Consider the following 288,358-nt stretch of genomic DNA (forward strand, 5'->3'; position numbering starts at 1 on the left):
ATTTGATATCCTTTGTAGAAGTTATGATTATACCACTGACGCTCATAAACTCAAATTATTCCTTGTTACTTTGAAAGAAGCTGCCTTGAGATGGTTTATGAGTTTAGGAAGAGATGTAATCACTACCTGGGAGGAGATGAAGACAAACTTCTTGGATAAGTATAAAGATTATTGCATGGGAATGGACCAACATGGTGATGATATCTTCAGGATGACACAAAAAAGAGATGAAAGTTTGGAAGACTATTTGGAAAGGTTTTTATTTAGTGTTAGGAAATCCAAGCATAATACTCTAAGTGAAGACTCTATGAAGTTGATTTTTATAAGGGGTATCAATGATGATTGTGTTGACTCCTTAGATCTAATGGGAGGAGGAGATATTACTCTTGTTCAATGGGATGATATCAGACAAATCTGTCAAAAGTACTCAAGAGCTGCAGCAAAAAGGGGAAGACACTATAGGCCTGGTTCTTCAATTGCAAAGTCATCTTCAATAGTTTCAAGAATGGAAATAACTCATCTGTTGAAGGATTTTAAAGAGGGTATATTTAATAATATGGCTACCCAATTGGATACACTTTAGGCAAAGAAGAAGCATGAGGAGGTAGAGGCTATGCTTGCTGAATTTTGTCCCCACTATCGACAAAAGAAGAAGGATTGTAGATGCAAATTGTTAGCTAAAATTGATAGCCAACAGAGTTCTCTAGATTTGAAGTCTGTCTATGGAGATGATGAACAAATCTTTTATGTTGCACAACAAAGGCCTTGGCCTCCAAGACAAGGTATGCCACAGGATCCATTGTCATTTTCTAATCCTTATATGAATCTCAATGCACAAAACAGTCAGTGGCAACCTCCATATTCCAAATTTTTTGGAAATTATGCTCCTCAGTCTTGGAATAAGTCTCAAAACCCTTGGCCTAATTATCAGAGTCCCTCATCTCAATGGTAGCAACCATAAGGGAATTGGTCTCCCCCTCAAGGTAACTGGCAATAGTCACCATAATGGAGAGGAGGACAACAATAGGTAAACTAGTCATCAGGTTTCCTGCAGCCATAATAACAGTCCCAACAGCCGACTTTAATGCCACTGGCTCCTAATGCCACTCCATCCAAGCCAACCCAACTGCCAACTCAGCCTGTGCCAAATCCAAATAATAAACCACAACAACAACAACAAGTTTTTTTGATTGATCCTAATAATTATACTGTATACTCTCTCAATATAAGTGATATTCATTTGCAGTCAGGGACAACATTGCCTACTCCATCTCCTCTAGTCATAACAGAGTTACCATCAGAGAAGACTGCTCAGGAAACCATACTTGATAAATTTGGAAACCCTGAGTAGGTTCATCAATCTGAAACTCTAGATACACCTATAAGAACTCCCCCGTTTCCTCAAAGATTGCAGGTAGAAGTGTCTAGGCAGTATGATGATATAACTTTTGATCTTATTGATCAGCTGAAACATTTATGTTTTGAAGATCCCATTGTTTCAAGCTATTAAAGACATTCCCATATATGGAAAAGCTATTAAAGAGACATGTTTGAAGAAACCTGGGAGAAAGAAAAAAGACCCAAAAATAGTGCATGTAGTAGGAAAATTGGCTGACATTATGTTAGGAAAAATTGTTGTCCCTAAATATTTTGACCTAGGTAGCCCTATTGTCAAGGTAGTTGTTAATGGAACTCAAATTAAAAATGCCTTGATAGACTTAGGAGCAGCCATAAATGTGATGACTAAGGATGTCATGCAACAATTCAACATTACTAGTCTTAGATAAACTCCAACGGTCCTGCAACTTGATGATAGCTCTACTGTCTGGCTTGAAGGGATGGTTGAAGACATTGTTGTCACATTAGATTCTTGGGAATATCTGGCTAATTTTATAATCCTCTCTCCTAAGGCAACATTAGGTGGATATCCAATTATTTTGGGAAGACCTTGGTTGGCAACAAGTGATACATATATAGGTTGCAGATCAGGAGATATGACAATTTCAGATGGTATTACTAACAAAACACTTGCACTTTATTCTCTAGCACAACCACAACTTGATCAAGAGCGAGTAGTATGGCCAGACACAGAAGAAGAAGCAGAGGAAATTAATTCCGTTCAACAACTAATGATGTTAGCAAGGGAACCATTCATAGCACTTCAAGAGGATGATACAATACTCTCTAACATCATAAGAAATCATTATGGAGCAGCTCAATAGTCATTGGGTATACCAGTAAGTCCTCTGCATACTCTTCTTCCATCTGCAGGCTCTTTAGATTCTCCTGCAACCACAGATATGTTTCACACATTGCTACCACATGAGATTCAAACCTCTTGTTTGTCTGAATTATCTAATGTTGAGTCAATAATTCAAATAGAAGTTGTTGGAGGAAGAAATCTGAATATCAATAGTCAATTAGCAACATATCAAAGATTGTCATTAACAAAATTACTCAAAGCCCAACACCAAGCTTTCACATGGGATTATCATGACATGAAGGGATTAAATCCTACATTGTGTACCCATAGGATTTATATAAGAGAAGATTGTAAACTAATTAGACAACCTTAGCGAAGGATTAATGGGTAAGTGCACCAAGATGGTGAACAAAAAGGGGGGTATAAGTGACCACTTTTTTTTTTTTTTTTTTTTTTTCTGAAAACAGGTAAACCTGAACTTCAAAGAGATATTCAAAGGTCACCCACTCAAAACTAGGAGTTGAGAAAAGAATAATAATTGTAGTACTCCGAATCTTGTTTCTAAACTACTAAAGTTTTTTGAAATTGGATAAGATTAAGAGGTTCAAACCTCTCTCGCACGAAAAACTATTCCTGATTTTTTCTAAAAAATATAACATAGTTGTTTTCGTGCACTGCACAAAATATATAATTAGATTTAGTATTTTGCAAAACCCTTTGGTAGGATGATAGGTAAGATTGAGATCTAGAAGTTCTGTATTTTTTTGTAATTTTTTGTTGAGTAACTTTTTTTTAATGATTTTTTGAAGTGACCTCATCCTGAAAATTTGGTACCTGTTCGTGCGCTGGGCATAACTTGCATCAAAATAATCGAAAATGAAAACGTTTTTTTTTAAATTGTATAAAATCTAGTCTAGAACAATAATATGTAATTTATTTTGAATTTGGTCAAGTATATCAAAAGTTATTTAAAAAATGGTAGATGTATGTCTGTGAGGACTATCAAGGCATTGGTAAAGAAAATTAAAGTTTACTATGCTAATGTTGTCTAAAAATTAAAAAAATTATATGGTCAGAAAGATGAGAAGACGTGTGAGATTATGGTGGTAATTTTAGAGATACCCACTTGATCATTTGTAAACCTGATGATGATGAAGTTGAGAAATCATGTTGGAAGATGAAAAAACGTGTAAAGGGACAAAAATGGAGGGAAAATGGGCTTCCAAGTCTTAGGGTTGTTTTCCAGCCCTCTTACCAAGCCAAAACCCACACGAGTTCTGATGTGCAATATAACCTGCTCGGGTTTTGAAAAACAAAAAGTACCATTCATAGTTCTACATAACCCGTACGAGTTATGTAGAACTAAAACCATCATTTTGAATTTCCCAAAAGCCGTACGGGTTATGAAAAACCAAAAATATGGTTTTCCATAACCCATACTGGTTATGAAAAACCAAAAATATGGTTTTTCATAACCTGTACTGGTTATGAACAACCAAAATTATGGTTTTCATAACCCATACTGGTTATGAAAAATATCATTTTGAGTTTCACAAAACAAGTACGGGTTATGAAAAACCATTATTTTGATTTTCACAAAATACATATATAATATGTGGTTATGTATGTATATATGCATATCTATAGTTATATATATACATATATTTATATAGATATATGTATATATGTTTGTATACATGCATGTCTCTCTTCTTATTCTCTCTCTCGTCTTCCTTCCCCCATCACCGTCTCTGTCTATTCTAAGCCCTAATTATCCTTCTTGAGTTTTATCTCATCTCTCTCCCCCTCACACTTCTCCCTTTGCCAAGTCTCTCACCCTCTTCTCCTTCTCACTCTCTCTCTCTCTCTCTCTCTCTCTCGTTATCCTATCCTATTATCACCCTCTCCCCTTCTCTCTCTTTCTCTCCCCTACCTCTCCCTCCCCTTCTCGTTATCTTATCATACTCTCTCTCTCTCTCTCTCTATCCTATTCTCCCCATCTCCACCCTCTCTCTCTCTCTCTCTCTCTCTCTCTCTCTCTCTCTCTCTCTTCCTCTCCCTCTCCCTCTCCCTCTCTCCCAATCTCCTCTCTCTCTCCCCCTCTCTCTCCCTCCCCCTCTCATTATCATATTCTATCCCTCTCTTCTTATTCCCTATTCTCTATCTTACCCCCTCTTCCCCTACTCTCTCTCTAACTACCTTTCTCACCCCCTCTCCTTATCCTAATCTCTCCCTCTCTTCCTATCCCCTTCTCTCTCTCTCTCAATCCTATTCTCACCCTCTCTCCCTTCTCTTTCTTTCCCCATCTCTCTCACTCTCTTCCTATCCCCTTTTCTCTCTATCTCTAACACTCTCTCCCTCCCCCTCTCCTTATCCTATTCTATCCCTCTCTTCTTACCCCCTACTCTCTCTCCCCCTCCCCATCTCCCTATTCTCTCTCTCTCTCTCTCTCTCTCTCTCTCTCTCTCTCACACACACACACACACACACACACACACACACACACACACACAATCCTATTCTCACCCTCTCTCCCTTCTCTTTCTTTCCCTATCTCTCTCCCTCTCTTCCTATCCCCTTCTCTCTTTGTCCTTAACTCTCCCTCCCTCCCCCTCTCCTTATCATACTCTCTCTCTCTCTCTCTCAATCCTATTCTCACCCTCTCTCCTTTCTCTTTCTTTCCCTATCTCTCTCCCTCTCTTCCTATCCCCTTCTCTCTTTGTCTCTAACTCTCTCCCTCCCCCTCTCCTAATCCTATTCTATCCCTATCTTCCTACCCCTACTCTCTCTCTCTAACTCTCTCTCCCTCCCCCTCTCCTAATCCTATTCTATCCCTATCTTCCTACCCCTACTCCCTCCCGCTCCCCCTCCCCCTCTCCTCTTCTCTCTCTCTCTCTCTCTCTCTCTCTCTCTCTCTCTCTCTCTCTCTCTCTCTCTCTCTCTCTCTCTCTCTCTCTCTCTCTCTCTCTCAATCCTATTATCACCCTCTCTCCCTTTTCTTTATTTCCCTATCTCTCTCCCTCTCTTCCTATCCCCTTCTCTCTTTGTCTCTAACTCTCTCCCCCCCCCTCTCTCTCTCTCTCTCTCCCTCTCTTAATCCTATTATCACCCTCTCTCCCTTTTCTTTATTTCCCTATCTCTCTCCCTCTCTTCCTATCCCCTTCTCTCTTTGTCTCTAACTCTCTCCCCCCCCCTCTCTCTCTCTCTCTCTCTCTCTCTCTCTCCCTATCCCCTTCTCTCTCTCTAACTCCCTCCCCCTCTCATTATCCTATTTTATTGGTCTCTTCCTACCCCCTACTCTCTCTCTCTCTCAATCCTATTCTCACCTCTCTCCCTTCTCTTTATTTCCCTATCTCTCTCCCTCTCTTCCTATCCTCTTCTCTCTTTGTCTCTAACTATCTCTCCCCCCTCTCCTTATCCTATTCTATCCCTCTCTTCCTACCCCCTAATCTTTCTCTCTCTAACTCTCCCTCCCTCCCCCTCTCCCTATTGTATTCTCTCTCTCTCTCTCTCTCTCTCTCTCTCTCTCTCTCTCTCTCTCTCTCAATCCTATTCTCACCCTCTCTCCCTTCTCTTTCTTTCCCTATCTCTCTCCCTCTCTTCCTATCTGCTTGTCTCTTTGTCTATCTGTCTGTCTCTATCTGTTTGTCTGTCTATCTGTCTCTCCCTCCCTCTCCCTCCCTCTCTTAATCCTATTCTCACCCTCTCTCCCTTCTCTTTCTTTCCCTATCTCTCTCCCTCTCTTCTTATCCTCTTCTCTCTGTCTCTAACTCTCTCTCCCTCCCCCTCTCCTTATCCTACTCTCTCTCTCTCTCTCTCTCTCTCTCTCTCTCCTTCTCCTTTTCCCAATCTCCCTCTCTCTCCCTCTCTTTATCCCCATCTCCCCATCTCCACCCTCCCTCTCCCTCTCCCTCTCTCCCAATTTGTCCTCTGTCTCTCCCCCTGTCTCTCCCTCCCTCTCTCCTTATCCTATTCTCTCTCTCTCTCTCTCTCTCTCTCTCTCTCTCTCTCTCTCTCTCTCTCTCTCTCCCAATCTCCCTCTCTTCATATCCCCTATTCTCTCTCTCTCTCTCTCTCTCTCTCTCTCTCTCTCTCTCTCTCTCTCTCTCTCCTTTTTCCCAATCTCCCTCTCTCTCCCTCTCGCCCTCTCCTTTTCCCAATCTCCCTCTCTCCCACTCCTTTTCCCAATCACCCTCTCTCTCTCTCTCTCTCTCTCTCTCTCTCTCTCCCTCTCCCTCTCCCCCTCTCCTTTTCCCAATCTCCCTCTCTTCCTCTCCTTTCCCCAATCTCCCTCTCACTCTCCCTCTCTCCCAATTTCTCCTCTATCTCTCCCCCTCTCTCTTCCTCCCCCTCTCCTTATCCTACTCTCTCTCTCTCTCTCTCTCTCTCTCTCTCTCTCTCTCTCTCTCTCTCTCTCTCTCCTTTTCCCAATCTCCCTCTCTCTCCCTCTCCCCCTCTCCTTTCCCCAATCTCCCTCTGTTTATCCTATTCTCCCCATCTCCGCCCTCCCTCTCTCTCCCTCTCTCCTAATTTCTCCTCTATCTCTCCCCCTCTCTCCCCCCCCTCTCCTTATCCTATGCTCTCTCTCTCTCTCTCTCTCTCTCTCTCTCTCTCTCTCTATGTCCCCCTCTCCTTATCCTATTCTATCCCTCTCTTCCTACTCCCTACTCTCTCTATCTTCATCTCCCTCTCTTAATCTTGTCATCACCCTCTCTCTCTCTCTCTCTCTCTCTCTCTCTCTCTCTCTCTCTCTTTCTCTATCTCTCCCTCTCTTCCTATCCCCTTCTCTCTTTGTCTCTAACTCTCTCCGTCCCCCTCTCCTTGTCATATTCTATCACTCTTCCTACTCTCTCTCTCTCTCTCCCCACTTCCTATTTGGTTCCTAGTTTTATATAACCCGTACGAGTTATGCAAAACTAAGACAAAAACTTATAGTTTTGCATAACCTGCGGGTTTCTAAAAAGGGTTTTGAGGAACTTTTCATTTTTTATTATAAAATATAATGTTCCTCAAAACCAGTACGGGTTCTGAGGAACTTTTCATTTTTTATTATAAAAAAATAAAAAATAATGTTCCTCAAAACCAGTATGGGTTTTGAGGAACTTTTGATTTTTTACTATAAAATCAAAAGTTCCTCAAAACCCGTACGGGTTTTGTGGAACTTTTTGTTTTTTAATTGTTTTTGGCTAGGCTTGGTGTTACCAAGCCTAGCGTATTTTTGAATTTCTAGAACACGCACGAGTTATGTACGGGTTTTGAGGAACTTTTTGTTTTTTAATTGTTTTTGGCTAGGCTTGGTGTTACCAAGCCTAGCGTATTTTTGAATTTCTAGAACACGCACGGGTTATGAGAAATTTCATTTTTTTTTTTGCATGTGGCCACTTTTCTGTTCACCATCTTGGTGCACTTACCCTAATCATGCTTTAAGGGAAATAGTTAAAGAGGAACTACAAAAGTTGCTACATGTAGGATTCATCTACCCTATTTCAGATAGTCAATGGGTTTCTTCCCTGGTTATAGTTCCAAATAAAGGAGGGAAATGGAGAGTTTGTGTGGACTATAGGGAGCTCAACACTGCTACCAAAAAGGATCACTTCCCACTTCCATTTATAGATCAAGTGTTAGACTCTCTAGTAGGTAAGCAATACTTTTCATTTTTGGATGGGTTTAGTCATTATAATTAGGTCAGAATAGCTTCGGAAGATCAGGAAAAGACCACCTTTACCTGCCCTTAGGGCACATATGCCTATTCAGTCCTTCCTTTTGGTTTATGTAATGCTCCTGCAACCTTTCAAAGGGTTGTCCTGGGTATATTTTTAGACATATCCCATGATTGTATGGAAATCTACATGGATGACTTTACTACTTATGGGACTACATTTAAGGAGGCATTAAAAATCTGACCAAAGTGTTGTAGTGGTGTGAAGATCACAATTTATCCCTAAACAATGAAAAATGTTTTATGATGATGCAAGAAGGAATAGTGTTGGGGCATCGAATTTCTCACTCAGGTATTCAAGCAGATCCAGCTAAAATTGAAGTAATACTTGCTCTTCCTACCCCTATCAAACAATAGGATGTAAGAAGTTTTCAGGGCCATGCAGGGTAATATAGGAGATTTATTAAGGACTTTAGTCAAATAGCAGGGCCATTGTATTCTTTATTGACAAAGGAAGCTGAGTTTGAATGGATAGTTGCATGTGAAAAAACATTTTCTAAACTAAAAGAAGCCTTCACCCAAGCCCCTATGCTTAAAGGACCTGATTGGTCAATTCCTTTTCACATTCATACAAATGCATCCGATTTTGCAATAGGAGCAGTTTTGGGGTAGAAGCAAGGAGTTTTAGAAAATGCAATTTATTACATCAGTAAAAATTTGCAAGGACCAAAATTGAATTATACTGTTATTGAAAAGGAAATGTTAGTTGTCATCTATGCCCTAAATAAGTTCAGACACTATATAACTGGATATCAAATCTATGTGCATACTGATCATGCAGCCATCGGGTACCTCATGAACAAAAGCTCCATTACAGATAGATTGGAAAGATGGTTGTTGTTAATGCAAGAATTTGATATTACTATTATAGATAAACCAAGGAAAGCAAATGTAGTGGCAGATTTTCTGTCAAGGATTCAAACACAAGACAATAATGAGGTCATTAATGACTCTTTTCCAGATGAGCATTTGTTTTCCATCATTTTAAATATTCCATGGTATGCTGACATAGCCAACTACCTAGCAGCTAACAAGATACCCCCACATTTCTCACCCAAAGAAAAAAGACTACTGGTAGAAAAGAGTTTCAACTTCTCATGGATAGCAGATTGTTTATTTTATACAGGGCCAAATCAAGTTATGAGGCGCTGTGTAAGGGAAGATGAGACATATGATATACTTCATGCCTATCATGATGAGCCTTGTGGAGGTCACTTTGTAGCCAAAAGAACAACTCTCAAGATATTAACTATAGGGTACTATTGGCCAACCTTGCACAAGGATGCAGTTAAATACACAGGGAAATGTGACAGATGTCAAATAATGGGAAGACCAACTCAATCTGATGAAATGCCTCTACACCCTCAAGTGGTTGTTACACCATTTGATAAATGGGGCCTAGACTTTGTTGGGCCAATCGATTCACCATCAAATGTTCGCTCCTACATTCTTGTTTGTACCAACTATGTTACTGAATGGTTAAAGGTCAAAGCCTTCAGGCATGCCAAAGATAATAAGGTAGCAACATTTCTATATGAAGAAATCTTCACTCAGTATGGAGTTTCTAGAGAAATAGTAACAGATCAAGGGGCACAATTCACTTCCACTTTGATCACAACCATGGTTAATGAATACAATGTCAGGCATAGGAAATCCACTCCTTATCATCCACAGGCTAATGGATAAGCATAGATCATTAACAGGGAGCTTGAATCAATATTGGCCAAAACTGTAGCACTCAATAGGAAAGATTGGTCTAGCAGATTATTTGAAGCTGTATGGGCTTATAGAACCACCTGGAAAACTACAAAAGGGTTTACACCATTTGAAATGGTATATGGGACAAAAGCAATGATGCCTGTAGAGTTTGAACATAAATCTTTGAGAATAACTATTTCCTTAGATATGACTCTTTCTGCAACATAAGAAGCAAGGCTTCTGCAGCTTAATGCCTTAGATGAGGTAAGAAAGTCTACCCTGCAACATACCAAATCTGTTCAAAACCAGCGCATGAAGTGGCATGATCGCTATACCAAAGATAAATCATTCAAATGAGGTGATTGGGCTCTTCTCTATGATTCGAGGTATAAAGATAATTTGGGAAAATTACAGACACGGTGGTTAGGACCTTATGAGATAGTTGAAACATTCTCTAATGGTGTTGTCAGATTATCTACAATAGATCCTGTTAAGTTTAAATTGTTAGTCAATGGTCATCAGTTGCGCTTATACCATAAACCTCTTAGCAAAGATGACTTTTGTTGTCCTCATTTTTGTTTTAAAAAATGAAGGACCATTACATGAAATTTTTGCGAAAAAATAAAAAAATTTATTCTATGGCATGCTTCCCGAGGAAGAATTTTGACTAATCCTTGGATTGGCTTAATCCTCAGTCCATCCTTGAACTACGTTTCGAATTTCGTCAAATTCTGGGTTCGTTTGCTATGTCTTTCCTTCAATCGGGTTTTAAAATCCTGACTGCAGGTGGAGAATTTTCTTCAAACTGCAAGTTTTAATGATATTCATTGTTTTGGTCTTTGTAGGGGAATTTTTGGCTTATTACATGTGAACTTTTATTTAAAAGATGTTACTTGTAATTTGTTTTAAATTTCTCCTTTGTTGTTTTTAATATTTTTATTGTTTTTGGTCTTGTTTAGTTAAAATAGGGATTTTTTGGCTAAATTACAAGTAAACTTGTAGTTCTCTCCAAAAACCCCTACTTTAATGGTTTTTACATGTAATAGGGATTTTAAATCCCCATTACATATGTGCAAGTAAGTTATAACTTGTTGTAGGGGTTTTATTTCCCTTTTACAAGTGCATAAAACTTGCTTCTCTCCAAAAATCCCGATTTTGCCTTGTAAGTAAAAAAGTGACAATTTAAAACTTGCACTTTGGTCTAAAAAACCCGATTTTGCTTATAAAGTGCATTTTTAACAATTTTAAACTTGCACTTTGTCTCCAAAAACTCGATTTTGCTTATAAAGTGCATTTTTGACATTTTAAACTTGCTATTTGGCCAAAAAATCCCGATTTTGCCCAACATGTTGAAAAAGTGAAATTTTAAACTTGTTATATTCTCCAAAAACCCCGATTTTCATTGTTTCATGCATTTTAAACTTGCTATTTATTCCAAAAAACTCGAATTGCAAGGAAAAACATTTTTTTAAGGATTTTTAGCAAATTTTTGTGGAGATTTTTTGGGAGATAGAAGGCGTTTTTGATTCCTCCCTATTTTTATGCATTTTCAAACACCTTTCACGCCACATGGAGGTTAAGATTGTTGGTTTTTAGCTTTATAACAGCAGCCACGTTTTTTCAAAAAACCACGTTTTTTTGCCATTTGGAATGCCATGAATCAATAATGTTATGAATCGTTTTGGCTTGGTATGCTAAGGCGTTGAGGTTAGAAAGAGTCTTGGCCATTTTCCATGCCATTTTTCATGCATTTGCTACCACATTTTTCAGTTTTGGGCATTTTTTCAAAAACGTGGCTAGGGTTTTGGAATACAGTTAATTTCTTTTTAAGAGATATTCTTCTTTATTTCAAAGATTGATCATCTTTTTGAAGAGGCATTTTCAGTTTGAAGAAAGATTTGATTTCTTTTCTTTCTTTGTTTCATTTTCTTGTTTTCTTGTTTCATTTTTCTTGTTTTCAAATATGTTGGTTCTTCGCCAAAAAATTGGTTTTGTGAGAGAGATTTTCCCCTTTGTAAAGCAATTTTAGAATTGCATTGTTCTTCCCCATTTTCCCTCTTTACTTGTATTCAAGATTTTAAATCTCAATTACAAGTTGGATGAAAATAATTGTTCTTCCCTTATGGATAAAAGATTTAACCATCTTTTGTTGAAATTTCAAGTTGCAAAGATGAAAAATACCCATTCTTTCAAAATCGGGTTTTTAGAACCGGATTACATGTTGAAAGTTCTTACCATTTTCTTGAAGATGATCTTCCCAAAATCTTTTCATATTCATTTCCATCATCCGTACATACCATTTCATCCACTCATTTCACACCTTCATTCATTTTCCCCATTTAAAGTCTACCTGCGGTCAGCCATCCAGAACCCGAAATTGGTCCAAAATGCACTCAAAAAACACTTGAAAATGAGTTATAAAGGTCCAATTACAAGTGCAAACTTGTAGTTACCCATTACACATATGAAGTTGCATGTTTGTTCTCCACAATTGCAAGTTAATGCTCTTGTTTTTCCCACACATGTAATGCAGCTTCCAAAACCCAAAATTCACTTGTGAGCCCATTTTTGCATCAATTTATCTCTTCCCTTGTCAGTCCAGTTTGCACACACGATCTACCAAATCAATGGATTAAGGCATGGGCCTTATTTTGCAAGAAGATTTCAAGAATGAAGGATGATACAAAGAAGAGATACAACAACAATTCATGGTTGTGAGCATAGAATGCTTTCAAGACAAAGATGGTCATGACATGAAAAGAGGAAGGCGCCCTTTCCCTCTTGAAAATCTAGTACTACCCCAAGCAAGAAGATAAGGATGCAAGTTCCCATTTCGGTTCAAGATGTCTTTACCAATCCAGAATACTTCAACTTCTAGCATCCTGAAGCGACATGAAGATCATCACAGACAAATAATGATGCAGTTAGAGTCGTGTCTTTAGACACATGGAATAGTTTTAGTTATGCATTTGTAATTTTGTTTTGACAAGTTACATGTAAAAGTATTTTTTGTAAAATGCAAGTTACACATTACTTGCACTTTTGTAATTACATGTAAGGCAACTACAAGTTGTGTCCGATTAGGACTATAGTTGGAATAAGTCTTAGTTAGTTAATGAAGTCTTCGTTAGTTATTGAATAAGTCTTGGTGGTTGAGAGAATCTCTCAAGTTAGTTAGGATCCTCTCACCTTTTTCTCAAGGCTCCTCTTCTATAAATACTTGAGGAGTATATTGTAATATTTATCTTTTGGAAAGCAAGCAAAAACTTTGCCAAATTTACAGCAAGAAGTCTTTGAGCTTATGTATGTGGATTGAAAGTTTTTGAAGAATAATAAAGAAGGATTACTCAAGTTTTGAGTCTTTGAGCTACATGTTTGAGTTTGAATCTTTTATTTCTTCTATGACAAGTGTTTCTAAAGGAGCTTACTCCAATCTGATTTGAAGTCTTTGAGCTGCAAGTAGAGAAGATTAATTAAAATAGGAAACTCTCTTGAAGGAGCAGCAAGTCTTTGAGCTTGCGTCTAATCTTGAGGAAAAATTACTGTTTGATAAGAAATAGCAGCAAGTCTTTGAGCTTGCATTAGTTCTTGTCTTTGTGTTGAAAGAATAGATTATTCCGGTCTTTGAGCTGTTATCTTTTATTCGTTGTAAAATTTAGTATAGAAAAGGGTAGATAGGACTTCCAATAGTCAAGTCTTTGAGCTTGATATTGTTGTCCTGTCTCGAAGGAAGTGACATAAGTCTTTGCGCTTTCAGGAAACTTCATTTCCTTTCTCTTATTTCACTTGAAAGTGGTTACTGCTATTATTCAATCTCTATCCTTTTCTATGAAGAGAAAAGGATATTGTCTTTCTTGAAAAAAGAAGAAAGATTGTTGTCCCATCCTATTTTATTTTCCAAGTTGTAGTTATATAGGGGGAGCCTTCCCTTAATTAGGAGAGTTTTTACTCATGTACTGTGGTTGAAACCATAATTTTGTATATTTCCCCAAGTGTACAAAATTTTCAACCAACAACTTTCTAAAACAGTTTTCCACTACCAAGCATGCCGAGATTCCTGCAGCAACTGCCGACGGCTTTGCCATCACCTCTCAATCTTAAAAACTTTTCCGCATGATCATAATAAATACTTCCGCGTCTAGAGGCAGTACTTTTCTGCATAATAAATATTACATTCCGTATTCACTCATTTCTTTCTTTTCACTCCATCAATTTCCGCCTCATTTTCCATGCATGGCAGCTCAATGTCTTCAAGCTGCAGTCATTCTCGCGTGATGTCAGGTACGCTTGTGTGTATTTATTTTTGTTGCATGTATATAATTAAACCATATTAACTATAATTATGATATTTTGCATACTGTCCTTTTTCGGTCCTCCTTCGCATGTGTGGACACCTGTCAAACCTTAGGTTGAGGGGGAAAGTACATTGATAATGACTATAGCAAATAATTTTGATGTCTTCTCGGATTGCGTTTTTTTTCAAATTTCTAGTTTGAGGCAATATCTTGTATTCTGCTTGTATGTCTGCTTAGAGATATTTTTATATTACAGCCAAGTTCCGACCAAGTAAAGGCACATTGAGTATATTGTAGTGCAGAACTTAGTGCAAAAATTGGGCAGATTTACGCCATTATAGAGTTGAAAGTGTTATCACTGCAATGGGTGGTCCACCTATTCGACATGAACCCACAGTCCATGAAGTTCTTCTTCAAGACCATGATTGTGAACCAATATTCCGTAACAGTGGATGGTTGGATTATTTTTTGAAGCTGACGGAGTTTAATGAAGAAATTGCGAGGGAATTTACTCGCACACTTTCAAATGGAGAAGCTCAGGTAAAAGGTTTGAGAGTGGTGGTTACAGAGGAACGAATAGCAGAGGTAACTGGGTTACCAACAGACGGGGATAAGTACTTAGAATCCAAGGATGCACGCAGTGCAAGAGCAGAATTTATACGTCCGGGAGACCCCCCATTAGTAGTAGATAGACAAGGAACTAGGTGAGAATCCCTTCCGCCTGAATGGAAAGCAGTAGCATTGTATGTTTTAAAGTATTTAACTTGTGAAGGAAGGTTCTCATGTCTGCATTCCCATCACTTCAAGCTCCTAAGTCATCTACGCCACGAAAGAAGGATGAATGTTCCGAGCCTATTGTACAACTTTCTTTCCATAAGTGCAACAAAGATCCAGAAAGGTAGGCCTCACTCTGTTTCTCATCATTGCCTAATTAAGCTATTAGTTGAAAGATCTTTGAGAGATGTCTCTCCAATGCTTTGGAATGAATTTGTTGACATTATAATGTTTAGGATAGAGAACATGGTTATAGAGGAGCCACTTCCATCTCAGGAACAAGAAAATTTGGAAAACCTTGAGAAACCTGATTCCCCTCTTGAACCCTCATCCTCCATGATATCATCAGAACAAAATATTCGTGCAATAGAGGAACCCTTGCAAGAAGAAGCTACAACGGGGGTTCCTTCTCAAAGTCTAAGGAAAACTAGGGCTGCCACACGAAAGGAAAAGGGCAAAGAAAAGTAGGTTGACATAGAACATAAGGAAGAGAAAAGTAAAAGTGAGATTTTACCCCCTCATGTGGCCAAGAAAAGAAAATTTGTAAAACCTGTTTCTCCAGTAACCATTGAAGTGGTTGAAGAGTTGGCTACATGAAGTAGTCCTGCAGCCGAAAAAGGAAAATCTTGAAGTAGTGGTAGGCTTCGTAAAAATCTTAAAAGCCAAGACCAATCAACAGAGCCAAATATTACCATCCTGATTGACTCCCCAGAACAAGAACAACACAACCCACTTCACAATGATATCCCTCCTTCTCCAACTAATGAACCTCAAAGGGAACATGAAGAAGAGGAAGAACTACAAAATATGGAGGAAGAATAGGAACTGTAGCTTCAGGAAGGAGGGGAACTCCAGAATATTGAGTAGCCCCAAAAATAAGTAGGTTTTGAAAGACTGGACAACTTAGCATCTACTGTAGAGAAGGTTATTGAAGCAGGGAGCAATGTAGAAAAGAAGAAACCTAGGGCACCTGTTCATAGGCCACCTACTTCCCTTATTAGTCATGTAGTGGGACTTGCTCTTTATGAGGATTGGGAATTGGAAAAGGTAAAAATGTAGATGATAATTGATTGGCAGAAGAAAATTATTGAACAAAAGGATGAGGAAATAGCCCAGCTTAAAGCTAAGGTGGAAACGGTAGCCACCATGGTACCACAACTAATGCAATGCCAAGCTCCTCCTCGTGTTTAGTCTCTATATTTAAGAGAAAATCACATCAGTTTCCCGATGATGATAATTATCAAAGATTTAAGCCCCTCATTGCAAACACCAGAAGAATTCTACAGTGATTATCAGACATCTCCTACAACAATCAAAAATCTACTTTGTGAACTTTATGTACATAACTATGCTGTTCCTAATGATGTCGATTGGAACCCTCTCCTCTACATTGGAGATATCCACTTGAGAGCTCTTATGCAATGGATGCAAAATGAAATATCAAGGGGAGAGAAGTTTCAGGTGCATCACAAGGAAGAACTTGAGCTTTCATTACCCTTAAGGACTGAATCAAGAGAACCTAGGCGACTTTATTTTGATTGGCAAAAGATTGTATATGAGCTAGATTATGCAAAAGAAATCCTACCCTTAAGGGAAGAAGTGTACAAAGAATATGAACAAATGGCTCCAAGGGAAGGACAAGTAGCAATAGGACATATAGTCTAGCGCTGGAATAGCCTAATAGATGAGTTAAGGCAATCTGAGCCACACTGCACAAAATTACCGTGCAACATTAAACATATCACCCAAGTATATGCACTTGGGAAGAACAAAGGGACGACATTGGTTGCCTCTCAGTTTTCAGCCTCCAATCCTCCTATGGCCACTGATGGGATGTAGGGACAGTGACCCACCATACAGTGAAGCAACATAACATACCAGGTGGAAGAGATTGGAGAAAATGAAAGGATTCTACTAGAGCTTATCTACAGGTGGTTCTGGACAGGTTACTCCAGGCAATTTCTGAATCAATGCCATAATCCCAAATTTTCCTGTTGCTGGAGGATCAACAAGAAGTTAGCTTAGGGGGAGATGATGAGCCTAAATAATGGCTCTATTTGATAGATTTTTGATATAATACTCCTGCCTAGGTCTTATGATTAGATGACATTTGGATTATAATACTCTCTTAAGTTGATACCTTTTAAGTGTTTCTGAAACTAGTTTAACTTATACCTAAGGATGTCATATAATGGTTTTAAATGATCTATCTATGCAAATATCTAAAATCAATTATAAATATGGTTTACATTATATCATGTTAGCATTAGTATATAGACATGTTTGTTGTGCACATTAATATCATGATGCAGGGTCATTAAAGGTGAAGTAAAGACTAAATGGCAGTTTAAAGGAGCATCAAGTATATGACCGCAATGTAGACCCAGTTAGGGAAATGCAGTAATGATTGAAACCACTTGACTGATTCTTTAGAAGATTAATTTATGAAAACATTTATAACTATTCTTAGTGGAGCTTAGATCTAGGAAGCGAGTCATGCTATATTTTCTTAGCTGTAGGACATATGTTGTTCCGTTTTCCTGTGCTGACTTCTTCTTCTTCTCTTGTTAATAAATCTTGTTCACATATTCTGTAGGAATGTGGTCGATCAGTTAGAAGTTTGTTATAAATTTTCCTATAAATAAAGGGATCTCTCTCCTCTCAGAGATAGCAGAGAACAACCATAATATTTTGTAATACATAGTCTTCTGGTATTTTATGTATTTTTCAGTCAAGATGAAATAAAGTGATTGATGTGATTTTGAATGATTAAATAATTGTAATCTGAAGTTCTGGAGATACTCACTCAAGGGGGCCCACTTGGTCAGTAATCCTTTGTATGTTCCAGTTAGTTTCATACTTCTGTAGTAGTTGTTTCTACAACCATTGAAAATAGTTCCTGTGTCTGTTCCTGCAGCCACAATAGTAGAGTAGTTCCTGCTGCTTGCCAGAACTTTATCATTTAACAGTAGCTGTTTAAAGTAATTTCTAGTTGCAAGATTAAGTATTAGTTCATTTAAGATTCCCTGTGTTTACTTTAAGAAGAATTTCCTTTCCTCCAGTAATATAGAATGGTTGCAATATGAACTTGGTGCACATACAGTGCGGGCCCATTTCAAGTTTACGTCCCTGGTTGATAAATAAATGAGCCTTTGCTACATGAAAAGTTAGCTATTCAAGGATATTCAATCTCTATGTGTGTTTTATTACCTAGTTGCCATTCCAGTTATGAGGACCAACAAGATCCAACAAAATCTACTCTGATGATGAGCCGTGATCTACCTAGATTATATAAAGACTGTTAAAAATTGCCATAATGGAAAACCTCTTGAAATCCTAGACAACACACTTACTCAAACATAGAAACCATAACATAACCAACATATAAACCTGAATAGAGATAACAAATACAATATCAAACTTAATTCTTGAAAAGATACACCACCCCTATCTACTCCCTCTCATCTGGCAAGGCATGTCTATCGATGATCACCTTGTCTACACAAGGATTATTTCATTGACCGACCTTCCCCTTCAATTCCCTACCAAAGATGGGAAGCACACACTATAACATCTTTCTTTCCGTTATTTTGATCTATGTATGGAAGGGGCACAAAAGAATGGTATGGTATAATCGCTTGAGATCTAAGACTAATGCTTGTTCTATCAAATATTTTCATATCAACATGCCACTTCTTCCATGCTTCATTTTAATATTTACTTTTCTTTTGTTGTTAATACAACCTACTGCTCACTAATTTACACGGTAGCTCTTTAATCACATAGTTTTGATGCAACTATTACAAGTACATATCACACTAAATTTGCTAACTGACTATTTAAAACACACCATTCATGTGTGTTATACTTTGCAATCATTCTACATGTTACATGCCTAGTAACTCACGCCCATTTATTAATTTTCACTATGCAACTCACTACATTGAAGTTTTAAAAAACTCCATTTTATATCTATTTAGATTTTTCCATACTCTTTTCTAAGCTCCACCCTCTTTTATAGACAAGTTTCCTCGGCCCCCTAAGTATGCAAATTTTCCAAAAAAAATATACATATACATTCAATGCATCCTACAAACTTTGTTAGGTAACTATTTCATGTATTTTGGTTTTCACTATGTAATCCATCACATTAATATTTATTGACAGTCAATTCTACTATTTATCATTTCCCACATTGCCACAGTCATTCACTTACTCATACTGAGCATATTCCTTCTTTTTGTCACTGAATTAACCATCAACAATTAAGCAATATTCCTATTCTCTCATCTGGTACCATTTAAAAGCCAATAGTTTCATCTCGTTTCAAAACTCATACTTCATACGTTCTTTGCAACTTAACAAAGTTATTCCTTCTAATGTCCCCTCTTCCAATGCACGAACAACCCTTTTAACCAAGGAAACTAGATGGGTTTTTCTATTTCACATATATCCTTTGAAATTGTTTCACATATTTCATGAGGTATTCCATTTACTTTCTTAACTTTTTTTAAAAACTGCTAATTCTAGGTATTTGCCACTTTTTGTATTCTTTATTCTAATATATTACTTTCTTTTGCAGTCAATACAACCTCCTTCCCACTAACTAACAAGGCAACTCTCCAATTGGCTATTTCTACTACAATAATTACAAATACACTATACAGTAAATATGTATACTCAGGCTTCAAATCACACTATTTGTAAATTGACACTAAAATTATCATTTCTTTTCAACATTGGCTTACTGTGAGGCCCTACCTTGAGCCGTCATAGCATTTCAGTTATTTTCATGTTGGACCTATTATTGATACTATATTTTGATGCATTATGGGCAGGTTTTATATGATCCAGTGTTTGGATAACATTGATATGATGATGTCATTTACTTTGATTTGCAATACTTTATTTTGATGCTTGAAATTATGGATGCATGCTCTATAAATGATTTAATTCCATGTTTATGATGATGATACCATTTAGTAGATTATTGTATGTGGATGTCATCAGATAATTGGATACTTGATTTTTATAATTGAAATTGTATGCGATGTCTAAATTGTATTCTTTTGATAACATTATATGTGATTTTTGGAATTACTAATGTGCAAGTGAGATGTGCAGGAAAATTATTCCATGTGACCATGGAAACTATTCGAAGAATCAAGCCTAGGCCTATGTGTGTTTGTGAAGCCTAGGGCTGTCTATTTGGAGAGACAACACCTCGTTTGTAAATGTGTTTTAATTTGTAAATGTTATACTTGGATGTGTGTTTAATGTGGAAATTGTTTAATTTAAAAATTCCAAAAAAAGGGACATTTTCCTTGTGTGTTTTAGTGATGTGTAATTTTTTTTGTAGTGTCACTTGACACATGCATGGTAGGATGAGTTGGCAATGACATGTCTCTTTGGAGGAAATTTATTTTACCAATGCATATTTTTCAATTATCCTAGAATGGTCCCAAGAAAGCCTTGTATAGGGAGCCATTAGAAAGGTCAACTCAAGGTTGACCCGTAGGTAAACTTTGGGTGACTTTCTAGGGGGTTAAACTAACTCCTAAGGTCAAGTTAGGGGCATTTTTAGTGGGCCATATGATGTACCTATCGATGAAGGCCAAATTTAGCCATGTGTCCACTCCTTAGAGCTTGTTTAGCCTCCCTAAAACTTGAGTTTCCCAAGTTGGCTGAATTTCAACTTTAGAGGAGCCTTCCTAGGTTAGATAACCCTCCTCATGAGTGGCATTGCTCTTCCCCATTCCTTTTACCTTTTTGAGGTGTCTTGGCTAGAGATTTTGTAAGGTATTGAGAAGACCAACCAATGAGCATCCTTCGCCCTTCCCAAGTGGGTTGGAAAGAGTGAGGAGTGTCTTCATAGGGAATAGCTTGGGAGGGAGAAGTTTGATCACCCACTTTCCATTTTGGAGACTTAGATTCTTGAGCAATTTTTGTAAGTTTTTTTGGAGGATTTTGGCTAAGTCTTGAGAGAAAAAGGTTGTGGATTTGGGCAACTCTTCTACAACTTCTTTTCACCCTTTTGGCAGATTTAAGGTTGGTTGAACTCCTATCTTATGTATGTTGTTGTTTTTGAAAAGATTGTTGTTGTATTTGTTTTTCCATTGTTTTTTTTTTTATATGTGTAGGAAGATGTTGAGTTCTTCCCTATGTGTTTTTGGTTGAGTTTTTATGTTATTGTTTTGGGAGTTTTCAAAGCCAAACTCACCCTTGGGAGGGTAGAGTGGCCTTAGGGTGAAGGGTTGTTTGACAACCTATGAGTGAGAGGCTCTCTTTGGAAGAGAGTGAGTCACAAGGGATTTTATGACCCTTGCTGCATAGTATTTTGTTTATGAAATGGGGGTCATAAGGGTAGTTGTTGGCTTGTATACCTTAAGGGACATAAGAGATTATAGGGACAAGTTTGGAACTTGTGGATGTGTTTATTTGTAGCCTTGCTACGACATTATGCTCTTTACTTGCAAAATTCTCTTCGAGGTACTTAGTCCACCTTCACCCCACTTGAAAAGTCACATATGTGATGTTGTTTAGCCTTGGGTTGGGAGTGTGAATGTTGTGAAGTTTTCTTGTTTGTATGTGTTTGAATGTGTGTTTTCCGTCTAGCCTTGGTTCTCCTAGCTCGGGGGTGGCTTCTTGTAAGCCTAGGTTGGGAGGTGAGCCTCCATGGTCACAACCTCAAGCTTTTTATTGCAAGTTGCTTGGAAAAGGATTGGAAGAAAAAGCTTGAAGTTGATACTATTCTTTATTTGTATTAAGAGAATAATCTTTATTTGTATTAAGAAAATAAATGTATTGGGAAGCCTTCATTTAGTAGAAATGAGAGGCTAGTCTTTGTACCTACCTATTTGTAAAAGAAATTGCAAGAATTATTAAATGTATTTATTTGACTAAGTTTTACCATGAAATAAAATGCATTTTATTTGAAGTATATTTCCTTGCAAAGTGAAGAATGCATTGTTGAAGTTATCTTTTTAATGATATGTATTTATAGGAAAAGATTAAACATGAAATTTATAGTTGTTCTTATTGCTATTTGAAAAGGAAATGAAATCATCTAAACGTTTATAGTGCAGTTTTAAATAAAAAAGAGAATAAATGTCTATTTCTATCTATAGTTAAACACAAAATTTAATAGACAACTTAGAAATATTCTTTTTAATCTTACATTGCATCTTCTTGTTATTAATCAATGTATTCTAGAAAGATTTATATTGCAGCCGTAAATAAATTAATTCTACTAATTTTTTCTATTCTGTAAATGCTTGTTAAGTAAGAAAAATAAATAGACTTTCAGAATGAATATTAGTATTGAATTACATCATGTTGTTTATGGATTTAATGTTTTTTTTAGAAAAATTAGTTGCAGCTGTAAATAAATAAAACTCTATCATATTTTTACATTATGTAAAAGTAGTAAATAAATCTAGATATAGTTATTTAAATCAACATGTTAACTATATGTTATTGATGAGAAACAAATTTATTCTATTATAATATCTAATAATATCCTACTGCTAAGTAAATCATTTAAGAATATAAATATATACATACATATATTCTCCAATATATATACACATATATTTATATTATAAAGGGGTTAAGTTTTAATGCCTTTATATTTAAAAACACACACACACACACACACACACATATAATTTTTTATATATTTTATAATCTGAAAATGAAATATGTTGCAAATTTTATATTCTGGTTCATGCTACATTTATGCATGTTGCATACATCTATAATTATATATATTTATAAATATATATATGTATATATACATATATATAAATAAATAAATAAATAAATATATATATATATATATACATGTATATATATACATGTATATATATACATGTATATATATACATGTATATATATACATGTATATATATACATGTATATATATACATACATATATACACACATATATATACATATTTAAATATATACATATACATATATATGTATATATATATATATTTAAATATTTAAATGTTAAAAAAAAAATTTAATAGCAAAAAAAATACCCTGCATGTTGCCATTGGACAGCTTGGGCCCCTTTGTGGGTCGCGACCCATAGGGGCGCCCGCGGCCGCCACTGCGGGCCGCAACCCACAGTGGTGGTCTCGGCCGCCACTTTGGGCCACGAATCACAAGGGCGCCCATGACCGCCACTGCGGGCTGCAACCCACAGAGGTGGTCTCGACCACTACTGTGGGCTGCAACCCACAGTGGTGGTCTCCGCCGCCACTGTGGGTGGCCACCTGCAGCGATCGCCGCCTCCCTCTTGCGAACTGCAACCCCTTCCTCCATGCAAACCCTCGCGACTTCATTCAAATCACCTCCCTTTCCTTCAGCCTCTCCTTTGCTCGGCCACCATGGCCGCACCTGCACACACACACAAAAAAAGAGAAGATAAACAAGCAACCCTAACCCAATTTTAGGTTAGGGTTAGCTTGATAATAAGAAAGAGAAAAAAAGGGTTAAACAAGAAACCCTAACCCATTTTCGGGTTAGGGTCAGTAATGAGAAAAGAAAGAAAATGTTTAAGATATAAGAAATAATCAACCCTAGATAGGGTTTGTAATAAAATATTAAATAAAATGAAATGAGGGGGAAATTATTTTCAAAATTTGAAAAGAATTACCCCCCATTTATCTATAGTCAATATGTAGGATTAATTAACCCCTAATATTGACTAGGGTAAAATTGGTTCTTAATGTAGACTTTTTAGGGTTTATAATCGAAATTGGGGATTAATTTTTATATAGTAATATTATTCTCATAATTGATTAAATTTTATTAACAAGGTTTATTAATGAGAATTTTATATAGTTATTTTTCATATTTAATTAAATATGGATGTTTGGGTTAAAATTCCTTTGGGGGATTTTATTAATGGAATTTATTAAATGTATAATGTAAAATTTTAGCCTATGAGGTCATTGTTGGCCGAATATTTAATAGTTGAAATTTAAATGTCTTAGGGGATTTAAATTTGACTTTAATATAAGATGGATTTATTAGTCGGATATTCTATTTGATTTAGTTAACTTTATTAATTTAATTTAAAGGCATTTCACGTTTGCTCAATTAAATATTTTTAATATGAGTTAGCATTATTTTTATTTAGCCTTGAGTATTTTAAATGCTATTGAGATAATTAATATCTCTCGATTCTTGTTGGAGGATTTTAATTAGTTTAATTAGATTAATTAATTAAGTTGTGACGACCCCTTTTAGGGAATAATTAGTCTACTCTAAAGATTAACGCTATAATGACAGAGTTGAATTAAATCGACTTAATAAACCATTCCATTTAACCCAGAGTTAACCCTTAGTTAAGACAAAACTTATCTATTCCATTTTAAATGTAGATTATTTAATGTATTTATGTTGTTTTAAAAAAAAAATTGTTTCGTTTTTTGACCAAAAGTTTGGGCATGACACTTACCTAGTGTAATACAATACATTTCCCATTGTTTTCTATTATCTTCTACAGTATGCATGTCATGTTCTCACTTTCTTTGCAAACACTAAACTAACTATATCATGTACCCTTTACTAACCCTGGCCAGTCTACCATTCTTTGCATCCTTTCCCACAATATATTTTTTCCCATTTCCAATCTTGCATGTGCAATTCTAATATATTTACATTTCCCATTGTTTTCTATTATCTTCTACAATATGCATGTCATGTTCTCACTTTCTTTGCAAACACTGAACTAACTATATCATGTACCCTTTACTAACCATGGTTAGTCTACCATTCTTTACATCCTTTCCCACAATATATTTTTTCCCATTTCCAATCTTGCATGTACAATTCTAATTTATTTTTGGCACTTATTGTTAAACACTCGACACTGTGTTCCATTGAAAAAAGCTGAACATCAGTCTTCTTTCCATTCCACAACACAATCAGATATATGCATTGCTAACTTTCTACACATCATGCCAGGTAGCTCTTCTCCAATTATTCATTTTGACTATGTAATTCGTTATATTTGAGTTTTTTGAAACTATATTTTACATATATTTATACTTTTGCATACTGTTATCTAAGCTATATCCTCTTTTACACTTCTACCAAACAGTCAACGAGTCATATCCAAGCAAACAAAGAGTGAGGTTTTCCATAAGTTGCATATAAACATAACAAACTTCCTACATATTTGATCAGCTAGCCCTTTTCTATTTTTTTTTGTCTTCATAATGTAATGCAATGAGATTAATATTTGTTGCCCCTTCATTTTTTTAGCCCTTTCTAATAATACACACTATTTTCTAATGTGCATGCTCTTTCACAGTCCAACGAAACTAACAAGAAGACATCTTGCACAACTGAACAAAGTCACTCATTTATTGGATTATGCCCTCTGCCTCACAATTAAGGTGACTATTTTATCATCTACTCCCACCTTGAATCTATATTTAAAGTTTTTTAGCAACATTTTCCCGCCACTTTACAGGGATTTCATATTGATTTGGAATTCTTTTACAATCACATTCCCCTTCGAATTTCATTTTCTATTACAGTGTCATCCATTTAATTGTATTCTTCCACTTTGTTGCCCCCTCTCCATTGATTTAACATCTTCCTTTCTGAAGGTCTTTAACACTTTTACTAAAACTCAATGCAGATAGTTGCACGTCCAACCATTCTCCTTACAAAAAAATATCTAAGCAGGATGATTGCAACACTTTATCCGATTTTTGGCATTCTTCTAAATATATACTTCTTTTGTAATGCACTTTTATGTTTGCCAAAACCTGCACTTATTGCATTTTGCCTATCTTTTTTTAGGTTCCTTTATGTCGCTTGCACTATTTAACACAACTCAATGTTTGAGAAGAAATTTGAGCAGCTTTTAGAAAATCTTACATATTTTGTAAACATATATGTATATGTATATATCTACATACATTTTTACATATGTATCAATATTTATATAAACTTTGAATCTGTACATGTCTACACATGTATATTTAAAATTCAATTTTCTTGTCAAAAATATTGTATAAGACAATGTGCATGCACTCAAGTTCTATGAAATAAATTTAGCAAGCGCCTTTGGAATTCTATTTTGTGCTCATTTTGAAGCAGTCTTTTGATTACCTGATAGGTTATATTTTGTAATAGCTTTCACTAGCAAAGTTGTCTCATACTAGAAATTGCAACTTCCAAACAGGTCTAAAATTCCTTGCCTTAAGGCCTGAAAACAAATTTCAACTCAACAACCAATATTATCATTTAAAATGCTACAAAATGTTTGTCTCGAGCTCAAGAATCTACTAGCTCTAACACCACCATATTTTTACATCTATCTTTCATTTATTTTAAAAAGTTTGATCCAGCGGCTTTGGAAGACTCATTTTGGTTCCTCTCATTTTTTTGAAAATTCTGTTTCAGTACGCTTTCATAATATTTTCCCTCTAAATTTGTCCATCTTTTTCTCATCGCCTTCGTTAACAGCACAACACAATTTTGTGTAGAATCTTAAAATAAGTCATTTGCCATGATTTCAGTAAATTTCTTTACAAATCCGTAATCATAATACACTTATTTCCTTTTATATGGATTGATTTTGCTAATTGCATGCCTTAATTACTTTTATTTGTGCTTATCAAATCTGTTTCTATGTATAAATTTTTCGGGTCAACAAACCTCAAAAAATGCTCTTTTGAACATTTTCCAACTGTGAACTTCCTTTTATCATTAGAATATTCTTAGCAAACTTATTTCCTTGTATATCAAATATGTCTACCTGTTGCATGTTATAGTTAGTTTTCCTTGCTCTTATCTACTCCATTTTTCTGTAGTTTAGTGTAATTTACATATTAGCTAGTTATAATGGTTTGGGAAAAAAATAATGGCCATGGTTCGATTGTGTTGAGTTTGTTCATTGCATTCAAGATCAATAGTTTGGCCTTTGAAAGGACACGATGATAATTTATAGCTTTATAATAAACTTGAGTTAGGAATTTGAGGCTAATAGCAAAACTTGAGTTCGCGTCCATTGGAGACATAATAAAATTATTGAAACTGAGTAAAAGTCGCATGAAGTTAGGAACAATTGATTTCTATTATTATGGTTGTTCTCGTGCAGATTTTTGTTAGGGTTTCAATTTGTCACTTTTGTGACAACATAAAATGTGTGAGGAAATATGTGTTTGTACATGCTTGAACATTTTTTTAATGTTTTTATACATAACGAGTTTACTGGCAAAGCCTTGGAAATGAAAATCACTAAGAATCGCTGACTTGTAAAATGTTTTACATGTATACAAAATGTAACATAGACAACACACATAAACTAGTTGACAAAATGTCTTAAACGAATTTGATCTCATGGCATGCAATTTTTGCATGATAGGCACACAATTGATTTTATTGTGCCAAATGGAAGGTTTGGAAATGGGTATTTTTTAGTGATAAAGTAGAGAAATCTTATTGTCTTCTATTTGTAACTGTGCTTGTACAAATATGTGCAAAAATGTACAAGCACTGAAAAAGCATGTCTACTGTTTGACATAATGTCTCATAGTAGAACATGCATTAAATTGCCATGTTGAACAGGCCTTAGAATTGTTAGAAACACGTACAATGACATGGTCATTTTGCAACTTGATTCAATGTAAAAAAAATACCCTACTATTGTGCTTTCCAATCCAACTCATTTTCATGGTGATGTTATACAGAATTTTAGTTTCTACTTTTACCAAAGAATATCAATTCCAATTCTAGCTAAAGAGTGACAATATAATGAGTTGGTTAGTATGTGGCAATTATTCTTCTCTAATTGCTAGTGTCAAGTGGATTGAATTTACCTCCCCAACAGAAACATTTGTCTTAGCTTCAAGTTTTCTTTGTTTTGAACCTGCAACAAGGTCTCTTCTAACACCCCGTTACCAAATTATGTTTGTCTATACCTCGAATTGGACTTCGTTGTATAATGAATTTTTAAAGGCATAGATGCATTTTAGTGCACCATAGTGAAGGCAATGCTTCTATTTAAGGTGAAATATTTCTTATTTTTAGAATAATAATTTGAAGAAATTCTAAAATATTATAGAGCAAGAATTTTTTTTGGAATGTCTCAAACAAAATTTATTAATTCCTATCGTGGAACTCAAGCAGAGGGCTCCAACTTAATCGACGATTAAACAAGTTTTCAACATCCAACAACATCATTCAATTTTTCTGTTGCTAAATTCTATTCTAATCTTTGATACATAAAGTTGATCAAATTTTAACAATTGATTGTAAAATATTAATTTTGGCAGGCTCTCATTGGATGATGCAGAGGTGTTTTAGTTTTCAGTACAAGAGAACGCAAAAATACCAAGGTAGGTCCGACAAAGCAGAGGCCTTGGGATTATCGTCTTTGAAAGAGGTCGCACATAAAAAATTTACATCTAGAAGGCTACATCAAAAGACACATGGTCTGCACACTTTGTGTTGGTGGAATCATACTTTTGCACATACCATATAAACAGTCCAGGTACCTTATTTATGTTTCCATGTTTTGCATACATGTCAAGCATTCTCTGCCTCTTCCTCACAACTATTTTCTACTGCTTCTTTTATGCTCAGAGCTATACAAGTAAGTTTGGCTGATCGAGACAAGATTTTATGCTCTCAATGCTAGTATATGTGCACAAGTTTTTGGTTTAAGCATAATACAAAATAGAAGGAAAGTGATAGGATGATTTATTGATGGTCTTATATTTTCAACAATCGCGAGTAAGCTAATGATAAACATTACAAACCTACAATGGGCAAATTTTATTTTATTAAATTATTTATTTATTTTTTTGTAAAAACAAAGTTTTTTTTCACCAACTTCATTATCCTAAAATAAAAAAGTTTTGGACACTCATAAGATATTCACAGGAAAATATTTGTTATTTGATTTGCAAAGTATCATTTTGAATTCATGGAGGCCTACACTTGTGTCTAAAGGGACAATAGAGTGTCCAATGTTCTTACCATCAAGGATGTTCAGGGGTATTAGTTTATAACTGTTCAGTGATAGGATAGTCAATGTTTCAATCATGATGGAACAACCATCCCACAACCTAATAGGATAGTCAATTATTTCAATCATCTATTGGTGCCTTGGATCCACTTCATGTGTTCTTGTAGTCCCTTCTTTAGTTGTTGTCAATTTCCCAATGGTGGAGTCACCGCTTGTTTCCCATGATAATGGGGGCTAAGATGATAGTATTGCTTGGACTATAGTTTGTTAAAGGAGGGAAATTTCTTCTTCTTATCCTCTTTCTCTTGTGTGTTTTACAAAAAAAGAAGTTTCCAATTTAGTGTTGAAACCCTAGTTTCCCACTGGTTTTGTGCTTCAATAAAAAACCTTTTAGGTTCTAGCTAGGTGTTTTCTCAATCTCATGTCTTGTGAGATCCACCCCCTTTGCCTTGATGGATTCTCTATAATGGGTTTGGGCCCTTACCATGCTAATCTAATCAAAACTAATATAAAATCACATAAAACGTAGAGAAAACACTTTATACAACATATATGTGAAGAAAACCCTTTCAACTAAAAAATAATTCACAAAAAAAATATTGATTGTTAAGGAAACTCATAATAATGCGTGTATACATAAACACATCAAGAACCTAAATTTCACATTATTTTTTACCTTTCTTTCTTTCCATAATTCCTCACATGCATATACAATGCATTGATATACTTCTTATGTAGTCTTATATATAGCACATACCAGTGTTTGTTTGACATATTTACAATGTAAAATATGCTATATGATTGCCCATATTTAAAGCAATTTAAGGGGTTGGTGAATAGGTCACAACCTTTCACTGTATAACCTTTTAGTTATATAATTAATTAATATTTTAATTATTTATTTATAAAGACAAACTTTATAAATTATCCCTTATTTATTAGAATAATAGACCTTATAGATTAGAGTCTTAAAATGTTATTCAGGACTACTTACATTAGATTTAATCCCCCCAAAAAATAATTATGTTTTGACACATCCCTAGTCAAATAGACGGGCTTAAGTGGTCAACAAGTACTTGGAAGGTTATTTCCAATGTTTTTCGTTGACTAAACAAAAAAGATGGGCACGATGGCTACCACAACTAGAATGTTGGTACAACACTTATTTCCATACTTCATATAAAAACTATCTATTTTTGGCACTATATGGGCACCATCCACCATCAATCACCTCTTTGTTGCAAGAACACCTAAATATATGAATAGTTGAAAAAAAAATCCAACATCAACAAGAGGTACTTGCTAGTTTGAAGGAGAATGTGACAATAATATAAAATAGAATGGAGTAACAAGTAGATCAACATTGCAATAAAAGGAATTTTGGAATAGGAGTTTGGGGTTTTTTGTGCAATTACAATCATATAAGCAAATGCCATTGAAACAATTGAAGAATAATAAGCTTTAGCCAAAGTATTATAGTCCTTATTATGTTTTATAAAGGATTGGAAATATAGCATAAAAATTGGAGCTACCTATGTCAACAAAAATATGTCTAGTCTTCTATATTTCATTCTTGAAGAAGGTTATTGGACATAGAGTTGCAACTTAGACAAAGTTATTAGAACTTTATAAGGAGGACAAATGATATTGGAGCCAAAAAGAATCTTTTAAACATGCATTGAGAAGTTGTGCACAAGGGCAATCACAAAGTATTTGATCAAATGGAAGAATTATCCTATTGAAAATGTCACACGGGAAAATAAAAAATTATAAAAAAGCGTCCACAATAGATCAACATTGAAGACAATGTTTCCCTAAATAGGGGGGCATGTTATGTCTTTAATCTATTGATTTTATTGGGATAAGTTATATAGTATTATATAAGTAGTTAGGATGGTCTTGGTGACATCCAAAGCTTAACTATGATATATATATATGAGCTAACTTGGTTAGTTTATGCTAATCATATTGTAAATGATGTTCTTATTAGAGCCTTCTAGAGGTTCACAACCTTTAAATGACATTATTTTCAAATATCATCAAATATTTGCAACATATTCCCTATAATATTCTTCTCTTGTGCAAAGTCATTTCATTATAGTCTTTTTTTAGATAAATTAGCATCCAAGCTATTGTTGATGCCTCCAATGGAAAAGTACTTGTTTTAACTATTAGAATCTCAAACAAAACTAAAGTCTTGATCTTGAGAATACTTGTGGTCCTCTACGGTTGTGAATTTAACATATTGTTATCCCAAACTTCACAACCATAGAGGACCACTAGTGAGATAAGCATGACAAAAAAAATTATTTTGGTTTTTTAGTCTCATGTACTATATTTATGCATCTATTTTGTAGCGAGTACGAGGCTTTCCACACCTCATCTATTCTTTTTTCTATATATATCTTGCAACTAAACCTATTGTGAAATTGAGCCCAAAGTATTTGTGTATGCGCTCAATAATTAACCAATAATAATTTATTTATTTTTAAATTAAATTACTTCTTATATTAATTAATTAATTATTTTTTTCCCATACACTTAAGACCATAGGATAAAACACTTCATCCCAATACTTAGTCCAGCTTACCTTTCCCATTACATGTACCTATTATAAAACACATCTTGCCACACAAATCCTTAGCAACATTTGTTAGTTTAGCACATATATACTAATCAAAGTCATCATTTAATAACTAATCTATCATTGATAAACATATTGCATACAAGCACAATATAAAATGAAAACAACACAATTTCACATTAATTTAACCAACAAGATTAGCAAAACACATCCAAATACCATGGAATTAAAATATGCCACATCATACAAAATATCTAAAAAGAGGTCAAGTGAGGAATGTTCCATTTTAATAACATGAAATAAGATGACACATATGTTGTCATCTTGTAAACTCTAAGTAGACACTAAGCAATAAAGTAAGCCCTTAGATCTCAAGAGAAGATAAAACAAGTGAGTGCCACATGTAGAGTCCTTGGTTAAGTAATTTAAAAAATAAATTCCAAATTAAAGGAGAAAAAACATTTGATAAATTGGTAAGAGGAGCAATCTTTTAGTTAAGTGGCACGGGAGCACTACTAGCACATATCAACAAGAGGATTAGCCATCTAAAGGATGACACCTATTCTACAAATCTTTGAAAAGTTGAAGACATTGATGCAATCAAATGGCATCATATACCATTTAGTCTCATGGTTGTAATTGAAATCATTTCATTTCATAAATGCATTGCAAGCAATTCATAAATGAAGAAAGGAGAAACCTAAAACAACTAAGAAAACCAACAACACACAAAGAACAACATTATTCTAAGTATAATAAAATATGGTAAAAATTCAATAGAAAGGTGTGTAGGGTGAGTGTAGCAGAGTTTAAGTTAGGAGATGGAAGGTAAGCATGGGTGTGGATGTCGGTGTGAGTAAAACTATTACCAAAAATTTGAGATAAGAGGAAAATAAATTATTGACGATACAACATATTCTTCAACATAATACAGACAACATTGACACTGTTTTTATTTATTGGTTACTATAAGATTAATTTTAATAATTGTTGTTCAAGGGGTTGAGCTTAACTAGTTAAAACACTGGGTTCTCACTGTGGAGACCCAAGTTCAATTCCCAATAGGGACATCTAAAATGAATTCTAAGCTGTGACTCTTGACGGTCAATCTAATCAAACATAATAATAATAATAATTCAAAATACTGCGGCTTCGGCCTATTACCTACCAAAAAAAAAAGTTTAATAATTGTTAAATTATATATAATTAATTTAATAATATACAAAAGAAAAATTAAATGATTTTGATTATTTCCAATTACATCATAATTTACAAGACTATCTTTTAAAAAATATTGTAATTAAATTACTTTTGTTTCTATTTTTATTTAAAATGTATTAATTGTCAATCAAAGTTGTCTATGAATTAATCTACTAATATTTATTAATAAATCCAATTCAAATCAATAAGTTGAGTTCAAATTATTTCAAAATTTTCCTTTACTAATGATTTGTTTGAATATAAGTACTTTCTTATTATATCATGGTTAAAAATATGATCTTTGTAGAATTTGCTATAGCATCTAAAGAATTTTTCATGTTGTTGATGCCCTCTACTAAAACCCTTTTATGCTTGAAGCTACTTGTTATTGTTGTTGTTTCATTGTTGGTCGTTAGTTCATTGCTTGTTGTTGATTCTTTGCTTGTCACAGGTTTACTACTTAATGTTGGGTTTAGGGGCTTATGTGGCTCTAGTGGCACCATTGGGTATGTTTGTGGTTTTGGCAAGTTCGTTGTGGTAAGCTCTCTTGTTGCAAAAAATAATGGTCCCTCCTTTGTTGTCATGGTGGGTTCAGTTGTGCCATTTTCTCCTTTGTGTAGGAAGGCTCTCCTATTGTCATATTCATTTGCTCCTCCAATTGTAGTTTTTTGTAAAGAGGTGGTTGAAAATGAAATTTATCATTCTCATTGCAATCCTATTTGTAGATTCAATGGACTTGTCATGACTACTTTTATCTTTATTATTATAAATAATCTAATCATATTAACTTTATTAAATTTCTCATTTTAAATGGAATTAAGATTTCATTTTATTTATTAAATACCTTTGCTAATTATTAACCATTTAAAAATATTCTCCACTTCTAGTAGTGGGAGGCTTAAATTAGTATATGAGAATGTCCTTTTATGGAGAAATGAATATTAAGTAATATGTTATGCAAAAAAAAGTTATTATGACCATATAAAGAAAGAATGGAAAGAGATAATTTCAACAACACTATCATCATGGGGAATCAACCTTCTCTACAAAACAAAAAAAGGATTCATAACAGTCAAGGCATTTTGTATTAGAGTGTTGTCTCTTTGCATGAAAAAAATAGGAATATGGAAGGATATGTGATTTCTGTCATAGTGCTATTTCTTGAGTATGAATGATAATATCTCATAATACCATGCTTATAACTTGATAATTCTCAAATTGGCTAGTAATGTTTAGAACACATATTTTTACTTATGTCTTTTGATTATGTTGATTTGCTAAGATTATATAGGAATTAGAGCAATAGGAATCTTGATTATGTGGTTACATGCTTATAACTAATTCATATATTAGTCATGCATGGATCTCTTTCATTAAAACACAAAGTGAAAGTATTTTGATCTTCAAAAGCGTGGTGGGTGAGTCTTCTCTGTACATTATATTTTATAATATCCATATAGCATTCATATAGGGATCACTTGAAACTGACTATGTACACAATGGATGAAATTGTTCTTTAAATACTTGCACAAAATCATTCAGTGCCTCTCATTCGAATCATTGGATTCTATGCCAAGCTTGTATCTGTTGCAAATATGAGTTTGTGTTATCATTGATGTCAAACTTGTTGGTCTGATGTCAGGCTTGTTGATCCAGATCTGTAACTTGGTGATATTCTTTGGTTCTGATGTGGTCTACTATAATACAATAACAATGGGCTAGTATTGTGATCATGTAGATGTATGGAGCCTATTTGTGAATGCTTTAGAAGGTATATAAAGGTGTTTCATATGGTTTTCAAAGTGTTGGTGATGATCTCTAAGGTTTGTAGTTGATATTCAACCAAGTGTGACTATCTTGGTGAACAATTTGTTAGTCAGTTTTTGGTCTAAATTGTGGCGAATGTGTTTCATTTGTCCATGTGGTTGTAATATGACATCAATGAATGTAAATTATTATTATATCTCAGTTTTCAAATGCTTGAGTGGTCTACAGTCGAAGATATTTTGATCTAAGTTTCGATTGGTACTATAACAGAGTGGCAATGTACATGAATATGTTGCATTCCTATGCTTGCTAGTATCTGGTGATGTGGCTCGATGATTTAGTGTCGTGGATATTTTTTGATGCTATCTTGGGTATCCACAAGTATCTCTTGTACTCCGCATTGTGATTGGATTCAATTGGGTTGGTATGCTTTAACTGTGTTATCATTTGAAGTTGACTTGTAATGTTTTTGTCTATGCAGTTGCGTGTGGCCGCATAGGAGTTATTTTGAAATGGTTTGGAAGGTGCGCCAACATGGTGTGATGCCTCACACATTTCATTTGTCTTCTGCATTGCCTTGGAGATTATTTTTGGGCCAAGTGTTATTTATTTACATGCTAAATCTGATTAGGTTGACCTAATTGATGTTATTGTAATTGTGGATGGTATAGAAAGGATGGAATCATTTTGGAGATTGATGGATGAGTTGTATGTGTTGTGTGAAGTTTTTGTGAAGTAGTGCAAAGGTTCAAAAGTACAATAGTGCAACAATGAAAGGAGCTTCGGATTTGTTTTAACAGTGAAGTGTAATCAACATATTAGTGGATGTGGTTGCCTACAACTCAATTATTTTGATCTCTTTCATATGTATTGTATCTTGCCCTAAAGAATTGATCTTCAATGTCCAAAAGTCTTTTGTATCTTTTCTTGAGGTTGTGCACCTCAGTCTTGCAATTCCACATAAGAGGCAGTGAGATCCTTGGCCTTAAGCTTAAACATTGTAACCTATTTTTCATATAGTAAGATAACTCTCACTGTGGTTTTTCCCTCATTGGATTTTCCATGTAAAAATCATGGTGTTCACGTGTGATTTTTTTTCTTCTTTTAGTTATTTTATTTTATAAATGTGGTGAATGACAATTGAGCAGTTGAATTGGTTAAGTTTTAATACATGTTGATTCACACCCCCCCTCTTAGAATCTAGTAGTGTTCAACAATTGGTACTAGAGCAAGGTTCTTGAAAAAACCTAGCAACTGAGGTGGATCTAGGATTTAAATATTATGATCAATTATAAAAATTATTTGGATGTTATGGAATAAAATGAATAGGACATTGATTCTATAGTAGACATAATTGGAGAATTGAGGCATGCTCTAGCAAATCTGGATGAAAGTAGAGAAAATTGTAAGAAAGCAGAAGAGAAAATTTCCTATCTAAGAAAGCTACTTGATGAAGGAAGGAAGACCATTGATGACCTTGAAAAAAAGCTACATAAAAAATCCAAAGAATGATTCAAACTTGAAGAAGAAGTGAACATGTTGAGGAAATAGTTGAAAGATGCAAAAGAACAAATTGACAAAGGCTTGAAGCTTAAAGGTGGTAGTGAAGTGCTTGACATGATGCTGAGTACTCATAAGCAAAATAGAGGTAAAGGTGGACTTGGCTTTGAAAAAGGGGAAAACTCTAAGACTCCCAATAAAGAGGATAAAGGAAAGGAAAAGGACAAGGATGAATTGATGAAATCTAGTAAAGATCAATTTTTTTTTTGGGTCTGGTGATGAGCCAAAATAATGTCTCTATTTTGTCAAATTTTATCATAAAAACTCTTGATTTGGTCATATGTTTGGACAATGTTTAGGTCATAGAACTCCCTTGGTTGATGTCTTTTTGGTATTATTAGATCTGACTTGTCCTGAACCTAAGGTTGTTATTTGACGATCTTTATCCAGTCAAACTATGCAAATTATCTGAATTAATCTTAAAATATGGTTTAATTTATGTTATGTTATCATCGATGGATACACATTCTTTTGTGCACATTAATGCCATGATGCAATGACAACTAAGAGGAGAGGATGACTAAGCTGGTGGTTAAAGAGACACATCATCATGCCGATGGATGCAGACCCAATCAAAGTGGAGCAATGTTGAAGGAGTTTATAACCAATTGAATGCTTCTTTAGCAGAGCGATTAGTGGAGAATTCATGATTGTTCTTGATAAAGAATAAATCTAGAAAAGGAGGTTGCACTATATTTTCTCAGCAGTAGGATAGTTGTTTGTTCTACATTTATGTGTTGGCTTCTTCTTCTGATGTAATAAATCCTGCTCACCTATTCCTTTGGGACGTGGGCTGACCAGTTGGAAGTTTGTTATACCTTTTTATTATAAATAAAGGTCTCTACCTCCTCGCAGGGGTAGATAGTGTGACCATAGAGTTGGTAGTATTCTGGTTTCCAAACTTATGTATGTTGAAATCAACTTGAAATAAATAAGATGACGATATTTTGAGCTTATCAATTGTTATCTGAGTTTTGGATATACTCACTCAAGGGGGGCCACTTGGTGAGTAGTTCCTGTCCATTGGTTAGTTAATTTCCATTTTGTTATAGTTGTTGTTTTGGTATTTGATTGTTCCTCCAGCCACTGGAAATAGTTCCCATGTCTGTTCCTACAACAAAAGTAGATAGAGTAACTCCTATCCGCTAACCATAACATTGTTATCAGTAGCAGTTGCTTAGGTTACTTTCAATTGTGAGTTTTGATAAATTGTTAAGTCATTATGATTCTGCATATTTCCTTTTCTCGCAGTAGGATATAATGGCTTTAACTTGAGCTTAGTGCACATACAATGCTGACCCATTTCAAGTTCATGACCCTGGTCGATAAAGTAAATGAATCTTTGCCACATGAGAGGTAGCTGCTCAGTAAGGATGTCCAATCCTTGAGCTAAGGTTTTAGTGTTAGTTAGATGAGAGAGGGGGGGGGGGTGAATCAGATAAACTCACAATTCAAAATATTCATCAGATTCAACCTCAGTAGAACTTACTTGATATACAACTATGACTGTAAATCATTCAAACTGATAAACTGATAAACTTGAAACAACAAAACACATTCAACACCAGATTTAACGTGGAAACCCAAATAGGGAAAAACCACTGTGGGATTTCAGACCCACAAAGAAAATATACTCTTCTAGAGTATGCTCGGTTAAAAGTCAATCCTGTTAAAGATTACATAAACACATTGCTAGATGTGACCCGATCAAGGGATTTCCCTCAGATTTATCAGAATCTTGCACTTTGTTAGAAGTGACCTTGCCAAAGGATTTCAAACACTCATTCAGAATGTTACCTTGCTAGAGGATTTACAAATAAGACTGTTAGGTCCACTCGGTTAAGATATTTCCTGTCACTTACAAAAATAAATAACAGTAATAAAATATATCTGCAACTTCACATCTAAAATGTTAAAGAAGACTCTATGCTCAAAATAATCTTGTCAAAAGACTTATCTTCCTCCTTGCTAGGCTTCTCAATCTGTTCTTCAATCAGATCTTCAATCTTCTATACTCGGTAATCACCTCTGTAGTATCACTGCTCTTCTATTTGCCCACATACTTTGTTCATCAACTTTTCTTTATTTATAAGCAATTCCTAACCGCTTAATCTTTTTAATCACATTTCCCATGATTAATCTTAGCCAACAGATCTTCAAACTTGACTAGGTTCATTGAATCCTTCGAACTGAAAAATATTTTATCTTGCCTTGAAACTTGTATTCCTTCCTTGGTACTTGTGCTCGGTTATGACCGTTCAATCTGTGTTGTAGATCTAACTCTTGGATTTTCATTGTCATTGATCCTTAACAAACTTCTTGCACGACATTCCAATCTTCTATAAATCTCCAGCTCATTGGCATCCTTCATTTAATAATGTATTTATTCATCCAATGCATTTTGTTACTACTCGGTTGATACTCGGTAAATACTGAACTTTACTTGGTATCTTCTTTCTTCTTTAACCGACACTGATAACCTTGGTGTTTACCGACTAGCTCCTTGCTCGGTAAAATAGAATAGTATCAAACCTTTACTCATTCTGTTGCATGAAATCTTTTCTCCTTCTTATTCAGTCTTCAAATACACATATATAGGATATCAAAACAATCAAAATATCATAATCTCATCATTGTCTAACTCGGTAATAGTTTCCCATTGAATAACTTATTACTCCCCTTCATTTTCACATTCTTTCTATGTCACTTACCGACATCTTTATACTCATCAAAACATACTCTTTAAGATATGGCAACATCATATTGAATTAGAAAATCAATTGCTTGACAATTATGACAAAAAAATATTAGTAAGACAGTAATCACCCTTTATCAATTATATCATCAAATTCCAACAACCTTCTCAATATCATCATACCAACAAACTTATTGTAATGCCAACAATCTCCCCCTTTGGCATTGATGGCAATACCAACTTGATTTATTCCAATTGATTTAGACTGCTGTTATTCTTCTCTTGTTATCCTTGAGCTGTAAACTTCTCCTGTAATCTTCTCCCCCTGTCATTAGTCTTCTCCCCCTTTGACAACAATGCCAAAAGTAAAACTGATTCATGATTACTTCCCCTGTGAAGTAATTTCCTTGTTGTTAAAACATATACAAATGTATCATCTTAGTCTCGGTTAGAGCATCTTGTCTTCATTCACTATTTCCTGCAGAACTTTAGACAACCTTCTAAAGTGTGTAAATCACCATCAACTCACAAATAGTATTTTGTAGAGTCATAGAATTGATACTTTCAACGAACTCTGTCAGTGAGTATGAGATAGGGGTAGGACCCCCAGCTTACTTCTGAGATACTCAAAAGTGTCCCTTGGTAGTGGCTTTGTGAAGATGTTTGCTATTTGTTCCTTTGTGCTAACATATTCCAGCACAACTTTCTTTTCTTGAATTTCTTCTATTAGATAATGATACTTTATAGAGATATGCTTTGTCTTAGAGTGCATTACCGGATTCTTTGAAATGTTAATAGCACTTGTATTATCACAAAATATAGTTACTAGTTCAGTAACTGTCTCATTCATACCTTCCAACAATTGTTTGATCCATGCTATATTGGTACAATTGAATGCTGCAACGACATATTCAGCTTCAACTGTTGACTATGAAATGCATCCTTATTTCTTGCTAAGCCAACTCACTAATCTTTCTCCCAAAAAGAAAGCTCCACCGCTTGTGCTTTTCCTGTCATCAACATTTCCTGCCCAATCAGCATCAGTATAGACTTTAAGTGAAAATTATTCCTCTTTTTATATAGTAAACCATAATCTTCAGTGCCTCTCAAGTATCTGAAAATTCTCTTGATTGTTGTCATATGGGTTTCTTTGGGATCTACAGAAAATCTTGCAGCTATACCTACTGCATGTGCTATATTAGGCCTGTTGTGAACTACATATTGCAACTTTCCAATCATAGATCGGTAAAGTGTCTCATCAACAGATGCAGATTCATCATTCTTTGATAGTTTACAATTAGTAGTCATAGGAGTACTTACAGGTTTAGAATCATCCATTCCAAATTTCTTCAAGATTTCCTTTATATACTTGAATTGAGTAATGAAAATCCCATTTTTCATTTGCAGTATCTGTAAACCTATAAAATACTTTATTTCACCAATTAATGACATCTAAAATTCTTTGCACATTTCATTTCCAAAGTTCTTACATAAAGAATCATTTCCACAAAAAGTAATATCATCAACAAATATGGCTGAAATCAGTATTCCATTATCCTCATCATTCTTCATATACATGTTGTTTTCACTAGTCCTCATAAATCCAATCTTGATTAAGTAAGAGTGCAACCTTTCATACCATGCTCTAGGTGCTTGCTTTAGGCCATATAAAGCTTTGTTCAACTTACATACCTGATCTTTATTCTTCTCTTCAATAAATCCTTCAGGTTGTTCAATATAGACTTCTTCTTCTAGTATACCATTCAAAAATGCAGATTTAACATCCATTTGATATACCTTGAAATTTTTGTAAGCAATATATGTCAACAATTTTCTCACTCCTTCAAGTCTTGTCACAGGTGCAAAAGTCTCACCATAGTCTATTCCTTCTTCTTGAGCATAGCCTTTGCAAACTAGCCTTGCTTTATTCCGAATGACCTCACCTTTTTCATTTAGCTTATTTCTGAAAATCCACTTTGTACTGATTACATTTTTCTCTTTTGGTCTTGGGACCAGTGTCCATGTTTCATTTTTCTTGATTTGTTCAATCTCTTCTGTCATTGCATTCACCCAATCTTCATTGCTTAATGCCTCTTTTACTATCCTTGGTTCAAACTCAGATATCAGACATGCGTTCTGTATCAGTTTGTTCCTTGTCATCATTGGATCATCCTTATCTCCTCTAATCTGACTTGATGCATGATTTCTTCTGACATATTTTGCTAATATAGGCTCGGTAGGCTCTGTATGATCTTCTTCATCACTCGGTTACCAAGTATTTTCTTTATCAGATTTCTCGGTAAAACTTATCGGTTGTACATATATAAACTCTTCATAATCTTCTGGTTCTTTGGAGTTTCCTTCATCATCCCTTTCTGCAAATTCATCAATTTTCACATTTGCACTTTCCACTATTTTGTTAGATGATTTGATTAGACATTTAAATGCTTTACTCCTAGAGGAATAACCAAGAAATGTTCCTTCCTCGCTTTTCTGATCAAATTTTCCATTTATGTCATCTTTGTGAACATAACATCTACTTCCAAATATTTTAAAATAACTTACATTTGGTTTCTTGTCATACCAGATTTCATACGGTGTCTTCATAGTTCCTTTCTTCAGTTGTACTCGATTCAGGGTGTAAAAGGAAATGCTTATTGCTTCTCTCCAAAATATTTGAGGTACTCTCTTCTCTATCATCAAAGTTTTGGCACAATCTACAATTGATCTGTTTCTTCTTTCAGCTATCCCATTTTGTTGTGGTGTTCTCGGTGCAGATACTTGTCTCTTTATACCATGATCATTGTAGAATAAGTTAAATTCGTCTGAAATGAACTCTCCTCCTCTATCAGATCTTAGACATTTCAACTGTCTTCCTGTTTCTTTTTCAACTCTTGCCTTATACCATTTGAACATTTGAAAGGCTTCTGATTTCTCTTTTAAAAACATAACTGACATCATCCTTGAGTAATCATCCACAAATAATATGAAGTATTTATCACCATAATAACTTTGAACTTTCATAAGACCACAAAGATCAATGTGTACAAGATCTAAAATTCCTTTAGAAGTGTAAGACTTACTTGTAAAGCTTTATTTTGTCATCTTACCCATCTGGCATCCTCGGCATATTGCATTCTCAAGTTTTTCCAAGCTCGGTAGACCTCTTACTCGGTGCTTCTTACTTATTTTGATCAAGTTATCAAAATTTACATGACAAAACCTTTTATGCCATAGCCAAGTATCTTCTATTTTTGCATACAGACAATTGTTCCAAGTTTAGTCAAGATGAAATGTATTACCTCTTGTTTGAGTCCCGGTAGTAGCCAACTTTCCATGTTTGTCATGAACTTTGACAATTCCTTTCTGAAATTCTATTCAGTATCCTGTATTGTTTAACTATGCTACACTCAACAAATTGTATTTCAAACCTTCAACCCGATATACATCATCACATTTAGTATTTTCAAGATGTGTGATAGATATTTTACCTTTCACAGGACATGGTGCATCATTACCAAATCTTACATAACCTCCATCATAATCTTATAATTTAACAAACTTGTGTTTATCACCTGTCATGTGATGTGAGCATCCATTATCTATGATCCAAGAATCGTTATTATTTATGTGTGATATTAAGGCTTTTTCTTCATACCTTTCTTCATCTGATCCATCTTTGATAGCCACATATACAACTTCCTCTGTCTCAGTCCCATCAGATTTTTCATCATTGGATTCCTCATCAACTACTAGGCATGTCTTTCTATCTCTCCTTCTGAAGTCTCGGTGTCCTCTGTATTGGTTGTCTTTCTATCTGTCATCTCGGTATTCTCTCTTTTCACTAGATTCTTTGTTAGGATAGTTTGAAGCCATATGTCCAATTTTATCATAGTTAAAACATTTCAAAGGTAACTTTCCTTTATACTTACCTTTGCCTCTCGGTAACCTTCTGGCCAATAATGCTTCAAACTCTTCTTGCTTTCTGATTTCCTCATATAGTTTGTGTACTTCTTCCATGTTTTTGCAAAATCTATCACTTGCTCCATTGTGATTTCCTTCAGCATACATATACATTCTATCATTGTAATCATTAGATTCACCAAGATGAAAAGAACTGAATGCAGATTCAACTTTGTTAACCGAAGACCCACTGTTATCAAAATTACTCAACTCAAAAGCATGTAGCTTACCGATAGTAGCTTCCGAAGAGACTTGCATGTTTGGTACAGACCTTAATTCATTAATTGTAGAGACTCGAATGACATAAGTAGGTAGAAGTGTTCTCAGCAACTTACTTGTTACATCCTTTTCTTCAATAGTTCCTCCTGCTTCTTTGATTTGATTGACAGTTTCCTTTAACCTTGTACTATATTGGATTATGTTCTCACCTTCATTCATTCTCATGGATTCAAGTTTTCCTCTTAGACTCCCTAATTTTTCTCTTTGAACATGTTAATCACCACCATACACAGATGTAAGCTTATTTCACATAGCTTTGGCATCATTACAACCTTCTAGATCATTAAACTCTGAGTCGGTCAATGCTGATGTTATTTCAATCATTGCTTGAATATGTTCTTGCTTTGCCTTTATATCTTCCATTGTCATCGGGTAGGTGCTAGGTGCAGTGTAATCATTCTCTAGATAATATGTTGCATATTCTCCAATTCCTGATAAGTGCAGCTTCATCCTTTTCTGCCATGTGGTGAAACTTGACTTGTTCAACTTTGGTGCATCCCTTTTATACATCTTCGGATCTTGCCTCAAGTTCCTTTAAACTTTTCTTTCGGAGTTCTAGCTCTAATACTAATTGTTAGTTAGATGAGAGGGGGGGTTGAATAAGATAAACTCACAATTCAAAATATTCATCCAATTCAACCTCGGTAGAACTTACTTGATATACAACAATGACTATAAATCATTCAAACTCATAAACTGATAAACTTGAAACAACAAAACACATTTAACACCAGATTTAACATAGAAACCCAAATAGGGAAAAACCACTATGGGATTTCGGACCCACAAAGAAAATATACTCTTCTAGAGTATGCTCGGTTAAAAGCCAATCCTGTTAAAGATTACATAAACACATTGCTAGATGTGACCCGGTCAAGGGATTTCCCTCAAATTTATCAGAATCTTGCACTTTGTTAGAAGTGAACTTGTCAAAGGATTTCAAACACTCATTCAGAATGTTACCTTGCTAGAGGGTTTACAAATAAGACTGTTAGGTCCACTCGGTTAAGACATTTCCTGTCACTTACAAAAATAAATAACAGTAATAAAATATATCTGCAACTTCACATCTGAAATGTTAAAGCAAACTCTATGTGCTCAAAATAATCTTGTCAAAAGACTTATCTTCCTCCTTGCTGGGCTTCTCAATCTGTTCTTCAATCAGATCTTCAATCTTCTATACTCGGTAATCACCTCTGCAGTATCACTGCTCTTCTATTTGCCCACATACTTTGTTCATCAAATTTTCTTTATTTATAAGCAATTCCTAACCGCTTAATCTCCTTAATCACATTTCCCACGATTAATCTTAGCCAACAGATCTTCAAACTTGACTAGGTTCATTGAATCCTTCAAACTGAAAAATGTTTTATCTTGCCTTGAAACTTGTATTCCTTCCTTGGTACTTGTGCTCGGTTATGACCGTTCAATCCGTGTTGTAGATCTAACTCTTGGATTATCATTGCCATTGATCCTTAACAAACTTCTTGCACGACATTCCAATCTTCTATAAATCTCCAGCTCATTGGCATCCTTCATTTAATAATGTATTTATTCATCCAATGCATTTTGTTACTGCTTGGTAAATACTGAACTTTACTTGGTAACTTCTTTCTTCTTTAACCAACACTGATAACCTTGGTGTTTACCGACTAGCTCCTTGCTCGATAAAATAGAACAATATCAAACCTTTACTCATTCTGTTGCATGAAATCTTTTCTCCTTCTTATTCAGTCTTCGAATACACATATATAGGATATCAAAACAATCAAAATATCATAATCTCATCACTGTCTAACTCGGTAATAGTTTCCCATTGAATAACTTATTACTCCCCTTCATTTTCACATTCTTTTTGTGTCACTTACCGACATCTTTATACTCATCAAACATACTCTTTAAGATATGGCAACATCATATTGAATCAGAAAATCAATTGCTTGACATCAATGACAAAATAATATTATTAAGACAGTAATCATCCTTTATCACTTATATCATCAATCTCCAACAACCTTCTCAATATCATCATACCAACAAACTTATTGTAATGTCAACATTTAGAACCCAGTTACTATTCCAATTGCAAGCACCAACATTTTTGGTGTCGTTGTCGGGGATGGTGCCAAACTAAGAATCTGTTGTAGTTGTCAGTTTTAAGTCTTTCAGTTTGTTTTAGGTTTAAAATTAGTTGTTAGAGTTTATTCATATAATCTGCATGTATAGAAGAAGAAGAGATGGATTAGGAATATTTCTTCCCTTGCAATATGCCCTTGAAATAAGCTCAAATCAGGCCCCAGATATAAATCCTTTTGCTGAAGTTTTTGTGGAAGCTAGAAACCAAGGTGTTTTTGATCTATCAGAAGGAGACCTTGATTTCTTAAACGAACCCCCTAAACAAAATATTTTACCTCTGGTTCCTTATCAACCACAAATGGCAGCTCCTGGTGGAGGATGTCCACCTCCTAATCCCACCTTCGAATTCCCTATTCCTAACTAGCATGATAATGCAAATTTGAAGAATAGACCAGCCTCCTCTCTTCCAAAGTTCCATGGTTTGATCATAGAAGATCCAGATACTTTTTTGTTTGAATTTGATATTCTTTGCAGAAGTTATGATTATACTATTGATGCCCATAAACTCAGGCTTTCCCTTCTACTCTAAAAGAAGCTACTCTTAGGTGGTTTATAAGTTTAGGGAGAAATGCAGTAACTACCTGGGATGAAATGAAGGAAAAATTATTGGAGAGGTATAAATATTATTCCAGAGGAATTGATCGACATGGTGATGATATCTTCCGCATGACACAAAAAGAAGATGAGAGTCTGGAAGATTATCTTGAGCGGTTTCTTTTCAGTGTCAGGAAGTCTAAGCATAACACCTTGAGTGAAGAATCCTTGAATTTTTTTTTCCTAAGGGGAATTAATGAGGACTATATTGAATCACTAGATCTCATAGGAGGAGGAGACATTACTCAAGCTCAATGGCATGTGTAGTCACACAAATCTGTCCGGCTTAATTAAATAAATATTCGCTATTTATTTGATTAAAAATCTACTAGCCACTAGTTAATTAAATTAATATTTGATTAATTCATCCCCAAACATTCTTCTATTAATTAAATAAATTATTCAATTTATTTTAATTAATTCATTAAACCAAATTCCTAATCAATTAAATAAATAAATCATATTTATTTAATTTAATCCCCTTTTCCTCTTTTAAATAAATTAAATAAAACATTTATTTAAATCATTTATTCCCCCCCCACTTGCATTTTCCTAAAAATGCAACTTGCACACATTTATTAAAATAAATGAATTTTTATTTTAATAAAATCCTATTTTCCAACAACCACCAAATCCACTTGCAAAATCTAATCCCCTTCTAGATTCTTCTAACCTCTTCCTAATTAGCCTAATCCATCCCCTAATTATTGTCACATTCCTAAGCAAAATGGAGTCACTTCTCAAAGACTCCAAAGTCTTTGAAAAGCATTTAATGCTTTGTGTGTTCAACAAATTAACCCCCAAAGTCTTCCAAGACCACTAATGGCTCTTACATGACCATTTATGGCTCTTACATAACCATTTATGGTTATTTCAAACTTGTCTCCCCAAACATTTATTATTTTGACCATATTCCTCCATTTCACATTTGCACAAGAGTTTATCCATGGGATAAAAGCTTTATTCTTTGAATAAAGAGTTTATTCAATCAACCAACCTTGACTCTAAATCTCAAAGTCATATCAGGCATTTAATGCTTATTCCCTCCCCTCTCAACCTATCTCACATTGACACTTGTCATCTTGGGATTGGGTTGAAAGCCCTCACATGGATTTGAAATCATTCAATCCTGACCCTTGTTGAGATTGCTCAATCTCAACCATCCATTTCTCCATTTTTCCTATAAATAGAGCCCATTTTTTCATAATCTAGATCCTAAAAACTTGTATGCATTTGAGCTATAGGCATTTTAAGAGAGCATTTTAGTATAATTAACTCACATATTGTCATTTTGGATAAAATCAATCATTTTAGCATCAATAGCATAGTATTAGCTTTTCATTTCACATTTTGAGCACAATACTACAATCTCAATCCTCTATAAGCATCCATAGTGCAAAAAACTGCTGAGAGATACACTATTTTGGAACTTGGAGAGGAGAGGAACAAGGGAGAAGAAGCCAAGAGCATGTTAGGAGGCATTTGGAGATGCCTCATCATATTTACCTTCCTAGTTAGATATTTTATCATGCTTTTGGTATCTCTTTTGATATGCTTGTGTAGGAAAGTATTTTGTTTATGATTTCTAGCACTAACAACTTGGCTTGTCTTCTTGTTTGTGTTTTGTTATCATTGACTAACCTTCCCTTTTTGCAGAGCATCATTTGGTGAACCCGACGTGAATCCAAGCACCAAAAAAATACCATTTTTTTGTAAACTAACATGTCTGATTGTTGAATTTGTCACACAGGTTGCGCTTCGGCGCTATTGAACACGTTCTAGCGCTACCGACACTTTCTCTTTTAGCGCTATTGTTCTTACAATAGTGCTATTGTTAAACTTTCAGCACTTTTGGATTTGTTTTGGCGCGTTTGTTGTTCTTTGGGCGCTATTGAAAATCTTTCAGCGCTTTTGCCTCTCTGGCTTTACCCTTCTTTTAGCGCTTCTGTGTTAAATAGCGCTTCTGTTTAAACGCAGACTAGCGCTATTGCAACAGAATGTTGTAAAACTCACCTTGTAACCGAAAAATTGAAAATCTTAGGCTTGTGGAAGCCCCCCCTTGGACATAGATTTTACTAACAAACTACTCACAAATTTTCCTTTGGTGCTTTTTAAAAACTTGAAAACGAACATTTACTTCCATTGCAAGTTAGGATTCATCTTCATTTTTGTGCTTAAAATCAACAAACAAATTTGGTTTCCTTGCATCAAACTAAAAAGATTTACAATCCACACTTTCAAATTTGGTGCATATAAAATACACAATCCATTTGTTTTGATTTTTGCAAACAAATTTTACTTCAAGCAAACGTGTATTTTCATTAAGTTGACTAGGATTTCCAAATTCTAGATTACAAAACACATTGCCTTTGAAAGTTAAAAAGAACACCATGGCTGTTGGAGCAACATCTCCAAATAGTTAGACGCTTGTGCAAAAGGTCGGTCGAGTGGTCCCACTTCTAACACACACTATCCTCTCCCTTGGCTTTCGTGGTCCTAGGTGCAAGAGAAAAGTGTTAGTAACACTCAAATTTTATCTTTTTAAGAGAGGCCTGCCAAGGGATCGATACTCTTGGGAACGACCTCGAGCGGTAAATCCTTCGAGCTACTATAAAAATCAGGTGAGAGCAAAAGCTGTAGCCTTGGGTATAGTTGTTCCTACAGTGTAACTGGCCGAAAGGACAAATGGGCCCCACCACTAGTTACAAGGCTCTTAAGTGAGTCACTGCAGAATGAACTTATGTCCAAAAACATCGAACATGACTAAACACCTTTAAGTAGTAGCCCACTCGTTCTATTGATTGAGGATACTTGCGATATAATTTAGTGCAAGAGCATAGATGGTTTTTCTCCCAAGATACTCACCATACATATTTCCTTGAGTAGAAACATAGCTTTTTGAAAAGTCACTTGTGGCTTGATAAAAGTGGTGACTCCCCCATCATAGGGATCATCTATTTGTTATGCTCGTGCAAGACTTAGTATATCACTTCCTTACCTGCCACGTCGGGATTCATAAGGTATGTAGTACCAAAGTCGAAGAAATATCAAGATGTGGGCTAAATTTATCACAACTGGCCATTTGACCTTAGGGATAAAAAGTGTTTGAAGTGTGTTCGTTTTAAAGACCAAGTGCAAATTGAGCCGACTTCAGGCTTTGGAAATACACCTTAAAATATATCTAAAGGAAGGGTCATATACAAGTCCAAGGATTGGGTTGATCTAGACCCATGCTCATTTGTGCCTTTTTAGGCAACATTCTTGTGTTTGTGTGCTTGCTTTGTTTTCTTGTCAAAGAAACATCCAAAGGAGATCAAATCCCAAAAACAAAGTATTCATCCAACATCTTTTAAAAACAACCAAAAATACTGAAAACAAAGTGCAAACAACAAAGTGTCAAAATTTTATGACCATTCTTCACATCTTGCAAAAGAAGAAGCGTCATCAGAATATCAACATGAAAAGAAGACCATTAAGCTCAAAGGCTTTGATCAAACGAAGGAAATTCTTCTATATCAATAGACAAATCTTTGTCTCCCATAAAGTTTTCTTGTGTCACATGCGTCTCTACCTTCAAGGCAAAACAAACGAAGTTGATTCAGAATCATTGAACCACAGAGCTTTTATGCAATATAGAGCTCTGAGTTATTACAAAAACCAAGGAGGTAAGATTAATCCCAACTTTTTCCCAAACGTCTGTATCACATACAACACAGCTCAAGAAATACCGCCAACACCCGAAAGAGAAGAGATAGAGTTTGTCCCATTTGTGACACAAAGTTTTTATTAAAGTTGAAAACATTTCATCCATCATCACTTCATCATCAATCCATTCCAACTCTCAAAACATTAAGAGGTTCTTGTCCCAAGTTCTCTTTTAGATATTGCTTGAATGAAACACCTCACATCACTTTTTAGATTGTTTCTACATCTAGGATAAGCTCATCCTAAGAGACACATCTACACAGGTTAAAACTAGTTCATGGGTGAATCCTCTCATTACTAGGTAGTTAAATCTGTAACACATCTCATATTTCTCTACACCTTATCACATCAAAACTTATCAAACAAACAAGCAATTCAAAGAAGGAATTTCGGTTACATCTACCTTAAAAGTGCTAGAGATCCACATGCAACACAATTCACCAATTATCAATCTCTCATTTCATCAAAAATTCATCATCATTTTCACTCAACTTCAACAAAGACTCATAAACAAAATGGCTCAAACCCGATCACGGTCAAGGCAACGAGAAATAGAAATAGAAGAAGAAGAAGAGGAAAATCTCAATGAATTCCAAGAAGCACTTGGAGGAAATATGAATGACGAAAACCCAAGTACTCCTACTCCTGCAACAATAGAAAGGGCTCAGCATAACCCTCTCTTTAACAGATTGTTTGATGAAATACTCAGGAGCAATGCGGATGCTCACTTTTTAAAGCTCGCTCAAGAAGGAGAAAAACTCCCCTCTGACTTTGATCTTGCCCAATTAAGACAAGCATCAGAAAGACAAAGTCGCCATGAAGAGGAAAGAGGTAGAGATCCCATCAGATATAACATTCCTCGAGGTAACCCACCACCTCCTCCTCCAAATGAAATGGAAATGTTGCAGCAACAAGTCGAGAATCTCGCCCAACAACTTCATAGTGGTGTCAAAACTAACCAGTTCTCACTCAATGACATCTGTCCCTATCCTTTTGATAGGAATCTTTATATGCCACCCTTTCCACGAGGATTTGAAACACCCAAATTCGAAAAATATAGAGGAAAGGGAGATCCCCGTGATCATGTCAGAGAATTTCATTCCGCTTGTCTTGAAGTGGCATACGCAGACACATACCTAATGCGCCTTTTTCCCCAAAGCTTGGGAGGAACAACCACATCATGGTTTTCCTGACTATCAGGTGGCATTAGAACATTTGAGGAACTCATCCAGAAATTCCTAGCTCATTACTCTCATAACATTGAACGTGACATCACCATGGCTGATCTGTGCAACACCAAACAAAAACCAAATGAACTATTCTCAGTATTCCTGCAACGATGGCACCAAATGTCTAGCAGACGTTCTCTTCAGTTACCTGAACGAGAACTAGTGGAAATATTCATTTCCAACTTAAACGAAGAAATGGAATTTCACCTGGATGTCAAAGACACAGACTCTTTTAATGATATGATCACCAAGGGTTTGAAGTGTGAACGGGCACTCATTAAGAAAGGACTCATCAAAATCTTTAATGAACCAAAAGATGGTCCTCGCCCATGCTTCAATAGCGATAAACCAAACTTCTGGAATAAAAACAAGAATATCGTCAACGATGGGGTTGTGGATGCCCAGACTATCCAAAATGCACAACCTGTGGTTCGGTTTGCAGGACAAAATCCTCCACCTCAGAATAACACAAATGTTCCTTCCAATCAAGGTCGCATCACATCTCATGATGAACCTAGACCTCGTCAGCAAAAATAGAAACGAACATACACTCCCTTAGGGGAACCCATTGAAACAATGTTGAGACAACTCATTTCTCAAAATTTGGTCACTCTACCTAAACTATCAAACTATGAGCCTCAGGTCAAACCGGCATGGTGGAGAGATACTGAACACTGTGAATTCCATCAAGGAAGAGGACACAAGACAAGTAATTGTCACCGGTTAAAAGATCTTATTTAGGATCTTATTGACCGAGGAGAAATTGAAATTGAAGGACATGACCCAAAAACAACCAATAATGATCATTTGATGTTCAAAAATCCACTTCCATCACAAGATCAAAGGGGTCCTTCCACTTCCAGGCGAGGCACTGATACCACTGATTATACATAGGCTGCATATAATTACACTGTAAATCATCTGTATGATGCTAGTGAACAAGTTGCAACAATAACCTTCAAAAATCCTAACTCAAATTGCAATGTTGTTACACGTCGTGGCAAGGTCACCATAAAGGAAGCTCCACAAGGCACCACCTCTATCCCAAAGCAGTACAATCTTGTGGAACAATTAGATAAGATGCCTGCACTTATATCCGTTTTAGAGCTATTGTGCCTATCACCCTCTCATAAAACTATCTTGGATCAAGCCCTCCAAGAGGCATCAGTCCCTGCAAATCTGAATACAGACCAATTTCAAGCCATGGTTGGAAGTCTAAAGTCATCACCTTGTCTCACATTTTCCGAAAGTGACAACTCTTCCTTCCAGCAACCTCATAACGCCTCACTCCACATCGAAGGATTTATTAACCAGCATAGGATCAAGCAAGTCTTGATCGATAATGGAGCTGGCCTGAATATTTGTACACTACAGTTGGTCACAGCATTGGGATATGCAGTAGAATCAGTGGATCCTCATCAGAAGATCACAATCAAAGCCTATGACGATGCAGAGCGGTCATCCAAAGGAGCTGTGGTACTACCAATCCGAGTAGGCCCTATGGTAAAGCACATCATTTGTCAGGTTCTGGACCTTCCTCTGCCATACAATCTATTGTTAGGAAGACCTTGGATACATGCCATGCAAGCCGTTCCATCTACCTACCATCAATGTATCAAATTCCCACATAACGGTGCAGAGATCACAATCCTGGGCGATGCAAATCCCTTTGCGTATTGCCATAATATCAGCCATCAACCAGAGATTACTATTCCTAATAATAGAGAAGCCATTCCCTCCACATCATATATAAGTCCCGCCTCTCTTGCCAGTTCAAACACCACTATACTGAAGCAAGAAAAGCTTAAGATGAAAGTAGCAGAGGAAGGTCCTGGGGAATACAACTTGAGTCAACTCTTTTGTGTGGGACAAATGCCCACTTCTCCTAGAACACATGGTAAACCACAATAGTTACTCCAACAACCACTGATCACGCCTACATGTGCTTTGACGCCTTTCATCCTTGGAAAGAGTCAAGAAGAAGAAACCCAAGATGAGGACTTGGCAGAATGGATCTATAAAGATCCCATCACCACTGATCTACCACAAGTTAAACTTCCTACGGATCAGTATGGAAAAGGCCTCTTCATTATGCAAAGAATGGGATATGATGGTTAGAGTGCTTTGGGATATTGCAAACAAGGACGACATGAACCTCTACTGCCGGAATTAAAGCCCAAAGGTAACACAGGCCTAGGCTTTGAAAAAGAGATCTTTCCTAAGCTTAGATTCAAAGGAAAACCCAACAAACCGTTATGTCAGCCTACTACAAAGAGGACACCTTTCATAATCAAAGCACCATCAAGCACCATCCCAACTGCCCCATTGAGGCTCAAAACCCCAACACGACTATCACCAATGCCGCTCATCCCACCAAACGAACTCGTAATCCCATCAGCAGCACCATTAGCAACAGCAACTGTGTCAGAACTCGCAGCAACATCTATAGCACCAGCAGTTCCAGCAGAAGCAACTGAGTTAATATTACCGATACTCCCTATACCAGATTCCTTAATCCCCATCGCCCTACCTGTAGCACCGATCACTACAAAGGTACATCAACCAATCACACCTATAGTATTTAACTCAAAAGACATCCCAGTATGTTATAGTAATCGGATGCTGGAAAGTGACTCAGAGACCGACTTGCATGAATGGGAATTTGATTCTGTACAGCTTAACACTTCAGATGAGGAAGACACATCACCACCTCCGCCATGCAAAGACATCCCTGTTTACGGAGAAGCACAGATAAAGACCACTTGGGTTCCTGAACTGGAAACATCTTCCACAGAACCTACATCTCATCCTACACCTGATACTGACAGGGAGAGTACCATCAACGACCTTCACCATAACGTCTTAACCCTCACTGATACATCTAGCGAACTTAACCTAATCGATGAAGTAATCCCCATTATCCACCCTGAACTCATCGAATGGAACCAACCAAATCCCCCATATCTTGACCTCTTCCAAAACGATGAGGCCATCATTGACTTTTTGGAATTAAGGGATAACCTACCAAGTGGGGATCACAAAGCTGGATTTGCCATTGAACTTAATAGCGCAGCATACTTCGGGGCGGATGCCAAACCTTTCAGCTGCAAAAATATAACAATAAAACATGGATCTTCCAGTGAAAACCACATTGTGGCACTGTTTGATCTGACAAAAGTAAAAAGAAAGAGCGTATCCAATGGTGAAAACCTCTCTAAGGCGCCTAAGGATGAAGGGTTTGACATTCTCCCTGATAGTACACAATAGGAACGATCAATGATTCTCATCGAGGAAACCAAAGAATACAATGTGGGGACTCTTGAAAATCCTCATCTCATACATCTAGCATCTCTTCTCACTCCAGAGGAACAACCTAAGTTTATAGAGTTCTTCCAGAAGCGTCAGATCAACTTTGCATGGTCATATGCAGACATGCCTGGGCTTGATCCTAATTTAGTCATGCATCACCTCACCGTCGCAGAAGGAGCCAAACCTGTCAAGCAGAAGCTTCCTAAGATGCATCCTCAGATTGCAGTACCGGTCAAAACTAAACTCAAGAAACTCCTAGATGTTGGTTTCATTAGACCAATTGATTATGCAGAATGGATCTCCAATATTGTGCCTGTCGGCAAACCAAAAGGGGGCATCTGCATTTGTACTAACTTCAGAGATCTAAACAAGGCATGTCCTAAGGATGACTTCCCCCTACCAAATATGGACATCATAGTGGATCTGACAGTAGGACATGCCATGCTTTCAATTATGGATGGCTTTTCAGGATACAATCAAATAAAGATCGCACCAGAGGACCAACATAAGACAGCCTTCACATGTCCATGGGACACATATTGTTGGAATGTGATGCCTTTTGGTCTCAAGAATGCAGGAGCAACCTATCAAAGAGCAATGACCACCATCTTCCATGACATGATGCATACTATGATGGAAGATTATGTGGATGACTTACTAGCAAAATCACTCACCAGAGAAGGGCATCTTCACATCTTAGATAAAATCTTTGATAGACTGGAACAATACCATGTTCGACTCAACCCAAAGCAATGTGTCTTTGGAGTAACCTCTGGGAAACTTCTAGGCTACATTGTCTGAAGCAAAGGCATTGAGGTCGACCCAGCAAAGGTAAAAGCAATAATGGACATGCCACCTCCAAAGAATATCAGTCAGCTAAGGACATTACAAGGAAGGCTTCAATCCATCCGAAGATTCATTGCACAATTGGCTGATAAGTGTCACCCATTCACACACCTGCTACACAAGAATATCCGCTTTCAGTGGGATGCCCGATGCCAGCAAGCATTTCAGACACTTAAAGACTATCTCATGAATCCACCATTGTTGATGCCACCAGATCCAAATAGACCATTGTTATTATATATCTCAATGACAAGTACAACATTGGGTGTACTACTGGCACAACATAATGTAGAAGGAAAAGAGTGTGCTGTTTACTACATCTCTCACACACTAGTGGGCTATGAACTCAATTACACCCCTATTGAGAGAGCTTTCTTAGCAGTAATCTTAGCAGCCACTAAACTGAGGCACTATCTGTTAACACACAAAGTACAACTCATTGCAAAGATTGATCCACTAAAGTATTTACTCAGCAAAGCAGCATTGACAGGTCGCTTGGCCAAATGGGTGATGATTCTAAGTGAATTTGACATCGAGTATGTAGACCGTAAAGCTATCAAAGGGAAAGTTATTGCAGATCAGTTGGCCGATGCACCACTCATAGGCGATCATCCTCTCATTTCCAATTTTCCAGATGAAGAGATATTCATGATCACAACAACACAATCATGGAAATTATACTTTGATGGTTCGTACACTAAGCATGGCTCGGGGGCAGGCATTCTATTTATCACACCTCAAGGTGACAGCATCCCGAAGTCTTACAGGATCACATTTCCATGCACCAACAACATAGCAGAGTATGAAGCCTTGATCACAGGACTCAGGCCAGCCATACAATGGAAGTTACAAGAACTACAAGTATATGGTGACTCACAACTAGTCATTCGACAAGCAACAGATGAATATCAGACCAAGGATGATAAACTCATGCCATATAAGCAAATGGTGGACAACCTAAAGACATCATTTACTACAATTACCTTTGAGCAGATACCAAGAGATCAAAATCAAGCTGCTGAGGCTATGGCTACCATCGCATCTCTCCTAGATCTTCCACAGAATTCAACACGCTACGAGTTCTTGGTCGAACAGCTTTGGATCCCCGCTTATGATATCCCCGAATCCGAAATGATATGTCACCTTGTTGGTTCTGAATCCCCATGGTATGGTGAATTCTACACCTATCTCCGCGATCATACCCTTCCTCCCAACCAATCGAATAACCAACGAAAAACCTTCATTCACCAAACTGCTCGATATACCATTATTGCTGAAACCCTATACCGACGCAGTCTTGATGGTACTCTCCTTCGATGTCTGGAACAAGGTGAGATAACAAAGGCTTTGGAAGAAGTCCATGAAGGAATTTGTGGGACTCATTCAAGTGGTCCATCACTAGCTAAGAAACTCCTACGCAATGGATACTATTGGCCATCTATGGAAAAATATTCCTACTACTTTGTCAGGAAGTGCAAGAAATGCCAAGTTCATGGTAACCTGATACATGCACCAGCCCAGGAACTACAACCAATCACAACACCATGGCCTTTTTGTCAATGGGGCCTTGACCTTGTGGGTAAGATCCATCCATCTTCATCCAATGGCCATAAATTCATTATTACCGCCACCGAATATTTCACAAAGTGGATCGAAGCTGTTCCACTTACCCAAGTCACCGACAAGCAGATCGCCTCATTCATCCTCAACTACATCATCTGCCGGTATGGTGTACCCATGTCCATCATCACAGATAACGGTCTTCCTTTCAAAAATCAGGATGTCTGTGAACTTTGTGAGAAATTTCATATCCAAACCCGCTTTTCCACTCCCTACTACCCACAAGGCAATGGTCAGGCTGAAGCATCCAATAAAAACATATTGAGGATCCTAAAGAAGACAGTCAATGATGCTGGTCGTGATTGGCATGTTCAACTAAATCCAACACTATGGGCATATCGAACTAGCATTCGAACCCCTACAGGCGCAACTCCCTACTCATTGTTCTATGGTGCCGAAGCTATCTTGCCTATTGAGGTCGAGATACCATCATTACGGGTTTCCTTGCATAATCTGATAGATGATGAAGCTTACAGAGTATCCTGTCTTCAGGACTTAGAGTTACTTGATGAGAAGTGACAAGCTGCATACAATCACCTCAAAGCCTATCAGCAGCGCATGAGTAGAAGCTACAATCACCGAGTTAGATCTCGTACATTTGAGGTAGGTGATCTTGTTCTACGAGAGAATCCTCGCAACCAACCACACAGAGAACATCAGGGCAAGTTTGAATCAAACTGGCTGGGCCCATATGTTGTCACTACTGTGTTCGGGTCTGGGGCATATCAGTTGGCTACATCAGAAGGAGAACTGCTTGCAGATCCAATCAATAGCATGCACCTCAAACGGTTTTATACCTAAGCTGAACAGAGCATCAGGCTCCCCTGCATACCAGAAAATACCAAAAACATTCAGAAAAATGTCCTGAAGAAAATACAAAAACATTCAAAAAAAGTAAAGAAAAATCATGCATCCAAACGGTGAACAACCACTCTGGTGGCACCTTGGGTAAGTGCGATGGTGAAAACCTGGCAAACAGGCGCCACTTGTAAAGGCAATGGCTCCAGTATCTTTCAGGCTCATTGCAATCACATTCATACACACATCCATCCATCCGAAACCATGGCTTGTTATTCATCTGCAATTAGGAAAATACTCCATGCGTCTTGCATCCCGCTTTTTCATAGTCATGTCTAAACTGAGGGCAATGCCCTTAACCTATTGATGGAAGTGGATTCTACATTGTCTTATGATTCATTAAGGTCTTCATTCCAAGCAAGCATCAAAATCCAAAAACATTCAAAACTGTTTCACAAAATCCAAAAACATTCAAAATATCTCACAAAATCAAAAAACATCAGAAAACCATTGAAAAATCCAACAAAAAAATGGCAACACTTTGTACATACTCATCCATGCAGATACCAAAACCAGCATTGACAAACTACTCACACAATGACCATTTACCAATCGACCACACAATCAACATCAACACTCAAAAACTGTCTTCAATAGGGATGCATCCTTCCTTACCAAAACAAAGACAAGAGTGACGTTTTCTTTGACAAGAAAATTATGTTAAGCTATCAAATACTTGGTTGATTTGTGAGTACAATCATTCGTTTATCTGTATCGGGATCTTTCAGCATTGTTTGTGTATCTTCGACGCATTATTTCTGATGAAGTTCTGGGGCATGTACTAATGGTGTCTACGTGGGAAGTTCACTAAGCTATGTGATCATAGGCAAAAATACAGTCATAGATCACTACGGCTTGCTGACCACAGTGTATACCTCAACCATATGGGCATGAACCATTACCAAGGATCCATATTCTTTATTCTTTATGTGTATATTGTTTGTTTGCAGGTACAATGCTCTTCCTTTGGTTCCTCCTACCTCATCCAAACTGGATAAAGGTTTTTATCTCTTAGTACGGTATGCACTTGTCTCAGGATATGATCAGCCTAAGATCAAGGAGGACGATCCAAGTCATGCATGAATGACGATAATCCTTGTCTGTTCCGCAAGCAATACTCTGGTCGACTTGACCCTTATATCAAGTCGTTTGTATTAACTTGCTATATAAAATCCATGAAAGGAATACTTAGGTCATCTTGAATCATTATGTCAAGATGCTTGTATTCTCTTCCAACATTTTAAAGCTCAATGATGAAAATAGAGCACTATGGATCGTCACTTCATCTCATCTGTTTATATATTGCATTCCATTGCATATCACCCATCCATTCACTCATTCATATATAGGATTTATATGCAAAATGTGAAAATTAAGCTAGTCTTGGATACAATCACGACTGAGTACTCTGATACATCATCCATGCATCATGCAAAGTCTTAAAAATACCTTGCATTCCTCATGGTCATATCATCATTACATTTAGTTGCATCTTGCATTAAGAAACATTCATGTCATTTTTAACTTAACATTGCATATAGTTCATTTTTGACATTAGTTTTCATTAAATCATTGGCATCACTCATAAAATCATTAGATTCATTCGTGGGATTAAATTGTCTTTGATTATATTAAGTCCTTTACTAGGCATTCATATAGTGTCGATTACCCATCATCATTTTATCATTCTTTATCATTTATTATTATATACACTCATTCATCCATTTAGTGAGAAAGTGCATTCATTCATCCATTAACTAAGTATCTTATTATGCTCATTTTAGGATTCATTCACGTTGCATTCATTATCATCTTTTTAATTGCATTAAGGTGCAGTTATTAAAACATTAGTTATAGTAACATCACATTATAATTTGTACTTAAATCATATTTATGCATTTAGAATCATAAAATCCACTTGTTTCCAAACATTGGTTCATACCATTTTATATATATCCATTTTACATATGCATTCATTTAGGCATTATCATATAAACATTTGTACTTTACATTTTATTTATCCATATTGCATTTATTTAAACATCTAGATGCATATTCATCCATAAAACATCATTCATTCAACCATTGCATTAACATCATCACATAAATCATATCATCATTATATTTGAAATAGGAAACCCCAAAATCCTATTCATAAATCAACACAAGCATACATCATCATCATGGCATTACATACATAAAGCATTACATCAAAAATCAAACAAATCATACATATATATAAACCTGCATTCATATGTCAGCATCCCACATCATAAAAAAACTTACATATAAGAAACATCTCATCAAATGCATACATGTACACATATCCATCTAAGCAATAAACTCATCATCCTGCATAAACATCCATACATAATCAACTGCATATCATCAAAATATGAGATCTCCTCATATATCTCATATATCAGAGTACAATGAAGTCTACAAAATCGGCTACCAAGAGCCATCCAAGATACAGTCCAAAAAATAAACAATGATACAAATACATATATGCATGAATGCTCTCTCAAATGCCACTCTGGCCAGATGTTGTCCCAACACCTCCACCTACTCCACCACTAGTGCCGGCACCCCCTGCTATCTCCCTCCTCAAAGGACCCATCATACCCCCACTGCTCTGCACCCTCTGCGACCGCTCTGATCTAGCCTGCCGCATCTGAGAATAACTGAGAGCTCACTGACTCACTGGCACCACCTGCTCATATAAACCCCGCCAGTACTCTATCTCAGCCTGTGCTCGTCGCATCTCCCTCATCACCTCCCCTGTAGGCCCCTGTGCTCCTACTCCAATCCGGACTCTCTCCTGCAGCTCCGCCAATCTCTCCACTGCAGTATCCCTCTCCCGTAGCACCACCTTCAGCTCTGACTCCCGTGCAAATAACTGCACATCCCTAGCTGCCACCTCCGCCTCCAAATCCTCTATCCGAGTCTGCAAGCGTACTATCATATGATCCCGCAGATCTCCAGTAGCTCCCTCCTTAGTATCCATAGCTGCATCTCCTCCACCGCCCTCTCCAGTAGTCCCCTCCCCTCTGTCCATTGGGATCTCTCTCTCCATCCCCCTCCCACTCAGTTGAACTCCTCCTGGTATCAATGGTCCCTGTGAGATTTGTAGAGGCAGTCCACCTCTCCCTCTCCGCTGACTCCGCATCCCCAATCCTCCTCCACCTCCTCCATCTCCTCCACCTCCTCCTCCTCCTCCTCCTCCTCCTTGACCTCCTGCCCTCCTCCGTCTCCGTCCCCTCTCATCCTCAAAAGCTGGGATCCGCTCTGCTGGATCCGATATCCGTGGGATCGGGTGTGCTACCCGGTACTGCATATACTCATCTGTCACCCTTGCATCAATGACCCTTGGTTGTATGTTCCATGGCCTCACCTGCAGTGTCCGGAACTTTGCTAGTGCCTGATCATACGGTAGCACTGGACCCCATGCATACCGCTCCCGAATAACTCGCGCATACTCCCCTGATCCGTTGGGCAGTCCCTGCTGCCGTCCAAACTGCCTCATCACTCGTCTGGGCACCTGTCTCTCTACATGGTAGGAGGTCCTCCCAATGAGGAATCGAGTCATAAACACATAAGGTAGTGCCTCTGCATCATCATCCCATGACTCACACTCCAAGTATGGCCGCCATATCACTACATCCAGGTCATCCAATGCCCGTCGCCACCACTCTAACTTCCCCAAGTGGGGCTGACTCATCATGCCACTATACATAAACATGTACGACTGATCTACTACATGGAATCTAAGACTCACCGGTAGAGTCATCGGTAGGTGCTCCCAAGCCCAAATATGCAGCAACGTCATGCCCACTGCTAAGGAACCCCTCCCCCTATACACTACCTCATGGAGCTCCTGATACATGTGCGCCAGCATGCACGACCCCTACGCAAATCGGGTCCCCTCGGTCATCATCATCTCGATAACCTGTCCCCATCCGACAGCCAAACCATGTGATCGCCTGTCTGGACACAAAAGTCTTCCCACAATCCCTGACAAAACTGCTGGAAGAGGCTCATATAGTGTCGCTATATCCTCCCACGCGATCGAGCCATCATCAATGAAAAGATCCTCATCAAAAATACTCTGCACCGAAAGAGTCCCCCAGGATCTGTCGTATGTGACCAGCTCCCCTCGAATCGGAATCCGCAGGATGCGCCACACATCCTCGAAGGTCACTGTCATCTCCCCCTATGCCAAGTGGAAGGTGCATGTCTCACTGTGCCACCGCTCTGCTAGTGTTGTGATCAAACCGTGATTCATACAAATCACGGGCATGTGCATCACCTCATATAGACTGGTCGTGGCAATGCAATCAATCTCCGCCTGTGTCAATCGGTCCCGCAACCCCTGTGTCGCAGGATGGCGCTCCTGTAACTGCAACACGCGCAACTCCTCCTGCACATGGCCATTCATCAATCACCATCAGTTATTTTGTTTTCGAACTTTCTTAAGTTTAAACCTAGACTATCAACAGATACTTTGATCAAGTATCTTCGGGTCTCAACAGGTAAGCAATCATGGCCACCTAGACTTCAACAGGCATTTATCCTAATAAATGACCTAAGTCTCATCAGGCTGCTATGGTTCAAAACAACTTCCACTTCACCTTGCCATCCATCAATCATTGGCATTGGGAGATTAGTCTTCATCCACATTGGGGCATTTGTTTCTCCTAAGGCAAAAGTGCTATTTTACCAACAAAAGCGCTAGTTTCTCAACAATAGCGCTACAACCCTAACAAAAGCACTCAATCAGCTATACAAAAGCGCTCAAACTACAACAATGCTAAAATAACTATACAATAGCGCTACTTGACATCAATAGCGCTCAATTAAGCCCTCCATAGCGCTACTTAATCAATAGCGCCCAAACTTGCATACAATAGCGCTACTACAAGACAAAAGCGCTCAAACAATGGGTCAATAGTGCCATTGCGGCGCAGTAGCGCTAATTCATGGAGCAAAAGCGCCAAAACCGTAGTTCCAGCGCTCTTGCTCCGACTTGACTTGGACTCAGCTAAAAACCTAGCAAAAATGCATAAAAATTAAAATTTCGAATTTGTGTACCACTGGTCCGTAGTCGTCTGGGCGCTGGAACCGTCAAACTTGCTCAAATCGATGCTTGGTGATCGGAATCGGCATCCTAACTGCTACTCGCTCCTCCAAATGTCCCTATCAGAGCTCTGCTTTCCAAATGGTCGCGGTCACAAATGATCCTGTTTTCGCCCATTTCACCCCATTTATACCCTTCGCCGTCACCGTAACTTCCCCCCGCTCATCGCCGTGGTCCCCGTGAACTTCTCGAGCCCCCCATTTCTCCATTTTTCCCTCGTTCTCTTCTATTTTTCCCCCGTATGCCTAACTTCTTCTCTTCTACCACCTCACCAATTTTCATTCTTTTTCGAGAGATTGCCCGATTTTTCAAAAAATTTCGGCCCATCTTTCGAGGGGGCATACCACCCATTAAATTTACATTTTATGGGGCATTTCTTCACACCTATTTTTCTTTCTTTGAAACGACGTGATAAACCGCACCGTCTCAAAGAGGGGCAAATGTAGTCACACAAATCTGTCCGGCTTAATTAAATAAATATTCGCTATTTATTTGATTAAAAATCTACTAGCCACTAGTTAATTAAATTAATATTTAATTAATTCATCCCCAAACATTCTTCTATTAATTAAATAAATTATTCAATTTATTTTAATTAATTCATTAAACCAAATTCACAATTAATTAAATAAATAAATCATATTTATTTAATTTAATCCCCTTTTCCTCTTTTAAATAAATTAAATAAAACATTTTTTTAAATCATTTATTCCCCCCCACTTGCATTTTCCTACAAATGCAACTTGCACACATTTATTAAAATAAATAAATTTTTATTTTAATAAAATCCTATTTTCCCTCACCCACCAAATCCACTTGCAAAATCTAATCCCCTTCTAGATTCTTCTAACCTCTTCCTAATTAGCCTAATCCATCCCCTAATTATTGTCACATTCCTAAGTAAAATGAAGTCACTTCTCAAAGACTCCAAAGTCTTTGAAAAACATTTAATGCTTTGTGTGTTCAACAAATTAACGCCCAAAGTCTTCCAAGACCACTAATGGCTCTTACATGACCATTTATGGCTCTTACATAACCATTTATGGTTATTTCAAACTTGTCTCCCCAAACATTTATTATTTTGACCATATTCCTCCATTTCACATTTGCACAAGAGTTTATCCATGGGATAAAAGCTTTATTATTTGAATAAAGAGTTTATTCATTCAACCAACCTTGACTCTAAATCCCAAAGTCATATCAGGCATTTAATGCTTATTCCCCCCCTCTCAACCTATCTCACATTGACACTTGTCATCTTGGGATTGGGTTGAAAGCCCTCACATGGATTTGAAATCATTCAATCCCGACCCTTGTTGAGATTGCTCAATCTCAACCATCCATTTCTCCATTTTCCCTATAAATAGAGCCCATTTCTTCATAATCCAGATCCTGAAAACTTGTATGCATTTGAGCTATAGGCATTTTAAGAGAGCATTTTAGTATAATTAACTCACATATTGTCATTTTGGATAAAATCAATCATTTTAGCATCAATAGCATAGTATTAGCTTTTCATTTCACATTTTGAGCACAATACTACAATCTCAATCCTCCATAAGCATCCATAGTGCAAAAAGCTGTTGAGAGCTACACTATTTTGGAACTTGGAGAGGAGAGGAACACGGGAGAAGAAGCCAAGAGCATGTTAGGAGGCATTTGGAGATGCCTCATCATATTTACCTTCCTAGTTAGATATTTTATCATGCTTTTGGTATCTCTTTTGATATGCTTGTGTAGGAAAGTATTTTGTTTATGATTTCTAACACTAACAACTTGGCTTGTCTTCTTGTTTATGTTTTGTTATCATTGACTAACCTTCCCTTTTTGCAGAGCATCAGGATGAAATCAGGAAGATCTATCAAAAATACTCTAGGGCTTCTACCAAGAAAGGCAAATACTATAGGCTTGGATCTTCAACAGTTTCAAGGATGGAGATAACTCATCTGCGAAAGGATTTCAAAGAGGAGATTATTAACAAAATGGCTACTCAATTGGATACACTTCAAGCAAAGAAGAAGCATGAAGAAGTAAAGGCAATGCTTGCTGAATTTTTTCCTCATTGTAGACAAAAGAAAAAAGGACTGCAAATGTAAGCTTCTTGCAAAAATTGATAGTCATCGAGCTCCTCCAGATTTCAAGCTAGTTTATGGAGATGATGAGCAACTCTTCTATGTTTCATAATGAAGGCTATGGCCCCTAAGACAAGGTATGCAACAAGATCCATTATAATTTTTTGGTCCTTATATGAATTCTTATGCACCAAATAATCAATGGAAACCCCCATATTCCCAAAACTTTGGAAACTATATACCCCAGTCTTGGAATAATTCCCAAAATCCTTGGCCCAGTTATCAAAATCCTTCCTTTCAGTGGTAGCAACCACAAGGGAATTGGTCACAACCTCAGGGTCCATGTCAACCATCCCAGAATAACTAGCATTAGTCACCTCAATGGAGGTAAGGTCTGCAATGGCCAAATCAGTCCTCTGGTTTCCTGTAACAACCAAATTTAATGCCACTAGTTGTTAATGCTACTCCACTTAAGTCCACTCAATTGCCAAATCAACTTGTGCCAAATACTAACAATAAACCTAAACAACAACAAGTTTATTTAGTTGATCCTAATCAATGCTCTGCATACTCTCTTAGTGTAAGTGGCATTCCCTTATGGTCAAGAACAACTTTACCTACCTTATCTCCTCCAGTTATAACTAAATTACCATCAGAGGAAATTGTACAAGATATTATAACTGACCAACTTGCAGATCCTAAACAGGTACCTTAATCTGAAACTTTAGGAACACCTGTTAGAACACCTCCATTTCCTCAATGATTGCACGTAGAAGTGAATAGGAAGCAAGATGACATAGTCTTTGATCTTATTGATCAGTTAAAACATATATGTGTAAATATTACACTATTTGAAGCTATTAAGGATATTCCCATATATGGTAAGGCTATTTAGGAGACATGTTTAAAGAAACCTGGATGGAAGAAAAATGATCCACAAACAGTCCATGTAATGGGGCAATTGGTTGATATTATGTTAGGTACAATTACTATCCCTAAGTACTCTGACCCTGGCAGTCATGTTGTGAAAGTGGTCATCAATGGAACTCAAATAAAGAATTCCCTGATAGATTTAGGAGCTGCTATAAATATTATGACCAAAGATGTCATGCAACAACTCAACATTACTAGCCTTAGGTCTACTCCAACAGTCTTGCAACTTGCATATAGTTCTATTGTCAGGCCTGATGGGATGGTTGAGGATATTGTTGTCACTTTAGATTCTTGGGAATATCCAATTGATTTTATGATACTCTCTCCTAAAGCAACATTGGGGGATATCCAATTATTCTAGGAAGACCTTGACTTGCTATAATTGATGCATACATAGGGTATAGATTAGAGGATATGACCATTTCATATTGTATCACCACTAAAACACTTGTACTTTATTCGCCTGCACAACCTCAACTTGATCAAGAGTAAATAGTGTGGCTGGATGTAGGAGAGGAAGCATAGGAACTTAATTTTGTTCAACAACTTATGATGTTGTCCAGGGAACCATTCATAGAACTCCAAGAAGATGATAAGGTACTCTCTAACATCATAGAAAATCATTATGGTACAACCCAGCAATTACCTGGTATACATGTGTGTCCTTCTCATACTCTTCTTACATCTACTAGTTTTGTGGGTTCTCCTACAACCACAAATATATTTCATACCTTGTCGCTGCAAGAAATCCAAACCTCTTGTTTAACTGAAGTGTCTAAGATTTAGTCAGTTAATCAAGTAGAAGTTCCTCTAGGAAGATACTTGGATATCAATAGTCAGCTTAAAGTAAATCAAAGATTGTCTTTGATAGAACTACTCCAGACCCATAAATAGGCTCTTGCATGGTATTATCATGATATGAAGGGATTAGATCCTAAATTGTGCACTCATAGGATATATATCAGAGAACATTGTAAGCTAGTTAGACAAGCTCAACGAAGGATCAATCTTGCATTAAGGGAATTAGTCAAGGAAGAATTGCAAAAGTTACTCAATGCAAGGTTTATTTATCCTATTTTAGATAGTTTATGGATATCTCCTCTGGTCATAGTTCCTAAGAAAGGAGGTAAATGGAGAGTTTGTGTGGACTATAGGGAGCTCAACACTGCTACTAAAAAGGATCATTTTCCACTTCCTCTCATTGATTAGGTACTAGATTCTTTAGCAGAAAAATAATACTTCTCATTTTTGGGTGGGTTTAGTGGTTATAATCAAATTAGAATTGCTCCAAAAGATCAAGAAAAGACAACCTTCACCTACCCTTCGAGAACGTATGCCTATTTAGTTCTTCCATTTGGATTGTGTAATGCTCCTACAACCTTTCAGAGGGTGGTCCTCAGTATGTTTTTAGATATTGCCCATGATTGCATGAAAATCTTTATGGACGACTTCATTGCTTATGGAATTACTTTTGAGGAAGCATTGCACAATCTTGGCAAAGTGTTGCAGCGGTGTGAGGATCATAATTTGTCCCTAAATAGTGAAAAATACTTCATAATGATGCAAGAAGGGATAGTGTTGGGGCATTGTATTTCTCAAGAAGGTATTCAAGTCGACCCTATCAAGATTGAGGTAATAATCAACCTCACTATCACTACAAAACAAAAGGATGTCAAGAGTTTCGTAGGTCATGTAGGGTACTATAGAAGATTTATAAAGGACTTTAGTAAGATGGTATGCCCTTTGTATTCTCTTTTGACAAATGATGTTGAGTTTTAATGGACACCAACATGTGAAGAGGCATTTTCCAAACTTAAGGGAGCTTTAACCCAAGCTCTAGTGCTCAAAGGACTCAATTGGTCTCTCCCTTTCCACATTCACACTAATGCATCAGATTTTGCAATTGGAGTAGTCTTGGGACCAAAATACAGAACTCTAGAGAATGTAATTTATTATATCAGCAAAAATTTGTAGGGACCTGAGCTAAACTATACTATTACAGAGAAGGAAATGTCAGTTGTTATCTATCCTCTCAACAAGTTATGATACTACATCACTAGCTATCAGATATTTGTGCACACTGATCATGCAACCATAAAGTACCTTATGAATAAAAGTTTCATCTCTGGTAGATTGGCACGGTGGTTGTTGCTTATGCAGGAGTTTGATATCACTATCATAGACAAGCCAGGTAAAGCAAATGTAGTGGCAAACTTTCTATCTAGACTATAGAAAAAGGATGATCCTACAGCCATTGATGATTCTTTTCCAAACAAGCATTTGTTTTCAATCAATGTACACACTCCATGGTATGCTGACATAGCTAACTACCTAGCAGCTAATAAAATTCTTCCTCATTTCTCACCCAAAGAAAGAAGGTTACTTGTAGAGAAGAGTTTCAATTTTTCATGGATAGTAGATTGCTTATTTTATACAGCGCCAGATCAAGTTATGAGGCGGTGTATTTGGGAAGATGAAACTGTTAATGCATGGTAGCTTATGCAAGATAAGATATTTCTAACCTTCCTTGTTCTGTTATTTAGATGCTTCATGTCTAAACTTATATTGCATATGATTATCGGATTTTACAAACATTGCTTAGCATATTAAATGCTATAAGTTATCGGGTTATTAGCCGATACATACTTGCTATCGGGTGCATAACTATTGGCACCGATCCACATCTGTTATCGGGCTTAATCATCGGGCATATTTGTTATCGGGCTTAATACATACACCGCTTCATTTGGAATTAACAGTGGTTAACAACTGCACCGGTTGGATTACATACATCGTGCATTTTGAATCATCGGTGTTTACATGAACCGATTCATTATCTTGATCAATCATTATATTATATTACAATATGCTATCGAGGTTTTGAACCGATAAACAACCTTGTGTTAATGGTATAATTACAAAGGCACCGATCAATGGGTGCATTGATCGGTCATGCCTAAATGATATATATACCAATTGAATTCATTTCGAGGAGACATAGAAAACATAAAATGATCTCTCTCTTTCAGACCTGCAGATAAAATCAGAATTATTAGACATCAACATAATTCCTCATATACATTTATAGCATACATAGTTCATAACTTGTTCTTTAATTGAAATTGAAATAACTTTACATGGTATCAGAGCCAAGGTAATCGAACCTAAGGCTATTCAATTCTAATAAAATTCAAGGACTAAGTTACAAACTACATCACATTTCCATAATGGCCAACGCTATCAGATTCGAAGATAGACTCGGAGGTAGCGAAGATTTTTCAGCTTGGAAGTTTAGAATCAAAATGATTTTAAGAGAAAACAAAGTTGATTCATATGTCCAAACTGAAAGTGCACAACCAGAAGATGAAACTGAGAAATCCACATGGATCGAGGGAAATGATAAGGCAATTAAAATAATAGTGGATGGGGTAAGAAATAATATAATGCCCATCATTAGAAAGCAGGAGACGGCTTATAAAATGTTCAAAGCACTTGAAAAGACATTTGAGATATCAAATGCAAGTCGTACTCTAGCACTAAAATGAGAAATAAATCATATCACCATGAACAAAGGGGAGACAATCAACGCCTACTTCATGTGGATATCAGTTCTAAAAGATGAACTTGCAACTTTGGACTACGAGATCCGAGGCAAAGAACTAACACTCATTGATTTAGATGGGTTGCCTAGTGGATGGAGCACATTCGTCCAAGGCATCAGTGCAAGGTCCAAATATCCTAAGTTTGAAAGACTAAGAGATGATTGTCTACAAGAAGAATCCCGATTGAACAAAATAGGAATAAAACAGAAGAATATAGATGAAGACTTGCAAGTCCTAAATACAAACATCAATAAAAGGTACAAAAAGAAGCAATTCAAGAAAAGAAAAGCCAAACAAGGCAAGAACACTTCTAAGAAAGACCTATCACATGTTCAATGTTATAGGTGTGACAAATTCGGACACTATGTTGCAAACTGTCCGGAGAAAGGGAAGCAAGCCACATTTGCAAAAGTGAAGAAATCTAGAAAAGAAAATGACTCCGAGAACTATGTCCTCTACTCAACACTTACAAGCCATACTTCAAACAAATCTAACTCATGGGTGATCGACAGTGGTTCATCCAGACACATCACCGACTTTAGAGAAATATTAGACTCCATGATAGAGAAAGATGATGAGGAAGTAACCATCGGAGATGATTCTTCACATCCAGTCAGAGGAATTGGAACCTGCACCATCAAACTGAAGTCAGGCATGTCACTACGACTTGAAGAAGTATTATATGTTCCAGGCATCAAAAGAAATCTAATCTCCATATCAGCACTAGAAGATCAAGGATATAGAGTGACCTTCATGGAAAACAAGGTGTTGGCTTGGCCAAAGAGATCCTCCATCAAAGACGCTAAGGTCATTGGTGGAAGACAAGGCTATTTGTATGAGCTATGTACAGAGCCCAATCTAGCATTGATCCATGAAGCAACTAATGCAAATGAAGTATGGCACAGGAGATTAGGTCATCTGAATTATAGAGCTTTGTCAACCATGGGAAACCTTGTCACAGGTCTACCTAAGTTGAAGCAATATCATTCAGAGGCTTGCAAAGGGTGTGCCTTAGGTAAAAATACCAAAAATGCATTTCAGAATAGTACTAGGAAAACTAGCAAAGTTTTGGAGTTAATTCATTCTGATGTATGTGGACCTATGTCCGTACCCTCGCTAGGGGGATTTTTGTACTATGTAATTTTTGTTGATGACTACTCTAGGAAGACGTGGATCTACTTTCTGAAATGTAAAGAATCAGAAGAGATCCTAAGTAGGTTCAAAGAGTTTAAAACATTAACAGAAAATCTCTCTGAAAACAAAATTAAAACCTTAAGAACTGACAATGGGGGGGAATACACATCAGAACTATTTAAAGACTTTTGTAAAAATTCTGGGATTAAGAGGGAGTTATCAATACCTTATAATCCACAACAAAATGGAGTAGCTGAAAGGAAAAATAGGACCATAGTAGAAGCTGCCAAAGCCATGATACTAGATCAAAATCTAAACTTGAACCTTTGGGCAGAAGCAACCAACACTGCTGCGTACATACAAAATAGATGTCCTCATTCACACCTTGAAGATAAAACTCCTGAGGAAGTCTTTACCAAAACAAAACCAGATATCAGCCATCTTAGGATATTTGGGTGTCCGGTCTATATTCATGTACCTAAAGAGAAAAGACTAAAACTAGAACCCTCTGGAAAAAGGGGAATACTTGTAGGATACAGTGAAACTTCTAAAGCCTACAGAATGTATGTACAAGGACAAAGAAATATTGAACTCAGTAGGGATGTAATCTTCGAAGAAGATTTAGCCTTCAAAAGGGCTCAAAATACAATAGAACCTGAAATTCATAATCCTACTTCTAACCTAGAAGAAGAACCTACTCCTGAGCTTCAGAGGGAGTATCTTGAGGAAACTATAAGTGAAACACAAAACCCACCTATAGATAATCACAAGAAAAGACCACTATGGGCCACCAAAACTATAGCAGAAGCTCAGAAGTTCACTGCTCCTTCAGGAACCTTCAGGGAAAGCAAGAGGCCTAATAAATTCATCAACTATGTTGCACTTATGAATGATCTCTCTAAAGCTGAACCTAACAATGTTTCAGATGCACTCAAACATAAAGTATGGATAGATGCCATGACTGAAGAATATCAGTCCATTATGAAGAATGATGTTTGGGAGATCGTTCCTAGGCCAACCAAGAAGTCTATCGTGTCTTCTAAATGGTTGTTTAAAATCAAGCATGCTGCAGATGGCAGCATTGAAAAACACAAGGCCAGATTTGTAGCTAGAGGGTTCTCACAGAAGGAAGGAATAGATTACGAAGAAACATTTGCACTTGTTGCCAGGACACATCAGTAAGAGTTGTCCTAGCCATTGCAACAACAAAGGGGTGGAAGGTACATCAGATGGATGTTAAGACAACATTCCTAAATGGCGAGATCATGGAAGAAGTCTACTTAGAGCAACCTGAAGGGTTTGAAATTCATGATGCAAAGTCTCATGTGTGTAGACTCAAGAAAGCTCTTTATGGGCTCAAACAGGCTCCCAGAGTTTGGTATGAAAGAATTGACACCTACCTCTCAAAGCTGGGTTTCTCTAAGAATGATGCAGATCCTAATCTCTACCTCAAAAGAAATAAAGGTGATATGTTAATATTAATTTTATATGTTGATGACTTATTAATTACAGGAGATAATCACCTAATAGATCAATGCAAGAAAGATCTATCCACAGAATTTGATATGAAAGACTTGGGGCTTCTTCATTACTTCCTAGGATTGGAAGTATGGCAGAATTCTGATAATATTGTACTGAACCAAGGGAAGTACACCTTGGACATATTGACAAGATTTAGAATGCTAAACTGCAGACCCATGACCTCTCCTATGGAAACCAACTTCCATAAACTTAAAGAAGCAGCAGCAGAATCAAGACCTACTGACCCCACTCAATACAGGCAGATGATTGGGTCCCTGATGTATCTAGTAAATACAAGGCCAGATATCTGCTATGCTATTAATACCTTAAGTCAGTTCATGTGTGAACCTAAGGAGATACACCTGGTTGCAGTAAAGCATATAATGAGATATCTATAAGGTACCCTAAAGCTTGGTCTTAAATATGAAAAGGTTGACATAGATCTACATGGATTTACAGATTCAGATTGGGCTGGCAGTGTGACTGATAGAAAGAGCACTTCAGGGTGTTGCTTCAGTTTAGGGTCAGCCATGATATCCTGGATCAGCAGAAAACAATCTTCAGTAGCTCAGAGTTCCACAGAGGTTGAATATATTGCAGCTTCAATGGCTGCCCGAGAAGCAGTATGGCTAAGGAAATTGCTCGTGGGAATATTTGGAGAACCTATGAAACCTACAGTTATTTAGTGTGATAATCAAAGCTGTATAAAACTTTCTGTAAATCCAGTATTTCATGACAGGTCCAAACATATTGAGATTCCATATCACTATGTACGAGATATGGTTGACAGGAATGTGATAAAGTTAGAATATGTGTGTACAGGAGATCAGACTGCAGATATTCTGACCAAACCACTTTCCAGAGTGAAGGTTGATCACTTCAGAAAGGGTTTAGGTATGATAGAAAGGTAATCTGCTTTGTAATCTATACTTACATATATTTAAGATGTTTAATGTGTAAACTTCTTTGTCATGTCTGGACTATCTCTTGGCTTCTTGCCACCTGTGTTCATATCTAAGAGGTGACGATCTCTCAGATACTGAACACTTGTATGTAGACATCATAAGGTGACGATCTTATGATAGTCAAACCAGTAATCATGTTGGATCACTGGTAAGTCATGGATGTGCCATGACCATGTTGTGATACAACATTTGCACAAATGTTATTGCATTATCACAATTTGGATATAATGAGAAATTAAGCACTTCTCATATGGTTATCCTTGTATTGCGTGTTAGGCAATACTGATATCACGTGTAGGTGATATCTCAACCATTGATCATGATTGGATCTCTGGTAAGTCATGGATTTGCCATGACTATGTTGTGATAAACATTTACAAATGTTATTGCACTTATCACAACTTGGATATGATGAGAAACTAACCTTTCTCATAGACTTATCCTTAAGTATTGCATGTTAGGCAATACTAATATCACGTGTTAGATGATATCTTGATGAATCTTACAAATCACATGTTTTGGTGATTTCTCACATGATTAGGTGATGATTCTCTTACTTTTATCACATGTTAAAATAATACTTTATGTCACATACTCAGGTGATGTTCTTCTATTTTGTATCATATGTCTTGATGGTACTTCTCATGTATAAATGATTTTTGTTGATTGCCATTATCTTAGTTATGAAAAGGAAATGTGATGCAAGTTGCCTTATCTATCTTCCAAAGCTAAGAGGGAGTGTTAATGCATGGTAGCTTATGCAAGATAAGATATTTCTAACCTTCCTTGTTCTGTTATTTACATGCTTCATGTCTAAACTTATATTGCATATGATTATCGGATTTTACAAACATTGCTTAGCATATTAAATGCTATAAGTTATCGGGTTATTAGCCGATACATACTTGCTATCGGGTGCATAACTATTGGCACCGATCCACATCTGTTATCGGGCTTAATCATCAGGCATATTTGTTATCGAGCTTAATACATACACCGCTTCATTTGGAATTAACAGTGGTTAACAACTGCACCGGTTGGATTACATACATCATGCATTTTGAATCATCGGTGTTTACATGAACCGATTCATTATATTGATCAATCATTATATTATATTACAATATGCTATCGAGGTTTTGAACTGATAAACAGACTTGTGTTAATGGTATAATTACAAAAGCACCGATCAATGGGTGCATTGATCGGTCATGCCTAAAAGGCATGACCGGTCAATACACCAATTGACCGGTTACCTAAATGATATATATACCAATTGAATTCATTTGGAGGAGACATAGAAAACATAAAATGATCTCTCTCTTTCAGGCTTGCAGATAAAATCAGAATTATTAGACATCAACATAATTCCTCATATACATTTATAGCATACATAGTTCATAACTTGTTCTTTAATTGAAATTGAAATAACTTTACAGAAAATTATGTCAGTCTTCATGCCTATCATGATGATCCTTGTGGAGGACACTTTGTTGCCAAGAAAACAACTATAAAGATCCTGAATACAGGTTATTATTGGCCAAATTTGCACAAAGACACAATCAAGTATACTAGAAAATGTGACAAATGTCAGAGGATAGGAAGACCCACTAGATCGGATGAGATGGCTTTGCATCCACAGGTGGTTGTTACACCATTTGACAAATAGGGGTTAGATTTTGTAGGACCTATTGATCCACCCTCAAATGGTAGATCATACATCCTTATGTGTACTAACTATGCAATGAAATGGGTTGAGGTGAAAGCATTCAAACATGCCAGAGATAACAAGGTAGCAAAATTGGAGTTCTACAGGAGATTGTGATTGATCAAGGGGCATAATTTACTTCCACTTTGATTACAACTTTAGTCAACGAGTTTAATATAAAGCATATTAAGTCAAGCCCCTACCATCCTTAGGCAAATGGACAAGCTAAAATCATCAACAAAGAAATTGAGTCTATATTGACCAAAACAATAGCTCTCCATGACAAGGATTGGTCTAGTAGGTTGTCAGAAGCAGTTTGGGCATATAGGACTACATGGAAGACAACTATAGGCTTTACATCCTTTGAGATTGTTAATGGGAAAATGGCTATGATGCCTACGGAGTTTGAGCATAAGACACTTCGAACAACCATAGAATTAGATATGAATCTCTCTGCAACTCAAGAGGATAGACTTCTGCAACTTAATGCCTTAGATGAAATCAGAAAATTCGCCCTCAACACACACAAATAATTTAGAATCAGCTCATAAAATGACACGATAAATATATTAAAGACAAAGCATTCAAAACATGAAACTAGACCCTTCTGTATGACTCCAAGTATAAGGATAATTTAGGGAAACTACAGACACAATGGTTAGGGCCCTATGAAGTGATTGAAACATTCCCAAATGGTGCAGTACAATTGGCTACTATTGATCATGTAAAATTCAAGTTGTTGGTAAATGGTCATCAATTGCGTCTCTATCATAAGCCTCTTTCCAAAACAAAGTTCCTACAACAATTCGCAACTCCAGAAGCTGCCAAGATTCTTGCAGCAAAAGTAGGGGGACTTACAGTCCCACCTTCTTCCTAATTTCGTGTTGCATTCACTCATAATAAATACTTCCATATCCCATGGAGGCACCCTTCTTTGCTAATAAATATTCCATTTTCATACTCGCCCATCACTCTTCCATATCATTCCACTTTTGCCATTCATTTCTCCACCTCACTTGTTGTACTTAGTGGTTAGACTTTATTCATGTGGATTTCTCCAACTACTATCATTATGGCACAATAACAGGTATGATCATGTGTATTTATTTTTGTTGCATGCATTTATTAAAGAATATTTGGTATCACAATCATATTTGAATAGTTGATCTTTTAGTCACCCTCTGCATGTGTGGACACATGTTATGGCTTAGGTTGGGGGGGGAAGTTCAGTAGTGAATTCTTCTTATGAAATTACTCTTATGTCATCTCAAATAAAAATGTCATCTCAAATAAAAATTTAAATTTAAAATCATTGAGGCTTGATGTGACTTTTTGTGCTCTTCTATACCTCCTACCACCGTCGTTTTCTTGCGTGCCTTGAGTTATTTTGAAAAAAATGGAGTTGTAGCAGGGTTGTTTGCAAACAGGGCATATTTTCTTTTGATAATTTGCAAAGTTTTAGGCAAAATTGAGCATATTTCTATAGTGGTGTGTTGTGAAATCCAACAAGGTAATGGGTGGTCTGGTTCACCATGAATCTACAGTGCATGGTGTCCTTCTACAAGACCAGGTTTGTGAACTTGAATCCACAACAATGGTTGGTTAGATTATTTTCTTAAGTTAACTGAGTACATTGAGGATGTTGCAAGAGAATTCACTCGTACATTTTCTGATGGGGAAGATTGAGTGAAAGGGTTGAGAGTTATCATGAAAGAGGAGCAGATTGCATAAGTAACAGGGTTACTAGCTGATGAAGAGATATACCTCGAAACAAAAGATGCACGAAGTGCGAGGGCATAATTCACGCAACCAAGTGACCCACCTTTGGTAACAAATAAGTAGGGGACCGGACATAAATCCCTTCCTCCCAAATGGAAATAAGTAGCATTGTATATCATGAAGTATTTGACTTGTGAAGGGAGGTATGCATGCCTGCATTCCCACCATTTTAAGCTCCCAAGTCATTTGTGTCATGGAAGGAGAATGAATGTTCCAAATGTGTTGTATAATCTTCTCTCCATTGGTGTAGCGGAGACACAAAAAGGTAGGCCTCACTTTATTACTCACCACTGTTTGATTAAATTATTGGTAGAAAGGTCTTTAAGAGATGTTTCCCAAATGACATGGGATAAATTTGTAAGGGTTAGAAGGTTTGATGATGTGGGTCCAGCAGAGCAGCCCCCATCTCAAGTAGGGGAAAATTTGGAAAGACCTGGCCTTGCCGTTGAGCCCTCATCCTCTAGAATGTCAGTAGTTTAGGAATCTCCTGCAACAAAGGAATCCCCACCAAAAGAAACCTTGGCAGACTCAACAAAAGCCTCGGTAGAGATTCTATCGCAAACCCCGATAAGAACTAGGGCCACTGCACGGAGGGAGAAGGGTAAGGAGAAGAAAAGTGACATGGAGAAGAAGAATGAGAAAGTAAAAAGTATCGATCCAGTCTCTCTTGTCATAAAGAAATAGAAATTTTCTAAAGAAAGTTCTCTTGTAGCCACCATAGGAGCTGCAAAAACACCTAAAGAGATGGAAACAAAAAACCCTCCTAGATCCATTAAAAAAATACCTTTGAGAAGAAGCCACATGCTCTGAGGGAAGCCTAAAAATAAAAAGCAGTTAGAGAAGGCAAGCGCCAGTATTCATGTTGACTCCCCAAAAAGAGAACCAAGTAGTCCTAATCAGGATGTTATTCCACCTACCTCACTTGTGAAGCCGCAGGAAGGTGTGAGCTTGGGTGGACTTAACAACTTGGCCTCTGTTGTAAAACAAATTGTTAACATAGAAGGTGGAGCTGAGAAGTTGAAACTTGGAGAAAGAGTTCATAGTCTACCCTCTTTTCTTACTAGTCATGCTACTTCTCTCGCCTTCTACAAGGAATGGGAGTTAGAGAAAGCACATTTCATAAAATTATTGATCAACAGAAGAAAGTGATTGAAGAAAAATACGAGGAAATTGCTCAGCTAAAGAACAAAGTGGTTACGGTAGTCACTATGATACCACAACTAATGTAGTGTAGGGCACCACCTCGAGTCTACTCCTTGTATTTGAAAGATAAGCATATTTGTTTCCAACTGATGAGAATTGTTAGGGATTTAAGTCCTTCTTTAGAAACGCCTCAGGAGTTTTATCATTTTTATCAAACGTCTCCTGCAACCATCAAAAATCTACTTTGTGAGTTTTATTTACATAATTATATTGTCCCTAATGATACTGACTAGAATCCTCTGCTCTACATTGGAGATAGTCAAATAAGGGCTCTCATGCCATGGATTCAAAACAAAATTACTAGGGGAGAACAATCTAGTGTACACACGAAGGAGGAACTTGACCTCCTACTTGCATTGAGAGTTGAATCTAGGAATCCAAGGATACTTTATTATGACTGGTGGAAAATTCTATATCAATCGGATTATGGAGCTAACATTCTACCCTTGAGAGAAGAAGCATTTAGAGATTATGAGAAAATGGCTACGGTTGAGGGACAAGTGGAAATTGGACATTTAGTACAGCATTGGAATAGTCTACCTGATGAATTGAAACAATTTGAGCCACATTCCTTACCAAATTATCATGCAGCATTAAGACGGGCACCCAAATATATACATTTGGGTATAACAAAAGGAAGACACTACTTTCCCCTTAGCTTTCAGCCACCCATTCTTCTATGGCTATTTATGGGGTGCAGGGACAATGATCTGTCTTATGATGAAGCAACAAAGCACTCCAGGTGGACACGATTGGAAAATATGAAGGGATTCTATTGGAGCTTGGCTACAGGAGGCAATGGATAGGTTACCATTGAGGATTTCAGAGTTAATGCTAGAATTAGGAACTTCCCTATTTCCAAAGGACAAACAAGAAGCTAGGTTGGGGGGTGATGATGAGCCAAAATAAAGGCTCTATTTTGTCAAATTTTGTCATAAAAACTCTTGCTTTGGTCATATGTTTGGATAATGTTTAGGTCATAGACTCCCCTGGTTGATGAATTTTTGGTATTATTAGATCTGACTTGTCCTGGACCTAAGGTTCTTATCTGATGATCTTTATACAGTCGAACTATGAAAATTATCTGAATTAATCTTGAAATATGGTTTAATTTATGTTATGTTAGCACCAATGGATACACATGCTTTTGTGCACATTAATGCCATGATGCAGGGACATCCAAGAGGAGAGGATGACTAAGCTGGCAATTAAAGAGACACATCATCATGTCGATGGATGCAAACCCAGTCAAAGTGGAGCAACGTTGAAGGAGTTTATAACCAATTGACCACTTCTTTAGTAGAGCGATTAGTGGAGCATTCATGATTGTTCTTGATAAAGAATAAATCTAGGAAAGGAGGTTGCACTATATTTCTTAGAACTAGGACAATTGTTTGTTCTACATTTATATGTTGACTTCTTGTGATGTAATAAATCCTTCTCATCTATTCCTTTGGGATGTGGGTTGATCAGTTGGAAGTTTGTTATAAGTTTTTATTATAAATAAAGGTCTCTACCTCCTCATAGGGATAGACAATTTGACTATAGAGTTGGTAGTATTATGGTTTCCAAACTTATGTATGCTGAAATCAACTTGAAATAAATAAGATGACGGTATTCCGAGCTTATCAATTGTTATCCGAGTTTTGGATATACTCACTCAAGGGGGACCACTTGGTGAGTAGTTCCTACACATTGGTTAGTTAATTTCCATTTTGTTATAGTTGTTGTTTGGTATTTGACTGTTAATGCAGCTACTAGAAACAGTTCCTGTGTCTGTTCCTACAGCCAAAGTAGACATAGTAGTTCCTGTTCGCTAACTAGAACATTGTTATCAGTAGCAGTTGCTTAGGTTGCTTTCAATTGTGAGTTTTGATTATTTGTTAAGTCATTATGATTATGCATATTTCCTTCAGAAACTTTCCTTTTCCCACAGTAGGATAGAATGGCTTCAACTCAAGCTTAGTACACATATATAGTGCCAACCCATCTCAAGTTCACGACCTTGGTCAATAAAGTAAATGAATCTTTTCCACAAGAGAGGTAGCTGCTCAGTAAGGATGTTCAATCCTTGAGATGAGGTTTTAAATCCCAGTTACTATTCCAATTTCGAGGACCAACATTTGAAACAAGAAGAATTTCAAGAGACTTCCTCCTATTCAAACTAGGTATTCATCATCATTTGATGGTAACTATTTTTGATGCAATAAGTTTGGACATAGAGCTAGTCATTGTAGAAGTCAGATTAGATCTTAGTCATTTAATGTAGGGACTCAGCTTGCACTCGCGTCATTGCTATCCCCCCAGTCAACACCCGTGTTGTTGCTAGCCCCCCTAGATTCGAGTAATTAATAAGCCTACTAGAATAACGAGGGACTATAGTTGGGTGGGAATTGTAGCAGAATCTTATGAAAGTAGGCTGATTAATGGTAAATGTTACTCTTGCAATAAGTTTGGACATAGAGAAAATGAGTGTAGAAGTAGTATGGTATAGAATGGATATGCGAATACAAACTATGGTATAAATGTTTAGTCATTCAATGGATATTGTTATGTATGCAACAATTTTGGGCACAAGATTGTTCAGTGCAAGTCAAATATAATAAGGAATGGAAATGGTCTGCAACAAGGTTTGACATGCCATAACTGTAATAAATCAAGATATTGCTAGGTTCTGTAGAGGAAAGATTGAGAAGACTATTGGTCCAATAAAGAAGATTGATATCAATGAAGAAAAAGGAAAAGATGAAGATGACATGGGTGAAGAAAAAAGATGAGAAGGTGGAAGAAATGATTGAGGATAAGTCCGCACTTACTGGTGGTGCAAATTCCTCTTCCAAAAACTAAATTTTTTGCATTGTTTGAGGGGGAAAACTAATTGAAGATCTTATGGAACTCCTTGTGGTTTGAATATTGACTTGTTTTCATCATGGCAAAGGCTATGCAGGTATTTTCAAAGGTTTTCAGATGCTTGTGGAAATTTGCAATACTATTTGTGGATTCCGATGAAACAAAGTATCAACTTTTCAAGTTATAATGATAAAAAGTATTTATGTCAATGAAACCCTAAGTTGGTGGATGCAACAGATAAATTGGATTTTTGAGTTCATTTTGATCACTTGTGATCTTATGAATTTGAAGAGCTCTTTAGTGCGAACAAATTTTTTGGTGTGACAAGTGCATTTGGATTTTTTTTGCATACCCTAGGCTTTTAGTTTAATCTAAGAAAGTGTGAAATGCCAACTCCAATCATTGTTGATCCTGCATTGAAGCCATGACTTATTTTCAAGCCTTATCCTTTTATTACAATGGTGAAAGACAAGGAAAGAACATTTTTTAGGGTTTTGATAGATATGGTTTACATAGAGGATGTTAGGGAATGTATTCATGTGCCCCTTGCAAAGACCAGTCATGTGAAATTTCATGATGTATGGAAGGAACTTACAAAAGCCAACCTTACTACATTCAAGTAGTACAAGACTATTCCAGACATGGGTCTAAACATTTGGAAGGAATTTCCTGATTTTAGCTATGATGAAACATGAGTTCAAATCACTCTAAGTCAAATTCATGATGATGTGATGTGTTTGGACTGACCATACAAAATTATGAACGATGTCATTAGGGCATTGACTAGCTTGTGCTCCACCGAACTATTCTAGTGAAGAATATGGTGAGAAACTACATTGTTGCATAACTTACTAGTTTTGTGTATGATAGAAGATCTATGACCATGAAGGACATTGCTGATCCAAGAGTTCATTATGCAACAAAGTGTTTAGTGCATAAGATCTACTATTAGAACTATGAGGGTTCCACCACCATAATAGCCATTCACACTATACATCAAATGGTGGTTGTTGGAGAAAGGTTTGATCTCTGTGAACTTTTGAGGAAACAAATTTTAGATAACTTAGAGAGAACAAAAAATAGCAAATATCAATTTAGGTATGGGCCTTTAATTATCTGTTTGGTATTTATGTTCATGAATTAAGTTTCAGGGATTAAGAATAATGTTTGGGATAAGTTCTCCCCTATTGTAGTTCAAATTAGGTAGCATATTATATTCTTTTGGGACAAATGGAGATGCATATAATACCCTATACTCGGGGTGTTTCAAAAACTTTCAGGATAGAATGCAAGAGAGGGAGAGGATTTTGATGAATTTGGTCCATAAATATAAAGATGAGTTTACTTTTCTAGTGAGTAGAGATCATTGCTACATTGAAGTTGTTGAGCCAAAAACTGTTCATTTGCTTTAGCTACCTTATGAGGTGTCTGTGGAAGACATGGAGAAGAATATTAAGAAATTGAGAAAGTTGTTGGTAGATCCTAATGAACCAAGGTTTCAAAATAATTCAAAGTTCTTGGATAAGTTGAGGAAGGAGAAAATTGAGAAATACCATCCTAAAAGGATGAAGAAGATATATCATAAGATCAATTTGTGCCTAGTTGGTGCGACTCTGATTTAGGGTCCTTCTATGCAAGCACATAGGAGGACTAGGTCTATCGTTGCCTCTCCTCTGATAAAGATAAGTTCCTCCAGAACCCTTGCCACATCTACAATAGGTGAAAATAAAGTAAAAAGGCATAAGCAGAAAACAACAAGAAAGAAGGATGGATCAGAGCTAGAGATTAAAGAAGTAGAAATCAAAAACACTAATGAAGAAGTGCAAAAAGAGAGATTTGTGATTCAAACATGGTCTAAAAGGACAAAAATTGAAGAAGAGGAGGAAGAAGATGAAGAGAACACAGTGCCTCTAAGCCAAAGGAAGAGAATTATGGTCTCTTCGATAGAGACCCCAACTAAAAAGAGGAAACATGTGAAGAAGAAAGAAACATTGAAGAAGAAGTTAGGCACTCCTTCGATTGATCCTAATTATCAACCATTTGACTTGGATAGTTTAATTGTTTCTATTTGTGGACATAATTCAATAGATGAGATTATATATTTATATGTTGAGTCCCCTTAGACTAATAGGGAGAAGATTGAAAAAGCCTTAATTCAGTATTTGATTACTTATGACAAGACTCGTAGTAACATTTCTGATAAGATTTCCAAGTAACTTTTGGAAGCTATGACAACAAAAAGAAAAGATGCATTGATGAAAGGGTACAATATGAGGAAATGTACCTTGGACAAGGTGTGTGTTGGTGTTTTCAACTGGTTGTCTAAATTCTCATAAAACTAGGCTACGCTTCATCAACAGGAATTCAAGCCAGGGGCAAACTTAACAAGAATTTGTCACTAGAAGCAAAGTCCTCTACACTTCAGGCTTTGTGAAACCTAGGCGAGTACACCTATGCAATATTTCAACTCCTATAACAAAGTTTCATTGATATTGCACTAGACAAATAATTCTTAATGAAAATATACCAAGGAAAGCACTTAAACCACAAGATTGGCCTAAATCTTGGTTTACCATGCATTTAACACTTGATTGAGAACTTAATTCTAAAACCAAAACACAAATATAGAAAATAAAACATAATTGCACTTTGACTAGTTACTGAAAGAGTAAACACTAGTATCAGTGCCTAGGTCCGCGAGTAATAGAGTCAATTAAATAAATCAATTGTTCAAGAAGATAACATAAAACTCACCCATAGATCTAACTATTTATGCCTTGCATAAACACCCAATAGTATAACATTCTAAATTATCATTTTGAATCACTAAATATCTCTTTAAACCACAACAACATTTCGATAGTATTTAACTATTTCCTTTAAACAAACCTACTAAAATGTTACTCATCAATGAGAAAATCACTAAGACAAATTTATCCATTCTAAATAGATAAATTCAAATGGTGAAAATGAAACAAAATAGGAGACAACTTATAATGCCATATTTCGTTAATGCATCAAAGTAACTTCATACAATATTCCAGATAGAAAAGTCTATTTAATATTCTCTTGTTACTCGAAACCTGCCTACGCAACTTACAAAAGATTTTCAGAACCTCTTACAAATGATCCTGAATTCCCTTTTATAAAAACAAGCGAGCAAAACAAGCCTCATATCATTTTCCACTTGTCCAAAATCCCAATGGCCAGAAACATGAATATGCATAAAGCATCCTTTGATTATGCAATACAAAAAGAACTCGAACCGCAAAGAAACAAAATGTTAACTAAGAATATCCTCTAAAAGCAACATCCATTTACAACAATGATTACAATAAAGAGTGCCTCAGAAAGCATAACTATGGCTAAGTTGTTGTAAGTTACACCATATGAAGACAAAACCAATGATGGTGCTTTGAAAAAAACACTAAAGTGACCTTGAAGAAAGAAACTAACAATTTGGAAATAGTTGTTAAAAGAAACAACATAGACTTGGCAATTTGACCAATAAATCTACTTTCCAAATATTTTCAGCTCTTTTATCATTCCGTAAGACACCCATGATCAGTGGATCTGGCAAGGTTTTCTTTAAAATAACTAATTTTTTTTTTAATAAGTAGTCATTCCCTTCTTTCATAGGCCTTGTTTATTTCAATCATCCTTAATCGTGCAATATTTTTCATGCCAATTTTGCACCGCATAGCTAGTTGGCTATTCAAATTCTTTAATCTGCTACACTCAGCCTGTAGCTTCTTTGCATATGCTATCCACAATTAATTTTACATATGCAATAAACTTAATATATGCAACATCTGTAGAAACCATTTTATCTATTGCAATGTAGAACACATGCTCTATGAGGTGATCACCATCATTCATTTTTTGAATTTCAACATCTACAACACCTTCATATTCCCTCTTCCATTCTTCAAAATTATTCAACTTAGAATTTTCATTGTTGAGATTAGGGATGGTTCAATGTTAAAGCTCTTTGAATGATTGTATTCTTCCTTTTATGGCCCCTTAGATTCTAGATACTAGGTTTCATTGGAAAGCAAATTATATGTTTTGCACATATTCACCATTAGCTGAGGAGCCTTAGGCATATTTTGAGAAGATATTCTAAGATCCCTAATCTTTGTTTTCTATGACTTCCAAGTGTCATAAATCTCCTTTAACTCCTTTAAAAATCTACACAATGAATTGCACCCTGAAAAAGAACACAAAAAAGAATCATACACATCCTCTAGCTTATTCAAGATGATATTTTGGAGGTGGGAAAGAGTTCCCTTCATTACTATTATCACTTTGTCTTTGGCCATCAAGTTAGCTCATGTCAACTCATCTTCACTAATGTTGTACATCCTGCAACTGCCCTTTTAGAGCCTTTTATTCCTTAGATAAAGAAGAAGATTCACCCTACTCAATCATCACTGAAGAAGGTGTAACAATTTTGGTTGCCAAGGCTTTCCTAAGCTGAGCATTTTCTATCAACACTTGATTATAAGCTGTGTGTATCCCTACTCTTTCCTCAACATATATGTCTAGTTTCATTTCTAATAACTTTGTCGCATCTTTTGCCAGCATAACAGTATGCATGCTTAATGTGGTCGCCTCTATAGCTATTGTATCCTTCAGAGTTCTTATGATGGCACCATCATTGCCTTTCTCTTCAACACCAATAAGTAATCTAGGCCTACTAGTCCTAGGTGTTGACACCCATTGTGCTAGAACCTTCAAGATTGGGTGGTATTGAGTTCCAACAATTCCTCCTTTATCAAATTCGACAACAAACATTGGATCTTGTTGTCTTATTTGATCAAGAATGAAAATATACTCTAGATTCCAATCTAGGAGCAATAACATTCCACTTTCTTTTACAATTTTTCTTGCCTCATCAGGGGTAACATGATCAAGATCCAAATCATCTAAAGTATTTAAACTTTTCAAATCAATCACTTTTCGCCTCCCCCTTCATTCTCAACCATAAGCCTTTAAATTTTGGGGTCCTAATGAATTTGTCATTAGACATGAAAGTTTGTGCGACAAGGGCCCTCTCATCATCATCAATCTCCTCAAAGGGAATGTCTTCATCAACTTTAGTTTTATCCTCTAGCTCCTTGTCTAGCATTATATCCCTTGGAGGGGTCTTTGATGGTTGCTCCATCTATTCTCCCTCAGCCATATTCTTAGAAATTTGAACAACACTTTTAGTGCCCATTGTTTGTTTTGTGACCTGATAGAGAACAAGGGGTGGCTCTTAGATCGATGCATAAGCATGGATGCCATTTTCAGCCATTTCTTCCTAGATCAGTGCATAAGCATGGATTCCCCTGTGCAACTTCTTTACCAATGTTGAGATTTTGTGTTCTAGCTTGAAGAACACATGTATAAATCCCCTCAAAATCATCAATCATTAATTTGACCCTTCTAACATCACTTGGCTCTTCTAGAAAGAAGCCCTCAAATGTAGGGTCATTTTCTCTCATCTCTATTTTAATCTTTGACAATATTGCCCATTTCTTTCTTCTTTGAATAACAATTTATTCAACATGGGCACTTTTAATAATATCCTCATCAAGGTTTATCTCAAGATTGTAATCTCCTCTATCCAAATGCTCATCCTTGAGCCACTGCATGAAGCCTTCCGGATCATATTTTCTTCTGATTCTAGATTTCAATGCAAATTTCTCAATCAAGAAGTTGTGAACCTTATCCAAATCTTCAAAACCAATGGAGAAATCATAGTACTTGGCAACTCTAGGCAAAACAATGCCTTTCTTATAACCATCCATGTACATTTTTTTCATCCACATAATTTGCCACATAACCTCTAAAAAGGCAAGGCGAGGGGACACATGAATTGGCAATTGGTGAGGGGTTTGTGGACAACCATACACCCTGATTATACTCTGAATAGAAAAACTAATCACCGAAGTTAAATATTCCTTCTTCATCAATCGTCTAAGACTTAGGCCTCGATAACTGCATCATCCTTGGTGGAAAACTATCAATTTTATAACCACACCACCCCACAATTTTGAACACAAAATGCTAATGAAATGTGACATAATTCGCTTCTTCACAGGTGCTATCCCATAGATAAAACCACCTCTGAATGGACTGCATCTTTCCTTCATCATCAAAATATTTCAAGTGTAAGTCTTGTCTCCATTCATACTTATGTTGAAACAATATCATTTGACACAATAAAGAGACATACATGAATTGACATCCCTTCCATTCTCTTTAATCTTAAGCACCCTCTCATTAATTTTTTGGCTAATATATGAGGCAAAATCATATTCAAGGTTAACATATTTACGTTGTATCCTCATTCTTGTCATCATCATTCCTACCGAAATTTTATCTTCAACATCCGCTCCTAAAACCTGACATAGAGCATGATATGCATTCACAAAAAAGTTTTCAAATTTTGAAATTGAAAAGGGTTCCTTTTCATACATTGGGATGGGTACACGACCATTGTTCTAGTCCTTCTTCATGAACAATGGCGCCTCCTTGTTTCTAAGGGTACAAATCCTTCTTTTATAATCATTGTCAAATATGTCCAGATCAATCTGTACTAAACCCTAACCAATTAAACCAAAGCATTCCACAATTGTAATCTTGTTGAGATCCACCATTACAGAGCCATCTGCATTTCTGATTGTCATGGAAGAAGGGTCATAATTTTTCGGACATAAACCTTAGCAATTCCACTTCCAAGAGCATGTTTGGCACAATCAACTTAGCTAAATCTAATGACCAAGGGTTGGAGAGGGGTATGGCATGATTCTTGATCTGATAGAAGTATGAAAACAAATTCCAAAACAAATTCCAACCCCTAATGGGGATGACAATGCCACAAGATTGAGCACAACTATCTCTAAACTCTCCCTTCTCCTTCACACTTCCACCTGACTCGGGAAGCACTTCCATTATATCCTATGTAAGTGGCTTCTTCACCCCTTCATTATCACACTCTTCCTTAACAACCACCTTTTCTTCATCCTCTACATTGACTATAGGGATATTATCTATGGGGGCTGATGATTTCCCTTTCTTTGGAGCCTTCGGTCTTGATGCAGAGGGTTTCCCAGGGTCACTTGTTGGTTCCTTCCTTTTTCAAGGATCCTTAGGCTTCATTAGTTTTTCTTGTGCAAGCACATCTTCATGAGATGGTGAAGCTTAGCCCTCTTGCGGTGCAGGATCCTTCTTCTTTCTAACAGAGGGTTCCCCTTTCTACAACATGGTAGCTTCTTAATATTAAAACCTAAATCTTATACTCACTAATTCTTCTAATTCAAGAAATCCTCTACTCAGCTTTCACAGTTTTTCTGCAACAAACTAGAAGATTTCCAAGGATAAGAAGAGCCAACTTACTGTTTTTGGTCGCTTCAAGAAAACCAACCTGAATTTTGCAGAGCGGCTCCTCTTCAAATTGTGAAACTCCTTATCAATCTTAGGTTTGGGATGCAAAGACAAAATAATTTTGCCTACTCAGAGCATTTTTAAACTTGGTTCAACTTTAAATCTTGAGTCTTTTCTGCATTTACTTGACATGCATCGACTTTTATTCGACATATATCCATATTGCATTTTTAAACCCGAACCGTTAATATCATCTTTGATTCAAATGGACGCTTCTGATTGACCATAGAGTTCACACAAGAATTCATTTTGACTCACATATGCACCAGTTCATCATGTGGAGATTTCCTTATGTCAACCAACTTTCTCCCCGCACACTCGCGATCAATATCAGGTTTTCACTATTTATCATGCGGGGACACGAGGGAAAGCATTCCCACTTCATAATTACTCCCCGCATACCTGCAAACATTTGGTATGCCCCATTCTAACCTTTGCGAGGGTGTGAGGCAAAGAAAACACTCAAAGCTCAACCACCCCACGTGCCCACAACAATTTTGCATATATCAATTCACGCGGGAACACGGGTAACATTCATTTCACAACACTTCACCCCACATGATTGCAACAATTTTGAGGCAGCAATAAAAAAACTATGGGGAAGTGGGGTAAGGACATAAGGAAGAAAAAGGGCACATGCGCTAAAGGAAGGGTTTAAATACCTAGGGAGAATCATAAGACATTTGCATTCGAATACTTAATGGGAACCAACCAATTATCAAAGGACTTTAAAAACGGGGCTAATCAACCTAACAAAGTGAGACCCTCAAATGCACATGACTAAAAAGAGGTTCACTGATTGAACAAGTCATTGAGAAAAAACAAATAAGGCCCGCAATTTTTCAAAAATTAACCCAACAAGAATTTTTTTGCATAGTCTTAACAGTGTACACCCTTTGTCTAAGGAGGATAGAGCTAGAATTGTATAGGAATTAAACACAAGATTCATAACTAAGGAGAGAGTGAACTTCATTATGGGTGCTGATCCGAATGACCTTCAAAGGATGATGAGACAAATTGAAGATGTTGCTATGGAGGTTGCAAAAGATTTGAAGAGGGCATTGTTTTCTCCTTTGGACAAGACAAATATAGGATCTGGCATAAGAGAGAGAAATAGTAAGACAAATTAGGAAAAGAGAACAAAGGTGTAGAAGTGTAAAAATGTTGATCCGGAGACCGATCTGGGTGATTAGATGAACACAAAGTAGAATGTAGAGAATATAGCTAAAGAGACTTCAGAAGACACTAAGGAGGAAGAAAAGAAAGATGATCCATAAAAGGAGAAATCAAAAGAAAAGGAGGAAGAGAAGACGAAAGAGAAGAAGGAGAGTCTTGAGAAGGAGAAGGAGAAGAACACAAAGGATGAAAAGAGAAGGATGCTCGTTGGTGAGTTTTTTCAGACTCTTTGAAGATTTTGCATCAGACTTGCTGCAATTACAGATGAAGTTTACACCAGTTGTCATTGTAGAGGTACTTCAAGTACCCATGTCCCAAGGTCAAATGGACCTTAGTCGGTTGTCATCCCTTCATATGTTGCATTTGGGTGACATCCTCCATCATACCGCAAGAAATAAATTTATAATATCTTAGGTGGAGTGTACTAAGTTAGTTAATGATAAGTTTCTTCATGAGAGACTTCCAAAGGTAGCATTAGATGAATCTTTGAGTGATGTAGAGAAGCTACAAGTGTTTCTTAATTGCTTGAAAGATCATGCTTCTAATTTAGAAGCTACAATTTTGATAGAGGTGGAGAAGAAGGTAAAAGAGAAAAGACTAGGAGAGCTAGCAAACAAGTCTGCAGATGTACATACCCAACTACTAGAAAGTATTAGAGTTTTTGAGAAGAGTGTAGGTCATATTGTGGAAGTATATAATTTTTGTCACTAGTGACTTGAATCAATGAAAGAGATTAAGAATTGGATAGATACTTTGGAATCTAAAATTTTATAGTTATCCAGTGCAATGGACTTGAAGAAAGATGGAGATGGTAATGGGAGACTACAAAATAGAGAACCTGCACATAAAGCTAAATCTATTGATAGATCAAGAAGGGTTTTGGTCATCTAAGAGATATGGTAGATATTCATCTCACCAACATGGTAAATATTCTTAAAGACTCTCAAGAGTTGAGTAAAATAGTAAAAGTTAAGGCTACAAGTGTAGAGGCAGAGAATATTCTTTTGAAGATGGAGAGTAAGCAAAATATTTTGGTCTCTAAGGGTGTTAATTGGAATGCCACCTGGGCTCAATTGAAATTCATTCATAAGAGTATCATACCCTCAGCTCAACAAGGTGGTTAAATATTTTTTGATAACATAATTTTGATTTTGTACATATGCGGATAAGTTGGTGACATAGTTTTGGTTTTTTTTTTTGAGGTGTTGTAGATAGGGGGAGTTGTGTATGGGTTGTCGAAATTTGTTGTAAGGTGACACCCTTTGTATTTGATGTCAAAGGGGGAGTGAGTTTTTTAATTGGCACAAGTATTGTCATTAACGTCAAACTTGTTGGTCTGATATCAAGCTTGTTGATCTGTATGTGTAACTTGGCAATATTCTTTGGTCCGAATGTGGTCTAGTATAATGTAGTAATAGTGGTTTAGTGTCATGATCATGCAGATGTATGGAGCCTATTTGTGAATTATTTAGAAGGTAGATAAAGGTGTTTCATATGGTTTCTAGAGTGGGTGATGATCTTTGAGGTCCATAGTTGATATTCAGCTAAGCGTGACTATTTCGATGGATATTCTATTAGTTAGTTTTTGGTTTGAATTGTGGTGGATATGTTTCATTTGTCCATGCAGTTGTAATAAGATGTCAGTGAATGTAAATTCCTATTATATCTCAAATTTCAGATGCTCAAGTGGTTTACAGTTAAAGATATTTTGATTTGAGTTCCAGTTGGTATTGTAATAGAGTGCCAATGTACAAGAATGTGTTGCATTCCTATGCCTGCTAGTATTTAATGATGCAGCTCAATAATTTAGTTTTGTGGATATTTGGTAATGCTACCTTGAGCATATGCAAGTATCTCTGGTGGTCATCATTGTGATTAGAGTTAGTTGGGTTGCTACGCTTTAACCATGTTGTCATTTGGAGCTGACCCTATGATGTTTTGATTTGTGCGGTTGCATGTGGTTGCAAAAGAGTTATTTTGGAATGGTCTGGAAGGTGTGTCGACATGGTGTGATGCCTCACACATTTTATTTTTCTTTTGCATTGCCTTAGAGATTGTTTTTGTGTCAACTGTTCTTTATATACGTGCTACATCTAATTAGGCCAACCTAATTGATGTTATTGTGATTGCATGTGGTATATAAAGGATGGAATCATTTTGGATATTGACATATGAGTTGTATGTGTTGTGTGAAGTAGTGCAAAGGTTCTCAAGTATAGTAGTGCAACATTGAAGGCAATTTCAGATTTGTTTTAACAGTGAATTATAATCAACATATCAGTGGATGTGGTTGCCTACAATTCAATTATTTTGATTATCTCTTTCATATGTATTGTATCTTGCCTTAAAGATGTGATCTTCAGTGTCCTCAAGTCTTTTGTATCTTAACCTAAGGTTGTGCGTCTTAGTCTTTCAAGTCCACATCAGGGGTAGTGAGCTTCTTGGCCTTGAGAATAAACATTATAATCTATTCTTTATATAGTGAGATAGTTCTCATCGTGATTTTTCCCTCATTAGGTTTTCCGTGTAAAATTTTTGGTGTTCATGTGTGATTAATTTTCCATTTTCAATTCTTTATTTCTACAAATGTGATGAATGATAATTGAGTAGTTAAACTAGCTAATATTTATTACATGCTGATTTGCTCCCCACCTCTCAACATCCGGTAGTGTTCAACAATATCTTCATATCTTGCATGCATAATAACATCATGCTTTTAGGTTGTACCCTCACTATTTTATAACTTCAAGCATGGCAACTAGTTTAAATATCTTAAATACATCTATCTAAAGAAATGTCCAGAGATATCAACTAGAATTTTTTTATTTACTTTAAAAAAATTTTATTTACTTTAAAATTATTTTATTTTACTTTAAATTATATTTACTACATACAAATAATATTTAGATTTTACTGTATCTACATTGTTTATTTTTTCACTAAGACAATTTTATATTCTAATTCTAGTTTTGATTATTGACATCTAATTTTTTATATTTAAATTTTAAATTTCTTATAATTATTCCAAAAAATTATTAAAATTATAAATTTATAAAATATATATTTTAATTAAATTAATTATTCATCACTGATAATTTTTAAAAAGAATATTTGCTATACATTGTGATTATGAAATGATAGATTAATATTTTAAAAATATCTCATTTTTTTTTATACTTCTATCTAAAACTTATAATTTTTGATGGAGGTTCAGACCTGGGAGCACAACAACCCAGCAAGGGTATGAAGCCCGCAAGACACCAACCCAGCGAGGGCTTTCACGAAGTATTTTTTACCACCTGATATGGGGGCACAAACCTATAGGCTGAAACCTCTTCGACTATGGGGGCACAAGCCTATAGGCTGAAACCTCTTTGACTAAGAGCCAATGACTGAGGGGTATCCATTCCGCCAAATTTGCTCGGGGCACAATCCTAGCCTCATCCCTTATGATGTTGGAGCCTTTGCACTCAGCAAGACTTGATCCCTGGTGGGCTCATTTGGACCCATTCAACTTCACCAGTAGACCAAGGGCCCATTGACAAAACTTATAATTTTGATGAGGGAATATCTTTGTTTTCATGTTGTGTTTTCTTTGATGAATATGTTTATTAATATATTATGTTTATAATTAATATTAATATTTTGACATGTGAATGGATGTCAAATTTAAGCTAAAAGTAATAGTTTTTGTTAACATTAATGCACTCACATCATTACACTCTACCATTGCTTGCTGGCATTGTAGAATGCCTCTCGACATTAATTATTATAATCTCATTAATAAAAATAGGCTCCTCATACCATTATTAATACATGGTATCCGTAAAAAACATCCACTATTGATTTATAGCTACCATGAGAATAACTTAAGATATTGCTTTTCCATTCTCCCACTTGATGCATACATGTCTATGAGGGCAGGGCTGTTATAATTGCTATATTTTACTAAACTCTTCATTTCCCTCCATGAGCCCTATTTTTCCTTATTCTAGATAGTCGGTTAAAACCACTCTATCTCTAATGATGTCAACTAAGTCTTTGAATATGTAAAAGTGTCTAGAGTACAATTATTATCTTCCTTGGGCCGAGTATGTAGGGTAGCTAATCATTAAATGCTTTTGTTAAATGGATTCAATTTGAATAGTCATTGTTCCTTTCATAAGAAGTAAGAGAAATCAAAATAAGAGATTGTTCTGATTAGATATATATATATATATATATATATATATATATATATATATATTTGTGTGTGTGTGTGTGTGTGTGTGTGTGTGTGTGTGTGTGTGTGTGTCAAGAGGCACTTGGTTAAATGACAAAGTTCATATTGTAGGCACCTATATGGTGCTAAGTTCAAATATTCTTCAACACAAAAAAAAGAAAAAATATTATCTACTTGATAAAGATCTCTAGAATGATCCATAATTGATTTATACAATTTTATGAATAGTGTATTTAATTGTAGCTGTATACTTGAAAAGATGTTAGTGATAAATTAAGAACTTAAATGAACAAGCATACCAATGAAACATTACATATGAAGGATAAAACACGTTAAACCAATATCCTCTCAAAACTGTTTCATTGTTCTCTATCTCATAGGATTCCTTGAGTCATGATTGTCATCAGATCATTGATCAATTGACTCTTGGAATGCCAACTCCAAGAATGGGCAATGTGTGATAAGATGATCTATATGCAAAGCAACTAAGATCTATATGATGATTAACAAAGCTTTCTAAAATGAAATATTATGCTATGATAATGAAACTAACTATACTATGATATGGATATTAAGCTACACTAACATGAATATGCTATGGTAATGATATGAAATGCTTCTAAATGTTAAAGACTATGATTAAACAAAGAGAGGCAAAGCTTAAGACTTGATGAAATAGACTATAATCTGGATGCATGAAACTTGGATGATGGATAATGAGAGAGATGAGGCCTATTTATAGAAGAAATGGGCAAATGGATGGTTAAGAATGAGTAATCTTAACAAGGGTTAGGATTGAAGGATACTCAATCCATGTGACACTTTCAAACCAATCCCATGTTGACAAGTGTCAATATGAGAAGGCTTGAGAGAGGAGAGAAGAGGCATTAAATGCCTAAGAGACATGAGGTTTGCTCTATAGTTATGTTTCCTTTTATTTTTAATAGTCATCTCCTTAAAAAGAGTTGTATTGGTTATTGCATGACCAACCACAAAATGTAATAAATCAATCATGAGTGAAATATCCTTAATGGAAATGGATTAGAGATTTGAAGTTAAGAAAATGGCCTAGCTAGTTAGATCAATTTATATGAACAAGATAATGTAGTGATGAGAGATGTTTTTTCAGGAATATCTTCAACCAATGTTAAAGTTTGATGAAGTAAATATGTGTTCATAATTACTTTTATTGATTGGTATTTTTTTAAATTGAAGTAAGGATTCTTTAAAGAACACAATAACTTTAGGGAATCTAATATGACTCGAGTATTATTTTTGTCCAATTTAAAGCTAGAGTGAATGTTGAATAGTCGTTATCTTCATAAATCGAATGAGTCATGAATGGTAAATTTATTTTGAAACATTATTATGATTCAATTAAATTCATTTTTTTGATCACAGGTTATCAATATGTAGCAAGGGCAATTATCTTATCTTCATTATCATTGATAATTAATCATTATCACATTGATACTTATAATGATTACCATAGTGTAAATTCTTGGATGTATTTGGTGAGGTGAAGGTTACTCATTTTTTGCGCATGTTGATATTTATTACTAACTTATGTTTTAATGCTTACAAATTAGTTCATGAATCATTACATGAATGAATTATGCATTGCCATCAATTAGGTGCACATAGATGCATACTTGTGTATTCAATGTTGGAGTGATATTGTATATGGAGCAATAAAGAAGGCTAAGTTTCTACTTCAAACTTGCATGCCAATGGTCATCCCTAAAAGGTGGTTTGGCCAAAGCTTATTGATCATAAGTATATGCTTTCTATTTGATCATTATATCTCTTTATCTCTACCATATCATGATATTGTTACATTAAAATCTAGAATGTAGATATATCATGATGCACTAGTTTCCATTACTGGCTCGTATCGAATTGCTAGGCATCCTCATGCAGGGTCAATTATTGATTTGAATTTAGTTGTTAAAGCACTTCAACAATGTTCTTGCTTGTGGTATTCTCATGCAAAAGTCGCAAGTCAAGAGTATCTATCAAGATTGTCTTCAATACTTTCTGTACTTATTGTATTTGTACTTATGGTTTCATCTAAAGGAAACATTTTTCTTATGTTTTGCCTAATGTTTGGGCTTATGTATTAAGACATTATAGTGTAATCTAATAACATGTCTTTATTAATATATTTTGAGTATTTTAGAGTAATTTATATTTAATTATGTATATTTTGTGTTATTTGTTAATTTAATGTTATGGAGGGCCTTACAAGGCTATGGCCTTCCCTCCTTGATTTACACTAGTAGATTTCAAAATCTTGGAGGCCTGTCACCAAGGAGGCTATTGAACTTTACCAATGCACTAGGGGTTTCTTTATTGTGGGCTTTTTCTCTAGTGAGGAATTGGAGGCTATGTTGGATGGTCAACTATAGTTCTGGGGAGAGAAATCCCTCTCTCTCAAACTGCAGTCTCCCTCTTTCAACATGCAAATTGAATCCCTCAAGGTTGTGCATGTTTAGGTAAGATTGTCTTGCCTCCCTCCAATATTGGGACGATTCTTGCTTTGAAGATATTAGCAATGTTGTTGTGCATTTTTTAAAGGTGGACGTTACCACAACAAACATTGGCCACTCAACCTCTGCTCGTATTTTAGTGGATATAGACACCTCCAAGCCTCTCCATGGAGAGGTAGTTTTAATGGTGGAAGACAAGAAGTGGGTTCAACCACTTGAATACAAGAACCTTCCTTTTGGTGCAAATGATGCTTCACCACTGGTCACTTGGTTTCTGAATGTATTCATCATCATCGTTGCAATGCGAAGTCTTCTACTTGGTGGGATGAAGCCCTTCCCAACCATTTGACTGTGGATGTCTGTATTGTTTCACCACTATTGGTGGTTGAGAATTTTTCTTCTCTCCTCAAATTTTGTTACTTCTCCTTGGGTGTCTTTTCCTCAAGTTGATACAACTACTAATAGGTCTTCTTTTGTTCTAGTGACCTTGTCGAGGGACTTTGGGAGGTCTTGTGATGTTTCTCAATTAATGGAGCTTTCTACTCCATTGGATACTCCACTTGCGGTTTCCTTGGAGGTGTAATGGAGGAGAATGATGCTTCTTCTCCCCATTTAGTTGATTTGGAGGAATTTGTTTCCTAGATGATCATCCAAAGAAGAAAGGTCTTCCTAAATTGATTTTTAGCTCCCATCCCATAATTAAAAGGGTGAGGATTGGTAGGAAAAAGTAGAGCATTGTTTAGCTGTTTGTTGTTGTTTTTTATTGTTCTTTGGTTTGTGGATTTGAGGTCCCTTGGTTTAGGTTCATTGTAGCTTGATTGTTCTCACATTGTGCATAGGTTTTAAGGCCCCTTCAAAACCAATTGATGTTGGATTGATGTAGTTGAGTGGTCAGCTATTGGTTGGTTGTGCTTATCTTGTTAGACAATGTATCGTAAAGGATTTTGGGGTCCCTTCAAAACTTGTTTCATTGTAGTGGAGTAGTTTGTTGTTGGTTGGTTGTGCTTATCCTCTTAGACAACCTTTTGTAAATGGTTTTGGGGTCTCTTCAAATCCTTCTTTACCTTTAATAAAAAACAATATGATCTTTTAGCACAAAAACAGGATGTAGAGTTTCATACTTTAGGCTTCCTTCCTAGGCCCAAAATCAAATGTAAAGTAAATTGATAATTTTTTCATTTGAATATGAATGTTTGTTTCTCAATGCATGAATAGAATGTTAAAACTATGTAACTCTAGTTACAATCAATTTTTTTTACTGAAATTAATCATCTTAATTTACAGGGTGCTTGAGCAACTACAATACTAGAAGGTTCTCAAAGCTCTACTTCAAGCTACAAGAACCGCAATCAGAAATTTATCTTAATTCTCAATGAATGCCAAGAAAAGAGAAAGCATAGTGCATGTACCAGCACCTTCCAAGTCCAATGCCTAAATTTGTAAGTGCAGTTCTGCATGCTAAGGACAGGAAATTGCAGGCTGCATATTCCTCTTATAAGCACTCCTTTGACAGGATTCATACAAAATATAAAATTACAATAACGTGATGCATGTGCTTTCATCTATGATGTGTCTTTAAGAAGTTGGTAACAGAGAACTGAGGAAAAACAGATCAGACACTGGCATAGTCGCCAAGTTTCACACCCACGACCATCCATATATTCTTGTATGGACCTCGAAGTATCTGCATACCAATAAAAATAGTCAATCTACCTAATCAAATCTACAATATAATTGCATAATCCAAATTTAGACTTTCTAGCAATCTTATCACAAATACAACTGCCATCACCTTTTCTAGGCAAAATGTATAAGTATATTCTTTCCTAGACCCATCTGCATTTTCTGTAGTTACTTTTACAGCTTGTACTGCTCGCCAATCACCTAGTCCATGGAAGAAAACAGTGGATGCAACCTACACATGCAGCAAAGCACACGTGACAAAACACCAAAAGTAATGGATCCCTAAACACAGAATATAAAGCCACCCTGCAAGTTCATATATGGTGATATATGTTGTCCAATAGAGCAGGCAAAGCATTGAATCTTTGCAACTTGATTAAAATGAAAAGAATAAATAAAAGATATGCTAAAATTATTAACTCCATCATAGTAAGTCGCAACATATTTGAAAATATGGCCTGCAGACTGAGGATCAAATGACAAAGAAAGTAAAAATACATGAGAAACAAGTAAAAAATTAGAATATTTTCAACATAGTTTTCATGCCTTAAGCTTCACAACTATCTTCGGTTGCTGGTGCACTAAGTGCTGCAGCAGCATCACTTCAACATTTTTCTAACTGAAATCAAAGCCAAATTATGCCTTGCTGTTGTTTTCAAAGAAAGGTCAAGAATGAAAAGTTGAACGACGAAAATTTTAGTCAATCTGACCTTGTAACTTGATGACCTTCAAAGGACATTACAGCAGATATCACTAATAATAATGGATCAAATGTTCGCACCCCAAAAGGCCTTCCCTAAGCACTTAAAAAACAAGTGAAAAATTCTGGCCATTAATCAACTTCAGGCCTTTACATCATTCCTTAAAGCATAAATCTCATGATTATTAATTGTGACATTTTTATCCGGACATCATAGCATCATTGCACCTAATTGGGATTGAATAATATCTTCTGTTTTTCTTAGCTCCAGGTCATCCTGGGACTGAAGCATGGAATATCTCTGAATAAAAGTTTGGCCAACCTATGAAGAGAACAATGCAACTAGGATTTATAAAAGACATATAAATGGCATTTTATCATGACTGTGGTATGCAATGCCAACAGCAATGGTTCAGGTTACCTTCATGACAATGGTTTCACCTTACCACTAGACAATGTTCTGCAAGACCTTTGATTGATACTACAATCCATTGCTTTCATATCATTATTATTCTTACTCAAATTATTAGCATCATCATCATTGTTATTATCATTATCATTATTTTTAGTATTTCACTTCTTTCCCTAGTTTATAAAATCCACCAGTAGGATATTTTCTTCTTCCCCCCAGTCCATGGTAATATGATTAGTGAGTACCATCTTCTATCAATGCTTTATAGAAAATCGCCAAAGTATCTTATCCCCCATGTTTGTGCTTCTTATAATATGGGTCGAAATTATCTCCTCACATGGGTCTGTAGTAAACCACATATGTAATATTATCTATCATCATGGAAATGTTGTAAAATTTTGGGCAAATATAATATTTTCCCCATGATCTATAGTAATCTGTGTAGGGGTATTATTTCGTACACTATGATGTAATTATTTGTTGATTAGATGCTACCTTCTTCCCCATATCTTTAATAATCAGTTGATCAGATACGATCTTTTATAAAAATTGCTAGACATGGTTACATAGGTTGTAGTTTCAACTCATTGAATGTGAATTCTATGAGAGAATGACTATAAATTAAGGGATACTTGTCTATGAATGGGTTTGGCCATCATTTAACTTTAATCCTTGTGATTATGAAGGTCTGTCAGAGAAATTAGAAAAAAAAATGAAAACCTCTACATAGATGTCTTCCCTGTAGTGTAATATGACCCCTGGTTACTACTATTCTTTTATTTTTCCTTTTCATCACACGGCAAGTACTAACTTAATCTACCAAGCAGCTTGTATCCAACTTAGATGTGCTACCTTCATAATCATACCAACCATAACCATGCCACAAGCTTAAATACTCACACTAAATATGGTAAGCTCCCAAAATCAGGGTCAAACCTAGACCTAGACCTATTCCTCAAGGGTTCATTCATAATGGCCCTGCTTATGTATCCCTTTCTAGAAATTAGAGGCTTAGTAGTTTGCACACCCATACTAGGGACTTCATCTACACATCTACGATGTGATCTACAACCTCTCTTTGAAGTCACAACCATTATTTGAGCTTACGCTTCCAATTCAAACCATTTAAAATAGTATGATAGAAATGCATTCCAGTCAAAAGTCACTTCCATGCCAACATCAACGTACAAACATACAAATCCACATAGATTCCAGCTTATACATACATCTCATTTACATAGCAATTAGCTAATGCATACAACACATATACACAATGCGACTAACTAATGATATGTCACGTATACACAAGATGGCTATTTAGGCACACATCACATATACATAGAGTGATTAACTAACACACATAAGCAACATTGCATGTCTCAAATAGTGACCAACTGGCAAAAAGGAACTAGTTGCAACCTTTCAGTAAGCATCTTCCCTAGTGACAAGTGGGGTCATTTTATAACATACATAAGTAGGATTCAATTAAGCTCCACACCCTTTCTTATCATTTCATCTAACACAAATAGAGCCCACTCAAAATGGAAGCCCCTTTCAAAGTGTAGATCGACCACACCAAGAAGGCAATGACCTAGACCTAGACCTATTCCTCAAGGGTTCATTCATAATGGCCCTGCTTATGTATCCCTTTCTAGAAATTAGAGGCTTAGTAGTTTGCACACCCATACTAGGGACTTCATCTACACATCTACGATGTGATCTACAACCTCTCTTTGAAGTCACAACCATTATTTGAGCTTACGCTTCCAATTCAAACCATTTAAAATAGTATGATAGAAATGCATTCCAGTCAAAAGTCACTTCCATGCCAACATCAACGTACAAACATACAAATCCACATAGATTCCAGCTCATACATACATCTCATTTACATAGCAATTAGCTAATGCATACAACACATATACCCAATGCGACTAACTAATGATATGTCACGTATACACAAGATGGCTATTTAGGCACACATCACATATACATAGAGTGATTAACTAGACACACATAAGCAACATTGCATGTCTCAAATAGTGACCAATTGGCAAAAAGGAACTAGTTGCAACCTTTCAGTAAGCATCTTCCCTAGTGACAAGTGGGGTCATTTTATAACATACATAAGTAGGATTCAATTAAGCTCCACACCCTTTCTTATCATTTCATCTAACACAAATAGAGCCCACTCAAAATGGAAGCCCCTTTCAAAGTGTAGATCGACCACACCAAGAAGGCAATGACCTAGACCTAGACCTATTCCTCAAGGGTTCATTCATAATGGCCCTGCTTATGTATCCCTTTCTAGAAATTAGAGGCTTAGTAGTTTGCACACCCATACTAGGGACTTCATCTACACATCTACGATGTGATCTACAACCTCTCTTTGAAGTCACAACCATTATTTGAGCTTACGCTTCCAATTCAAACCATTTAAAATAGTATGATAGAAATGCATTCCAGTCAAAAGTCACTTCCATGCCAACATCAACGTACAAACATACAAATCCACATAGATTCCAGCTCATACATACATCTCATTTACATAGCAATTAGCTAATGCATACAACACATATACCCAATGCGACTAACTAATGATATGTCACGTATACACAAGATGGCTATTTAGGCACACATCACATATACATAGAGTGATTAACTAGACACACATAAGCAACATTGCATGTCTCAAATAGTGACCAATTGGCAAAAAGGAACTAGTTGTAACCTTTCAGTAAGCATCTTCCCTAGTGACAAGTGGGGTCATTTTATAACATACATAAGTAGGATTCAATTAAGCTCCACACCCTTTCTTATCATTTCATCTAACACAAATAGAGCCCACTCAAAATGGAAGCCCCTTTCAAAGTGTAGATCGACCACACCAAGAAGGCAATGACCTAGACCTAGACCTATTCCTCAAGGGTTCATTCATAATGGCCCTGCTTATGTATCCCTTTCTAGAAATTAGAGGCTTAGTAGTTTGCACACCCATACTAGGGACTTCATCTACACATCTACGATGTGATCTACAACCTCTCTTTGAAGTCACAACCATTATTTGAGCTTACACTTCCAATTCAAACCATTTAAAATAGCAAGATAGAAATGCATCCCAGTCAAAAGTCACTTCCATGCCAACATCAACGTACAAACATACAAATCCACATAGATTCCAGCTCATACATACATCTCATTTACATAGCAATTAGCTAATGCATACAACACATATACCCAATGCAACTAACTAATGATATGTCACGTATACACAAGATGGCTATTTAGGCACACATCACATATACATAGAGTGATTAACTAGACATACATAAGCAACATTGCATGTCTCAAATAGTGACCAACTGGCAAAAAGGAACTAGTTGCAACCTTTCAGTAAGCATCTTCCCTAGTGACAAGTGGGGTCATTTTATAACATACATAAGTAGGATTCAATTAAGCTCCACACCCTTTCTTGTCATTTCATCTAACACAAATAGAGCCCACTCAAAATGGAAGCCCCTTTCAAAGTGTAGATTGACCACACCAAGAAGGCAATGAAGACTGTATATGATGGAATTGGGAATTCAAAATATGGTAAAACCTAATAAGATTCAACCACATAAAACCCTAGTTCTACAATGAAATCCACCATACACCAATGAAGAACCTAAAACATGCAAAGCAACAAATATGAAAGATTATACCATTCACATGCTCATTAAGGTTTGATCTCCATTATTTTCTATCTTCATTGATCTTGCTTGATATTGATTATGATTGCTCTCAAATTTTATGTGTGCACACGAGTTCAATAAAGAACAGATTGTGGTTCCATAATTTGCCAAAGTGTAGACGCTTGATTGATTGATCGCTATTATATGAAGGGATAGGGAAAGGATCCTCCTTTATAGAGAAAAACCTAGAAATGGAGGGCTAAGATTAAGAGGTGGAGGGATAAATGGTCAGATTAGAGGGTAGGTATAGGAAATAAGAAAATATTAGAGAGGTGGTTAAAGGTGAATTAAAAGATAAATGACACTTGTCATGGAGAGAAAAAACTAATGAATTAATTAAATAAATAAAGATTTGTTTAATTAATAGAGGAGGTGGGACCAATTAAATAATAAAAATATTTATTTAATTTAGGGAAAAAATAATTTAAATACATAAAAATCTATTTAATTAATAGAAGGCTTAAGATAAAATAATTAAATAAATAAGATATTTATTTATTTAAGCCAGGACAATCTTAGTTGTCTACAAAGACAACCAAGAGGATAGGCCTGTTCATTTTCCTCTCTCCTCCCATGAGACTCATCTATAATTTATGCTAAGTGATGTTCATACCTAGCACACATCATACTCCCGTCCTATCCTGTCCACTTTTGGTGGTAGCAAATAGATGCCATAGATGCCATACTCTCTTTCAATGGCTTTGCTGGTAGTTTTATTTATTTTCCCATCCACATTAGGCTTGCCCACAAATTATGTCCACTAACTTTAATTTCTCTAGGCTGCCTATTCCTTGCTACAAAGAAATTAATATTTGCATTCCTTGGCTCTTCCCTTTCCCATCTTCCACCAAAATTCTATCACATCATCACTAATACTTCTTGCTGCCCATACTTTAAAATTTTAAATAAATATATTCATTAGATATCCATTGACAAAATGACTCTTATCTATAAAATAATTACAAGCTTTTTATGATGTGACATATAGTCTCTCCATATGGATTTAGAGGGAGATCTCATAACCTTTCCAAAGCTAACACATTTATGGCATGTGCTTGTTGTCTCAGTTGCATTTGTAGCATAAAAAGGTGGTTGCCCAAGTGTTACTAGAGCCAATTCAATCTTTCCCTTAGCTACAGATATGCTTTATATAAGTAATTATTGGGTATGGAATGATCCCTTTCTCCCTTAGGAAATATTGAATATTGCCCAATTCTAGCAGTTGTATTATTTGGGAGGCCTACACCCTAAACCAAGGGAATATTCTTTAGTATCAACCTAAAATAGTGTCTCCGGATCACTTAGGGTTGAAGTCTAAATATATTGTATTCAAAATTTGTTTACAAAATCTTCTTGAACATACCCAACATATAATCTCCATTGACACACTCTACCTTAATACAATAAAAATAATCGAGAGAGCTGCACAGAACGCTTCTGTCTTTCCCCACCATTCGTATATAACTCTCATAGAATCTCATCAAGGAAACTTTAAGGCATATCTAAGTAGTTAGTTGTTATAATCAAAAGACATTTGACTTGTCTAGCTTTGCCCAAGGAGACTTTTGCACTTTGTATCCCTTGAATATGAATTATCCTTTTGTGTATAGAACCTCACTTCTGTTTTCCAATCGCCCAGCAGCACATAGACATTACGTATGCATATGTATTTATGTGTTCATGTTGTTATTCTGCTTCATGTGATAGATAAATAAGATTTCGGACTTTCACCATACATTTCTTCTCAGGTGAGCAAAGAGCAAACTGCAGAGTATGCAAACATCTGGTAGAAAAACCACTTGATAAGAGAGTCTAGAGGCAATTGCCATATGTGGAACTAAATCCTGGAGGAATTCCTTTCCTTATAAATGTTAAAAAGGCTCAAAAGGGAGAAACTGACAAAGATCATATGGGGGCTCTCTGATTAGAGTAGCCAATGCAAGAGTTGCAGAAATGAATTGTATTTGACCATCTAGAGAAGGTTGAAACTTGACTTACAGATCATAAGTTGGATAGAATAAGAAAAACAGGTACACTAGTGCTGAAGAAGTAGCAGAGTTTAATGTTTTAAGTCAATTTGGTGAAATGTCAAAATATTATGTCACATTGAATTAATTTACCAAACCAATCATAAATCTTTCAAAGCTCTACCCAGCACAGAACAATGATCTAGAATGACACACCAAAGGATGTGAAGTTTTCTATGCAACTAATGTAAAAAGTTAAAAACCAATTCTACATGAAGATCAATGAATTTCTCTACTATCCTAAAAGGAGTTGTTTTAGATTAGTGTTTTGCTTTAGATGAGCAAATGAAGAAATAGGAATAAGTAAAAGAAGCATTTCATGAGGAATTTAAAATTATTGGGAGTGGGGAGATTTCATGAAATTTGTGCTCAGTTGTATAAGATTACATAAAAAGAAGATGAACCAATGAGATATACTTCTAGACATCTTGTAATTTAGCTCACAACCTATTGTCAAATCCACTGGATGAAATGCAAATATGATAGTTTGTAGACAGACTTCAATATTGATATAGCCATAAATTTACCATTTATCCAACTGAATATTAGTGGAACATGAATTTAGACTGAGAATAGATTAATTGTTGAAATACAACGATTAGATCTAAGAAATGAAATCCTACGCAAAGAAAATTAATGAAGGGTTTGTGCTATCACTAAAATAACATCTTTCAAACAAAATAAAAGTCAAGAAACAAGTTTGGTGCACAATATGTTCCCACATTCAATGGTTCATAACAAAATGAAAAAAGATGTAATATAATTTTTTTGTGATGCACTACGACGAACCATCAAAAAATGGAATCAAATACAATACGTATAACAATGATAATAAGAGATCAAATAGGAACCAATCAAGCATCCAATACAATAATGAAAGAAGACCTACAATGCTAAGATCAGTCGACATTACTCCAGGGTTACTTCATGGCAAACTTCAACTCCAAGCAATAAAGGATTAGGTATTCTAAGGATGACCCTGGTCTATGAAGTTTGCCATGTTTGTGAAGCCATGGTTTCCAATGTTTGAAAAAAGAAGGATCTCTCGAGCACCATTCCTAATTGGGTAAGCCTGTCCCTCCTACTAAGAGAATACTAGAATGAATTTTCTATGAAAAAATTAGGAAATGCATGTTAAAATTGTGTTTTTTGAGTTTACTAGAATGTTGGGTTCCTCACTTCACAAATCAGCATTTCTAACCCTTTTGCGGCCACCAGACACACCATGAATACAAGAGACCCAAGATGTCCAAGAAGTTCTAGAGCTTCCTAAATCTCTAGGTCTCAAAATTCCCTAATAGTTTTCATGGATGAAAAAAGAAGTCACCCAATCCACTAAAAACAAAAAGCATATGTTTCATGTTGTGCTGGAAGCCTCCAAAGCAATGACCAAATCCAAAAGTAGTAGAGGAAAATAGAAAGGAAGTGGGACTACCTTGCAGCAAGTTTTCATCTTTCTTTTTTTTGTTAAAGAGTGGTGTTGTGACGTTTTCACACATCGCCCCATTGCAAATGGGGACCCCCGCTTTTTGCTTTCCATCTTAGGTGTGTTAGGTTTAGTTGTCCTAGCTTGGCAATGATCATGGGTTTTAACCTTTGCTTATAAGAAGGATGTGTCTTGTTAATGGGGTGAGTCATGATTTGAGTCCCAAATATGAGTCCAAAATTCATGTGCAGGCATCAAGATTGAGAATTGAGGACAAATTGCTCGAGGTTGTAAAACTTGTCAAATGTTGTCATAGGTTGTTAGGGTTGCAAAGTTGTTAGGAAAGTTGTCAAGGTGAATGGTGTTTTGAAAATGTTGATTAAGGTTGAAAGATGCAAGGATGTGATGCTTAGACAAGGGGGAATTCCTTGTCAAGGTTGGGTTTTCTGACCTTGATAGGATCAAGGAATAAGGAAAACTTTTCAAAATCCTTGTCTAGGGTATGGAAATTAATGCCTAAGGATCAATTATGAAATGCTAAAATTATTTAATTTTATCCTTAGCACATTTGGGAAATTTCCTATGTTAAGTATTCACTTTACTTGTTTGTCCTTCTTTGGTGAGGAATTGCGGCCAACTTGCATTATTTTGTCCCTAGTCCATGGACCCCCCTCAATCCCACCTTGAATTGTGTCCCCACATACCTTGAAATTGTGCCCTAGCTCTTGGATGACTTTGACTTGCGCTTGGAAAAAATACTTTCATACCTTTCAAGGCCACCTTCACTTAGTCCCTATTCATCTTTCAAATGCGCTACAATGTCCTTAATTAGCTTGAGCATATATCAAATTTCGCCCCTAGACACCTTGTATTTGTGTCCTAAGGAATTTATCTTAGTCCTTGACCAGCATAAGGATGCACCTATGACTCTTCAAGTCCTAGTCCTTGGGGACCTCTAATTTGCACCTAACATTCATATTTTTGTCCTTGGTTGGCATGGAACCCCGCCCTTTGCTTGTCCCTTTTAGTGTCTAAATTGTGCTTTCCATTGTCCCTAATTGGTCTCCAATATGCACCTAGCAATTTAAGTGATTTGTCCCTGTCATAGTCTAAAATGTGCTCCTCATATTGACTTGGTTTGAGGTCCTTTGGCATGTGAAAGTGGACCTTGTGATTTTTCCCTGCCACCTCCTAGGATGCACTCAACCTTGAATTGTCCATGCACCCTATGAAAATGCACTCAAGGCCTAGATCACCTTGAACACTTGAAGTTGCACATCAGTCCTTCTCCTTGTGTTCCCTTCACATGCACTCCCCATCAATTTGTCCATGAACACCTATAGGATGTGCCCACCACATTTTGATCATTCCTTAGCCTCATCCAACGTATCCATTCTTTGTCCTTTCATCCCTCTAATCGCCTCCTATGGTTTAGTTCCTTTATACCATGGAATTGCACCTAAGGTGTTTTTTGCCCTTGTCCATGGCATCTCCTAATGTGCACCTAGGTGTTTTGCTCTTGTCCTTGGGACTATCTCAAACCAGCCTTACACCAAGCCTCATTGTCCTTGGACACTATGTGAATGTGCCTAGGCATTTGTCCTTAGGCAGCCCCTAAACCTACCTTACCTTATCCAATTGGGCATGTTAAGTTGTCCTTCAACACCTCCAATATATGCCTAGATCCCTTGTCCTGATCCACCTTCAATTAGCACTCAAACAAGTCCTTAAGGACTCCTTAAATGTGCCCACAACATATCCTTGCACCCTTCCAAAACCCGTCCAAGGAGAAGGTCTAGGTTGGCCTTTACGTGAGAGGGGAAATTTAATTTTTTTGAGGCAAATTAATGATCTAGGGCAGCCAACTTGGCATTTCAAAATCAAACATGTTTTAAGCACCAAGTTGGCCTTATAGTGAGGAGATGCGACCCTAACTTGGAAGAATATATAGAGGGGATGAAAATACATCATTTTGTATTCATTCAAATCAATTTCAAATGCGAAATAAGGCAGAGCAGGATGAATTTTAGCAGATTTGAGATTAATGTCCATTAAAGGTCAGAATTAAAGCCTTAAAGAAGTGTGAATTTGTGAAAAGTAAGAATAAAAGCAGATCCAAATCTAAAGTGAATTTTCCAGCAAATCAAGGTGAAATCAGAGGCAGACCTAGGGTATGAACTGTGTCAGATGGGAGCCAATTTTACCAGCATCTTAATCAGCTTTCAGACCTGCATCATCTTCAAGCGCAATCTGAAAGTTGAAAAGGAAGGAAAAGGTGCGAATTTGAGCAGATCCAAAGTGAATTCCAATCAGATGAAGAGCAGAAATCAGATACAAATTTAGGAGGAGCAGACTTAAGGTGAATTGGGGCAGATGTAGGGCAAGTTTGGGGACTGATTTCCTAATTTAAGTTGTCATTTCCATACCTGTTAGGTGTGAATCAGACCTGCAAAGCTGATGTTTCCAAGCCTGAACTTTCATTTATAGGATTGCAAGGGTTTGAATGATGGGAGTTGTGAAAGGATTGATGGTATTTTCATTCATTTTACATGTGTTTGATTCAATATTTGTTTGTTTTGCAGGTCTGATATAGGGAAGGGAGGAAAGAAAATCAAAGCTAGAAGAGAAAGAGGATGCAGCATGCAAGAATACCAAGAGCTTTGCACTTCAAAATATTGCACTATGCTGCAATCTCGCCAAAGTGAAATCTACTAAGGAGATGGGCGCTATTGCAGCATACCCTTGCAACCCCACCCAAGACTGTTGACAACATTGAAAGTGCAAAGTGAAAGTTTGCTAAGGAAACAAGGGAGCGCAATTGCATAGGAGTCCTGCAATCCTACCCAAGCATAGTGGGATTCTTCCCACCCCTTGCAATTCTGCCCTTCAAGTCATGCAGTCTCTTTCTCAATAATGCAATCATATATTGCCTAGGTCAAAGGGAAAAGGGCATAATTCCTTCATTGCTTTGTAATCCTGCCTAAGGCCATGAAAATATTGAAACTACAAAGAATAAGTTTGTCAAGAGAAGAGGGCACAATTGCACATTCTACTTGCAATCACACCCAAGGAGGATGCCAATCCATCATATCATTGCAATTCCGTTCTTGTCAAGGAATTCTGACTAAAGATGTATCACAAGACAAGAAAGAGGCTGAGCATTGAGGCAAAGAAGAAATTGAGGTTTATAAGCAACGATGGCAAAAGAGGAGGAATTCATCACTAATGAAAGACAACATCCACATATCCAAGAGAATGCAACTTATGCCACAACAAAGGAACACCATAGCATGATGCAAGACTTAACAATGCAATGAAGAGGACTCACTAACAACAACAAAAGGGGAGGTGAAGGTCAAGACATTCAAGATCCATATGCATGAAGGAGTTGTGCATGGAGAGAAAGGTTTGCACAACATCATGATAGAGGTTACTTCAATGATGCATCACAATTTCAACATGAGGAGAGAGAGAAAAAACATGTGAAAGAAAGATCAATAAGCAATGCAAAGGGCTTGAATGGTGAAAAGTAGGACATCTCAATTATGCAAGTGAAGAAGACATTACAATGATGAAGGAAATGGTGCAATAATCTTGAATTTTCCTTTGTAAATCCAAGATCCTAAGGTCAAGGTCAAGAATATTCAAAGTGAATTCTAGAATCAAGGATTGAAATGCGTCAAGGAGAGAACAAGAACAAAATTCCCAAGCAAGAAGATGGAAAAGTGAAATATGATCAAGGAAAAATAATAAGTCAAGCAAAGTTAGATGCTTTATCATCTAGATGATAAAATTTGGGAATATGTCCCACTATTCTCATCATCACATTGAGCAATTGGATAATGTTGAGTATCAAGAGATATTGCTCAATCACAAACACTTCTTTGTGATGATCTACATGGTGTAAGCTGAGGTGCAATCCTAGTCATCATTCAACAAATCAAGTTACTCCATGTCAACACGTCCAAGTACATTGAACTTGATTCATCTCATGGTGGAGCAAGTGACACATGGCACTACATTGAAGTTTGTTCAACATACCTAACCTCACCTCTCATTGGTCCACATTCAAAGAAGGACATGTGTCCACAATATTGTAATTATTTCATTGGTTGAAGCAAGTTAGTAATAACTAACCCTAATTAGGGTTTATCATGTAATCTCGACCATTGATTTCAAATCAATTTGGGCCATTCAATTGTAATTGGGATGTCTATATAAGCCTCAGCTTTCTCATTTGTAAAGGTTAATAGTTAGTAGTCAAACAATTAGATAGCCATTAACAATAGAATAAGAGGAAGCTAGAGATTGTTGCCAAGACTTGTTGAAATAAATACTTGATTTCATTGAAGTTATGGTGGATCTTTGTGTTATTTCTACAATTTACATGGTTTCTTATTACTTCTCAAATTTAGTTGAAGTTCATTGATCTTAATGGAGAATGCAATGATATGTGATGAATCCCTTGGTTCAAACTTTTTGTGGTTTGTTGATTGTAAGCTACAGTGTAAAGTTAGCCTGAGCCTAATTATTGTGCTAAGTTTGATTGTGGATGCTTGTTCAAGTTGTGCTAGCATCGGATATTTAGATGATGTATTCGCAATGTGAAAATCTTCCATTTCCTTAGAAGATTGCATCAGTTTTGTGCAATTGTTGTCATCATGACGAAGCAAGGCTTGATTTGAAGGAATTTGTCTATCAAAGCATCATCCATTATCATCATTGTTCTTAGTAGTAGCATAGACTTCCCTTAGCCCTCATCTCCTTTTATCTTTTATTTTCCAAGCAAGTTAGTATAGATTCCACGTTCCAGCAGTGTTCATAAAACGTAATGTTGACATGGCTAAAGTCGCATCGCTGCAAACTCCATCCGGCCAACGCATAATAAAATGATCTTGCCGAGTATCCTATCCTCTCTTGAGATAAGGAAATCCCTAGTGCTATTTTTTATTGATCAATGGGGACGACCTTAAGGTTTCGATTGTCAGTTCTAGACTGTGGGATAACTCAACAGTCGATGTGTTTTGTTGAAAGCACAAGGGGACTTACGTTTTGCAACAAGCTAGTCTGCTGCGATTCTCAAACTGCGAAATAAAAATCAAAGGGGAAGGGATAGGAGACCTAAACTAACAAGACTGGTATGCAGGTAGACGGATTCAACATAACCAATCTCTGCTTGGCCAGAATAGCTCACAACCTCGCAGGAACGGTGCAATCTTCAAGGGGACTTGGAAGATTTTCAGACTGTAGGAGCATGGCTAAGCACCCAATTCTGGCACAGCTCAGATGGGCACCTGCAATTGAACTAAGCATGATTCAAATGCTCAGGTTAACCGTACAAAAGGATACACAATCAGTATATCCTCAATGACATGAGCCTGAATCCATCAAATACTTGCACACCTAAAATAAAGATCTATCTAAAATGATGAAAGAAACCATGCAAACAGGATGAAAACAAAATGATAAACACCAAATCAATGTCTATATATTGATTTCAGCTGCCTATTACAACAATTTCTGCAACACACTCTACTACTAATCTGAAAACTGAAATCTAATAGCCTAACTAGAGTCTAACTATCTAACAATCTAACCCTTTACAAAAGAAAGGCCTCTGCCTTTTATAGATTTTACAATATGAACCGATGGCCAGGATTGACTGCATCCAAGGGCTACAACCTGCCTTCCAGGAGCTAGCAGCTTTAACCCATGCCCACTCAATTTTCAGTTATCCTCTCAACCACTATCTCAACTACTGACAACTGTTTGGCTTCAATTTGGGTCTATCCGGTAGTTGGACATAACTGACCTGTGTCCCCTCTGTTTTAAAATATCTTGAGTGGGGCCAACAAGCAGTTTTACATTAAAACAATTTCAGTTTTTAAAACTGAATTTCTGGAATTAATCCAACTGTGTATTTCTTGAGAATGCATACTTCGGTAGCATTCTAAATGTTCTTCAGTCTTTGGTCTTGGTAGTGGACTTCAACTTGTCGTCCAGCGGCACGCTTCTGAATGCTTGGTTTTGAGCTCGCGTTCCTGCATCGAGTTCTTGCATCTTCTTCTTCCGGCATTGGTCGTGATCACGTCTTGTTTCAGGCTTTCTCCCAGCTCTTCTTGATGTCATTTTCCTGCGAACAATCAATTTCACCTTTAATCAATCAATTTGAAAAATTAATTAAATTAACTTGACAAATATTAAATTTTAAACGACGTCGGGCCTTGTCCTACGAAGTTCGGGCTTGAGATGCTCTTTGTGAGATGTATCTTTTAAATGTTTCTATTTTAACGTGAACTCCGATCCTTCGTCTTGATTCGCTCTCCAAATTAGACGAAATTTAGGCCTGAGAGGTGAACTGCGAGATTTCAAATTTAAGCCTTCTCCTTTCATCACTTTGGGCGAAATAGGTGAAATTCAAGGTTTATTTAAAATCACAATGTTTACTCATTGCGAATTTCGGGCCGTAGTGGCCTTCTGCAAGATTTCGAATTTCATGAATGAATGGCGTGATTTTCGTTTCGGATGCCTTTCTCTATTAGGTGAAATTTCGGCATTATAAGGTGAAAATGTGAGACTTTGTGAAAAAAGTTCCCTTTTGTTTAAATTAAAACTCAGCCCTACACCTAAAATGTGCGATTTAAATCTTTCACCTTTGGCTAAAAAGTGCGAACTTCATGTTTTAAACAAAATCGACGAATTTTAACTCCCTCGCGCTTTCATGCAAACCTTGGGGTTTTGAACAAAAAGTGCGAATTTGATATGCATTCCAAACTTAGGGCATTTCCTTTTTTTTGTGCGATTTTACCTTATTGCCTTTTCGGTCTTTGGCTTTGTGCGATTTTTGTTCTTTGTTTTCGGCCCAAATGAGGAGTTGCGTGAATTTCGGCCTGTCTTAGATGACTCACGATTTAGAAAACCTGACAATTTTCGGCTTTCTAAAGTATTTTACGAGATGTAAAACTTCTTTGATCTTCAGCCAAATGAACTCTTCAACTTACACAATTTCACACATCAATTTTTCGGGCTCTTAAACCATTTTGCGAGATTTGGATCCTTTGTTTATCTTTTCGGCATAGTAGGAGATTTGGCGAGTTTTTTTTTTATTTTCCTCTTTTTCGGCCTACTAATGCTTTTTGTGAGCTTGCACTTGGTAATTTCGGCTTCCAAGCCGACTTCGTGCAACTTTGGCTTTAGATGCTTTTTAATTTTTTGGCCTTTAAAACTACTTTGAGAATTTGCGCGATTTTGCCTTGTTCTATTTCAGCTAAGGGGAATTTGCGAGTTTAAGTTGCTTCAAAATGTCTACCTTTGTTATTTTTGGCATATTAGCCGATTTTCTCTTCATTCTACTTTCGGGTCAAATGGCCTTTGTGTTTTTCGGCCCTAGAGGTTATTTTACGAGTTTTGGTCTTTTGTTCATTTTTGCTCAAATAAGCTAAAATGCGCGAATTTGGAATCCTTGGAGTTTTTCGGCATATTAGCTTATATCGCAATTTTAACTTTGTTCTATTTTTTTTAGGCTTTGTTCTATTTTTTTTAGGCTTATTGAGGAAAGTCGGGTATTTTCACGACTTTGAGAGGGAGGAATTTTGAAATTTTCGGGCAAATGAGAGGAAATTAGCGATTTCCTTTTCCATTTTCGGCCATTGAAGCAAAATTGCGAACCTAGACTCTTGGATTTTTCGGCATTTTGAAGTTGATCGTGCGATTTAGGGTTTTCAGCCAAAATGGCCAAGATGCACGACTTAGGTGAATTTCTTAACGTCTTTTTCGGGTATATCAGGCGATTTTGAAAACGTTTAAAAGAACTAGCTTGGCCGAACTTTGCATCAAACACAAACCTTCTTCTCTCCTATCGGGCAGATTAAACAAAACAGGGGTCCCCCATCGCAGAGATGGGGTGGGATGTGCGAGCACAACATGTAAGTCCCCTTGTGATTCCAACATCATCACATCATACATCACTGAGTCTATCCACAACATAAAGTCGACTATTCGCATTGTAAACCTTGAAGTCATCTCATTTGATCACATTCATTAGCTTATGAGGTTTCTTTGTTCAAGAGAGGATAGAATACTTAGTATTTTATTTTGTGTTCAAGGTGTCCTAAAAAACACATCAACAAGTGGGTAGGGTCTACTCCCATTATATTAAGAAATAGATATACAAAAACCAAATACTAGCTCTATGTGATGAGTATACAGAGGGCTATCAAAGCCACATCAATCATACCATTTCACCATCCCAAACAATCCAAACAAATTGCCCATACATTTTGGATAGATACAAACACCAAAAAAACTTATAAACCACCGTCAAAGAGATAAGGCCACAAGGAATGAGGTCACCATTGTCACACAACAATGTAAACTATCCATTTTATGACATGGGACCCATAGATAACCATAATCAAGTGGTAATACAAAATTCTGACATCCCTTATATGTGACAAGACCTTATGTTGAGTAGACAAACTATCAATAGGAAAAGACATACCATACATCAAGCCATGCATAATAGGAAACAATAAATCTAGCTTGACCATTAGCACCTCCTTCAATCCCAAACCCCTTGCACCAATCATAACCAACAATTCAAAGTTTGTAGCTATAGTCAAGGCCTCAATGGAAGCTTTCACCTCCACCATATTCCTTAGATGCATCACCTCTACCATATTTCCTAGACACACCACCTCCGCCACAGTTTTGAGGGGAGCCCTTAGGCAACTTGAAAATACCAAAATCATGCACTTGGTGGAATTCTACACATTCCATTTCAATGACCAAAGGGAATGCCCTTGATCCTTCATATAAGGATGTCCAAGTCACTTCCCAACCTTGGGTGGTATATCAGACTTTCTCATATTGTCATGCCTTCCTTTCATTTCCCACCCTCCTTGCATCTGACATTTTTAAAGCCTGATACTATCCCCTCCTACATCAAGTACCTCTGAAGCCCAATCCCTGCTCCACCACCACTCTACTTGTGCAAACCACCAAACCTTCGCATCCCCTCACACCTTGGTATCCTTGCATCCCATTCCCCATACTCCAACTTTGGACATTTGGAGAACTCAATGACATCATACCAAATGGAAAAACATTAGAGAAGCATCCTAACTTTTGTTTCCCCAATCACTCTTGCCATTCCATCTCTCAAGCATGCAAATCCTTGGACCCCTACAATATTGCATCCTTTGGACACAAATTCTCAAACTCTGACATTGAACCTTGAGATTATTTTCTACTCATCCTAGTATGTGTTTCCCTAGACCCTTCCTTCTAGAATGCTCTTTCATGGAACACTATTGTTTAAACAAAGGAATTCACTAATTGCCAAGGCCAACCAAGGATCCCATTATTGGGGCCAAATTCGATTGTAAAATGGCAAGAAACTCTCAAACGGACCTCAACACATGAGGGACCAGAGTAGGCCTTCAAACTCTAATTTAAGGTAGGTAATTTCACCAATTTGCATCTTTTATCAGCTCATCAACAAACCCCAACCCTAGTTCAGGCACTCATGTTTAGCTATTGGATATAGGAATGAAAACCCTTGGATTTGGAGATCAAAGGACAAAAACCATTTGGTTTTTGTAAGGTAGCTTCATATAGAGGTAACACTTGCACTTCAAGAGGACTTCAACAATCTTCGAAAATGGGCAAATTGAGTCCACCCGCAAGATGATCGTAAGAATATCTAGTGTCGGGGAGCTTCGGACAAAAGTGCCCCTACATCATGTTGGTGGCGGCCTAGTTGTCCGGAAACAAAGTGCAATAGATTTCCAATCACTTATCGATGAGGAATTGGATATTTTAGCATTTTAGACATTCCTAGAATATCTTTGTAATCATTTGACATCATTATGTACTCGAATGAAACATTTGAATGAAATATTGTAATATCCTCCTTAATTTTTTCAGATTTTTAACACAACAATGTTCACCCATTAAGGTTAGGATAATCAAAACTTGCGCTAAAAGGAAATTCTGAAAGTAAAGCAATCACTCAACCACTTGTTCAGCAGGAGGACTGAATTAAGCAAATGATAATAACTCAACCACTTTTCAGCGAGAGGACTAGAAATAACAAAACTATCACTCAACAACTTATTCAGCGAGAGGACAAGAGTACAATATAAAATAGAAATAGGTGGCGAAACCAGCCTCTATGACAAGACTATCACTTGACCACTTATTTAGTGGGAGGACAGGATTACAATATGAAATAGAGATAGGCAGCGAAGCTAGCTTCTTCCACTTATGCAGTGGGCAATACAAGAAAGTAAAATGCAGAATGAAATGGACTGTTCCAGTACTATTGAACACAGCCTTACAATGAGCAACTCTACAAGATACTGTCAATACAATAAAGCTCCAATCTCCAATAGATATAAGAAGGTGATCCAAGAAGCTACAACAAGAAACTGAAAATCACAAACCAAAATGAACAATTTACCAAATCGGATATAGCATATCAGCATCACCAAAAATCAGACCAGCAACACTATGAAGTCCATATCTCCATCAAAACACCTCTGAATGGCTCCAAATCAGTGGCAAGGGAGAGTTAAGATAAGGATGCCCAAGTACCAATCAACGAACTAAGCCAAACAACCCTTAAAATTTTGTGCACACTTCCCAATGTCATTGCAGCATGGTACGACCTGCCTAGAGAGAGGCGATCAGCATTAAAAATCAGGTCCTTGGCTATAAAATCCGAAACTCAACAAGGAGGGGAGCCTAGCAAAGGGAAATCCAACGAGCCATTACCCAAAACAATCAAATGATCAGGCAGCGAGATATGAATGATTAACTACTACAGCCATGGACTAACCAACAACATGAAAAACACTCTAAAATTCAGAAAACTGAAAATACATCAACGAAATCCATCTTCAATCAACTCAATCTATCCCTCTGAATGAGAAATAGTCTCTCCAATCAGCTAGGTGCTATCTCTCAAGCACGAAACTGTCACAAGGCTAGAAAGCTCTCAACTTCGAAGCACAAGTCTGACACAAATTCAACAACACTTAGTTACAAAATATTCATGGATACCAAAACAAGAGCACACCACTTTTATTTATAACCTTGGTGCCTCCAAATTCAAATTCACATTCCCCCCAAATGGATGCCAAACGCAAATGCAGGATCATTTTGCATTAATTTGAAATTTGCATTTCTTTTCCCCTTTCTTCCCAAGTCGACCTTCATAAGGTAGCAAATATACTTTATAAAAATGTCAATAAAATATAATGGGGCGTCCAAGATGAATAAGTGAAATATATCACAAAAATTAACTTATTTCTTCCTAAGGCGTCTATCATGCCTTAACTGATATTTCACTTTATAAAACATTTCATGAGCGCATAAGGAGGGGCGTACCACTTAAGGAGGTCCAATAATAATATAAAATGCATTAAGTGAAAAAACAACTTAGGCACCCAAACCTTATAACTTAAAATAATACCTTATCACCTCAAGTCGTCCCCTTAAGTCATAACCAAAAATACATAAGTCACACACCTAGGCCAAGGGGCATTAAAATATATTAAAAATACCTTTCCTATGTGCTGAACAACTGCCATAGTGAACTGAAGGCTAAAAGTACTGAAAACTGCACTGCCAAAAATAACCTTTGAACTAGACCATTGAAACTTGCCAAAAATAGTACTTAATATAAATAGCATACTGCTAAAAATAGCAAGTGTCTCTAAAGTGATTTTTACCACATTTTGAGTAGTTGTCGCAACTTACTAAAAGTAGTAAGTCCGGAGAAGTCCTCAGATTCAATTGCATGTCACACCATCGCATAGCTTTCTAAAAACCCAGAAAAACCTCCAAAAATATGCTATCCTCGCCCCCCACTTACTAAAGATAATAAGTATACCAAACTCCACTGATTGCTATGCATGTACCATCATTGCGAAGCTTTTTGAAAACCCAGAAGGAATCCAGAATCAAAACTGTAAAACTCCAACATGCAAACCACCAAAATTGCAAAAACATCCTCCTAGAAAAATAGGAAACCCAAATTCTGCCTCTGACTGACCAACGGGTCTCGGGATTGGCCAACAGTCCCCAAAACAAACTAGAGCGGAAAAGGGGACATTACATATATTTAGTTCCAACCAATATTCGATGTGCAAATCTATTATATGTGTTGTACGAATGTCATGTTTTTGCTATTTTGTGTTCTATTGCCAAAATATTTTTGCTAGGTATTTTAGATCTAAGCATTTTATATGAATATTTTAACTAAGGGTAAGAACTATGGTATTAGAGAATTGATCTTGCCAACCTATAGGGTGCAAAAAGTTGTTGATGATTCCTAATGAAAGGGAGACTAGGTATCAAAGAAGTGAGTGGAAAAAATAAAGTATAAGGTTGGAAAAGTGAACTACTATGAAGGATAATAATTACTCGAGAACTCAAGGCAATCACAACCTTCAAGTCTATCCTATTAATTATTAAATTTAAAGATATGTTATGCATTTTTGTTTGTATCATGAGTATAGGATAGAATTAAATTGTGAGGAACTTGAAAAACAAGCAGTGCAAGCAACAGAGGTCTTCCAGACACTTTAACTAACTCTCCATCAAGGACATTAGCACAATGCACTATCATCCCATATAGACAAAAAACAAAACTGTATATGGTAAGGCGATGGTATAGGTCTAGAAATGCAAATGTACAACAAGACAAAAAATGACGGTAAATATATATTACTTTAAAACCAAATGAAATAACAAATAGAGAAGGAAGGAAGGTTACCAAGATGGCTAGGAAATGACAAGAGTTCTCACACAACAATCTCCCTTCAAAATCCACACACACAAGACCAAAGAAAATGTTGAAGGTGGTTGTATAGGGGCTTGTTGTACTCAAACCCAAGTTTTGGTGTTTCCACCTCCACAGACAACCAAGATAGATGACAGATAGACAAATAAAAGACATGCAATGAAATAAATGCATAAACAATATGCTTATTGAATATAAAATAGGACAATATGCCAAGAAAGTTTCAAAGGTTACTACTCCTTCAACAAGAGAAGACAAACAACCTGCAAATGCCACAAGCAACAACAATCTCCAAAGCTTCAATAAATGATCTTGATGCAACAACAATGGAGCTTCAAAGCATTGTCATGTGAGAATGGATTGCAGAGTAATGGTGGTATGAAGTAGAAAGCAAGTGAGAATGTGAGGGAATGAGATTGAATGAGTGAATTGGAGGCAAAATGGAATGTTTGAAACCAAAATAGCAAGCTCAAAAAGATACACTACCAAAATGTGGCAAGTGTATTGTCTCAATGGTTAGTACAGTTGCGGATTTTTGTGGGACGCAAGCATGTCATGTGGATGTCTTTGCATGATGCATTCATCCAGGCAAAAACCAGAACCAATGGTCAGGAAATCAGACATGCTAATTAGTAACATTTTGGATTAGATAAAGGGTGATGTTGCATTATTGTATTTAATTTGACAAGGGAAAGCGACATTTTGCCCCCACTTTAATGGGCATATATGTTCTAGAAGATGTGCGAGCTAAGGTAGAGAGAAAAGGTTTGAGAGTGTTTTACATAGGATGCAAAGTCTTCTATCTATGTGGAGTTTCCCCCAGGGAAGAGACCCATGTCAATCCTGCATAAAATATGACATTACACTGTAGAATCACCATAAACATGTTAACTATAGACAAACACGCTAGGTGAAAAAGCGAAAAATAGACATCAAAAATTGTTTAGACATAAAACACAGATAAGTATGGCTAGCAAGTTGTATTATGTTAGAGACCATACGACAATCTAATTACCCCGTGACTAATGCAAATTGCTTTGCAGGTCAATCAAAAAAAAGACACAGACATATAAAGACAAAGTTTGGTAGGTTGCCCCCATCCTAGATGACAATTATGCAATAAGACATTTCAATTTAGACATATTTCTAAGATATAAGGATAGAAGTATGATAAAGATGATAGCCCCCCTTAGAATGATTTGTGCTACGCAAAGGAGCAAGAGTCATTCATAATGAGATGTATTCATGGAATGTTACGTGGCAAAAGATAATACATAAAAACCCATATCAACAAAAATACATAAAAGAACACAGGGGGATCCAGGTATTCAAGGTTAGTATGATTCAAATCATGTAAGTATTTGTATATAGACAGTGTATGAATCATTATCATATCTGCAAGGAATAGCAAGAAAGAACACATGAAAACGAAACAAAAAATTTGGGTCAACATGGAAGAGGCCTAAATGACCCAATGCTTTGTGTCGTCCTTGAATGTTGAAAAGCATATCAATACATGACAAATAAGAATGAGGAGACAAATAGAGGAATTTACGATAGATTTTCTCCCCTCTATCCAAGTACCTATGAGGGTATTGTAGTATAGTGGTGAGTATTCTCGCCTGTCACGCGGGTGACCCGGGTTCGTTCCCCAGCAATGGCGCCAAAATGTTTAGTCCTAAATGTATGGTTGGTGAATAAATAGATAACACAGTATTTCCCACACGTACCAAATATTCATGTAACAGAACAAGCATACATCACAACATAAATGACAATGATACTAATTAGACCAGAAGAATTATATCTTTATTCCAGTGTCCAGAAATGTCCATACATCCTCTTTTTTTCCCTTCCGAGGTTCCAACCAAACAATATAAAGACCCGACGGTTGGTCAAGTTGCCAACCGTCACCAACTCCCAACTACCTGGGAACCTCTCGACGACAACATAAACATAAACATAACATAACACACTTACCAATATTATTCATACATTATCTACCCCTAACAGGTATCTTGGGTTCTCCAGGAGAGAGCACAAGCAAATACAAGCAAGTAAGAGGGAACACAAACAATCAAGCAAACTCTATTTTAAAGACATGAAGAGTACCACACTAGTCAATAACCTCCAACAAATCATTGTTTTTCCTCCCAATCTTGATTATAGAGTGAAGGAGGCTGAGCTCGTAGAGGAACAATGGCTAATGCAGTTCTAGGCGTCTCATTTGCAGCAAGAGCCAAGGATGAAGCTTCCTCAACATTTTCATACCATATCTCTTGCGAATCAAGTGTCAAAGATATTGCAAAGATTGCTGAAACTATCAAAATGTCCTCCAAAGAGTCAAACACACACTTCTCAAGGGAGAAGTGTGGGGACTCAAATGTAGGTTGTGGAGCAACAAGAGCCTCAATGTTGACCTCCTAGAAAAGAGCAATGATGAACTTCAAAGAAGGAGGAGCCTCCTCAACTACAAGAACTAAAGAAGATAGGTTATCAAATGGAAGAGCAGGTGGAGTAAACTTCTTGCGGCGGAACTCGAGAACAAGGCCCTACTCGAACTTGTGCTTAGGCAGTTGATGCGAAGCCTTCCCATCAACTGTGGCAAATTGAAGGACCCTGGGAAAGTTAGGATGAGGAGCCCGCTAAGAGGTGGGAGGAGCAGCAAGAGTTGCAGTAGAAACAACCTTCATATGAATCATGTCTATGGGCTATGCAAAAGGAGGAATATTAGGCAAAGAAATTATAAGGGGTGGTTACAAGGAGGGAACATTGAACACCTGCATCTTTTGGGGTGAGGTTCATCGAAATCGCCCAAAGGAACCAAAAGTGAGACGAAAGCAACAAAAGCATAGATAGAAACCGAAGCAAAAACTAAAACAAGAATAGGCGCAAACTTAGAAGCCAAAGCGGGAGACTTGTCCATAGTCTTCTGCGTGGAATCATGTTCATGGGCTATCAAATGTCAATGACGCTTATGATCATGCACAAGTTGGTTCCAACAGAGAAGGGGACTATAAACAGATACCTACGAAGACTTTGAAGCATCTTGTTCATGGGTGAAGTTCTCTTCATAGCCATTGCCAAGGGAAGTATAGGCTCTATGGATGGAACAAGAGGTGTTATAGAAGCAAAGACCTTAGCTGCAACCATAGGCACCTTTCCTCTTTCTACCTTGGGAGTAGGGGAAGGAACAAAAGGATCCCTCAAGGATTGAGGCATTAGAGCTATGCATGGAGGACCAGCCTCAAAAGAATGCTTTTCCTTGCCATACAAAGTAGGATGAGGGACTATTGGAAGAACTAGAAATTGGAAGACTTAGAGTTTAGACTTAGACAACATGGGTGCCTTTCCTTTTCCTGTGTTAGGCACAGTCAAAGGAACAGGAGGCACCACTAGAGGTTATGAAGCATTAGAAGAATGGGGAGGTCTACTCGAGGGAGTATGCTTGTCCTTAGCCCCCAAAGAAGAAGGAACAGAGGATGGAGCATGTTGCAACATAGTAGACTAAAGAGTGAGTTATAGGAGGAGAAGGAAGAACGAAATTAGGTGCAAAGCCTCTAGTCTTGTATCTATCTATAGCAAGCCTTAAATAAAAAGTCACCACAGGACAACATGGGCCCTACTAGAGTAGCCAGAAGTGATCAAGAGAAAAGCACCCCTGTGACACTAGCGGCTTATATCCAATTACCTAGACAGTGTCAACAATGCCCTCATGAGGAAACTTTAGACATTTGTGGACTATCGAAGAGACCGCATTAATGGAAACTAACCAATGAATGCCTAGCTTAACTCTAAATAGATCAGACTCCGAAATCACAACAATTGTGATAGACATAGTCTTAGGTCCTACAAAGACCGACAAAGAAATATAACCAAGAAGAGATAATGAAAGGCCATCATGAGCATGAATAGTGGCCTTTGACTCCTCATATTTTTCCCTTTAAAGACCATTAATGAAGAGTGTCTCCTCTGTTATGACAATAACTTTGCTAGCAGTATCAACCATAACACCGGTGACGACATTTTGGTTGATTTGATCAGGGATGTACAATGGAGTGTGCTCTCTAGTAAAGGGCAAGTCGTTTGATGTGAATTATATGTTAGGAAGATTCACCTTGCAACCTGGATAGGAAATAGGAGTTATCGTGACCATATTAACGTACTTAAAATCATTTGGTCTCGCAATAGAAAAGGGCTTAGTTATAAAATTAGAGGAATATGCTAGAAAGGGATCAATGTTAATCTACAATTGATTGTTGGGTTTGGCAACAAATTTATTTAAACCCTACTTTTTAACATTGAGCAAGATGGCACCATTGTCTATGTGGTCCTAGATAGCATGACAAAGACGCACACAATGCTCGGTATCATGACCAGGGACTTAGTGGTATTGGCAAAAATTTTGAGCATCATACCAACTAGGATATGGTTTGTTGTCACAAAGTGGTCTTATTTCTGGGGGAGTGATCAAATCGTCTTTCAATAGCTTTTGAAGCACACTCAGATAAGTTAGTGAAGATCCAAATGTGTCGAGACCCCAATGTGCTTTTTTCAATTGCTTGAGGTATTGCTATAACATTAGCTATTGCTTTGTTTTTCTTAGATCTCCTAGAGGAAGACGTAGCTCCATGAATATCAAGACGAGAGGATTGAGGTGGTAGCCCCATGCTGTGTCAAAGTCTGTTGATAATAACACAATGCAATACATAGATGAAGAAAGGAAGGATACTTCATCATAAGAACCTTCTTCCTTAATGTTGGCTGCAAATTACCCATGAACACCCTCTGGATGTCATAATCAAGCAGGGCATAAGGGATTTGGAAGTAAAGAGACTAGTATCGAGAGATGAAGTCAATAACCTTCTCGTGTGGTCCTTGCTTACAATGGACCAGATCAGTGAAGGTGATCTTAGCTGATTAAACATGTATGGCTCCCTTGGTACAACTAGATCACAAATGAAATATAGTGTTTAAAGATACTTCACCAATGCACACACCCACTACAACCTGTTGTGACGTTTTCACACATCACCCCATTGCAAATGGGGACCCCACTTTTTGCTTGGTAGCATAGTTGTTTTAGCTTAGTCGTCAAACTTGGCAATGGTTCAAGTCTTTAGCATTTGCATATGAAAGGGTTTGGTTTTTCTAGTCCAAGGTGGAGTGGGTCTTAGGAATCTTGAGTGATTAGGCAACAATCAGGTCTCCCAAGAGGCTAGTTTAAGTGCTCACTTAGCTTTAGTGCTTAAGTGTTAGATAGGAGTCATGATCTTCATGAGAGGTGATTCACAATGCAACCCATAAGCTCAGTCATGAGACAAGTTTAAGAATGATGAACTCTCAAGCAAGTAGAGCACTCCAGGGATCAATCGGACCTAGGTGGATGAAGAATGGATGTCAAAAATTTGCAAGTGTGGATGGAAATAAAAATTCCATGAGGTAGAGAATGATTTGCCCATGAGTGCTCAAAATCCATGACCTCAAGGGATCCACGACTTGGAAGTCTTGAGGGCTAGGTTCAATAGGAGTTGCACTATCAATTTTATCCATCAAGCTAGGTGAGAGCTGAAATGAACAAATATATCCATGACTTCACAATCAAATGCAAAGATTTACCCATCACTCCCCAAAATCCAAGACTTAAAGGGAGGAGTGCGATTTGTCCTTGAGTGCTCAAAATCCTTGACCTCAATGAATTCACGACTTCAGTGAAATGGTGTGATGATCAATCTTTCAAGGGTTGGGTGAAATACATAAGATTGGTGACTTAATGCTTGGAATGGCTTCAATAGAGTGAAGATCACCTTCAATCAGCCTTGCAACGACTTTTTCACTTGGCAAAATCAATAAGTTGGAGAGGAAGTGATCTTGAGGTAGATGAATAATTTGTCCATGAGTGCCCAAGTTCCTTGACCCCAAGGAATCCACAACTTGAGGGTCTTCAAAGCTATGTATGATGAGAATTGCCTAAATTGAATTTATCCTTGATCTTCAAAATTTACAAGCAAAGTGCTTTTAATGATGAAAATAAGTGAGAGCTGATATGATTAACCTTATTCATGACTTGAAGGAAGTGAATGAATTTTTCCTTGAGGTCAAGGAATCCACGACCTTAGGGTGGAAGATTAAAAATTTTCCTTGAGGTCAAGGAATCCACGACCCTAGGGTGGAAGATTGACATTTTTCCTTGAGGTCAAGGAATCCATGACCTTAGGGTGGAAGATTAACATTTTTCCTCGAGTACAAGAAATCCACGACCTTGTGAGATAAAGTGAAATATCATATGCTTGAAGGAATGAATGCCTAAGTGAAGCTAAATCATGAAAGAAAGGTGAGAAACAATTGAAGAATGAAAAGAAATTTTTTCCTTGAGGTTAAGGAATCCATGACCTTAGGCTGGAAGATCAACTATTTTCCTTGAGTTAAAGGAATCCATGATTTTGCTATAGCATTCCAATTTTGTCCATGGGTTGGAGGAATCCACGACTTTCTTATGAAATGCAAAATTCTATCCTTGCCTTGAGGAAATCCACAGCTTTAAGCATGGAGAATCAGACCTCTTTCACCCACAGCAGAGCATGAAAATGAAGAAATCAGACCTGATTTGCAGTGCAGAGAAGAGCAATGAAGCAAGTGTCGAATTGTGTTTTCAAAGCCATGCCTTGCCCCTTCTTATCTGTGCCCAATTCATGATCTTGAGGCAGCCGACTTGATTGCAAAAATAGGAAATGAAACACAAGGTAAATGCCTAAGCTGACCCTTGACAATATAAAATCAGTGCTTGACTTGTGCACAAGAAAGACTTAAATGCACTTTGATTTGTGCATTCATCCCCTTGAAGCCCGCTCAGCATCGAACAAGCCCTAAGTCGGCCCAAGGTAAGAGAAAAATAAAGAAATTAATAAGGACAAAATTAGTGATATGAAGCCAGCTGATCTCAATTCAATTTAATTTGAAGCATGTAAAGGAGCAGGTTGCTTAGTAGGAAGAAATACTTCAACGTGAGTGAGGCATATAAAGGAGGGTATTATATATTGATTTAGCATCAACTCACATATTTATTTATTTTAAGGAAGCATCTCTATGAATTGTAGAAGAGAATCAGACCATCAGACCTAATCATAGGGAGCAAGCCTAAACAAATTTTACTGATTTCAACTGAATTTCGTGTGCAAAATGTCTTTTCCAGATCTGAATTGATCTTTAATTTATTACTTGATTGATTCTTGATTCATGTTTTCCTTTCAGATTTTGAAGTTAATGGGGAGATCATCACATTCACAAGTATGAAGGTGCAATTTGAGGAGAGAACTTCATGGGATTTAAGACAGTCAAGCCCCGCATTGCAGTATCAAAAGGTTCAAGCATTGAAATTGCAAGGATCACAACCTCAAAATGAAGAACTACATTGTCCTACTTCAACATGAGAGAGGCATATCGGCATCATAGAGGGTCACCCATTCAAACTTAGCATTGCAACATGAAGATCTACATTCGAATGAGGTATTAAAGAATGAGCTCGACAACATCTAGGATAAAAGGCCCAAGGTTTCAAACAAGAAGGCTTCTATTGTTGAATATCCGGGCAGCTGAGAGGGGGGGTGGGCGGGGGGTGAATTAGTTGACAATAAAATCCTCTTTTAAACTTTATTCATAGATCCGGAACAACTAGCAAAATTCATAAAACAAATAAACATGAAAACATATGCACATAACAGATCAGACATAAGAAACACTAGAATTTACGTGGAAAACCCAAGAAGGGAAAAACCACGGAGAATGCTAATTTTCAATATATAAACACCAATTAAGGTGATTTTTACAAAGGATGGTTCATTGCTGGGATGCTCACTGTGGGAGGGCTCACTGCCGAAGGGCTCAATGCCTAGAAAGAGGCTCATTGCCGAAGAAAGAAAGATACAAGAGAATCCACCACTGAAATACAATCTGCACAACTGGAACTGCTTTCAGTATCAATCCGCAACACATCTCTCACACATCAATTGGATTCTTTCAATCTCGCATGTCTTCAACACAAAAAGCCACACACAAACTCATCCAGATCAAACTCTTTTATATGCTGTCTTCGGAAAAACATAATCCTCAATGTCGGCCAAGACAAAGATCTAAAATAGGTCTCTACTAAACATTCTGGTGGTGGGAAGGAATGAGAAGTAGACCTCATTACAACGTTCCTCATCTACCATATCAACACGCTACGAACATTGCCAAAGATGGACCCAAAATATTATCCACACGCTATACAATTGCCGTTACACAACTTCAATGGCCGAACCAAAAACCTCGACTTCCAAACCAATCCGGACCCAAGAATAGCACCGAGCAACACATCTTTCGAAAAGCCAAAAAATTTGAGAAATCTGGGAAACCTCCAAACGTTCAATACAATCTCATTCATACATTGCTTCTCAACATACCACACCCGGACCTAACCCAACCCACAAGATTTGACATCAATTGCAACATATAACATAATGCTAACATCTATCACACCAAACCTCATCAAGTCAAGGTGGAGTAAAGGCAAATCAACCTCAGATGAAAGGTTCAAGGCATTGCAAATTCTACATGGAGATAGCCCTACAAACATCATGGAGTATGTTCAAGACATAACAATAAATATGAGAAGGCCTTGCAATTATCTTGAATTTCCTTCGGAAATCCAAGGTTACAATTAGTACAACGTAGAAGAGTTCAAGTCGAAGACAAGTGAGATAGGATATGTAAGGGGCTGATATCACAACATGAAGAAAGACTTCATCACATGAGATAAGGTCGAGGCAATGTAAAAGTACAAGGAACACTTCAACAAGGCAAGGAAGATCAATCATCGATACAATGATCAAGGTCAATTACATCAAGCATAGACATCACAAGGTCTACATCAAATACGACACAAAGGCATAATTCCCAAACAAGAAGATAAAAAGTGAAATGACAAGAAGAATTAATCAAATTTAGAAGGTTGACCTGACAAAGATGATGTAATTTGGGAATATGTCCCATCACCATCGACATCACATTGAGCAATTTGAAATGTTGAGTATCAAGAGATATTGCTTGAACACAAACACTTTGTGATGATATAAATGATGAGCAGTTGAGGTGGCGCCTAGTCATCTCCAACCTAATCACATCATTTCTATTCAAAGCATCCAGATTCAATGTACTTAACTCATCCAACAAGGAGGATAACTACCACATGTGGAGGCACAAAGTTCAATGTACCTAACCTCATCACTCATTGGTCAACATGTGTCCATTAATGTAATTTACTCATTGGTCGAGAAGAAGTCAGTTGTAACTAACCCTAATTAGGGTTTTATCTTGTAATCTTGGCCATTGATTTGAGAATCAATCTGAGCCATTGAAATGTAACGAGCTCTCTATATAAGGTTCAGTCTTCTCGTTTGTAAGGGTTAAGAGTTCGATAATAGTTAATAGCAGAAGCAATCAATAGCAGTAAGGTAGCAAGCAGAGTAGAGTAGGAGAAGGCATAAATTGTTGCCAAGGCATGTAAATAAGACATACTTTTCATTGAATTTATGGTGGATAGTGGTGTTTCTTCTACATATTGCATGGTTTCTTGTTATATCCTCAAATTTCGATAAAGTTCATTGATTATGATGGAGAAGTGTGATGATATTTGATGAATCCTTCGGTTCATACCATTTACATCTTGTTGATTGCAAGTTGTAGTGCATGGTTAGTCTGAACCTAATTATTATTGTGGCTAAGTTTGATTGTGAATACTTCATTTGGATTGCGCCTTAAGAGATCACACTCTTTCTATGGCATTGTGAGCTATCTCTAGTTAAGTAGAAAGTAGTTTCATGAAGGATTTGTCTATCAAAACATCATTCATTATTGTCATTCTCCATAGGAATTCGGAGTTAGAATAAATTCTCTAAACCCATTTCCCTTTTGTCCTTTTAGTTCATTTGAGTTTGAATTAGTTTAGGAGAAGCATCACATGATTGATACATCCGATGTTCAAGTTCCAATTGTAGTTCATAAACATAAGTCCCCTTGTGATTCCACCAAATCACATCTATACATTGAGTATCTACATATAAAATCAAGACCTAACTATCGAATCCTTGGAGTTGTCTCGTTTGATCATATAGTTTAGCATCTGAGAGGTCTTTGTTCAAGAGGATGGAATACTTAGTATTTTATTCTGTGTTGCATGGTGTCATAAAAAACACATCAACACAACCAAAACGTCTACTTTTCCATTTCATACACACAACAAACAAGTAATTTATTGTTTGCTTCCAAATTGTATAGATTTAAAACTGCAACCTAGCAAACTTGGAAAACTTGAATAGATAACTCATTTGCCCCAAATCCCACAATTCTCAACATAATGTGAACCCTGTCTGGATCCACCTCTAAATTTGCACCAAAGACTGAGGGTTTTCACCCCCATTCAAACACTTCAACACTTTCGTGATTCTATATGGAACCGCTCTAATGAAGACAAAGGGTTTTCATCCTCAGCTTCAACAAACAATTGGGGTTTTTGTCCCGCTGGTAAGAGTTTGGCCACAAGCACAAATCTCTACATCTTTGCAAAGAAATAAACAAGATTTTGAATCTTCTATATCCTTCAAATGAAACCCCCAAACTTCTTTTCTAACCATCATGAGAACTTTCCAAAAAATGTAATATAAAATCACCTTATTAATTTAAATAAGCCTTATTACTTCAAAAAATGATTTATTTCAATATCTAATTATTTTGGGCACTTTTGTCACTCGGTCAAGCAACCAACATTTAAAGCTTTTAATTCTCATTCAAACGAACTATTCTATTATGGTATTTTTCAATTATTTTAATAATATTAAGCACCTTTGTAAATAGTTGAATTAATAGCTCAATATTACATCCAAGTTGCAAACAATGTCAAAAAACATTGAAATTGAAAACTGATTGCACTGGAGTGATACTGATGATGAATAATGAGAATCAACTTGACTGAGTGACTTACAATAAATAGATGCTTTGTCCAAGAATCTTGGAGAACACACCAGAAGCCAAAAATAACTTTGAAAAGTGGCACATGAGTCCTCTAGACCATAGTTGAACTACTCGCCAAAAAAAAATTTGCCAAAGCCCGAAAAGAAAAGAAAACGAAAACTTGGCAAAAACTCGACAACTTAAAAATTTGCTTAAATTTAATTAGAAATGCATTTTTTTTGCAAAATTCAATGAGGAGATGCATCCAATGAGTCAATAAATGAGTACAAAAAATATACAAGGTGAGTCTAGATATATTTGATTAATTTAAATGCAAATTGGGTACAAAATGGCACCCTTGGAATGTTGATGGCTGATCGATTGAGACAAAATAATATACCAAATTGTTTTTGTAAAACTATAAGTAAATACTACCGAAGTTGGAAAACTCGGACTCGCTGCGGACTTGGCAGCCCAAAAATTGGACTTGGACTTGGACTCGCCATGGACTCGCAAAAGGACTCGGCAAGGACTTGGCAAAAAATAAAAACTGTAGTTTTACAAAAAAAAGAAAAAGAAATTAATGCATTTAGAGAACATAAGAGCAATAATTGAAACATTACACATGTCATATGATCTCCAAAACACTTAATATTTGAAATTTCATCATTCATACTCATAGTTTCAAACTTTAAAATGTATAACAGCAACATAAGTTTATAAATGTTTACAAAATTACATATAATGATATGTCCAAATGTTATAACTTATAAACATAAACAACAAACTAAAGAGAAGACTACATCTTCCTCTATGCTCTCCTAATATAGCTCAATTTTCCAAGCCTTGAGCTAGTAGTAGTAGCAGTAGGTGTTGAGGTATCTAAATGGTGAGATGAATCTTCTTCAAAATCAAAGTCCTCATCTTCGTCCTCGTCTTCATCCTCCTCCATTTCATCCAATCCTGTTGCTTATGCTTCTTGTGTTGCTCTTCTCTCTATTTCTGCAAGATCTTCTTTGGTAAGGAGGACATCATCACCATCATTTTCTTCATTGACCGTCCAATCACCATATGGATCAATTTCATCCAAGTCAATGGCCTCATGTGAAACACCCTCCACCTTTCTAGCGCGAAGGCGAAGGTTGTACCGAACGAAGACAAGATCATTGAGGCGCTTTTGTGTCAACCTATTTCTTTTCTTTGTGTAATTGCTCTCAAATAAACTCCAATTCTATTCACACCCAAAAGCACTACATGGCTGGGACAAAACACAAATGGCTATCTTTTGAAGATTAGGCGTGCCAACACCAAAATTCTCCCGCCATAAATCTACAAAAAAACATTTAGAAATATTAGAATTGAGAAAAATATGTAACAATCAAGTTTGTAGTTTTTTTCTTGTAGTATTGAACTAAATTTTTTACCTAGTTGTTGTTTTCCTCTCCTATCAATTGCTTGTTGTGAAGAGAAGAGTCTCCCCTTTGCACCCTTGTACATCTTGAACAATGAAAATTTCCAAATTCATAAATAGATAGTCAAATTCAACAATGAACATTTCCAAATTCATAAATAAAGATATATCATATAGCAAATGTCAAATCTCACCTCCAGCTCATCAAGAAGCTTTTCTCTCAACTCAGGATCAAGTGCCATCTTATAAATACATGCAACAACACCTGCCATGACCTCCTCATCAACCCTAAATGAATCAAAGAAGTAAAATTTCGGGTTCAAGAAGTAGGCGAAGGAATGTATCGGTTGGTGGAGTTGGTTTGTCCACCTACGATCAATGATACGCCAAAGGATTTCACATTTTCTTGAATTTCCGCCATAGTAATGTGAAATGGCCTCTTTGGCCCTATCCATGGCCTCATTAATGTAACCCATTGGCATGCCCTCTCCATCTACCATACAAAGAACCCTTACCAAAGGTTATGTCACCTAAAAAAATGAAAACAAATTTTAAATTATTACAAAATTAACCCCTAAAAAAAAATCAGCAAATAGATTATCTTGTATAAAGTTTATGTTTGTGTTTGTTACTTACCCCAATCAACTACTCTCCACTTTTGGTGAACCCTTCATCAAAAACAATTCTTACAATCTTCTCCACTTCAGCTTTTTTGGAGTATGCAAACACCAACCAATCATCAAACAAACATCTGCTTAAGATGACAAAATGGCACCAAGAATGCTCTACAAAGTGATGAAGTGGCTAGCAAATCGTATCACTCCAGATCGCACAAGGTCCTTGCTATTTGTTTCTTTTCTCATCAAAGCAAGGACCCAAGTATGGTTGTAGATGAATTTGGTGACACTTTTTGCATCTTCAACCACCTTTTTCACCCATCCAATCTTCTTCCCAATGTCCTCTAACAACAAGTCCAAGCAATGTGCAACACAAGGACTCCATGTAATCGTAGGATGCCTCTCCATAAGCATTCTACGTGCAAATACATATGCAGCTGCGTTGTCCGTGATAATTTGGACAACATTCTCGACTCCAACTTCCTGAATCACCTCATCCAATAGATTACACAAAGTCTCTCCAAATTTTATTTCATTTGAGGCATCAATAGACTTTAGGAATACCATTACACCATTTGAAACCAACAAGAAGTTGAGAAGAGTCCTATTCCGTCCATCTGTCCATCCATTCAATAAAATGTTGCATCCTTTTCTCCTCCAATATCTTTTTTGATCATCAACCACAACTTGTGTATTTCTTACCGCTTGCTCTAGCAATGGCCCACTGAAGTCTTTACTTGTTGGGGCCTTAAACCCCTTACCTGCAATTGTAATTGCATTAACCAAACCTTCCCAATACGCATTGTTCGCCACATTGAAAGGTATATAATTGTAAAACCAAAAGTTTGTTGTTGCTATCCTTGCTTGTTCATGCTTCTCTCTATTCCATCTCGTACCTTCAAGTGAAGGTTGTGCTCCTGGAACATTGCGTGGAATAAAAAAATTAGGGTCTGATCTAACAAGAGTGCCACTAGCCTCACCCTCATAGTCACCAAAAGATGAAACTGATTGACATAAATTTGGGCTTCCACGACCACGAGTGTGACCAAGGGGACCCGAAGAGGACAATGTGGGATTCACTGCAGCTGCTGGATACTTTTGTTTTTTTCCTTTCTTCCTTTTGCATATCATGCTCAACAAGAAGGGCTTTCATCTCTCTAATAATCTCCGAAGTTGTTTTGGGGCATATCTCCACACCATATCCAGGTATTTGTGCAAGGTCGTATTTTAATCTATTGATTCCACCAGTCATCCATTTTGTACATTCGGTGCAAGTGACCTCCCCCTTTTTGTTTCCTGGTATCCCATACTTCCATGCTTTGTCTTTTTGTCTTCCTCGCCTTGGGATTGTCCTTGGAGTTGAACTTGCCATTGTTGTTTTAACATGAAAAAATAAAAAAATTAGTAGGGTTTTGTGGAAAGTCAACAAAACAAAATGATAATGAATCATTTGAAAAAAATTGCATTCGAAAACAAGAAAAAAATATAAGGAAACAAGTTAGGAAGGGAAATAGAAAAATTTTAGGTAGCATATCCCCTTGTTTTTCAAGATTTTTTTAATTTTCAAAACATGGAAATTTTTTTTTAAAAAGAGAAGAAAAATCCTTACCTGGATCTCTTTTTCTGTTTTAATTTTGTTTCCTCTCCTTCTTCAAACCCTACAAACCTATTTTCAGCAAGTAACAATGTCAAATGAGTGAAAAAAAAAACAATTTAAAATGTGGTTGGGTGTGCATGCTGGGTGATGCGAGTCTCTAGGTCGGACTCGCGAGTGCATGTAAAAAACTCACACGAGTCCATGTAAAAAAATCGCGAGTCTTTTGTTAAGACTCACCAAGAATCGTCTTGCGAGTCCTTGACAAGTCGACTCGACCCACCAATGGACTCGCGAGTCCGTGGCGAGTCTTCTATCTATGAATACTACATCGAAACATTTTACATCTTCCTCTTCCCAACTCTAGTGAAAACTAGAGGAGACATGGAACTAGAGGCTCTAGTCCTAGGAGTCCGATGTGGCTCCTCCACCTCGCCAAAATGATGTTGAGGGTAGTACCCCTTGCGGGGGTCTGAGGGTGAGAGAGAGGGGGGTAGAGAGATAGGTCTAGATCTTGGGGGAGACAGGAGAGAGTGAGATAGAGTGGTACAAAGAGGGAATAGAGGAAGAGTGATAGGGAGAGATAGGTCTGGAATTCGGGGTAGATAAAGTGAGTGAGATAGAGAGAGTGAGAGAATGCTGATAGGAGCCTACTGATTACTGAAATTTGACTGTTTGAAAATTTAAAAGATCTTATAAAACCTAGAATTTGCATTATAACTCCTATAGATCTGAAACCATTCTCAAACATACTGCCAATATATAAATGAAATATAACTTAAAAGTAAAAGAAATATTGAAATGTGACTTTACTTAAATGTTATATTTCATGTATATATTCTAATGAAGAGAATGAGACTGACTTGAAAAAAAAATTAGATAATTTTTTGACGTGTTCGGGCCTCTTTTTTTTATGCAACTGAGTTTTTACCAAAGACTCGCCGAGTTTTTGTGAAAAACTCACCAAAAACTCAGCGAGTTTTTGTGTGAGTTAATGGCATAAATACTCACTGAGCAAAAAAACACACAAGTTTTTCAAAACTCGCTAAGTACTTTGCGAGTATTCCATCTATGCTCTAGACCATCTGAACTCATTAGCAACATCAAATAACACTTTTGACAAAGTTGACACTCATTGAGATGGTCAAGCTAACTGCAATGCAAGAGAATACAAAAAGACATTACATTTGCGAAGCTTCCTATTTGACTATGGACCAGTCCACTACAATGGAATGGACCCTTCCACTATAAGGGAATGGACCCTTTGCACCAGATGAATGAGGGATGCAAGTTTTCATCTTACCAATTTTAGTCAAGAAAAAAAAATCTACAACTAATAAGTAGTATGGATCTTCTAGAAGACGGTCATAGTTTTAAAGAATGTCAATCCCATACCTCAAATGTATTAAATGCTAGAAATGTATAGAAAAAGTCATTGGAGCCTCAGGCAATATAGTACTTTCTCATTGTCTATGCTCTCAAGAAACATAAGAGACCCTAATCTTGGCTTTATTTTTTCCCAACAGATTTGAAAAAAACTATGCAGTAACAACAAATTTCCTCCAAATTTCAATTTTGGATCTCAATGAGAAACATTTATTTTAAATAATCCTTTGAACCTCTAAGGAGAGAAAGGAATGGATGAAACATGAAATTCCATTTCAGTAGGATTATGGTCAAATAGGGAATATGGAAGGACTTGCAGCTCATTGTTGTTAGTAATTGGAGAGATCTTAAAAAGGGTTAAGAACGTATATCATGGTAAAATCTATCAAGCATAGAAAAAATTCTTTGAGTCCCTTTTTGGAAATTACTCCAAGTAAACCAAACCCCTTTATTGTTAACATTACAACCGAATAAAGGATATATTTCATTCTTCTTCCTTTTTTTATTTTGGACCAGACAACGAGTTCATTACCCTCAGTCAAATCTACAACCCCTAGCTTATCTTCTTTGTTTTCTATATGTTAAAGTTGCCCCCAAACATTGTTGAGAAGCCATTGAACAATTGCAGTGAGAATATATACATAAAATGCTCAAATCTGATTATCCAAAAAGATAAACATGTGATTAACCATCAAATCTAAAATCTAACATGGAAAAATACTTATAACAGTAAATAAAAATCAGCAAACACATAATAAACTCATAACACTAGAATTTACATGGAGAAACCCTTTTGGAAAAAAGCTTGACCACCAAAGAGATACCACGCTTGTATAAATCAAGAATAGATCTTCACAACGATACAGTCCACTCTATCTTCTTTAGTCCAAGTTCTAGCAACATAACATTTACTCTCACCTACAAAATGACCATTCCTCCATTCCATGCCTCCAATATAGAGAGCACTTGGAAACTAGAAACCATAAATGGTACAAAACTAATGCCCAAAACTACATGTTCCACTTCCAAAAGCAAAAATTCAGCACCCCAAATTCATTAAGAGCATCTCCCAAAATAGTATATAACTCCAATGAGCAAGTAGCCTCCACCAAAATACTAGAAAAGTCAAATTGTAACTCCCAAGTGCCCCATTATGCAACTAATTATAATTCATGACTCTTCCTATTCTACTGTGACTTTTCATCGTCCTTTTCCTCTTTCAATATCTTCTTGCAATAAAAATCTCAAATAACCAAAAAATAATAATTAATATCATTGTCCCCACCACACATGGGTGTCCAAATTCACCCATTCCATATGCTAAGATGCAAAAACATTGATTATCCATCTACAAATAATTCAATACATTACATAGGTATTTGCAAGGTCGATATAACTCAATCCCAACATTCTCTTGCTTGATATTTACGTTGCAAAGACACAAGAATGGAATTGGGTACAACATCCAAGGCCCATGGGCTCCTTGCACCAGCAGAATTTATCAATGGTCATTGGTTTTGGAAGTGAATCTGAAACATTATCCAAAGTGTTAACCTTTAGGATCGTGACCTTACCAATCCCCAACATCTTGTGAACAAAGTGATATTGTATATCTACATGACTTTTACGAACATGGTACATGGGATTCCTAGCCAAACAAATAGCACTCTAAAGCTCCTACTATAATGGCTACTGCAATTTTGTTCATAAGGGCATTCCTCAATTTTTATTACTTCCCACAAGGGTTTCAAAACATAAGAAAGCAAAAACTAGAAGTGAGGTTGCACATCACAAATTTTAACTCATCTAGGAGCAGATTGCAAAACCAGTTTCCCAAAGTAAACCACAAGATCCCATGGAAAAGCCCCCAAACATAGAATGGTTAACATTACAAATAAAATTGAGATTACTCTTCTCTGCACTTAAATAATTTTAAAGACAAAAAAAATACCTTTTAGCATCATGTGACAAAAGAAGACATAAAAAGTTTTTTTTTCCCAAACAAATCCAATCCAACATCAAAGAACTCTCTAGATGACATAATTTCAACAGGAAGACATAACAAAAAACTATAAGCATTCATGAGTCTATGTTCTTCATTCTTTAACAATGAATGCATTTCAACATTTGGGGTCAAGGAGAGAATCGAGGGAAGCTCATGTTGTCTACCCACTATTTCCCACTGCCCTTGGACAATTTCTCTATCTCTACCTACACTCTCAACACAAGTGCCTTTGACAATATCAACCCTTTTATCATTTGTGACAATTTGTTTAAATGATTTATAATTTTATTGCCCCATTGATCTTTGCTTCCTATATTTTTCTGCCATTATTGATGAAAGTATGTACATTCAGTCACACCTTACCTCCACTTACTCACTGTACCATTGGTATTTAGGCCCAACTCAGCTACTAAGCAAACATCCTAGTAGCAATCAAGACAAAATTCATCCCAACCCTGTTGGAATTTTTGTCATTGTTGTCAAGTTGTTTTTGGGCTATTCAAGATGGAGGATTACTCAAAGTAATATTGGATTGAGCTTGTTAAGCTGCTGAATTTTCATCAGATGTGATTTGAGCTACTTGCTTGCTTGTTAGGTTGAGCTACTTGTATGCCTATGTGTCTACTTGAGCTGCCTGGTTGCCTGTCTACATCAGCTGGCTGCTCGTTTGCTTGTCAGCTTGTCAGCAGCTTAGTCAGCCTTTTTGCCACATCAACAGTTGATTTTTTTTAATTGTGTTGACAAATTTTTTTAGTTTCATCAAATGTCTTCTCTCTTTGGAAATCGTTTTTTATTGATTGTCATACACTGGGAGTTTAGACAGCTAACAATTTCTACAGAAAATTTATTTATCCAAAGGGAGTGGCGTCTTTATTGGTTGACCCTCCGACATTTTTCTGAACAGAGATATCGTGGGTGTGCAGTGAATAAGTGGTGAGGCTGAAGATGTTATTTACTGAAGTAGTGGTATCATTTTTTTGGGGAGTTTGAATAAGAAATTTTTATTTTGAGTGCCATATTTTGAAGATATACTATTTCGGGAGCTGCTTAAGTCTTTTTGTGCATGCTCTTGGTGGTAGACGTGCCTGCAGAAATTATATCTGTTTTTATTATATTTTGCTGATTGGGCTTCCACATCAGAATTTTCGGGGCTGCTACATACCGTTTCTCTTATTCATGGCATATACAATTAAAGAAACATATATGTTTTTTTAAAGTAGTCATTTATGATATGTTTGGGGTGTCTGAAAAGGTTCGAACTAGCAGCTATCATGAATAGAGATTGAAGCATTTCTTTTTGTTTCCAAAAATTTCTGGAAATGCATGGAAGTTTATGATTTTGGTTGAATATCTCTTGTGCACTGAAAGAATATGGAGAAAATTATAATAACGTTTTTAAAAGACTGTTTTGTGATGGGGAGGTGTCCTCAAAGAGAGTTAATTCCTTACCTAAGGGCAGTCAGGTGTTGTCCTAGTGGGCTCCCTTCATTGTTCATCTGATCTCAAAGTCAATTTAGACACCACAACTCTCTAAGAGTGCTCCCAATCAAGATGTGCTCACTGGTTGCTCAGGCATGGTTGAGATTCACAAGAGTAAATCCAACCTTACTCTCTCAAACTCCTAACAAATGCTTGCAGAGGTTGTGGTAGGTGTTTATGATGTTTCCTAAGAGTAATCAACTGGTTTTGAGTGGGGGTTTGATTCATTTTCCCATCGCTCCTTCCTTTTCCTATTTTCTAGGCTTAGTAGCCCTAGAGCCCCAATTAGCCCTACCTAACCGGTTTTTGTGGATTTTCTCCCAATTTCTCCAAAGACCCACACAAACTCTTTGCTGATCAGGATACCCTTTTGGAAGTACTTTCCAGTTTATGAATTTAGGAATCTCAGTCTGACCGTACAGGTATGGAACCGAGAAATGCTTGTTTAGGTAGTTTTAGGCTTGTTTTGGTCTTTCTCCAAGGGTTAGGTGTCTTCCTTGATCTGCCACACCTCCAAATTCACACATATGCTCTGCCCCACATCACTTGTTCATCCCAAACACTCTACAACTCCAACCCTGCTCTTTCCTGCAAACACTTGCATAATCTCATTCATTTCCTAACCGGGCTATGACTGAGCTTGCCTAGGAAATGATGCTCATTGGCCTTTCAATGACCTCCAAACCAAAGGAAAATAAAAGCTATATACACTGTACAAAGGTTCCATGGCTCAAGTCCCAAGGGCTATTGAGAAGAACTCAAAGGACTTCAAGCTGGAACCATGTTTGGGCCTCTCAAACCCTTACTCAAGCCGAGAGCTTGCAAAATTGAAAACTCAATTCAAACCTGCAAATTAACTAACCAAATTACTTCCTGAGCACTACAAGAACATGTACAAAACAACAAACAAAGTACAGAAATGCAATCAATCCATTAGGTACGGATTGCTGCTCTAATTCTTGAAAAATGCAATGTAAAACTTCAAAAATGGTCTCAAATTGTACTTCAATCAACTCCAAGCGTTCAACAACCTCATTACATTCATTCTCAAAGATTTTATATGCCACTTTTGTCCTAACTAACTCTCCATCGGTTTCCTAAACAACCCTTTGCTCAAAAATGAAAAAAGTTGCTCAACGTTGCAAAAAGTTGTCAAGCAACTTTGACAACTTTTGCCAAAAAGTGCATTTTTGCCTTACATGCTTTGTTTTCTCCTCAAAACCATCTAGGATGACTAAAAACCATTACATTAACATGTCCCAATGCCAAACAAGGCTATTCAAGGCATTCTTCATCAAAATAGGCTGGCTTACAAGCCAAAATTGAGCAAATGCATTGTCCTGAGGACTTTCAACCTATCAAAGCATTACAGAAACATATGAAGACCTAGGAGAAGACTCTTATTCACCACTCCAAACCATCCTATGAACAAACACACCAAAATGAAGAAACTGGACTCAAAACTAGGTGCCCCTGCACCATTTCGATAAGAAGATTATATTTACCGTTTCATACATGTGGTGGTTTGGTTTTTGGGTAAGCAATGCTGAAGACACTTTGTTTTGACTAACACGGTGGTGGTTGTGCTTCGGAAAATAAGCCAACTTATTTTACATCTCTGGCTGGAGCCGTTTCTTTTTGGGGGAACTATTGTGTAAAGAGCAGTTACAGCGATAATTATCTTTGGTTAAATCTTGTGAGTGCGGATTGTGTTGGTTGTGAAGAGGTATCAGGTGGTCTTGGTTTGAGTTTTAAAATTTTGGGTTACTCAAAGAAAGTGAGGTTGTTCATATGTGTGTGTGTGTGTGTGTGTTGCTGCCTGACATGAGAGTGATATATCTGTTTTGGATCTGATTTTCGTATGGGTATGCAATGTTTCTGGAAAATACCGATAATTTTGTTGTGTAGGAAGTTTTGACTTGACATGGTGCTTAGAAAAACGTCTTGGAGGTGAATTTATCTGAGATCTTTGAGAGATAGATTAGTGATTTTTTGACTTTTTTTTTGGAGTTGGTGCTCTCTTTTGTATAGAGGTTGGAGCCTCTGTTGTACATAGTTGGTGCTGTGAAGAGAGTTGGAGCTCTCTTTTGATTATTGCTTTGTAATCTGGGTTGGTGCCCATTTGAAGATTAATGATAGTCTTTTAATGTCGTGGTTCTTTACCCGAAAGGGTTTTCCACAAGATATATGGTGTATTTGTCATTGTGGCTATTCTTGTTGTGATTCTGTGTATTTTAAATTTGAAAATGTTAAATTTCTGCAATACTAATTCACCCCCCACCCCTTCCCCCCTTCTCAGTATTGCCTATGTGCTTCTCAAACCCAACAGGCCAAACTAACAAGAGGAAACCAAACCAATAAACACAAAAAAGGGCCAACAAACACAATTGAGCAAATGCAACAAATAAATGTTAGAGAAACTAGACACTAAGACAACAAATATTAACCAAGACAAGAAAAATGAATAAAAATGGAGGATGATGATTTGTCTTCCCCAACAGAGTTCCTTCTTGCTCCTCTCAATCCTAATCGGGCCCCTCAATAATTCCCATAGTACACAATAGTATAGGTTGCTATTGAACTAGGTGTAATCTTTGCCAAGGGAAATGAATGAAGATCTTTGAAATTTTTCATTTTTCCTTTCTATGCTCAAGTCTTTGCTATGGAAGCACAATTAAAAATAAAGTCAAATCTAGGAGAATCAACTACATTTGCAATGAGGAACATGATTGTATCAAAAACCATGTTAAGGAATATTATGACGAGAAGGAACAATGTCAATAACTCCAAAATTTAAGGACATTCCTCAAGATGTGACAAATAGCAATACACCACACATATTAGACTCAACTTAATTATAAGAAACTGCGTAAAACAACCTTTTTTTTCAGCTGCAATTCTTTTGCTTTTCCTCAACAAGTTCCTAGGATTCCTAAGTTACAGGCTAGAGTATCCTAGTTGAAGTCTACCATAGATCACATATAGTATCAAAGAGCATCAATCCTTTAGAAAAGTTACCAAATCTCAAAAATTTGTAATTCTATAGGAAACTTAAATTGTTTCTACTGCAAAAATCTTCTATTAGCAACCAATGTAAAGGGCTGATTTTTGTAACAAGTAGTTTGTGGTCCTAGTTCTCCTAGTCTATTAACATAAAAATTTGATTATTAAATTATAAATAAATATCTACCTTTTTTCTCTCTCCTTTCGCATAACTATGTAACCCTTGATTGGGTCTTGTTTAGGTGACCCTAACTTGGAAGCTACTTGGGAAAGAGACCAAGGAGATGATGAGGAGATTTGTTAAATCACTGAAAAGTAATTCCTTGTACAACTTACACAAGGAAGTTCCCAAGTAGTTTGTGGTCCTATTTCTCCTAGTCTATTCACACAAACATTTGATTATCAAATTACAAATAAATATCTAGCATTTTTCTCTCTTCTTTCGCATAACTATGTAACCCTTAATTGGGTTTTGTTTAGGTGACCCGAACTTGGAACCTACTTGGGAAAGAGGCCAAGGATGTTGTTTGCCACATACGGTAAACGGTTAAATGCAGAAAGTAAATGCACAGAACATAATGGAAATATATTAAATAACTAGTCTCTGTATTAATTCAACAGTCCATGTACATCAAGTGCTTATAACATTACATCTGATACGACTATTATCATGCCACTACGAAGGAAAGGTACGCAATATATAATACCCGAAGGGGTGCGACCAACTGTCGCGTCCAATTGCCCTTCGGGACGACTAACTAATTGACCGCCGTAACTCATTATTACCGATGACAACATAAACATAATATGGCAACATAACATAATGATTATTCCCGGCAACATCATCCCCCCCAAGAAAAGAAGTCGACTCCGAACGACTTAATACAAAATAGAGATGAATGGCAGGAACTACTGACGCCAGTCGAGCCCGAAACTTATACACTTGCGGTGTCCTCGCCTGAAAACCCTTTTCTGCTACCATCTGATGCTCAAGTGCGGATTCCATCATTATTGCTTCCTTTGACATCACAGTTCTCCTGTGCCTAAACCAAACTTGTCTGCAAAACATGTTTTTCGGTCTCAGCCTCTACCAACTGCTACTCAAATGATACTGTCTCCCTAGCCAATTTGTCCTCGATAGCCACCCGCGCTGCCCTCGGACCCCGCTGGGCGTTGCCCCAGACCCCGCGGGGGCACTACCCCTCGACCCCGCTGGGGGCGTTGACCCTAGACCCCCAGTTTATTTGTGACCTACAATACACTTTTTGAGTTGGGCGAAGGGCATCAGAGAAGGCACGGTAAGTGTTGGGTTGTCCCGTACTGTGAGAAAGAAGCTTGCAGCTAAGCATTGGCGGGGAAGCCATAAGCCGTAGCGGGAGACGGATTTGGAGGTTGGGAACAAACAGATGTCATCGAATAATTTTTCATCTGGTTGTCATCGTTTTTTTTTTGTGTCCACTGTAATGTCCCCGATGGCACCCCGGCCATACAACCTCCCCGTACGGTCAACAACCTCCTTACCGTACGGACACACCTCCAGCATACGGACAACTTCCCGTGCGATCAATATCCCTCCATCGTACGGCTGTGTTTGTTTGTACGGTGTACTTGGCGTGCGGGTGTGTGCAATCTCCTTCCTCCGCGTTGTTTCCCTCCTTTATTTATTTTCCTCTGTTCGCCTCTTCGATTGTGCGGGTTAAAATAGCCACCGCACGGTGACCCCACGGTGGACACACGGTGCCACCGTACGGTGGGCACACGGTGCACCTGCGGTGCCACCGCACGGTGGACCCGCGGTGCCACCGCATGGTGGATGCGTGGCCCCACCGTACGGTGCACTTTACCTTTTCTCTCTTTTTTTTTTTTTTTGCAAGCCATACGATCACCTGGCGTACGAGTTTTTTTTGTTTTTTTTAAATGTCCAAATTCGGCTCGGGTTTTGTGCCTCCAGGATCGCCTTTTCTCGGTTTGCCTCACCTGAGGGTCTCCCGCTGTGGTCCTGTGCCTCTCAAGTCACCTGCCCGGCCTCTCGAGTCCCCTTCCATCCTCTCGGGTCCCCCTCCGGGCTCTCGGGTGCCCTTCCGGCCTCTCGGGTCCCCTGCGCGCTTCGCGTGGTAGGGTTTCAATTTGGACCTGTTGGTGGCAAGTCTATTTTCAATGGCCATCCCAAGACATGGAACCACAAATTCTATAGGGACCACGGTCTCCTTCCCGTACATAAGAAGAAGAAAAATAATAAAGATTTTGAAGGCTGCGGCCTTCCACACAGGGTTCCAATCGTTGCCGACACAATTGATCTTGGGATTATCTACATCACCGAGGTTTGGGGCGTCTCCCTTCCAATATTCTATGTATTCTGGCAGGTACACCTCCTCTGTTACTTGCTCTGGTTCCTCTACTTCGAGCCTATAGCTCTGGAACATTTCATAATCCTCCATCTGCCAATGGAAGAGCCCATTCAATGACCCTGTCTCATCCTCGGAAAACTCTCCTAGTTTGAGAATCCCTTTGTCGTTGGGCTCCTTGCAGCCTCATCCTTTGTTCCTCAGGTTGCCTTCTCCTTCACCCTCCGATTCCGAAGATGATGCCAGTTCCTCACTAACTAATTGTGTCCCAAGGTCTATGATAAACTTCCTCCATTCTCCGTAGACAGAGTGTTCTTCTTCCAGTTGTGGGTGGCCTTGGCTGCCACCAACCACCCTCTCCCTAAGATCGCATCCTACCCTTTTTTCTTTAGTGGGATTACCACGAAGTCCAGTATGAGGGGTTGCGTCCCGATGGTAACTTGTTGGCCCATCAGTGTCCCGATGGGTTTGATTCTATGCTGATCTGCTCCGAGCAGATTGAATGTAGATGGCCACAGCATCGGCTTCCCCAGCTTCCGCTAGGTTTCTTCTGGAAGAACATTAACTCCTGATCCACCATCGACGATGGTATCGGTTAGAATGGTGCCAAGGATACCCATCTCCACAATGGCCGAGTTCCTTCTAGTGTTAACTGCCAGCAGCATGGGGTCTATTGCAGACCCCCCAGGAACATCTATGCGGTGATTGGTATTGGTGTGTGGTTGGGAGAGATTATTTAGCAACGTCGTTCGTAATTGAGGCATCGTCTGGAGGAGGTCGTGTACCTTCACAAGCACCTCCAGTTTTAATTTTAAAATTTGATTTAGTATAGCATCCTCCGCCTCCGGTCGGCTGGAAGTACTCGTCGTACCCTTCGCCTTCGCCCTTTCTCGTATCACTTTCTCAATTTCTTCCCATGCTTCCCATGCCCTTCGCTTCTCCATCTCCAGGTCTGGGCACATTGCGTGTCTAGCTTGGGCGCGGGTTACGGCCAGCACTTCCTCTTCTTTGGTTTCCTCGACATTGAGCAAGTTGATGCCGGACTTCGGGCAGGTGGCATCTTCGTGGTCTCCCGGTTCGCACCATTTGCACAAATATTGTGTGGCCTCTCCCTTCGGGCAGTCTCGGGCAAAGTGCCTCCACTGGCTGCACGCTCTGCATTGTACCATCGGTCGACCTTTGGAGTCGTATTGGATCTGGCTCCTTGTGTTGTTATTGTTGCTATTGTTGTTTCGTCCTCCCCACTGGTTATCTCGGTAGCCTCCCGAGGTTGCATTGTTGTTCGCTTGTTGGCCCATACCCGCTGGTGCGGACGTTGTGGCCTGCTCCGTGAACAACACCTGGTTCATTTGCGTATTCCGAGTTTTCATGTTGTATGGGCACTCCTTGGTGGAGTGTCCCATCACTTGGCAAATCTCGCAGAATGCCTTCTTCGGGCAAGTACCCTTTGTGTGCCCCTCCTCTTTGCACTCAGTGCACCATATGTCCCCTTCGGTCCGACCGGTGCTTCTCATTGTTTTGAATTCCCTCCTCATTCGCTCCATGTCTTTCTGGAGCGCTTGCACCCGTTTGCTAGCCTCGCTGTCGCTGCTGCTTTCCTCGTCAAAGTCTTCATCATCGTCAAATGAGTATTTATTATTTTTCTTCTTCTTTGATGTTTTGTATTCACTCTCTAGGTCCATAGCCCTATTAGAGGCCTCGTCATATGACGTCAAGGGTACAATTTTCATCTTTTTTCGTAGGGAGGATTTCAATCCTTCAACGAACCATCGTTTCTTCAATCCCTCTACTGGTTGGCTTTCCATTTTACCCAGCAATTCCTTCAGCCTCCTGCTGTATGCCCATTCTGTCTCCTTGGTACCTTGTTTGGTACTGTATATCTCCGTTACAATTTCATTATCATCACGGAGCAACCGAAACTCCTCCATGAATTCCTTCTGTAGATTGGCCCACGTGGCCACTTTTTGCTTGTCCACATCGGAGTACCAATCTATGGCAACTCCACGTAACGTGGCTGGGAACTGCTGCACCCAATCATCCTGGTCTATCACTCCGTTGGCGGACCAAATGGTTTCACATGTACGGCAGTGTCATAAGGGGTCTTCCTTGTCGTCCCCTGTGAACTTTGGCAATTTTTGTTTACTTGCCATCGCTGGGGGTCGTCTTCCTGGAGATGCCTGTGGTTGTGTCTGTGCCCCTGCACCGCTCCCTCCGGTGCCGGTGATGTGTCCTGCGTGGGTGACTGGAGGTATGGTGTTTTGCCTGCCGAGTGTGGCACCTACCGTACGGTTATCCTCCCCTTCGTTGTCACTCGCGCCCACTCCTGGCTCCCTTTGGTGATCCTCACTTTGTGGTGTAAGGGATAAGTTTCTGAACCGATCCCGAGTCTCTTCGACTAGATCTCTCCTTAACCTTGTTTCCTCCAGAAACTCTTCGTGGCTCCGCACCCTACGGTGTTCTGGCGACGCGTAGAAATTTCCGTCGGCTTCTGCACCCTCCGTGACACCTCCTTGGTTCCCCTCGGGCCACCCTTCGACAAGTCGTCCTTCGGCAAGTTGCCTCAGCCTCCGTCTACGTTCTACTTGTTGCTCCAGAATCAAGGCCCTCTGCACGGCCTCCCACTCGTCTGTTTCTGCTTTTTTTATTTCTATTTTTATTTAATATATTGGGCATAAATCACTTCCGTACATAGCAAGCACACACCATGTACACAAAAAAAAAAAAACTTATTATTTTTCCTTTCGGCCACAATTTATCTCAACATTGTGCCGGGATTATTACAGGGTTCAATTTCCCCTTCGCCTCTTGCCATCACGCTCTGCGTCCCACGACGATTGTTCCGTTTGCACGTCGTCGGCCTCTGGGTTAATCTCACCGACGGGTAGGCCCATCGTGTCCGTGCGCCATCCGCGTCTTCCGTTCCCGAGTACGTCGAGGCAACGGCGCCAAATGTTTGCACATACGGTAAACGGTTAAATGCAGAAAGTAAATGCACAGAACATAATGGAAATATATTAAATAACCAGTCTCTATATTAATTCAACAGTCCATGTACATCAAGTGCTTATAACATTACATCTGATACGATTATTATCATGCCACTACGAAGGAAAGGTACGCAATATATAATACCCGAAGGGGTGCGACCAATCATCGCGTCCAATTGCCCTTCGGGACGACTAACCAACTGACCGTCGTAACTCATTATTACTAACGACAACATAAACATAATATGACAACATAACATAATGATTATTCCCAGCAACAGATGTCATGTCCCCTCCTTGATCGTTATATATATATCCTAAATGAAACAATTATTATTAATTAATATAATAATTACCAAAGAATGACTATTTGAAATTTATTTATATATTTATTACTAATTAAAATAAAATAAATTAATATTATATTATAAACATATTTATATATTATAAATCATAAACATAGTTTACATATTCTTAAATGTAAACACCATTTATTTATTTAAAATAATACAGATATAATTTACACAATCAATAATAAATAATAATAATATAAATAAATAAGTAATACTAAGATATAATATTCGCAGCTATATAACTTCAACACCTCACAATCAAGGAATGAAGATATAAGGGTATGCAATCAACTAAGTTAATAAATAGCTCTCACATTAATTTATAATATCTATCATACAAGAGAGATTATAATAGAAATAAAAGACATCAATTAATAGACGCTATCGATGTATTAACAACAAACATCAAGCATATTATCACAATCAACAATTAACATTCTCTAAATCATAAGTATCGATTAACATTAAGGTATCAATGCATTGATAAATTAAGGGAAGACTAGAATCAGCCAATGTGGTAACAAACATCGATAAACAACAAGATACGATAATAAATAAGTACCGAAAATTAGCAACTGTGTAATTCTCTATCACAAACATCGCAGCCCTATGAAAATCATTTTAAACAATCAAGAGTTGATAAAGATAAAAGTGATTCATAAAACAAATGAATTTAATTAAAAATTAAATTAAATTAAGAGTTTTCGGGGAAGCAACTGAAAGGTTGTGAATTAAAAATAATTTATCAAAGGCAGCAACTGTTTGAAAAAGGTATGACCGTTTGCCCATTGAGGAGGGGATATTTAATAAGAACACATGGAACAAGAAAAGGGGGAAAAAAAGTATTATTTAGGTATTCCGACGGTAGTAGTAGATCCTTTCATAACCAAGTAATACGGGGGTATCAATCCTCCCAATTACAAGGTAATAATCGCATGAGCACAAGGTTGAAGATTTCAGATCCAGCGACCATTATAGTAAGTAAGAAGCAAATACAAAAAGGAGTATAAAGACAACCCGATCTGAATCTGCACATAGTCAATTTAATGTAAAAGTAATTCAGTTTAAGAAGGGACATAGCCCTCCACTACAAAGTGAAGACTATACAAGGAAGAAACTCATTTAGTAAAAGGAGGGGGAAAGGGAAGGAGGTCTGCTGCGTGGATAGAGGAAGATGTCTGGAAGCTACAGCTGCAGGTTACGACAGGTAAGTAATGAATACTTCATTATATATGTTAATAAATATAAATAATGAACATTTTATTATATACGTTAATGAATATAATTAATGCTTATTTGATGTATATATTAATGAATATAAGTAAGTAATATTTTAATATATATATTAATGAATGAATAATTTAATATATATATTAATGAATATTTTAATATGTATATTAATGAATGTTAATAATGAATATTAATAATGAATAATTTAATACGTATATTAATGAATGTTAATAATGAATATTTTAATACGTTTATTAATGAATATTAATAATGAATATTTTAATATATATGTTGATGAATATAAGTAATGAACATTTTATGTTAATGAATGGTTCTTAGATGTTAATGAATATATATCAATGCCTAGTAGGAATATATGTTAAGAAATAAATGTGAATATTGGTTAATGAACATTTTAAGGAATATAAGTAGGGAATACATGTTAAATCAGGAATATGTACATATGGATTATGGAATAGGAAAAATAGTAATAAAAGGCAAAAATGTATTATAAATGTAATCACATGTTGGAGGCTATAGGGAGGTGACTCCCCTAGTCTAAGGGAGGGATTATGATAATCCCTAGGGCAGTATATATACTGAATATCTATATGCATATATATGGCTTGGTTGACTAAGTTCATCCAAGAAGAGACGGATCTGGCCGGTCCCCTCTGAGGACTTGGATGATGAGATGCATCATCCAAGGCAAGGAATTGACATAGGGTCTTCCTTGGATGGCTTGGGTGTAAAAAATTACACCCAAGACAGGAATCGAATTAACCTTCGATTTCCTGGATTGCTTGGGTGTAAGAAATTATGCTCAAGACAGGAATCGAATTAACCTTCGATTTCCTAGATGGCTTGGGTGTAAGAAATTACACCCAAGATAGGAATCGAATTAACCTTCGATTTCCTGGATGGCTTGGGTGTAAGAAATTACGCTCAAGACAAGAATCGAATTAACCTTCGATTTCCTGGATGGCTTGGGTGTAAGAAATTACATCCAAGACAGGAATCGAATTAACCTCAATTTCCTGATATGGCTTGGAACCAAGATGGGTTCCATGAAGGCGAGCCCCACAGCCGCCTAAGGACATGTCCCAATGCTGCACTCGTATCCTTTTTAAGAATTGAAATCAGTGCTAATGTAGTAATTGAACTTTAATTGCAAATTAGATTAGTTATGTATATATTTTTGTTGTGTTCTAACAATCTGTTTTGCAGGACAATGATCTCACACTAGTAGGGACATTACAAAGGAGATGATGAGGAGATTTGTTGAATCACTGAAAAGTAATTCCTTGTACAACTTACACAAGGAAGTTCCCTTTGGCTGGTCCACCCCAACCATTTGCTCCTCCTGCCAAAGTAGCTGAAGCATATTGCTTATTTACCTTCTTGTACACAGCTGTGCTACTTTGATTCATTACCCAGGAACTACCATGGATATTAAGCAAAACTTAAAAAACTAGGAATTGGATTCAAGTTACATTTGATGCTTTTTACACGGTTTATTTCTCTGCAATTTGTTGAGAGTTACAAGGAACTTTATATGGGCGATGGTAAATTCAAGCTAAAGGTGTTAGGGGCAATCCTTGTCGCTTATGCCATGGGGACCATGTCCTATTGCCGTTTCTTTTATGAGGGCTCATAGGCACCAAATGTAACACTCAAACTTTGGGATTATCGTACATGAAATGATCCATCAGTAAACCCCTTTCAGCTGAGTAACAGAAAATTTAAATGGCATTGACATTGAAAGGTCCAAAATTAAAAATTTACCATTAAGGTATTTCATTTAGGAATCTCTTTTTCATACTAATTCTCCCTAAAATAAGTAATTTCAAATTTACATTCTTGTATTTTCAGGTGAGAAGACCAGTTATATAGCACCATGAGAGGGTTGGTTTACAGTATAGCTTTCCCTAGAGGTGTGTGGATAATTGTCTAGAAAGACAATGTAAGAACTCTATCATTGCTTTCCCTAAGCTGATTGTGTAGGCTTTGCTTATGCACCATCTACATAATCATAATCTCTTATGTGATTGTATTCACAATTGTGTAGAACCACAATTCATACTGTGATCCTTAAATAGCAGTAGTCATCATTAAGAAAATATGTACTCCAATCCTCAAAAGGTCTGTTGCTGTTATATTAAGCTAGGATTTAGGGAATGCTTGCATAAAAACGGTCATTCACTGAGTATGTTGCACCAAAACTATGAATAAAATAAACACAGGAAATATATAATACAAGACTATTGACATCAGAATCAACCAGATAGTACACCATAAAAATATGCCAAAATAATGCCAGATTAAACAGTACAAATGCAACTGCAGAATGTCTAAAAGAAAAAGAAAAACACAGATAAGGCTTCCGAGAAGAGTGGACAACACATGCAGAAATCTGAACATCCACAGTAGATAATTAATCATAGATCAAGGGATGCTGAGACAGAAAGAACCGTTCAAGTAACTACCAAAACATCTATGATAGGAAAACATTAGAAAGAAAACTTTTACAAGTCAAAACTGTTTATCAAGAAACATGAAACCCACAGAAAAAAGAATGCTTCAAAACAAACATAATCAACGTAAAGTAGCATTATTGTTTCTTGTCATTAATCATCATTAATATTGCATTGCATTAAATATATTAATCAGTAAAAGTTTTGCACTTTTATCAATGTAGAAGACATAATTTCATGGATTAAAATCCTGCAATGATAACTTTAGATAAGTATGTCTTCTTGAAGTATACAGAATCTGAAAAAATACTTCTCAGAATTTGTTGAACACTGCTCATAATACCTGAGCCTGTGCAAAGGATAAACCAAAAAATCCTAATAGAGTTTTAAAGGGAAACATGGCCAAATTGGCATCAATTTATTATACCAGATCATAGATATTAATTAGGTTTCCAGACAGTTTGAAAGTTGATACTAGTCCCATCATCAACCAAATATATCAGTTAATTCAGTAATTTCAGAAAGATAAGAAATTTGGCAGGAAATGAAATACATTTTTCCTAAATAGTTAGTTCTTACCTCCCAATCTAAACAGTATACCATTGGTGCATATTGGGATTCTCTGATATGTGTGACAAATTGTTCAAACGAAAGGTAGCTTTCAGTAGCCCTCCAAGTTCTTGCAGCTGTGACTGCCTGCAGTCACCCTTTTACATGTTCAACAGTTTGTCATAATGAATAAGCAATAAGAATAAATCAAATATATTAACAAAGAACCAATTTAGCAAGTAAACAACACAGTAAACGCTGTTTGCTAAACCAAATATTAACATTGAGACCTGTCCAACACGCATCTCTTCGACTTTATTTGGCTTTGAAAATAAGAAGGCAGTCCTAATGCCACTATTTTCCTCAGGCCAGTCATTGCGCATCAATGCATCCATCTGCAAGATTGGGCAGGAAACCCTAAGTACTTTATAAAAAATATTGAAACGTGTTCCATAAAATTCTTTGTTAATGTCTTTTGAAAAAGATCACATTCTCTATCCAGATAAATTGATACCTTTCATTATTTATTGCCACAGAAAATTAAAACATGCAGTTACAATGCTTTCTTAAGCCTCTGTGTCCAAATCGACTCTCTCCTTTAGCTTTTGATATAGCTTTAGATTATCTTGCTAATAACCATGCAATGCTCGAGTGAATAATGGATCTAAAATACAATTCAAACATACCATGAAGGATGTTTATCTCTCAAAGAACTGCCTCATGTTAATTGGGTCATACATACTGGATTACCAGTTCAGAAAGCTACAAAAATAAGCAGACATTCCATGTTTCTGTTTACTCTTAATGGTGAATTGAATGTTGACTTCTAAGATCTAGAAGAGAAGTCCATTATCCATATTACCATTTCTTGTAAAGAGGTGCTATGCAAGAGTAAATTTATTACTTAGGTTTTGGGAGAGTTAGGATGTCAGTGGAGGGTAACTGTAAAATATCTTCAGGATTTCCATTCAAAACATATTGCCAACTTGATGTTCAAATATAGTTCTTTTTGCCAGACATGGCAGGTAAAATATCAAACACTAGTTTCATGGAAACTACTGATAATAATCATTTCAAATTTTAAATGAGATTTTATATGTCAAGTGAGGTTACAAAATGCATTTAAAATAAAAAATTTTAGCAAGTGTTAGTATTTTTCGGCATTCCTTTTGTTAAACTATTTGTAGTCCCATTTCTGTTCACATTCACTGTCAGCTAATTTGTCTAAAATAAATTTTAAAAATATAAATATGAGTATCTTTGAGAAAAGATGTATTCACTAAATTATACTCCATATGTACAATATGGTAGTTGTGAGTGCAAGGGGAACAGGAACAGTTTACATTATCTCAAAATTCTCAAGGTGCTGTTTTTGACTGAATTACTATTTTTATCTTATTTCTCAGTGTTTGTTCCTAGTAATACTGGCTCTGTAATGTCCCCTTTTCTTTAGTGCCATTCAGAGCTTAGATTCACCTGTCACCCATCTCCACAGGTGAAGTTGATGTTTGGAGATGATCTCCTTGCCAAAGGGAATCTTACACTTAGTCATTTTTATGACTTTGGTAAGTTAATAAAGTAACTTTATAAATTAAAGTTATAAAAGCACTTTTTCTAAAAATAGAAAAAGTTAAGTTACAAGTTATTATAAAACAACTTTATGAAACTACCTTGGCACATTTACCTAGGTTGTTTTATAATATTAAATTGGCCCCTCTTTAATGACAAATAACCCCTCAAGTTGGGCGTACAAGTTTGGAGGATTAAGATTCCATTTGGAATCTTAAAAAGATGCTTTTAGGGGTTCGAATTAGGGCAAGAGGATTAAAGAGATGGAAAAGGGTTTTTGGAAGTCATTATGCATTGGTTATTTTTGTATTATTGGTAATTTGCAGGTCTGCAACTTTCCACAGATCATCAAGTTTGGGACGATACCCTCAAATTTGACTTCAGAAGGACGAAATCCCTTCTACAGGCACCACGTGGGACACATCAGAAGCTTGTTTCAGGCCATTGAAGGGCCCATTCTGCAAGCAAACTTTGGAATCAGCATTACTTGAAAAATTTGATAAGATCTGGGCAGACATTTGTGAATTTTCAGTCCATATTTGATGTCTATGCAAGCTGTACCATTTTCCCATGCTGGCCGTACCATTTCAGCAGCTTGGGTTTGCAATAAAATAAATTAGAAGGTTTTGGAGGCAGGGTTTGTGTGCAAAATCATTGTCAGGCAATAGGGAAGTCGGTTGATTAGATTGATCATATCTCAGCTTATTTGGGAGCTATCAGCAATTCATTGGGAATTTGGTGCCAAATCCTGGTGGTTCTCCTAGCAAGAATTTGGGAAAAGCTTCATATTTGCATTCTACCTCAATTGTTTTTGTTAATTATTAGAGTGATGAATAAAGCTCATGAAAGCTGTTGATGACCGTTGGAGACACTTGTAGCAGCAGTCTACTTCAATTTTAGTCAATAACACAACCTCCAGGCAGGGCGTTGGACCTCTGGTAGGCCATATTTGGCATTATTGTGTTGTAATTCATTAATCTCTTGCATTTAATATTTGCTGTTAATAAAATCAGAAATCTGAAAATTGATTTCAATCAGTTGTTCCTTTGTATTGCATTGTTATTTCCTTTATGCATTGTCAAAACCCCAAAAACTTACAAAAATCCGAAAACACATTCGCTGGTCAAAGTACCAAAATTGGAAACATTCAGTAGTTTGTATCATAATTATAATCAGGGATCTTTCAGGCTCACACTGATTTACTTTATAACCTCTATGATATGGCTAACTTGTGACACTAGACCTTAAAGATCTAATTCTTCCTTCCTTCCTTCCTCAATATGAAAAGTCAAATAATATATTGAGTAGAAAAATTAAATCCCAAAACTTGTTGCTAGACAATTGAGCTCTTTGCCATAATGCCTAGAGGATGCACTCCCGCATTAAGCAGAAATGTTCCTATTTAGTTGTGAAAAAGTATATCAGTTATGCAAGATTATATCAGCTATGCAAAAAAAATTGTTATGCAGAAAAAATGCCATCTATGCATTAGTGTCATTCAGTATGCAGAAAATGTGTAATGAAACAACTTGCACAATAAAAGAATATAATAGGATATGCTGCAAATATTTGACAATAAATGCCAATTCAAGGAGGCAACCTTCTAATCCACTTTGAGGGAGCTAACTCCAATAGTGTTAAAAAAGAAGACAATACTCAACATCATAACAATAACTATCCACTAGCTCCTATGTATACCTGATTATGCCTTGGCTGCCACCTAAGCCACTTAGGTACTTAGCTATAACCCCTAGAACAACCTAACTCTCTATATACAATTATAATTGATTATATAACTTATATGAGTTAAAGGTAACCACAAGTTGACTACTCATAACCCAATACACACTTTAGGATTAGGGGCATAACATTGCCCCCTCTTTACAAAAGCATCGTTCTCAATGCTAATCAATTGTGGATGCTTCTTTATAAAATCTTCATCTTCCCATGAGGTAACTTCAACCAGAAAATACTTCCATTTAATGAGGTATTTCGGGGTTGGCATTGTTCTCAACTTCTTCATGTGTGTTTAGAAAATTGACTCCAAGTCAAAGATGTGCCTTCCTTCCGTCTCTAGCTTAAGTAGTATAGTCTATGTTGGAAATTTGCATTGATACACTTGCCTCTTCATTATGTTTTGTTCCTTTGTCTTGTTCTCCTCAAGTCTAGAGGGTAACTATTGTTGGGGTTGACCATTTCCTTCTATTTCTCTAACCGTTTTGTGAACCTTGGACGAAGAGATGAAAGGTGGTAGGTGGTTCCCTAGCATTGATGGAATGGCCTAATCAAAATCCCTTTTAGGAAGCAATTCTTTTCTAATTTCTGCAAGTAGGCAATGCGTGAAAAAATGTTATTGATTTGACTTCTTCTCCTTGCTTTTCCTCTCCTTCTCTCTCTTCTACTCCTTTTTCATCTCCTCCTTTCATTCTGCTTCTTGATCTTGTTTTTCTGCTTGTTCATCTTCCTTTTATTTTTCTTTCTCTTCTTTTTCTTCTTCTTCTTTTGCTTCTTCTTCTTCTTCTTCTTGCATATTCTTCATTTGGTGCTAGCCATGGAATTATTAAAGTGCTGATCCATCTTGAGATCTGATTCAACTCCATGTTTCTCCCAATCGCTATTATGTGAATATAGTCTCTTGGAGTTGACAGTACTCATAAGGGAATCCATTTTCCTAGATAATGCAATGGTTTCTACTCTCACAGATATCATGTCTACCTTTAATGATGAAAAAGATTCCTTAGCCTTAGTTTTTTGCATCCTTCATATCATTAGGATCAGTATCATAGATTTCTCTATCATCCTTGTCTAGCGATTTGCTAGATGTGATAGGATTCTTTTTGCCTCTTGTGGAAGACCTTGCCATGGTGCAACAAAATAGTTTTGCAATAAATGAAATATGATAAACACCTCAAAGTAATCTGAAATTTTTATTGTAACTTACCAAGATCTATATCTCACTTCCGAGAAAAAATCTCCAAGAAATTCAATGATTTGCAGCCTTGGGAGCAAATTTGGTCAAAACCCTAATTTCATAATAAATCCTTTATTTCTGCTCCAAATGACCTCAAATCTGGACTATAGCCAGATACATAAATTTTAGATAAGCCCGTTAAAGATCAGAATTTTTTTTTTGTTGAGTATCAACTTTATGACCGAATTAGGTGAAAACCCTAATGTAACCCTAATTCTACAATAACTCCTTGAATTCTGCTCCAATTTCCTTCAAACTTATATTGTAATAGTTTCAATGTTACCATTACAAAAACCTGTAAAAATCAAGGAAAACTTTGTTAAAATCAGAGAGATATGCGCTTTCCAAAATAACCTCCAAAATTGGGAAAAATTGTCTTGCCTTCACAGTGCCAAGATCATGCTCTAATACCACTTGTAATGAAACAACTTGCACAATAAAAGAATACAATAGGAAATATGCTATAAATATTTGATAATGATATGCCACTACAAGGGGGCAAGCTCCTAATCCACTTTGAGGGGGGTAATTCCAATAGTTTTTAATAAGAACAGAAATACAAAGATCATGATAATAACTATCCACTAGCTCCTATATATACCTAATTATGCCTTGGCTATAATCCAAGCCAGCTTAGATACTTAACTAAACCCCCTAGGACAACCTAGCTACCTATATATATGATTATAATGATGATTATATAACTTCTTTTAAGACTTATGGTTGCCACAAGTTGACTACTTATAACCCAATACACACCATTAGATTAGGGGCATAGCAAAATCTGTTAGTAAACTCCTGAAGCAAGCATTAGTTACACATTGGTTCTTAAATCTGTTGCTCATCATCCATGCTCTGATCCCCCCCCCCCTAGTGTGAACATGGGGAGAAAGTGCATCACATGAATTAGAAACAAAAAATTATATGCCTACACATACTTTTAGGTCTGCATGCTGCTATCTAGATCTTGCTGCACATGGTCACCTGCATATGAGAACTTATCCTGCTTTCACTTCCAATGAACTCATCACGGACCAACCTCACTTCCAAGAAGTCCGACAGTTAGAGGATCTTTGTAGTCAGCCGCTCTCATATACAACGGTTTACAATATTGATGATGTCCATTATTCTCCTCCTTTCAAACATTAACACTTTTAGCTGCAATAAGACAACTCTTGTGGCTCATGATCTCGATTCAAATGAAAGGCACCTCTCATCAAACTTTCATGGTTTTCAAATTTAGTAGTTCATCATATGGTATGAATAGGGACATACAATGAAAGATCCCAAATGGATCCTTTTGTTGTTGCTGCTGTAAATTCTTAATTAAACATACTATATTTTGTAATTTTCTGGTGATCTTATAGAATAGACAGAAGTTGCAGAAAGGGATTGTTTCTTTTTGGGTTTTGAAGTTATAAGTAAAGTAATTGATAAATAGCAACGACCGTGAAATAAAACAATAAACAATGTTCATATGTAAGAACACTTAAGCAATCTGAAAATACTGCAAATCATACCAGGCAAATAACCTAGTTTTGTATTCAACAAGAATCCATACATTTATTTGGAGCTGTTCTCAATCTGGATTGATGCCAGATGGAGGAATATTACTGGCAACAAACAAGAAAGACCAAATAAGCTGAATACAACCCTTCAAGCCAACATACAAACAAGGCGTGGTTGCAAAGGAGGCGTGGAAGCTGCTGCAAATCACGTGCCAGCTGAAATAGACCAGCTGCCCTGTTGAAACCCCCAATATGCACGCTGAATCTTCAGGCCAAGAAGATGTGTCTTCTACCTCTGACAATCTCTGTGCAATCCTGGATAAATCCACAGTCAACTCCTATTGAGGGCTACGTCCCAGCAAGCTCAAACCTGGGGTTTGCGTCCCAGACCAAAATCACTCTTCCAGAGCAATTCCCAAATTCGCAAGTTTCAAATTGATCAAAGATGCTATCAATTAGGTTTTCATCTCCTTATAACTCCTTTCCCTTTGCAAGTCGAACCCTAAAGAATAATAAAGCTTGCGCTTTATAATTAAAGTGACACTTTCCCAATTATGGCGTCAAACTATAGAAAAATATCACTTTATTGTGAATAAATAGCTTCAAGCATCCAAAAAGACTCCGGGAGGTGAGAATCATGTAGCAAAGTTCAAGACCTTTCCAACGAGCTATAACACATAGGCATATCAAACCAGATGAAGCCAAAAACCCCTTATTACTCTGAAATGGCTATATACATAGCCTTATTTTAATTTATTTAAATGCTAACTTAGGAAATATTTAAGTATATTAAAATATTTCCATAGATCCAATAATAGCCCAAAATAACCAACCAAACATGAATCTGACTTTGTCACCTGTCTGTGACTGATGCCGGACAAGATGGGCCAACTGGCAGTCCCATCCCTAAAATCTAGGGATGCTCCTAGAAACTAGGAAACACACCCAATCTTCCTGAAACTGAAACCATGGTATGGTCCTATGGAACCTCAAATATGGAAACTGCCACAACCTCCTAAAAAGTAGGGAATCTCCCTAAAAAGTAAGAACCTCTCTCCAAACACCTGTAACTGCTCAAAAGGATCTTGCTCTGCTCCTTGGTCCCCCAAGTGGTCATTCAGTCAACTGCCAGTTCTCCCTAAAAAATAGGAGACCTCGTTTGAAGGTCCGAAACGGCTCACAGAGCCCCTACAAAGCTCCATGACTCTTAGAATGAGTCCCCTAACCATGTCGTTGACCTACGAGAACTCGAATGGTAGGTCAACCCCTGCTCATCTCATGTCACCTAGAAAAGGGGACATTACATACAAATCTACTCATGACAAGCAATAGTGGAACTAGCCTCACTACAATTACTATACTTTCATCCAAGGACAGGGACAAACACATCTACCCATGGAACCAAGGATAGGGACTAACAAATCTATCCAAGGTCCTAAATCAAGTTTGGATGGAGACAAACACATCTATCCAAAACCAAGGTCATGAACAGGGACACACAGTTTTGCTCACAACAATTATGATTGGGGACACACACATCCAATCATAATCACCTTCTTGTGATTGGGGACAAACACATCCAATCATTTACATCAACTTATGAATGGGGACAAACACATCCACTCACAAAAAACCAAAAAAAGTGATCAAGGACAAACACATCCAATCACTTACGTCAAAAGCTTGAATACCAAACCCTCATTGTCGTGTATGCAGCCATCATTATAGATCATTGCCACTCTGATCACAAATGATATGAGACGACTGCCGCTGCCACATGGAAACCAATCTTGGCTTTAATTTTGGCACAAATAGTTTTATCACTAATGCAATTTCACAACCCCGTCGCTAGTGACTGACAAGACATCGCTGAATGTCCTCCAGCCTCTTGTGCCTCCATCCTCCATTAAGATTGCTACTTAATTATTAAACTTATGTTTTGAGGCACATTTCACAGTTCTGAGGAAAAAATATATCCTCCTCCCCTTGATGTGAACTTCTCTTCTACAAACCATGTGAGTGTCAGGTACCACCGATCATGCACTCCAATTGACACAAATTTTTTTGACAAACTTTAACTACATAGAATATTTTTATAAGAGTTTTAGACAACCCTTACAACAACTTATTAGTATATTACAACTCTCTCCTTGGTTTGAAATGATAATATACTTATTCATCTCAAATTCATTCTAAAATCCCTACCTAGAGATCTCCTTATCTCAATATATCTTATTTTGAGAGTCATAGAATTAAAAAATAAAATAAACATAAACAAAAAATAAAATATCACCAGTGTCTAAGTCAGATGTCACAAGATAGTCTACAAAACTCTTCTTGTATGCTCGCCACCACACTCGGGCCTACCAGATTCCTTGCACTATCATTTACTATTAACAGCTCTAGTCCATCCAAGATCGCATCATACTATTGCGACTCTAGTCAATTGACTCTCTTTGCTCTACTCCAGATTGATCAACCTCTACGTATAGAGCATCAACAAGAGAGAGAGATAAGGATGCAGCCTAGTACAAAACGCCTCTACGCCACCAATGATAGTATTCTGCAATCCAAGCACCACCACCCACTGCCGCATTCTTTTTATCAGAGATATGTCCCGTAGAAGAGAATGCAAAACAGATCTGAACATCGACCAAAAATAGCACCGTTCAAACCATGCCGATAGCACCGAATCAAAGCTAGTACATGAAAATCATTGATCACAAGGTTGTACGCCTGCAATCGATGTGTAACCCACAGCCTTTACGTAATGCTAAGGCAGAAAAACAATATGTGTCCACGATCTTGCACGCAACCATTGGATGGCCAAATAAAACGCTCGATCTGCCAGTCAAAGTGGCTGCAAACAAGCCTTAAGTAATATCGCTGGTCCAAGAGCGAACTAATCAAATTGTTGATCTCGCAAGACTGAATGTGATTTTGAAGCAAGGACTGATGAAAAAGACCATCAAAAATGAAACCTCCCTCGGTGTAGCTGCCAGATTGAATGCGGAAGAAAGGAATTCATGGGCTAAAAAAGCATGCAAGGTGACCTCGATTACCTTGCAATAAAGGAATTCATGTGCTGATAAAGCATACAAGGTGACATCCATTACCCTGCAAAGCTTGAGCATGTTGTTTAATCAACACCTGAGAATGAGGTAGAAGATAAGTTAGAAGCCTTTGAAACTTTGTATCCTCCATTGGAGAAGACTTTGTCGTGTCCTTCTAAACTTTATCGATGTCTCAAGCTTTGGCATCAATATTCAATTTTCCTCGATCAAAAAGCAACATTGACTACAAATATTACTTTCCCGCATATGCAGCACTTAGATTTGTCAATAATAGATAAGAGATATCTTGAGACTATCGGCAGCAACATCTCTAATTATGACTTTAACGCCACAATGTATAATGATCTAGATGCACACAGGAATCATGCCACTCTGATACCATATTGGATTTCAGAGAGAAAAACAATTATAATAATACTTGTTATTTTATTCCCCAAATCCATCGTTCAATACACTACATACTCGACTCCTACATTATAGGAATCACTCCCTAATTATATGAGTTGTTTTAACAACTCAAACAAACACACACGTACAACAGAATAATTCTATAAATATGACTGACTAACCTAACAAATATTCAATATTCCTAACACTCATAATAACTACGCAAGTTATTTATTTAACTCACTTTACCTCACACACTCTATTCCATGTGAACACTAACATGAATTCCTAACAGTTATGACTGTGATTCATGAACGTGTTAGTTACAAAACAGACTCTACAGGCAGCAAAAGGAATCTGATGTTAGTTACACTTGAATATTTAAGCTCTTGGGAGCTAAAATGTCCTTAAGCCACACATGAAATATTTTTTGTTCTGGATGGAAAATGATTGAGCAAGATCCTAGAGAACTGTTGTAACCAAGTGCAGCACCCATACAGCTCTTGAATTGAACCTGAGGTAGCACCAGTACCTTCTCAGGAATGTTTTTCTTATTTTATGTATTGTCTCACAATATTTTGTTGAAAATAATCAGTTTTGTTTAGCTTTTTTGTGTTGGATGTATTTCTCTAGAGATTTAAGATTTCAGAGTAAGGAAAAAATGTTTAAAATTACATTTCCCTTCCATAATTTTTTTTACTTGCTTTTGTTTTTTCAGAAGATTTTTTTTCTTATTTGGCAGTTTTGCCAGAACAATGACCATGAAGGCTTGTATTTGGATTCTGGATAGATCCTTTATACTAAACCCTATTGTTAACTTTCAAAAAGAATACTTTTCTAGATTTTACCTTGAGGTACTGGTGTTTAAATGGTAGTAAATGCTCGAGTGTGAATCAAAAGCAGAGGATGATGGTGGTTACCAAGACAAGCAGCTAGGAAGAGTGTATAATTATGTTTTCTCAGAATTTTGAGGCTTATACATGAGAAGATTATTTCTTGACTCTCAGATATGTGAAGCAGCAGGGTAGAGAAACATATTACTCGAGAGTTTATCAAGAAAGTTTGTTAGTTGAAAGGATCTTCACTTGACTAGTGATTGCAATATATAGCAATGGTTTAAAGGAATCCAAAAAGGAGTATGTTAATGCTTTAGCCTAAGACCTCAAAGGAGGCCATTCAAGAGGAAGAAGCACGTCCACAAACTCCAAGTTCCTCAAACAAACCAAGCTCAATCCTAGGGGTTATGAAAACCCTAGATCCTCCTTAGTTTTAAGTACTTCCCTGTTGAAAGATAAGTGTCTTCACCTACTGCTCTTGCTAATCTGTATTCAAAATGGTTTTTCTATGCCTTGAAAGAGAACTGATCCAAATGACACAAATGCAAGGGTTCCATGGGTGCAAAGATTCACACAATTATAGTGTATGAGGGAATACCTGAAGCAATTGATAGCGTTCTAGAGGAATTAGCACCAATAGATAGATGAAGAAGAAGTGCTACATTTGGGACTTAAGTTAATAACCAATTTCAGACATTAAGGGTAAAAAGCAGGCAGAAGAATATGACTGCAGCGACCCTCATTGATTTTGGAAGGGCTCATAATTTTATAGATGCAAATATGGTGATTTCTATGCAAAAAGTTGTACCCTTAAAAAATTTCAGTTGTTGCAAAGGAATGGTCAAAGTGCTGCAGTTGCAGCTGGAAAGCTATGAGTTAAGTCCCAAGTTTTACATTGTGGGTCAAGCAGGAGTTGATTTGATCATAGGAGCACAGTGGTTGAAGAATTTCGCAATGAACTTGGAGGCTTTGTACCTGATAATTGGGTAAGAACAGCAGGTGATTATGGTTAGAAGGCTGAAATCCAGTGCAAGAAAATGTCCAAACTACTTGCTAAAGGCGAGCTATGTTTCATCTTGCTAAAGGCGAGCTATGTTTCATTTTTCACCACAGCTCTTAGAAGGGCTTGTATGGCAAGGTAAAGAAACAAAAAGAAAAATAAACAGCAGATTGTTTTTGAAAGTGAAAATCGCCTGATAAGAAATTGTAGTAATGACAATGAGAGGGTGGCCTGTGAACATGTTGTAGAAAAATTCAATCTATATGCACTAGCCCAGCACTTTTTCATTCCAATAAACAATCAATATCTGATATATGTATAATCCCAACATAGTTTCAACAAACGGAAAGCAAAGAAGATAAGCAAACCAAAAGAATTTGACTTCCCAATTGAATACCAGGGGAAAAAAGCCTTGCCCTGTCTGAAGCAATCTTTGCGATAAACATGGATTGAAGAGTGTATATGTTGGCCTTACATGCTAGAGATGAGAGAGTTGTTGCTTGTTGAAAGACTCAAAAAGGATGCAATGTCCCCGTTTGCAATTTTCCATACTTTAATCCTGGGACAACAATTTTGACTTAAAATGAGAGCTATAATATATTAATAAATATAATTTTACCAAAACTGAATATATTTCATTATAATATTTAACTTAAAGATTTCAGAATAGTTCCAAAGATAGAACTTATCTTGATTAATTGTAATCATTTCCTTGGATTGTCGTGTCAAGGATTGATAAACTCAGATCATGTAAATGAGGTTCTGTTCTAACTTGCTTTGTAAATCTGTACTTAAATTTTCTCATACTCTTTTCTCAAACCTTTGTGTTTATGTAATGTCCCCACTTTAGCAATTGACCAAGTGTATGTGCGTTAGCCTAGCTCTACATGGTCCCGAGGGCTAACGAGGGGTTTAAGGGGATCCTGGAGTGTTTTGGCCTAGTCATTTCCAGTTTGGGCCAAAACGGAGTTGATTTACTTACTTTCAGGCATACTTACTATTTTTAGTAAGTCAGCAGGACACAACGGAGGCTAGCTTTTGGTGATTGGATTCGATACTCCTCGGTGAGAGCTTTCCGACGAGCTATCACTCGCGCTATTCGGAGTCCGATTGCTAATATATTTTAATGCCTGAAGTGTTATTAAAGTAACATTTAATTTAATTGTAAAATATTAAAGTGTTACTTTAATATTTATTTTATGGGGATGTGTGCAAATCAAAGGGGCACCCAAGGGAGACATAAGTGAATATTTTAATATGTTTTATATTGCACATCTTTTATCCCACATTGCTCAAGTGAGTTGGGTCGACCCTTGGAGAAAGAATAAAAGGAAGCTTTTGTGGCTTCACTCAGCATGTTGAATATGAGAAGAAATTGATGTGAGTGTTGCAGATCCGTTCTTGGCATTAGAGGACGTCTATCCTCTCTTGTGACATTCTAGATGTCATTCCCTTGGGGTTTGGCCTTTGGAATCCATTGCTATCAGCTTCATTAATAGGCAGATTGGGTGCATCTCCAGCTACTGGCAGATTTGGTGTTTTGCTCATACCTTCTCCACTTCTTGACCAATGCTTATGCCATTCTGAAGGGATGATTTTATGAAGATATTGGACTGATTGAAGACTAATTAAAACTGTAGCAGCACTGTAGCGCAGCACTATTCACGTTACTGTAGCACGGCACTATTCATGCTACTGTAGCGAGACACTATTCACGTTACTGTAGCGCAACACTATTCACATTACTGTAGCACGGCACTATTCATGTTACTGTAGCAGCAAGATGGGGAGTCATTGTTGGAATATTATGTCAAAAATGCTGGAGTATTTAGTGAGTTGAAAAATCTGCTATGTATTTGATTTTAATAATTATGGAAATAATATCATATCAGCAGTAGTTCAATCTTCATGTTGCATATTATTGTAATTTCCTTCTAGTTCATGTTATGTGATTTCAAATCTATGCAAAGACTTAAAAACAAACAACATTTCATTTCCGAAGCTATAAGGGGATTTAAACATTAAACGGAGAAATAAGGAGTTGGATGTAAACTGTTTGACTAAATTCCTATCAACAGTTGGTTTAGTTTTTGGGCATTCTAGGGTGTCCATTACAGTGGTATCCGAGCTTGTTTTTCCTGCCATCCTATGAGGGTTTCATGCATCCAACACATCAGTATTACTTGAGGAGAAACAAGTCAAACACAAACCTACAAAATTCACCAGAGATTAAAGAGGAAGGTGACCCTTTTTCAGCACCAGCCATGGGTGACAGAGATGGGGAAAGGGGAGAACCTAGCACTAGGGAGATGCTCAGTGATCTTGCTAGGGGTCAGAGGGAGCTCTAGGCTAATTGCAGCAGATGGCTATAGCATTTACACAACATTTGACGAGAGCAGATCAAGGCAATAATGCCAACCGAGGTAATAATGGCAACCAAAGTAATAATGGCAACCAAGGTAATAATACCAATCAGGGTAATAATGCTAATCAGGGAGGTGGACAGGGTAATGGAGGTAATGGAGACGCATCGGTTAACAGGGGAACCAGGACATATGCTAGAGTAGGTTCTTCTACTACGAGACCACTCATGCCACAGTTTCCTCCGAGACAGAATGACTAGAATAATGTCGGTCCTACACAGCAAGAGATTCAAGATATGATTATGGATGATTGGAGGGACTCTAGCCCTGAGTTACAGGCTGAGATGACATTCAAGGAATATATGGATGTTAGACTCAAGAATATGCCCATGAGAGGAAACCGACAACTGAATTATGAGATGAGGAAGAAGTTGGGAAAGTTGTCTACTCCATGCTATGATGGTACAAGGAAGGCTTCAGCACGAACATGGGTCCAGAAATTAGATACTTATTTCCAGCTTGATCCCATGCTTGAGGAGGATGCGATTAAGTATGTTGCCTTGCACTTGGATGGGAGTGCACACGAGTGGTGGCACCATGGTATGGTCACATTGGGCCATAATCAGATAGACACATACGCAGAGTTCACTGAGAGGTTGATTGACAGGTTTGATACGAAGGATCCAGAACTCCATTTTAAGGAGTTAGCTCAGTTGGGACAGTGGGGTCCTATCGACAGTTACATCTCAGATTTCCAGAGACTATCAATGTTGGTTACAGACATTTCGGAGAGGAGGTTGATTGTACTGTTTGTGGATGGATTGTCAGAGCCTATTCGTGGTTGGGTGAAGGGACATGATCCCCTCACATTGCAGGATGCCATTCGGAAGGTGAGAGATCTTGCACCTTCCGCTTCTAGGGGTAAGTTCACTCCTAAGGATCCACACTTCAAGAAGGATAAGGATAATAAACCTCTACATAGGTATTCTCAGCCTTAGAAAAAAGAATCAAAGAGGTTAGACAATGAGACACTGAACGAGTTGAGGAGGAAAAAACTATGTTTTCAGTGTAGGGAACCGTGGGATTTATCTCACAAGTGTCCTCTGAAGGCTAAGGCCAACCAGATGGAGTACTTCTCTGCTGAGGAGTCACAGTCAAAGGATGAGGAGCAATAGTCAGAGTCTGATGGTGAGAGCAGTGCCACTGAGGAGGGTTCAGGGAATGAGAAGTCCCTAGCTAGATTGACAGGTGCTCAAAAGGCAATTACTTTTAAGGTGCGTGGCACCATACAGGGACAGAAGGTGGTTGCTTTGCTGGACACTGGGGCCACACATAATTTCATAGATTCACAGTTAGTGGCTAGGAGAGGGTGGCAAACTGAAGAACATTCAGGATTCCGAGTCATGGTAGCTAGTGGTCACAAGTTACTATGCACACAAAAGATTACAAATCTTCGCATCAGATTGGGAGATGATTATGAGCTTCAGGATGAGTTCTATGTTGTGGACATGGGTGATTATGACGTTATCTTAGGGATGACTTGGATGGCATCGTTGAGAGAGTTTACTCTCAACATGGAGAGAGTAGAGATGAGGTTCCAGCATGAGGGCAGGACCGTGGTACTCAGAGGACTATCAGATGGCAGTTGTAGGGTAGTTTCTTTGAGGAGGATGGAGAGATTGTTCAGACATGATGATGTTGAGTGGGCAGTGGAGTGCTTGATTATGCCAGCATCACCAGAGCCACAGGTTAAGAGTCATCCACCTGATATGCAAGACATCCTTGATAGACATGCCAAGGTATTTGGCAGTATTCCACATGGCGTTCCTCCAGATAGGGGGATAGAGCACGTCATTGAGTTAGAAGAGGGGGCTAAGCCCATTATGATCACGCCCTATCGTCATCCAAAAAAACACAAGGATGAGATAGAGAAAGCCATCAAGGAGTTGTTGGAGATGGGGCACATTAGGCCAAGCAAAAGCCCTTTTGCTTCAGCAGTTGTTTTGGTTAAGAAGAAGGATGGAACAATGCACATGTGCATTGACTACAAGGCATTGAACAAGAAAACCATTAAGAACAGGTACCCCATTCCGAGGATAGATGAGCTGATAGATGAGCTACATGGGGCATGCTTCTTCACAAAGATAGATTTGAGATCAGGGTATCATCAGATCGGTATGAGGGCAAAGGACATTGAGAAGACAACTTTTCAGTGTCACTATGGTCATTTCAAGTTTCTGGTTATGCCATTTGGGCTAACCAATGCTCCTGCTACTTTTCAGAGTTGCATGAACCAGGTGTTCAGGGGGCATTTGAGGAGATTCATTTTGATTTTCTTTGACGATATTTTGGTCTTTAGCAGGACATGGGAGGAGCATTTGCAGCATCTTGAGGAGGTGCTATCTATCTTGGAGAGAGAGTCACTATATGCCAAGGAGTCTAAGTGTGAGTTCGGGATGACAGAGCTTTTGTACCTTGGTCATATTATCAGTGCAAAGGGAGTTTGGATGGATCCTGAAAAGATTAGAGCTATTGTTGATTGGCCCACGCCTACGAACCTTACTCATCTTAAGGGGTTCTTTGGCTTACGTGGTTTTTATAGGAGGTTTGTTAAGGGGTTTTCTCAGACAGCTGCTCCTTTGACAGATCTTACTAAGAAGGGGGCCTTCATGTGGACAGGGGCAACACAGAGGTGTTTAGAGCATTTCAAGCAGGTCATGTCTTCATGTCCAGTCCTAGCTCTACCAGACTTCACGAAGCCTTTTGAGCTTCATTGTGATGCATCGGGTGACGGGATTGGAGCAGTATTGATGCAGGAGAAGCACCCCATCGCTTTTGAGAGTAGGAAGCTCCGAGGTGTGGAGAGGAGCTATTCTATTTATGATTGTGAGATGTTGGCCATCATGCATGCCTTGGCCAAATTCCAATCCTACTTGGTTGGAGGGAAGTTTGTGATCAAGACGGATCACAACAGCATAAAGTATTTCATGAGCCAGCCAGACTTGAATGACAGGCAGCAGAAGTGGGTCACTAAATTGCAGGCTTATGACTTTGACATTGAGTTTGTCAAAGGGAAGAAGAATGTAGTAGCTAATGCCTTATCCAGAAGACCTCACATTTGTGCTCTTGCAGAGATTACAGGAGATTGGAGGGATAAGATTATAGCAGAGTATGTCGGAGATACTTGGGCTTCTGGTTTGATTTCAGGTACTATATAGGATGATCGCTATGAGGTGATAGATGGATTGATCAGATTTCAGGACAGGGTTTATTTGATTCCGTCTTCACAGTTGAGAGAGGTGACACTGAGGGTATTTCATGATGCGCCTACAGCTGGGCATCCAGGGGTCTTCAAGACCTACAGGCAGATCCGAGAGCGGTTTTCATGGAGAGGGCTCAAGGACGATGTTCGAAGGTATGTCAGGGAGTGTGAAGTTTGTCAGCAGAATAAGGGAGAGAACACGTTTCCTGCAGGTTTACTACAGCCCTTGCCCATTCCGGATAGGAAATGGGAAAGCATTTCTATGGACTTCATCACCGGTTTACCATGAGTGCAGGGAAGAGATTGCATTTATGGGGTGGTAGACAGATTGACGAAGTTTGCTCACTTCTTTGCTATTCCTTCTTCTTACACAGCAGCTCAGGTGGCAGATTTATTCTTCAGAGAGATTTTTAGGTTGCATGGGCTACCGAGATTTATTGTTAGTGATAGGGATAGCAAATTCATGAGCGCCTTTTGGCAGGAGTTGTTCAGGTTGTGCGGTACAGATCTTACACCTAGTACGAGCTACCATCCTCAGACAGATGGGCAGACAAAGATAGTAAATAAATGGGTGGAAGGTTATTTAAGGAACTATGTGACTGCGCAGCAGAGAGCTTGGGTCAGGTGGTTACACATGGGGGAGTATTGTTACAATACCACATATCACATGACCATCAGGATGACTCCATTTATGGCATTGTATGGGTATGAAGCACCAAGCTTCATGGATTTGGCTTTGGGGGACAGCAGAGTGCCCAAAGCCAAGGATCTGTTGCAGGATAGTCAGGATATCCTGAGTGTGCTCAAGGAGAATATACAGCAGGCTCAAAATCAGCAGAAGTTGTATGCTGACCAACATAGGGTAGAGCGCAGTTTCGAGGTGGGGGACATGGTGTATTTGAGGCTACAACCATATAGGCAGTCATCGCTCAAGAGGAGCAGAGCAGAGAAGCTGAAGCCTAGATTTTATGGTCCCTATAGGGTGATTCGCAGAGTGGGTGAAGTCGCCTATGAGCTTGAGCTTCCAGAGGGCAGTCGGGTTCACAATGTATTTCATGTGTCTAGGCTTAAGAAAGTCATTGGTCAGAGTGTAGTACCTTCTGCAGATTTACCCCCTTTGGATGAGGAGGGGAAGCTCGTGTTAGTACCTGAGACTATTCTAGACACCAGAGAGAGGAAACTCAGAAACAGGATAGTGAAGGAGTATTTGGTCAGATGGAGAGACCTGCCAGAGGAAGATGCTACATGGGAGAATGAGCAGGTGATATAACAGGCTAGACTGAGATTGCTCGAGGACAAGCAATTTCAAGGGGAGTGGACTGTAATGTCCCCACTTTAGCAGTTGACCAAGTGTATGTGCATTAGCCTAGCTCTACATGGTCCCGAGGGCTAACGAAGGGTTTAAGGGAATCCTGGAGTGTTTTGGCCTAGTCATCTCCAGTTTGGGCCAAAACGGAGTTGATTTACTTATTTTCAGGCATACTTACTATTTTTAGTAAGTCAACAGGACACAACGGAGGCTAGTTTTGGTGATTGGATTTGATACTCCTCGGCGAGAGCTTTCCGACGAGCTATCACTCGCGCTATTCGGAGTTCAATTGCTAATATATTTTAATGCCTGAAGTGTTATTAAAGTAACATTTAATTTAATTGTAAAATATTAAAGTGTTACTTTAATATTTATTTTATGGGGATGTGTGCAAATCAAAGGGGCACCCAAGGGAGACATAAGTGAATATTTTAATAAGTTTTATATTGCACATCTTTTATCCCACATTGCTCAAGTGAGTTGGGTCGACCCTTGGAAAAAGAATAAAAGGAAGCTTTTGTGGCTTCATTCAGCATGTTGAATATGAGAAGAAATTGATGTGAGTGTTGCAGATCCGTTCTTGGCATTAGAGGACGTCTATCCTCTCTTGTGACATTCTAGACATCATTCCCTTGGGGTTTAGCCTTTGGAATCCATTGCTATCAGCTTCATTAACAGGCAGATTGGGTGCATCTCTAGCTACAGGCAGATTTGGTGTTTTGCTCATACCTTCTCCACTTCTTGACCAATGCTTATGCCATTCTGAAGGGATGATTTTATGAAGATATTGGACTGATTGAAGACTAATTAAAACTGTAGCGCAGCACTATTCACATTACTGTAGCATGGCACTATTCATGCTATTGTAGCGTGACACTATTCATGTTACTATAGCACAGCACTATTCATGTTACTATAGCAACAAGATGGGAAGTCATTGCTGGAATATTATGTCAAAAATGCTGGAGTATTTAGGGAGTTGAAAAATCTGCTATGTATTTGATTTTAATAATTCTGGAAATAATATCATATCAGCAATAGTTCAATCTTCATGTTGCATATTATTGTAATTTCTTTCTAGTTCATGTTATGTGATTTCAAATCTATGCAAAGACTTAAAAACAAACAAACATTTCATTTCCGAAGCTATAAGGGGATTTAAACATTAAACGGAGAAATAAGGAGTTGGATGCAAACTATTTGACTAAATTCCTATCAGCAGTTGGTTTAGTTTTTGGGCATTCTAGGTTGTCCATTACAATTTATTACTATTTCTGAATCGAAGCTTTCCCATTAAACAATTGCTTCTTAACAACTTGTTCATTAAGAAACTCGCTGCCTTCACTAATTCAATCATCGCTTTAATATGATCACCTTATAATATATAAATCCTCGCATTTGAAATTTCACTATGAACGGCAAACCATCTTTATGTTGTCCTTCCTTAATCGCACTACCACACTGATGAGGAGTATAAACAAGTATGCCATTGTGGTCTTTATTAAGTTGACGAAATGCTTTTGTAATAAACTGAAGTGCTTCATAATCCTCTTTATGAAGTTTGACTTCATAATTGTTGACTTTTCCATGATTGCTCCATAATTACTGTTGCATATAACCATTGCCTTGTATAATGTTAATCACTACTCTTTTGCACATCATAGCTTATGTACTTATTTTAATCACCAATAGACTTTTTTCACCGTCACAGTATTGTTCTTCCCGTTTCTTATTATTTTTCCCCTTGTGGAGTCCCACATTTGCCATTTAATATCCATCGAATGGATATGCACCAAAGGTTGTGCCTCTTCTATGGGATGGGTTTCTTGAATAGCCACGTCCTTTACCTTGAGTGCTCCACTTGGATGTATTCTTTTGCAAAGTTTATTAAATCATAATTTGACTTATGTTTATTCTCCCTTTGAACGGATCCTCCCTTCATGCGATTAACTAAAATTATAACATGATTTCATCTTGATAAGTGTTTAATGCACCCACTACTTCAGTTATTATGGATATCGCTACCTATTTGTCTTCTATGATCGTAGTTTTATGAAGCGCACCCTTCTCATGATATAATCACTATTATTGATATAAGCCAATCACTGCCTTCAATCGATTACATGCTTTTCTAACTGCCACCTTTTTAATAATTTCTATCGCTCCTTCATTTGCTGTTCATTATCACTCTCTTAATCCAGTTGGAATGTATTTGATTATATCGATTAAGGTATCTTTATCGATAATTGTATTTGGTCAAAGCCTTTCAGCAGCCAATGACTGTTTGATAAACATTATAATTTGCTGACTTACGTGGAATGATTCAAGGTGCCATGCTTACGCCATTATCACTAAATATATCTCCGATGGCCACTCCATTTCTATGGTTATGGTGGCACAAACATAATATTGCGTATTCCTATTATATGAATCAGTTAAAGTAAACCAAGACCGTATTGTCTTGTATGTCCCTATTGTTATCTATTATATATAATACTTGTGATCAAAACATATTTAACTATGTGTTGTTTCATAATGATGTCGATCAACAAAGTATGGTCGGCCAACAACATAGTCTTCATATTATCAAAGAGTCAGACAGTATAAATCTTATTTCATTTGCTACCACTAAATAATGTCTTGGATGATTTGTTTAATCATAACAAATTTACTGTGCTTATACCATATAAGTATTGTATCATGGAAAGAAAACATCTTTGACCACAACATAGACTCCATTCTTCTTACCACAATATAGACTCCATGTTGGCGGCAATATTGTACACGGAAATAAAACTAGTTAATTAAGTTGTAATTGTGTTGGTTAGTTGGCAACCGAGGGGTGGCAGTTGCGGTGCGACGGTTGGCGCTCGCACCCCCTCGGCATCTTTATATACTTCCGAATGTAACTTGTGGACGACGACAATTAGGAGTGGAATAACATCTGATATATTGCATCTGATATCTATGGCATTATTATTCTGCATTACGTGCTTTATCTGTGTGCTTTAAGTTATTCACTCGAGAGGGCAAACATTTGGCGCCGTTGCCTAGACGAACTCAGGAACGGAAGACACGGATGGCGCACGGACACGATGGGCCTACCAGTCGGTGAGATTAACCCAGAGGCCGACAACGCACAAAGGGAACAATCGTCATGGGATGCAGAGCGTGATGGCAAGAGGCGAAGGGGAAATTGAACCTTGGAATAATCCCGACACACTGTTGATATAAATCGTGGCCGAAAGGCAAAATAAAAATAAAAATAATAAAAAGTTTTTTTTTTGTACATGGCGTGTGTTTGTTGTGTACGGAAGTGACTTATGCCCAATAGACTAAATAAGGACAAAAATAAAAAGATACAAAGTGACGAATGGGAAGTGGCACAAACCGCGTTGAATCTCAGACAGCAGATAGAACGAAGGCGTAGGCTAAGGCAGCTTGCCGAGGGACGACCGGCCGAGGGGTTGCCCGAAGGGAACCCAGGAGGTGTCACGGAGGTTGCGGAGGCAGAGATAGACGGAGAGAATTACACTGTCGTAGGGTTGCCCAAAGGGAACCGAGAAGGAGCCACGGAGGGTGCCGAAGGAGAACCCTACAGTTCGCCAGAATACCACCGTAGGGTAAGAAGTCGCGAAGAGTTGGTGGAACAAACAAGGCGAAGTCTAAACCTGATCGACGCTACCAGAGACCTACTAAAGAATTTGTCCATTTCGAAGGACAACCGGAGGGAGGCAACCAACCGAAGGGAGACAGCGAAAGGTGACGGTACGACCGAAGGTGCCGAGGGAGCACAAGGGTACCGTACGGGAGGCAATTTGTTCGGTTCGGTGTCAGCAACTTTCTCTGGAGGACCCACGAGTGGAGGTTCAGTTGCAGGAGGCGAAGGATCGCCAGGTACAAGCACACAAGGAATTAGAGGAGCAAGAACCAGCGGTGGGATGGCGAGTAAACAGAAATTGCCAAAGTTCATAGGGGAGGGCAAGGAAGATCCCTTACGGCACTGTCGTACATGTGAAACCATTTGGTCCGCCAACGGAGTGACAAACCAGGATGACTGGGTACAGCAGTTCCCAGCCACGTTACGAGGACTTGCCATAGATTGGTACTCCGATGTAGACAAGCAAAAAGTGGCCACGTGGGCCAATCTACAGAAGGAATTCACGGAGGAGTTTTGGTTGCTCCGTGATGACAATGAAATTGTAACGGAGATATACAGTACCAAACAAGGTACCAAGGAGACAATACGAGCATACAGTCGGAGGCTGAAAGAACTCTTGGGTAAAATGGAAAGCCAACCCGCAGATGGATTGAAGAAATGATGGTTCGTTGAAGGGTTGAAATCCTCCCTACGGAGGAAGATGAAAATTGTACCCCCGACGTCATATGACGACACCTATAATAGGGCGATGGACCTGGAGAGCGAACACAAAACATCAAATAAGAAGAAAAGTAATAAATCCTCATCCAAGGATGATGACTCTTCACAAGAAAGCAGCACCGACGGCGAGGCTGGCAAACGGGTGCAAGCGCTCCAGAAAGACATGGAGCGAATGAGAAAGGAATTCAAAATAATGAGAAGCACTGGTCGGAACGAAGGGGACATATGGTGCACTGAGTGCAAAGAGGAAGGGCACACAAAGGGTACTTGCCAGAAGAACGCATTTTGCGAGATTTGCCAAGTGATGGGACACTCCACCAAGGAGTGCCCATACAACATGAAAACCCGAAGTACCCAAATGAACCAAGTGCTGTTCACGGAGCAGGCCACAACATCCACACCAGCGGGTATCGGCCAACATACTAACACAACGGCATCATCTGGAGGATACCGGGATAACAGACGCGGCGGCGGGAACCGGATCCAGTATGATGCCAAGGGCCGGCCAATGATCCAGTGTAGGGCCTGCAACCAGTGGGGACACTTCGCTCGCGATTGCACAAAGGAAGCCACCCCTCAACACCTTTGCCAATGGGGTAGGCCTGGAGACCACGATGATGGAACTTGCCCAAAGTCTAGAGTGAACCTGCTCAACATTGACAGGACGAAGGAACGGGTATTGGCAATCACACGGGCACAAGTAAAGAAGGCGACATACCCGGATCCTCGCACGGAGAAGCAACAGGCGCTGGAGGCGAAGGCTGAAGTGGTGAGGGAAATGTTGGCACAAGGGAACACTCAGGAAGCGGCAAGTACTTCCCGCTCTGAGACTGAGGAAAATATCTTACGGCAAATATTGCAAATGGAGGTACCCGTGAGAATTCAAGACCTCCTGGAGACCATGCCGCAATTAAAAACGGCTATCTTAAACTCTGTACCCTCACAGGTGAAAAGGAGGGAGGTTGTAAGCCCCACGGTCGACCCCATGTTGGTAGTCAACAGCGGACGCCAACCAACGGTGGTAGAAATGGGCATCCTGGGAACCGTTCTAAAGGACACTATTGTGGACGGAGGGTCGGGAGTAAATGTGCTCCCAGAAGCGACATGGAAAAAACTGGGAAAGCCTACGTTGTGGCCCCCCACATTCAACCTACTAGGGGCGGATCAACATGGGATTACACCCCTTGGTACCCTCATGGGCCAACAGGTGATGATTGGCACACAGCCATTTGTGCTGGATTTTGTAGTAATTCCCCTGAAGCAGAAGGGGTATGACGCCATCCTCCGGCGTGGGTGGCTCATTGCAACGAAAGCGAACCATAACTGGAAGCGTAATACTCTGTCCTTGGAAAACGTGGGGAGGAAGTACGTGATCGATCTCCGTATGCAAATGGTGAGTGAGGAGTTAGCATCCTCCTTCGACTCGGAATCAAAGGGAGACCAGTTGGGGGAGGGCAGAGACGGACGCCGCATGGAGCCTAGGGACGAAGGGGTGTTACAACTGGAGGCATGCTCAGGGGACGACGGGGACTCCTTGAACGGTCTCTTCCACTGGCAGATGGAGGATTACGAAATGTTCCAAAGCTACAGGCTCGAAGTAGAGGAACCAGAGCAACCAACAGAGGTGTACCTGCCGGAATACAGAGAATATTGGAAGGGAGACGCCCCAAACCCTGGTGACGTAGATAATCCGAAGAGTGTCCACAACGATTGGAACCCTGTGTGGAAGGCCGCAGCCTTCAAAATCCTTATTATTCTTCTTCTTCTTATGTACGGGAAGGAGATTGTGGTCCCTGTAGAATTTGTGGTTCCAGGTCTTCGGATGGCCATGGAAAATAAACTTGCCACCAATAGGTTCAAATTGAAACCCTGCCACGAGAAGCGCGCAGGGGACCCGAGAGGCCGGAAGGACACCCGGGAGTCCGGAGGGGGACCCGAGAGGATGGAAGGGGACCCGAGAGGCCGGGCAGGCGACTCGCCAGGCACAGGACCAAAACGAGAGACTCTCGGGCGAGGCAAATCGAGAAGGATGAAGGGCGATCCCAGAGACAGGGGACCCGAGCCGAAGACTCTCTAGACAACTAAATTAGGAAATCGAAAAAAGAAAACAAAAGCGCCACGAGGGAAACACCGTATGGTGGGACCACTGGCGGTGGCGACACCGACGGTGACCACCGTACAGTGGACCACCGTGTGGTGGACCACCAGCAGTAGTAACACCGACGGTGGGACCACCGTACGGTGGACACAACCGACGATGGTAACCATCGTCATGCGAAAAGGCCAAAACACAAAAATGCACGCAAGACTAAGACGCGCAGCCGCACAACCACACAGTCGCACAAACACACACAGCCGCTCCGTCGTCAGTGGTTCGCCGTACGGTGGAGGGGTGTTGACGACACGGGAAGGTGGCTGCACGATCGGAGGTGTCAGTGCTGTTGTTGACCGTACAGGGAGGTTGTATGGCTGGGGTGCCATCGGGGACATTACAGTGCCAAAAAAAACGACAACGACCAGATTTAAAATGATTCGCTGGAGTTTGAAGCCAGGACACTGGAAATTCAGAGTGGAGAAGAAGGGTTTTTGGCATCTTAAAATATCACAGAAATGTTGTGCGCCATGGACTTTCGTATGGTTCTGAGGGTTGTAAATTGGTGTTGGCGGCAGGGGCACTGCCCCAGACCCCACTGGAGGCGCTGCCCCCAGACCCCCAGTTTATTTTTGAGCTACAATACACTTTTTCGAGTTGGGCGAAGGGCATCTGAGAAGTCATGGTAAGTGTGGGTTGTTCCGTACGGTGAGAAAGAAGCCTGACGCTAAGCATTGGCGGGAAGCCATAAGTCGTAGAGGGAGACGGATTTGGAGGGTGCGAACAAACAGAGTTGCGAGAAGGCATTGTAGATCTGCGCAGTCGTACGACAACAGGGAGTTATTCAGTTCAGTTATCAACCTTTGGGGAGTGTGATGGAGGATTTGAGGTGTTTCCTAGCCTTTGTGCCAGAGGGTTGTGGCCACTTCCAGGCATGACTGGTACGCTTTGCGGAGTATGTCTCGACGTGAGGTTGCCTTGGTGGATGCACAGCGGGCTCGGGAGGAGCTGACCACCAGGTTGGAGGCAGTAGTCGCGTGAGACTTAGTTCAATGTACCCAGGAGTTGGATGCCGGGAGAGCAGCACGGGTGGCTATCGAGGACAAGTTGGCTAGGGAGATAGTATCATTTGAGTAGCAGTTGGTGGAGGCTGAGACTGAAAAGTGTGTTTTGCAGACAAGTTTGGTTTAGGCACAGGAGGACTTTGATGTCAAAAGAAGCAATAATGGTGAAATCCGCACTTGAGCATCGGATGGTAGCAGAAAAGGGTTTTCAGGCGAGGATGCAGCAAGTGTATAAGTTCTGGGCTCACCTAGCGTCAGCAGTTCTGTTTAATGTCATTTCTATATTGTATTAAGTCATCTGGAGACTTCTTTTCTTTTGGGGGGGATGATGTTGGTGGCAATATTGTACACGGAAATAAAACTAGTTAATTAAGTTGTAATTGTGTTGGTTAGTTGGCAACCGAGGGGTGGCAATTGCGGTGCGACGGTTGGCGCTCGCACCCCCTCAGCATCTTTATATACTTCCGAATGTAACTTGTGGACGACGACAATTAGGAGTGGAATAACATCTGATATATTGCATCTGATATCTATGGCATTATTATTCTGCATTACGTGCTTTATCTGTGTGCTTTAAGTTATTCACCCAAGAGGGCAAACACTCCATTCTTCTTACCACAATATGGACACCATTCTTCTTAAATCTCAGTGGCTTTTCTTTACAATAAGTGAATCATCAATTGCTTTCATTGTTGAGGGATAATTCTCAAGTCATTTGCTATCCTTGAAATCTTCTTACATCATTGTTATTCATATTAGATTGCCACTATATATGGAATGGTCTTCTAATTTAATGTAATGTCCCCTTCTCAGCAGTAATCAATTCAATTGGCCGTTAGCCTATTCCGGATACTCGTAGGCTAGTCGGGAGCAGAAATTAGGGTGTCCTATTTTTCTAGGAGGATTCTATGGCAGTTTTGGTGGCTTGCATGTTGGAGTCTCACAGTTCTGAATCTGGATTCCTTCTGGGATTTCAGAGAGCTTCGTGATGGTGTGACATGCAAATGAATCTGAAGACCTTTCCGGACTTACTATTTTTAGTAAGTTGCGACGGTTGCTCAGAATGTGGTTAAAATCACTTTGGAAACACTTACTATTTTTAGTAGTATGCTATTTATAGTAAGTACTATTTTTGGCAGTGCTATTTTTGGCAGGGTTCAGTGTTCCAGTTTAGAGGCTATTTCTGGCAATGCAGTTTTCAGTACTTTTGGCCTTCAGCTCACTATGGCAGTGGTTCAACACATGGGAAAAGTATTTTTAATATTTTTTAATGCCCCCCCCCCCCCTTGGCCTAGGCATATGACCTATGTATTTTTTATCATGACTTAAGGGGACGACTTGAGGTAATAAAGTATTATTTTATGTCATAAGGTTTGGGCGATTTATTGTTGAGGAAAAATACTTCATAAAGTGAAATATTAATAAGGCAAGATGGATGCCTTATGGAGAAATAAGTTAATTTTATAATATATTTCACTTATCTACCTTGGACACCACATTATGATTTTATTGTCATTTTTATAAAATATATTTGCTTCTATGTAAAGGTCGACTTGGAAAAGGAGGGGAAATAAAATGCAAAATTCAAATTAAGGTGAAATTAGTTTGCATTTGGGTTTGACGTCCATTTGGAGGGAATGAGAATTTGAATTTGGAGACACCAAGGTTATAAATAAGTGTGTTGGTGTCTTGTTTTGGTATCCATGAATATTATGTAACGAAGTGCTGCCAGACTTGTGCTTTGAAGTTGAGAGCTTCCTAGCTTGTGTCAATTTTGTGTTTGAGAGATAGGACCTAGTTGATTGGAGAGACTATTTCTCATCCAGGGGAATAGATTGAGCTATATTGAAATGGATTTTAGTGAGGCTTTTTCAGTTTTCTGATATTTTGGGGTGTTTGTGAGCTTCCAAGTTGCTGGTTATTGTGAAGCTGAAAGTGAAATTCAATCATAAGTCTTCGAGAGGGTTTTTGTTGCTTCTAGGTATTCTCTCTCTATTTTCCTTTGGCCTAGGCGATCCTTTTTGCAAATTTTTAGAGGTTTTAATGCATATTTGAAGTTTTAGCGAAGTTCGCCCTCTCTCCCAAGTCGTACCATGCCTATGGTTGCATTGGGAAGCGTGCAATATATGTTAGGTGAGATTTGTTGTGTTAGGGGTTTGGGTTTTGGCATCTCCTCTCTAGCCTTCTTCAACATTTGATTTCAAGCCTCTCCGTCAAGTTTTGGAGGAGTTATGAGCATTTTAGTGAGTTTTTATGTTGTTGATCTGTATTTTCAGTTTGCCAATTAAGTATATCAGATTTAGTGTTTGGAGTTTGGGGGGTTGTTTCTTTGGTGGAGAGTCCCTTGAAACTTGAGAATAACATTGCACATCATTTGCAGCTGTTGGATAGCAATACCTCTTGATTTGCAATTCATGTTACTCATTGTAATGCTGATTAGTAGTACTAACAACAACTTCATTATGAATTGGTCCGTAATGCCCACTGAACAAGTGGAAGAGGCTGGCTTCGCCGCCTATCTCTATTTCATATTGTAATTTGGTCCCCCCACTGAATAAGTGGTTGAGTGATAGTTTGGTTATAGAGGCTGGCTACACTGCCTATCTCTATTTTATATACTACTCCTGTCCTCCCGCTAAATAAGTGATTGAGTGATAGTTTTGTTATTCCTAGTCCTCCCGCTGAAAAGTGGTTGAGTGATTGCCATTTGCTCAATTCAGTCCTCCCGCTGAACAAGTGGTTGAGTGATTGCTTTACTTTCAGAATTTCCTTTTATTGCAAGTTTTTGATTATCCTAACCTTAATGGGTGAATCTTGTTGTGTTAAAAAATAAGAAAAACTAAAGGGGACATTTCATTTAATATCGGCAAATATCTTTCATGACTACAATGTTTCTTTGTTGCCTAGTGAATTGTTAGCTATCCTTAAAGATAATACAAGGAGCTTTCTCAATATTAACAATACTCAACAGAATCTTGTTTGGGGACATCACAAAGGAACCAAGAAGTGAAATATGAAAATTACATCAAACTCACATTCTTGGTGTTTATATGGATCCAATCTTCTCTACACCATATCTCCTACTTTTTCGTTGTCAATCCACCTCAATCAGTATGTTTGTCAATCCTTGTCTCCCCATGTACATTGTAAATACTTTATTGCAAGCATATTCTATTCCATTCCATCCCACCTATAGTATTGTTCACTAGCCTAATGTGTTGTTCTTATAGTTAGCTTTTAACAACTAGCCTATACATTAACCACCCTTTCCCTCTAACTATGAGACCTTCCTAAGATTGATGATGGGTTGCCATGAGTAGTTTAAGCCATCATTTCTATTCAAATTGTTTGGATATTTTCAAAGCTCCACTACATCCCTTTGGCAATGCTTGTTATTAAGTGGTCCTCATTTGCAATTACCTTAGCCTTCTCAATATAGATGTGGTGTTTGGAAGAATTCAAGTGCTCCCCCAAGTCATTGTTGACGTGGCTAAAATCACATTGCTACGACTCTATCCATCCATTGCAAAATACAATTTACTCGCCGAGTATCCTATCCTCTCTTGTATAAGGAAGCCCTAATGTTGTTTTTAATCGATCAAAGGGGGCAACCTCAAGGTTCCAAACGTCAGTTCTTGACTGCGGGATAACTCAACGGTCGATGTGTTTTGCTGGGAGCACAAGGGGCCTTACGTTTTGCAACAAGCTGGTCTGTATCTGATTCTCGAACTGGGAAATAAAAGCAAAGGGGAAGGGTTTAGGAAACCTAAAATGAACAAGACTGGTATGCGGGTAGACGGATTCAACATAACCAATAACTGCTTGGCTAGAATAACTCACAACCTCACAAGAATGGTGCAATCTTCAAGGGGACTTGGAAGATTTTCAGACTGTAGGTGCATGCCCAAACATCCAATTTTGGCGTAGCTCAGACGAACACCTGCAATTGAACTAAACACAATTTTTTATGGCTCAAACTAACCATATGCAAGGATGCACAATCATCATATCCTCAATGGTATGAGCCTGAATCCATCAAATACCTGCACAACAAAAAACGATCTATCTAAATTGCTGAAAGAAACCATGCAAACAAACTAAAACCAAGATGATAAACACCAAATCAATGTCCATTATATTGATTCTAGCTGCCATTACAACAATTTCTGCAGCATTTCTATGCTACTCCTAAAATCTAACTTTCTACAAAACTCTAACCTATTCTAACTGAAATCTAACAGTCTAAATGTCTAAAAATCTAACCCTTACAAAAGAAAGGCCTCTGCCTTTTATAGATTTTACAATTCGAACCGGTGGCCAGGATTAACTGCATCCAAGGGCCCTGGTTTGCCTTCCAGAAGCATGGCAGCTTTAACCCATGCCAACTCAATTCTCAGTTATCCACCCAACCACTATCTCAACTACCTACCACTATTTAGCTTTAATTTATTCAATTTGGCAGTTAGACATAACTGTCCACAATTGACCTGTGTCCCTTTGTTTCAAAATATCTTGAACGGGACCCACGGGCAGTTCTTTACAATAAACAATTTCAGTTTTCAAAACTGAATTTCTGGAATTAAATCCAGCTGTGTATCCTTCTAGGAATGCACATTTGGTAGCATTCTGTGTTCTTTGTCTTCACTCTCATTTTCTGGTGGTCTGGTGATGGCACACTTCCCCGTGCTTCATTTTTTTTATCCTGCACTCTGCATCCTCGCTTCCCGGCTTCGCTCGCAATCCTTCTTCGATTTGCGTTTCAGGCTTTCTCCTAGTTCTTCCCAACGACGTCGTCGACCTGCAAACAATCAATTTTGATCCGCATTAATCATTTTGAAAAATTAAATAAATTAATTTAACAAACACTAAATCATATGTTTTAAATGCCTCCTTTTGCTTCATGAAATTCGGCCACTTTCGAATACAAATGAGAGAACTTTGTCTTGTAATTTCAACATCAACACCAAACTATAAAAAATCCCTTTGAAATTCGGGAATCTTGGGTGAATTGTGCAATTTTAGATTTGTGTGATATCGCCCCTCTTTTACAAACTTCGGGCAAGTTGAGAGTTTTGAAGTGGTTTTGCGTTTCGGCCTAAAAGGGCAATTTGCGAACTTGGTCTATTATTTTGGCTTAGGAGGCCAATTTCAGCCTTTTAGCGATTTCGAACTTTGTTTGCCAACTTCGGCCTAGAGACCGATTTTGCAAGCCTTTTAATTTCGGCCTAGATAGACCTTTTGCGAGATTTTGCTCTATTTAGGTTTTAACGCCTTCCTTAGTTAATTTTGGGCCTTGGGGCCATAATGTGAGACTTTTGTTTAAGACGCCCCCTCCAAACTTGGTCTAGCAAACTCAACCAATTCAGGCGAAACGAGTGAACCCTTGATTTGTCCCTTGGTTACGCACAAATCGGGCCTTAGCCCAAAAATGTGAGACTTTGCGTTTTGAATTTGAAACTCGGCACTTTGAACGAAAATGGGAGAACACTCACCTAACTCGACGTTTTCAATTAAAAATGGCGATTTTGTTTTAATGATTTCGGCTTGGATAGGAACTTTGAAAGCTTTATCTCACATTTCAGCCCTCGAGGCCGATTTGTGAGATTCACCTTTTCTTTCGTGGGGGTCCTCATCTAGCATTTTGGGTTAAGAAGCCGATTTCGGGCCTCTATGTTTGAATTTCGGGTCTCAAGGCCGATTTGAGACCTTTCCTTCATTTCAACCCCTTTTGCCGATTTGTGAGCTTTGGAACTTTGGCATTTTGAATCGAAATGCGAGATCTTGGCATTCCGTCGGTCATTCTAGGGCAACTGCACGATTTTGGCTTTCCCACATTATGAAGGGTTTATTCCGGGTTTGCAAGGCAATTCAAGAATCATAATTTTTGTTCCTTTTCCTCAAAACCTACAACAAGGCTAAGTTTGCCTTTGAAAACTCGGGCTTCGCATGACATTCGCAAATTTTGCTTCGGGATTGCAAGGTCGGAACGGCTTCGAACCACAGAATCATTCATTCCTCTCACATGAGGGCAAAAGGAAAAGGGAGTCCCCTGTCAACAGACAGGGTGTGTGTACAGAACGCACAACAGTCACCTTTTCAGCCATATTAAAACGAATGCTCACACTATGCTATCCAATCCAAGTTTGGATGGACCTTTTTAATCTCCCTAATGTAAAATCTCCCACACATATACAAAATAAAATAGACTTTTTTCCTTGCTGTTATCTTAAAAGATATTTCAATATGTTGATGACCTTTACTTCGTCTATAGAAGGATCCGAGAAATTATTCAAGTGATGGTTCACATGGTGTGACTGAAATGTTGATTCCTAAAAGTTATTGCATATTTATTCAAAACATCTAAAATTATCTGCTGCAAATTAGAAAATTTCATGGTTCAAGTTGTTGTATTTGGCTAATAAATGGTTGAAGTGAGAGAATTTGAGATAGATGGTTGTACCTTCTTGAGGTACTAACTTAGAATATAAAAGTTAAATGGAAATAAAGAAACCTTGATTACCTTTAAGAGAAAAGTTATGTTAGCAGAAAATAATATGCAACAAAAATTAACAATGAAATATTTCAAAGATAACCCAAGATATACATTTGGAAATCCTTTCAAGGAAGAAACCAGCAAGATGCACAGCATCACTCAATATATTAACAATACAGTGATCATAATATAATGAGAATTTCCACTACATTGATCTTATTTCTTCAACTTGTGCTCTAGTCGTACATGCTTCAAGCACGTTCACACAAATGCTCCAACCCTTGGCCTCAACTCTGCTATCTCTCTAATACAACAAAAGGCTTTCTCAACACCACCAAGTGATTATACACGCTAAAAGCAACAAACCATGGATAAGAATCCACCCATATAAACCCAAGCACCCCACCCAAGGGATGGGCTCATCAAATTCCAATGTCATCCATGGAGATTCCTTGCCCCCTAAAACAAGGAGGCCAACTTGCAATCCATGTGCCTTGTTTAGTGTATGCAATACCTCTTACACTGACTATTTTTACTAAGTCAAAGATGCCTTTGTAACCCCTTACATCATAGATGCTCTTACATTGTAACTCTCCCATCATAGAGAGTTTTACAATATATCTCCCATGTAATAGATGTTCTTACAATGTAACTCACATGTCATAGATGCTCTTACAAAGGTGTTCCAAGTGGCAAGATTAATTCAAGAGGAGAATTCAAAATTCTGTCTCCAAGTGTGTGTTGCCCAAATTCGTGAGTGGCATACTTTACCAAATAACCTATGCAAATTGTACAACACCTTCCTACTAATCCCTCACTTGTATAAATTGCATAGAGGCTTCAAAAAACATATATGAGTAGCTAGAGGAAGCACTAACCATAACTTTCTTGCACCAAGCAAACTTCCTAGTAGTCACTAGCTTATTCATGGAATCAACATCACCTTATACAATATCAACCTTCTCCATCCATACTTTTTAACAACCATGTCCTTGCTCAAAACTCCCACTACATGGGCAATCCATGGTTTGGTACACAGCACCATTTTGTATATTGTACCTGTCCTCTAAACTAGACCAGTGGATCATGGGAGTGATATTGCAAAGAAAGAAGATTATGTTGCCTAGGCCATGGCGGTCAATGCTCCCATCATTTGGGATTTGTTTCAAAGAAAGAATGCTCTTCCATGTGGTTCCCTCTCAAGTATGGTGCCCAAAATTGTATAAGGGCACACTCGATCAAATAACCTATGCTAGGTGTAACAAAATTTGCTAAGAAAAGTCTCATAAAGGAAAAGGAGCAAAGAAAATTAGGCCTCAATACCATGGCCTTACAATATTTTTGCATGCACGAGGAAGGTTTCATACACTATTGAGTTACCAAAAGGAACCCAAGTGTACAACACCTTCCAAGTCTCCCTCATGAAGAAGGTTGTAGGCAAAAACCTCAAAACATCATATGCCTTTCCACCTTTAGTGATGAAGGACATGTTCCTTTGATTCTAAAACACAACTAAAGAGACACATTTGATGACTATTGGGCTTTCAAATTACCTTGTTCAAAGGAAGGATTTGACTTTACAAGATGGCAAATGTATAGTCCCCAAGATGCTTCAACATCCAACTTTGGGGACAAAGAACTCAAGCAAGGAGAATGCCATAGGGTATTAAGGATGAAATATTGTGTTAAGCATTAAAATCACTAATCAATTGTGAAGGAATAAATGAGCTAACCAGAAGTAAATCAGTTTACAAGAAAAGATAATCATGCAAAAATAAACTGGATATGGTTGATAAAGGGTGGAACAAGGTGGTCCTAATAAATTAATCAAATATCTAGGGATCTGTTTTGCTCTTAAACCATCCTTCAATGAGATGTGGAGGTGGGTGACAAATAAAGTGAACGGTAAAGTTTTAAAGTGGCAACTGCAATTTCTATCTCTTGCAGGGAGAGTTTGAGTCTACCAAATGGTCTTATGTAATGTCCCCTTTATTTGGACCTTAGAATTTAATTGAATATTAAAACTTAAGTTGTCAACAAATAAATAAATTTAATGACGACTTATGTTAATTGTTTAATAAGGTCATTAAAGTGATTTAGTTTATGTCAACAGAGAATTATAAGAGGTTGCTTTATTATTTCCCATTTGCAAAAGTTAAAAATTAAAAGTGAGGGAAATTTGGAAGGCTTTCTGGAAGCTTCCTCGGAGAGTTATAAAAAGACAATTTGGGTCTCATTTTTGCATGCTTGGTTTATTATTTCTCTTGTATAGCTCTAAGAGCTTCTAGCTTTCGATTCAGTAGCCCTAGGACGAAGACCCTTGGGTTCTAGAGGATTGGAGGAAAACCCAGTCACATTTCTAAGGTGAATTCATTCCTAGATTCACAGTTGTGCTACATTGCTCAGATGGTTAGAGGATTTAGACAGGAATCTCACAAATTTTTTATACATAAGTATCAAATTTGTTAAGTCTCATTTTGAGACTAATTTACAAAATATTGGAGGTTTATGGTCATCTCGATATTTTCTTGCCAAATATTTTATTGCTGAAATGAATTTTATTACTGGTGGGTTGAATTAAGTTCTGAGAATCATTATTTTATTTATGGTTATCATATGCCATAGGGAGTCCTCATTTGGGCGATTATGAGGAAAGAATATTATGCCATGTGAATAGTCGCTGCACCCCTCTAAAGTAAATGTTATTGGATGCTTGGATTTGCTGGGTAGATTGATTTATAATTATCCCACAATGTGAGTTGTGGTGATAAAATATAATATGAGCGATTGAAAATATTTAACTCTTAATCTTGCAAGAGGTTGAATAAAGACATTTGTTGTTTCTTTCTTGGCGTGAAAGTTAAATCACGGTGGCCACTAATTTTCCCATTAATGAGAGCATAGTTTACAAACTTTGCGAGTACTCTCTGTTTTTTTTGCTCTGCGAGTTTTTACAAGATTAAATTGTGAGTTTTTAATATTTATAGACTCAAGAAAAACATGGATAAAAACACCAAAGCGAGTAAAACACTGGTTAAAATGAATTTTTTGGCTATAAAACCATGCATTTTTCTCTTTCAAGATGTCAATTTTAATTTAATATATTTTGCAAGCAATATATGTTTTTTAAGAAATTTTAATTTTTAGTACTCTCTAAGTTACCAAGTTTTTGTCAAGTCAAGAATTTTGGGCTTGCCAAGTACTCTCCGAATCCAAGTCTGCAAACTATGAATGAGAGTCTGAATTGAAGCGTTTTCCCTATTATAGCCCATTTTCTTTCATATGGCATATTCACTATAATTTGGACTGTTGTTTGGCGGAGCTCTTGATTTGAGCATTTGCAATAATGCTGAAGGACTCTTCATTTGGCGGAACTTAATCTTCCTTTGTTCGGCATGATTTACCAAACGCGAGTTTTCTCCAGCCAAATCAAATCTCTTAGAGGGACGAGTCTACTGCATGCTTATGGGGTATTCTAGGAAGTTGGATTGTATTTCTAGCCGCTATCTTATTGTTGATCGATTGCTTTAGTTCTTGATTGTGGCATGAACTACCTGTTGTGACCTTTTTCACACATCACCCCATTGCTACTGGGGACCCTCTGATTTTCCTGCTTTCTAGGGTTTTGTTAGCGTCCTGTGACCTTTTGCTGCAGTTTCACCAAGCCTTGTCCAGTTCAGAGCATTTCAGGCCCTAACGATTGAAAGTTAGTTTTTTGCAAGTTATGTGATTCTGAAGTATGAACACCACTAGAGTGCTTAGAGAGACCAAAGGACGAAGATCGCAATTGATTTGGACGAATTTGGACAACTTTCTATTTTTAGAAAGTCTGCTTTTTTTGCTTTTTCCTATTTTTTAGGAAGTTTCGTTTTTGGCCCTTTTAGCCCAATCCTCGGTATGGCTATTTTTAGAAAGTTTTCCCTATTTTTTAGGGATGTCTGCTTTTTGCTTTTTCGGGATGCAAACCTAGGGTTTACACTTGTACCACTGACCAGCTTTGACCGGACTCGAAAATTCCAAGTTTTGACCTAAAAAAGCTAAATCCCTAGATTTGAGGCTTTTTGCTTTTTCGGGATGCAAACCTAGGGTTTACACTTGTACTACTGACCAGCTTCGACTGGAACTCGAAAATTCCAAGTTTTGACCTAAAAAAGTTGAATCCCTAGATTTTAGGCTTTTTGCTTTTTCGGAATGCAAACCTAGGGTTTACACTTGTACCACTGACCTGCTTCGACCGGAACTTGAAAATTCTAAGTTTCGATCTAAAAAGCTAAATCCCTAGATTTTAGGCTTTTTGCTGCTTCAGATGACCTTCCTAAGCATGGATTTCAAATTTCAAGTTAATCCGGTTATATTAGACTAAACAGTGAAATTTTGAAATTTCTCTGAAAATTATTCTAAGTCTGGCTAACAAGGGTTTTGAAGTATTTTTGCAGGTTCAAACCCCACCACGATGCAAGAGAGGCCATGAAGGAGCCTTGCCTGAAGTCCGCCATGCCTTAGAAGGCTGTGTGGGTGCTCACCCTGAAGTCCGCCATGTTTTGGGAGGTCACATGGGTGCTCACCTCAAAGTCCGCCATGCCTTTGGGGGTCACATGGGTGCCAAACCAGAAGTCCGCCATGTGCTGAAGAGGCCATGATGGCCAGCACCACCAAAGTCCGCCCAAGCAAGAGGAGGGATGCCTAAAGTCCGCCCAAGGGCTAGAGAGGTCATGTGGGAGCTAAGGCCAAAGTCCGCCATGCCTTAGGATAGTCATGAAGAGGGACCTTCAAAGTCCGCCCCATGCCTTAGCCAAATAACATCGACAATGGAGGTCATGATGGAGCCCTCTCCCAAGTCCGCCAAAGTAAGAGAGCAAGGTGGGAGCTAACAACAAAGTCCGCCCAAGCTCGCCAAGGTTGGAGGCTAAGAAGGAGGAGTGACCAAAGTCCGCCCAAGCATGTGGGAGCACTCTCCAAAGTCCGCCCAATGAGGAGAAGCACTAGAAGTCCGCCCAAGATGGAGAAGACACCAAAGTCCGCCATAGTCATGTGGGTGCCAAGTCTAAAGTCCGCCCAAGGGCTAAAGGGGTCATATGGGTGCCAAGTCTAAAGTCCGCCATAGGCTAAGAGGGTCCTGAGGAGAGACCACCAAAGTCCGCCCAAGGTGGGATAGATGTCTAAACTCCGCCCTAGACCATACTGGAGATGTGTTCAAAGTCCGCCAAGGGTTATGAAGCCATGAAGGAGCAAAACCTAAAGTCCGCCCCATGCCTTAGCCAAAGTTTTGCCTTGAAGAAGGCCAAGAGGAGAGGTCTCCTAAGTCCGCCATACCTTGGAAAAGATGGAGATAAAATTCCAAAGTCCACCTACGCATTGAAAAGTCAACATGATGTCACAAAATCCACAGAGATTCCAAAATTAAATCCAAAATGAAGAAAATATCTAAGAAATATCTAGAAATCCTCAAAATAAATCCAGAATGGAAAGTTTTTTTTTGAGAATATTGAGAGAATATTAAAAAAAATTATTGAGATATTAATTCAAAATGGAAAGTTTTTTTGAAAGGGAATATTGGAGGATTGATGAATATCTTCAAACTTAAATCAAAATGGAAAGTTTTTTTAGAATTAGAAGTATGAGTTGGATGATTTTAGGGGTTTTGCTTAACCTTGTCTACAAATACTTCATTATCAAATTCATTATTACACCAAGAAGTTCAAAATTACTAAGGAGAGCTTAGTAAAGTATGTCAGTTTGAAGATCATCTGGAGAAAATTCTAGACATTGTTGGAAGTTGGATAATATTTTTTGGCAAAAGGTTTACAAATTTCTAGAGAAAGGCAACTAGCACGAGGAAGAATCATCCAAACTTTCCTAAATTTTCTGAAAATTCTAGCCTTACTCCTATCCAAGTCAGAGGTGAAATTAAAATTGTGAATTTTCTGAATATTTTCCAGAATTTAATAAATGATTTTTTTCGAAAATTTTGGAGAAAGAAATCATTTGTTTTTTTGGCTAAGTATGAAATTTTTTTGGAAGTTTTGACACTTGATGGTGACTTCAACCGGCCTCAAGGCTGAGGGTCTGGAGGTGAAAATTCAATTTTTGTGGCTAAGTATGAGAGTGAAAAATGGAAAATTTTCCAACACTTAGCCATTTCGCGGCCCCGTTATTTTTTTCGAAATTTTGCAGAAATTTTCTAACTTAAAGTTTTCATCATTCATCTACAGGTCTTAGGCACCATGAAGTTCCAGGTAGATAAAGATGCTCCTCCAGAGTCGAGGATGACTTCCAAGTGGAAGAACATCAGCGACACCAACCTCGGACATATCAACCTGAGGGAGTTTAAGAAGCAAATGTTTGGTCTGGATAACCTTGTGCCTACCACCATTGCACGAAAAATGATGAAGAGTGGTATCGTGCACGCTGCCGGCTTCCTCCCCACCATGCAGTGCAATGAACTAGTAGTTGAATGCACCAAACAGTACAATCCCATCAGTAAGGATATTGTTGCACCTGATGGAAGAGTGTTGGCGAATGTCAGCGATGAGGCCATCAGAGAGGCCTTCAGGATCCCTGAGTACCACAACACAGTATATATGACCAAGGACGAAGCTGACAGTCTGTACCACGACCACCTGGGAGAATATGATGCCATAGTTAATCATTCCTGGCTAGACAAGCCGAGGAAGGGCGCCTTCAAACTCCAAAGAAAGAGCCTAGTGCGAGCATACTTCAAGGAAGACATTGGGGACATGATTGTCTTGCGCAATAGAATAATAGGAAATCCTCAGGGAGCTCCATTCGAACCCTGGATGTATTATTTCATTATTGAAATAATCAATGGAGTAAAAATGATAGACTGGGCCCGTATGATCAGCGACAACCTAGACAGCCAGCTAAGGAATCTGGAGGCGAATAGGACTTTCTTCATGAGTTCTTACTTGTTCTATTCTTTAGCCAGGACCTACAGGTACAGAGGTCTCACTTGTAGAGGAGAAGTTGGGAACAAGGAGAACCAATTTCCGGTATATGATTGCTATCCCCAGCTCCATATGGAGAAGTTCCATTTCAAAAGGGTGAATGATACCTTCCTGATGCACATTACCTGGACCCTTCAAGGTGGCCTACACCAGAGGCTCTCTCAAGAGTCTATGGACTTCATCGGTCGGTTCGGGTGTTGGTACATCCAATATCCAAAGTTCACTTACCTCCGAATTCAGGGATTCTCTAGGCCCCCATAAAAGCTTCCAGCTTACCCTACCAACCGAGTGGTGTTGCTCGAGGTTGTGAGACAATTGGAGGAGTATATAGTGATTCAAAGGGATAGGCAGAAGAAGGCAGGGACATCCTCACTTACAATTGGTAATGGGCTGGAAACATGTCCATCATCACAGGCTGCAGCTACCGCTGAGAAAGAACTGGCCTGGTATCCCTTCTACCAATACAAGGCAAGAAAAGATTTCGATCCATTCCATAGGATAAAAAAGATCGAAGGGACAACGTTTGAGCACAGACTGGATCTGGAAGACTACTGGGCTAATGCAGCCGATAGTTTCGAGATCCGGAAGAGGTTCTAGTCAAGAATTCCTTTAAGTATGGTGAGAGCAACAGAAGTATTCAAAGTTGCCGATCAGGTAGAAGAAAGCCTAGAACTTCAGCAGCCGGGTTTTGAGAAGATGAAGAATGAACCTTTAGTCTTGATAGATTGGACAGAGGGAGAAAAATCAGATCTAGCAGACCTCATGAGGTCGGTGGTTGAGTACTCAAGGTGGTGGGCGTCTGAAAAGACAAAACAGTTGAAGGCCAAAGGTGTGGTTCTAACTTATGAATTAATGGGAGTAGATGATACTCTGTCCGTCCATCCTTGTACCTCCGTCGATGATGCTCGGAATCCAAAAAGTGTTGGATCTCGAAAGAGAAAGGAGTTGGGTGGAAGCTCCACAAAGGTCACAGGGAAAAGGGTTGTAGGTGAGAGAAGAGAATCTAGCAAAAGTCACTCCATCCTAAGTGCTGCTTCCATTGCGCCTGATCAAAGTACAATTGGGGAGCAAGAGATGAACATCTATGTGATTGATGAAGTAAGAGTGCTTTCCCAGCCAGTTGAGGAAGTGGTGGAGAAGGTCTTCCAAACTCCAGACAGGGGGTAGATTGAAGCCCCTACAATCTTCTTGGATGGCATACCAGCGAACCCAGGAGAAGCAGACGATGAGTTTGATCGGAACACTGTAGAACAATCAACCATTCCTGATTGGCTGAGAGCAAGGATAAAGGCCAAGGTTCCCAAGGAGGCTCACTCAACCGAGGAGGTCACCGCAGCATTCCTGGAGAAGGTGAATGAACCCACTATAACTAAACCGCCCAAACCAGCCAGGAGGTTTTCCCTAATTCAGAGAGACAGTGCCGGATTCAGGACAGTCCAGATAGCAGTGCCCAAAGAAGGGAAGACTAGTGACAATGTCACCACAAATGATTACAAGATTACCACCATAGAGATGGGTAAGCCTACCCAGGACCAGGAGATCCAATATTTTGATGACTCCTGCAACGTTCTAAAGACGAGGCTGGCTCATGAAAAAGAAAAGAGGAAGAAAGTAGAAGAAGAGAACCAACAGTGGAAGAAGTATGTTCTCCATCTTACCAGCCCGCTCAACCATGAAGTCCCGGCTACTCCACCACAGCCTCTTCAGCAAGGATCCATGAAGGACTATGATGATATGAAGGGATCATACACTCAAGAAAAGGAGTGGATTTCAGACGCTGTGATACGTGCTGACACCCTAGTAGAAAACTTAGTATCAGCACATGAGGCAACTTCTTTGTTGATTGATCGTATCCAGGATCTAGCATCCAATTGGGAAGAAGTGGATGAAATTCAGAATGAAATACTCCCTCACCTGAAGGTTATCCGAGGCATGTCAAAGAAGAGCTTAGTGGATGCAGGCATCATACAGACAGGAGACAGATACGACTTCGGCATGTGGTACTATGCTCTGGTCACTCGGATTGAGGTTCTAAAGAAATCCGAGACCAAGTGTTTTGAGACAGAGGTAAGGGTTAGAGAGATCCTGGGCAAGGTATTTCGTGTGGCGTCAAAGATCTGGCAGAAGGAAAGCCTAAGGGAGAAGCATTTACAAGTAGAGAACCTGAGAGCCAGGATTCAGGCAAGCTTCTTCCGAGATTCAGGGATGAATAACAAAGGCGATCTTTCGAAGATTGCAAACTTCCTCTCCATCGATGACAACTTCCTCACCCAAGCAGTGGAGTGGGAAGGCATCCTTGCCACATGCGCCGACGATGTGGATCTCATCGACTTCCAGATTGGCAGTTTGCCAAGTGTCACCATGGAGGAGGTCAAGCTCGTGGTGTCCAAATACGTTGAATCTCTGAAAGAGGAAAGTGGCCACTCACCTCAGTAGAATTAGCAGCTACGCCACTTGTCACTCTTTCATTTGCTTGAACTGATAGTATTTCGGGAAACCCTAATTAGGGTTTAGGACTTTCAATCTTGGCCCTTGATCGTTGTTTGATCTCGGCCATTCATTTATTTTTGAGAAACTATATAAGGTTGCCTCCTCTCATTTGAAAAGGGTGAGGTTTTTGATGTATTGTTGCTTAAGGTCATTTCTTAATAATATATTGCATGTGCGCTGCTTTGTAATCTCTATTATTTGAATGATTTGCATGGTTTCAATTGCCTCAACACTTAGTTAGAATTAATTTAGATTTGCTTTCATTGTTGTTAATTCGAATGAAGGATTTGATAAGTGTCAATTGATGGTGTATTTCTACTCATACTTTTGGTAAATGGATGATTTCCATTCTACCGTGCAAAGTTAGTCTAAGCCCATCCCCTGTGCATCCCAACATCTCGATCATAAGCACAACCCATTGAAGATTGCACCGGCCTTGTGTAGTTGTCCCTAGTGTGGCGAAGCAAGGTTTGGTTCCTCGAGAGCACCCAGTTGATACCGTCTCCTGAATTCGTAGGATTAGATTAGCCTTCCTAAACCCTATCTCCTTATTCCCTTTCTTTTGAAAGTCTAAATCCCAGAAAATCCCCTAAAAAAAGAAGAGCCTAAATTGCTAAATCCATCTAAGTCCAGCAGCTCAAAATACTTGTCAAACCTAAGTCCCCCTTGAAAATTTCAGCATACACTACCTAAGAAGCTATTCCACTAAAGTCGCTTGTTCGCACATATAGACCTCGGAATCAGTAGTGATTTTTCAGGAGAGGATAGAATACCTTCGGGTATCCTATCCTAATGTTTGGTAGATGATAAAACAGACACCAACACTACCCAAGAGCAGGGTGAAGGTGATTGAAGAGTTCGTGGGTTTTAATGCCCTGCAAATAGGGGAAAGCGGAAGCTACGCAAGGATCACATGCAGCTGATAGGATCCCTGTTCCTTGTGGTTCTCTTTGAGTCAGTACGCCATCTTTGGAGTGTATTCCTGCTGATGAACTAGACTTTGCTTGAGTTTATGGTGCTGGATGTGTTCATGAAGATTGCCATTGCTATGCATGAGGAGTTTATATTTACAGAGTGCCCCTTTTCATCTTCAATCAGCTGTACAGGTTTATATTTTGTATTTTCTGGAAAATCTGCAATATTGAAGGTTGAATGCATTTCAGAACTTAGTATCATATAGGAGACTTATTCCTGCAAAACTTGGACAGAATTAACATGTTTTCTTATTCTGAGAATTGCAATATAAGATGAGAGTTTGCTTACCTCTGTTCATTGTCTGCAATATTTTTGTTCTTATCTGTTGATCATTTTCATATGAAATAAATATATGATAAATATATAAACAGAAAATTGTGCTAACTCTACAAATCTGAAACTGAAAACATTACGTACACCTGCAAGCAAACTGTTTGACAATATATCAATGAGTTGGAAAGGCAAAAAATTTAATAGCAGATCAAGGGTGCTTATTACATCTTATCCTCCTATACTACATATTTATCCTCTTGCTAGATGGTTTTCTCCTCTCATATGAACCAAATGAATATGTTGATTAGAACTTTTTGTGGTCACGTGTAAAGGGCAATAAGAAAAGGTGTAGTTTCCTTGGATATTTGCAATTATGCCTGAGGAGATTGTGGGGATGGGATGTCATATTGTAAATGATATTCAAATTTATGTTCAAATCTAAGTTGTAGGAGTTTAGAAATTCTCTTACTGTTTTATTGACTGTTGCTTCTTATTTGCAGGTTGTTGTAGATGACATTAATTAATTTCGATGATCGCTACAGCATTTCACACGGCATATACTTATATGTAATGCCTACCGATCAAGGCATGCCTTGACCGGACATGTCTCTTGACATACCCGATCAAGACATGTCTTGATCGGTTCATAGGCATTGCTTCATTAAAGCGCTTTTCCGATAACTATCGGGTCAAGACAAATGCCATTTAATATTAACAACCGATAACAAATCGGGTCAAGTCAAATGCTATTTAATATTAACAACTGATAACAAATCGGTATGATGCGAGATTAATACGATAACTATAGTTATCATAAATCCGATCTGTTCTATTACAACCACAGCATATGAAATATGGTCACAGCATGATCGATTACATTTGATAATGATATCCAAGTGTTGAACTGTGCAATCTGATGTTTGGATTGTGAAATGCATATAAGGATGATTATAACAAGTTTATTCATTCAATCATGAAGTCTACCATTAGCTTGTAGTTACATCGATAAGGTAGATGATTGAATGAGAGATAAATGAAGTCTCTCATTCAATCATTTATCTTACCGAAGCTACTTAGTTTCAACACTCCCTCTTAGCTAGGGAAGATAAGTGGAGACCTATGTAAACATTGAAATAAGCATCACATTTCTCATAATTGAATGTATTACATGACCTCGTAATACAAAGGATCATATCACATATGCTTGTGACATGATGTCTCACATAATAAGTGACAAGAATATATCACATCATCTCGTGATATAGATACCACATAACACGTGATATCAGTATCGCATAACACGCGATACCTTGGATATAAAATACTTGAGAATGTTGAATTCCCTTATATCCAGGTTATGGTGTGTGCACTGACATTACGTCACATAATGTCTACCATAACATATCATGGCACATCCATGAGTCAAAATGATATCAAGTCAACATGATATCAACATTACAAGATCGTCACCTTATAATGTTTAATACAAGTGTTCATTGTCTAAAAGATCGTCACCTTTTAGAAATGTACACAAGGGGTGGAGCCCATAAAGTCACAACACGACAAAAAGAAGTTTACACATTAAACATCTCATATATTAGTACAGATTACAAAACTAATTATAACTCAATCATACCAAGACCTTTCTTGAAGTGTTCAACTTTCACTCTGGATAGAGGTTTGGTAAGTATGTCTGTTGTCTGGTCTCCTGTACTGATATATTGTAACTGAATTACATTATTGTCTACCATATCTCTCACATAGTGATAAGGAATCTCTATGTGTTTGGATCTATCATGAAATACAGGATTCACAGAGAGTTTTATACAACTCTGATTATCACAATGAATTATGGTAGGTTTTAGTGGCTTACTGAATAATCCCACAAGCAGTTTCCGGAGCCATACTGCTTCTCTTGCAGCCATGGAGGCTGCGATATATTCGGCCTCTGTAGAACTTTGAGCTACTGATGATTGCTTCCTGCTAATCAAAGATATCATGGTTGAACCCAAACTGAAGTAGAACCCTGAAACTGCTTCTCTTGCAGCCATGGAGGCTGCGATATATTCAACCTCTGTAGAACTCTGAGCTACTGATGACTGCTTCTTGCTAATCCAAGATATCATGACTAAACCCAAACTGAGGTACTTTTCCTGTCAGTCACACTTCCAACCCAATCCGAATCAGTGAACCCATGAAGATCCAAATCGACTTTCTCATACTTGAGTCCATAGTTGAGAGTACCTTGAAGGTATCTCATAATGTGTTTCACAGCCATAAGATGTATCTCCTTAGGTTCACACATAAACTGGCTCAAGGCATTTACTGGATAACAGATATAGGTCTAGTATTGACTAAGTACATCAACGATCCAATCATCTGTCTATAGAGAGTAGGATCTACCAATGGGGAGTCCGTTGCTGCCTCCTTTAGTTTGTGAAGATTTGTTTCCATAGGGGAAGTCATGGGTCTACAGTTCATCATACCAAATCGCTTCAATATGTCTAAGGTGTACTTTCCTTGATTAAGTACAATATTGTCAGAGTTTTGCCAAACTTCCAATCCAAGGAAGTAATGTAGAAGGCCTAAATCCTTCATATCAAACTCCTTCTCAAGATCTTTCTTACATTGGCCAATAAGGTGATCTTCTCCTATAATTAAAAGATCATCAACATACAAGATCAATATCAACATATCACCTTTGACTTCCTTGAAGTATAGATTTGGATTTGCATCATTTTTTGAGAATCTCAATCCCATGATATGACTGTCAATTCTTTCATACCAGGCCCTGGGGGCTTGTTTTAGTCCATATAGGGCTTTCTTTAACCTGCACATATGTGATTCTGCATTGTGGATCTCAAACCCTTCTGGTTGTTCTAAGTAGACTTCCTCCTCAATTTTCCCATTCAGAAAAGCAGTTTTTACATCCATCTGATAGACTTTCCAACCTTTGGCTGCTGCAATGGCCAGTACTGCTCTGACTGAGGTGTATCTAGCAACTGGAGCAAATGTCTCATCATAGTCTATTCCGTCTTTCTGTGAGAACCCCCTGGCTACAAATCCGACTTTATGTTTCTCTATGCAATCATCTGCAGCATGTTTGATTTTGAATAGCCACTTGGATGAAACAACGGATTTCCCTTTTGGCCTAGGAACAATTTCCCACACATCATTGTTTAGGATGGATTTATATTCTTCAGACATGGCATCTTTCCAAACTTGATGTTTAAGAGCTTCTGGTACACTAGATGGTTCTGATTTGGAGAGATCATTCATTAGGGCTACATAGCTAGTGAATCTTCGAGGCCTCTTATTTTCTCTAAAATTCCCTGAAGGAGCTGCAAAGTCCCTTGCATCTTCCATTGTTTTGTGAACCCATAGAGGTATTTTCTTAGGGATTTCTTGGGGAGGAATTTGTACTTCATTTTCTTCTGAACAGTCCCTCTAAATCTCAAGAGTGGGATCCTCTTCTAGGTCTGAAGATGGAGCATAGATTTATGACTCAATAGAGTATTTAGCCCTTTTGAAGGCTATGTCTTCTTCAAATATTACATCTCTACTAAATATTGCTATGTCCAGGCACAAATATTCTATAGGCTTTAGAGGTTTCACTATATCCAACAAAGATTCCTTTTCTTCCAGAGGGTTCTAGTTTTGTTCTTTTCTCTTTAGGTATATGAAAGTAGACAGGGCATCCAAATATCCTAAATTGAGTAATATCGAGCTTTATCCTTGTGAAAACTTCTTCAGGAGTTTTATCTTCAATGTGGGAGTGAGGACATCTATTTTGTATGTATACAACAGTGTTGGAGGCTTTTGCCCAAAGATGAGTTTCTAAGTTTTGATCAAGAAGCATGGCTTTAGCTACTTCTACAATGGTTCTATTTTTCCTCTCAGCAACCCCATTTTGTTGGGGGTTGTAAGGGACAATGAACTCCCTCTTAATCCCGGCTTCTTTACAAAATTCCCTAAAAATGTCTGAGGTAAATTCCCTCCCATTATCAATCCTTAGGATTTTTGCTTTCTTTCCGGAAGAATTTTCAGAGAGAGATTTGAATTCCTTAAATCTCTTGAGGATCTCTTCAGATTCTTTACGTTTAAGAAAGTAGATCCAGGTCTTCCTGGAGAAGTCATCAATGAACATTACATAATAAAGGAACCCTCCTAATGATGGTACAGACATTGGCCCACATAGATCAGAGTGAACCAGTTCTAAAGCATTGCTTGTTTTCCTACAACTACTCTGAAAGGAACTCTTAGTATTTTTTCCTAGGGCACACCCCTTACATGTACCAGAATGGTATTGTTTTAACTTAGGCACCCCAATTACTAATTTTTCCATTGAACATAAAGCACGAAAGTTTAAATGACCTAATCTTCTATGCCAAATTTCATTAGAACCTACAATCTCATGAAGTAGGGCTAGGTTAGATTCAGTAGATACCTCGTACAAATAGCCTTTTCTATGCCCTAGGGTTATAGCCTTCTTGATGGAAGAGTTTTGTGGCCAGGAACGAATAGGACTCCGGTGAGTTGGAGAGACATGCCTGTCTTCAGCTTAATGGTGCAGGTACCGACGCCTCTCACTGGATGTGCAGAGTCATCACCAATGGTTACTTCTTCATCAATTTCTTCTAACATGGAATCCAATAATTCTCTAAACCCAATGATGTGTCTTGAAGACCCACTGTCAATGATCCAGGTGTTAGATTTATTGGATACTTGGCTAGAGAGGGCAAAGTAGGATACATGCTTCTCGGAGTCAAATTCTTCCCTTTTCACTTTTGCAAATGTAGCTTGTTGTTTGATTCTATCAGGACATTTTGCTACATAGTGTCCATATTGATCACACCTAAAGCACTGAATGTGAGAGTTGTCTTTCTTAGATGATCTTTTCTCATGTCAATTCTTTCTCTTCTTGAAATGTTTCTTCTTGCTTTTCTTGTTGGAGTTGGTATTTAGAACATGGAGATCTTCATCTATGTTTTTTTGCTTGATCCCCTTCTTATTTAACCTTGACTCCTCTTGAAGACAATATGCTCTTAGCCTTTGAAATTTCGGATATTTAGCCCTTGCACTAATGCCTTGGACGAATGTTTCCCATGTACTAAGCAACCCATCTAGAGCAATGAGTGTTAGCTCTTTGCTTTGGATCTCATATCCAAGCATTGCCAATTCATCCCTTAGGGCTGATATCCGCATAAAGTATGCATTGATTGACTCTCCTTCTCCATACTTATATGATTCATTTCCCTTTTAGAGCCAGGGTTCTACTTGCATTGTTTATCTTGAATGCACTTTCGAGTGCTTTGAACATATGGTAGGCAGTCTCATACTTTGTTATTATTGGCATAATGTGATTTCTCACTCCATCGACTATGATCTTCATGGCTTTTTCATTTCTCTCAATCCATGTCGATTTATCAAGTTCATTCTCTGGTTCTTTAGATTCAACTCTTACAAATGATTCAACTTTATTCTCTTTTAGAATCATCTTAATTCTGAATTTCCATGCTGAGAAATTATCGCCTCCTTCAAGTCTATCCTCAAATCTGATAGCATTAGCCATGGAAAATGTGATGTTTATATCTTCGATTTGAACTTCTCAAATTTGAATGCCTTAGGTTCGATCAACATGGCTCTGATACCATGTAAATGATATTCAAATTTATGTTCAAATCTAAGTTGTAGGAGTTTAGAAATTCTTTTACTGTTTTATTGACTGTTGCTTCTTATTTGCAGGTTATTGTAGATGACATTAATAATTTCGATGATCAGTACAGCATTTCACACGGCATATACTTATCTACCGATCAAGGCATGCCTTGACCGGACATGTCTCTTGACATGCCCGATCAAGACATGTCTTGATCGGTTCATAGGCATCGCTCCATTAAAGCGCTTTTCTGATAACTATCGGGTCAAGACAAATGCCATTTAATATTAACAACCGATAACAAATCGGGTCAAGTCAAATGCTATTTAATAGTAACAACCAATAACAAATCGGTATTGATGCGAGATTAATACGATAACTATAGTTATCATAAATCCGATCTGTTCTATTACAACCACAGCATATGAAATATGGTCATAGCACGATCAATTACATTTGATAATGATATCCAAGTGTTGAACTGTACAATCTGATGTTTGGATTGTGAAATGCATATAAGGATGATTATAACAAGTTTATTCATTCAATCATGAAGTCTACCATTAGCTTGTAGTTACATCAATAAGGTAGATGATTGAATGAGAGATAAATGATGTCTCTCATTCAATCATATATCTTACCGAAGCTACTTAGTTTCAACACATATACTGTCCAAATTTTTAAACCAAAAAAAATAGGAGTTTCCATAATGTTAGATAACCAGGTATTTTGTCAAACAGTTTGCATGTTGGCTCGTCTAATTAAGCTTTTGAAACTTGCTTGAAGGAATGTGATAATCAATTCTTCATAACATTAACCCTACAAATTATAATATTGATAATAGCTTCTTTTACACAAAATTCATTGCAACAAATAAGTTTACAATTCTCACTTGGCTGTTACAGAGCGATAAATTCAAAAATTTCATATAGAATAAATTTTCAACATTTATAAATTAAATCGCTGACCTCTTGAAAATTCCACAACAGTCCAAACAGCAATAGGTAAATTCCAAATGCCTCTAAGTGTGATACAACAGTCCCTCAAGGAGAATAGCTACCATCCAAAAAATATACAGCAGCTTTAGAGTGGCAGCTCCCACATAAACTGCTGCACTGGCTTGAAAGGGAACCTCAAGGTCTGCATTGAATATTCAAAGTCCTTTTTAGCCTTTCCAACATACCTCAAACCTCCTTGCTAATGTGTACGGTGAGCTTGGGGAGATTTATGATGCCACGTCACCCACGAATAGGCCTTATAGCCTCCAGTAAAGTTAAAAGACCCCCATTGCTGTAGTTTTCAAGATGTACGATCCCTTTTAGACAACCACAAAAGTTTTAAAAGGTGAGGGCAAGTCCAAGGATGGTTATGGTATGGCTGGGTGTACATGCCCAGCATTAATAAAATACATGATATTTAAATCATTTCATCATGCACACACAACATAATAAAATGAGCCCTTCACTGGCACACACTACAGAATATCTTCCACTATTTCACCAATGCACACACCGCAATTTTATTTTTTTATCATAATCTTCAATAAATTTTCATCTACAAACCTAGCAAACCCAGAAAAGATAAATCACTTTGCAACACAAAAGCAACTTCTGTATGAAATTGCTCCAAAGAATCCAAAGGTTTTTGTCTCCGAACTCCAAATCTTCAGTTCACTGTGGATCCCTAGATGGAACTGTTCTACCTTTTGAACTTTCATCCGTCGTGAAACCATTGGGGTTTTCATCCCGTCAGTAAAAATTTGGCCGCAGGCACAAATCTTAGGAAGAGAACTAATCAAACTTCAAAATATCTCAAATGAGTCTCTTCAATGTCCTTTATAACCCCTATAGAACTTTCCAGAAAATATATTTTAAAATCACTTTTTAATAATTCTTTTGCTCCATAAAAGTGACTTTATTTTATTTTTACTTTTTTGACACTTTAGTCACTTGAAATTCACCTTATTAATTAATTAATATAAGTTGTCTTTTAATTTTGCCTTCTCCACAACTTAACATCTAATTATTTAATTTTGAAGTCATTTTCCAAAAATGCGAAAAATACAAAAATAGCCCAAAGGTGAATTTTGAATATGCCAACATACTCTGAAGCTCACTGAAAATCAATCTGAATAAGATTTGGCACTTTCCTAAAATAAATATTCCTCCCAGAAATTTGGAATGCACTCGAAATGTCGAAACTGCACCCAAAAAGAATCAAAGCTCTCAACTCGATTCCCAAAACACAACACTCCACTTCAAAAAGGATGGCGCTCTCCAAGAGAATTGGAGCTATCAAAGATTTTGGAATGACCATAAATGAGGACATTACATAAAAAATCCTATTACCCAAGGGATTACTCTTGTTGTTAAGTGGTTACTTGGGGTTGTTATGGGTGATGAATCTTGGGAAAAACTTTTAAGGCATAATTTGGTTAACAACATTCCAAAAAAATGTTCTACTTCTCAACTGTCTAGGCTATACACAAGGGATATTATGTTTAGCAAACTCTCAATGAGGCTTTTTGGGTCCTCTATTTTAAGTTCTATATGGAAGGCCTTGGTTATTAGAAGAGACTTTACTAGATGATAGAAGGTTATTTTGGGCAAAAGAGGGAAAATCCTTGCATTCAGGTCTATTTGGTGATGTCTTGAGCATTAAAATACTCCTTTGGCCTATACTAGGGATTCTTCAGCTAAATTGGAAAGCAAAAGGACTGAAAGTTGTTGATCACATTCCTAGGAAGCTGGTGTTTCTTACTTGGGAATTTCTCCAAGAGAGGTTTCACTTTCCTATGGAACGTAATAGAACTTACACTTTATTAACAAAAGTTGGGATTGAGGGGTGCAAGAAGAAGATTCTTTGGTTTGAAGAGGAACTGTGACCTGCTGTGAGCTGGGTTGGAGGAAGGAAACTGCTGAATCTTTCTACCAAATATTTTTGTTCTATGTTGTCATTCTCTGACCTTAAGTTTTGCAAAGTCAATTCTCTATGGAGGTTGTCTAGTGACTCTAATCTAGCTAATGTTTGGGCTAAGTGACTCAAAAGGGTTTTATCTAGTGCTTTGGAACCAAAAAAAGCATCCTTTTGCTAGTCATTGTTGATCATTCTGTGGCGGCTAATTGTCTTTCTGCTGAATCTAAGTTGTGCCTAGTGTGTGGTCAGTTGGAAAAAAAATTTCATTTATTTTGTGACTGTCCTTATGCTAGAATGGTCTGGAGATTTTTTCTGCCTTCTTGGGATGCTTGGTCCAACAAAAAAAGAATTGAATGGATGGATATTGTCTTCGGGTTTTATTAGAAATGCTGTTCCCTTCTCCAAATTTTTGTCCATGTTATGGTTAGTTTGCTCTTTAAAATTTAATAGTTTATTTGCACCAAGAGGGATAAAGATGTTTTTTTCTGACATTTTCAAGGTCATAAAAGGCTGTTCACTGACTTCTCAAGAGAAGTCACCATTTCCAACATTTCTTGGTAGGTTGGTTTGCAAGTTCATAGAATTCAAGAAGATGTAAGGAATTTTTCCCAAGTTTGATCCTCCTCTGCCTGATTCTCTATCTGAAGAAAGGGCTCATAACTGAGCTACTGTTGCTCAACAGGTTGAATCTAGAGAAGATAGGTGGCCTGTGGGGGTTGGTGGCTCTGAGGAATCCATTTTCCCTACTAGTTTCACCCCTGCTGATGTAAACAGAGACTCCAAGTCAACTGGAAAAGAGATTGCACGTGGTGAAGAAAAGGCTCCAGATTCAGGCAAGGTTGTGGCAGTCCCTCTAGCAGTAATGAATTGGATGATGCTTCTACCTCATTCCCTGCTGTCCCAATCAGAGCTTATCCAATCTGGTGGCTGAGAGATTGTGCTGATTTCAAGATTAACACTTTTGAGTCAAATTCAGAATTTTATCAAGGACTCTGATCAGAAGTTAGTTGACAAAGAAAACAAGAAATGAGAAGTTGTTTTCTGTGCTGATGGTTGTTGGCACATTGTTACTTCTGGACTGTTGGAATCCTTTTGATGCTATAATATCTATAGCATCTATGTACTTTGTTCACTTGCTGCACTTTCATGTAGTTTTGCATTTTGGATTGTGTCCTCTTTTTGCTTGTATTAGTTCTCAGCTGCTTGCATGAGCCATATTTGTACACTTTTCTCCAATATTAATTATAATTTAAAAAAACCATTATGAACAAAAAATGTCAGTTATGCAAGAACAAATTGGTTATCAATGAACAAGACAGTTACGTTCTAAATCAGTCATCAGTTATCTCATCAATTACTCATCAGTTATTCACTCACCCATCAGTTATTCACTCACCCATCAGTTATGCAATGATCATCAAGAATGTGCAGTCATAATAAACCCTACAGATGAGAAAAAGAATCTGAAGTTGACAATAATGAGGACTCAACAACCGTAGGAGTTACATAAGGCCTTTAAGCCTCACGTGAAAGGAAAATCATTGTTCAAACTTTAAACTTTAGAATCCTGGAGGACTGCTGTGACCAAGTGCAGCAATCATATTGCTCTCGGATTGGTTCTGCATTGGCAGTCATACCTTCCCATTCAAGTTTCTCTAATTGTATGTATCGTCTGAAAATATTTTATGGAGTACAATAAGTTCTGTTTCAATTTATTTCAGATAGGATGTGTCTTTCTAGAGACTTTAATTGTGGTAATAAACAACAAATCTCAAATTTCCTTTAAAAATATTCTAATCTTATTTTTTCTGTAGCTGTTCTGTTTTTCATCAGTTCCAAATCTGGTTCATGATTTTCTTTGTCTGCTTTGAAACTGGTGGAAATTGAAATGCTAAGTTTTGATGATGGTATTTTCTGTTCGCTCTAACTTTTCGACTAACAAAAAAAAGCATAGTCACATCTCATGTGCAAACAGAAACCTTCACTGATAGTAGCAATAGTCCTAGTCCTTAATAATTCAATCTCTCTTTTATCAATGGACATTGTGCAGAAATCACCCAAGTCAAAGAAATTGATTAACTTGGAGCAAAATAATGGATCATTGTAAGGATTTTCCTACTGTGTTTAGACTCTTGTAGAGATATAATCTACTGTTTTGTTTGGCTGAAATTTTCTATATAATAAAAACTTCACTTTTTCCCTTGAATGGAAAGCTGAAACCGTGCTATATTGCACTGACAAAGGTGACAAGTATTAATGAGGATTTATGAATATTTTGTACTACTCTGGCTTGCAAAATAAACAATACAATAACCTAGATTAGGTTTTCATAAATTTAAATCCAGGCAAACAAGGTAATGAAGAGAGCAAAATCAATACCTGAACTTTGACAACAGTGTGTGGTGGCATGAGCGGTGTTGGAGTGCGGCCTTCTAGAGGCCATGATTGATGGGTGGAGATCACATGATGCATGAACTCTGCAACTAAATGATCTCCTTCATTGCCTCCAGGAGTGTCGTCTGTTTTTAAAAAGTTACACCAAGGATAAAATGCAGAGATTAAGAGGCGTTGTCTATAATGTATAAAATAGATGTAAAATGGTTTTAACTTCAAAAAAAATGTAAAAAACGAATATAGAAAAATATCATGTAAGGAAAATACTTAAAAAGAAGTGGTCTGTGTGCCAAAAGCTGCTGTTTGCATTCCAAGGTAGTTGGCAAATGGTTTAAAAACCAGTTTAAAAGAAAGTGATGTGTGTGGAGGGATGTGGCATGTGTAAATATCATAGCCTTTTAAGTACGAAGAACATACACAAAATGCTAAAATCAAATCGCATGATATCTAGTGCAATTTCCCACAGCATATAATTTCAGATGAGTGCAGCCCAACAGAAGCAGTTCACTCAGCCTTCAATATAAGGTCTCCATACTAGTAGGAATGAATTTACAGACTTAAAGTGGATCATTTAGAAATAAGATTTCTCATGGTCCAACATCTTTGCGGATTTTTTATTGAATATATCAAAGGTTCAAATAAGAATTACTTTGCCTAGCTTGTTAGGCTATTTTAGCATCGAGAAGTGCATACTTCACACTTTTACCTCCATGTTTTGCATTCAATTTATTGTCCATCTCCCCTAGATATAATTAGACCTCATCTTGACCATTTCTGAGCCTAAAACCCCTCAAAGATGTGCCATACTACCCAAACAGGACCCCTCTTGCAGTAAACATGCCATTCCCTGTCTACACTGTTGTGTCCATCAGGACAATAGCATGCCCACAAATAGTGTTTCATACCTATTTGAATTATTTTTCCCACCAACGGTTACTAAAACCCTAACCCTTGTCTTACCATGTTTTCTAACAGCCTACTCACCTGAATTTTCCTATAAATGGAACCCTTCCTCATTTGGATACTCTCTTGTCACTCTTGCTAGCTCTCTCACCCTCTTGCTCTTTCATTGCAGTTTTCATCCTAATCATGCTAAGTTTCTACTTTCATCTATCAGTAAACCTTCAATTACAGGGCTTTCGTTGGGGATTCAGCTTATACACACACACATATGTATGTATATATACATACATACACATATACATACATACATACATACACATATACATACATACATACATACATACATACATACATAAATACATACATACATATATATATATATATATATATATATATATATATATATTCCTTTCATCTATCAGTAAATATTCAATTACAGGGCTTTCGTTGGGGATTCAAAGCTGAAACTCCATTGCAGACCTTTGGCATATCCTTGAGCATCACTCCACCATTCTTCTTCCATACATAAGCATTACACGCACTAGAAAACTTCTAGGGTTTATTCCTCACCATTACACAAACTACTCCTAAACATTTGCACTCTAGGTAGCACGCACCTTCAAACTATGAAATCTACTTGGGCTGAAACATGCCAAACAGAGACTTGGCTGTGACAAGATCCCTAACATAAACACCAATTTTTTATCCCTCCATAATTCTGCAGGCTTGTACTCACTCTTCAAACAACATCAGTCATTTCTGCAAGCATCCCAATGCAGCATAAAATTCAGCAAGCAAACACAGGAAGTTTCAGGTCAAAGTGATCAAAGGACACCATGTCTATGAAGGGTCATTAGTGTAAAGTCAGACAATAGTGCCCAAAGTGGGTCATTTGCACACCTGGAGGTCATTAGTGCACCTAGACAGTCATTACCGTCTGCTGGAGTTCCCGATACTCCTGCCCACATCTAGAATGCTTCCCAGCAGATTTTCCAGCACTTTCCAGCCTTCTGCCACATCTACAAACACCAAATCAGCAGGCATCTCTATCCCTACTCCATCTCCTTCGTAGTTTCATCTCAATCTCAACTCTATTGTTTTTTAATTAGCTTAGATCTGAAATTGTTTACTTTACAAAAAATTTAAATAAAAAATCATATTTAGTATGGTAGAAAAACTGTACAACGCATAGTATTTAAAGCAACACCATCTAAACCAGTAGGGGTTGTTTATTTTTATTACAGTTATCTAAAAGAATATTCATTCACTTAGCTATGTATGTAATTTATTAGATATAATTTGTGGTAATTTCAATCAGGAAGATGGGTCCATGATTAATCCCTAATTTATACATTGTTTTGCAGACAATGTTGTTTAGGTTAAAATCAAATGAATTTGACAGATAGCTATTTCTCACAAGTTGAGATGTCAGGGAACTTGAAGTAAAATAGTTGCAACAGGATAAATTAACTAGAAATAAATTACTACTTACCTAGGAAACTACAAAGAAATCTGCACGATTTGTTTATTGACTTTGAGTCATCAGCACTGGCCAATATTCTTGCCTAGATTCTGTAAATATTTTTTGGTATTATAAACCACAAAAATTATGGCAGTTCACTTCAAGCAAGCCATGAGATATGATCCCGAAAAATCCTTTCAGATTTAGTCAAGCTATGCTTTATACTGACTGTACTTGAAATGGTCCCCCCATGCACTGTACCAAACACTCAAAACTACGTTTATTTTCTTTGGCTATGCTGCAAGAGGTTTATGTTAGTCTACCAAAATCCACTCAGGATTTCCACCTGGCATCACCACTTTAATGACTGGCTGCATGATTGGAATCCTGGTGGGTAGCTAGAGTCAACCAACCTCACTGGTACACCATGTCATCAGATCAGTCATATTTTGTACTTAACAAAGTCCTCGACATTTTTTTTGTGTGAAACTGCAAATAAATAGATACCTTGGTTTATAACTGTGTGACCCTCTGTAATATCCCTTGGCTAATCTGACCCTGTTTCGCTTATTTGAACCCCAAGGAATATTGTCAAACACTTGGCATACAATGTTTGAAGCCGCTGTAGTGAATTCTTTATTTGTCTTCTTTGGGTTTGTAGGCTGCAAAAGAAGTTATGGAAAGCTTCTAACAATGCAAAGTTGTTATAGAAATGATATACTAGCTGTTTTAGACCTTTACACACACATGTAATGACTGAAATTAACTAGTACAGCTAGTTGACATTAAGACAAACACTTGTCATGCATCCCAATGTATACCTACAGCCATTAGGCATTTAAGCAAACAATTGGCATGAAAGCTAAGTGGCTGATCAATGTTGAATGTTACCATGAATGTGGAATATGCAACTTATATCTCCATTAAACATATGCAACCTCCAAGTATTTCATGATATAATCATAATAGAAAATGATGCAATGAAGTAATGATTTTCTAATACAATGACCATAGATAGAAAACCTGGAATTTCAATGGCTGCCTTGATATATTGGTTTGATTCTCCTCATACGCAAAGCCCTTGTCAAATATATATAGCTGTTCACCTTTCTAAATTCCCTTCTATAGAATTCAAACTACTGTAGCGCACTGTTCATGCGCACTGTTCACGGCACTGTAGCACACTGTAGTCTCTTTCAATTTGCAAACAAACTCTGAAATAAACCCTCCAATTAGCTCAATATTGACTTCTGAATGAAGCCAACTCTCACAAGCATAATCAGATGATATTGCACACCCTCTATATGCTGTTACAATGAAGAAGCCACGCTCTCCAATGCCGACAAGCCTTGAATCCTGCAGAAACCCTTGGTATTCTACACTTCAATGCTCCAGAGAAACTTCAATCAAAAAATCCAATCACATAATGAAGTTCGATTCCTTTTGCACACTTATATTTCCTCAAGAAGTTCGAACTTCTTCAAAAAGCTCTTAATTAACATTAAAATGTTATAATATTTCATTGGCATCAATAATGTAATTAAACCTTGGGTTATGTGCTCATAAATTATTAATAAACTTGGCCCCCTTATCATGATAAATAGACCCTCATTTAAGTGCTTTATAATATAAAGTCATTTTATAACTTAATAATATAATCTCCAAATAATTAATGTTTAATTGAGCCAATTAAACATTAATATCTCCATGAATACTTTGTATTTTCAAACGCCGTCTGAACTGGGAGCTAACATGGGGAGACTGCATATGACCATACCCCCTTTACTAAAAATAGCAGGGGTCCATCTCTAACATCCCAAGACTTACTAAAAATAGGAAGTAGAGCAAATGATGTCCAAATGATGCCAAACGAAGACCAAACTGAAGCACTCTGAACACTGGAGATGATACCAATCCTCAAAAGACCCTCTATCCAACACATTAGCCTACGAGGGTCAGGATAATAGGCTAATCTCACAAAATCCAAGTCTGCTAAAATGGGGACATTACGTGACCCTCCAAGTCAATCATAAAGCTCGTGAATCCAAGTAGCAAGTGGCCCAAAATGAGTTAAAATGGATTGATTCTCCAAAACTTGCCAAATCTGAGAGTTACAAGGAGGCGTACCAAGTGCATCTGCTGATTCTTGCCTAGTGAATGTTTCTAAAACTTCATCAGCTGCAACAGAAATCTTGGCACACTTTTGAGAGTAAGTACATTTCAGCTCATTTGGGGCAAATAGTCCACTTCAGCTATGTTTGTGTCGCTAGCTTCTTGGAATTGCATTTTTTATGACTGATTGCCTAATCCAAGTATGAAACTTTGACCAGGGGATCTTATCAAACCTGAAAGATCCCTGCCAATTGTATACTGAATTTTTCTGAGTTTGGTTGCTGCTGATTGAAGTTTAGAATGGTTTCTCTGAGGTTTTATGCTTATGTTTTGATGCCAATGCTTGCTTAGAGTTTTAGTGTGAAAGAAATGCCAAGGAAATAACCCTTTGAACCATAAAATGAAGGAATATAATTGACTGATAATTAGATCAGAGTTCTGATTTTTAATGAACAGCAATGCAATAACTTCCAGAATTAAGAACTCTAATCATTCAGGACAAGTGGCATACCAGGAGTCCAACGCCCATCCTGGAGAACATTTTATTGATGAATTGAAGAATGAAACAGTCTAAGCGCTTCCAGCTGCTGCAAATGGGCCCAAACGGTTTTATTTGATCCTAGGAAAATTACCAAAAACAAATAATTGAATTCCACTAATTTCCACGCCCAAGAGGAATTATTCAAATCTACTGATCAAAACAATAACTGGAGGAGAAATTTATTCCTGTAACAACTAAAAATCACTAAGATGCTGATGTGCAACGCTGACCATGAGAAATTAAGGAGATTCAAACCCTCTAATGGCTGGATCGACTAGTTTGGGCATTCAGGAAACCTCACAGTGGTACGACTGCATAAAGAAGCTGTAGGGTTGACTTACAATATGAAATGGCTGTCCTCTAGGTCTCCAAACCCTCACCAATCTGCATACAATCCTCTGTAACTGCTGAATTAAATCTGAAATGAAGCACAATTAGGAATTTTGTATTAATCCCTCCAACCTATGGCTTGGGGTATCGTCCAAATCCACCTATCTTCAAGGAGTTTTCGTTTCTCAAAGCTACTATGCTGCTGAAATGAGTTGCAGAGCTCAATTCCCAAGAAGCTGATTGTAAAAATGATTCAAAGATAATCAAATGGCTGCCTCCAATGTTCTTTTATTGTCTCAAAACCCTAATTTGATTTTAGGGTTGCCTTTCCATTATTATCATTCTTTAACAAAGTCTTTATTTGATTTTTAATCAAATTATTTCCTCCTCTAGGCTGACCGTACCTTTTCTCCTAAGCTTCATTTTATTATTTTAAGTTATTTAAAAACAACTTAAGTCATGTCCCCTAGCCGTCATGGCCCAAGGTGGTCCCCTTTATTATAATATTAAGATACTTTATTAAATCATTATAAGTGATATTATAATCACTTAACTTTATTTCTTTTATTAAATATTAAAGTCAAACTTTAATATTTAATTTATTCAAATTCCATCACCTGGCCTCCAAACTGAAAACTGAATGCTATCACTTGTCCAAGGATGATGACTTGATGTGGCAGTGCAACTGGCAGTCTCCTCCTAAAAAGTAGGGATGCTCCTAAAAAGTAGGAGATTGTCTCAAATCAAAGATAAACACTCCCAAGCCACTCTAATATGCTCCTCGGCCCTTCAGTAGTCAAACAGTCGACTGGCAATCTACTCATAAAAAATAGGAACCCTCCTAAAAATAAGGAAACTGCCCCAGAACGCCCAAAACATCTCCAATAACCCTAATTATAGGCTAACCAATTCTGACAACTAGACTGTCTAAGGAAGGGACCATACAAAACCACACAATCACGGGGCCAACATGATCTCAACACAACGGAAACCAAAAGATGCACGAAAAAAAAATATAATGAATTTATTAAATCCAAATTTAAACATGATTTGTCTTACAAACAAAATCTGCAACAAAAACTTCACAAATATTGGCATATCCATCTCTTTCTCTCTTTCTTCTTCCAGTCACCATACAGCTTCCTCTCCATCTTCAAGCAGCATTGTTGCAGGTCCTTTGTTGCTGATTAAAATGTCATTTTACTGATTTAACTGACCCAAAGAGGAAGCCGTTTTTGCCTGTTTACCAATGCCTTCTTCCTATAATTTTGTTTTCACACTCCTACTATTTTTCCCCTTTGTTTCCTCCCATTCTCCCCTTCTTTCCATGCTGCCATCTCCCAGTAGACTTCTCCCAACCTCCTAAAACATGGCACCACTTCTCCTTTTTATCCCCTATGCCTCCTTTCTTATTGCATGGCAGATTTTTTTATGACTTAAATTCCCAAGGGAGGCACCACTTCAGAAATTCCAATGCTTCCTTCACTCCCATAAATGTGTGCTGCAAATTTTGTTTAATTATGCCCAAAATGGGTGATAATCCTTAAATCCCACATCCCCTTTAAACTCCACACTCCCACTTTCATGTTTTTGCTGATTTAAAACAATAATAGGGTGTAATGTCCCCAAATTTCGGTGAAGTGACTTAATTAAATTAATTAATTAAAGTTGACCAAAAATTAATATTATTTCAAAAGGATGACTCATAATTAATTAATTTAATTAGAATTAAAGTTAAAATATTAAAATAGTCACTTTATAAATAAAATTCTCCAATTGTGGCAAATATTAAATGAGACCTTGCAAAACCTAAAAGTGGCCTAATCTTCTAGATATGTCTAGATGTCTTTACAAGGAGATGTTGGAGCTGTAGTAAGGCACGGATTTGATATGATGAATTTGTATGATGATTTATGACAAGCTGAAGATAGAAACCTTCAGTAGATCAGCAAGGGTTGGATGAAAACCTAACTCTTTCTAAGGGTGGATTCACCACGGTGCTCACAATTGGGCCAAATTTGTGAAGTCTCCATTGGAGACAAATTTGCAGTAATAAAAGATTTGCAAATATTGAAATTCGATATTATTTCATCTGGTGAATTTCTTTCATATTATCAATTTATAAATTTGATATTATTTTGGATAAAAAATAAAGCGACTTTTTACCGATCAAAAAAATAAAAATAAAGGGACCTTTTATACTGTAGGCGAACTGGTTGTCTGTCTGCTTGATTGAATTAACAAACGCAATGTTGTTTTGCTGCTTCATTCATGTTTCATATTGTGAGGACTTTGGGAGCGATTTCCTTTGGAGAAAATTATCGAAGATTATTTCAAATATTTATTTCTTGATATTGCATTCTATTGTGGCAGGGGAATAAGAGACAACTCCCCTCTTAGTGAAATCACAACCTCTTACCTTTAATGTAAGCTTACAAATTTGGGCACGGATTTATTGGTGAGTGGTTTCATATCCATTTGTTGGGAATTCCTCTTGGGACAAGATGCATACAAGAGTTCTTTCATGGACTCGAAGAGGCATTCTTATTGATCAAGAGGAAATTATTGCTAGAGCAGAACCCATAATTTGGCGCAGTCATATCATATGATCAAGAGGCATAGTTATTGGCGACTATGAATGCGCTCTAGTATGGCATGAAAATATTTGAATGGATGAAGGATGTAACCACCAAGATATTATGCATGATGAAGAGCTTGTGGGCTCTATCTATTAATGTCTAGCGCCTACAAATGTAGACATTAAATCTTGCACCTCATTTGAATCTGCCGCAACCGATAAGGTAGAAGCTCTTTTCATCAGATTTTGCTATATGTATTCTTATATATTTTTTAGCAGTAATAATAGAAGAAATCATTGAAATTCATAATCAATTTGAAGTTTTCTTAGTTCTACTATCTTGATTACTTCATAATCTTGCAATTGCATTCCTATGTTGCATATTTGAATCTGAATTTTCTAAGTTGCATTTACAAACTTGGAACTAAATATCATAATGATAAAAACATTTATAAAAGTAAACTATGTGTCCAACATTCCAAGGAAAGAATAGAGAAGATTTGGTAGGGGTTTTCACAGTGATATCAAAGCTTTGACCCTGCCAGCCTACTAGGTTAAGTATTTGTGACTTGGAAAGAGTCTACATACATCACCTATGCATAAAGAAGGCAGCAAGCACAAGCATTATCCAACTCTGATTCAAAAGGTGCAATGGGTGGCGAACATCCATAGACCAATCCAAGTCTTTTGGCAATGCGAAGTGATCTAGCAAGAGGTCAACAACAGATAGTTAAGCTATGACTCGGATGGCAGAGTCTATGAACACCAATAACTGAGAAAGGCGAAGTGAGCAGCAAACAAATGGCTAAAGTGAGCAGTGAACAAATGTCTAAAGTGAGCAAGTTGAAGGAAGTCAAACTTCCACGGCAGCAAATAGAACAACTATTAGGACATTAATGCCCACATTTTTGGGAGAACCATTAGAGGAGCAGCGTAGCAACAGGAAGGTGGTGAAACTTTTGAAGACTATCAAAGAGAGTATGAAGCACTTGGTGACAAATTTCACGCAGATGTCTTTAGCAGATTTTTGCACAATCAAATATAGAACAGGCCTAGGAACAAGAGAGGTCGAGGCAATAACAGAGACTTGCATCGGAAGGTGGGCAAGTTGTCCATTTCAAACTTTGATGGATCCAGCCAATGTACTGCACGCTCTTGGGTGCAGAAGTTGGATACCTACTTTCAGCTGAATCCGATGATGAAGATGGAAGTGATCAATTACGCTATTCTTCACTTGGATGGTGAAGCACATGAGTGGTGGTACCATAGATCGGTCACCTTGGAACATGCTCATTTCGCTTCATATGCCGACTTCACACAACAATTGATTGATAGGTTTGCTAAGAAAGATCCTGAATTACATTTTCATGAGTTAGCTAATTTGTTTGAAGCAAGTAGGTTCAGTAGATGCATCTGTGTTTGAATTTCAGAGGCTTTCAGTTATTATCATAGACATTTCAGAGCATAGGTTGGTTGTACTTTTTGTGGAAAGGTTGACTGGGCCACTTCATGGTTGGGTAAAAGCCTTTGACCCTCCCACTCATACAGCTGCCATTAAGAGAGCACAATCATGAGGATACCAATGCCAAGCAAAAGAAGTGATCTCAAGAGGAGTCAAAAGTTCCATTCGAGACAAATTTGTAGTAATATGAGATTTGCAAATATTGAGGTTCAATATTATTTCATCTAGTGAATTTCTTTCATATTATCAGTTTCTAAATTTGAAATTATATTGGATCAAAAATAAAGGGACCTTTTATATTGTTGGCGAGTTGGTTGTCTGTCTACTTGTTTGAATCAACAAACACGATATTGGTCTACCGCTTCATTCATATTTCCTATCGTGAGGACTTTGGGAGCAATTTCCTTTGGACAAAATTATCGAAGAATATTCTAGAGATTTATTTCTTGATATTGCTTGTGTTGTGGCATGGTGTGGGAATAAGAGCCAACTCCCCTCTTAGTGAAATCGTGGCCTCTTACCTTGAACACAAGCTTGCAAGTTTGGACACAGATTTATTGTTGAGTGGTTTCGTATCCATTCACAGGGAACTCCTCTTGGGATGGGAGGCATAAAGGAGTTATTTATTGGAATCAAAGAGGCATTTTTATTGATTGGGAAGATATTATTGCTAGAGCAGAACCCTTAATTTGGCACAATCATATCACATGATCGAGAGGCATAGTTATTTTCGACTATAAATGCACTCTAGTGTGGCATGAAGATATTTGAATGGCTGAAGGGTGTAACCACTGGGATATTATGCATGATGAAGAGTTTGAGGGCTCTATCTATTAATGTCTAGTGCCTCTAAATGCAAACATTAAATCTTGCATCGATTCCATCCTAGTTTGAATCTGCTGCTACCAATAAGGTGCAAGCTATTTTCATCAGATTCTGCTCTATGTATTCTTATATATTTCTAAGCAGTAATAACAGCAAAAATCATTGACATTTGCAATCAATTTGAAGTTTTTCAGTTATGCTATCTTGGTTACTTCATAATCTTGCAAGTGCATTTCTATGTTGCATATTTGAATCTGAATTTTCTAAGTTGCATTTACAAACTCGGAACTGAATATCATAATATTGTCATTGATAAAAACATCCATACAAGTAAACTGTGTTTTCCAACATTCTAAGGAAAGAATAGAGAAGTTTTGGTAGGGTTTTTCACATAGGGGGTATAGTCTAAGACTCTAATGCCTCCCTCCCCTATTTTAGGTGTTTGCATAAATAATATGACATGCCATATCACATTAATCATGCACAGGATGAATTCAAATGCCATTAAAACTCATAATTTGACTTATTGCATAACTATCCACAAGAATCAAATCTTCATCTAAAAACTAGCAAGTATGCTCAAAATGACCTCCCATAGACCCCTACAAAACCATTTGGCTCCAACTATAATTAATCTTTAGAAATAATATTTTCATAAATTGTCAGCTAAAATAGAGAAAATTAATTTCTCTCAATTGGTGAAGAATCGGATCACAAAAATTTGCCACATTCAGCAAAATACACCCACAAACATCCCTATAAAAGAATTTTGCTCCAACCCTCATGGACTTCCAAAATTAATTGTTTTCATAAAACTATTTGCGGAGCTTTAAAACCACATTCGAACAAAAACTCCAACTTTTCAAAGTTGATCAAATTAGAAGTTCCTTGTTGCGAAGAGATGCCAAGAACACCAAAACAAACTGAAATGGAAAAAAAAGAAACAAACTAATATCTTTGTGTGTGATGCAGGATTGTTTGTGGACTCTGATAGTCTTGCATCAAACATGTTGGTCAAGAAAATTCTATGATCTTGGGCTCACAAAATGGAGTTGGATGGTAGAACCACTCTTTCAAGTTGTAAACAACCTTCAGCAAACTCCATAACTACAATAGGTGCTTTGATAAACTTCATCCTCCTCTTCCAGCACTTAGCTTAGACAATCTTCATACTCCTCCACCAAGTCTATTCTTCACTCGTGGAAATCAATCTATCATAAATTGACCTCCTCCGATTGCACTTTCCTCTACTCTCTTGTGGCATTCAAGCCATTGTAATCTGGCCTCCTCATGGAAATCAATCTACCATAAAATGACCTCCTCCAATTGCACTTTCCATCTTCTTCTCTACATTCAATTGTTTTTCCACTTTCACCACCTCATTGATACACAACTAATCATCTTCATCAAAATGAAAAATACTACTCATTACCTCTGTTTTCACATTTTCTTTATTGTTGCTGCAACTCCTTCCTCATCATTCTCTGTTGCAACTTCTTTATCTTCTTCATCTTTTCCCACATTTAAAACAATGTTAACATCATATGGGACTCATCTCCTCCCATCTACATCTTCTCCATCACCTTATCAAATGCATCTAACATTTGTCCTTCATATAAAGTATCTGTCTTTCTCATCTCCTCTCTCAATAGGAGAACATCTTCATCAATTACCTTGTCAAATATGGGATCTGTTGTGACCTAATCACACATCACTTCATTCCAAATGGGGACCCCCTAAATTTTTGTCCACTTGGTCTTTTGGTTGTGAGTTTTTGGGTGGTCTAGCAGCAATTTCCTCAATCTCCTCAAGTCCCCAAGCGTTTGATTAAATTTGGCTATCTGGAAGCATGTATTGTCTATTTTAGGGTTTTTATCCTTCAGACTTAGAAATGAAGTCAGTACTCTAGGGCATAGTGAAATCTGAGCTAAGCATTGAAAAGGAAATCTTTCAAGGAAGCTACTAGTGAAATTTGAGCATTTTCTGAGGACTTATTATTTTTAGTTTCATTGTGGCCCCGATTGGCCTAACTTTGCGTTTAAACAAACTTACTATTTTTGGCAATGTCTATTTTTAGTAAGTTTCACTATGTCCCAATTTGCCCTAATTTTGTGTTTGGAAGAACTTACTATTTTTAGTAAGTCTAATTTGGAAAGTCTATACTTGGCAACTAGCAAAGCATTGGCTGCAGATTGATCCAGAGTATCTAGTTCTAAATCCAGAAGAGTAGAAGAGCATTAAGTGATCAAATTTTGACCATCTGGAAATCCTCCTCGAAAGTATATTGCGGGAAGAAATCTATTCTTGGGCACATTTCCCAAGAAGAGGAGGAATTTTCCTCTTTTCTAAAAATCCTCCCCTAGCTCCAAAATGCACCTAAGATAAGATAGCCTAGTGGGCACAATTCCCTAGGCAAGGAGGAATTTTCCACTTTTGCAAGAATCATCCACTAGGGCCAAAATGCACCCAAACAGCCTGCTAGGGTGCAAATCCCAAGGAGGGAAGGATTTTTCCATTTTTGGGAAAATCCTTCACCTCACTCAAAATGCGCCAAGCATCCCCCCTTGGGTGCAAATTCCTGGGCAAGGAGGATTATTCCTCATGTGCAAAATTCCTTCTTCAGGGCCAGAATGCACCCTTGCATGCAAACAGTCTTGGAAATCGCAAAAAAAAATGGTTGTGTTAAAATTTCCTCCTTAAACCCCAAGCATGCTAGGATTCTTGGACAGTGAAAAAATGGTTATCAAAGAGTTCCTCCCTCAAGTCCAGGAAGCGCCCAAGCATTCCTCGAGTCAAGGAAATTAATTTTTTTTTTACTAAGGCAAGAAAATCCTTCAGGATATCTCATATGTGCCCAAGAAAGAAAGAAACGTGTGGCGGGCAAGTTTGAAGCATGCAAAATGGAATATTCTTCATTAATGACGCAACTCAAGACATAATGGAAGTTACTATTTTTGAAGTCAAGTATGACGAGCGGGGTCCATCGGAACGACAAGTCATCTCCCCCTCATTATGGAAACACAAAGTGTGATTGGAATTGAATTAATGCAATTGCCAAATTTGTCTCAGTGCCAACTTGGCAACTTGGTGGGTGAAGTTCCTATTTAAACAAGACATGAGAGTTTATTCTTCACAATGCATTTTGGAGAATTTAAGCAAGAGCAAGACATGAAAATAGCTAAGGCAAGGGTTTTCATCATCCAAATTTTCTTATCTTCAAAGGTTTTTATTTATTCCAAGTCTAGAATATGCTGCATGGAATTCTTCCATTGGTGGAATTTTAAGATTTCCTTAGCATGAATTTAATGTTAATTATTTTATTTTGCAAGAATGGCAGAGTCAAGCAAAGTGGCAAACACTTCCAGGCAGACACAAATCAAGAATGAATAGAAAGGATTCCTCCCTAAGTCAAAGATTATTTCAAAGTGGAGAGAAGTCAGTGACACCAACTTAGGAATATTCAAGTTGGAAGAATTCAGGAAAAGGATATTTGGTCACGATGGACACCCTTCGTCAATTGTCACCAAGAAGATAGTTAGAAGTGGAATTGTGGCGGTTGTCGGTTTCCCTTCTGCCATCCAGTGCCTGGAGCTGATCATTGAGTGTGCAAAACACTACAACGTTGAGAGAAGAGCAATTGTGGCACCTAATGGCAAACTCTTGGCAAATCACACCACTAAGGCAATTGGTGAGGCTTTTGGAATCCTCGCATTTCAATCCATGACGTTCAAGACTAAGGAAAGGGCGGCCATGCTTTATGACTCCGGAATAGAAGGGTGTGCTAGAATCATCAACAGAAAGTGGATGCAAAATCCAAAGCCTCACCATTCCAAAATGCCCAAGCAACTCATCAGCATGGACTTCAAGCAAGAATACGGTGATCTCGTGCGGATGATTAGCCAAATTATGGGATTTCCACAAGCATTCATCTTCGAGCCATGGATGTTTTGCTTCATTGAGGAGGTGATGGATGCCACAAAGATGGTGGATTGGGCAAGAATGATCAGTAACAACCTAGACGAACGACTAAGGAATTTGAAGCACTCCCAATCCTTCTACATGAGCTCATACATTGTCTACATGTTGGCAAGAATGGGTAAGTTTAGCGGATTATCAAGCAAAGGACCCATGAGATGCGGTCCAGGATAGTTGAAAGTTCACGAATGCTATCCGCAATTGCACCTGTACAACACTACTTGTTTCAAGAAAGCAAATGACACCTTCACCACGCAGATTGTCCGAACCTTACAAGGAGGTGTTCACACAAGGTTGTCAAAGGAAGCAAGGAAGTTGGTAAAGAAGTATGGAGCTTGGGGCATCCAGTTTCCACGATTCACTTACATCCAGGTCCAAGGATTCTCTTCCTAGCCCTATAGGCTCCCAAGATACCCAACAAATAAAATGGTGTTGCTTGAAGTAACGAGACAACTAGCTGCCTATGACAAGATTCAGAAAAAGAAGGGTGGGCTTGAATTTCCAATTGTCATGGGAGATTATGATGAATTGTGTCCATCATTGGCAACAACGGAAAATTCAACAAAGGAACCGCTATTCTACCACCTCACACCCCACATTGCAAGATCGGATTTTGATTCGTATGATAAGATAAGAATGGTGGCTGGCATGAGGCACAGGCATAGGATATGGCTAGAAGATTATTGCGCTAACGCCAAGGATGATTACAAGATCAGGGAAATAATGTTTTCCAAGTTGCCTCTAAAGATGATAAGGATATGCGAAATCATCCAACTACCAAATCAAGTAGAAGAGGATGTGAACACCATTCACCCTAATTATGAAAAGAAAAAGATAAGCTAATCCAAGCACCTAACTGGTCAGAACCAGAAATTGTTGATCTAGATATCCTAAGCCGACCAGTTATGAAATTCACGAGGCACTAGGTTGAATGTCACATCAATAAGCTGAAGGCGTAGAACGCTCAATTGACTTATAATTTGATGGAAGATTTGGAATCCCAAGATGAGGCCACTAAGGGGTCATCAAGAGCTCAAGCTAGAGAAGAAGCAATTCCCTAGGAAAGGACAGAACATGAAAAGGAGAAAAGCATTCCCAGGGATTCATAGACAAGGAAAAGGCGAGAGGTCAAAGAGAGGAACCACAACAGAACAGGTGAAGGTTAGAAGAAGCACAATCACCTAACAACTCCTCAAGTGTACATGAAGTTGATATCTTCACAAGAGAAGTAAAAAGAATTCAGCTGTAGGAAGAAGGCCAAGACATTTCATAGGCACTGGATATACTCAATGTCAATGCTTTCCAAAGGCCTGTTTAGCGAAGAAATGAGGAACAAAAACTTCCTCCAGATACCAAACAACAATGGGAGACTTAGGACTCCTTGAGGAAGTAACACAGGAAAAGGAGCAGGAAGAGACACATGATTAGTAGGCAACCGCTCCAAATTGGTTGAAAGAAAGAATAAGGAAAGAGCCAGAGGAAGAAATGGATCCTACACTTGAAATTGAAGAATTTCTAAGCCGGATAAACAAACCAATGGAAAAGAAAGCGGCAAAGAAATTCTCTCAAGTCACCAAAAATGAGTCAGGATACAAGACTTTGCATATGGTAGTGCCTAGGGTTGACAAGGACGGAAACGAGATCACTCTAGATGAGTATGATGTTACAACAATTGATCTGGGACGTGCTACTAGGGCACAAGTGATAGAGGATTTTGATGATTCCTCTCTGGCATTGAAGGATGTTGTCGGGTAATTATGTCATATCGTAATTAGAATGTTAAGTGTGTTAAGGGTCAGTGGTTACCTAATGGTTGCCGACAGTTGGCACCGGGCAACCTGTACCTACACCTATATATATGTACTTGGGTTTCTATTTCAGGGTGTGGATATTGCTTAAGGAAACTATGTTTTGAATGTACTGGCATTTTGGAATCAATGAATACAGACATATGAGTTCTTGTTAGTTTTTGTGTCTCAGACCAGCGATCAGACTTTAATTTCAGATTAACATTAAGTAAATGATAAGCAAGTAAACTAAAGAGAGAAACCAAGTGCACAAGAGACAAACTCAATTACCCTGGGAAAACCTCCAAGGAGGAAGAATCCAGCACTAAAGACCCACAGGTCAAATTATATATTCAATTCTGAATTGTAACAATACAATACTTAGCTCAAGTCATGTGTCTCAGATCTGGAATCTTCAAACTGCACACTTGAATGATTCAGATCTGCCCTTTTAACACACCAGGTCTGCAATTCTATATTCACCAAGTCTTAATGCACCATCTAACAGTAATAAGGAGCACCGAAATTGATTTGTCTTCCTTGACTAAGTTTGCCCAGTTCACCTCTTATTTTCACACACCAAGGAGCAGATGGATTTCACTTATTGCATGAATGAATGGATGAAATGAACTTGGCAAATGATCTTTATTTATATGTGCATATAACCTTAAGTCAGCCTTAATTAAATATATATGTTTGGCGCCGAATTGGTTTAGTGTGGTGTGTTCATTATAGGGCTGGCCCTGTTTAGGAGCACGCTACCCTCTTTGGCATCTAGCGTCCAGCCCTACACGTTATGGCTTGGTGAAAGGGGGGCCAGCCCTTTAGGGATTCGGATGTTGCCTTAGGCAATCCGAATCCCCTTTTCTGAGCCTAGTTACAAACAATACTTCTCACTTGCATCTTTGTGTACTGTTACATTTCCTATATCCCTATACTATTATGCACTGAATGCACACACACCCCTCAGGGGCAAGACAAAGGAATGGACGAAGAAAGTGGAAGAGAAAAATAAGAAATTGAAAAATGAGAACAAAGCTCTATGTGAATATGTGCAACGCTTAATGCGTTTGTTCAGACGGGAAGATCGGACTTTTGTTCCCCCCTCTTCTCTTCCAAAGGAATCGGTGGATGGACTTGAAGAGATAAGATCGCTCAATGTTCTAAAGAATGGGTAGAAAACATCTTCACTGCAGAAGGCAAATTCATTGAAGACTTGGCTCAGTTCTACTGGAGAATCTTGGCCATCCTTGGCAGATTGGAAAGTGTGGACAATTAAAGGGAGGACATGTACATCTATCAGGACATGACTATTCCACGTCTAGAGGCACTAATGGAAATCCCCAGGCAAGCATTAATAGATGGAGAAGTCATCAGGAAAAATGAAGCATATGACTTCCCTCAATGGTATTGTGCGGTAAATGCTGGGAAGGAATTCTTCGAAAGATCATAAATGGAGTTAGCTCTATTGAGGACAGTGGTCAAGAAAATCGAGGAAGAAATCCTTATTACTGTCGAGGCATTGTTTGCAAAAATGATTTGATGAGGAGCTGACAGTGGATAACCTGAAGGACAGGCTGAATTCTTCTTCATGGAATCCTTCTCAGAGGGTCATCCACAGAATGTTTCCTTAATCTTGAGCATAATGTGCAAAACCTAGGAGACAATGCCAAGATGGGAGAAGGTTTTCTCCAAGTGTGAAAAGGATATTGCTATTTTAGAGTATAAGTTGGAGACTGCGCCAAGTGTCCCCATAGGAGAGCTCAAGGCCATCATGACTAGGTTCATCACATTTGCTATCGGGGAGAGAGATAATGGTCATCCTATTTTGGGTGAGAATCTATTAAATGCATGATGGAGTGATGACTCATTTAATGTATAGTGGGCTTGGAATCTATTACCAGCAAACATCAAGCCAAACAAGCTCATATCCATCACAAAGTCGCAAGTTCGCAGTTGAAAAATTGGAATCGCTTGTATGATCTTCCGCAATCTTAGCATACACAAGATTTTGCTCAAGACAGGATAGAGTGATCGTTATAAACTTTATTTTGTGTTGGTGTGGTCACAAAATACCCATCAATAGGACCCTCAAAGGAAATTATCTCAATTGCTACATCTATTTCTTCTTTTCCTGCACACATAGAATCATCTACAAACAAATCATTGTTAGAAAAATAAGGGGACTCGACCTTACCCATATTCTTCTCTTCTTATTTCCTCCTGTCTATTGCTATCCTTGTCCTCCTCAAATTCATCAACATCCTCTTCATATTAATAAGCTTGGCCACGAATGCTCTTTCCCTCCTTACAAGAATTGAAATTCCTAAATCTTTTCCCAAGACCAACCTCATACTCTTCCTCCTTGTCATCTTCAATCTCACATACAACTCACACAATTTGCAACTTATCAATTTTTGCTTAGAGCCTATGCTCTTTGCAATTATAGATCTCCACCTTCAACAAAACTCGCACACACAGCCACAACTATCCTCTACCCAACAACGAATCTGGAAGACATGCCTCTCAAAACCCCATCTACCCACCTTCACACATAAAAGAAGTTTGTACACCTATCCAACTCTATCTGTGCCAAAGGATAGCACATATTCTCTCATACAAAAATCATTCTCTCAAGCTCTTTGCAGTTACTGAACTCTCTCATATCTGCGACAAAATGTTAGAGATTTCCTCGATCTCAACTTACCACAGTCTCCTCAAAACATCTTCCAAAAAAATTCCCACTCTGATACCAATTGATGCAACCAAAATCAGGTAGCCTAGTTAAAGGTAGCTGATTTCAGAGCTATACCCATACAAAGACCTCTTATCTTCAATAACAAGATAAAAACAAACTAAAAGACAATGCTTAATGGCTTACAGACTTGATAATATTTCCACCGATGAATATATAATAAATGAGAAGCAATATATCTCGAAGCCCTGCTCAACACCACACAATTCTGCAATAATTCATATTATTGTTCCATAACTACAATTTAAAACTAATCCAGTAAGTGATAGTCACAACTTCTAATAGAAGGAACTAGGTCTCCCAAAGACACTTCATAACAACTTTATTACAATGCCTCACACCCAACAAGATAAACTACTACAATATTACCTTTGTTAATTTAAAATCCAAGAAATGAACGGAAAATGACCATTGTTAATACTCACAACTACACTTAAAATTACACTAGATCTCCAAAAAGATGTATGACTCTGGTTCAAATTCCTCGACTTGGTTTCTTCACTATTCCCCATCGATGATCAAACCTTTTGTTTGCATTGTATAAATAAAAGGTGTAGGAACTAAGTTTAGAATATCTGCCAAAAGGAAGCAACCACATATAGGCATTAGCTACGAGTGATAAATATAAATTGTAAATAAGCCATAGCAAGTAGGGATTAACTACTAAAGGCTGTCATGAATTATTTGAAGCTATCTTCACTCCTCCATAATCTATAAAGTTGTCAAACAATCAATTATTCACCAGAACTAGGATAATGAATGTAACCGCCACCAATAAATTCAAGAGTAACATTAATGCCTAATAAGTGGGACTGCCCAAAATCAACAAACATAACCGCACAACTAAAAGGATCCAAACAATAAGCGCAGGCCTTGAAATTGGAACCAGCATTGGTGCTCCTGCATTAGACTCTGCCCCTGAAAACTGAAGTGAGAAAGAGCATCATTTACAGGTCTAATATTTCAATTGGAGTTGCTGACTCTTTTGCCAAGTTTTGTCTTTCTATTGCCAAGTCTGACTCTGCTTGACATATCACTCCTAACTTGTGCAGCCCAAGTCTAGTTAATATGCTTTGGTGAATTTACTCCAAGGTTCAAGAGCAAAGTGGTGAATTGCTTGGCTGCGTGGAACACAATTCTATTCTTGCTACTGACAGGTAACAGATGCATACATACTACCTCACTAGTTGCAATGAATGGACTTTTAACTTCACTTTCCCTTGAAGCTTGGTTACAAAATCTTGGCTATGCTTGTACTTGCACTCCAAAAACCTTCATAAATAAAATATAAAAATCTCTTTAGGCAATATGTGGTTTACTTTGTTTGATAGGGTAAAAAATTTAATAGAACAAATATATCTACAAAATGCCCTTGCATTTGTTGTAATTAAGGTGTCTCAACCTTAAAGTCCTAACATGTTGAATTATTTAATTTTTTTGCATCCTACATGGAAGGTGAATGTATGACATGGAATTCTATTTTCTAGGAAGTTGTTTAGTCTACACGGAATGTGGACACCTTTGGAAGTGTAGTTATTTATTTGGCAGGTGCAGTTTCTTATGCAAGTTTGGTAATAATTGGCAATTACATATGTTTGCATTAATTATCAATTGGAAAGTTATCTTTTGCATGTGTGATGTATTCAGCATCTTCTGTGTGACATCTTCATGCTTATGCATGGGTTTTGGAAACTTGACATTTACTGCATTGTAAGCTTTATAAATACAAGTGTTTTCTAGAAAGAGTTGAGAAGAGAAGAGTTGTTCATTTTACAAGGGTTATGCTGCTGGATTTCCTCCAAAGAAGAGCAAGATGGAAATCTCCATGTTAAGTCTTAAAGCCTGAAAATGTATTGTAACTTGTTGCTGAATAATACATTGGCTTGATGTTTTGGAGTGTGGGGTTTTTTACCTGAAAGGGTTTTCCCCACATATATCTATGATTTCTCTTCTGTCTCATTCTTCTTGTTTCATGACTCTGAAGTATTGAATTTGTATGCCGTAAAGCTGCTGAAATTTTCTTAGATCGGATCTTTCCTTTAAGGTTTAATGTATGGGAAATCAACTATGTCTGTTTCCACTTTTATGGCATGGTAGTATGTGCTTATATCAGTATGTTGTAATCTGTTTTAAAGATACACGTGATACTGTAGGTGCATATTGACCTTGGAGGTCTTTCTGGGATGCCCTTGTTTGCCTTCAGCATTGACTAAAAACAGATTGAGTTCTTATATCAATCTTTTAATGTCCTTAGACAACCACTTTTAACATTTAAAGATTAGAATGCTCGTGTTTCATTATAGCAACTGTCTATCAATCATAGTATTTGCACCGTTATATACAATCCATATGCATTCCAGTGTGCTTGGAAGCACTGGACCACTCCCATCAGAGTAAAAGTAAATTTAAAATGATATAGAAAAAGCTATTCGGTTTCATGCTGTTCCACATTGACGTGCTGACTAGGCTACTACTTAAACAATCGCTTCCATATTCGTGGGCACCTTACATAGTACTAAAAGCATGCACTCTCATTTAACCTGTTCATCGGGATTTAAATTGAATCTCCTCAAATTTAGATGGCCCTACAGAAAGAATATGCTTGAATTCTAGTATAAAATTAAACTTTTTCATTTGTTTGCCCCAGGAACTACAAGAAGGAAAATAAATGAGTATGGTTTATTGGTATTCTCCATAGTTATTTTCTAGAAACGAGAAACCTGGCTAAGAAACAACAAATTAATTAAAAAAACTACAAAGAGGTTGATAAGAAACTCGAATGGAATACTCTGCATTAACCTGGAAGGTTTATAATTCACATACAATGTAGAAATCAGATGAAGTCAATAGACTATATACTTAATACCAGAAATTACAAACAAACACCCATGTAAATTACAAATTGGATACTTAAGATATTGCTCCCCCGCTGAATACCCAATTTGTAAATAACATATGTAGCATACTTGTTCGGAGCGTGGCCCGTTCTCTTCCACCGATAGGTGACTGGGGAGGTTTAGGAGCAACAAACTTATTTGCAAATAAAACTTTATATAAAATTTACAATTAAAGATTAAACAAATGGGGCACTTCAATAATGATTCAAGCACAATGGACTCTGCAACTAATAAATATTGATAAAGTCTCGGTAGACTTTAAAAAAATGGATGATTTTTTAAAAAAGCAAGCTACTACACTCTAATTACAGATAAAATTCTACAAAATTCAATTAATGCAATTTGATATGCTTGCTCCTTTCTCTTGAGCTCTGTGAATTGGGTTCATACCAGATGATAATAAACCCCAAGCTCTAACTTGCAGAGGGCGGCTGGCAATTTGACACAACAACCTTGCATTCCGTGGCCATTTCAACGTTGAAGATAATAAGAAGGCAGTCGCTGATCTACAGATGTGCTTGGAGGCACTCCATGAATACATGTGATGAGAGGCCACAATCTGCATATTCTTGGAATTGAACCGAGCTCTGCTCACGTCCATTCAAAATTTTTGTTTCAGATACCGTTGCATTATATATATTATTTTCAGTAACTAGCAAAAGATTAAGTAACTTCAATCCTTTTTTCATGCATGTGGTGTTTGGAAGTATGAAACTATCATTATTTTTATATATTGCGATTCAACTCTATATTTATTATTATTATTACAAATATGGGTAGATGAAAACTGATCAGAAATAGATAGTTCAATCCTTATAATAATCACCTTTTTCAATTAGTTTTAGCAGGCTAAGGTATTTGACCAGACCTTAATATTTGTGGGATACATTTGATAGCTGTATTCTTGTATTTAGGGGTGATAATTCATATCAAGAGGTTAGAGAAATCATAATTTTTTATTTGTTTTTTAATCATTCCCTATGTGGAAGCATGACATATGGTGGAATTGTAGAAAAGAACATGTAGTATTGGAAGACAACAATCTTGTCAATATGCGCTAGTAGCCAATAAGTTCTTGCATTAGCATTTTAATTGTTTATATATTGGCTAGTATATATTCAAGCAATATGTCTTTATGAAAGAAAGTAAATCTTATCAAATTATGGAAGAGCATTATGCTCACATACTCTTGAGTGGGTAGTATAAAACTTACCTTTGAAAATATGTTTCCTCTCCTAATTATTTATTTATAATATGGAATGTTTCTCTTCATAATTATATTTGGTAAGTATCTTGTGATATTTTTAATGATCATCATGTTTATAGTTATTAGTTTTGTTATTCTCTTAGTTTTCTATACTTCGTTTTTATTAGCTTCAAGATATATATAACAATTTGTAATGAATTTTTTTAGCTACAAAAAATAGTGAGTAATAAATAATAATAATAAATTAATTAAAAAGGTAAAAAAATTATTTTTAAGTTAGAGTGCTAATTACAAATAAGAATTTTAATATATCAATTCTTATATAGATTTCTATGTAAGAATGGTATTCTTCTAATTATAAATAAGTATTTTTCCATATCAAATTTTAGAAGGTCTTTTATTTGCAACGTTTTTTATGCATCAATTTTGATATTAAAGCACGCTATAAAATGGCCTAAAGAGAAGTCAATTTGAACTAGGGAAGAAAAGATGAGAGACAAACTGTTGAGAGGATTAGAAGCCTTTGGCATGATGAATTTGAAGATGAACAAGAGAATGGAGTAGCCCTGTTTGGAACAAATGGGGTAGTAGATCTGATTGAAGCTATTTCAAAGTAAAAGGCCAAAATTAATGTAAGGGGTTCAAATTTTAAAGGTGATCTATATCTTTATATGTTCATTGATTGGCTACAAAAATTAAAGAAATATTTTGACCTGGAAAGTATAGATGTAGAGAACCCAAGGTGAGTAAAGTTTGTAGTGAAAAAGATGAAGTCACACACTACTTATGGTGAGATAACCTCTAAAATAACAAGAGAAGATAAGGTGAATGAAAAATCAATTTATGGCCCAAGATATTAAAACAATGGAGATCAAAATTTTGAAGTGTAGATTATCAACAAAAAAATATTCAAAAGGATTCAAAATTGTAAATAAAAGGAATTGTTTGTATTGGAATACTTAAAATTGTTTACGAGGTTGAAAATATGAATATATTTATAAGATAGTGAGTAGGTTTATTCTACAAACCTCAATTGGATTTCTAACTTTTAAGGTGAGTTGGTCTAATCAAAGAAAAGTAAAGCATATCAATATGATTTGAGAATTGAGAAGAAATTCAATTGGGGTAAGGGTAAGTTGTTCTGAAAGAAATATAACCACACTTCCTGTAGAGGAAAAGGAAGTTCCTTAGAACTTGCCAAGAATGAAGAGCCTTAAAAAGTGAAAATGTGAAATCCAACTCTAGAGGAAGAGGAGGCATTATAGATAAAAAAGAGGAGGAGCTTTTGGTAAATGAAAATAATTTAGATGTTTCAATATGCCTTGGAGTCCATAAGACTATACTACCCTCAAACCCCCCAAAAGTTAATGGTATCCCAATAAGAAGAAGAAGTTGAAATAAAGAGACAACAAAAATTAACATTGCAAAGAACCCTTATATCAAGAAACAAAGAGATAATAGGGATTGATTAGAAGAGAAATAGTATCTTTTGGAAAGAAAGGAAAAGAAGAAAGAAAGATATGAGTTTAAGTATAAATTGTGCAAAGTGATTGGAGGTGGTGGATCTACAAAATTCTAGTAAATATAGAAATAGTAAACATGTTATAAACCCTTATAAGATTTCCTAGTTACAAAAGGATATTATGGATATTATGTAATGATGAAAAAGTCATATCTTTTTACTTTAAAAAAAATAATTATGAAGATAAAGTGTTATGTGATACGATTTGATGGATACATATGCCATTTGTTGTTGTTAAGTCCTTGGTAATGTGGTTGGAAAGTAACCCATCCTAGAATGGAGAATATTTATAAAGTAAAACATGAGGGAAGAAAACATGAGGGAAGAATACATCTCTTAAAACCATGGAAAGAAGGGGCATTTGAAATGTCAACTTTCTCTTTCAACAATAATCAAAATCAAGCTTGAAGAGAACAATTAAACTCTAGATAAGATAAGAAGTGATATGGAAGCATGTTTTGGAGCCAAGGGAAACTAATTTGAAGAATGAGGTATGATGCAAAATTGATGCAAGAGAAGTAAAGTGATAATGGGACTCAGCCAATGAAGCCAAAAGTGCACCTCAATAGATGGATAACAAAATTATTAGTAGTCACTTTCACTTTATTGAACTCTTTGGAGAAAAAATGGTGGACAATACTAGAGATTATAAATTGATTTATGAGCTACTTTTAAGAGATTTAAATAAACAAAAGGTAATAGATTAGAATAGGGGGAAACTTGAATGAAGAATCCAAATTTTGAAGATCCAATAACCAAATGGGGAGTTCTAAATGGCATGGAAGAAAAGCAGACATTTTGAATAGGCTTAAAGTTAATAATACTTTTAATAGAGAGAATAACAAAAGAAATCAAGTGAGACTCTACAATTAATACTCACAAAATTGAGAGGAATATTGATTCATGGGAAGATGAAAAATATCATGGAAATACTCAAAGAAAGTAACTTAAGAGTTTTATCAAAGGTGACAATCAAACTCAATCTAGGTATTGTGGTTATGGGCTCTAGAATTGACATTGTTTACCTACTTTATTTCATATTTCACAAGACATTTTATATCTTTTTAAGACTTTGTCCTTAATTTTATTAATACCTTTTAAGTTTAATAGATGATATATGGCATATAATGAATACATGTGTTTTGTGAATATTTATGGATGTTATGATCTCATGATGTTGTAAATGGTAGTAATATAGATGAATGCTTGTTTTTTGAGATTCTAACTTGTAGAAATAAGTCTGACTGCTAACCCACAACCAAACCAAATCACCCACAACATGGTGTCCCCTGCAACTCACGAGTAGCAACCAAGGAGGTGCCAAATGGAACATAGTTGTCAATGAAGAAATGGTTGGATGTTATTTTTGTTGATGTTGTTATTAAAAGAATAAATGCATTCGAATAACATAGAGGATCAGAGATTACTTTAGTGGCGAATATTCGCCAATGGCGAATTTTTCATGTAGGCCATGTCGGAAATGGCGAATATTTTGTACCATCTGGGGGTGGCCATGTCGCCAGAACATTATCAATTTCCGTCAAAGTCACGGCCTGATCGCCATATGTTTTATGCAATTAAATGTTTCTATGCGATGATTTCGCCAATACAATATATGGTGGTCACACAGTAAATTTAATTGTTTCGCCTACACTCTTCGAGGTTGCCTTAATAGATGACCTTAATTCACCTATAGGCATGTGAAGATTTGTTAGCCAGGGGGACCCAATTCGCCCAACATCTTGTCGACGCGTGTCTCCATTCACTCCAACTTTCGCCAACTATATTATATTCGCCTATTATTTGGACGACCTATAATCGCCTTGAAAATTACATGTCGTATTTGGATGACCTATAATCGCCTCGAAAATTACATAAGTCGTGTTATAGTTACGCGGGATTCGCCAAATATTTGTATACCATATAAAATTCCCGCGAAATTCGCCATATAAGGATTGGTATAAATACATGCAAAGATCAAATCTATCTCAACACAATTTGGTGGGTTCTAGGCTCTAAATTCTGATCAATAGTGAAGTTTCAGACCAAGGAAAATCATTGTTGTTGATTGTATTGGCGACTGCTAGTGACCTAAAGCCTAAAGGTGAGCGAGCATATTTTTGAAGTGGTATATTATACATTATAGTCTATTATTGCTTCTTCAGCAATTTGATATTTTTTTGGCAGCCTTTATTTCGTTGGAGATGTCGAACAGGAAGAGGGGTAGGAAACCTGAATGTGGGGAAGGCTAGGAGAGGCCAACAAAAAGCAGAACGTTGTCTTCGTACGTTGGCATTGGAAAAGATTGTGGTACTGGTGAAAATCAGGAAGGTACATCATCATAAGTACAAGTACAAAATTTGCCACCTGCACCGCATGTTGAAGACAGCAGCGAACCTGATATCTCGAATCGGGATGATCTTGAAGAAGATTATCTGGTAGATACCCAAGTTAGCTGGAATGATATAATCAACTTGGGTGATGATGCCATTGATGAAAATGAATGGAAGGGGAAAAGAAAAGCCATATCAAAAAAGGGTGAACCACAATCAAAAAAGGATCGGAAGTGGGATATGTCAGTGAGGAATTTTCAAATTAATTGGGCATCAAAGTATCCATTCATTGAACCAGTGGAGAATCCAATTGAAGGCGAGCCTCCAATAGAATGCAGGTGTAAGATTTGCACTTGGAAACATAATAAGGAAATTAGGTTGCAGCTAAAATTTGACACCATAGAAAAGCATATGGGTAAAGTTTATGAAAAACGAATGATAGACGAGGTTGAAAAATCAGTGATAAGATGGAAAACAAAGGATGAATGTAAGCATGTGAGGAATGTCGAAGAGTATTATTTTCATGAGAAATTACAGACGAAGCATGCTAAAGTTAAAGGTTCTATTGAAGCTGTTTTTGGAAAAGCAATGCAAATAGAACAACTGGGAAAAGTTGTTCAGTTAACCGTTGTTTTTCATATTTTTAGCAGAGGGCGTGCTATGATAGATTTCCCATCAATTAGTGGTTTATTATACTTTTTGAAAGTTCCTAACTATCCTAATAGACACTGGTCAGTAAACAGTAGATGGGAATGGGCAAGTTGTCTTGCTGAGGTTGAAAAAGAAGATGTACAGGAAAAAATAAGAGAGTCAAACTTCATTGCATTTTCTTTAGACGAAGTTATGACAGTAGACAATACTTCATGGGTATGCATGCATATTTATACTATAGAGAATCATACCCACTAACCTCATCTACTATCTGTTGCTAAAATGAAGGAGAGTGCGATAGCGGAAAATTTATTTCAACTAGTAAAGAGAAGTTTAATTGAATATGGAGGTATGGATGACATGAAGGTAGCCAAAAAATTGGTTTGTGTTGGAGCAGATGGAGCTTCAGTAATGCAAGGTCACAGGAACGGTCTTTGTACAAAGATTGAAACTTCATTTGCACCGTACATTACTGCAATTCACTGCATGGCTCACAGAATGAATCTAGCTTTTGGAATTGTGAGCAAGTTTGCTTCGGTTAAAAAAATTGAAATTTTAATCAGAGAGCTCTACTCACACTTTTGTCGAAGTCCCAAGCGATTTATGGAATTTCACCACTTTGCTGATGGATTAACTGATGGGAACAAGCTTCTCAAGGATAATGATACCAGATGGATCTCTTTGGATGGTCCAGCGCATTGAGTGTTTTTAGAATATCCATCCTTGATTGGACTATTTCACACAACTCGCGACGAATCAGATCAACCAAAATTTCTTGAACTTCTCGGCAGGTTAAGTAATTTAGAGACACTCTTAACTTTAGCAGCTCTTCTACCCATGCTAGACGAAATGAGAATATTATGAAGGCTACCCAAAAAAGAGCTCTGTATATTGCAGAATATGCTACGTTGCGTAAGATGACATTCATGACCCTTGACAATCTCTATCGAAATCAACCAACACTATCTGATGAAAAATTTGTTAAGTGGCGGACACTCACAGATTTGAACAATCCTGATAACTTTTTACAAACCGGTGCAGACGGAGAGGTATGTGCCAATGTACGGGGAGTTGAGATACCAATGCACTTCTATGCCACGGTTGACCCCGAGGAACCAGGAAAGCGCCCCAGGAAGAAACTAGCAAGAGTTACAAAGGAAGATTTCGACAAGATTGTTGAGACTGTAACTACTTCTGTGAAGAAAATTGCATATGATCTTTCCTCACCAATTAGAAGCAGATTCCCTCCTGACAACCTACTCGAAGCCATGTCTATTGTGTTTCCTCATTATTGGAGCCTCAACAGTGCATCTGATTTTCGAAGTAAGTTATTGACTTTGGTAAAACAATTTTGCATATCCAGAGAATTCAATGGAGTAACTATAAATGGAATATTAGACGAAACTCATCTTCGAGAGCAATCATCTCGTTTTGCATACACTATGAAAGAACAATATGCCAAAATGGAGAACCCCCGTGAAGAGGGATCAATAACAAGGCTTTGGAAATATATAGCTGAGAACGCATCCTTGTGTGGTTCAATGCCAAAATATGTGAAGCTTGCTGATTTATGTCTTACCATGATATTGGGTTTGGTGGAAGATGAGAGAGTTTTCAGTGCTTTGGGGTTCCTAAAATCAAAGCTAAGAAACAAACTAGACAAAAATTTGGAAAATTTCTTGAGGCTCTATACATCTAGGTATGATGTCCACACTTTTCCTTACGATAGGGCACTGCAAATCTGGAGGTCCAAATGTGAAAGAAGAGGTTTGGGCAACACTTCAAACCAAAGTGCCAGTGGGACTACTGGACGTACTGGTAGCATTGAGATGCAGTTCGGCAAAGATATGCAGACTCAGACTCAGAGTAAAGAAACCACAGACGAGAATAAAAAAAGCACTGAATTTGATGAGGATGAATGGCAACTGTAAGAGATTGGTATTTATTAATCTTATTACTATATCTCATCATTAATATTACAAAAGCATATTACTTTTTGCAATTAGAATTTAATATTGATTTGTAATTGTATTTTTCAACTTTCTATTTCCATATTTAAAATAGCATAATAAAAAAAACCATAATGTGTTTATTGATACAAAGATGTTTATTGTTTATTTATACATGTTTGAGTCTCAAATCTGTATGAAACATTTCAGAACCATATGATACAATTCATTCAATAGTAATACACATGTCGAGAACTTAGATTTTCATTAATTCTTTCAAAATATAGCCATATGATACAATTCATTCAATAGTAATACACCAATCTGTGTGATTCTCCATGCCAATTGCAAAAGTGAATACAAAGTTTCAGAACCCTTAGCAAATGACCCTGAATTCCCTTTTATAGAAACAAGAGAGCAACAACAACTCCTATGTGATTCTCCAATGTCCATGCAAAAGTGAATACAAAGTTTCAGAACCCTTTGCAAAATTGCAAATGACACTGAAATCCCTTTTATAGAAACAAGGGAGCAACAACAGCTTCAGGTCGAATTGCAAGTTTGCAACATGTGAACACTGAACATCAAAATCACAAACTCATCACATATTTATATGGCCATCACAGGTTGTATTAGCAATTTAACATCTGCTACATGTTTGATGTCTCCTGTTCAAAAAACAGAGTTCAAAATTAAATATTAATTCACGCCATGACAAATTAAACATAAATAATAGCAATGCCTAAAACCTACTAATTAGAAATAGAGAAATGCATAAATGTTAAAGCAAGGGAGAATTTGAGAATACAAATTTACTAGCTGAAGTTTTGCAGTGTGCATCATAGATTCATAGGCTGGATTAGCAAAATAGCAATAGCGAGTGCTATTTTTTTCCTATTCATAAAATAGATTCATAGGCTAGATTAGCAAAATAGCAATAGCGAGTGCATCATAGATTCATAGGCTAGATTAGCAAAATAACAAACATAAAAAACATAAAACCTTGAAATTAAGAATAAAAGAAGAAAATTGTGCAATACATACTATGATTCTTAAGAATTTTGTGCCAGTTTTTGTAGGGTGCTCCACTCTTCGTCTGATGGAAGGTCAATATTCTGTAAACTATGGAAAGTCAACTCCAACTTCATCAACATTCCATATTTAGAAGATTTACTTGACATCACTGTTTCATCCAATATCGAATTTAGAGTTGTAAATAGTTGGATGAATTCCAGAAAGCTTTTGGGAGTTGTGTCCTTTGGAAGCAAGTCTAAATCAAACTTCATTTTTATCTCCATGCTTTTTTTGTAAGCTTCTTCTCCAATGAATTTATTTGATGTGTCAACAGGCTTAGGCAAACCAAGTTTAATCAAATTATTTTTCTTTTCTTGCAGCTTCACTATCTTTTTTCCACAACTGTCCATAACTTCTGATGTTTCCCTTAGCTTCTGGCATTTTTGAATGATAGATGATGTCTTAACTGTGGCATCAATGCGGCTCTTAATTCCCTTGGATGCCAAGTAGTTGTCACTGGAACTGTAGACTACTTTCAGAATCTTTTTTGCCATTGCCTCTTTTGAATAAACATGTGTGCTCTTCTCATAGTGCCCTTTGATTTTTTTAAAAATTTGTCTCATACTTTCAGTCAATTGAAACCATTCACACAACTTCTCACTCCTCTGCATTATTTTCCACCAAATGTTTTCTTGTATATACTTTGTTGTATTTTTCATATTATTTTTCAATCTATCCTCCAAAGTTTTTATTTTATCATTTGCATTGTGCAGGTTTTCTTTCATTTGTGCGCATTTTTTTCTTTCTTCCTCTACTTCCTCTTGCAAATGTTTTTCTTTTTCCTTCCCATGATCCAATAGGTCCTGTAATTTTCTCATTTCGGTGGCAGCAGACTCATAACTTTTGTATAATTTTTGAAAATTGGCTTTTTCCTCAACAATTTTTTTACTGCTTTTAGCCAGTTTTTTTGTTAGGACCTTCAATTCTGCATCCTTCTTCTCCTGCTTTGCAATTTCTACTGCAGAGCCCAAATTTTTTATCCCTTTCTATAAATCATTGCACTTGCTATCTGCTGCTTTCCTCCTTGATTTTTTGTTTTCCAGGTTTGCCTATAACTTTTCTATTTGTTTCTCTAGTTTATTTTTTTCTCTCTCCACCTTTAGCAGTGAAGTGTAGACCACTTCATTAGTCCTTTTTGACACACTAATTTTGTCCACATTATGTACTTTGGAAAAATCCATTTGGAGGGTGCTAACATGAAATTGAGAGGGATCTATCTAACTATGTGGTGGATTTTTATCTTTAGATGGGCTCGGGGGCATAACAACCATGAACTCCATCATATCTTGTTGTGGGTCATATGTTGGAAATACCATGTTCCTTGCAGGTTGTTCGTTTACAACTTCAGACACGGAATTCCTATGAAATGCTTTCTTTTTTTCTTTATTTGCTTTTGTTGTGTGTTCATATTTTTCATAGTAATCATGAAATTGAAAATCTGGGCTTGTTGAAGCAATTGAATGTTTGAAAGGTGACATAGGAATACCATAGGCTCTAGTTCCACTTATTCCTGTGGTTTTAACTAATGCTTGACCAGGATTACCAACAACAGTTTCTAATGTTGTCCCACTCCCACTGACACTTTCATGTGTAGTTTTCATAGTCTTTTGAGGTGTGTGATTTGAAGCTACAAATGATTGATTTGTAGTGTCAGTGGCACTTGATATAGGATTCTCAATAGTATGAGATTGAGTATCTACCTCTAGTGGCCTCTTGCGAGAGATATTTTGTTGTTGCCCTTGTCCAAGACCAAGACAACTACTATCAGTAGTAGTACCCATGCCAACATCACCAATCACAGCGGCACTTGACTGAACAATAATAGGAATACTATCCCCAGATTCCCCACCAGTGGCAGTGGCACTTGATTCACCACCAATGGGAATACCATGATGTGGTGGTGGTTGTGGATTTGAACCTGAAACAAATGTAGGTGGATTCTGAGGGTAATGAGTAGTACCTATCGGTGATGAATCTAAAGAATCAAGTCCAATGACTGGTCTATAAGGACCTTTTGATTTTGACCCTGATGGAATTTGTACCTGAAGTGGATACCAAATGCCCTCTCCTCTAGGACCTAGACCACCACCTTCAAATCTCATTTTTCCCACAATGCTTGCCCCTTTCATATATTTCTCTTTCATTGCCTCATTGACTGCACCTAATATTTTAGGGACTGTAGTAGTTGTTTGAGTGGGCTCAACCTCAGGCTCATACTGATCAACATCTTCACTCCTATCATATGATGTTGTGGGATACTCCATATTCCACAATTTGCTAAACTTTGCATCCTCGTCGATGCTCTCAAATTCTGCACTTGTCTTTGGTTCACTGAGATTCCTCCTCATAGTCCAAAAATCATTTATTTTGGTTTGAGTCCAATAATTCTCTTTACATTCATGCAGAATTGATTTGGGAATAGTTTTCTTAGATGGATTAGCAGATTTTAGGTAGAAATTGTGGGACCTCCTATTTTGGATGCCCTGGCCCTCCTCTATTGTCATATGTGTGTGCAATGCCATAATTTGTGATGAAATTTCTTTTGTTGAAATGTTATTGTTAGTTGCAATTTTCTCCATCTCTTTTTTAACCTCATCCCAGGAGTCCTTGTTTCTAAGTTTTTCTAGCAATGGTTTACTTTCATGTTGACATAACGCTGAAGAGTTCCCATTTTTCTTAAGCCTTGCTTGAACTACACCGATTGGATCATACTGCCAGAGACCCTCATCACCAAAGTTAAAAACTGTCAAAAAATCATGTGCCACATTGAATGCTTTTCTCTCAAATGTGAACCCTCCACATGAGAAAGGCAAGGAAGGAAATGTGTTCTTCTTTTGCTGACCATGGAAGTGCCTAGCTGTGCTCTCCAATTGTCGTACATACTCTAATGCAAATACCCTCTCTGTCACATGTATTGGAAGTCTGTATGGTTTTACTGTCGATCCGTAAAACCTTAACACAGTGAATTCTTCCATGAAGAACCAGTCAGCCAATTCTATTTGACTTCCGATTTGAATGCAATCTCTACAAGACACAGGCAACCTAGGCATTAGAGTGCTTGTAATTTCATTATACATTGGTGCCAAAAAGAAGTCTACAAAATGGTTGTAGTTCTTTCTGTTATCATGCATCCTTATCTTTGGGGTCCAATCATATATTGGACACTCTGTTCTCTTCCCAGTCTTCTCATCAATCTTATAGCTCACAATTTGAAGCTTGTTGGTCTCAAATATTGCACGATACTTGGATAGAAGGAGATAGCACAAGTAGGATGAGAACCTAAATGTCTTATAGGAACCTTTTTTGATCATCAGTAATTGTTTTTGCATGGATTTTACAATGTGCTCAATAAAATTATATCTTACTGGCTGACCTGCACAATGGATATTATAAATCATTTCAAGAAGGCTTGCACCCACTTCCCTATCATTTTCCAATCCCAGGCAAAACGACAACAAGGAAATAGTATCCCCAACTCATGGAACAAAATTTTTAGAATCATAAGGAGGCTTATGATTCTGATCCAACACAATACTAGTACCAATGTTTATTAGAGCTTTGATAAATGAATCTCTGCGACTTGGATCAAGACTCTCATAATTCCATGCCAGCTTTTCAAGGTCAATTTGGACGTTTGAATTTTGGGCTTCAAATCCTAGGTTCAACAAACGAGCAAATTCTCCCTCATTTATGGATAGAATTTCCTCTTTTGTATTTTTATTGACAATTGTTTTTTTATCTTCATCATAATTTTCAGCGCAGACCATGACAAAATCAGGGCAAGGGAATACTTCAGGTAACACCATGCTTCCCAATCCAACATCCCACGATGCGATTTTATTTGTTTTTTGTTGTAACATTGGGTTGAAAACAGTAAATTTTCCCCTGGATGCATCTGCCGCCTTACTAGACAATGTATATCTAATATCTATGATACGCTTTTCACCATGGATAGCAGGATCATAAATATCATGGTATTCATCAGTGAAACCTAGTGTTTTAACCAATTCGGTTAGTTACATTTTGTTTTTCACTTGGCTTCTTGTTGAACTACTGCTTCCCGTTTTCCCCATCACTATTATTGTTAATAATTCAAAATAATGCTAGATAAAAACCTGAAAATGCTAACCCTCAAATTGGACCACAAGATTACCAAAAGCAAAAAAGGCGGGATGTAGGTGTTCTAGATTTTACTCAGAAATTGGAATTTCTATTTCACCAGATTGGTGCAAACAGTCTCTGTTGCAACTTGCATTCCTCAATCTAGTAGTTGTTTCTGAATCTCCCTCGATTTACAGGTTTGTCCAAGAAATGAAAGACGATTATGATTTACGAGTCTCTTATTTTGAAAACTCTAAAAAGTAGAAAAGTAAAACCTAAAGGATAAAATATCTAGAATCATGTTGTAATTTTATTAATTACTATTAATAACTTCTCGATGTCAAAGGACAAAACATTCATTACTTCAGTATAAATTCCGAGGACATTAAGAATCATGTTGTAATTTTATTAATTATTATTAATAACTATTTGATGCTGAAGGACAAAACATTCACTACTTCAGTATAAATTCTGAGGACATTAAATGTAATACGTTCAATTCCAGGCGAAGTTCTCTCAAACGTGTTCACTTCCCACATTTGGGCCAAAATCCACCCTAAGTCGTTGATCTTTGCTCATCCAACGGACGAGGGACCAAGGTACCTGTTGTGACTTTACGGGTCTGTTTTTTAAGACTGTATAATAATTTTAAACTTCCACCCGAAAAAGTACTTTATATACTTACTTATATTTAATTAAATTTAAAACGTTTCAATTCCGGGCGAAGTTCTCCCAAATGTGTTCACTTCCCACATTAAGGCCGAATTCCACCCTAAGTCGTTGATCTTTGCTCATCCAATGGACAATGGTACCTGTTGTTAGTTGTCATGGGTCCCATGACTTCTGCCAGTTTTCAGGCACGTCACCATACTTGTGTAACTTTTCCGGGCAAAGTTCTCAAAAATCTGTTCACTTCCCACATTCACCCCGAAATCCACCCTAAGCTATTGATCTTTGTTCATCCGACGGTCGATGGTACCTGTTTTAAGATGTAGTGAGTCCCACGACTTCTGCCATTTTTTTGGCACATCACCATACTTGTAGTCGTGTCACTTTTCGGGTTTGATTTTTAGTCTATTTAATCATTTTAAACCTCCGCCCGAAAAAAAGCTTTATAGACAATTATATTTAATTAAATTTAAAATGTCCAATTTCGAGCAAATTTCTCAGAAAGGTGTTCACTTCCCACATTTGGGCCGAAATCCACCCTAGCCGTTGATCTTTGTTCATCCAACGATCGATGGTACCTGTTTTAAGATGAAGTGGGTCCCACGACTTCTGCCATTTTTTTGACACGTCACCATACTCGTGTCACTTTTCGGGTCTGTTTTTAAAGTCTATTTAATCATTTTAAAATTTTGCCCGAAAAAGAGATTTATAGTCTATAGACTATAGACTTAATTCTATTTAATTAAATTTAAAATGTTCAATTCCAGGCAATAGTTTGAGATAACTATTAAATATAATGTTAATATTATTTGTAAAAATTTGAAATTCAAAAATAGTATAAAACATGAACCTTAGTTTCTAGAATAAAACAAATAACTAAATATAAATATAAATTTTGATATTCAATTTGAAAGGTAAAAGTTTAATAGTAAAAAGAAAACATTCAATATTAAATCTAAAATATTAATTTAAAGTTTAACAAAATTCTTTGAAAATATGTTTACGATATATAATTTTAAAAAATAGTTTAAAAATATATATAAAAGTTCAACATAAATTTAGTGTATTAATTTAAAAAAATGTGCAACTGCAGTCCTCAACCTGTTAAGGCGAGAAAATTTAGAAAGTACAAATGCCAAGGTGGCGATTAATTGTTGCAGAAGGAGTTGTTTGTGGCATGTCGCACGAACAGAGGAAGGGGAGGATGGCAGGAAATCTTTTTCCTGATCTCATGGCATTAATGCCTTATCGTGCACATTCATTACCCGGCCTATAAGACAGAGGCAAAATTTATTACCTTTTGATCCGTGTACCAGTTTTTGCTTTGAAGCAGAACAAATCTGTAGTTCGTAGAATCGTACCTTCTGTAAGACATTTTTTGCAGGAAGTGATTTGAAATTGCAGGTGACCATGGAGGCCAATTTCACACTTCGAACAGACAAGAAGTTGGTGCCCTTTTTGGGCAAAGTATCTGATAAACAAATGCAAGGACTGTTCAGGTTTAAGGAGGAGAAGTTGTGGGCGGCAGCTCGATTGATGCTTGCGGAGGAGGTGGCACATATCAGTCACCGATATCGAACTAACATGGAGGTTTACTCTCTGATTCTGGCGTGGGCCTGTGAATTCAAACCAGAGGTGGAAAAGGTAAAACTCACATTGGTCAAATTGATTGATGGGGAGTTTTTGATTAGCCTGGATTCAATCTTGGAGTGGGTGGTTTGGAGTGGGTGGCGCTAGGAGTTGGCATTCGAATTAAGGAAGGGGACGACCAGGAGGAATTGCTTCCTTTTATTCGTGGCCTAGAGGATGAAATCAAATACCAGTGCCATGAACAAGCCCGAGTGGGGTGGGAAGCGATGAAACTCTTTGTGAAATTAACGAGGGTGGATGAAGTTCTGAAGGCTTTGCATGTGGTGGCAAGGATGGAGGTTGGTAGGGAATTGAGAGATAGGGCTAAAGAAGGAAGGGCCATACAACTACTGGCAAGCTTGGAGGGCGACCCCGACTTTGGGTGCCTAAACTGTATTCCAAAAATGAAAGTTGAAGTGGCAAAAGGGAAAGCCAAATCATCGACCTCTGAGGAGGGAAGGGACTGGGAGGAGGTGACCCATGGGGATAGTGAGACTGAGTGAGCGGCCTATCGACAATGAACTAGTTTTTTTGTCTGCTTGCTATAAGCTGTGGGCAGTATGGTTTTCTCTCTATCTGCGTTTATGCATGAATGACTGCAAATTTTGTATCTTGAAACTTTTGAATTAATAGAATGAAAAAACCTTTACCGATAAACTTTTGTATCTTGAAACTTTTGAAATTTTGTATTTTGAATGACTATATAGTATATATTTATAAAATTATAATCAACCATAATCAATGTACAAATAATTAATGGAACGAATTGAATTTTTTTTTTATAGCATTACATAAAAAAGATCACAGTATTAAATTTATTTCCATTGTTTAACAAATAATAGAAATAATAGAAATAATGTAGCTCATATTAAATTTGAAAGAAATTAATTAATAAAAATGAAATAGAATTATAGAAAGCATTTTTATATCCATAAGACTGTAAGAGGCAAACTGAAACAAACTGGAATTTGAAAAATTATCGTTAATATTTATGCTTTTGAAATTTACAATTTTTTCGTCAGAGACTTGAGTCCCCCAAAAACTTAAAAGCCAAAATGAGTGAGCCACGGGCACTCAACCTGTTAGGGTTCAAGGACATAGGAAAAAAAAACTACAGGGGGGCGGGGCTAGGGCACGGGTAGTGGAATTGTTTACAATTTTGCCCTAAGAATCTGGCCCTCCTTTCATGTAGAATTCTTCAGACAGCATAAGCTGAGAGAATTCTTCAAGCCACATGTAGTTTGGCAAGTCGTCCAGGAGGAACTATTTCCGGAGGAAGTCCTTGCCAATCCATGCCCATTTTCTGTGACGCGTCAGCTGCTCCGCATTTAGGTTTAGGAGAAACGGTTGCCTAGCCACTGGCAATGTTTGGTCAGGGAGGAGAAGCTTGGATAAATCACTCGCCCAAGGGATCCCCACCCCTACTTCTGCAAGAACGACAAGAGTAATGTCGTCTCTGAGGAAGTCTTCCTTAAAAACCTTCCTCAACAACATCAACATATCCACCTTGTCTCCTCCCAAGTCCAGAAGAGACGCTAAGAAGCGGGATGTAAGGTCTGTATTAACACGATACCTATTTTCATTTCGCAGAAATTCTGTGCCCAGCACCATCCGCACAGCCTCATTGGTGAACGACGCAACCTCCTTGCAGACTGATTGGAGGGTTGGGTCTCTAACGGAGCCTAGAAAGGCCCTTTGGTCCTTTGCAGAAATGCTTCTCAAGCAGATGGGAGTGTCCATCTTGAGAAAACAGATTAACAAAATAAACAACCTGAGCAGTGAGCCTATAAACCTAAAATACCGTGAGCTTTGACGATTTATCTACCAAATGGAAAAGGCTAATTGAAGATGAAAGAAGCAGAGATCGTATATAAATTGTTGAAGCTCTTGATTGTAATAATTACTTCTTTAATAGTATTAACTGCTATAAAAAAATTTAAATCTTTTGTATCTCTGCAAATCTTTCCCATAAATGCACGAGTGTGCGAAATTGGAAACAGCTATGAACCAGTACCAAATTGGCAAGTATCACATTGGAAGTCGTGGGAACAGAGTGGATTGTCGTAAGTGAATAGATATATATTAAATGAACGAAATTATCGATCATGATTCGTGACATTTGATACGTGTCTATTGAATCCAATTCCATTCCAGGCACTTTCTGGTGAGCTATGTTCTCTTTAGAAAATTGGGCCGAAATAAAACTTTAGCCATTGATCTACGAGCATCGAACGGTTTAAAATCATTGATAGATTTTAGGTATGTGTCACCCTTTACGTGTCAAAGAGGCTGTGCTTATTGATACATCGTGCAGAGTCCGGACTCAATGTATTATGTGATGTGATGTGATGTGCCTTGTCTATTTATGGCAATGAATTTATGAAATCGCCAATGAATTATATATTGTACCATAAATAACAAAATATTCGCCAAAACAAATTAAATAATTTTCAAGCGGTGGATAAAAATCGCTAATACATTTAAATAATTTTCAAGCAATGGATAAAAATCGCCAATACATTTAAATAATTTTTCCTTCGGAGTAAAATTTTTTCGCTCATACAATTATATATTTGTTCCTTTTAACAATAATTATTCGCCTCCCACAATAAATATCTTCCCCATAGAATAAGGTATTATTCGCTAGAAATTTATGGCATTTTCGTACCCTAGAAAAAAAATCGCCAATACAAAATAATTTTTTCCTCATTCTAAAAAAAAAATTCGCCATCGATATGAAAATTCCCCCCCCAAAATAATGTCTGATTCGCCAGGATTTTACACAGTTGCCCAGGGGGGGTTTCTTAAAGTTATCCCTGTAGAGGATCTTGTAGGCTAATGAGACATGGTCCATAATGGAATTTATTCTTCTTGCTCATTCTGTGTCTTTGTTGTTCTTCAGTTGTAATAAGAGCCTGATGAGAGTTGTGACTTCTATTAGTTAGGTTGTTATTTCAATTTATATAGGAGAATAAATTGTCCTCCTTTTCATGGTGGATCAACATATGTTAGTAGGTTGTTTTAGTCTTAAGTAACCCACTCTCAGGATCATGTATAAAGTCCAAATCTTGTCAAAGTCTAAGGTTATAGAGATGTATCAGTCATTTGTAGTTACTAAATTTTGTCAAATTTTCTTATCAACTCAATGAAGACTATTGGTATCAATTATGTATTTTTTTTAAATATTGAAAAAAGGTGGAATATTGATGATATCCGATCATAGGTTAGAACACTCAAGAAAAGGGCCACTTGAGCTAATATAATCCTCTTTATAGTTTAGATTGTTAATGTTAATGTTAGTTAATTTGTTAATTAATTTGATAGATTAATTGTTATATTGTTCTCCTTGATTTGATTTGATATAATATGTTAATGGTACTAATAAAATAGGATTGTGATTCTTAAGTTTCAACACAATTATAGTTTTGCATAGTCTTAATTTATAACATAGTTATAGTTTTCCATCACCAGTGACCATTATTGTATCAATTAACCAGTAACCTACAACCACTATTATGTAGATAGGTTCACTTCCAATATCATTATATTTTGTTTTAATTAATGAATTTAGTTATTTTCCTATATGCAATTGATAAATAACTTAGGGATCCCTTATTTGAACATATAGTGCCAACATCATCCAAGAAGACACGTCCCTGGTTGATATTTAAATGAACCTTTCTAAGATAATAGGCTTCTTGATAAGAGATATGTTGATTTGTTGATTCATGTGCATCAAGTTTTATGCATCAATATATTGCACTTAGTAGGAGTTAGTCATTTTTGGTGATATTGATGGGGATGGTGCTAAGGTTTGGGACCTCTAAGTTGAGGTTTCTTTATATGTTATTGTAATGGATGAAAATGGAATCAAGTAGTATTAGGATCTAACTCCACTTTCATTCATACATTGGAATACAAAAGAACCTAAAAGAGTGATTCTCTTTGACTAACTCTTATGAAAAAGAGAAGAAATACTTTTAGGGTTTATATTCTTTTGTCGCTATGAAAGGGAATATGACAAGGATAGGAGAATGTAGAATTGAAATGAGAAAACAAAGACAAGTGACTAAACAAAAACTAAAACACTCTAATAGATAACTGAATTAAGACAACAGACACATATCTGAGAAGGAAGTTTTGTTGTGCACCTGTAATTAAAATTTGGGGTGGATTTGAGAGGATTAGGGCACCCAACGCCTTGGTCTAAAAATCTAATTAGAGGTTAAATTCACAAAAACCCTAATTTATGATTCCAAAATTAACTTGTGGTTTCCATGATTTTTCAAGCATATTTTTAAATTTGATCTTTATGACGTGTTAATATGATATGATTTAGAGGCATTCATTGTTCAAATTAAAAATTTGTATTACTTAATTAATTTGTTAATCAATCATTTTTACAAAAATTGGCATTGCTTAATCATAATTTTCAATTTGTGCATTCAAATTTCCCTCCTTTGCGCATGAGTTTTGTTGCCATTAGCCCTGTTAGGACTGTAGCAATTTTTTTTTGTTGGGCTTATTTTTTAAAATTTTCCCTAAATAGCATGTTTGAATTTTGTCTTGGTGGGCCTTCTTTATTTCTACTTAGTGACTTGTTCAGCCGGTGAGCCTTTTAAGTTATGTGTATTTGATGGTCAATGTCATTAAGTTGACCAGCCTCGTGTTTAAAATCCTATGTTAACTTCTTGGTCCCCATCAATTTTTTGAATGCATATGTATTTTCCTAGATTTCCCTTTGTAATCGCTTGCTAGGGTGCCCCCCTTTTATAAATTTAAACTCTTCAACTAAATGCAGGTGTCATTTTCTTATCCTTGTGACTTTACTCACATCCCTATAGGGTTTTTACTATCACCTCAGAATTGTTGTGGGCATGCGGGGTAAAGTATTATAGCCTTGAGTGTTACTTGTGGCCCGCATGAAAAGTTTAATTTTTGCAAAAGTGTTGCGGGCGCGTGGGTTATGAAGTGTGTATCCCCGCAACCCCGTATGATATTTTTAGTTCCTGCTTGTGATACTATCGCATCCGTTGGATGCATATAATATTTTAAACTGTCCAATAAGCATGAAGTATTTTTTAAACTTTTTATCTTATGCTAATGTTTTCATATTTAAATGAATTAATAGTTCAAATAAAACTATTTATTCTAATTATGATTGGTTAATGCTGTTGAATATTTTTTAATTATAATAATTTTATTAGTGTTTAAAAAACATTGCCGAAAGGTTGGATGATTCCAGAACGATGTCGGATGATAAGATGCCCAGCAGCCAAGAACCAGAGCCATGACTGCGACATTTTCTAGACAATTTTGCTATATGCTGTGACAGAAGCGGATCTGAAGTCGGAGGAGGATGTGTGCGAGGGAAGAGGAAAGGCATGCTCCCATTAGCAGGGCCCACACTGCAGCAGTGGAGAAAAATAATAAAGCAAATGTACATCTTCTAAGCGAGCTGCCCAGGATGAGAATGGCCGTTGGAATGCTCAGCCTGATAATGTCATTTATACAGGTTTGTATGTATTACTGTAAGTTTCGTTGAAGAATCCAGCTTTCCTTCTCCATCTTCTTCATTGTCTGTGTGCTTTCGAAATTTCTCGCTGGTTTGAGGCGATTGAAGTGTTTCTATACAAAAATCTACGGTACGATTTTTCCCCTCTGAAATCAGCGATTTTCCCTAAAGTTGTGGTGAAGAGCTTTGAGGATCTGTTCGCGCTCTCTAATCTTTTATGGTGGTTGTCCACGTGGTATTCTGCCCAATGAAATTACAGAGTACAATATGCAGCCGACCGTTGAGTCCAAATGGAAAGTTTTACAGATCTTTTATCTGTTACATTATGACTTTTGATTTATGGGTTATACAGTGCTCCAAAAAAATTAATCCAGATATTACGAGGTTAAAAATGATAAAAAATAATTTTCCATAAGACAATCAAAGCAGACATAAAGTTAGAGATTAAAAATTTAGGGATGTATTTCAATGCTTCTGGTTTAAATTTCATGCCAAAATAAACAGTACATTTAAATCACAAGCACTCACCTCAGTCTCTTTGAAAAAACTGAAAAAACTCACCTCAGTCTCTTTGAAAAAACTGAAAAAACAATGCCTGTGCTTCAAATTCTGGGGTTTTTTTACTTTTAGACTTGCTTTCACCATTATGTTATGCCAAAGAACTTATACGGAAACAAAATGCAAAGGAACAATGGTCATAGAATTATAAAGAACCGTACCCAAAACATTCTATTGAAAATAATGTTCTTTGCTTCCACATTTAGATCCATTTTCTCTACTAATTTATAAATTTGTCCTCTCTTCCACATTTTGAGACTCTTCACACGCATTGAGGGAAGCAATAATGATTCACAATCAAGTAAAGAATTCAGTATAAGCTTCTTTTAAAAATGGTAAATGAGAGAAATGAATTTGGAACCCACAGCTATTTCGAGCGACTAACCTCATCCAACGTCTTAAAGTAAATTCAATAGTTGAAAAATAAATTTGATTTTAGAAAATTATAACTAATAGAAAGTTGAACCTAATTAAATAAAATAGTAAAAATAAAATTAAACTATATTAAAAATGTTAATGCTAAAATATTAACTCTTATATTAAAACTTACAAATAGAATCAAATTTAAAAAGTTAAAAATAAAATAAAATCTATTAAAAATGTAAAAAGTAAATTCTCAATTCTTTTGAAATTTTAAATTTATTAAAAATAAACAAATATTTATATTTATCAAATTTTTATTTTCTATTTTAATGATAATTATATTTGTGATTGTATTGCATGCATAAATAAAATACTATGAGAGATGAGGTTAGAATCATTGGTCAAATGACATTGATTGAATAATTTTATCCAAATTTCAACTTCTTAATCAAAGAAATATTCCCTTACACTTATATTTCTAAGTTTAAAATAAAAATAATTTAAATTTATTGAACCCGTCATATAAAAAATAAAAAATAAAAATTTATAAGGAAAATGATAGAACCATAAAATATGTTATTTCTAAACAATAAACAGGAAAAGGATTTAATTACAAAACTTTAATGTTTTAGTATCAAATCTGCTCTCTTCATGTGAATCAAGTTTGCACTTAATTTATTTTTGGATTCTTCTACACATACAATGAAAATCAAGATTTGATAATGATAGCAATGGAGTGTGAATCAAGTTTGCACTTAATTTTTTTTTTATTCCTTTACACATACAATACAAAACATACAAAAAATTTCCTAATTAATTCCCCATTTTGCACTACTTTTATCTCTCATGCCTACTGCAATCCATTGACCCCACCTTTCTACTAATTCTTCATTTTTCGTTTTCTCTTCTACTCTCTACATTTCTAACTCTCGGCAGGAACATGACGCTATGCGTCTCTTGTTGATAAATTCGGAATTGTTGCAAGCACACAGGGTATCTTAGCCTTGGGTGTTTCTTTCACCCTACATCCCCGTGTAAGTTAAAGCGAAGCATATCAAGTGCCTACAGGTGTGCGAGAAGCAATTGTAAGGTGGGATTGCTTCCCCCACGTCCTCGTAAGATAAATAATGAAACCCAATATTGAGCACGGGTGTGCGGGGAGAAAGAGGGTTGACACAAGATGGTCCCCCCATAATGAATTGGCATGTACGTGGATTAAGATGAATTCTAGAGTGGACTTTGTGGTCAACCAAAGGTGTCCATTTGAATTAAGATGATTATCAACGACTTAGATTTAAAAATGCAATACGGCTACATGTTGAACAAAAGCCAATGCATGCCAATTAAATGCAGAAAAGACTCAAACTTTAAAGTAAAATCAAGCTTTAAATGCTCGGAGCTGGTAAAATCATTTCATATTTGCATCCTAAAGCTATGATTGATAAGAAATTTCCCAATTTGGAGACGAACTGCTTTGCAAAATTCAAGAAAGTCTTCTTCAAATGACTTAAATCAGTAAGTTAGTCTCTATCCTTGGAATTTTTTTGGTTTATTGCAGGTAAGTTGTGAAAGCCAAATAGAAAATTAAATCAAGGAAAACTTTAAGAACACCCCCCCCACTTGGACAAGGTGTAAAAACTTGGCGAAAGTTGTATAATTCTCGAGGAAAATTTTAATTTTATTGGCGAATTTTTGTGGTTTACGAAAAAATAATAATAATCTCCATTGGCGAATTAGCCGTGATCACTCAAAGTTTGTGAAAAATCCTGGCGAATTGTAATGTTTTTAAAACCAAAAAAATATTTGCATGGGCGAATTGTAATGTTTTTAAAACCAGAAAAATATTTGCATTGGCGATTTCAAGCTATTTTCAAACCATTAAAAAAAATATTGGCGATTTCAAGCTATTTTCAAACCATAAAAATAAAATATTGGCGATTTCAAGCTATTTTCAAACCATGAAAAAATATAATGGTGATTTCAAGATATTAAGTCATTAAAACACGTGGCACACAGTCATCAACTCTCTACCTGAAAGACTGCCCATTAGAAAATCTTGCAACCTAGCGACAAGCCCTTTCGATTCTATCTCCAACTCACAAGCTGAAAATGCTAAGCCTTCATAACCTCAAGATCTAGCAACTGAGGGAAATTGAACTGCCACTCGCCAATTCTCGACCACAAAATGTTAAGTCCTCGTCACCGCAGTGACTTGGAGATAGTGGTAACTTTAACCCTTGTCACGTACTCGCCAACATAAAACTGTTTATCTCTTAACCGCTAGCACTTCACTCGCAAGCTCGCGGCTTGATCAGGGCTTCATACATTTAACTTTGTGAGCTGGTGATAATCATAAAAATTAACCACAAACTGTCTAGTCGCTAGCTCGCGACCTAAAAATGCTAACATTAAACAAACATGAGAGCTAGCGACAACTGTATGAAATGAGTTACTCGCTAACTCTCGCGGCTATTATGTATGACATTAGACCAACTCGAGACCTTGCGACGAAAGAAATTTCATTAACAATCTCCAGCTCGGTAACATAAAACGCTAACACCCAAAAAGCTAGAGACCTTGCGATGTAAACCCAAACCAACTTGTCGTCAGCTCGCGACTTGATCACGTCTTCAGACATTTTACCTCGCGAGCTGGCGATAACCATAAAACTTAACCACAAACTATTTGGTTGCTAGCTCGCAACCTAAAAATGCTAACATTAAACAAACATGAGAGTTAGTGACAACTGTGGTGGCAAGCTAATATGTACGAGGAATTTTTAAGGCTTGGATGCCGACTCATTCCTGAGGGACTAGTTTGAAGGTTTTCCCTGAGTCGAGGTTGATTACACAAGCGAGGACGACGGTTTTAGAGGCATAAAAGGATTGGACAACTTCTGAGTTAGAGATGGGAGATCACAGATTTCTCTGAGAAATCAGAGCTCAGGTTGCTTGTTGTCAGGGATTATGAAGCAGAATTTGTCCAATCAAGGAGGAATAAAATCAGAATAAAATTGTTCACAATAGATGAGCCTTAGCAAGATGCAGTGGATTTGATAGGCATGACTTTTAGAGTCTACAGTCATGTTGAAAAACACCAAAATGATGATTTTTCATGTGAATGAGCATCACCAAATGAAGTGTTAAAAGGTTATAAATACAATGGAGTGGTGACTTAATTGGTAGAAGAGAAAAGAAACCTTTTTTCATTTTCTTAGAGTGGTTTTTTCCTCAGAAAGGAAGATGATGTTTGAGCAGGATTGTGCATGGAGTTTTTGTGTGCTCTGTGATACCGGATGGGTGTTTTTTTGTTTTCTCCTATGTGAGTTTATTTATTGTCAGAGGGGTTGTGAAAGTGAGAAGGATTGCCGAAGGGGATGTAAAAGTCTTTTCTTATCAAGAAAGGCCAAGCATGGCACATCCTCTGCTTGTACTCTGCCACAGGATGGCAGGGGGTTTGAAGAAGGAGCCTGCAGAGGAATGAAAGAAGGATTTGTTTGGGTGGGGAGTGGTAGCAAGTCATCTTTGTGACGACATGGAAGCTGCAACCCCTCCCCAACATATTACATTTACCCTAAAGCTCCTCTTTCCACTTTCCCTGATCGTGGGCATGAAGGCTCAAGCTCCTCTTTCCATTTTCTCTGTTCCTGGGCATGAAGGCTTCCTCCTCTATTTGGAAATGATATGTTGGACATAACATAACATCTCACATTCCATCCAAAGGCATCAAGGTGATAATGGCATGGCTCAAGCAGTTTTGCAAGTTGTATAGCCATTGGGGTTCCTTTTCTGGTTCCAGTAGTGATTCTAGACTCTAGGTGAAGGGAGCAAGTTGTATAGTCATTTACAGAGCAAATGAAAAGCATTTAGTGTCAAGATTTGTGCAGGTTCTTGTAGGAGTTATATATAAATTTATTTTGTGATGGTTGACAGAAGTAGTAATTTTATTCAATAGAAATTAAATTCTGATATATTTTTCTCCGGTGTATAATTCTATCTCTTTCAAATGATCATAATAATGAGTTTTAACTTTTTTCATTTGTTGCATTGTTATGGTGTATGTAATTTTTCATTTAATGCTTCCTATTATGCTCAGGAATGCAAAATTTGTGTTGCTAGAATCATATAAAGGATTCACCTCATTGTAATTGGTGGGCGGATTATAGGTATGAGTAAATGCCAACTTTGTGGAGGAGGGAAAACATGTACATGATAGTCATAGAACACCTCCATATATATTACATAAACATCCATAGCATATAAAATCATAAGAGTATTAAGAATGAAAGTATCAAACACCACAATAGATAGGAATACAACATAATTAGTACAACATGCATGCAACTCAATTAAAGGGAATATCTTTTGAGGATCCAATTCCATGATAGATGTTATAGACAAATCACAATTTCATAATCAAAGGCAAACAAGAAAACATATTCACCCACAATGAATCAACTATTATAATTGGAAGGTCACTTCACCAAGTCAACATCAAGACAACAAACCAGTGCCTTATCCTAGGGCATAGAGTCACTTACAATTCAAAGACAACCTGATAATAAACTTAAATAAGATTCATTTGCAGATAAATAGGAATGAATATGTCATTACATACACAACATACGTAAGCTGAAAAACCCTTGACCATTCAATTCACAGTGAAAACATAAATTCAACACAAAGACAATTATGTGAAGATCTCAAACTGCAAATGATATTGATATTATATTCATAATGATATCAGAAAGTAAATTCAAAATGCGATTCAGCTATGCACTTATCAAATTATCGAACAGTTGAACTATTATAACAACATCAATAAAAGTGGCCAACTGGCCATCCCTCTCTACCGATCAAAAAGAAAAAGTGGCCATCCCTCTCAAATTAATCTTGGAATCCTTTTATAAGACGAGGATTCAACAAGCTTAGAATTATTGTGAGGAATCTTGGGTAGCAACATGACATTTCTTCTTTTTCTTTAGCATGGCTTGCCACTTGTCCACCTCTTTGTCTGTTGGCCAACTGAATGCCTTTACCTCTTCCAACTTTGCAACTGAATCTGTCCATCTGGCATCTGTAACTACCTTGGCCTCAACAATAAATTTTGCATGGTCAACCTCAACCTTGAACAGTGAATCAAGCATACCGTTAAGGAAATCAGCATCAACCTATTCATCTATGTGCTTGATTATTTCTTCTTGATCCAGAATCAAATCAAAATCGTTGGTCCAATCAGAAACTAAATTGAAGGCACCAATTTAATATAACCTTCCCCAAATGTCTACAATTTTTCATTTATAAGCTTATCCTTCCCTGTGAAAAATGCATAAGTTGCATTCATTACCTCCACCATGTCTTTAGTGTCACTGATCTTGGGAGGGAACTCGTCACTATACATCATTGCAGTATCTAGCTTATCCATTAATCTGCTTCGTCTGACCAAACATTGAACAAAGGTCCAAGAAAAGCGACAGCCTCAAAGGATGTTTTACTTGCCTCTTTCAAAGAAATGTGCAGATCATGCACTACCATCAATTTTCCTTTCAATACATTAATCCCGTGTTTCAGAATTCCTGACACAACAGAGATAGCCTTGACATTTTGTTCCTTTTCAAGCTTTTCAATTTTCTCTGTGTATTCCTCCATTTTTGCTGTCACATCAGCTGGTATTTCTTGTACTTGTTCTGTAATCTGTATTGGAGGGGGCTCATTTGCAATTTTTTCTTTCAACTCCACTAACTCTTCGTCCAGAGTGCCCTTCTTCATCAATGTCTCTTCATATTTTTTAGATAATGCAATCAATTGGCTATATGTTTCTGTGTCTCTTCTTGACAAATCCTCTATTTTTGATAAATTCATGAAAGAAACTTGAGTAAAAAATGAGGCAATCTCCGTGTTAGTTGTGTTATGCAAATTCCAAATCATTCTGTCAGCTTTCTTTTCTACTTGGATATTTAGAAGGTGGGGCTTTTGAGTGGAAGGGGCCAAAGACCAAGCAGCAAGTGTCTTTGACTTAGGATTAAATCCTGATCCTCTTATTACATCTCCAATTTCAAATTTAGTTTTAAACATTGGGTCCTCTTGCTTCCTAATCTAATCAATAATAAAAATAGAATGGATATCCCAGTCAGGCATCATAATCATACCAATACTCTTAATCAATTGTCTTGCCTATTCCACAGATATTTGCTCCCTGTCAGGGTCATATTCCTGCAGTGCCTTGATGATCTCTTCTTTCTTTTCTACATTTCCTTCATCTATGATCAAATTTTGTCTTAATTGATTTTGTTTCAACCTTGTCAAAAAACTTTTAAATTTATCTGACTTAATAAATTCATCATCTTTCATGAACTCATTTGACAACATCACACGCTCATCAAAGCCTTGAGTAAGGGCTTTGTTTGTTTCTCCATGTTCTTCATTATGCCCTGCTTCTTTGAGATGTGTCCTTATTTGATGAAAGTAGTGTCCTTGTTTTGTAACTCTAGTAGGGTCTCTCCTCACAATTGTACCGACCTCTTTGGTTTTTTGTTTCTTTGCAGCTGGCACTCGAGTAAATTGAACTTCATCCCCACTCTCTACATCATCAGCAGACACACTAAGTGGCCTCTTGCCATGTGAACAATGTCCATCTTGGGGGTCTTGCTACTGAGCAAACACTTCTGGAATTTGAGGCATTTGTTCCATCGGAGTTTCATATAAACTCAGCATTCTGTTAATCCTCTCCAGGTATGGGTTATCGGGGCAAAAACCTGAGAAACTAGGGTCAACAACCTTTAATTCTTCTTCAACTCTCATCAAATTTTTCCATTTTCTTCTCCTTTCTTGTACTTCCTCTTTTCTCAGCAAATTTCTAACCACATCTTTATCATCCAATGGTTCATGGTCCTTTATTGTGGCCCAAGGTGTCATTTTTGACAATGCACGCTTAATAAATTCTTCAGGATCACAGAATCTAGACACAACATTAACCAGCCTATATTGTTTAAGGAAAATGTTTACTTCATCAAAGCAACTCCTACCAATGGTAAAATCAGACACAACCCAAAGCCTAGGAAGAAGAGAACCCTTCCTGTGTTTGTCAAGGTATTCTTTTTCAACTAGGGTCAATTGCCAAATAAACTCCATAAAAGCAATCCTAATTGGAACAAATTTTGGTAAAATATGGGGAGGCCGAGGACACCCATAGACTTTGATCACATTAAAGTTATCAAAAAAGAAAAAGTCCCCCCAGTTATGTGAAATAAACCAGTTTGGAACATACTGGTAAGGTCTCAAAACTCTCCTAACATTAATTGACAATCGTTCCCTATTTATTCCTAGCATTTCCATAATTGGCAAAACAATCCAATTTTCAAAGAAAAGGAAAGAAGAATGGGGAGAAATACTATCCCAAACTTGGACCCATCTTTGTATTGGCATTAAGACACCCAATTCTTCTTTGAAAAGCTCCAATTGTCTATCCATGAACTCAACATTATAGAACAAGATTAAATGCATCAGCAATGAATAATGCTTGAATGTAGGGCTGGGTGCACCACTCTGAATTTCAACTAGAGCATTATGAATGTGTTCAACCACATAGCCCACATAATCGTAATCTTTGTTAACATTTGGGTGTTGAATGTCCATAGCCATCATCAGTAATTCAGCTGACACTGTTGAATCTCCATCAAAACCCAACACTCTGTATAATCCATAAACTGTACAATGCATATAATGGTGGAAAGGTGTGATGTCAAATGGTGGTTCAATACTATCTGGAATTATAACTGGATTCCTATTCACCCTAGGCATGTATTTGGGCATTGCATGCTTCTTGATAACACCTTTGTATCTGTCATAATCCTTTGCAATCCGCTCCAAATCTATATTTTGACATGCGGCACTAGTCATCTGGAAAGCTTCAACAAAGCTAGCTCTGTTAATTGAAACTAAGGCAGACTGGTTCTTTCTTCTGATTATCCTAGATACTGGGCAATAGCATTTGGCCACCTCTTTGATCAAATCCACATCAACATACACATCTGGCACAATTAACTTTGCCATATTTAAATCCCAAGGGTTTGACATTGGGACACCCTTAACCCTATTATTCTAGAAATAATGAAACAGAGCAGAAGCAGTCATATGAAGCGTGGTCGGGTTTCTGCATTAGCTCCATAAATATTTCCATGCCAAATCATTTGTATTCAAAGCAACGAAAGTCCCTGGCAACAAATCTATAAATCCTTCTTTGTATTTCTTAATAGTCTTTTCCTCAGTGGCCTTGGGCTTGGAACCTCGAGGTCCTCCACTTGTCATGGCCTTGGGCTTGGAACCTCTAGTTCCACTCGTCGCCTTGCTCATTTTAGCTGCAGGAGAAAAACTTAACCAATTTTCTGAAATTTTCCCACACCCAACACTCTGAATTCTCCAACGTTGTTGCAGAGTTCAATTCACTAGATTACCTCGAAGATAGAATACATTAATGCAATTATACAAAATCTCAGCTCGATCATGCAATTTATGGTATTTGGGCATCGTCACTTCTCTCAAGTCTCATTAATTGCCACACTTGCATGAACTAGCTACTATAGCATTAATTCAAAGTTGAAGTACTTGAGCAGAATTTGAATTCATGCCCTTCTATTTGATTGGCGATTGTCATTCAAAACTTTTACAGAACTGGGCAAACAAGTCCACGTGTCAATCCCCATCTTTAATCGTACACTCGCAACCGGTTATAACAATTTTGAAAGTAACCGGTGAGTTAGCGACAATGCTACCAAATCCTCTTAATTGCAAGCTCGCAACCCCTTTTATGAATCCTCAAAGAATCTCGCGAGTGAGCAACAACCGTTGATCTTCATTAAGCCCTTTAGTCGCAACCTCGCAACAACATTTGTAATATTCTTTCTTTACCTGCGAGCTGGCGACCTCTGCAAATCTAACAAAACAACTTATTTCATCACAAGCTCGCAACTCGAAACTTAACTTGACTTAAACCCTTGTGATCCTGTGACAACAAGACACTTAACCACCATCGCATGCTCACAACACTTTTTGACTTAAGACTTACAAACCCGCGAGCATGCGATGACCACAAAATCAGACCAAAACTTACCTGTCGCTAGATCGCAACATAAAATGCTAAACAACTTCAAAACCTACGAGCAAGCGACGAAACCAGCTAAGTTGAGATACCAACCACATCGCATGATCACAAATTAAAATGACTTAACCGCGAACACCTCGCGACCTTGCGATAACATAAAATTACACCCAGTCGCAACCTCGCAACATAAAATGGTCAAGTGCAAAACATCTTGCGAGGTAGCGACAACTAAAATCTCCCAGTACTCACAAGCTCGCAACTTAAACTGACTTGATGATAAAGGACCTGCGAGCTAGCAATAACCATAAAATCTCAAAACTTTTTATCTCTTGACCGCAGCGACCCAGCGAGTACCAACAAAAATTGATGTTTTATGTTAATTACCATCATAAACAGGCGCGAGCAGTGGCACACAAACCATTAATGACTTACTCGCTAACTCACGCGGCTATAATGCATGGCATCAAACGAATTCGAGACATCACGACCAAAGCAATTTCATTAACAATCTCCAGCTCGCTAACATAAAATGCTAACACTCAAAAAACTAGAGACCTCGCGATTTAAACCCAAACCAACACTCGCTAACTCACCACTTAAATTGTTAAACATGAAATTCATCTGTGAGTTAGAGATGAAACATTAAACATGTCTCATTGTCTGACCAGCCGTTTGACCACACTTGATGTTGACATGGACAAATAAAGAGAGAACAACTCAAATTTTCAACGCACGACAACTTCGGTTTACTAGCCAACTAAGACAAAAAAAAAAAACACAAAACCCTAATCACCATGAACATCATGTTAAGCATTTAATGTAGAACAATAGAAAGGTTCTAACAGTTATGCAATATGAATAATTTTATGGATCTTGTGACACAAATTGTTGCATTTCATGTTCAACATAATGTGGAACCAATTTACTAATAATTTAGAAAATAAATTCTAATTGTTTACTAATAATTCAATTCACAATCAAAAATATGAAATAAGTATCCATTTTGATTGACAAATTCAAGGAATACAATATAAAAAATCATCAATGACAACTATAGTATTGCAAATTGAAATTGTAATATGACTCAAGAACTGTAGTATAATTATAAATACATATAAACTGACTGCTAATTCACTTCGGTGACTCAGTCTGAGGCTTCTATATCCCAAATGTACTCAAGATTCGGAAACTGACTAGTACTAACAGGTTCAACTTCATTCTGAGTCGGGTATTCAAAAATTTCTTCGTCTTCATGCTTACTCTGAGTCTGCGATCCATCATTTGTCTCAACACTAGCACTAGCAGTAGCACCACCAGCTTTTAAAGTGTTGCACAACCCTCGTCTTTCACGCATGGAATTCCAGATTGCTAGTGCCCTATCATATGGAAAATCTCTAACATATACTGAGTTACAAACAACCTCAAGCAAGTTTCCAAATTTTTGTCTAATTTGTTTCTAATCTTTGATTTCAAAAGCCCTAATGCACTGAAAACTCTCTCATCTTCCACCGACCCCAATATCATTGTTTGACATAAATCAACAAGTTTTAAATATTCTGGTATTGTAGTACGCAATGCTTCACTTTGATCTATCATTTTCCAAAGCCTTGTGATTGATCTAGGTTCAAATGGATTCTTCAAGTTAACCAACTGTTGTTTCATAAACAATGCAAAGTGTTTACATTGTTTTTTAAGATGGTTTGAATTTAAAATTCCTTCTATTGGTTGTCCATTGCAATATGCATCTTTTGAAAATGTCAATATCAATTCCTCTAGTTTTTTATGAAACATCTTTGCGTCATTTGGATTATCTCCAATTGAATGCCAAAATTGAGGATACACACAACCCATGACTTCAAGTATTTCTTCTCGAGGGAATCTTTCATAAATCTCAGTTGAAAGTTCATATGCAATAGACTTCAAATTATCACTAACAGATTTAACAATCCTGTCAAAATCTTCCTTTTTAACTGGTAGTGCTCTGCCTCGCTTGCCCATCTTAGATTTGTGCATTGGTATCTGAAATCCTTTTACAAAGACACATAACTGATTTTTTGTATTGAAATATAAAAAAATTTCAGCATGATTCAAATCTATAATAATCTGCCACCTAAAAAAATTTGGGCTTCGCCTTGTTAGATCTGAATATAGACCATCCAGGCTCAAGCATGTCATTTTACGTAGAGTGCTATACTCATTGATATACATAGTTCTATCTTGGGCTTTCTTAACAAGTTTGTTCATTGAATCCAGCATGGGGAGAAGACTAGCTAAAGTTAACAGAGTCTCTATACCACTTAACTTATGTAAGAGATCAGGAGCTTTGTCTACTGTGAGGCATTGCTCATACATTAGTCCGATCAAGGATTGATATTTTGTTAGAACTCGTTCCGCTGGTCCATGCAAGGAGATCCATCTAGTCTCAACATCCCTGAGAAGCTTGTTTCCTGTTGTTACTCCATCAACAAAAATATGATATTTTGCAAAACGTTTAGGACTTCAGCAGAAGTATGAGTGGAGCTCATGGACCAGATCTTCAACTTTTGACATTGTAGGGAAATTGCTTACAATTCTATATGCTAAATTCATTCGATGGGCCATGCAGTGAATGCCAACCATGTATGGTGCAATACTATTTTGTAATCTTGCGCAAAGACCGGTCCTTTGACCTTGCATTACCGCAGCTCCATCAGCTCCAACACACACCAACTTCTTGGCAATTGTCAAGTCATCCATACTAGTAATTTCATTCAAAGCTTTCTTAACTTCCAAATATAATTTTTTTGTTGTTAAATTGCCCCTCATTTTACGAATAAAGAGTAGATGAGCTCAGCGAACGTGTTCTTTTACGGTATACACATGCATACAAACCCAAGCAGTGTCATCTACCACAGTAACTTCATCTATGGATAATAAAATGAAATTTGACTCTTTTAGACTCTCTTGTAAATTTTTCTTTTCCACCTTAGCGAGACAATTTGCCATTTCCCATCCAGCGTTTATTGACCAATGTGACATAAGATAGTGAGGAACATTCCAAAAAGATAATAAATTACTAAATTCTGGGAAATCTTTCATAGGACGTCGTCTCGACAGAGTATGAAAAATAACACTCATCTGGATAGTCTTTGCCAAGTTTGCATCTTTCACTGCATGTTCAAGCCCAGCCTTGATTGTATTTCCAAATCCATTATTACCAATTAGTGTCATTTTGTGGTTATGCTCTTCATATTCTACGGCATACTTAACATGAAGACATTCTTCCTTTGATTTCCATCTTACTACTGGTGTTTCCTTTCCATCTATGATCTTCTTTTCATAAACCTTACCAATATGCTTTTCTATTTTGTCAAGCTTTAGTTGCATCTTCTTCTCTCTTTTAGTTTTCTAGCTACAAATCTTACACTTGCATTCTATTGGTTGTTCATCATTGTTTGGGACTGGTTCAATGAATGGGTACTTTGCTACCCAATCAATCTTAAAACTCCTTGTCATCTCCCACTCTCGCCCCAGTTTTACTTTTCTTTTTCTTTTCTTCCTACCAACATCATCTTCAGTACTAGCATTTGCATTTGAGTGAATTAACTCATTGTGTGTATCCCTTAGAACATATTCTGCCGTGTCGGTATTGTCATCCTCATTTGATGCATTTAACTCAATGACAATCCCACCTTGTGGTGGTGGTGAGCTACTGTGAATGGCTTCTGCAACTGCAGAAGTTGATGGACCAGAAACTTTGCCAATTCCAAAGAAAGACTTTATGGTAGTATCTTTAAGTTTAAGTTTTGGGCATTTTGATGGCCTCCCAACCCCTTTAGTTTCACCGCCCTGAGAAGTCTTACCTTTTTCTGACATCCCAATCCCTTCACCACCCTAAGGAGTCTCAGTCTCACCCTTGTCTGACATCTCAATCCCTTCACCACCTTGAGGAGTCTCACCCATGTCCGACTGTGACATCTTGAGTCTTGACCTCTCACTACGGATTAAAAGTTAAAACTAATACTATCAAGTATGAAGAAATGATTACTCACCTTTATGTCTTCTCAATTCTCTGAATCGGGAATCAGGAATGCCTGGCCCTGTGTTGCAGGATTGTAACTCTGGCCCTCCGCCCTATAATGAACTTCGACGGTCCAACTCAAATTGCGGAATACGAATCGAGAGCTCCCAAATTTACTAATAAGACACGAACAAATTGTAAGAAAGAGTGTATTTATATGAATCCATGATTGCATTTTTGGTGAATTGTGCGGGCGTGCAATGAACATTTAATTTAAGCGGGGCGAAATGGGTCCTTGAATGCTTATAATGTTTTAATTGATATTGGCGAATTTGGCCGACGTGTGTAATGAACATTTAATTTACCGTTGGCGAATTAGGTCCTGGGTACTTGGTCGTTTTACTATTGCTGGCGAATAACGGAGGTGATCTAATACCCACGTCCGAGTGATTCCAGGCGAATATTACGGGCATGCACGTCAAACGGTGTGTGGTCAATGACGAAGCCAGAATACAGTGTACCGTTAACCCCAAACTTCCGAGCGATTTGACCATGATGTTGCCCCAGACTATTCGCCATTTCCTAAAAAAAAAATGCAAAAATACGCGGAATTTGCCAATTGGCAAAGATTCGCCACTAAAAAACTCTCTGGAAAATTTCTTGAGTTAGAAGAAGTAGTCGGTATAAGATTTAGGTTTTGAGCTTAAGAAGCAATCATGTCGAAGAAAGGAAAACCATCTACTAGGAAAAATAAGGATCTTGTGCCACAAGAGGGCCAAGTTCCACCAATTTGGGAAGAAGTGCCTATGCAAGAAAAACAAGTAAATCCTAGGGCTTCTCGAAAGAGGAAGGAACCTATAGGTGACCCTAGGAAACCTTCTTCATCAAAACCAAGGGCTCCAAAGAAGGGGAAAGCATCATCCCCTACAGATAAAGTCCCTATAATCAATGTAGAAGAAGAAGAAAGGGTAATGGTAGAGGAGAAAGGTGATGTTGAAGCAAAGAAGAAGCCACACACATAGAATATAATGGAAGTGCTTCCTAAGTCGGGTGGAAGTGCAAAGGAGAAAGGTGAATTCAGAGATAGTTGTGCTCAATGTTGCGACACAGTCATACCCATAAGGGGTTGGAATTTGTTTTCATACTTTTATCAGAATAGGAATCATGACATTCCTCTCTCTAACCCTTGGACATTAAATTTAGCCAAACTAATTGTGCCAAATGTGTTTTTGGAAGTTGAATTGCTTAGGTCTTTGTTTGGAAATTATGACTCTACTTCCATGACTATCAAGAATGCACATGGCCCCGTAGTGGTGGATTTGAGCAAAATGGTAGTTGTGGATTATTTCGGTCTTGTTGGTTAGGGTTTAATGCAAATTGATTTGGATAGGTTTGATGTTGACTATTGAAGAAGGATACACGCCCTTAGAGACAAGGAGGTGTCAATGTTTATGAAGAAGGATTGGAAGCATGGTCTTGTGCCCATCCCAATGTATGAAAAGGAGCCCTTTTCAATTGAAAATTTTGAAAATTATTTTTTGAGCACATATTATGCTATCTGTTAAATTCTAGGAATAGATGTTAAAGACAATATCCCAGTTGGAATGATGTTGATGGGGATGAGAATACAACACAAATACATCAACCTTGAATATGATTTTTCCTCCTACATTAGCTAGATGATTGATGAAGAAATACTTAAGATCAAAGAGCATGGAGGGGAGATCAACTTCAAATATTTTTCTTTGTTGTGTCACATGATATTGTTTCAACATAAATATGAATGGAGCCAGGAATTGTGCCTAAAATATTTAGATGAGGAAGGAAAAATGCAGCCCATTTAGAGATGGTGCTTGTATGCGGGAAAAGTGGGCTGATAAAACTCAATATGTGAAAATTTGGTTAAATACTAGTCCACACACACAAACAGGACTTCTTGGTGCAAGCTATGGAGTAATAACGTATTACTCAGCTTCCCAAGGTGGGTCCCATGGTTCTCTATCTCACAATGTCCCTCAAACCAATGTTTTTGCTCTCAGATCACTGAGCAAAATGGTTTAGGGATGGCAAATGTAAGAACGAGGGATGCACTGATAGTTTTTAGTGTAAAAGGTATGTTAAGCTATGTATGATCTTAGAAATGCAATAAACTAAATGATAAGATGACAAGATTAGTATGAATACTATCCTAGCATACTATATTTAGTCTATGATTGAGCTAAAATGATAAAGAAATTATTCTAAACATGCATATTAGTCTAATTCCTGATCTAAAAGAGGCTAAATGATGAGCATATATGAAATGAGAAAGCTTGAATGTATTTGAGCATAAGTGTGATGCTACAAATTTGAAGGATGATTTCAAATGGAGGAATGAGAGCTCTATTTATAGCAATAATAGGGCAATGGATGGTCAAGATTGAAAGGTTTAATCAAGGGTTGAGTTTGAAAGTTGGGGATCCATGTTTGTAATTGGCACCAATGAAATGGTGACAAGTGTCAACATAGGGTTGGATTGAGAGAAGGGGTTGGAGACATTGAATGCCTGAGAAGACCTCATGGTTATCTAGAGGCTAAGGGTCAAGTCTAAATTAAGATTACCCACTGGATTAAGAGTTAATCCAAGGATAAACCTTTGTGCAAATGATTAAGAGATAATCATGGTCAAAGCATTAAAGGCCTGATGAGACCCTTGGGTTGGATGAAGGTTGAGTCAAAACAAATGTTTTAACCATGTAGGAGGGTTTGAGTTAACCATTAATGGTTATTGGAGACTTTGGGGATTAAGTGGTTGAAGGTTGAAAGCCTTCAATGGTTATCAAAGACTTTGAGCCATTTAGTGGTTGAAGGTTGAAAACCTTTAATGGTTATCAAAGACTTTGAGGGTTTGAGAAGTGACTTCCCTTTGCTTAAGGATGTGACAAAGTTTAGAGGAAGGGTTAGGTTAATTAGAAGCGATTAGAAGATTCTAGAAGGGATTAGAAAGGGGTTTGGGATTTTGCAAGTGGATGGAGGGATAATAGGATTTAATTGAAATAAAGTATTTCATTCAATTTGGTTGCAATTTGGAGAAATTAAATAAATTAGATTTATTCAATTTGGGATAACTATTTAATTAAATTTGAATTTAATTAAAAGTGGATAGGGGGGTTTAATTGAATAAAATGATTTATTCATTAAATGGGTATAGTGAATTTAATTTAAATAAATTGTGTAATTTACTTAATTAAATAGAGGAATGTGGATAATTTAATTAAATTGGATTTAATTAAATAGAGAAATGAACATAAAATATTCATTTAGGAATATGGTCATTTTTATACATCTGCAGTGCTATCTATGGGATAGTAGTTGTGAAGAAGCAGATTATGTCACTTTCCATCAACATTTTGTGCTCAAGATTGTGGAATGGTGTGGATACAGAATTGAAAGGTTCCCTTCGAGGATGATGTAGTTGTTGAGACCTAAATCCCAAAAGATTGATGAGGAGGGAAGGTTCAATTTCAGTGATTGGTTTTTATTTTTAAAATATACAATAATCAGGGTGTATGGGTGTCCCCAAGCCCCTCACCAATTGTCAATTCATTTGTCTCCTCGCCTTGCCTTTTTATAAATTATGTGGCAACTATGTGGATGGAGAAATGCATATGGTAGGTTAGAAGAAAGGCACTTTTTGCCTAGGGTTACCAAATACTATGATTTTTCTATTAGTTCAGAAGCTTTGGATAAAGTTCAATTTTTTTAAATTAAGAAATTTGCTTTGAAATCTGGAATAAGAAGAAAGTATGATCCATAGGGTTTTATGAAATAGCTTGAGGAAGAGCATTTAAAGAGTAGAGGAGACTACCACCATGAGTTGAACTTGGATGAAGATGTAATTCGAAGTGCTCTTGATGAACTTACTATCATTCAAAGAAGGAAGAAATGGGCAATATTATCCAAAATTGAAATGGAAATGAGAGAGAATGACTCTAATTTTAAGGGCTTCTTCCTAGAAGAACCAAGTGTTGTGAAGAGAGTTGAGTTGATGATTGATGATTTTTAAGATATTTACACCTGTGCTCTGCAGGCTAGACAACAACAACCCAAGATTGGCAGAAAAGTCATATAAGAAATTGCACAGGCTCCTCAGTCAACTTAGGAAGAAATAGTAGAAAATGTCATTCATGTGGATGCACCAATTCAAGAGCCACCCCGTGTTCCCTATGAGGCCTCAGATCAAACATTGGGCATTGAAAGTGCAATTCACATTCTGAAGGAGATAGCCGAGGGAGAAGAAATGGAGTGCAGCCATTAAGGACCCCTCCTAGAGATGCCATACTAGACAAAGAGACATAGGAGAGAATGAGGGTTGACATGGACATCCCTTTTGAATAATTTGATGATGATGAAAGGGCTCTTGTTGCACAAAAATTCATATCTGATAATCAGTTTGTTAAGACTCCAGAATTTAAAGGTTTATGGTTGAGAACGAGAGGGGAGGCTGAAGGGCTTGATTTAATTACTTTAGATAAGTGGAATCTTGATCATATCACCCCTGATGAAGCAAGGAAATTTGTAAAATAAATTGGGATGTTATTACTCCTGAATTTTAATTTAGATGATATTTTTATTCTTGATCAAATAAGACAACAACAAGATCTAATGTTTGTTGCGGAATTTGATAAGGAGGGGGGAATTCTAGGAACGAGTTACCACCCCAATTTGAAGGCTCTCACACAATGGGTGTCAACACCAAGGATCAGTAGGCCAATATTGTTAATTGGTGTTGAAGAGAAGAGGAGTGATGGTGCAATTATAAGAACTCTTAAAGAAACAATAGTTGTGGAGGCAACCACATTTACTATGCACACTATTATGTTGTCAAAGTGCCACAAAATTGTTGTAAGCAAGAATGGACAAATTTGTTGAAGAAAGAGTAGAGATGCATGCAACCTATAATTAAGTGTAGATGGTTAATTCTCAACTCAAAAAATCCTTGGCCACCAAGACTCTTACACCTGCTGCAATAATGATTGAACAAGGTGAATCTTCCTCCTTGCTCAAGAATTAAGCACTGTTAAAGGGCAGTTGCAGGATACGCAACAACAATTAAAGATGAAGGAGGATGAAGTAACATAGGCTAAGTTGATGGCTAAGGACAAAGTAATAACAATAATGAGGGGAACTCTCTCCCATCTACAAAAAGTCGTCTTAAATAAATTGCAGAATGTATATGATTATTTTTATATTCTTTCTCAAGGTGAAACTCATTGTGCAAATTTTTTAAGGGAATTAGAGGAAATTTTTGAGAATTGGAGGTCATTGGCAACATAGATTAGGGATTTGGGAATAGCTACTTAGAACATACCCAAGGCTCCTCAATTAATGATTAATATGTAATATTTATAATTTGCTTGTCAATGAGATACCGTTTTTAGAATCAAAAGAAGGTGCCATAAAGGGATGAATACAATCTTTCAAAGAGCTACAATATTGGACCATCCCTACTCTCCACAAGGAAAATTTAGAATTAAAGACTTTTGAAGAATAGAGAAGAGAAGATGAAGGTATTGTAGATTTTGCCATTCAAATGATGAGTGATGGGGATCACCTCATAGAGCATGTACATTACATTGCAATAGACAAAATGGTCTCCATAAATGTTCCATATAATAAGCTTATCGTAGATGCAAAAGCAATAATTACCAACAAATGCAAAGAATCTCTAGGCCGAGTGCACCAGATTAAAGAGTTTGAATGGCCAACCAACTATGCGATGTAGAGTTGGCATGAAAAATATTACACCATTAAAAAGGATTCAAACAATCAGGAGTGCCATGGAAGGAGGGAATGATTACTTTCTCAAATATTTTTCAATTATCTCAATAAGAACCTTGCTAGATCCACTGATCATGGGTGTCTTACGAGTTAACAAAGGAGCTAAGAAAATATGAAAAGTAGATTTGTCAATCAAAGTATCATGTTTATGTTGTTTCTTTCAAACAACTATTTCATAATTGTTAGTTTATTTTTACAAGGCTATTCAAATGTTGTTTAAAAAATTCCTTCATTATATTTATCTTTACATGGGATGAGTTGTATAACTCAACCATTTGTTCTCTTTCTACAATACTCTCTTTCATAATCATTGTCATGTATGGACGTGGATTGTGTGGAATATTTTCGGTTGAAAATCTATTTCTATGTAGCTTAGGCTCTTTTTTGTATTATAATACCAAAAGATGCTTTATGCATATTCATGTTTTAGACATTGGGATTTTGGACAAGGGGCAAATGATTTGAGGCTTGTTTTTATAAAAGGGAATTCAGGATCATTTGCAAGGGTTCTAAAAATTGGTTTTGTAAGATGGGTAGGCAAATTTGAAGTAATAGAGAAAAATTACAGAGTTTTTTGTGTGGAAATGTATGGAAATATACATTGAGGAATTAATGAAATATAACATTCTTGGTTGTCTCCTATATTGTTTTTTTTTATGCCATATGAGTTTGTATGTTTAGAACACATGAATTTGTCTTGATGATATTCACATTGATGAGTGATATTTTAGCAGGTCTATTTCAAGGGAATGGTTAAATACAATTAAATATTATTGTGGAATTTAGGAATGTTTAGTGATTTGAAATGATGATTTAGGATGTTATATAATTGAGTGTGTATGTAAGACATGAATGGCCAGGTTTATAAGTATGGTTTTTGTGGTTTTCTTAAACAACTAAACTTATTGACTTTGTTACCCACGAATTCAAGCACCAATCCAATTTTTTATTCTTTCAATACCCGATTTAGATCAAATTATGTTTGATTTTCTATTTATGAGTTTTGTTGTTAAAATGGTTTGCTCAATTCAGTAGTAATGTATAATAAACCAAGATGTGGGCTAGTTTCATGGTTTATATGCTTTCCTTGGTATATTTTTATTGAGAACTATCTATCAGATGCAATATCAATGTAATTTGGTTATAAGAAATACTGCATAGGTCTACTCGCCTAGGTTTTACATAGCCTAAAGTGTAGAGGAATTTTCTTCTAGTGACAAATTCCTATCAAGTTAGCCACTGGCTTGAATTCCTATTGATGAAGCATAGCCCATTTCTCGGAGAATTCAAACAACCAGTTGGAAACACCAACAAGTCCTACATACAATATTCATGTGAGAAAAAGTTTTAGACTTAAGGCTTCCCAAGGTTTAAACACTAAAGATATGGAGCCTATGTTGGATAGCTTGTTCCATGAGACTGTTGGTGCTTCCTCCAACCCAGCAAATGACATCATTTATCCCCATTCTCCTCATAATTCTCATGATGTGGATGAATCACTAACTAGGGTTACCATTGACCAATTGGAGAAGACTAACAATGAATTTGGAAATCTTCAACAATGGATGAGTCAACAATAACCGAAAAGTGAGGCAATCCCTTTGATTGAAGGATTTAAAAGAATAGTGCAAAGTGCTAAAATTGGTGTTGATTTTTTGTGTAGCCTTGCTAATATTGTTGACACTAATATTATATCACTTAAAAGTTGTGTTGAAGCCCTTAGTTACTCTCAATCTACTAGTCAAGTTAACCATTCTATTCATATGCCTACATCCTTGCCTAGTGTGCCTAAATTTACATCTTCAATCATGACTACTTCCACACAAAATGTTAATCCTACACATGTTAGTCATGGAGGAAATCCTCTTAATCAATATTCTTACATACCTCCTTTCGTGAGTCTTCCATTTATATCTCAATCATCTCCCATACCCACATATCATAATGTTCCACCTCCTCATTCTCAACCTCCACCTACATATAACAATGTTACTCCTCCATCACAATATAATATGTCCAATTTCAATCCATCTACTAAAGCAACCATCAACAACTTAGCCCATTTGAACTGTTACATCTTTAAAGCATCAATTGGCTTCCATTGCTCAATCCAAGTTCAATGTCCCTACATTTGATGTAGGAAGCCCATTATCTGATGAAATTGTCCATGTTGTCCCTCCTAAACATATGGAAGTCACTCAGTTGGAATTGTATAATGGAAAAGGTGATCCCTTGACTCATGTGAAAAAAATTCAAACTTTGTGTAGTGATTTTGCCCATGACCAAAGACATGTGGCTAAATTGTTTACTAGAACCTTTAGGGATAAATATTTGTAATGGTATTGTTCTTTGTCTCCTTATTCTATCACTTATTTTCAAAAATTGGCTAATGATTTCATTCAACAGTTTAAAAATAATATTAGTCCTAAGATTACTTTGACTGATTTGATTCATTGTAGACAATCAGTTAAAGACTGGTTTTATTGGTAGATATAAACATTTACATTCTCAATTTTATTATCAAGTGCCTGACCACGATGTTCAGAGAATTTTTATTACTAATTTATAAAAAAGACATTAGAGATAAGCTTCTATTTCCTGAGTTTACTTCCTATATGTAATTGTGTGCAGTGCTTCATAACTATCAGGTTCAAGTGAGTCAATTTGAACCATCCCCTTCAATGGCTCCATTTGATAAGAATGAGAGTACTCAACAATCATTTATTAAGTTTAAACCAACAAAGATTAAATCAAGATAAATGACAACATCGATACTCAAGTGGCAACCATGACTTCAAGTGTGGCCCCTTTATCCAAATACTTTAGAAAATAATTAACTCCTCTTTCTGAGTCTTTGCATAGTATAATGTCGAGGTTAATAAATGCTAATGTGTTGCAATTCCCCCCCCCCCCCAATTAGGCCAATTGACTCTTCTAAACCATTTCCACCCTATCATGATCCCAAAGCCATTTGTCAATTATATCTCTGTCAACATGGCCATGATATTGAGAAGTGTTATACTTTGAGAAATAAGATTCAAGACTTCATTAATAATAACACTATAATCGGTGTGAATGAAAAAGGTAAAAAATCCATAAATTTTCCTAATCAAAATCTCCAAATCTTCACCAATTGTTTGCCTTCTCACTCTACCAACGTTGATGAGTCTAAGTCTCTTGCCTTTTCTCCCGATGACATCGATGTAGAATCAATAATGTTGTGAATCTTGTTGACAAATCCACACCTTCTAAAGGCCTGTGCATTACCTTTAATCAATTAGTGAGACTATTGTTGTACCTGATGGCCCATTGTTTATCATTGTGAAGATCAAAGACAAACTCTCATGAGGGGCACTCATTGATATAGTTTGTATGGTGAACGTGATTAGGGAATAATATCTATATTTTATAATTTTATCAAGTAACATATATGATAAATTTGATGTTATGGTCAAGGTGTATAATGGTTTCTCTTGCCCTACTATTGGTTCTATCACTCTTCCCATCGAGGTTGGTACTAAGTGCTTAGATGTGACTTTTGTTATTATTCCTAAATCAGATCAATTTTATGTGAAGTTGGGATATCCTTGTCTCTCTTCCATGAAATCTATCCCTTATACCATTCATAAATGTTTAAAATTCTCTCATAATAGCACTATCATCACAATAAATCATATCCTTTAGTGACCCACGACAAAGCATGGAAATTTCACCCTTGATTACCTTTGGCCTAAACAACCTAAGCCTCTTCAGCCTAGAAGTGACATCATTTTCTTATCTTATCAAATGTTGAAAAATAAGACGATCATGTCCTTGGGCCCATTCACGGGCCTAATCGGGTGAATCCGATCTTGGTTGAAAGGCCCCAAGTAAAGTGGGAAGTACCACAATATGGTTGGTATAAGGCAAATTTTGATGGCGCCTCAAAAGGAAATCTGGGTGTATCGGGTGTGGGATTTGTAATCAAAGTTTGGAAGGGGAATATTTTGGTGATGGGAGCTCAGAAGCTAGTGCATGGTATGAATAACAATGCAGAGGCTCAAGTGGCCCTATTGGTTGTTCAATGTGGGATTAAACTGGGTGTGCAAAATTTACATCTAGAAGGGGACACAAATTATTACCAATGCAATCATGAAAGGTGAAGCAAATGCTTGGTCTTTAAATAAATTTATTTGCAAAATTAAAAATAATTTAAATCTATTTAGAAATTACATTATTTCACAGGTGCGAAGGGGTAGTAATGAAGTAGTTGATGTGCTGTCCAAATGGGCAAACATCATTTGGGGAAGTGCATGAAATGCATGTTGAAGATTTCAAAGATCTAATGGAGGATGAGGTGGATGGCGGAGTGTGATGGGACACTTAAATGCATTCATTATTCTTTCCATTGCACAACACAATCAGATATATGCAATTGCTAACTTTCTACACATTGCACCAGGAAACTCTTCTTTAGTTATCCATTTTGCCTATGTAATTCTTTACATTTGTGTTTTTTCAAACTATCTTTTATATATATTTATAGTATGTTTCCATAAACTCTGTATACACATTTTATCAACTAACATTTCATTCATTTCTTTGATGCATCTTTTCTTTCTATATTTAACATGCACTACTAGGGTCTTATTTATTCATTTGTGTGTTTACCTTTCAAATTTATAACAAGATTAGAACTTTTTACTTCATATCATTTACTTATAATGTGACTTTGATTTCATTATGCAATTTAAACGATAGTCTCTCTAACACTTCTTTCATACTTTTAAAATTATCTAATATTAACACAATCTACAAACATCTATGTTGCACAAACTATCTAGATAGCCACAACTACAATCTACTTATACATTTGCAAGAAGTAAGTTTCGTTATAAAGGTAATCATTAACTTCGCTTGTATAACTAACATATATATTTTTGTTACGTACTGTTCTCTTTTTTATTGTATTGTTCGCTACAGTTATTTATATATATTTATACTTATACTTACTGTTATCACAACTGCATCCTCTTTTACACTTCAGCCAATCACTCAGCAGAGCAATCCAACCAAACAGACATTGAGCTTTTCCATAGCCTTCATATAAACATTTTATCAGGTATCCTTTTACTTTTTTTGTCTCCATAATGTAGTGTAGTTAGATTGCTATTTCTTGTCACTACATTTTCTACCTATTTTCTAATCATATTCACTTTTTTAAAATGTGCATGCTCTTTCAATCCAACAAAGCTCACAAGAAGATATCACGCACACCTCAGCAATGTCACTCATCTATTGCATTACTACCTCCACCTTGATTGTATGTTGCAACATTTTTAGCGTCATTTCCCTGGTACTTTACAACGACGTACTTAACATTCATTTGGAATAGTTTTACAGTCGCCTTATGCTTTAAATATCATTTCCTAAAATGCAAAGCACATAGTTGCACGCCCAACCATTCTTCTTGCAAACCTAATGTAAGCATTTCCATTATTGCAGCACTTTATCCAACTCATTGCACTTTATCCAACTCATTGCATTATTCTAGATGCCTGGAGGAGAATGGACACACTCAAGAAAAGATAGCTACAATATGTTCCATGCACTTTCTCACTGCAAAACGCAGGTATACACAGATATCTAAGATACAAAGTTTCAACATCTAATTCCATTTTACCACCAAAGATTTTACTATTTGTCTTAATAAATTGTTCACGTGTAGGTCCAAGGTCCTGGACTATTGTTCTTATAGGCAACACTCATGCTTCTGTCACCTTCAACAAACTACTATTTCCCATCAATATTGCAGCTTATCTCTGTGCATGTACCATTAACTAAATCTGCTTATATTTGTATTCTGTGCATCTCTTTTTAGAAGTTTTTGTTCTTTATTTCCAAACTTGCATCTTAAGCTCTAACGTCTATTCTCACTTTTTATTAAGCATATTTCAGCCCCACACGTTTACAGAAACTGAGCACAAATCATATGTATTTCACAAACATTGGTATCAACAAAAAGCAAGGTACCTATTCTACCTTTTTCTTATAGTTTTTAAAAATAGTTTCATTTCATTTCAATCTTCATACTTCATATGCTCTCTCCAGCTTCCAAAACATTGAAGTTCAGGCTTCAAATAACAATATTTGCAAATTCACACTAACATTATCATTTATTTTCAACATTGGCTTACCTGTAATATAGTCAGCAAATAGTCACCAAGTCATTTCCTAGCAGACAAAGAGGAAGGTTTCCCATAGGCTACATATATACATATCAAACTTCCTACACAATTTATCAGGCATCCCTTTTCTATTTTTTTCGTCTTCAGAAAGTAATTCAAAAAGATTAATTTTTGTTGCTAGTACATTTTTTGGCTCTTTCTAATAATACAGACTATTTTCTAATGTGCTTGCTCTCTTGCAGTCCAGCGAAACTAACAAGAAGACATCTTGCACAGCTGAACAAAGTCACTCATCTATTGGATTACACCCTCCAGCTCACAATCAAGGTGACTATTTTATCGTTTGGTCCCACCTTCAATCTATGTTCAAACATATTTAGCATCATTTTCCTGCCACTTTAAAGGGCTTCCATATTGATTTGGAATTGTTTTACATTCACATTTCCCCTTCAAATATCATTTTCCATTACAGTGCCATCCAATTTATTGTCTTCTTCCACTTTATTGCCCTCTCTCCCTTGATTACCTATCTTTCTTTCTGCAGGTCTTTAAAACTTTTGCTAAACTTCAATGCAGATGGTTGCACGTCCAACCATTCTCCTTACAAAATTATGTAAGCATTTGCATGATTGCAGCGTTTTATCCGGGTTTTTGCATTCTTCTTAATATATACTACCAAAACCTGCACTCATTGCATTTTCTCTATTTTTTTCCAGGTTCTTTTACGTCACTTCCACCATTTACAACAGCTCAATGTTTAAGAAAAAGTTTGAGCAACTTTTAGAAATTCTTATATATTTTGAAAACATATGTGCATACATATATCTTCATACATTTTTTATATATCTATCAATATTTAAGTAAACTTTGATTCTGTACATGTCTATACATGTGTATTTTAAAATTCAAATTCCCTGTAAAAATAAAAATATATAGATATAGATATAGATAAAGATATAGATATAGATAGGACAATGTGCATGCACTCAAGTTCTTTCAAATAAATTTAGCATTCGCCTTTGGAATTCTATTTACCTCCCCATTTTGATGCACTCTTTTCATTACCTGATAGACTTCCTATGGAATCTTAAAATAAGTCATTTCTCACGATTTCAGTCCTTTTCTTTGGGAATCCATAACCATAACACACTTATTACCTTTTTTCTTACTATTGCGTGTTAGAATTAATTTTCGTTGCTCTTTTCTACTCTGTTTCTATGTCCTTCGCTGTAATTTACAGATTAATAATCAGCTTGGACATAACCAGCCTATCGGCGATCCGTTGCACGCAAAAAAATGTACAACTGCTAGTTTTTACATTTTCATCTCGAAGAAGTTACACATCTGTGCTTTACCTTTACATTCTTTGGTCAGCCCGCAATTCATATTGCTTTTATTTATTTTATGTACAAATTAAAATTTAACATTTATAATATTAGTCACAAAATGTTTCAAGCATGCATAAGACGTAAATTTGGGCGCATATAAGAGCGGCTTCCTCCCAAGATGTATGTCATTGGTGGTCCCACAAGCTTAATAATCTCAGAGACAAATTCATGGGGAAGTTTCCAAGCCTGTGGTGGAAAAAATTTCACACAGCTTTCTAAGCTGTGACATAACCAATAATCCTTTGTAGTGATGTCAAATTCAGTATCTTTCTTTTTCTTCGTCGTCCACAACAAGTTAAATCCCTATTCACGGACACTGGGGAAAGGAAATGTGCATGTCAGATAGCTGCTAAGTAATAGTTAACATTCACATGGCAATATATACATGTTAGCGTACACGGTACATTAGCCTTTAGAAGATAGGATGGCCAATGCACAATTTTGGCGTTACGATACCCAGTTTAATGGCCTATGAAACTACTCCAATCAGCAGAAAAGTTCATCCATTTTCTGAACGTTAATTACCTAATTGCGAATACAATACACGCTAAAGTAGCAGACTCCCTTCCCAATAGGTGCCATATAAAACTACAAATACCTATGGGAGAGAGTAGCCAATAGGTGCGCACTCTAATTTCCGGGGTCAGAGACCAAGTTTGACCTTCTGTCAGCTTAACCGGTGAGTTGGCAACCCGAAATCGTGAGGTGGATGTCCACTCCTTTCATTAGCCACATGTCCGTCGGGCATTGATTTGAGTTGTCAAAAAATTGTTGTTTTGTACCTCCGACCGGAACATTGGCAGACCCACCCCGTTACCTATCGACAATATCCGACAGTCTCGAACGCGGTTTACGTGTGGCGAATTTTTAGAAGACAACCCATTTCACCGAGCTCTCCCTCCAAAAGCGATGCCGCCACTTTCAAACTTTCCAACTTGCCGCATTAACTCCGCGTCCACTTGCCCTACGTCCAGCTGCCCCGTCACGTTTTTCAAGTAGAGATGCATTCATGGCATTTGTCTCCTCGCATTTCGCTCCTACGAAAGGTCATCCATTTCATGCGCTTTCTCCAGTGAAGGGTTTCAATCAGCTCACCTCTTATTCGCCATGGCATGCAACCAAATCAGCAAGGACCCAGAACGTGTGCACTTTCGGCCGGGTATTTGATTTGTTTTTGTCCTTCGAATTCTAGGTTGTGGTCGACTTTTTTGTTCTGCTTCCATTGTTTGACATTTCATTTGGTTTTTGCAGGGTTCGACTGTGATGAGGACACGTTGTGGTGGCCGCGACAAACCAACAATGGCTCCCCCTTCAACCCAGGTGAGGAAATGTCCTCACTAAGGCATTTCGATTCCGGTATTTTGTTTGAAGGCTACTTCCCTTTAGTATTTCATTTTTATTTTTCATTCTTTGTCTTTCCGCAAGTCTTTGTGTTTCTGAGCACAACACGATGTGTTCTTGAACACAATTACATGCCAAAAGGGAATCATAATCCTCTGTTCAAGGTTCGCTGTTCTTTTTTTGCTCACTGTTGCGAGAAGATGGGTTTACATTTCTTGCATCTCTGTTTCTATTGATGGCTTCTAATCAATGTACAACTGAATTTTGTTTGAGGGTTTGAGGGTTCGAGGATTTGAATTGATATATGTTGGAATTTTGTTTAAGGGTTCGAGGTTTTGAGGGTTTGAGGATTTAAATTGATACATTTGTTACATGGTTTCAATGCTCGAATGCTTTGCAGAGTTCAATGCCTTTGGTTTCCAAGGGTTTCAATTTGTCGAATGTTGGATTTTTTTAGAGTTTATGGGTTTCAATGGTTCAAGTGTATATTTGAACATTCGAATGTTTGAGTCTTTGTGAGTATGTTGGTTTGTAGGTTTGAGGGTTTGAATGCTTTCACTTCAATACATTGCTTCAATGCTTAAATGTGCATTGCTTCAACGCTTAAATGGTTACATGTCCGTCACTGGTTTGAAGGGTTTCATTGTTTGAATGGTTTCATTGTCTCGATTTTTACCTAATTTCAATATATTTCTTTAATGCTTCAATGGTTACATGTCTGAGGGTTTACACTCAATAAAATGAAGATTATTTGGTTGATTGCGACTTAATGGTTGTCACGTTTCAATATTTGTCATGTTTCAATAGTTTCAATAGTTTCAATGCTTGTCATGTTTCAATAGTTTTAATGTTGTAATGTTTCAATAGTTTCAATACTTGTCATGTTTCAGTAGTTTCAATGTTTCTTTCAAATAATGCATAAATAGTAAATTAGAAACCCTCAAACCCTTAGACATGAACAATGGCATGTATGTGCAAATGTGTATGCATATACTCATGTGTATTCACATGTGTATGTATTTACACATGTCCATGCACATGTCTATGTATTTACACATGTGTATGCACATGTCTATGTATGTACACGTGTGTATGAATCTAATTAAATGAAGTTCATTTGGTTGATTGTGAGTTAGTTGTCAAGAAACTTTTAATGTTCTTTCAATGAACTCATTAATGGTTGTCATGTTTCAATAGTTCACGATATTTCAATAGTTTCAATGTTGTCATGTTTCAATAGTTTCAATACTTGTCAAGTTTCAGTAATTTCAATGTTTCTTTCAAATAATGCACAAACAGTAAATTAGAAACCCTCAAACTCTTAGACATGAATAGTGGCATGTATGTGCAAATGTGTATGCACATGTGTATGTATATACTCATGTGTATTCACATGTGTATGTATTTACACATGTCCATGCACATGTCTATGTATTTACACATGTGTATGCACATGTGTATGTATGTACACGTCTATGAATCTACATGTGTATGAATTTAATTAAATGAAGTTTATTTGGTTGATTGCGAGTTAGTTGTCAAGATACTTTTACTGTTCTTTTAATGAACTCATTAATGGTTGTCATGGTGTGTAGGACACTAAGCAAACATGCCCTGATCTCACCTTCAATCACACATTTGTGGAATACGAAAGAGCCTAGAGGTATCACACAATTGGCTACTTCTTCTTGTGAAAGAGAGAGCCACGGGCTACCTATTAGGATTTCTATTCCTTTGTTGTAATTGAAAGATAAAATGATGCAAGTTCAATTCCTAACCCCAAAATGCAAGTATGAACTAATAACAAGATTACAGAATTGAACTTAAATGATGGAAAGCTGTAAACACAAGGACAAGACAAGAATGAAAATGCGTACCCGGAGTTAAAATATGACTGAAAATGTTCGGGCCGGGGGCGCGGGCGTCACTGTCCTGATTCTGCCCCTGAAACTGCTCCGGAAACTGCTGTTTTTGCACTCTGGAAAAGCTGTCAAAAATGCTAAAAAATGGTGTCTGTTAGGAGGACCAGGGCGCCCAGCGCCCCTGTCCTGGCAGGACCAGGGCGCCCCACGCCCCTGTCCTGGTCTTTTGCTCTAAAATTTGGTGGGAAGGTCGGTCTCAGTCTGCTTCTCCCGGATCTGCAACCTGCGGCGTCGTCCGAGTCCCGAAACCTGCACTTATATCTGAAAAGGTGTTTGGGCGGCTATATAGGGTTTTGCCTTAGTCAAACCCCCGCTTCGGTGATTTCCACCTCCACGAATAGCCAAGTTGTATTGTAAAATGTATTGTGTGCAGACCTAGTGTGTGTGCAAGGTCCTAAAATGCAAGAAAGCAAACTAGAGCAACCTAGAAAGTAAACCCTAATTGCTTGTAAATGATAATGTAAATGCTCTAAATCAAGATGCAAAGTGATCTAAAGCATGAATAAAGGATATATTGAAGCTTATGCAAAGACATGAAAACAACATGAAATCATACCCAACCCTTAAGGGAGGAGTACAAGCCAATCTTCAGTCGGTAATCTCCTATTGTTCTTCAATGTCTCCCAAGCCCTAAATGAATGAAATTGATGAATGCTTGATGGATGGATGTTGAATGTTATTGAAGTCTTCAAAGATCTGCTCTTTCGCTGCATAGAAGGTCCTCCAAAGCCAAAATTCGGATCCTTTCAAATGAAGAAAGAGAGCTCTTATATATGAAACCCTAGGTCTTAATTTCGACTTTTGGCCGACCTAGAGATTGAATCTCCCGCCAATTTCTTGGGGTTAAGCTTTATTTTATGATTGGATCGCGCTCCTAAAATTTCGAGAAAAATGTCCGGGACCATGTGCACGCCGGACGCCATGGTCCCGATAACTTTTCACCAAATTTTTAGGGCCGTCAGATATGATGATTTTAGAGAGAATCCCAAAGTTACAGCTGATTTCGAGATGTTTTGACCCCCGAAATCAAGCCCCCGAGTTCAAAATAGGACCTAAATAAGGTTTTTGATTAAATGAGTAATTGGAAGAATAAAATGAAAGGGGCACACTTTAATGAAAAGGGCCCAACTTTATGATATAGGAGATGATAAAATAGAACCTTAGACCTAATTAATTTAATTAATTAAGCGCTAAGGGGAAATGCAATGCAAAATGCAAAATGCGCCAAGGCGGGTGCTAAACTAGGTGTGAAATTGTACAACCCTAGCAAGTGCGTAAAATTTACGACGCTACATTTAGCCCCCACTTTAGCGGTCATATGAACACTACGTGCATATGCAAGCTAAAGTACAGAAAAGTAAACATTATTTGAAAAAGGATATATCCATAAGTTGTCGGACGAAGCCCCCAGCGGCATCTGCAGTACTCAGTTAGGAACCACAACCTACAAAACCACATGTTAGATCACAAAATCACCTAATGCTTACTAAGGAAGGTGATGAAAATTCGAGGGTAGCTATATGCCCCCCCCTGTTTCGGCTTGCTAATTTTAGTGAGTTGAAACAGGGTATCATGTTTACCACTTCGAATTGTTAAAGAATATTGATGACAAATGCTCACAAGAAGATTTGATATGAGATCAAAAATTAATGGAGAATCATTTGGTAAGAAAGAGGACTAAATCTCAATTCCAACACAACAAAGAGTGTGAGGATTTGAGAGTTCTCTAACACAAGATGAAGGATGTAAATGGAAACAAAATGCAAAGAGAAGAAAAGAAAGGAAAAAAAGCATGAATACACACATTGGTGATCCATGAGAAGAATAGTGAGAGAGAAAAACACGGACTTCTCGCCCCTAGATCTTGTCTAGGTGATCCATGTGAAAAAGGACATGGAAAACTAGCCCCTAGAGTCTGTCTAGGTGATCCATGTAAGGGAGGAGAGTGAGAAAGTCTAGCCTTATGCCGCTAGTTCCACTCAACCTCGTTCATGTGTGTGTAAGGGAGGTTAGAAGCACCTCATAGGAGTCTATGCCCGAGTATGCTACAACCTGTATATGTATAGTACAAAAGCGTGACATCTCGCTCTAAGAGTCTGTGCTCTGGTTCCGAGAATAATCCATTGCTCAAAAAGTGTAATGTTTATGTCATAAGAAAATTAGAACAAGGATACCTACCTTCATCACAAAAGAAGATACCCCAAAAATGCAACAATGTCATAGATCCAAGCAAGAGAGTTTTGCACTCTTTAAGCATGGATAAGATAGTTGAAAAAGGGATATCTTGTAATATGTGTAAAGGAGATCCTTAGAGGAGAAGAGATCTTTGTACAAAAGATACCTATCCCCGAGAGGAATTGTCCTAGACAAAGATAACATGTTATAGAATAAGACAAAGAAGAGAATAAGAATGCAATACTTCCTTCTTTTGTGAGGTGAAAGTGATTCTTAATGAAGGATGACGCTCTTTTTAACCCAATTGGGAGAGTGAATTCATTATGGATGTATTTTACCAAGTGCAAAAGAGGTTGTAGTCAAGGACTTACACCTCTTGTAAGAGAGAATCCTTGAACAAACAACAACAAATGCATACAAGGAATAACCTCAAGTAATAAAGTTCACACCATCCACGAAATAGGAAAAAGTGGATCCTTAGATAAAAATAAGGAAAGATCATTGCCTCCCAAGGATAAGGACAATGAGAAGGACTTACACAATCTTCTAGGGAGAGATTTGGACATAAGCAAAAGAAGAGATGTATGAAATCATTCTTGTCCCCATAGGAACAAGAAAATTAGGCTATTATGTTACTTCAAAAAAATATGATTGCACTTGAAATTGTACCATCATGAATGACAATGAGCCCCCAGTAAATGAGCTACCAATGTCACATAATGATGAGCAACATAACAGCCATTAATGTTATTTAAAGACATGATAGATTGAATGAGGTATTTGAATATGACATGCTAAATGCTCAACTATAAGTGAGATCAACAACATGTATAAAATGATAAAAATTGAAGAAGAAAAGTCACAAGAAATCTTAGAAGAGGGATGAGTGTAATTTATTAGAGCCTTATGATGAATAGGAGATAAAGATTCATAAGTGGATTTAGAAATTTGAGAGGAGTCATAAAGAGATTTGTTCATCGCCAAGATTTCCTTATGAGGGGAATGAGAGTTGCTAGAAGTAGAAGATGATTCATCACTACTAAATATAGCATTCACATTAAGAGATGGTCTTTTAGATGCTTTAGTGCGTTTGCAAGGATTATAGCCAAGTCCAAAGGCATAATTGTGAAAATTAGTCTCTAGAGGAACTTTTATCCCTTGTTCATGAGCACCACAACCATTTCCATGATACCCATGCTTAGCAAAAATGCGAAAACCACGACCATAACGATCAGCCATTTCAGGAAGAGAAGGTGGTTTTTCATAAGACAAAGAATCAAACTCTTCATAATTAGAGGTGTGAGGAGAAGAAGTTTGAGAAGCGGCCACAAAATTATTGCTCATAGGTTCAAGTAAGACTGATTGATCTCTAGTTTCTTCCTTCTTTTTACCTTTAAGATCTCTAGGAGGAACCCTATACTCACCTACAAAGGTGGGATTAAAATCAAGAGATCCCCAATCGTCTTCTGCGAGAACCTTCTCAGGATCAAAAGCCTTTTCATGTGTAGACTCAAGTCGAGAAGGATCTTCTTCAGGAGCTTCAAACTCATCCAAAGAATTTTGATTATTAGAGGGTGATGATTCATCCATAGGTATCTTGTTTAACGAGTCATCACTAGAAGAGGAAGGCTTAGATGTTTGCAAACAAGCTTGAAGATTAGTGTCACCTATCAAGGTATATGTCTTATTGTTATAAATGAATTTAACTTGTCTATGCAATGTAGAGGGGATAGCTTGCATACTGTGAATCCAAGGTCTCCCTAATAACAAGTTGTATGTTAGATTTCCCGACATAACATGGATAGGAGTAGGCAAAGTAACAGGTCCCACTGTGATGGGTAAGGTGATAATACCTAATGAAGACTTAGCCACATTATCAAAGCCTCGAATGGGACGAGAGTCAGGCTCAATAAGGGATGTATCCACATTCATCTTATGCAATAGATTAATGCTACACACATTAAGGCCAGAGCCATTATCTACCAGTGTTCGTCTTATAGCAGTGTCATTTATGATAACCACAATCATCAAGGGATCATATTGTTGTTGAATTTCACTAGTAGGCAACTCATCTTGGGTAAACACAATTTGAGCTTTAGGATTCATCACAGAGTTAACCAAAGACACTATATTACTAGGTGTATTAGGTGGAGGAACATTCAAATCTTTCAAGGCATCTTGTAACATTCCATGATGAGCGGAAGAAGTTTGGATCAAATCCCAAAGGGATATCTTAGCAGGGGTAGTTTTAAGTTGTTCTATGAGATCATAGTCCTTACTAAGCATTTGTGAAATACGAGGAGCTTGAGGAAGAATAGGTTGGGAAGGAGGAAGCGAAGTGGGGATAACTGGAGGAGGATTAGGTTGCGTATTGTTTCTTGTGTTATAGGTATGGGCAACCGCATGATAACTCTCTCTAGTCAGTTGCTTAGCATACTCATAAGGGCTCTTAGTAGAATAACCTCCTTGCACAGTAATAATAGGTTTCTTAGGCGTGCAAAAAGAATCATTAGCATAACCACCTTGAACCACTAAGATTGGCTTATTTAAAGGTTGAGAATTTTGAGAAGGAGAAGCACCTTGGACAGTGAAGAGAGGTTTGTTAAGTGTCTCATTATGGTTTAGAGGAATGAACAAAAGTGTTGGAAGAATTATTGATAGTCTTCTCTTGCACTAAAATCTTATCATGGATCAAATCAATTTTAGGAGAGAGACAAGGGATAGGCATTGATGTTCTAGTAGGAAGAGTAATACTAGGAAAGGTCATATCATCCTCTATCATCAAAGGATCTACATGGGGAATAAACTCTCTAGGAGAAGGATCAACATTACTCTCTAAAGTCTCACTTTTGAGAGGGAGATCTTTGAAAGAGATGTTAACCATCTTGCTTTGAACTAGGGTTTCCTTATGAGTAGAACCAAGTTGAGGAGAGGGAGATGCTTTATTTTTAGAGGGAGAATAATTGAGATTCAAGGAAGGTGAGAAACTCTCAAGGGAGTTTTTAATCTTGACTTCATCCCCTTTGGCTAGGGTTCTCTCACAGGGTAGAGAATAATCAACACCTTCTTCTAATGGTTCATCCCAAATAGTGAAGTTGTTGAAAGGAATGTTTGAAGCATTGTCAATTTCGGGAGAGGAGATAACATTGTTTATTAATTCTGCATCCTTAGGAGGGAGAGCATCAATAGATGTGTTAAACTCATCCTCTTTCCTCAAAATATGTTCAATAGGGGAGAGAGAATTAAGGAAATTGCTTATTATTTCATCTTCTTTCTCTAAGGGATGCTTATGGGTAAGACCAACTTTAGGAGAAGGGTAAGCATTTACCATTAATTCATCATCTCTAGTGGGAATTTTGTTGGAAAAGGAAAGGCCATCACTAGGAAATGTAGGGATAATGTCATCTTCTTGCACAAAAGGATCCTCATGAAGGGAGTGTTTTTTAGGAGACACAAAGGCATCAAGGGCATCATTCAACAAAGCATGATCATATCTATTAAAAGGTTTATCTTTTGATTCAAAAGGAGATATCTCTTCATAGAGGGGATCATAGAAAACAACCATGTTACTAGATTTAGTGGAAGAGCTGATAGGAATGTACCCTTGAGAGGAATCATTCGACTTATCTTTCTCATCACAACGAAATGGCATAGTAACAATGTTTATGAGTTTTTGGTAAAATGAAGGTTTGGTATATTTAGGTTTCAAAAATTCATCTAAAGCTTCATCTAACTCATAATCATCACAAATATGAACATCTTGCAAATAAAAATCTGACATTTTGAAATTGCATAAAATTTTAAACACACAATGCAAAGAAACACACTTTTTTTTTTTCTTTTTAATGAAAATGAAATGAAAACACACTAAATCTAGATCTAGATCTAACAAATGCAATGCAAGAGGAAGCAATGATAGATTCACGTCGGGTTCACCAAAATGTGTAGGAGAAAAATTGACACTAAGCAAACATGCCCTAATCTCACCTTCAATCACACATTTGTGGAATACGAAAGAGCCTAGAGGTATCACACAATTGGCTACTTCTTCTTGTGAAAGAGAGAGCCATGGGCTACCTATTAGGATTTCTATTCCTTTGTTGTAACTGAAAGATAAAATGATGCAAGTTCAATTCCTAACCCCAAAATGCAAGTATGAACTAATAACAAGATTACAGAATTGAACTTAAATGATGGAAAGCTGTAAACACAAGGACAAGACAAGAATGAAAATGCATACCCGGAGTTAAAATCTGACTGAAAATGTTCGGGACGGGGGCACGGGCGCCACTGTCCTGATTCTGCCCCTGAAACTGCTCCGGAAACTGTTGTTTTTGCACTTTGGAAAAGCTGTCAAAAATGCTAAAAAATGCTGTCTGTCAGGAGGACCAGGGCGCCCAGCGCCCCTGTCCCAGGGACCAGGGCGCCCAGCGCCCCTGTCCTGGCAGGACCAGGGCGCCCCACGCCCCTGTCCTGGTCTTTTGCTCTAAAATTTGGTGGGAAGGTCGGTCTCAGTCTGCTTCTCCCGGATCTGCAACCTGCGGCGTCGTCCGAGTCCCGAAACCTGCACTTATATCTGAAAAGGTGTTTGGGCGGCTATATAGGGTTTTGCCTTAGTCAAACCCCCGCTTCGGTGATTTCCACCTCCACGAATAGCCAAGTTGTATTGTAAAATGTATTGTGTGCAGACCTAGTGTGTGTGCAAGGTCCTAAAATGCAAGAAAGCAAACTAGAGCAACCTAGAAAGTAAACCCTAATTGCTTGTAAATGATAATGTAAATGCTCTAAATCAAGATGCAAAGTGATCTAAAGCATGAATAAAGGATATATTGAAGCTTATGCAAAGACATGAAAACAACATGAAATCATACCCAACCCTTAAGGGAGGAGTACAAGCCAATCTTCAGTCGGTAATCTCCTATTGTTCTTCAATGTCTCCCAAGCCCTAAATGAATGAAATTGATGAATGCTTGATGGATGGATGTTGAATGTTATTGAAGTCTTCAAAGATCTGCTCTTTCGCTGCATAGAAGGTCCTCCAAAGCCAAAATTCGGATCCTTTCAAATGAAGAAAGAGAGCTCTTATATATGAAACCCTAGGTCTTAATTTCGACTTTTGGCCGACCTAGAGATTGAATCTCCCACCAATTTCTTGGGGTTAAGCTTTATTTTATGATTGGATCGCGCTCCTAAAATTTCGGGAAAAATGTCCGGGACCGTGTGCACGCCGGGTGCCATGGTCCCGACAACTTTTCACCAAATTTTTAGGGCCGTCAGATATGATGATTTTAGAGAGAATCCCGAAGTTACAGCTGATTTCGAGATGTTTTGACCCCCGAAATCAAGCCCCCGAGTTCAAAATAGGACCTAATTAAGGTTTTTGATTAAATGAGTAATTGGAAGAATAAAATGAAAGGGGCACACTTTAATGAAAAGGGCCCAACTTTATGATATAGGAGATGATAAAATAGAACCTTAGACCTAATTAATTTAATTAATTAAGCGCTAAGGGGAAATGCAATGCAAAATGCAAAATGCGCCAAGGCGGGTGCTAAACTAGGTGTGAAATTGTACAACCCTAGCAAGTGCGTACAATTTACGACGCTACACATGGTTGCATAAACAGTATATTAGAAACCCTCAAACCCTTAGACATGAACAAAGGCATGTATGTGCAAATGTGTATGTATTTACACATGTCTATATATTTACACGTCTATGCACATGTCTATGTATGTACACATGTGTATGTACATGTATGAATCTACATGACTTACAACTCAAATTTTAAGACATTCACTCTATAGATATGTACATTTATGTATGTATGTACATTTATATACATATGTGCATGTACATATATATACGAAGGTGCATGTACATGTATATATATATGTGCTTGAACATGTATATATATTGTTGTGAGAATCCACTACATGCGCACCCTAACTTTGGGGACAACGTGCCATGCCACGTGGACTGAGAGACCAACTTTGAACTCTACCCAAGTACTCTGTTGATCTCCATTCACATGTACTGTGATGATTGGGCTAATATGTTAACAATTGGAACAAGAAGCCTCCAACCTTGCATAACGCTTGTACAAGAACCCAAGGACCTTACTCAATTTGAAATAGTTCTTAGGTGGATTGAACAATTAAGTTCAAACAACTTTGATCCTCTATGTGTTGCATTCACAAAAAAACACCTTTATCTTGTTTTGCACTTCTCTTACTCCCAAACAATGAGGACATACCATTATTTGAAAACCTTCGTGCTCTTCAATTATCAAAGTGGTCGGAGGACGTATGGAGGGAGAGCTTGGTGGATTGGGTACATCACAATTGAAAAGTATTAAGATTTTCAAACAGTTGTGTGTCGTCATTGGAGTACCTGCATGCATGAAAGGTGAGGTGAGGCATAATTAATGGCATTGTAAGGAAATTTTCAAAGTGGTTGGAGGAAGTATGGAGGGAGAGCTTGGTGGATTGGGTGACCATGTAGAAAAATGTCACGTGGCGAACTTGGTCGATGGTACAAAATGGCACAATTTTGACACCTCACACCAATCGTAAGGTTTTAAAGCTTGGTGGATTGGCAAAGTTTCGAGTTGGGCACCCAACTCAATTGTGCTAAATTGATACATCAAAACTATTACCATATACATCATTCAATAGACGAAAATTGTAGCATATAGTTGTTCACACCTTTGCTCAATCATCCCATTACATGTGAATTATACCAACATATCAAACTTCCCTTTCCAATCCAAAACCATTGGACTCTGCAAACCATTCAAGCATTTAATATAAACGTAATATATGAAAGCATTTGAGACATTCAAATATTGGAGCGCTTGAAATATGCAAACCAATTACGCATTGAATGTACATGTAACCATTGAAAGCATTTGAGTCATTCAAACATTGAAACATTGAAACCCTATAACCCTCAAACAATTGAAACCATTGACACATAATAAAGTATTCAAATTGGCAGAAACAATCAATCATCCCATTACTTGTACATCACCAATCAATATGTATACCAATGTCTCTATTAAATCAATCAAAATTGAACAATAACTATTATCTAGAATGTCTTCTTAAACTTCAATTGAAAAAACGAGGCAAAAAAATTCTTGACCCCGAGCTTGATGGTCGTAGTGCGGCAACGGGTGCCACGTTCTCGTCAACATCAATAGAGTCACTGGTACTCAATTCAAGTGGCATTGGGCTGCAATATCCAAGGCTGGCACATATGGTGGCACCCCTATAATATATTTTGATGTACCAGGAAAAGTACGCGAGGGGAAGTAGGTGAATAATCCATACCTGTTGGAAATTTGGGTAACATTTTGTTAATTAGATCCTGCATAACAGGGTGTCAGTTGGGCAAAGGCATGGATGGACTGGACTCGCTGTTCAACAACTTCTTTCTTACCAACTCATAGACCTGCTCTGAGATTTCCCGTTCCTCAGCCTCATGTTCCTTGCTTGCTTTATCTCACTACAGTTTTTCAGCCTTTTCCTTCTTCTCTAATTCCTTTAGTCTTTCCTTTTCTTGCCGCAAGATCGCCTTCGCCTTTCTCAACAGTGCATTAGTTTCTTTGGCCAACAAACTTGTTGCCTTGTTTGGTTTAATCTACTCTCTTTCTTTGTTTCCCCTCCTCTATTTCTCTACTCCTCGTCTCTGCAAACTCGACACCCTTGACAATCTCATAAGAAGTTATCAACTGCCCTTCATGTGCCAAACGAATGCTAGTTGAAGCCTCCCTACCACTTCTCTGATTCACTATGTGAACGAGAAGCTTTAAGAATCGTGAAAGTGTATTTTGTTGTTGTGATTGACGCGTCTCACTTGTGACATCAGGCTCTCCTCTTCCACATTACAATCTTGTGTTGCTTCTTGCATCAAACCTGCATTGTTTCCGCTATCAGAGTCACCACAGTCTGCATAGTAACGCACCATTTCCAGAATGACACCTTCTGGTGGTGAAGGCAAGCTAGATGTCCCCCATTCGTCTTTGCCTTCCAACTCAACACCGAGATTCGTCGACCCTTCTACCACCCAGGATGGTGCAATTCGCTCGGATGGAAGGCCAAGACTCTTGTCCAAAGTGTCAATTGCATCTTCATCAATGTTGGTGGTTGCCTGTTCAATGTCCACTTGTGTAGTTGAATTTGTTTGACGACTGGCTGCAATATTTTCTGCAACCACTTCTGGGGAGACATGGACTCCCGAAAGGCTAAGCATGTTTTGCACTGCAGATGCATCTTCCCCATAATTAATATGGAATGTGGTGTTGGGCTGCATGTCTTGGGTGAGGGCATCCGGATTGAGGGGCCATATCCCCATCCTTTTGAATTCTGCAGTAATGTTTGAAACAGTTAATGCCATGGCCAAAGACTTGCTGCTCAATTCTTCCAGTTCAACCCTCCTGATTTCTAGATTGGGGAACCTTGCTATCCATGCAACTCTTTCCGATTTGAAGTTTGTTTTGAATGGAGAGAATACACTCACATCAAGTGGCTGCAATTTGTGAGATGTGTGAGCTGGCAATGTCAGCAAGTTTATGCCCAACATCCTTGCCTCCTGGATGGTTGGCAATGCAACATGGTTGTTGTGGTCGTCAAATATCAACAAGAACATGTTCATTGGTGATACGCCCCCAACGACAAAGCGCTTGAAGTGGTGCAACCAACTCATGAATAGTTCCTTGGAAATCCATGCATGTTGTTGCGCTGCCATGCAAGCACTAGGTTCGCATTTAGCTATGTAATTATGTATCTGCCTC

The 288,358-nt window shown here is 37.3% G+C and overlaps 1 protein-coding gene across 1 annotated transcript; it reads right to left on the reverse strand.

The window, feature by feature from the left end:
• Nucleotides 1–96,519: 96,519 nt before the first annotated feature.
• LOC131065826 (uncharacterized) lies at nt 96,520–226,679 on the reverse strand. Its single transcript, XM_058000464.2, has 6 exons — nt 226,469–226,679; nt 204,437–204,576; nt 150,761–150,865; nt 150,501–150,617; nt 97,054–97,176; nt 96,520–96,945 (listed from the first exon to the last, which is right to left on the reverse strand). Exons 1-6 carry the CDS (start codon nt 226,677–226,679, stop codon nt 96,874–96,876), a joined length of 768 nt encoding a protein of 255 aa, XP_057856447.2. The 3' UTR covers nt 96,520–96,873.
• Between the last annotated feature and the right edge of the window lie 61,679 nt (nt 226,680–288,358).

Source organism: Cryptomeria japonica, chromosome 6 (genome assembly GCF_030272615.1).
Source record: "Cryptomeria japonica chromosome 6, Sugi_1.0, whole genome shotgun sequence".
NCBI lineage: Eukaryota > Viridiplantae > Streptophyta > Pinopsida > Cupressales > Cupressaceae > Cryptomeria > Cryptomeria japonica.

Bases quoted from the DNA above. Each gene is read 5' to 3' on its own strand.
- LOC131065826 (XM_058000464.2), bottom strand. From the start codon at position 226,679: ATGGACGTGAGCAGAGCTCGGTTCAATTCCAAGAATATGCAGATTGTG. The intron at 150,866-204,436 runs GTATTGATTTTG...CCAATCTTGCAG, and splicing joins ACACTGTTGTCAAAGTTCAG to ATGGATGCATTGATGCGCAA. The intron at 150,618-150,760 runs GTCTCAATGTTA...GGGTGACTGCAG, and splicing joins AAGAGATGCGTGTTGGACAG to GCAGTCACAGCTGCAAGAAC.